Source organism: Nuphar pumila, chromosome 5 (genome assembly GCF_984573655.1).
Source record: "Nuphar pumila chromosome 5, dmNupPumi1.hap1.1, whole genome shotgun sequence".
Classification (NCBI taxonomy): Eukaryota; Viridiplantae; Streptophyta; class Magnoliopsida; order Nymphaeales; family Nymphaeaceae; genus Nuphar; species Nuphar pumila.
This window is the reverse complement of record NC_143253.1, coordinates 138,067,083-138,355,440: the sequence shown is the minus strand read 5'-3', so window position 1 is coordinate 138,355,440 and position 288,358 is coordinate 138,067,083. Positions and strand designations below refer to the sequence as shown.

The 288,358-nt window shown below is 38.3% G+C and overlaps 8 protein-coding genes and 1 long non-coding RNA gene across 12 annotated transcripts; 5 read left to right on the top strand and 4 right to left on the bottom strand.

Moving 5' to 3' along the window:
• The first annotated feature begins 8,542 nt into the window (after positions 1 to 8,542).
• On the top strand, positions 8,543 to 10,755 carry LOC149838988 (Leucine carboxyl methyltransferase). The gene is made up of 2 exons (XM_090006917.1): positions 8,543 to 9,628; positions 9,897 to 10,755. The coding sequence occupies exons 1-2, from the start codon at positions 9,175 to 9,177 to the stop codon at positions 10,553 to 10,555; spliced, it is 1,113 nt and encodes a 370-aa protein (XP_089863043.1). The 5' UTR covers positions 8,543 to 9,174; the 3' UTR covers positions 10,556 to 10,755.
• A 7,077-nt stretch (positions 10,756 to 17,832) lies between these two features.
• On the bottom strand, positions 17,833 to 26,008 carry LOC149838987 (uncharacterized). Of its 2 annotated transcripts, XR_016432007.1 has the most exons (4): positions 25,794 to 26,008; positions 25,599 to 25,706; positions 25,395 to 25,513; positions 17,833 to 17,912 (listed from the first exon to the last, which is right to left on the bottom strand). It is a non-coding gene; the product is annotated as an uncharacterized LOC149838987 (long non-coding RNA). The 2 variants fall into 2 exon arrangements; XR_016432006.1 differs by having other exon boundaries at positions 25,395 to 25,706.
• Positions 26,009 to 55,211: 29,203 nt separating this feature from the next.
• EMB2219 (Mitochondrial transcription termination factor family protein) lies at positions 55,212 to 66,328 on the bottom strand. The gene is made up of 6 exons (XM_090006916.1): positions 65,612 to 66,328; positions 64,468 to 64,873; positions 63,382 to 63,597; positions 62,988 to 63,095; positions 55,689 to 55,963; positions 55,212 to 55,565 (listed from the first exon to the last, which is right to left on the bottom strand). The coding sequence occupies exons 1-6, from the start codon at positions 66,103 to 66,105 to the stop codon at positions 55,352 to 55,354; spliced, it is 1,713 nt and encodes a 570-aa protein (XP_089863042.1). The 5' UTR covers positions 66,106 to 66,328; the 3' UTR covers positions 55,212 to 55,351.
• A 6,943-nt stretch (positions 66,329 to 73,271) lies between these two features.
• Positions 73,272 to 112,730, top strand: LOC149838985 (S-adenosyl-L-methionine-dependent tRNA 4-demethylwyosine synthase-like). Its single transcript, XM_090008354.1, has 8 exons — positions 73,272 to 73,682; positions 78,129 to 78,187; positions 100,896 to 101,071; positions 106,618 to 106,811; positions 107,279 to 107,365; positions 111,049 to 111,206; positions 111,286 to 111,496; positions 112,300 to 112,730. The coding sequence occupies exons 1-8, from the start codon at positions 73,272 to 73,274 to the stop codon at positions 112,444 to 112,446; spliced, it is 1,443 nt and encodes a 480-aa protein (XP_089864480.1). The 3' UTR covers positions 112,447 to 112,730.
• An 8,106-nt stretch (positions 112,731 to 120,836) lies between these two features.
• LOC149838983 (BTB/POZ domain-containing protein At3g05675-like) lies at positions 120,837 to 209,390 on the bottom strand. 2 transcript variants are annotated; one of them, XM_090006915.1, is made up of 2 exons: positions 207,951 to 209,311; positions 120,837 to 120,881 (listed from the first exon to the last, which is right to left on the bottom strand). In XM_090006915.1, exons 1-2 carry the CDS (start codon positions 209,133 to 209,135, stop codon positions 120,846 to 120,848), a joined length of 1,221 nt encoding a protein of 406 aa, XP_089863041.1. In that variant the 5' UTR covers positions 209,136 to 209,311; the 3' UTR covers positions 120,837 to 120,845. The 2 variants fall into 2 exon arrangements, with proteins under 2 accessions (XP_089863041.1, XP_089863040.1); XM_090006914.1 differs by lacking the exon at positions 120,837 to 120,881 and adding an exon at positions 180,005 to 180,638 and having other exon boundaries at positions 207,951 to 209,390.
• LOC149838984 (uncharacterized) lies at positions 169,607 to 170,988 on the top strand. The gene is made up of 2 exons (XM_090007889.1): positions 169,607 to 169,837; positions 170,686 to 170,988. The coding sequence occupies exons 1-2, from the start codon at positions 169,616 to 169,618 to the stop codon at positions 170,770 to 170,772; spliced, it is 309 nt and encodes a 102-aa protein (XP_089864015.1). The 5' UTR covers positions 169,607 to 169,615; the 3' UTR covers positions 170,773 to 170,988.
• Positions 209,391 to 226,773: 17,383 nt separating the features above from the next.
• LOC149838982 (uncharacterized) lies at positions 226,774 to 228,127 on the top strand. The gene is made up of 3 exons (XM_090007888.1): positions 226,774 to 226,969; positions 227,276 to 227,378; positions 227,475 to 228,127. Exons 1-3 carry the CDS (start codon positions 226,829 to 226,831, stop codon positions 228,080 to 228,082), a joined length of 852 nt encoding a protein of 283 aa, XP_089864014.1. The 5' UTR covers positions 226,774 to 226,828; the 3' UTR covers positions 228,083 to 228,127.
• A 33,170-nt stretch (positions 228,128 to 261,297) lies between these two features.
• Positions 261,298 to 271,935, bottom strand: LOC149838981 (uncharacterized). The gene is made up of 13 exons (XM_090008353.1): positions 271,233 to 271,935; positions 270,565 to 271,086; positions 270,292 to 270,378; positions 270,128 to 270,198; positions 269,004 to 269,080; positions 268,731 to 268,872; positions 268,469 to 268,630; positions 268,037 to 268,325; positions 266,162 to 266,436; positions 261,916 to 262,026; positions 261,775 to 261,831; positions 261,469 to 261,534; positions 261,298 to 261,360 (listed from the first exon to the last, which is right to left on the bottom strand). The coding sequence occupies exons 1-13, from the start codon at positions 271,933 to 271,935 to the stop codon at positions 261,298 to 261,300; spliced, it is 2,625 nt and encodes an 874-aa protein (XP_089864479.1).
• A 12,729-nt stretch (positions 271,936 to 284,664) lies between these two features.
• On the top strand, positions 284,665 to 287,796 carry LOC149838980 (uncharacterized). 2 transcript variants are annotated; one of them, XM_090007885.1, is made up of 3 exons: positions 284,665 to 284,940; positions 285,106 to 285,312; positions 287,492 to 287,796. In XM_090007885.1, the coding sequence occupies exons 1-3, from the start codon at positions 284,734 to 284,736 to the stop codon at positions 287,570 to 287,572; spliced, it is 495 nt and encodes a 164-aa protein (XP_089864011.1). In that variant the 5' UTR covers positions 284,665 to 284,733; the 3' UTR covers positions 287,573 to 287,796. The 2 variants fall into 2 exon arrangements, with proteins under 2 accessions (XP_089864011.1, XP_089864013.1); XM_090007887.1 differs by lacking the exon at positions 287,492 to 287,796 and adding an exon at positions 285,552 to 285,903.
• Positions 287,797 to 288,358: the final 562 nt, after the last annotated feature.

The following is a 288,358-nucleotide window of genomic DNA, read 5'->3' as shown; positions in this document are numbered from 1 at the left end:
TGTAACATATTTGTTATGAAGTATATCGAGGATTAGGCAGATATTTTTCCAACTGTGAATGATGGTTTGCGAACGATAGAGGGTCCGACAGTAGGAATAAATCAAATAGATGGTCATCAGCATCACCCCCTATCTATTATACAGAATATATATGCTTGCTTCGGTATGGCGGCAATGATTGAAGAAGAAGAAGAAAAATACAAGGAAGAAGAAGAAGCAAAAGATCAAGGCGGAGGAGAAAAAAAAAGAAGAAGAAGAAGTTGCGTTGCCGCAAAAAAGAAGAAGATAGGTTAAATAGATTAGGGTTTTAGACCTAGACAACGGGTCGGGTCGGTAATGATGATGGTCATGTATTGTATCTAAGTCAAACCATTGGTCATGATGTATCTATAAAATGTTTGTGGTTGTAAATCACGATAGGACATCTATAAATGTATAATTCTTTTTTTTAATAAGTGTAAAATACTAGTGCCACTGAACAAATCGTTGTAATGTTCAGCCTTCGTAAATAAAAATCGTAAAAGTGATTAGCGTTGTGTACAGTAAAAATTATGATTTGCTTTTACGATCTTCCTATCGTGATTTACACAATGATTGATAAAAGGTTGAAACAATTTGTACGTATGAAGGCTACGTGCTATCGTGATTTGCTTTTACAGGCTGTCTATGTCAACGATATGTTCTATCACGATTTATACAATGACTCCCTCAACGGTACAAATCGACTTCTCATTTAGAATTAGTAAAGTACAAATGGAGGTAACTTCAATGATACAAATCAAGTTAACTTCTTAAATACAAATCGATTTCATTCACAAAGATATATCGTTGTCGCGGTAACTTCTTAACTACAAATCCACATGATTTACAGCCACATTCATTTACAAAAAATATTAGTATTTAGTTACAATACATCATGACCAATGGTTTGGCTTAGATATAATACATAACCATCATCATCAAAGAAAACAAATATCATCACTACTGTCAAACCCATATTCAAATAGTGATATGCTTCAAATACAATCCAGGTGCGCATGAAATACAGCTTGCTAGTGCAGAAAGCTTCAAATCTACATATTGTATGGGATACCGACAAGTGGAGAAGATGAAGCTTGCATGACTGCAACATATTTGTCTTAAAGTATATCGAAGATTAGGCATATATTTTTTCAACTGCGAAGTATAGATTGCGAATGATAGAGGGTCTGATAGTAGGAATAGATCAAATAGATAGTCATCAACATCACCCCTGTCTATCATGCAGAATATCTGTGCTTGCTCTGGTATGACAACAATGATTGAGGATGATTATGGTCATTATATTCTGCGTAAACTTTGATATACTTTATGACAAATACGCCACAGTCGTATGTATCATGAATATATCGATGTATACACAGAAGATAATCACCATAATCATCACCAAAGATTATACAGATCTTTTCGCATGGCGTGAAACAATTACGTTATCAGCATCAAACCCCATCTATCAAGCACAGGTAGAAGGAACACAGAAGAACAAAGATTGTAGCAGTTCTTGTAGGCTAGATGAGACAACTATTTATACATGTGAAGGATACATATTACAATGATCGATTATGTTAATACAATCAAATACAATTATTTAGCTGAAGAATTCACGTGTGATTCCTATGTTTCATTGCTCACTTTTGAATTGAACTGAGCATGTCATGAAACAGAACAATATAAGACACTACATTAAGTTTAACAAGAAATGCACACATCCTCCTAACATTGATTACATATCAGCAGTTCAATCTTTGCTTGTCTCGTTCATTTTCATATTAAATATGACTCAGGTATTTCTTGTATCTTCTCTTGATTAAGTTCATTTAATGCATGATGACATAAAATACCTTTAAATTCATACATTTTGCACGTACATTCATCTATTTCGTTGTCAACATCTTTCCAGTGTATTGGTTTTAGAAGTGTAAGTGGCCTACAACTGGTCAGGTTTTGTTCAAGTTCCATGGGACCTGATCTTGCATTAGGTCTAGACAGTGGATGCAAACCTAAACCTGTTTGAATTGAGCCGATCCAATTCTGGTCGAAAATTCATATTAGACTAGTATAAGCTTTTTGTATGCGGTTCATTTTTTATTCAGGTCCATGTATATAGCATTTCAGGTGGCAGGCAGAATGGTCAACAATGGTATTGATCTCAGTTGGGTTGGGTTGGGTCATGGGAGGCCTTATTACTTGGTAATAACTTCATTTTTGAAAAGTATAATAGTTATGCATAAAGACAGTAATGGGTCGGTTCATGTCATTTTTTTCAACAATAATATCATACAGTTAGGCTGAGTAAAATTTCAATCAGGTGAAACTAGCTAACATATGAATCATGTACACATTGTGTATAAATACTGTCTAAGTTTGGGTTTATGCCAGTCAGGGGTAGCTATATACACCACTATTGTCTTTATACATAGCTATTGTACTTTTAAAAAATGAAGTTATTACAAAGTAATAAGGCCTTCCATGACCCAACCCAACTAGAATCAGAACCATTGTTGACCATCCTACCTGTCACCTGAAATGCTATATACACGGACCTGAATAAAAAATGAACCATATACAAAAAAGCCTATACTGATCTAATATGAATTTTGGACCAGAATTGGATTGGCTCAATCCAAACAGGTTTAGGTTTGCATCCACTGTCTAGGCCTAATGGAAGATCAGGTCCCATTGAATATGAACAAAACCTGACCAACTCTAGGCCACTTACACTCCTAAAACTAATACACTGAAAAGGACAAGCAGACAACCACATCTTGAATCTGGCTTGCTCCTTGTTGGATTTCTACTTGACTTTTTCCAACCTTCCTTAGAATAAACATGTCTTTCTCACCATGACACCCTATGCATTTTTTGACCAAGAATACCTTCTAGCACTGATGCCAAGTTTTAAGGCTTAATCATTGTAAAATTTGTATGCAGCTTCTTCATTATTAAACAGAATTCGCACGCGATTCCTGTGTTCCATTACTCACTTTCGAATTGAACTGTGTTTGTCATGAAACAAAATAATATAAGAGACTACATTAAGTTTCACAAGAAATTCAAATATCCTCTCAATATTGATTACATACCAAAAGACTTGTAAAACTGATGCTATCATTCCACTGAAACTGGTCAGGAGGATTGAAGGTTCCAACATTGTAGTGCACGTCTGCATGATATTGCTGCATGTTGGAAATTATATAAGTTAGATATTGATAAGATGTACGTAATGCAATTTATATGGGAAGCAATATAATGTATTACATACCTATTCATGCGAAGGGCTTGGTTGCTTTTGCTTAGGGGTTGGTTGTTTCTTAGACCTTTTCTTGCCAACCAATTCTAGTGCACCCTTTGTCCGACGACTGCGATCAGAGGCAAGTTTTCTTTTGATACCTTTCACTAGGTAATTTTTTTCATCATAATCTACAATGTTGACTCCTGACTTGTTGAAGATGATGTTTACGCTTCGACGCAACTTCTCATGAGGGTAAAGGAAAGCATGATTTTTACCTTCGCTATTCGCTTCCATTTTCTTGGACTAGTCTTCATGCGCTACAACAGACTGATGGTGAATTAACTGCATATTTTCAAGTAACTCCTTTGACACTTTTCTCATGCATACATTGGCTTCTTCACTTTTCGATGTCAAATCTATAACATGCATAAGTGACCTACATAGTTGTTGGTAACAGGAGGCTATATGACACTTCTCATCAACACCAGATGGACTGACATTATCTGTATATAGCAGTCCAATCTTTGCTTGTCTCATCCATTTTCGCATTAAATATGACTCTGGTATTTCTTGTATCTTCTCTTGATTAAGTGTCTTTAATGCATGACGACATAAAATACCTTTGAATTCATACATTTTGCACGTACATTCAACTATTCTATTTTCAACATTATACGTAATATATGCTTCTTGCCTTTTCGGATGCTCTTTGCCCTCTCATATAATATGGTATTTGTGCATATTCTTGGTTTGTATATGTCCTTTTATGTTGTAATTCACAACCTGTATAACTTTCTTTTTAATCCATTCAAATACAATTAGTGTATATAGATCTGAAGGTCGCATCAATATTTTCATGCCCAAAGTTATAGGGTGTGTATTGAAGCATTTCACATCTTGTTCAAGCTCATTCTGTCTAAGATTGTCTACAAATAATTCATATTATTTTATAAAGTGAAACATTGTTAAATATGAATACAAAGTTTTTTTCAGTGTGGCATGCATAGATTCATCTCTTTGTGTGCTTATCATACTTGCACAAAAGTATTGTCTTTCATATGTCAATGCCCACTTCTCTTTGTCTACATATAAATTTTGTAACCATACACAGTCTTCAAGGTCGTACATCTGAATCATTTCCTCCAAATTAGACATAAATGTGACCTTGTCTATGCTCTCAAGTATACATCTTGTAAACTTTTTTTGTCAAACCTTGTCTTCTGATTAAATGTGTCATATGCTCTTTGTTGCATTTTGAAAGATATGTCATAAACATAGGCGATGATGTGCATCTGGCCACACATGAGACACTGCAGCCACAATTGCGTGATCATCATCTGTAAATACAGCTTCATGTTGCTTCCCATTCATTGCCTGTATAAATACTTTGAACAACCACTCAAAGCTTTTCTTGGTCTGGTCATACAAAAAAGTGCCGCCTAATATACAACTTTGTGAGTGATGGTTCACTCTGACAAACTGTGCAAATGACCATTGTTCAGTATTAATTTTCACTGTCGTATAAAAAAATAATCACATCATTGAAGCATTCATAATCTACTATTGACTTTAAATCTGCCCAAAACATATTCATAGCATATCCATCTTTATCTAGTTGCATTGTACTAAAGAAACCAGGGTCATTGCTTGATTTTCTCTGTAAGTAATCAATCAAAGAACATATTTCTCCATTCTTCATGTTATCTATCATCTTCCTTCTCAAGTGGTTTCTTAGATCCATATGTGTGAATGACACATTCTCGCGACCACCATCTATGTGCATGCACAAATTGTATGTCTTCCTTGGTGCAATGCCGACACTATCAACTATTTCAGCAATTGCAGCATGCGCTTCAGTTACTTTACGATGTGACATTAACATAGGAGTCATAAATGAAACTGTTAATTCATGGTTATGATCACTGATTAAAGTACGAACTACATATTTCTTATTCGGAAGTCTTCTTAATACCATTATCGTTGGACATCCACATCTTGAATCTGGCTTGCTCTTTGTTGAATTTTCACTTGACTTCTTCCAACCTTCCTTAAAATAAATATATGTCTTTTTCACCACAACACCCTGTGCATTTTTTTGACCAAGAATACCTTCTAATACTGAAGCCAAGTTTTAAGGCATAATCATTATAAAATTTATATGCAGCTTCATCATTATTAAACTGCATTCCTTCTATGAGAACAAAGTCAAGTGTACTATCATGTACATTTTCAGTGCCTGCACTTTTATCAAGTGTACTGTCATGATCGTCTACCTCATTATCGAATTGCATTTCTTATGCTGGAACATTCAAATCAAGAGTGAATCCAATGCCTGCACCCCTCTTATCATGTGCTCATGTTCACTTCTTCAGGTGCGTCATTAGTACATATGTTCACTTCTCCATAACTTTCCAATGATTGAGATACATCATCTTCACTGCAATCGGATGATAAGCTCACCACTGTTATAAGCAAGATATCAATTTACGTTAGCCACCGTATACGTTTACTACGATTTATTCAAGATGCATATAACAACGAATACCGATTAGTTAAGCAAGTCAAAGAAATGATTGAATGAATCACAGTATAAAAGCAACAACGATTTGTTATTTGCTTATACTATGCATCGAGTTGTTATTTACCATGCCAATAAAAGAAACGATTTATCGTATATGTGTGTTGACGATAGAGATTCACGTGACAACGATTTATTTATATCTACGACGTTGTCAAGCGATTTCAATAGAAATCGCTAAATGAGCAACGATTTGAATACACAAATCGCTACCGTAAGTGCACAATAATGTATTTATGCATGCACACGTTTTAAAATCATACTACAAATATCTTACAAATCGATACTAGAAAATGCATAATATCTTACAAATCGATACGACAATTCAGCATAATAGCTTTCAAATCCACACTACAAAATACATAATATCTTACAAACCGATATACATATCGCATAATATATTACAAATCGATACAAAAATTTAGCATAATAGCTTACAAATCGATATTAATAAACAAAACAATACCTCACAAATCGGTAGTATGTTACTACAACCGCGATTTGCGTTACATTGTATATACTGAGTGAATGGACGATACCGGATGGGGTAGAGGCCCTTCTTCGCATCTGTAAACAAACATTCTTGTCAACAGGTCCCAGCGTCTTACAAATATCTTTAATTTTCCAACCGTCAAAAAGACAACATCCACCTGCAATAACAAAATAACGCCTTAAGGGCACTCATGATGACATACATTCTTCAACAATAGCATGCATGATGACATGAAAATGTACTCACAACACCTTAATGTCACTTGTTGGAATGTTTGTGCGTCATTGCTTTTTTTTATACTGCCTAACAAAAATGAAGAAGAGAAGACTGTAAAAAGATATGACTGACAAATACCCCTATGACACCCACCAATGATCGAACCTGACAATTGATTTATAGTTATCTCCACGAGGTAGGAACGAACCCGAAAATATTTTGTAACACAAGGCATGAATGAGAAGGCGGCAATGTATTGTAACATAAGCTAAAAAACAATGCGAAAACCTGGACTCGAGATGACGGCAAAGGGTGCTCCGGTGGCAACAGACGACCGTAAAGGGTGCGTCGTCAAAGGAAACTCCTGTTACAGCAGATGGTGCGTTGTCAAAAGGTGATCTGCTGGCAGCATAGGAGTTTACTGCTTAGGGTGAAAACGTAACGTTTGGACTTTTTGAAGAGTTAAGATCATCCTCCCTTTTCTGGATGAAGGATATTTTTGTCCTTTTCTCGAACTATCGTTTCATAGCGAGAATGGTGGGAAAGGGTACTTAAGTCTTTGCAACCGTACCAAACTCCGATGCTAAGTGATGCCGACACACACCGGGATACAAGCCCCACGTACTTATATACATGGCGCTCATTCAAACCCCCGAACATGCACTGTAGCAAAACCCTGTGTCTTCGGGTGAGAACACACAACACCCTCTCATCCCTCCCTTACCCTCGTTAATTTCAAAGGGTTTGACACTTACAAAAATGAAACCCTGACCACCGTCTAGTGGCCAAAGCCCCTTCCACCGCACCTAACCCCTTGAGGCAATACAAATCCCAACTTAAAACAAGTTTTTACATGTGCAAGTATCCAAGTCTAAAACATAGCCAGCAATGGGTGAAACGGCAAAGGATCATTAAACAACGTATACATGCGTTTTTGCATTAAAAAAGACAGGTGAAAAATACGACAAAAACAATGAGATAAGAAAAAAAAAGTAAAGAAAAAAATTGTCCATGAGATTTTTCTTGAAAATCAAGTCAGGCTAGAGCAAGTACAAGATTAAAATCTAAGACACAAGGTGGTTCCAACCCAAGATCTGATAAAAACTGGATCATATTTGAGTTTTTCTGAAAACTGCATTTTCTAAATTCTAAATGCTTCTCTCCAAAGAACAAGTTTTTGTGCCAGCATTTAAAATTGCATTTGGATTTTCTTGTTCAAAGTTCTATAGGAAAGATGTGTTTTATGGGAAGTTTTCTAACTATAGTCTAAAGCCAATGAGCTTGGTGGTGGCTTGATGTTGATCGGGCAGAACCCCAATGACTTGATTTTTCTTGCAAGAGAAGGCTCAAATGTCATTGTTAATTTGTTATTGCAAGAGAAGAATTTCCTTTGACCGCCATGACCGAAGTAGAGAGAATTTGTGGATCTCTCAACTGATCCTCTGTGAGTGGAGAGAGAGAGATCATCTGATACCTTCTTTGTCGATCACAAACCCCAAATTCCGGCCATCCTTCCTTTCCTGTTCCTGTCATAACCTCCCTTCTTTTTTCTTTTTCTATATTTTTAGGGAAAAAGCTCAAGGGAACACTGACATAAATCTCAGTCTCATACGTGGTCAGAAGCAGAACCATACAAATTTTACCTTTTCTTTTCTCATCTTTAGCCGTCGGAAGTCAAAGGCCACGCCAAGTACAGACGGCCCATGACGACTGTCTAGCGGGATTTTTGAAGCATAGCGTAGCAAATTGACGGGCAGGAGTCGTAAACATTAGATTTGTAACTGTTATTTGCCGCCCAAAAAAGATCAAAAGCAGAGTGGATGTTAACGGGTAGACGCCCGGGGGAAGAGAGAGAGAGAGAGAGAGAGAGAGAGAGAGAGAGAGAGAGAGAGTTACTAAAATTGTTGTCGAGTGTGTGGCCGCCTATCAGCCTCTGCTTCCTTATCTCCTCCATCCCTCATTTTGTTCTTCCTTCCACCTTTTGTTCTCTTACCTTCGTCAAGATATCCCCCCTTCTCTGGTCTCTGCAGTACTCCACCACAAGTCGATTTGCAGTAGATGAGGGGAGGGAAACTAAAAAGTCTCACATTTTGTACCTTTGGATGGAAAATACAAGAGAAATAGGAAGAAGAGAATCGCCTCTTGCGAGTCCCGACTCCTGATCGACGCGGTGGCCTTCTTTTCCTACCTTTTAGTTCGTGTTCTTTTCATCTCTCATCCTTCTCTCTTTTCTTGTAGGCGTGGTTCATAGTTGCAAAGAGTGGTTTTGCCATTTCAATTTTAGTTTATCTTCCTTTTTCGCCCGCTCTTTCGTCAATTGACCCCTTCTCAGTTCACTTGCACATGGACACGAGAAGATGCTATCCATCCTTGTGTAGTTTCCCATTAAGAATAGTTCGAGACGTGGATAATTTAACGGAGTATCCGTAATAATAACAGTTTATCAAATGATAAATAATAATGATAATAATAGTAGATCGGGTTTAATTCGTTGTGGGACGTAGGCGCAAAATGAGTGCAGCGCAACCCTGGTGCCAATGTCAACTTCTTCACAAGGGAGAAGAGGTTGCGCCCGTGGACAAAGACTTTGGTAAGTGGGTTAAAATATAATCAAGGATGTTGTCGACGACGACGGAAGCACCGGCAACGGGAGCGGGAGGAGGAGCAGGAGTCGGAGGGGAAACAGAATCGACGTGGACGTCGTCGTCAGCTGGGTGGCCATCGGAACTGAAGGTGCCGGAGGTCCTGCTGTCGGAGGCCTTAAAGAAGTTGCACGCGTCCATAGAAGAGGAATGGGACGTGGTGGAGCGCACCGCATGCCAGACGGCGGCCAGCAGAGCACTGTGGAAGCACGTGATCCACGACCCTTTGGCGGAGATCCTGGCGGGGGAGAAGCACCTGAGAAGCCTGCACAGCAAGATGATCGCGGACAGGCTCAACAACGCCCGGGAGGTCTCCGGGGTATTGCTGGCCGTTCGCACCCTCTGGTTCGATTCCAAGCTCGAAGCTGCAATCGCTTCTCTCAGAGAATCCAATGAAGCTGAGACACAGGTGGTTCTGCTCGGAGCAGGTCGGTACCTTTTTCTTTCGATTTCTTTTATACACCAACCTAATTTGTTTGCTGTCGAATCCTCTTCGATTGGACGAATATTTAAAAAAAATCCCTCTCGAACGAAACCCTTTTTCCTATTCTTGTTCATATCTAGCCAACCCCTTTATTTCTTTTCTTTCTAAGTTAATTTTTTGTTGCTCCGCCTGCCCATCCATATGTTAATCAACCATTCGGTTGATGGTTTAATTGCTTGGCTGGATGATGATGATGACGACGACGATTGCAGGGATGGACGCCAGGGCCTACCGCATGAAGTGTTTGAAGGAAAGCAGTGTCTTCGAAGTGGACTCCCAAAAGCTTGTGCAGATGAAGGCAGCGATACTGCAGGCAGCGAGCGCCGAGCAGGAGTTGCCTGTAGGCCTAGAAGCCAAACGCCTGATCAGGGTGGCTGCGGATATCAGAGAGAGAGATTGGTTCCAGAAGTTGCAAAAGCACGGGTATGCACCGGACAGGAGCACTGTGTGGATCCTCGAAGGCATCCTCTACTATCTCCACGATTCCCATGCCATGCACGTCCTCCGATCCATCGCCGCCAACTGCAGCATCACCCACACCATCCTCCTGGCAGACTTCATGAACCAGTTCTCCACCTCCCTCTCCCACTCCGCCTTCCACTTCTACAGCGACTGGCCCGAGCAACTCCTTCCTTCCCTAGGCTTCTCCGCCGTGTCACTCTCCCAGATCGGCGACCCTGATGCGGACTTCGGCCTTATGAGCGATTCCTCCAACCTGTTCAACCGGCTCAGACGCTTACCGAGAACGGTGCAGACGAACCCGGATGATGGCACGCCTTGTCGTCGCCTATACTTGGTCCAAGCCTCGGGCTCGCCCAGCGCGCCGAGCTCACGCCAATCATCATCAATTCTTCATCACGATGAGTCATGATCTCTCTCTCTCCCCGGGCATCGCCATCCAATCAAACCCAATCCATTTATGGTACAGAATCATAAAGACGCGTGTACCGTTTATATTTCAGGTAGCTGATTGGTAGGTGTAACTATTGGTCACCCATTGTTACTATTATATTTGCATTTTCTGTGTACGCACCAAGGTATCTGATCATTGCAACCATTTCTTTTTCCTTTTTTCTTGTGTACTGCTTGTCCTTTCTCTGTCATGTAGGCAAGGAAATATCGACTTTACTACCACTACCCTAAAAGGCTTAGCGGCAAAAATAAGAAAATTGTAGTGCGCCAGGTCTCAAGGATTTTGTGCAGTTGGGCCCAATTCCAATTCATCTGTTGGGGGAGCTGGTGATCCCATTCAGCTCGCCCACTCTCAGGTATGAGTTGGGTCATACCAAAGTGGCTCGAGTCGCCTTCCTACCCCAAGCCTCTGATTTGGACTCGTTCGGCTTAATCATCTAATCGCTCAAAGTGGGGAACAAGATCAAGAGTCAAGACTCAGAGCACGGGGCGCCCAAAACACGCTTCAACAAGGCAAAACATAATTCAGTTTGGAATCACATGTAAACTCTTTAAAAAAAGTAGATCAAAATCGGATCATCAATAGGATGCGATATGACATAAATTCAGATCCGTTGGGCGTCCAATCTAAATCTAAACCGTCCACACGCCTGCCAACTATGATAAATTTGAGGAAATAACTACAATGGGTTGGAGGGAAAAAGATGTTTAGGTAAAAGCGAAGAGTAGGGGTGATCCTGTAAGTCAGCGATCAACCTGATTTTCATTTCAAATCTAAGGATCAAAATTTGTACCAGAAGCCGAAGGGAATTTGGTTTGCTTTAAACGCTAATGATCAATGTTGGCGCATCATTTAACATCCCTGCCAAAAGGAGGGCATTTTCCATCAGGCAGCAGTTGATCACTACAAGAAAAACCCTTACTAGCGATAGGAAATTTGTGATGAATTTTTTTCTTCGCAAATTTACGATGAATTAGCTAGAGAAAATTATTCATCTTTAACATTCAAATTATTTGCAAAATTAGCAACAGAAAAAATTTCGTCGGGAATCCATCGTGAATTAGCGATGGATTCGTGACGAAACAATTCTATCTCAAACTCCATCGCAACTTCGCGATGGCTCAGCAACAGAATTTTTTTGTCGCTACTCCATCGCACATTTGCGATGGAGTTTACGACATAATTTTGCCGTCGCGAATCCGTCGCTAAATTTCTCATAAATCCCTAATGTGAGCCCATTTTCCCTCTTTGTTTCATCAGTGGCCCACTCGCAGCCCGTCGACCTCTCGTCGCCCGCCCGCCGCCCGTCGACCTCCCGTCGCCCATCGACCTCCTGGCGACCACCTCTCTCTTTTCCCTCCCGTTCTCTACCTTGTTGCTCCCCCTCTGTATTTTTCAGCGAGCCCCGTCCGCAGGTAACCCTCCTCCTTTCCCCTATGATATAGCCTCCCCCTTCCCCCTATGGTTGCCGAAGGGCCAACAGAGGACCGACAGCCTCTGTCGGGCCCTCTCCCACCCCTGTGTAGTCGGTGGGGGCTGACAGAGGCCTCGATCGCCTTTGTCAGGCACTCCCCTGACCCCGATCTCTGGCAGGACAGGGGGCTTCGCCTCTGTCCTTTCGAATGCCGACAGGGCCCCCCCTGTCCTCTTGACTTCTCCTGCAGTGGGGCTCTGCCCCACTGCCAGAGAATGATCGGCAGGGAGAGAAGCCCCTTGCCTTTTTGTTTTCCTTGGCAGGGGGTGGCTTCGCCCCCTGTCCTCGATAATTTCAACAGGGGACGAAGCCCCCATGCCCCTTGTCTTTTTTGCTCGGCAGGGGGCGGATCCCCCTGCCAAAATTTTTTACCTCGGCATAGGGCGAAACCCCCTGCCTCATGATTGATTCCTGGCAGGGGGCTCAGCCCCTGTCTCCCGATGCTTCCCTTCGGAGGGTCCCACCCCCTGCCTCTTGTGAATGTTCCAGTAAGGGGTTTCGCTCCCTGCTTTGACCTTAGTGCTGGTAGGGGCAACACTCCTGCCTGTCTTGCTTTCAGCAGAGGGCTGCGTCTCCCTGTTCGAACTCGTTTTCGACAAGAGGTATCACCCTCCTTGTCATCGGGTAATAAACTTCATTTTAACAGAGTGTCTTTTGCAGATTTCTCAACGGATCCCGCATGTGCCCCGCGACCCGTGGTAAGTAAGTGACAAAAGCAATGCAAATCGGGTAAATACCCGTGGTGAGTAAGTGATGCATGTGCATCACAGATTATTCAATTTCTTGGATACAACACTTTTTTGTTCACACACTCACTTAGTTGTGGATATCTAAGACTGCTTTGATGAAATTCGGAGATCATGCTGAGCATAATTTTAATGTACGAAAATAGAAGTGTTCTTATTTTTAGAGTTCAGATTTCATGCTAGTCATGATAGTAGTTAGCGGGATATTGGAGTGTGTTTGCTGCAAGTACATGTTTGGCATTGTTTTGATATGAATGATTTAAATATATTGCAATGTTTAATGTGATTGTATCCATGCTTGCATGAAGTTACTTTCAATTTGATTATGACTTTCATGTGAAATTGTACCATAAAAATATGCTTCAAATGAATATAACGTGTTATGAATGAGTTTGTATATGAAAATGAATGATAAGTTATCAATGCTTCAAACATGCTTCAAATGAATAGTTTTGCACATGAAAATATTAAGTTATCAATGCATGCATCATAGTTCTTGTGATTATATGACATTATATATATATTTGAATGTATTGCAATGGTTTGAATGATTTGAAGGTATTGTAATGTTTAAATGTATTACATGCTATTTTTTATTCTTTGATTATGTATCTTTGATACGTATAAAGTTATGATTTGAATATATTGTAATGTGTTTGAATGATTTGAATGTATTACAATATTTGATGTGAATGATTTGAATTATTTGAATGTATTGAAATGTATTGCAATGATTTGAAGGTATTGTAATGTTTGAATGTATTGCATGACATTTTTTATTTATTAGAATATGGTTCATGGAGGTTACAGTGGTCGAGCACCCAGTGGTAACTAGTCTCAGCCTTCATCTTCATGGGCTGCTTTGATAGGTATATCATTTAACTAATTATATACTTGATTAGTTTAAATGCGCATTGTGTGAATTTCTAACTCATTTTTCTATAGATGATGTTTCGTCTGCACATGACCCACCTACACCAGTTGGTCATACAAGTCACGAGACAACGCTAGATGCAGGGTCTTCTCAGTCTGACACACGAGGACTCATTCAAATAGTGTATAACGATAATTAACCGTAAGTATTTCATTTTCACTTATCCTATACTTATCTTATAAATATTGTATATTGATACTTAATGTGTACCAATTCATGTGCAATGCGAGATTCGAGCCACTAGAAGTAATACGAGAGATTAGGCATTCACTAGTTCAACATCTACCAGGATCGGTCGCTCAATGAAAAGAGTATTCGAAAGAGGTGTTGGACAGATTGTGGTCCTCATTCATGGTATACAATCATTTCTCATAGTTAAAGTGTTTCATATTTAATTTTTTGTTACAGTCATGTCTACTAACTTTCTGAGATTATTTGTAGGCTTCGAATCATTTCACGACTACGATGGAGTAGCAAGATACGAGGAATGTGTGGCAGAAGGTGACTGTCAGTCGATTTGCAGACATGCTACACAATATGAAGACTGCAACAAGAAAAACATCTGGTGGAATAGATGATCCACTGCAGTGGAAGAGCCATGATCCTCCTACTATCAGGTCAGATGTTTGGGATGCAATTTGCGACAAGTGGGTGAGGCATAAATTTTGAAACCGCTCAGCGAAGGCTGCACAAAACTGAGCGAAGATGTCCGATGCTCATCTATACACGGGTGGATCTAAGACTTTTGGAAGCCACATGAAGAAAATGGTAATTCATCAATATATATTGTCAATTTTATAAGTATTGTTGCTAACCTGTTAAATAATTTTTTTATCATTTAACTTCGCAGGAAGCAGAAAAAGGAGGCATTATGCCATACAAGGATGTGTTTGTTGAAACACATAAACGTTAAGACCACGACAGAGTTTATATCAGAGAAGGCGAGAATGACAATGGTATGCATTTATTGTATTAATAAATATTATAATATACAAGTTATCATAAATATTATAATTCTTAATTCTTAATTCATATTGTAATCAATACTTTGCAGGAGTTATACGAGCAACAAATGGTAGAGTGATATGACAATGACTCTACTCAGCATCCGCCTTTTGATCCTGCAGCATGGGTGACTGCAACAGGTGAACTCAAAAAGGGTCGTGTGTTCGGATTTGGGAGTAATATGAATACCTCATTAGTCGTTGCCTCCTCCAGTCACGACTCTCAGAGTTCTTGCACCAGGATCAGCTCCAAGCATCCGACTAACCCGCCTAATTCTTGGGATGGTGTTCGCTAGCTTGTTAAGGACACAATGCGTGACTATTTACATGAAGTAATTTTTGACGTTCTCCGTAATGAGTTGTGCAACTTTTTTTGGAACAGGGGAACTTCGTCTGCAGGTGCCTGTCAGGTATGAAATGTTTCATGTTATTTGTTTATGTCGTTAGATTTCAAGCTAGTATATGCATGATTTCATCACATATGAGCATGATTTCATCACTATAAAAGTTTGACTACCTTATAATACATATATGCATGATTTCATCACTATTAAAGTTTTTTACTACATTAGAACACATATAAGCATGATTCCATTACTATGAAAGTTTTTTCACTACCTTAGAACACATATATGCATGATTGAATCACTATGAGAGTTTCTTGACAACCTTAGAACACATATTTGCATGATTGAATCATTATGAATTGTTTTCTGTCAACCTTAGAACACATCCGAATTCTGTTAATATCCTTCACTTTATTGCTAGCTAGACTATGTGTAATCCACTCATGTTACTTTGATTCCCTTAGCTTAGGTGCATTGCATATAATTTATTTCATTATATTTTGTTTATCAATACTAACCTTTCTTTTCTCTTGTAGGATGCTGGAGATAATCAGCATAGAGGAGCTGATGGAGGCATGGATAAAGGGGCAGATCGAGACAATGAAGAAGACGATGCACAAAATCTTGGTGATGATTAGATTCATGTGTTGAATTTGTTGTACCTTTTTGTTGTTTCAAAAGAAACTCTTTGTAATTGTTCACTTGTAAATAATTAGAACTTGGCGAGGATTATAGTGGATCGATAAATTGTTTGTAGTTGCTTTGTATATATTTTTTTATGTGTACTTTATTTTTTATTCAAAGGATATATAAATTGTATCACGAGAATTTTTTCTTGATATTTATATTTTAAACAAATTTTTTAAAAAATTTTAAAATTTTTTATTTATTTTTTACGATGGATTAGTGATGGATATTATCCGTCGCTAATTAGTATCAGCCTCCAATTTAGCGACGGATTAGGGACGGATATTTATCCGTCGTAAAACTGAATCAGCTGATGTTTTTGCGATGGATTATAATTCGTCGCAATTTTGTCACTACAATAGCGACAAATTCATATATGTCGCAAACCCAAATCTCTGCAGATTAACGACGGCCTTGCGACGAATCATAGCATTCGCTAATTCATCGCAATTTAGCGATGAAAGTAGCGACATATATGTTTCATCGCTAATTAGCGACTAAAAATTTGCGATGAAAGTTACCTGTCGCTACTCCGTCGCTAAACTCTACATCGAGGGGTTGGCGACGGATTAGCGACGGAATACGGCCGTCGCTAATCCACAGATTTCTTGTAGTGGATGATGATAAAGGCTTGTAGACAATGAATATATATGAAAGAGAGACAAAGACAGAGACAGAGAGAGGGAGTTCGTCTTGGACAACTATGATTCATCGGTTGAACCATCTATTTCATAGGCTTTAAATGATATAAGATGCAACCCATAATGGGAGGGAGCCTCTTTCCTTTGAAAAGTGCCACTTGGCGGGAAAGTGCTTCCCCAAGGGGGGCTGACCCGATTGAGTGTAAATACCAGGTTTTAAGGTGGTCGGATCCAGGTTTGGTTTTATATTTTTTCATCTGAATCTGATTAAGTCGGACTTGGTAATGCTAGATCCCAACCGTTTACATCTCTAGGGAAAAGTTTGAACCCATTTTGACAGGAGAGCTGCTTTTTTGCATTTATTATATGGATCCCACCGTATATTTTCAATAGACATTTGTTTCGGTCTTTTAGAGACTCTTTCACAGGAAAGGGCATGAAACAAACATTGGTTTCATTAATTACTTTAAACAATAAACATAAACTCAAAGTGTGGATAAAATTTATCACAAACAATTGATTCAAATTTCACCTCATTGATTTTATTGTTTCTTGAGGACATTATTGGTTTTCTTGTAATGCCTTAAAAAATCGGGGACAAAAGTATCCAGGCATAGAAATCAACAGAGGCGTTCACCAGTGGAGGCAAAATATCAAGTCTGAAATTTTTTCTTTTCTGTATAGCCGAGCTGGGGCATAGTCCCCGTGGGATTCAAACCTAAGACTGCACAATAGCTGAGTTAACCCGAGCTCAGCTTGAGTTTGGCCCACTTAAGACCCCCTCGGTCTCGTACAAATATGTTAACGAGCCAAGCTCGAGCAAGGGCCTAGGCTTGTTAGATGTAAATGTGCTGAGCTTGAGCAAGGACCTAAGACTAATTAAGATAGATTAGCTCGTTTAATATGGTCAAGTGTGGTATATAGATATGCTTAGTTGAACAAAAAAATTAAACTGGCTTAACAGGTAAGAAGTTGGTGCTTTAAGCAGGAGCTGGCACGTTCATATACCTCTCTCCCGCCCCCGCCCTCCTCGATGCATTGTGAATTTTTCTTATAATTGCAGCTCAGCTCAACCCGAGCCTGGCTCGATCTTGACCTGAGCCAAGCTTGAACAAGGCTGTGTTTTAGCTCTGTTCAAGCTCGAGCCAAGCTCAAACATGTGCTTCTTTAAACAAGCTGAGCTTGACCAGCCCAGGCTCAGCTCATGTGCAGCCCTTATTCAAACCCAATTCCCCCCAGTTATGACAGTGCCATCTACCCATCTCTGTTATTGTGATGCAAGAGAATTACCTTGAAAAAAACTTATCAATGCAAGCTGTTAGTATATAATGTGTCAAACAGTTGCATCTTAATTCTAGAAACAGAAGAAACTGAACAAACATACTGCTGACCAGCAGTCAGACACCCAAACAGTCCTTTATACCCTGTTCAAATTTGTTGAAGGCGCCAATCGCATCCTTGAGTCTCACTTCCACTTTTTCCCTGTTAGCCCACATATGAAAATGGTACAAGACATTCAAGTTTAGTTGCAAACTATATAAAAACAAACTAAATATGGTTTAGAAGGGTGAAGCTATTCTTAAATTAGCAAAATTTCTCTCAGACAGCGATATTCGCAACAGGTAAATCTCATGCAACGTCAAAATCAGTTATAACTTGAAGGATTGTCCACTAAATGATAATCACGATCTGTCATGACCTACAGGGCCATCACTGATCTAAGTGGTAACTCGAGCATTTTTGCAATAATGGACAAAGGTGCCATGATCCACAGGCTGATGGCAATGGGAAATATACCTACCATGAAACAGAGATATTCAAGACTGCATGAAACTGGAATTGCATGAGATTTCCACAGCTCAATGCAGATATTCATAAGGTTTCCTGACCTTGGGGCATATTTGTATCATAACATGATCAGTTGTCCATTTCAGAAATCATTGTCCACAGTCATTTGTGCGGCATAAAACCACAGCCCCACGAGAAATGAATGAATGGAAATACTGATATAACATCCGTATCAGCCATACACATGGTTGTTAAATATGCATTCGTTTTAAGCCACGCTGGAAGGAGTTTATACTGTTGACTTGAAATAATGCCAAAACGAATTTTGATCCTCCCGTTAGACAGCTCCACTGTCCTTTCCCAACATCTTCAGAATATGCTTCATACGTTTGATCATTGGTATTTGGCATAACCATGCATATCTCCTTTGTTCTAATGGATGGGTATCACTGTATCAATGTGGTTACTTGCAGTCTTTAGCATTTTTCTTATATCATAGTCAAAATCATTTTAAATATATAAATGATACAAGCACCACCCTATTGAGATACACAACTAAACGAGGAAACCATCCATGCTCAATCTCTTATTTTCTTTCATCTTTAAACTAGCTATTTCAACATGATCACTTCATCAATTATTCCTAAGCTGTCACATGGATACGGCTGAAGATACGGGGATACAGTCATTTTTATGAAGTTTTCAATGTAACTAATATACAAGGGGATACAGAACAGCAGTCAAAACGGAGTATCCGTGTGACATAGTTCCTAAGCATATCAAACCTTTCATCAACATTCAATCTCATCATCAATTAAAATAAATTACTAGCTAAGAAAATGGTTCACTTAAAAATAAATGAAGAAAAAACTCTTTAGAATGATAAAAATAATTCAAAAAACCCCAAATATTAGTCACCTATCAGAGGCAAGATCAACATCATAAAAAATACCATCAAGAAGTACAAATGATCTGCATTAGCAAAAAGGTCTCATCAATGTAACCACAACGTGTTTTTTTACATGATTCTTTTCCAGCAAATATCAATTATAAAAACCTTGTGCAAGTAATTATAAATTTAATATACAGTAAATGCAAATATGAAACTTTTATAATATGTAAGATACACTAAACCAAATCAAGAAGAAAACCTAAGAATTCCTAGAAGATGACAAAACACATTCCAAATTTTGAAACTAACAAAAGCGCAACAATAATAAGATGGAAAGTGTTAAACTGAAACATGCAAAAGTGATTAAATTGGCCCTAGTTAATCTTGGGGACAGAGTAGAAGGGAGGAGATTCCTGAACAAGGAAAAGCATCCAATTCCTTTGAAAGAATTGAACGAGGCACCGTATGAGGTGAACAATCTCATGTACAGTTATGTAGAATGACAGTAAGGGCACTATCACTCCCAAATAACCAAACTCTGCCTTGACATAAAGTTGCCAGAGTACGATTAACCACTGAATTTGAAATCATTGCTTATATACCTGGTATTGGCCATAACTTACGAGAATACCCTGTAACATTAGTAAGAGGAGGAATGGGTAAGGATCTGCACAGTGTGAGACATCACATTGTTCGAGGAATCATAGAGATATGCTGTAGCCAAGACTATTATCAGATAAGTACTATAATCCACACAGTAGATAGTACATAGATGTAAAAATTAAGCAGATAACAGAATAGATTGTTTCCTTAATGAATATTTCCCAAGTGTTCCTACAAAGGGACAAGAAAGGTTTGATTATGTCCAAAGCAATCCTGTGCCAAAGAGTTCCAATGAAAAGGTCAAAATGCATAGAATCTATATTACTTGAGTCTCACTAGTGCTGTATGCTCTTGCATGAACCATGTCTACTGAAGATCTAACACTGGCAACCTTGGCCATTTTGTCGTCAGTCTCAATTGCAATGAATTTTGAAACCATAAATAGCAGACAAACAGTTCGAACTTTTCTATTTTCCTGATTGCATTTTACAAGAGAGCAAACAAAAGACTATTTTCCACAGTTTTTCTTATGAGTTTGCCACTTTCCTGTTTAAGAAACTATGCAAGAAAGTTTTTCTTCATTCTCTAGAAATACAGCAAAGAATAAAACATGGTAAGCAAAGCAGAGAAAAAGCAGCACTTTTAAAATAAAAATTTAAATAAACAGCAGAGGGAATAAACAAAAAACATAATATTACGGAAACTAAAGGAGAAAGTCCATGGTCCTTACATCCTAGAACAAAAAAACCATATCTAATTTGCGAAAACAGAAGGCACTAATTTCTAGAAAAAACTAAAAATTCATCATGTAAAACTAGAAAATTTCCTAAGTTTTTTTAGTTAAGAAATTAAGGCGCATTTCCCATGTTTTTCCAGGGTATCTGATTAATCAGATACATATGAAATGAACAGTATTATATGAAATAATCTCTTGAGTTAGGCTTTTAACAAGATTATGAATTCATAATAAAAGAATTTTTCATGAAAAACTGAGCTTCAACATAAGTCTTGAAACGCAAAAAGAGAGAAAACTTGGTTTTAATACTAAAAAAATCCACATAAACTTATTGAAAACATCCACAAAATTCACACAATAATTTGAGTGAGATAAAGGCATGATATAAAAAAAAGGCTCGACATCTTATGAGACATAAAAGGGAGGTTGTGGCTCATACATGGATAACAACAAACAACAACAACAACTACGCCTTCATCCCAAAACAATTGGGGTCAGCGATATGAACCAAAAAAGAAATTCATTTTGGGTCTTCCACATGAATCCTTTTCCTCCAATCATTTCTATCCAATGCCATGTCCTCGGTGAGGTTCAAAGCATTCATATCCTTTCCTATCATCTCCATCCAAGTCTTCCTAGGCCTATCCCGACCTCTTTTAACTAATATATTTTCACATTTCTCCAACCTTCTAACTAGAGCATCATTAGGCCTTCGCCGAATATGTCCAAACCACCGTAAACGATTCTCTCGCATCTTATTTTCAATGGGTGCAACACCTACCTTCTTACATATCTCCTCGTTCCGAATCTTATCTTTTATTGTATTTCCACACATCCATCTAAGCATCTACATCTCAGCTATACTCATTTTTTGAATATGATGTCTCTTGGCAGCCCAACATTCTGTACCATATAGTAAAGCGGGTCTAATAGTCGTCCTATAAAACTTTTCCTTCAACCGCAATGGCATTCTACGATCGCACAACACTTCAGTTGCACTTTTCCATTTCATCCACCCAACCTTTATCATATGATTTACATCTCCATAAATTTCTCCATACTTATGAATGATGGATCCCAAATATTTGAAATAATCATTCACCGGTATTTCTTGCTCACCAAGCTTCACTACACTCCCATCACTACTTCGTTGCTTACTAAACCGACATTCCATATATTCAGTCTTACTCTTACTCAACTTAAAACCTCTAGCTTCCAATGTCTGTCTCCATAATTCTAACTTAGCATTAACCCCAGCTCTAGACTCATCAATCAAAACAATATCATCAGCAAACAACATACACCACGGTACATTTTCTTGAATTGATCTCGTAAGCTCATCCACCACTATCGCAAATAGGAAAGAGCTTAAAGCAGATCCTTGATGTAACCCAACCGTTATCGGAAAATTGGTTGTCACTCCTCCACAAGTGCGGACATTGGTTACTACTCCTTCATACATATCTTTAATTATACTAATGTACTTGAGAGAAACACCTTTCTTCATCATTGTCCACCAGAGAACGTCCCTAGGTACTCTATCGTATGCCTTCTCTAAATCAATAAAAACCATATGCAAATCTTTGTTCCTCTCTCTATATCTTTCAATAAGTTGTCTAAGAAGATGTATAGCTTCCATAGTTGATCTTCCAGGCATAAAACCAAATTGATTCTCCGATATCATGACCACCTTCCTCAACCTAGACTCAATCACCCTCTCTCAAAGTTTCATAGTATGACTCATGAGTTTTATACCACGATAGTTTGTGCAATCTTGTATATCACCCTTATTCTTATATAAAGGCACCAAAGTACTCTTACTCCACTCATTAGGCATCTTATTTGTTCGCCAAATCAAGTTAAAAAGATTTGTCAACCATTCTAAACCTTTCTCTCCCAAGCATTTCCAAGCCTCGATAGGTATACCATATGGGTCAACTGCCCTTCTTGATTTCATTTTCTTCAAAGCCTCTGCAATTTCTTTCTTTTGAATCTTGCGCATGAAGTCACGATTTATCTCATGAAAAGGAATGAAGAAGTCTTCAAGATCTTGAGCATGACTATCATTAAATAGCTTATCAAAATAATCTTTCCATCTCTCCTTAATCTCCTCATCTTTGACTAAAACCCTTTGCGTTTCATCTTTGATACATCTAACCATACCCAAATCCTTCGATTTCCTATCTCTCATCTTTGCAAGCATATAAATATCCTTCTCGCCTTCTTTGGTATTCAACTTGTCATAAACCTCCTTATATACCTTAGCCCTCGCGTTTCGAACAACTTTTTTAGCTTCCTTCTTTGCTAACATATACTTCTCCAAATTCTCATTATCACGACTCTTACTTAGATTTCTATAACACTCTCTTTTAACCTTAATAGCTAATTTGACATCCTCGTTCCACCATGATGTATCCTTACCTAGTGGTGTACCGCCTATAGACTCACCCAATACCTCCTTAGCCACTTTTCTCATGCCACCCGCTATCTTATTCCACATTGATTCTGAATCCTCCTCGAGACACCAATCAGCTTCCTTAACTACCTGCTCTACAAACATTCTTTGTTTAGCTCCTTTCAGTGCCCACCACTTAATTCTAGGATCTATCCTATGTCTATCCCTTTTGCGGCATTGTCTAATTCTAAGATCTAAAATTAAGACTCTATGTTGTGTAGCTACACTTTCTCCCGGTATAACCTTACAATCGATGCAACAACCCCTATCTCTCTTTCTAAGTAGGAAAAAATCTATCTGACTCGTATTAACCACACTTTTAAATGTTACTAGGTGAGACTCCCTCTTCCTAAACCAAGTGTTAGCTAAGATCATATCATAGGACAAACAAAAATCTAAAATCCTTTCTCCACTTTCATTTCTTTCTCCTATACCATAGCCTCCATGGATACTCTCAAATCCATCCCTACTAATGCCTACATGTCCATTAAGGTCACCGCCGATGAAAAGCTTTTCTCCATAAGATATCCCTTGTACTACTCCATCTAAATCTTCCCAAAATTGATGCTTAATGGAATCATCTAAACCTACTTGAGGTGCATAAACACTAATAATATTAATAATATCCGTACCTAATACTAATTTAATAAGTAAAATTCTATCACCCTTCCTACGGACCTCAACTACATAATCTATAAACTGACGACTCATAACAATCCCTACTCCATTCCTATTCCTATTTATTCCTGTATACCAAATCTTATATCCCCAAGGTTCTATCACTTTTGCTTTCTCACCTACCCATTTGGTCTCTTGAAGACATAAAATATCAATCTTTCTCCTACATCTACTAACTCTACCAACTTACCAGTTAAAGACCTTATGTTCCAAGTGGCTAACCTAATTTTATGGTCTTGGACTAACTTCTTTACCCCCACTCGTCCAACAAAGTGAGGGAACCCTTGCCTATTTGACACCACACCCGGGCGCCGGTGTGATGCGTCGCTTCTGGGCGACGACCTAGCAACCCTTGCCCATTTATCACTGCCTCCGAGCCTAGAGAGTACAACGCGTCGCTCAGTAGGGAACGCCCCAACGAAATTCTCATATTGGTTCATTTTCATAGGGTATGACAAAGTTTTTATGTTGGCTGTCACAGGCCTACCGCAACCCTCCTCCTTTATCCGAGCTTGGGACCGGCAGTGTATAACTAAACAGTTATACACAGGCGGAGTTGTAGCTCATACATGGATGACAACCCTTTTTTTTTGGATTTATAACTTGAAGAAACCGCACCCGGCACGAAGACCTGGTCGTACTGGCTCAGCCTGCCATACCTACGGTCGTTGTGCCGACAACATAAAACTCTGAGGCTAGGACCCCTGCCTCTGGGGCCTATGCTATGCATTTGATTGCGCAGAGGGGCGGCGCACATGAGAATCGATCCTTGACTGCTCCTCTAACAGCCAAGGCCCCACCCCACTACGCCAACACCCCTTGGGGATGACAACTTGAACACAAAAGCTTTTGCTGATGAACTTATTCCTTAAAGAAATGACCAAGCCTTTTTTACCATTCTTGATTCCGACCATCAACGCCGGAAACAAATAAAGGGCAGCTGCGAAATTTTTTTTGCCAGCCAACTGAGATACAAAAAAGTAAATCGCAATGTGTATTAGAAACATAAAATACATTAGGAAGTTTAAGAAAATCAAAAGTCAGCCTTCAGATGTTTCCCACATGCAAAATCCAATGGTGCTTTCCATATGCAACACAATTGTATCTTGGCCTAGATAAGGGCATGCATGAGAAGATATGTAATATCCGACCTTTTTTCGGTGGTTTTTAAAATTTTTATTATTTTAGGATAATAGAATTTTTGAAGCTTTATTCATGAATTTCGAGTTCATGGTTGTGTTCGGATTGAAAATTCAAAGAGAACGGTTTTAGTGTCATGAAAAATGGAGTTAAATTGAGTTCGGAGCGAGCCTGTCAAGTTTTGAGGGTATTTTAGTCATTTAAAGAAAATTTTGAAGGTATTTTGAACCCGAGAGATATAGTCATCCAATCCAGAATTGACTGGTCCAGTCAACTGCATGGGGTCATTATTGACCACTTCCAATTTGACCAAGTAGCATTTGGTTATTTCTGGGGGTGGACCAAGGGTAATTTTGGGTATTTTTGACCTTTGGGGGGGGGGGGGGGGGGGGGGTGTTGATTGAGCAGCCGCCCAGCTCAGCCAACCCCAGCAGGTTAAACCTGCCAGGGTCAGCAGAGACCAGCCTTAATGGCCCACGAAGAGGATGAGAAGGGGGGTGGAGAAAACAAATAAAAGGAGGACACGAAAAGAGAATGAAACAATGGTAATCCCGACTTCAAATATCTGATGAGAGAAAGAGAGGATCCGACCGACATAACAGAAGAAGCGATTCATTAGGCAGACACGATTGGGCAGCAGTGGAGAAAGCAAAAAATAGGTCATCATCATACCTCAACACCAGTACTTGCTTGGAATGCCACGAACGAATTCCTATCCTGAAGGACGCAATCTCTCGCCGCAACCTTCATCAGCCTGGTTTCTTCCTCGACCCCATCGCCGTCGGGCGACCCTGCACCAACGGCGACGTCAACTAATGAGACCAACCTAGCCCAGAGGAACCTCAAAACGATGAGGGACGACAAAAGGGGAATCACTCAAAAGATCGTAAGCAGTTCTGAGTCTCTGTCGGGAAGCGTCTATTGGTGCCAGCACGTACTTGGACGCTTTCTTCTTCTGTTGCTTGAGCCATCCTTTCGGTCCTGCTGCACACATGAATGAAGCTCTGCCCCTCAAGTCAGAAAGTAGAGGAAAGCGAAAAGAGGATAACGGGAAGGAGAGAGCGAGCATACATATCCCAAGAGCAAGAGCCGTCGCTGCTGGGTCTGAGTAGCACGCGAGGAGCGCGACGAGGGAACAGAGGGCGGCAACACTTCGACCGCCCGTGTTGGTGATGCGTGTAAAGAGGATCCGCAGTAGGCGAAGCTTCAGTTACCGTCGGTCCTATTCCTGGTTTGCAGCAGGCCCTCCATGCTGTTGGCCTCCCCCCATCCGCCTTCCTCTCTACTACCTACTACTACTACTACTTCGGCTCTGGACCGAGAAGGCCACACAAGGTCGCGTCGCGTGAAGAGCGCCGTCTGGTGGATAACGCCCGCTGCAGCCATCAAGTGTTACCTCTCTCTCTCTCAGCGGTCAACCATGCCGGTCATATTCTTCTCCTCAACAAAAAGTTTTTAAATTTATAGCAACCGGACGTGGGTCTCTACTCTTTGTCCGTTGCCTTTCAGTCGATTGATCGGAGAGCAGTGATGTCCGTGGTTTATGAACTCAACCTCGCTAACGGGAGGCATGCGTTTTGGAATGACCTTGATAGGGTGGTTACTTTTAATGATCAGTGTCACCTTCTTAGGGGCGATTTCAATTTAATCTCTCTATTAGAGGCTTTCAAGACTTTGTTCACCGGCATCTTCTTTATTTTCTTCTTTTTACCGACGAACGCTTCTCTTGATCAAATAGGCGATCACACTCGTGCTGTCGGATTCTGGACAGGATATTTGTCATCCCTTCTTTGTTGGACCTCATCCTTGACATTAAATGTGTCTTGTTTGCCTCCTCTATCTCTGACCATGGTCAGCTCATCACTCTTTGGGAGATGACTTCTCATTCACCAGGCGCTTTGTTTTTGAGCAATGGTGGCTTCAGGAGTCGGATTTCAATTCGGTTATTTTGACCTCTTGGTCTAAACCTTCTGTTGAGCACTGGGCTGCTTTTCAGCAAGCTTTCGCGTCTTGCTAAGAATATCATGACTTGGATTCAGAATTGCAACATTGTGAAATTTTAGCATTTGGATGCCTGAAAGCGTGATCTTTTTGAATTGCACCAGTCTATGTCTTTCCCTAACGCTTTTTTTGAACCACAACTTTTGAGTTTCCAGGCCAGGTCCATTGAGCTATCTATGTTGTTGAATAACTAGAGAGTCAGGGATGAAATCCGTTGGAAGCAGTGATCCAGGGTAAATTGGCTCAAAGTCGGTGATGACAACACTAAATTTTTTCACTCCTACGCGTCTCATCGCCATCGGAGGAAGGTCATCCCTTCTATCTCCATTGTGGGTGTCTCTTTCTCTGATCAACTTGTCAACCAGGCCGTTACGCGCTATTTCAAGTCTATTTATGCCTCTTCAGTGGTTGCAGAGAGGAATATTGGGTATGTCATGCTACAGGCGATTTCCCATGACCAAGCATGTGTTTTACAAAGAAGATTCTCGGCTGTTAAGATCCTTCGTGCTATCAAGGATCTGTCTGGTTGGAAAGCGCCCAACTTTGATGGGTTTCATGTTAACTTTTTCAGGATTTTTTGGGATTCTGTCAAACCGGACGTGGTTAGCCTCTTCGATGAGTTTTAGCGCAATTTCAGGCTGCCCTACCCTTTTCATTTAGCCATTATTTCGCTTATTCCTAAAGACATCGATGTTTCGGATATCTCTCGGTTCCGCCCAATCTCGGTGATGAGTGCTCTTTACTGTATGATTGCCAAGTTTTTGGCAAACAGGCTGAAATCGGTGGCTACGCAAATCTTCTTCGACTCTCAGTTCACCTTCATCCATAATAAGAGGGTTCATCATTCTTTTATCATGGCAACCGAGGTTGTACACTCTTTGCATCTTTCTGACCAACCTTCTTTCGTTCTTAAATTAGATTTTGACTCTATGCAATGGACCTTCTTATTTCAAATGTTATCGAACTTTGGGTTTGGTCATCGGTTCTCTGGTTGGGTTAGGGAACTAGTCACGAATGCCCAAACTATGCTGAATATCAATGGCACTTTCGGGGAATGGTTCAAGCTGGAGCGGGGTCTGCGTCAAGGTTGCCCTCTTTTGCCTTTATTGTTCAATGTGATCGCCGAGAGTCTTATTGTGGTGCTTAAGCGGGCTGCTGCCTGCAGTTTAATTGATCCCGTACAGGTCCAGGACTTCCATGCTCATGCTCTTATTTATGTTGATGATATGATCATTTTCGGTTGTGCTAGTGTTCAGCAGATGCTTTGGTTCAAGCTTATTCTTCAATTTTTTCTCTCTTTCCGGCCTTTCTCTCAATGAGCAAAAGTGTTCCCTTTCTATGTTCCACGTCCAACCCTCTATGTTAGCTGCTGGGATGAAGATTTTTAACTGTGTTATATCTGAGTTGCCGATGTTGTACTTGGGTTTGCCGTTACAAGTTAAGCGGCTTACCTCTCTGGCCTGGGCTTCGACTCTTCTTAAAGTTAAGCGCAAATTACTCTCGTGGCAAGCTTCTTATCTCTCGTACGCTGGCCACCTAACTTTAGTGAAGTACGTTCTCTCGACTATTCCAAAATTCTTCATGTCTATGTTTTTTATGCTTGTGGGTGTGGAGAAGCATCTGACGCATCTGCTAGCAGGCTTCCTTTGGTTTGGATGTCATCTCAAGGGTAAGTGCCACCTGGTTGGTTGGCGTTCAGTGGTCTTGCCGCGTTCTATGGCCGATTTAAGTGTTCTTGCGCCTAGACTCAGGAGTATTGCCCTAGTCTCTAAGCAATGTTGGCTTACTCATCAACTGGATAATCCTTGCGCTACTTTTCTTCTCTCTAAGTATGGGCCTCCTTCTCTCCTTCTGGTTTTCATCCGCTCACGACGTGGAGTGTTTTTTCATCTGCGTAAGTCATGCTTGTCGGCTTTAGCTTTCTTCAGCAACAAATTTGATGATCCCGCTGATATTGGTAACTAAGTGCATTGGGCTATTACTCCTACCCAAAGGTTCTTGACCAGCAAAGTCTATAAATTATTGCTTTCCCCGGGGGCAGCCTGCATGGTTGCCCGAATCTGCGCTCTGGGTGAAGGACCCTTCTCCCTGTTCTCGGGTCCTGGCTTGGTTAATCTTGCACGATAAGGTCCAAACTCACTCTACCTTAAAGAGGTGGGGCTTTCAGCTTTCGAGTTGGTGTGTGCTTTGTCATGCTGCTGAAGAATCCTCGTTCCACCTCTTCTGGTCTTGCCCTACCTTTGTGGAGATCTTTTGTAGGACTTGGAGGCACCTAGAGATCCTGGTTATGGAGGAGTCCTTTGCGCTAGACCTTATCTTGGGTACGGTCTACCTTCAGTGCAGCAAGCGATGGCGGTTATTCTGGAGGTCGTGGTTGTTTACCACTTGGTGGCTCATTTGGATGGCTCACAACGATTCCCTTTTTCGGGAATCTCCGATCGAATTTAATCATCTTGCATAAAAATTTCTAGTGAGCATCTACGTGATTCTGCGTATTCATCTTCCCGATCTAACGTCTCCTTTTGTTGTCGCTCCGCTCCCTCCGGACCTTATTGGTTTTGCGACTCCTGCGTGAGCCGCTTGTTTCTGTTTTGTTTTTGTTTTTCTGCTTTTGTTCTCTTTGGGTTCAACTCTATTGACCATTTTTGTGGCTATGTTGAAATCTTGTTCTCTCTCTCTCTCTCTCTCTCTCTCTCTCTCTCTCTCTCTCTCTCTCTCTCTCTCTCTCTCTCTCTCTCTCTCTCTCTCTCTCTCTCGATGACTGCGGATCAGGTAAGGGGCGCTCAATGTCCTTTAACTCTGAACATTGTCACATAGATACGGGTACGACACGACTCATATTCAAACTATTTTTGAAGAATCCATTCATAGCAAACCCTGCGGCTCCGTTCTTTAAAAACATGATTTTGTCTCTCCTTCCCTCCATCCTCTGCTCGCGTGGCAACTTTAGCGGAGCTAGCTGGAGCTTGGACTGAGTAAATGAACCGAACTTGAGTCAAGGCTTAGGCTCAGACTCAATGTAAAACAATTCGAGCTCAAACAAGCATTGGTGCTCAATTAAGATTCATTCACTCGATGAAAGATTGACTCATACTCGACAGTTTGGGGATATGTATCATTGAGAAATTGGATGGTGTGCCCTAGTCCTAAATTGTCCAATAGAATGTTTAATAAAAAGCATGTTTTGGATCATATCCTTGTGACGTGTAAAATGGATTTCCTAAAGGTAGGAGAAATCAATTGCTCACAATGTGCCAAAATTTGACAACTTAAAAGATTATTAATTCATTATCTTATTTTCAAAAAATACAATCCAGGGTACGATTTTAAGCAAACAAAAAATGTTTAACACAACTGCAAGATTAAATTGTATAAAAGAGGTGTTTCTTGACCCTGAGACACACCAAGGTACACCATTATCATTTGCATCACCAAGTAAAATGTCAAAAAAAAAGTCCTACTCCTAACCTAGATGCTTGCCAGAGCAAGAGAGAGCGAGTGGGACTTTGCAAGCAATTTGGTTTCGGTTGCGCACTCCATTAGGATTGTGTGATTGTGTCCAATGTAGTTGGATCTGGACTCGCCAATCAAAAATATATGCACATGCATCCGGATCAAGCGACTTCCCCTTGTCTAACTGCTAAGCCACTAGGGCTGGTAATTGAACTGAACAAGCCGAGTGCAGCTTGTTCATGCTCGGCTTATTTACCATTTAACTCATCCCGAGCTTGACTCCCGCTCGTAATCAGATGAGCTGAGCCACAAAGTGACTCATGTAAAAAAAATGTGAGATTTAATATTGACAACAATGGGATTTAATTCACGGACCTAGCTCTCACATGCCATATATTATATGAAAAATGATTGTATTGTATGACAAAAATGATGTATTTTGCAAAAAACCCTATAATTTTTTAAAATTCGTCCGATGTCCAAAATCACAAATGTTTGGCTTTAAAAGGACCATTTTAACCTTCACATAGCGAACCTTTTAAGATTCACACGATATATTGGTCTACTCATCGACTATCGCAAACACTCACTTAAATGCAGATTCACATTTTTTTTTGCAAACATCCTATTAAACTGAAACTTCGAGACGTCACAAATACTGTACTAAATTTTCATATATAACATAAAATTCGCAAGATATAGTGCGAACCTCATGTTAATATATTGTAACTTTTTAAATATTTCACTAAATTTGCATACATAGCACGAAGTTTGCATACTCATATCTTTGAACTTTCTAGTTGAAACATCACAAACTAACTTCACATATATCTTACAATGTTCACATAGAAATGTGTGGATTTTTATTAAGCAACTCAAGTAGATATGCAAATAAGGGGCGATCTGCAGAAATTTTTAACACGTGAATTTTCTTACATTTACGTGTTTGTTGAATCATATATAAAGTCATTTTTGTTCATTTTATTTTTTTCATTTATTTTTGGAAGAACCCTAATCCTTTTTCCTCTATAACCCTCAGCAATTTTCCTCTCCCTCTGCGGCAATTTTTGTAAAATTGCGGTGATTTTTGTGAAAAATTTTTGTTGCATTCCAACAAGGTTTTGGTATCCTTTGCATTGAATTTTTAGGTCAAGTTGAAATGTGAGCATTTAATAGCCCCATGTGCATTTGTGTTTTGTTATTGATGTAGATGTTTTTTGTATGTTTTTTTGTATTTTATTTAATATTTGTTATTGGATTTACCGTTTAGAGTTTTTTTACACACACACTCACATATATGCATGTGTGTCTTTTAGTTAATATTTGATGTTTTGTATTTGTGTAATGAAGCTAAGGTTTACTGTGCACAAGCATTGAATAGGGGTTTTCAAAGTAGTTGTTGTAGGTAGTTATGTTAATTGAATGTATGAAGTGTATATGGATGATCTTTTTTCATGTGTTATTTTCATTAGATGAATGATATATTGTGTGGTTGTTGTAGACAATTAATGATGGCCTATGAAAGGGTTAGAGTACACTATCGTAGCATTGATCACCATACTTGAAGATCTATAATAGTTTCCAAAAAATAATAGCTATAAAGAAATTGTATCTTTGATGTTTCGTAAAACCAGATGTGCAGAAGAGTCAATTGTCCTTCGATATAGTTTTTCTTCAAACCTAGCCAACTTATGTGAATGGATGTGTTGGGTGATGATGATGTAGAATCAATGTTCTTTAATAGTGATGTTTTCTTAATTGCTGACAAAACTAAATAAAAAGTTGTTGCTTGCAAATGAAATTATGAGAATCCTATGGAGAATGTTCATATATCTCAAGCACCATCGATCGAACTTAGTCATTTGGCAAATCTCTAATTATCTTAAACAATGAATGATATTGATGTCTCAAACATTGAGTTCAAGCACAGAGGGCATGCAGTTGGTTGAAACGATTAAGAACATAAATTTTTGACATGCATGCAATAAAGAACTTTCATGAACATTTAATATTGAATCACGTGGGCAAATAAATGTCAGTGATATTGGTCACAGTAATGTGGATGACATCTAGCCTTCCAAGGCAGATGACAATGCTAAGTACGTTATTTAAATTTAGAATTTATGTTTGAGATGTAGGTATGATGATGGATATTATATTTTTATGATTACTCTTTAAAGTTAAAAATGCAAAAATATTGCATGCATTGAAGTAAAGAAAGTAATAGATACAATGAATTTTGATTTAGTTTGTGCAATGAAACAATCAATTAGTGGTAGAAGTAATACTATAGACAATGACGAATCAGATGATGTTGATTATACCATATATGTTGAGTCATACTCAGAAACAATAGGAGATGACCAAAACACTAATGACATTGGACAAATAATGGAGGTTGAAAACACTGCACAAATGGCAATTAAGAAGTCAAACTCTTTGTATGGTTGTATAAACTATATGAGCATTTGTTGGGCAGTAAAAATGTTTTCTATTTTTGCACAAATGAGACATGGTTGAATAAGATCTTATTCAATGAATTCTCATACAATGAAGAGCAATTGAAAATCGTTGAAGTGGAGGCATCTCAGTTGTATAACGAGTTTTGTAACAAAAAACTTAATGATTGTGAACATTTTTAGTGGCTAACAACTAGGTCAAACGATCGAGAAATTACTTTCGGAAAAAGATTTAACGATTTCTTGAAGAGCTGCAATAAGAGAGACACTGTTGTATGAAATATCTATAGACTATAGTTTATTGTCCCTTGAAGATCCATTGCACAAAGGTGCACAGAGCGACATTCTTTTAAGTGAAAAAGTATGAGAGCAAACAAACATGTGATAGATTATTGGGCAACCTTATAAAGAAAAAAGTGTCTTCAAAGTAGATTTTAGGTGATATTCACAAATGCATGCACGATGGCCCAAAAATGACTAAGAGAAATCATGAATGACATCAGACGTGAGAAAATTCTTGAGATTACTTACAAATAAGCATTGTGTGGCTGAGAACAGATGAGAGAGACGCTATATGGTTCATTTGAATAGTCATTCAGGAAGCTTTTCGCGTATTTGGATTATTTGATGAAGGCTAACCGAGGATCGCTAGGGTAAATTTAGACTGATCAGAAAGATGGATTTAAGTATTTGTTCTTATCTTTCTATCCATGCACCGATAAGTTTTTGAAACAATATCTTACAGTTCTTATGGTAAATAACACATTTTTAAAAGAAAAATACATAGGTATATTATTGTCGACTCGTAGTATTAATCTTTATGATGAGATGTTGTAAACACCCCAAATTTTTCTCATTCATTCTCAGACACACCCCTCGTACAAATGCCAACCTTGGTAGGTCAATATAGGAGTCCAATCCCGAGTATGTCTTAGAAAATTACCATTTTATCCATTTTACCTAGAAATTTACCATTTTACCCCTAGGTCATCCTAGAACCCATGTCAGTCAGAGTCGACTAAGCTCATTCTCAAGCTCAGAACAGTTAGAATATCAATCATTTTTAACTCACCTGAGCTCACAGTGAGCAGATCATGTTCATTCCTGCCAAAATGGGATCATTTCTTCAGAAATAAGCTCATTTCTAGTTCAAATCCAAGCCAATTGTCTTTGAGTCAGTCATTCTCAGTCAATCCTATTCTCTTGAGTCTAGCTTGAGCTCACCAAGAGTTCAAGTGCTCCAGTTTCAGTTCAAATCCATTTTCCAGTGTCTAGGAGCTCACTTTAGCCTATTTCAGCTCATTTTAGCTGGAATTGAGTTGAATTCATTCAATTAAGCTAGTGTTTGAGCTTCAATTTTAGTTCATCTCAGTATTACTGACCTTTGTTCCAGTTCAAACCTAGTTTCAGTTCGTAACTCATTTCACTCCAGTGATCATTTCTCTAAAAATGACAGTATTTCTTGGCAATTCAATCCAAGAGTTTAGTTGAGTCAGTGTCTTGTCAATCTATTTGAGTTCTGAAACCTTAGAACCCAACTCAATCCAGTTCATTTCAGTTCAAACCACCTAAAACTCTAATTGTCAGTGTCACTCCCGGCCCGGCAGGGACAAAAATCATTTTTTGGACCATTTTTGCACAATTTTATCAATTTTACCACTTTCTGAACTCGTACAACTGTCAATCGGGGTCCAATATCCAAATTTCTTCATTCAGGGTTAGCATTTCACATGGCATTTCATATCATTTTTCATCATTTCATAACATTTCATCACATTTCATTTCATTTTCGAGATCCAGAACTCCAGTTTTGAAAATTTCAATCCAGATTTGAGTTTTAAAGCTTTTCAAAATCAATTTCAAACCCTGGGTTTTCAAAATTGACCTTTTTACCCCCAAGATTCTAAATTTGGAAATATTTTCCTGAGAAAACAATCCAGATTCTTTTCAAACTTGATTTTTCAAATTCTAAACTAGATTTGCTCTGCAACTGGGTACAAAACTTCAAATTTTGAACTTATTTCAAAAATTTCCAAAAATAGCTCATTTCATCCGAAAATTTTCTGAAAGGGCATTCTACCCCTCTGGCCTTCAAAATGAATGTCAAAATTGAATGTGGACCCACTTCCAAGGTGGCACCACACTTTGAGTTTTCAAAAAAGAAAATAAAAAAAAATCTTTTCTTCTTTTCTTGTTTTTCTTTTTGTTATTTTATTTTTATTATTTTTTTATTTATTATTTCCACCTAGGAGAGGTGGGACCCACAAGGGGGTCGACCCCCTCTCCTTCTCTTTCCTTCCTTCCCTCTTCTCTTCCTCCTCTTTTTCTTTCCCTTTTCTTCTTCCTTTCTTCTTCCCTTTTGTGAACACCCCAAATTTTTCAAAGATTTGCAAAATGACCTTTTTGCCCCTGGCCCTCATTCTCTAAGAAAATAAAAGCAATTTCAAAGCCAAGATTCGGTTATTCTTCAAATTTTCTGAAATAAATTCCATATTAATGTATCCAACTTGATTCCGGATCTGAATTCAGTGTTTTAAATCCATATTTCCTCAAAATCCGGATCCAAACCCATTTCTGAAGAAATTTTCTCAAAATAGCTTTTAAATCCTCAGAAAAATTTCCTTTTGTAAATGTTTTTGCAAAAACACAAAAAAATTAGTTTTAATCTTTATTTTCTCACAAATTTTAGGATTTTATTCTAAAAATACAAAAAAATTGAAAGATAACATAAAAAACCAAAAAGATTGGGAAAAACTACAAGAAAAACAAATGATTCTCAAGGTTTTAAAAAGCTTTTTGCTGAAAACCTCAGTTTTGAACTATTTTATAAAAAAAGTTTCTTTTTGGACCTCCCTTTTGAAAAAGGGAAAATCACAAACGGCCGCAGGTTCGCCCTTCTCCCGCATATCTTTCCTCTAGAAGCCTCCATCGCAGAAGGGTTCTCACCATCGTCCATCCTGAACGAGCCTTTCTCCCCTCCGCCTTCAATCTTCAACGAACCCCATTCTGGAATCCTCCATTGAGCCCTCCATCCTCCAATCGCTGGCCTCTCTCTCCCACCATTGATCTGCAACGGAAGTTTGGTTTCTCGAGTTTTCTCCTTTCCTCTATAAAGGAGGGCCAGCCAGAAACGGGAGGGGATCGATTATTTTACGAGCATCCATCTTTTTCCTCTTGATTCCGTTACGAATCCTCATCTATAAGCACCATCGACTCTCATACAACGACCCCCCTCCAGCAGACCTTGATTCCTTCCATCGGGTGTCCATCTGCTCTTGCAAGCAAAAGGAGATCGAAGTCTTCTCTGGCTCCAATCTTGCAAAGCTACGGTAGGTGACCACCTTCATCCCTTTTCCCTGTTCTCTCCCTCTCTTCCAAACTCGGAAGTCCCTGCAAGCCAGAAGAACCAGAGATCTCCCCCTCTGATCCCACTAAAGGAGTATCGTTTTCCTCCTTCAGAACGTTTGCAAAATCAAGGTAAGCCCCTCCACATTTTCAGTTTTTTTTTTCTTTCATATTCTTCATTCATTTTCTTCATCTTGCATCTTTGCTTTCCAGTATCTGTTTTCGTGAATTTCTGATTTCATTGGATATCCTTCTTGATGGATAGACAATCAAACGATGCCTCGTAATGACATCGTTGATTCATCAAGATTTTGATGATTGTCTCTCCATTCATCTTATTATTTCCCCTGTATTTTCTTCACTTTATTCTGATTTCCTGATCTTCGTCCCTATCAACGCACCATAGACGAATGTGGGGTTGCCTGTAGCCACTCCAACACATCTCTGTGCGACATCAAAGGAATTCTCTAGTTCTGACATTTTTTTTTCTTTTTCTTGTTTTTTTTGTTTTGTGTGGTTAATTTCCTGTTCCATTTTGAATCATCGGCCTGCATTTTTTTTTTTTTTTTGCAACGAGAAGTTTCGTTGTTTTCCTTCTTTGACTCTCTTCATTTTTTTTACTTTCTTCTCTTATTTTGTGTTCTGTAATTTAGGTTCCAGAGATACCTTTTTTTGTGTTTTGTGTAATATATGTTTTAGAAATACCATTTATTCATTATCGATGACCCATCTTAATTAGGAAATTCTGTTGGTCCATCTGATTTACAGTGGTTCTCTCGATTCCTCATGACAGCTTCACGATTTTCCTTACCATTTTGCCCTCTTCTCATTTATCTCAAGCATGATTGTGGGTTTTCAGGATCCTTATCAACACCCTCTGTGTTTTGGTCCATCGGACTCTATTGATTACAGTTGTAATATCAGCATTCTCTACAAATAATCAGAATGCAATTACGAAAGGCTTTCATACAGCATCAACACATCTGCATATTCCTGATGACATCTCATGTATCAATACTCTTTCATCAGATTGCATCAAATAGCATTTCCTGCAAAATGTTCTGGGTAGAGTTACATTCATTGCTACCATTCACGGTTGTATATGCATCACAAATTACGTCAATTGTGGCTATAATTCGTTATGCCAATGCTGAACCTTGAGATTTAGACATTTGCTCCCCTGTGCTACCAGAAGACATTTGAGTACAGAAAAAGAGCAAGTAAGTGCTGATACAAAGAGCAGATGTTGTAGAGGTCCAGTGGGGTAGCAGGAACCATATATTTTTTTTTGTGTGTCTCCTTAGAATTGAAAGACACCCTTTGGGTCCTTTGTTGAAGATGCATTCACACCTGCGTAGGGCCATTATTGGCAGGGGACCTCGGTGGTGCTTGATCATCTTCTGGGGCTCCCCTTAGTATATTTGGTCCTCAAACACCTCTTTCACCATGCATTTAAAGTCTCTGGGTAATTGCAAACATTGAGGCGATTATCGAAATCACATTTGAAAGATCTGGTTGGTATTCAAAATGATGTAGCCTCCTCTTTAAGTTGATTTGTTATGCTTGCATCAATGCGTTGCACTTAGGCGCTTGTAAAGACCTGTTTAAAAAAAAATGATACTCGATAGGATAGAGATATCATTTATATGCAGGAATCGAGCCATCTGATGCAACAAAGGATCAGCTACAGTCTTTCCTTGGGGCTGCTAATGATTTTTTTTTTGGTAGGCTTGACCACTCACTCTGTGAAAGTCTGTCAGTAATGTCTTCATTTTCATCTTTTGCATTCTGCATCTCTCTGCACATACGACACTCCCATCATAATTTTTCAAACACATCAGTATCACCCACCTACTGTAGTTTATACTATTCTCTACAACACTTATACATTGAATCCCAAGAACACTATGTGTTTTGCCATGCCATGCCGTCATTTTGCAGAAAATTAACTTATGCTTATAGAAATCCATACAACATTGATATATCATTCCAGGGAGCACTTTGTTGATGGCTCAAGGTACATAGGACAGTTGACATTTTGGCATTCAACACTACTGTACAACACACATTTGTTTTTGTACCTACCTTTTCTACAAATAAAATTGTTCATCACAACAATACTTTTTTTTTATTCATACTAGCACCTACAGTTTACCTTCATGCTCTTTTTAATACCTGCATATATATTTCTCACTTTCAGTGCATTTGTTCATTCGTATGTATTCATCACAACTCACTATCATTAGCAATCGTGTTATCCCTCTACATTACCTATACCTCCCACTGGTACTGGCCACCCTCCTGCACATATAATTACACAGCATCTATCACCTTTCAATACACATGCTGCAGTCTCTGCATCATCATAACAATATCCCCACCATCCACTGAGCACAGTATTGTTTCTTTCCAACATACCCTTACCAGCCACGGTCATGGCTGCTGTAACATCCCGGGTGATGCTTATAGCTACCCTGCATCCTATACCTTAGTTATCTCTACTATGTAGCAACCATTTAAAGTACCCCATCTTCATTCACAGCCCTGTACCCCACTAATATTCCACCAACACATCTCATTTGAAAGCCCCCTGTATATTCTCTGCAAAGCTATCATTCACATCTCATCTTACATATTATTCTATATGCATCTGCATCAAGATATTGGCATCTATGTTAAAACCCAAACATGCATTTTGCATTCATATACATATCCTTCATATATATAGATATATATTGCTTGTATGGGTGCACGCATGCTCTTGATGTTTTATTTGTCCATCATTTATATCTTCCATCATATACTAACTTGGAATTCTGCAGGAATTGTTGAAGTTCCTTCCTAGATTCAGGACTTTATCATTTGAAACCATATTTTTTATGTTTCAATCTAAATTTTTTATGAGGGTTATATCCATATATTTGCATGAATTTGGCAAATTTCATGATTTTTGGGCATCTGATGACCCATTTTTAAAATCAATAACTGAAACCTATTTTTTGCACCGTCAAAACACTTTGCAGAATCAGGAGCCATTTGCCGGAGTCATATCTCCCTAACTGGAGATTGTTTTTTAGATCCGTAAAAATTGACTTCTTTGTCTTCATGTCTAGTTTATTCTGTGTGATTTTGGTGATTTTTGATGGTCATTTTCTATTTTATTTTATCCCAAAATCATAGCCTACTTTTCTTGAATCGTCAGGTGTGGTTCAGATCTAGGATCATCTCGCCAGAGTGATATCTCTCTAACCAGAAATGATCTCTCTGATCTATAAAAAGTGATTGATTCATCTGCATGTCTAGTTTCTATCATATAATTTTGGTGATTTTTGCAAATCATTTGCTATTTTTGTTTAACCAAGAACCAGAATCTGCTTTTCTTGAATAGTCAGACATTGGTCAGAATCAAGTGCATCTTGCCGGAATCATATCTCCCTAACCGGAGATGATTTTTTTGATCCATGAAAAGGGATATCTTTATTATTATGTCTAGTTTATCCCTATTAAATTACATAAATTTTCACTTCTGTTTGATATTTTATTCTGGTCTAACACTATGACAGATACAAAATAGCCTATTCACCAGCCTATTTTCACTTTTTAATTCAATATTTATTTGCCTGCATATTCATAAAATTTATTTTTCAATTTTATGTTATTTTTAGGGTTGTTAACAGTGTCCATATTATTTTTCATGATTTTTAAAGGTTGTTTGGTATTTTATTTTATTGTTTTGCAAAAACCGATTCCTGCAGGGGGCCTGTTCTGCAGAAATACGGGCAAAATTGATCTTTTCTTGATTATTTGATCTTTTCATAAATAGTTTTTATATTTTTAACATCTGATTATTTTTTTGATCATATCAGGGTGCTCTCCACCTGATTTGACATCATTTTGAACTCGTTTGGTCTTCGGATTAGGCGTAGTTCAAAATCATTTTTTGAAACCCAAATTTTCAACACTGTTTTGCAATTAATTTCAACTTTTAGGAATATTTTGGTTATTTTGCCTTCAATTTTGAATTTCCAATTTCATAATCAATTTAGTTTCATATTTCATTAAATCATGCATCATCCTTTATTTTATTTTAGAATTTTATTTTATGAATGCATAGGAAAAAGGCTTATTACGAACAAATATCCTTTATTTTCCATATATTATTGGATAAATCCTGAAAAGCTGACATATGTCTACTAACGTGTTTGATGATTTTGCAGGAAAGCTCAAGATGCTAGTTTCTTTATTTTCCACTTTTCTTTCTTTATTTTATTATTCAATGTAAATTGTAATCAAATACCAAAAATAGTAGAAATTTCCTTTTCTGCATAGATAGACTGCATTTATATATAGTTTATTTTCAATATTAATTGCTATGGTTTGTCAGGCATATGCATTTTTTTTCAAATTCCACAATAGTGAAACACGAATGGCACGTGCACCTTCTTCTAAAAAGTTAATAAACTTAGTGGAATTCACATTTATGGCCATAGTCAGAATACGAATGAAATTCAGATTTATTATTTTCTTTTAAGTTACAAAAAGCCTACACTCTTAGGCTATTTTCCAAAATTATTGCATATTTTCAAAAGCTTTTCAAGTATTTTCTAAAACCCTCCCTTTTAGGAATCAAATGAGATATATTCAAAATATATTTGTGGCCATAGTCATGGATATATGGCAAATCTATTTCATTTGAATTCTATAAGGCACAAAAAACCCCTTTCAATCAAAAAAATTGTTTAAAACAAGAGGATTTATCAACGATTTTTCTCAAAGCTTTCAAAAGGAATTTTCACAAACCTGCATCCATGCATCATTTAGACTTAGGCTGCATCAGGCATGAGCTCATAAGGCCAGACGTCCAGTCATTTGACACTTTCATAAAATCGATTTTAGAATATCTTTCTTTTCAGAGTGGTTTCCAACAATTTCAGGCATGCATCATGTTTTCAATAAACTTCTTTTCAAAATCATATCATATGTGTTTGATCCTTTCTGTATTCTAGGATTTAGAATAATTTCTTAGACATTTAAATAAAATAAGACATATTGTTCAATCCTTGGTTCCATTACCCCTGGTAAAGGTGTCAGAAACGGTTAAACCTCGTACCGATAGGCGAGTCCCATTTCCCAAGTTTTTCTCAAATTTTTCAAAATGGAGGTGAGTTTTTAAAATCTTTTTTAAAAGGTCAATTGAATTGCAGAAGTAAAATTTTGCATGATAACAATAACCTTGCTTGCAGTACTTAGTGATCTTCATTGCAGACACAATCTTCACCCCACCCACTGGCCTAGTCACTTGAAACACCAAAACTAACAAATCGGGTCACTCCAAACAGACCTTCTTGCCTTGGCACTAAAGAGTCACATTATGTTGTGACAACCAATCCATACCCAGAATGACATCGTAAAATGTCATCTCGAGTATGATAAGGTCATCAGACAACTCGTGTCTCTCAATAATTAGTCTGACTGCAGAGAAGTACTTCACACATCGAGTGGACACACCCATCGGAGACATAATATCTAGTGTATTTTCTAAACTAGATGATGTAATGTCAAGTAATCCAACAATATAAGATGATATAAAAGAATAGGTTGCCGCCGAATCAAATATGACAAGAGTAAGATGGTCAATAATAATGATAATACCTTCGATCTGGTCAGTCTAATTGTTCGGCTTTATGGTTGTGGCAGCGTACACCCGCCAGTTTGTCTTCCTCAACGCTTGCTGCTGCTGAGGCCTCTATTGCTGTTGTGTCTACTGTTGCTGACTGCTCTAGGTTGCTGACTTGTTTGGACAGTACTGTGCGACATGGTTGGGCTGTTGACACTTATAGCAGAGCCCCTTGAAGAGAGGACAATGATCAATAGGATGACTCTTGTTGCATATCCTGCACGTCTGTTGTGCCTTTCCCTATTGTTCTCTCTGTTAAGGATGGCTCTGGTGGTTCCCCTACTAGGTCTTCTGCTTCCCGCTCTTCACCCTCTGCGTCTTGCCACTCGCAGATGGGTTCTTCCTTGCTCCATCATTACCGTTTCCACCCTTCTTCGATTGCCCTCCCTTGAATCGCTCCCACTCACCATTCAAGATGGAAGTTGACTTAATAGTGTCGCTAAATGTCGTATGATTTCTAGTCATCACTCAAACCCGTAGCCCATCCTTGAGCCCTTTCACATACTTCGTTGCCATCTCCTTATCGGCAACAAAAAAGTTGGGACAGTATTGCAACAAGCTCCAGAATTTGGTGGTGTAGTCCACCAAAATCATGTTCCCCAACGACAACTCGAGGAACAGTTGTTGCATCCTTTCTCTAATGAAATAGGAAAAGTATGCCTCCAATAACTCCTCTCATAAGGTCTCCCAGGGAATGGTCTCCACAACAGCATACTTCACTCTATGCACGGTACCCCACAATTTCTTGGCATCGCACTTCAGACGGTACATGCATAAATCTGCTTGTCTGTTCTCTGGTATATGCAGAACATGGAAGGCACGCTCAATCTCCTTGACCTAACTCTCTGTGGCTTTAGAGTTGGCCTTCCTAGAGAAAGCTGGCAGATCTAACTTTAAAAACTTCTCATAGGTTATTGCACTAGTGTTCGTGATCACAATTGATGCAAGGTGCACACAAGTCATAGGTTGCGCAATCTGCACCTGGATATGTCTCGTCACTGTAATACCCAAAATTTTTTGAGGCATTTTCGTGAATTTTGCATTTTTTTCTTATTGTGTGATAAAGTGAAATTTTAGATTTTAATTAGGTACTGTGTCAAAGGGTTTGTAGGATTTAGGAAAAAATTTAAATATGAGAAAATACCCCTGCATGCTCAAGGGTCTCGTCGATCCTATTGAGTTGTGAATTTCTCAAAAATTATCTCTAAGAAATTCAAACTAACCCTTAGGGATAATTAAGATAAAAAATATAAATAAATGGGAATTCAAAAATTTATAAATAGAATTTAATTATGTTTAAGCTTAACCTAAAATTTATTTGTTGATGTTTCATGTAATTTCATATTTTGAATTTATAAAGAATGTCATTTGAATTAAATTAGAATTTCATTTAATAGAATAGAATTCAAATAATTAGTTAAATTTAATAAAGTGGCAGGAGTCCATAGGTGGGCCATCACATCCTATGTGACATCCAATTTAAACTTTAAATTCTAATAAAAAAATAAAACTTTAAAAACAAGTTAAGTTAAAACTTGTCAAATAACAAGGATTTTAATTAAAAAGTTAAAAGTTTCCTTTTTTCAAAACAAGGCCCCATAAGGGGGGGCTCCAATTCTAGAAGGGTCTAAGAAGGGGCTGGACTAAGGAAGGAAGAAGGAAATAAAGGAAAAAGAAAAGAAAGAAAAAAAAAACTTACCTAGTCAACTTGCTTGCCAAACAAGCAAGTTGATTTTTTTTCAAAAAGGAAAGGGAGTCAACCCATGGGGGTCAACCCACCCTTTTTTATCTTATGTAGTGTATAATATATATTATACTATATAATGTATGCAATATATATGTTATATAGTATGCTTAAACTAAAAAAAAAAGGAAAAGGGAATTTTAGAAAAAAAAAGAAAGAGGTAGAATTACAATTTTGGAAACTTAGCTTTGATTTGGATCAAGGGCTAGGATTAATTTCATCCCTTGACCCCTAGCCCTAAGTCTATAAATAATGAGGAGGGGCTCACGCCCCCCATTTAATCCCCTTTTGTTTTTTTTTTCTTTAAGGCTTCTCTCTCCCAAATCCATATTCTCTCTTTTCCTTTCCCTACACCAAATCCTTGGTGTTTTCATCCTTGACTCAGCAAGAAAGGCTTCCAAGTGCATAAAGGGAAAATAAGGAGGTAGTGGGCAAGGTTGTGGTTCATGTGGAATGGCCGGTTTATGCGAAAAGAGCAATCTACGCTCGTAAGATCATTTTTCATCAAAGAGGTAGGGGGTTTTATGCTCTACACCTAAAATAGAATTTGTGGGCTCAAATTTTATCAAATTTGTCATAAGTATATACCCTAAACCATGACTCTCACATGCAGGTTTGGCTTAAGTCTATCAAAGTATGAAAATAGAACGGGTTTTCGAAAGAAAATTCCTCTAAAAACTGATTTCTCTCAAAACCAATTTCTCATAAAATAAAACCAAAAAAATTTCAAAATACATGTGTTATCTAGTTATTTTTCTATAAATTTTGATTTGGGTTAGTAGATCATGTTAATATAGAAGCCCTGTAAAAATTTAAACAATTTCTATGGTCAAATTTCTAGGAAATTACGTGTTTTGTGTTATCGAGTTTCTTAGAAAAAAATCAATAATTTTAGTAAAAACCATGATATGCCTAACTAGTTTCATGCAAAATTTAATTGAAAATTGTAGTGTATGTGCATGCTGACATTCTGAAATTATTGCATGATTTTCTTATTTTTATTCATAGGAAAATTATATAATTTATTTATTTTATTATTAAATTTACTGAAATTATTTCGGAGAAAATAAGCCCTATAAGAGACGGGTTTGTTTTCCGGCCAAATGGTGTAAAAAATAAGATTTGTCCATTTTAGATTATCTTAGTTTAGTGTAATTTAAATCTTATAATTTTTTTAGTTTAATTCATGCAAAAAAAATGGAAATATGGATTCGGGTGACCCGTTTTGGCCCCACCCGAATGCATATACCTGATATTACTAGTTTTCCACCTGACACCCAACCGATAAATCACTCATATCTCCCTCGTTCAGAGTATTTTTGATAAGTGGTTTATTGCATTGGAAAGCTAACAAAATTTTACAGCTACTGTGAAATTTTGAGCTATGTTCATGGACTGAGTACTGTTCGGTGATAGTCGAAACAAAAAAGTACAAACCTGCACCAAAACATTTTTAACTTTTTCATACAGATGAATTTTTATGAACGGTTTGTGGCATTTAAAAGCTGACAAAATTTTCTACAAACTGTGAAAAATTTAGCTTTGACCATGGAATAAAAATTTTTCTGTAACCGCTGTAACAATTGGATAGAGTTAGACTTTTAGCGAGTTTGGAACCGGTTTAAGAACCGACCCTTGAATACTCATGTAAATTGTCCATTTATATGCGTGCTATTACGAATAGTTTTCATACTATATATCTACTACAAAAGTCTGATTTTCTGCAGGGAATGATATTCCCAATATTGGGGCATGATTGAATGCTTAATTAATGAATGTGTTCGCCTATATGGGTACGCACTAAGGGACCGAAAGCTCTGACTTGCAAACATATTGGCAAATGTTTTAATGCTATCACTGTTGTATGTTTACCCTCATTGCTATGAGGATGATGGTGATATTAATATATGGATGCATGAAAGTTTATCGCATTGCTTATGTATATGCACACGTGTTTGCAAGGCATGAAATATGAACATGATATTGAATGCAATGCTCTAATATACATATCCATAGCCGAAGTGGTTGAATCCTCTTTGAGAGATTCAATCATGGTGTTGCATGTAAGACATTTAATTTAAATAAGTGAAACATGTGACACTAAAGCAAAGGGCTTGCAAATAGAGGGCAAGCGGTATATTTAGCTTTGTGAAAATATGTTTTGAGCACAGAAGGCTACTCTTTCCCACCCAGGAAGATAGGAGAAACTCACTGCAATAGACTGCAACATAGGGGGAAGAAACTCATGAGTGGAAGTCTGATGCATCGGGTTGGCGGTGTTGGGAGTCTTTCTCGCTTTTGTCGTCCCTCACTCAGACTGGTGAAAGGTGCCCAACTAGGCCAAAGTCACCCCTTTATGAAAACACTGTTTGCGTCATGGTCGTGATCCAGGTATCTACCTGTGTTTGTACCCACGAGGCTAAGAAGTGAAATCTAAATGTATATGCATTAGATAGGAATTGCATGCATCATATAATAAAGAAAATATAATTAAAGATAAGAATCGATTCATGCATATGAATGACTTTTGCATTGATAAGTACATGCATTTTTAACTGTTCATGCATTTTACTTGTTAAGTTTAAATGAATGATGAATATTTGTTATTTTTACAATAGTATACTTAAGATGTTTGAAATGCATGTTGAATTCATCTGTATTAAATTTGATTAATTGCATGAAAAGTTGATAAAAATTTTGCTCACGTATTCTGTTTTACTTGTTTAGTATAGCTCTACCCTACTGAGACATTGTATGCCTGAACCTTTGGTTTTAATATTTTTCAGGAAGTGAGTAAGTTCACATGCGATGGTGGAAGGTTGCGATGGGGATCGATTTAAACCTCTGACATTTTGGATTGAGACTTTGATATTTTAATTAAAATGATAATTGGATATTTATATTTAATTTTGGATAATTATAGACATTTAATTCAATTTATGAATGTCTATTTTTAATTCAAATGTTGTATGATTATGAATCTATACGGGAAGTAGCACACCAAGTTTTAGTCTTGATAAGATTTTTTTCGCTGCCATTTTGTTAAAGAAATTAAAAGTATTTCAAAAAAATAAAATTTTCATGATTTTCAAGATTTAAAAATTTGGGTGTTACAGTTACAGTCTCAGCCAGACTGTTGAGGGCATTCATCATTTATACTTCTAGATCAAGCCTACCCCTTAAGATACCTCTTAGCAACAATATAGAGACTGCTTCTGGAGTATAAATTTATGATCTTTGTGGTGGTGGTTCTGACTAGTTTTGATACCAACCCTCTAACGACCTCAAACTGTCCCTCAAAAAATACAGATTTTTTTTAAATCATTGCGGAAAACCTCCTAAGGGCTAAGGGCACATTACCGATTTAATATTCTCAAGCTATCAACCATTTCAAACATAGAGTGAATTTAAACTATGAATTGAATTTCATTTATTTAATCAAATAAATCAAGAGATTTCATAAATTCAAAATAAACTCTATTCCATCTTGTACACATCAAAACCTGGGCTACCAAATCACAAGCCTCTAGTCCTTCAGCCAGACAGTCTTATCATCATGGAGCCTCGGTGCCTGAAAAACATCTTTAAAAAATAGGTAAGAATCAAAGTTTTCATACGAAATCCTCTAACGAGAAAAATAACATAAAATAAATCAAACACAAGTTTAAGATAAATCACAAATAATAAATCATCAGAACAACTTACCATCTAAGTAATTCAAGCAAGCTTTCAATAATTTTATGCTAAATTAAACATATCAAACATTTAGGGATGCATGAAATTAATGCTAAACATTTAAGGATGCATGAATAACTTTTTAAGTTAATCATCAGAATTGCTTTTGCATGCATGTCCCTATTTAAATGCACACAAATTTAATTTTCACTTTCTAACAAACTCGCGGATACTCAAAACGGATAAAATTTCTAAGGTTCAAGGCAGTTCTCAGTCATAGCTTAACAAACAATTTGTATTTTAATTATTGGGTTTCACACTTGTTCTTCGACCGATATCAGAAATCATCACCATCCATCGAAACATTAGGAATCCTCAAATAATACCAGGGACATCAATGAAAATCTACAACCATTGATGTCACTTTCTTGGTATACCAATAACTACAGCTGAGTCAACAACACCACCCCTAGGTAAAGTGGCTGAAAGTTTCCTATAACCATGATCGAGAACATGAACCACACATTGGGTTTTTAGGGACAACAATTACAATAGTGTTTAGTATCCTCACGGTCCCTTATGACTATCATCCAAGCTTTCCATTCTTTTAGAGGGACACCAGAGAAAAAATTTATTATACTGTTTGATTTCTTTTACCATTTTAATTTATTAAGAGTTCTTTGAACAAGAACGATTATGCAAATCCACATGCAAAAACAAATTTGGGCCCTTGCCATATCAATTCAACAGTGCAATTAATTTAGAAACAATTTTTCAGAAATCATTTTGCAATGCATTCACAATTTTACTATCTCATGAGCAACACATATTCTTGTCCTCCAAAGGCCCATCAGTGGTTCACACATAACCACTATTCAATTGAATAACAATTTTAATGACATTGTAAAAATTTCCGTGTACATATATCACATAAAGATATTTAAGTTGGAGTTCGCAATACCACATCAATGTGTATCAACAACACATAATCAAATGCACATTTAACTAAGCGTATCAGAGTTTCAAGCAACTCAAAATATTCATTTCAACTTGAACTCCAACCAGATTCCTTTTACATGCATGAAAATCAGATTTTTGTGACATGCTAGGGAAATCCAAATTTTAAAAAAATGCCCAACTTTCATTTAGACCACACAAACCAAATGATAATATCCATGACCAACTGATTTTGTGGTCCTAAAAAGGAATTGAACATTCGGAACAATACAAATAACATAATCAATTTTGTGCTTGTTCAATGCTCAAAAAATCAGTTTTAAGCATGTTTGTGCAAACTAAAATCAGTTCATAAGTGAGTGATTGTACACCTCTGAAATTCAGATCTAGGTGTGTCAATGTGCATATCTGAAAATCAGATTTATATATATCAACGTGCATTTCAGAAAATCAAATCTAGATATGTCAACGTGCATATTTGATCGATAGACATACTTTGGTTGTTTTGCATATATATAGTTTCAATAATCTCATCTAGATTAAAAAATTGAAGAAGATCAAGAACACAAAATCTGATGGGTTCTAAGCATATGCATAGGCTTCATGATAACATTAGTCTATACAGAAAAGAAATATCATATTCGAATACATATGGACAAACTAACATAATCATACACACTCTTGGTCCAAAGAATCAGGTTTATTGATCATGCATAATATTTATATTTTATTCATCTCTATTTATGCACGATCCATGATAAAATCGCATTAAAACCCTATTTTTATTATTGTTTTCGAGAAATTGCTTTAAATTGAATTTTTTAGAAAATCACATTTTCAGAGCTTGCCCTGCATTTTTTGGTGTTTTGATTAGTTAGGATTTTTCTAATGTATAGTTTAATTAGATTAAGAGTGTTTTACTAATTTTTAATTAGTTTAGAAAAAAACCCTTTTGAAAAATACATTTTTGAGGAAGACTTGTTTTGGAATTTCTGAAATTTTTTTGGACTTCCATAGAAATCATGTTTTGACCTATTTTTTTTATAAATAGAACTTTTTCAGCACATCTCCATGTTTTTGCCTCTTGAGAAAAATGCAGCCTCTTCTCCCCTCTCTCTCCTCTTCCTCCTCCTTCTCAATCCCAACCGGTTCTCCCCCGTTCCCTTCTTTTCCTCATCGAATTCATCTTGCTTCTAATGTATCTTTGTTGCCGGTTCTCCTTGCCTTACTCGACGGAGGCACACGCTGCTCAAAGAAAAAGCAAGCTCCTTCTTCTCAACCCCTCCATCAGATGCGGATCGTATGGTTTGTGTCTTCTCCCCCTTCTCCATAGTTTAGGATCATAGCATCACATGCATCATAGTTTTTTTTTTAGTTTTCACATTTCATAAAGCATAGCATTGCATATTATTTCATTTTATTATTGCATCATGCATACTTAGTTTTTGATTTAGCATCTAAAAAAAAAGAAAAAGAAAATAAAAATAAAAATATATTTAGCTTACTCTAGATTAGCCATTTTCCTTTATTCTCACATAGAATAGTATTATTGGATTTAAATTGGTAGATTTAGCATAGATTATTTTCTTATTTTTATGAGTTTGAATTCAGATTGTGATAGATCCAGGCTTAGATCGAGTTTAGTGTAATCTAAAATTCATTTTTTTTATATTCTGTTTTGCATAGTTTTTAATTAATAGAGGTTAGTCAATAAATCAGTTTAGTTTTCGTTTATTCAGCCACTAGCATAGAGTTAATTGTTGCTTGTGTTGATTAGTCAATGTTAGCCTTAATTCCAGAATTTTTTATTCCAATAGCTAGATTAGAAAATAGTAGTTTAGTGTTAGACGTTGTTCTTTCAATTAGTTAGTCAATGGTTAGCCATAATTAGTTAATTGAAAATTCTGTCTTTATTCATTGATTCTTTTTTTTACGTCAGTTTATGTTTTCAAATAGTTTAGATTAGTAGTATTCTTAGTAAATACATTAGACATGAATTAGATCATCTAGTTGTTTGCTAAAATAGATTACCGAAATTTATTTTTTCCTTACCGAATTTAGTCTCTTGATTAATTATCGTTTTTTCCTTTCTTTCATAGAATAGTGAATTATTTTAAAATCATTGCATTTACTGTAGTTACCTCTAGTTTAATCCGTTAGTTGAACTTAGTCGGTCATTGACGTTGCTGTAGCTTAGATTTAATTGTTAACATGTATTTACTTGTGTCAAATAGATATACGTTAGCCGATTTTTTGCTTTTGATTTTTAATTCATCAAAGTAAATAGTTTAGGTTAGTTATTGTTTAATGTTTGTAATTTAAATTAGTATTAGCTATTCCGTACAGCATGAGTAGATATTAGTTAGATTTAGTTTACATTGTCTCATGTTAATTAAATGTTAGTTAGCTTAGATTTTTTATGCCTATTTAGTTAATTGAATAGATAGCCGATTTTCGCTTTTATTACTACATTTGATTATTGAATAGCTTAGGTTAATTTTATTTTTCAGTTTTATTCATTAAGTCTGAAAATCTATGCAGCATATAGTTCATGTTAGTTAATTATTAGTTTGTACAAGTTAGTTATTGATTTGTAGTTAGTTTGTTTTGCTATTTTGTCTTTTAGCACTTTTGTTTGGTATTAGTTGGTTCATAGTTAGTTACATATTTAGTTGTTTGTTTCTAGTTAGTTTAAATCTTGTTTTTGCTGATTTTTTAGTTCATTAATTATTAGATTTTTGTTTAGTTCTATTCGGTTTACTGTGTTTTGTATTTTTTATTTTTGCAGGAGAGCGATTGGACATGCGGTGAGCCTCTTTTCGTACCCCCGAAGAGTCCTCTGAGATCCCTAAAAGGTCCCCTCAAAAGGCCCTTCGAACCCTCAGAGGGGCCTTCTAAATAAAATATTAGTAGCTCTTATAAGCCTGCAAGCAAAAGAGGGAAGCAGTAAAGAAGCAAAGAAGAGATCCAAAGACTCGAAGCACTGAAGACTTTTTTCTTTATTTTTACATTAGGGTTTATTTTATTTTATTCATTTAATTGGGTTTGTAATAAGGCTGTTATTCTATTATATAAAGTCCTCCGCAAAGGGCTGCACTCTCTCCCTTATTTACTCAATTAATTGATTTTTATTTTCAGTAATAAAGAGTACTTTAATTGTGTGCTTGAATACAAAGTATTTCCCGTTCCTTGAGATCGACCCGAACTCCACCACTCGTGCGAGCCAGTTTTTATTATTTGGTGCACGGTTTGCATAAACGTTTTTATTGAAAATATTGTTTTAAAATGCTTTATTGAAAAAATTGCATCATTTATATCCCATGATTTTTTGAAAAACCAATGACCTGCCTATGCAGTACCAACAAAACAACATATAAGAACAGAATTAAAAATCATTACGCACATGCAGACCTATTAACCATGAACAAATTTAATAACTATCATGGATGGACAGTTTTAACACTATCATACATGAGCAAAACTAACTATGCGCACATATAGCTCTGCTAACAAAACTAATTCGGCACCAGCATAACCACACACACATATGTTCGAAAATAGTCCAGAAACTAGGGATACCAAAATATTTTCCTCAATCCTAGTACTAAATTTTCTAGACCATAAACCAATCATAATTCTCGTTCTTTGAATTGGAAAAGGAATCAATTTCTTTGTTTTTTGAAAACAATTATGTTGATTCACAGGTAACGATTTGAACTTCATGATGAAAAAAATAAATTTAGTTTTACGAACAAACGCAACATGAACCCAGTCCAAAAACACGCAGACAAAAATCATGTCTATGCTAGAAAAAATTGACAACTAGACTAACAACACACACACACACACAGATATATATATATATATATATATATATATATATACAAGCTGAAAAGAAAAATGACTCCATTAACATAGTTCTAAATTTGATAACGTTGATAAATCTGTATAGAAATATACATAATTGATTTTTCTTCAAACATATACTTGATTCAGTTCACACAAATCTTCCCACTCATCAAAATAAAGAGAATATTGTACCTTGTCTTGAAGATTCATGAAAAAGGAGTTAGAAGACCAAGAATAAGAAGAAGAAAATGATAGTGGTGACGTTGAGGAGGTAGACGCTATACCCTCCCTTTCTCTCTCTCTTTTTTTTCCTTTTTCCTCTCTCTCTCTTTTTCCAGCTTGATGACTTTGAGAGAGATTTAACCTCTATTTATTAATGAGTGGCTCTCTCATTAGAGGGGTGGCGTCTCCTTCTAGATAGAGTTAGCTGGGGGTAGAGTTCTACCCAAAGTAAAACTCTACCTCTATCATTATTATATTATATTATATTTTATATATATATATATATATATATATATATATATATATATATATATATATATATATATATATATATATATATATATATATATATATTCTCTTTTTTTATAGTGAAGAAAGTTTTCACATTAGGGGGTGATGACCCTTCTAGAGGAATTGCTTGGGGTAGAGTTCTACCCAAAGTCGAACTCTACCCTATCATGTCCTCTTTAAATATAAATATATATATATATTCCACTTATATATGTTTCTTAAAGTTTAAATTCATTTTTGTATTTTAAATAAGTTATGAATGAATTATGAATCTGGGTTGGATCCATGATTCAAATCCATATCCCTTTGGATCTCAGTTCATACATGACATTAGTCAATATGGATCCTGAACTAGGTCCAAATCCATATTGACATCAACCCAAATGTACATAGAGTGGGTCGACCCCTACCCAAATTGAAAAAGACTCAAAATAGAGGCTAATCGAATTTGAAAAATATATTTTTTGAATCAATCCATATCCAGAATTGATAAATCAAATCTCTGATAGGATCTATGATTTAAAACGAATCTAATTATAGTCCTAAATCCATTTAACTATTGAATTTTGCCTGAATTTAACCTGAATTTTGCTTAAATTTAAAGGTTAAAATAAATAAAATTTACATATTTTACATATCATATTTAGATATCTTCAATTGGCCCTGTATCAGTTCCAGACCCCCATTGATGTCAGCTATATTTAATAATTTTCTCATAATTTTTACATTTTAAATAGAATTATTTAGTAAAAATTATATTTTTGAGCTTAAAAATATAGGAAATTTTTTGAAATGTTATAGGACAAGAAACAATAGGCGGATTATTTAGATTTGACAAATCATTGGTCATATAATCGATAGTACCCATTTCTATGATCGAACATTGGGAAAATGATAAAAGTGCAGAATGGGAGAAGAGATTACCTGCTAGGTTAACTTGTGAGTTAACTTGGTGGATGAAGGACCTTAGCTTTTCATACTCTTCAATGGGTCAATTAGAGTACCAGATTGATGGAGTTGGAAGTACTAGGGATGGCAAAAGCATGAGAACTGGTTTGAGCATCAACGACATTGGTATTAGCTTGACTACTTATTTGAGCACCAGATAACACCCCTTGACGACTTGAAAAACCATGGAGATAGAAGCACTTTGCCATTGTTCCCTTACAGCGCTCCCTACATCTACGGAAAAAAAAACTCACACATTTTTTTTTCTCATTTATTCAATCCCTCAAGTTACATATTTATACATGTACATGATCCAGATAAATAATTTTTATCTACAACTAATATGAGAATTAATCAAGATAAGATAAAAATGAATGATTGATATGTGATAATTTTGGGGACTACAACTGCCCTCTAAAATAAACAATGATCTTGAAAACTATCATATGTGATTGAGAATATTCACCCATATTGTTATAGATTTCAACACACCTGTTCAATTGGAGGGTGAACGAAGAGAACTCCCTACTTGAAAATATGAAAATATATGTTGGAATTGATGGAGATGATTGAACACATCAATGTTTTAGTAATGGTAATGCAACAATGAAGCATCAAACGGACTACAATATGAACCAAAGTCGCTGAAAAATGCAGAACGTAAAGATTGTAGTATGAACTTGACGATGGAAATAAGACTGCAGACTCCAAGTTGGTGAAGAAGGATCTAGTCCTGCGCTGATACTATACCGAAAAATGATATCAAAGAAAAACACATTAGAGAAGAAGTATTTTTTATCTTTATATTGATCTTTTTACAAATTACTGAATATATAAGTGTGCAAAATAAAAGATAACAATAACAAGTCACCGACCTTTTGTATCCCTAACTCAAGGGATTCATGATAATCTCTCTTCTATCTCCTCCTTGAAATAAGTAATCCTAAAATGAATCTTAAGTTAAAAAAAAATTACATTTTCCATATTTACCACATCGTAAATAAAAAATATAATAAATGAGATAAATTTAACAAATCTAACATCGTGGCCTTATTTGCATTCAGGGAGAAGACCCTAATCCTCCGGAACCCTACATCAGTGGCAGCTAGTAGGTGGAGGGATTTGGAGACTTGGGACCCTCCTAACAGGGGCTGGGTTAAAGTCAATGTGCACAGAATCCACCAGGAGGAATGGAGGATAGGATACACAGTTCGTGACCACACTGGCCCATTCATCGAGGCAGGAACCCTGAAGGAAAGAGAATGGTGGACATGTTGACGAGTTATTCAAGATGTCGGCAAGGAGGCTAAGGTTATTGAAACTAGCAGGGCTGACATAGCTAATCATGTGGGGAAGATTTTGGAAGGTAGCAGGGCTGAAACTAGCAGGGCTGACATAGCTAATCAGGCCTGGTGATAACAATCAGGCTCTTTTTGTGTTTTTGTACAGCTTTAATAGAATTAGGATCCAAAAAGGTGACAAATATTACAATTTTTTTCCAGATTCCTAGCCAAGTTAGCTAGGTCGGGATTGGAAAAATCCTGGAAGGACCACCCCCTAACTGGCATCCAATTAGAGACAACACAGATTGTATGTAAATCTCTTTTATGATGTGAACTGGTAGGGGTCCGTCTAACCCCATATTGCTTATCAAAAAAAATAAAAGTAGTTTTTTCTCACATATCCACACATCTCGTGTGGACATGGATGTAGCCGAACCCAGAACGGACCCAATCCTGACAGTTTTCAGCCCCATCCTTACATAAACCGGACACGGTCTCCGAGCACGTCTGTAACGACTGATGCATTTCGTGATGAGAGAGAGAGAGAGAGAGAGAGAGACAGATTTTCGTTTGGGTAGAATAGACTAGCATGCGAAATAAGTTACTGCGACTTTACCATCCCCAGCGAAATAAGGTTTTATCATCCCCCAAAAAAACTAAAGGTGGATTTTATACAGAGGCACCAGGTTGTATTGTACATAGCCAGATTTCAAATGGTTCTACTTCTAACAACCCGATGCATTATTAAAACGGGTCTCCTTGTCAGTAGTATCCAATCCGGATTCAAAGTTTCTACGCTTTTCCAACGCGATCTTCACTCTCTGATCAAACTCCTCATCGGTGCTGGCAAGCATGTAACGCAGTTTGAAGCTTATACGATTTTCCACCAGTACCTTATGCCGCGGAATTATACGCCCTTCAAGTGAATAGCTGAAGAACCTGCAAAACATTTAGCTGGAATGAGTTTTTTTTTTTTTTCGCCACACACCAGCCAGTTGGGTAAGGAGGAGGAGAACCAGCAGTATGACGGCAGTGTATTGTCAAAAGTCCTATTTTTATTACCTGGGGAACTCGATTAGATCACGCAATGGCCGCACCATGGTTTGCCTCAAGTAGCGGTATTTTGGACGCAGCACATCCAAATTATATCTTAGCAGCATGGGGAAATCAACGATCATCTGCCCCAACGATCTAAGAGAAACACCTAGAGACAAAAAGTATTTCAAGTTGACCTCCAGTTTACCAGTTATGCTGCAACCAACAAGTTGTGGCTCCAAAGCTATCACTTTCCCAATCTCTCCCCTACTAACACCAGCTTTGGTAATCAAGAAAACAACCTGCGGATCAGATGCAGACCAGGTAGAAATTAATAACTATACCGCATCAGAGGCATGAAAGCTTAAACATGTTGGATCCCAAGACAGGTCTCCATGAAATAGAAATGCTTAGCAAAACGTACGAGTAGGAAACTCACTCAGATTAATAACAAACAAGTATTTCACTAAGCTTTTTTGAAAAGATTCTGTCCATCTCATACATTAATCCTACATTTCTGTGGTCGGCAGTCCCTCTTTCTGCCGCTCACCAAAAACACCGAAGGGTCTGTTTGAGAGGTGATATTTGGGAGAAATAGATGGAAATGATTTGGAAAGCAGCCAAGAAAAATGGATATGAAATTGAAAGAAATTGACTTATTTGAAAAAACCTTGATGGAGATTTCAAAAGGAGCTCCTTCTCAAAGAAGGATTTTTGATAACTATCTCCTCTGTGAAGGAATCCAAGACCCAAGGAATTGGTTGATGTGGATTTCTTTCCTATTTTCATGATTCCACCAAGTCCCAAACAACCTGATGTAGGTAGGAATTGGAAATCTTGACTCTCCATACTTACTGTGATTCCCTCTGGTTCCTCTTCGATTCCAATTCTCCAAACAGACCCTTATTTTCTGGCCCTATTCTTTTTTTTTGCATTAGCTTTATTGTTTCATCATCAACATCGGTTGTTTGCTTTCACTAAATACAGCAATGCCGTATCATCAGCCTCTATGTTCTGTAGGCATGTAACATTCCAAGCTTGATGGGATCAGTGTCCAGGTTCAACAGAAAGTCCATTAACACACAATCAGGTTCTGCAGAAATCTCTCGGTACCTACTATTAGGTATATGAGATTTCGTATGGGTGTGTGTGGTTCAGCTTGCACAGGAAAGTAGAGAGAGAGAGAAGGAGATGCACAATGGCTGGGGCGGCGCACACTAGCTCGACCTCCAAACCCTAAGCTTTATAAAAAAGAGCAGTCCAGAAGTATTACAAGAATGTCATTAATGAAACTGTATTGTGCATGTGTTTCATTTAACATGCGTATGGATCTGGATCCAGATCCATACGCAAACTATATTTTAACACCCTCCCTCAAGTTGTACGTGATTTTGGAGCATGTACAACTTGCTCTTCAATAGCCAAAATTGATGTCCTGTTAACCCCTTGGTAAACAGGTCTGCCACTTGATCTTCTGTTCGAACATGACGTAGTTCTATCTCCTTCATCTCGACTTTCTGCCGTATAAAATGTTGATCAATCTCAATGTGCTTCGTTCTGCTATGCTGGATAGGATTGCATGCAATGTTTATTGCGCTTTGATTGTCACATAGAAGAAATGATCGAATAATTGCCTCCCCAAGATCACTCAATAAGTGTCTAATCCATGTAGCTTCTGCCGTGCCTGCAGCCATCGACCTGTATTCAGCCTCTATACTCGATTGTGCCACTGCCTTTTGTTTTTTGCTGCTCCAGGACACTAAATTGTGTCCAATATATACACAATATCCAGAGACAGATCGTCTCTCATCTGGATCCCCTGCCCATTCTGCGTCTGTATAAGTGATGAGTTCATGTCCTCTATGCAGATTATCGTTCTTGCGATAAACAAGTCTGTCTCCTATAGTTCCTTTTAAATAGCGTAGAATGCGCTTCACAGCTTCCATATGACCCTCCGTTGGAGCATGCATAAATTGGGATACCTGATTGACAACATAAACTATATCAGGTCTGGTAAAGGTCAAGTACTGTAACATCCCCACGAGACTTCTATACGTTGTAGGGTTGACACAAAGATGACCATCTTCAGATCTCAGCCTTTAATGTAATACATTAGGAGTGCTGACTGGTTTGCAATTCGTCATCCCGGCTCTTTCCAGAAGGTCAAGAGTGTATTTTTGTTGCATGAGTGTCAATGTGTCTTGTTGTCTATCAACTTCCACACCAAGAAAGTACCTCAACTCCCCTAAATCTTTCATCTTGAAAGTTTTCATTAAAAATTGCTTCACGTCTTGCACATGACTATCTGAGCTCCCAGTGATCACAATGTCATCAACATATATAAGAAGAAGTATAACAATGTCTGCCTTTTGGTAAATAAAGAGTGAGTGATCCAGAGAGCATCTTCTAAAACCATAACTTTGAATTTGCATAGAGAAACTTTCAAACCAAGAACGGGACACCTGTTTCAACCCATACAGAGATTTCCTTAGTTTGCACACCCAGGCAGTAGGATCCTTCTCGACATGACCAGGAGGTTGCACCATATACACTTCTTCCTTTAAAGTTTCATGCAAAAATACATTTTTAACATCCATCTGGCTAAGGCTCCATCCTCGATCGACTGCTAGGGATATGATGACACGAATAGTACCCATTTTGACTACCGGACTAAAAGTTTCAGCGTAGTCTTCACCATATTGTTGTGTGAATCCTCAAGCAACAAGTCGCGCCTTAAATCTGTCAATACTTCCTTCAAGCTTATACTTTGTTTTATAAACCCATTTTGAGCTAACTACAGTCTTTCCTTCTGGTCGAGGAACTATTTCCCAAGTCTGGCATTCATGAAGTGCTTTCATTTCTTCATTCATAGCTTCAATCTAATGACGATATTGAAGAGCTTGATTAAAACAAGTGGGTTCATTCTGTTTTGTGAGCTGAGACATAAACAACTGGAAATCAAGAGAAAAGGTCTCATAACTCACCCATCGCGTGACGGCCTTTGAGCCGGATCATTGGTGATGCTTTCCACATTCCTCGACTCTGTATTTTTGTCCCGTCTAATGTATATCTGTCCAGAGAAGCGTTCTACTGGGGGTGGCTCAACTGGAGATAATTCAACATGCATCTGTGAGTCATTCAACTCCCTACTCAAGCCGAAGGAAGGACAATTTGTCTGACATGTTTCTCCTGTATTAGCAAAAAGATTTGCGCTCATCCATGGATTATATACCTCTAATTCTCGAGATGGCAACGCTGCAGAGTCATTGACCTGAAAATTTCGTTCATCAAAAACAACATTTCTGGAGGTCCTAATACGTTTTGTAGTAGGGTCATAGCATCGATAACCTTTGTATTCATCCGCATACCCAACAAATCTGCACTTGACGGCCTTGTCCTGAAACTTATTTTGCAGAGATGAATCAATATCAATATGTACATAACATACAGAATCAAAAACACGCAGCTTATCATAAGAGGGATGTTGCCCAAATAAAATATAATAGGGAGATTTTCGATCCAGAAGTGCCATAGGAAGACGATTTATGATATGAACAGATGTGTGAAAAACTTTTGTCCAGAGACTAACGGGCACATTGCTATCATGTAACATGCTCATCGCACTCTCGACAATATGCCTGTGTTTCCTCTCCGCAACCCCATTTTGTTGAGGAGTATGAGGGCAAGAAACCTGTCGACTTATTCCTTTATCCCGAAGAAAGGCAATAAACTCGTTCGATGAATACTCTCTTCCACCATCACATTGTAAATGCACAATATCACAAGCAAACTTTGTTTTGACCATCTAATGGAATTCCCGAAATATTTGGAAAACTTCATGCTTGTGTTTCAAGAAATATATCCAAGTATAACGGGAATAAGAATCAATAAAGACAACATAGTAACGACTGCCAGAAAGAGAAGGAATAAGTGCGGGTCCCCAAACATCGGAACAAATAATCTCAAATGGCTTTGAAGCCCTTTTATTTATAATATGAAACGGAAGAACATGGCTTTTGCAGAGTTCGCATGAAGAACATTTATTATTATTATCAAAAAATGAACATAAACTAGACTCTGGAAGAAGACCATCATATACAAGATTTTCAACGAAACCCCGACTACAATGTCCCAAACGACTATGCCAAATATCTGGCTTATTACAATGAGATGAATTAAAAACTTTCAATGAAGGGAAAAACAAAGACTCTGAAGGCGAAGACACTGAAGAATGCTTGGACGACTTCAACTGGAGGACTGGGACTGAAGGCGAAGACACTGAAGGAATCTCCTTGAAGACGTACATGTTTTCTTGTCGCTCCTCCTTAGCGAACGTCTCCTTCATTCGTAGATCCTTAACATAAACAGAAGAGGGAGTAAATTCGACGGAAGAATTCATATCGTCAACAAGTTTAGCTACAGAAACAATGTTCTTTTTAATATTAGGAGCAAGAAGGACATTGGACAAGTGAAGTGAGGACTTTGACATAGGGATATGTGCACTGCCAGTATGACTAATGGAGTGATAAGTTCCATCTCCCGTAACTATACTACCTTTTTCAAAATAAGGCAATAAGTGAGATAACTTACCCGCATTACCCGTAACATGTGTGGCAACACCTGAATCAACATACCACTCGCCTTGTTCATTTTGCTTGATCATCATATGTGACAATGCTGATAACAAAAGTTGTTGCACATCTGTAGATGGCGCTTTCATGTCCACAGTAGTAGCTGATTTATTCTCAATTTTGTTTATTTTTCTTCTATTCTGTAGATTGAACCAACAATCAGCTTTCACATGTCCTCTTTTGTTACATAAGAAACAAGTGAGCACTCTCCTCTGATTCCTTGTATTAAAAGCCCCTGAAATATTAGGTGTAGGCAAGATACCACGTCCTCCCTGCCCAAAACGTCCGCGGCCTCTGCCTCCTTGATGCCCTCCATTCCCTCGTCCAAAACCTACAGAAGTGTCCATGGCCAAAACTGAATGAGAATGAGCTGATTCATTTCCTTCTGCCCTTTGTTTCATAATCATCTCATACTGGAGAAGTTTCGCTTGAAGGTCGTCAAAGGTGGGCAAGTGAGCAAGGCATGATAAAGTTGTGGTAAACATGTCAAAATCAGGACCCAATCCATTGAGAAGTTGTTGAACCTTATCTTTATCTGCAATAGCACTTCCAATAACCGCCAATTGGTCAGTAATACTCTTTAAGCGGCCTATGTATTCCATGACTGTCATGGAGCCTTTCTTCAAACTTTGAAATTCATTTTTTAAGTACATAACTCGGGCTTCTGATATCTGAGAGTATGTCTGAGACAACTTACTCCACAGATCCGCCGCAGTGCAATCATCTGAAAGAGTAACCAACACTTCTTGAAAGAGTGTTGATGTAATATAAGCAACCAAAGACTGATCCCGCTTCCTCCAAGTTGTATACTCTGGATTCTTAATAGAAATGGTAATTGTGTCACCCTTCTCATCCTTGGTTTCCTGCAAAATAAGCCGTGGTGGTATAGGAACTAAAACATCCAGATGTTCATCGAGATCCTGACTTCGTATAAAATGAAGAATTTGCCTCTTCCAGGTCAAAAAATTAGAATGAGTAAGTTTTTTTGTAACGAGCTGACTCAAGAAATTTGCAGAGGGACCAGATGACGAGGAGTAATCCATGTCAATGGGACAATGAATAAGCAAACAAAACGAATGGAAAGAAACAAAACAGGTTTGAGATCACTTAATCAATCAGTAGAACTTCAACAAGGCATGTACCTGTGCTACCAATATCTTGAAAGGGAATTCCCTTTTTTTTTTGCAGATTTAGAATCGAGATTGTAAACTGTTATAATCTGCCTATAGGCGTTGCACAGGGAACACTAAAATAACAATAAAGGAAAGGAAAGGAAAAATTTCTGGAATCAAAGAGATTGTTTGCAATCAAAGAGGAGACTACAATAAAAACTGAATCAAACAGACTGCAATCAGAGAGGAGAACACTTAGAAATGATGGCTGCAGTCGTTGATGTCGAGGAAAGAGTGACAGACGTTAAGAGTTGATGAATGAGAATCAAGAAATGATGGCTACAATGTGGCTGACAGTCGTTGATGGCTGCAGTCGTTGATGAACGAGAATCAAGAAAGAAAGAAAAAATGAGTAGCAGAAGTTTACGAACCTGTTTAGTTCTGGGACCGAGACGAAGATGGGATTGCCTCAATCAGAAAAACAATGATGATGATAAAAGAACTAGCATAAAAGAACGAGTTGCATAGAAGGGTTCGGAGAGGAGAATAAAAAAAAGGGGAAAGATGAACCAAAACCTGTTTCTTCAGATCTCGCTAAGCATGCCTCTGATAGGATTCCGCAACCTCAGGCTCTGATACCATATGAGATTTCGTATGGGTGTGTGTGTGGTTCAGCTTGCACAGGAAAGTAGAGAGAGAGAGAGAGAGAAGGAGATGCACAATGGCTGGGGCGGCGCGCACTAGCTCGACCTCCAAACCCTAAGCTTTATAAAAAAGAGCAGTCCAGAAGTATTACAAGAATGCCATTAATGAAACTGTATTGTGCATGTGTTTCATTTAACATGCGTATGGATCTGGATCCAGATCCATACGCAAACTATATTTTAACATCTTTGACACCAAAAGAATTCTCTGAGGTCCAATGCATCAAAAGAAAAGAGTCCAGTAGGAGTTTCTATGAAGAATTCATGCAGTCCATAATGATTTTGCTCATAAGAAGAAAGAATCAAATAACATTATCTCCCAAATTCTTTTCTCTGATCCTGGTACTTTCTTGCAGACAGAAAGGCCCAAAGGATGATGCATTATGAAAATTTTGGCCTACCAAACTCCTGGCAGTCAGTCTTACCCACACATGACATTGCAATCTTTAGAAAACAAGGTCTAACCACTACCCATTTTTTAGATACAACAAAGACTCGTATGTATATCATGTAGACGAACTACTATCCACCTTTCAGAAATAAGAAAGAAGAGAAACAACAAATGCATGTAGCATTTAAAAGCATCCATGAAACCAGTCTGCTGGAATCATAGCTACCCTTATTCATCCCAAATTATCAAAGAAAAGAAAGCAGAACCAAAAGAATTCATTAATCCATTTTGATTGTCAAGAAATCAGATTGTTGAACAATCATGAAAAAATCCAACAAGACAATAAAATCATGAATTTTTCCTATTGTCGATTGGTACAACTCATACGCATTGGAAATTCCAGAATTTAATAATACCAAGCTACGGTCAATAAAATAGAAACAGAAGCAATCACAGACAGGAGAAAAAGGAAAGGAGAAATAGCATACCACCGGCCGAATTTTCTTGTAAAGGCTATATGTTAGCAACGATGGGAATCTGGCTATAACACCACCTATGGCATCTTCTTGAATGCCTATGTCCCGCAAAAACCGTACCTTCACAATGACACATAGCATACAGCAATAAGCTTGAACTAATTTTAAGCATTAGACATGAGTTTCAGACTTTCATGGCAAGTTCTCCCAAAAAAGAAAGGAAAATACAAAGAACATGGCACGACCATGGCAAATATTCCTTTAAGAAAAAAGATCAGTAAGGACAAATTCTCTTTTTCCTTATACAAAAATTGGTGTAGAGGACATGAATCATCATGCAAAGCCAAATATAATCAAGCATCTCTATGGCATTTGAGTTTACAGTTTCCAAAGTAAACTTGTGCACCTTTGGGGCTATGGTCGACTCCAAATCAACAACAAAAATCATTGGTTTCATCACAAGAATTCTTCTCATGCCATCACGGTTGACCCCCAAGTAATACAAGTACTTCACAAGAGGCTTCCACTTGTCTTCAATGCTGCATCCCATCAGTTGTGGTTTGAATGCAAATAATCGCCCAATGTCTTCGGTGTCAAGACTAAATTCCTTGAGATATTTAACCTGGAAAGAAAGAGCTCATTTTCAGTTTTTACTCAGTACATAATAGAAAGTTGAATGAACAGGAAATAACGAACAAGCATTTGCAGACCATTCCTATGCTTAGCAACACTAGTTTTAGGAATAAGGAAGGGGTGATCCGACCTAAAAAAAAAGTAAAATCAGAAGAAACCAAAAAATTGTCACAAGATAGCACTTGGGATCTAGAAGCATGGAAATAAAGTTTAAACTGTGCTCTTCAAGGATATATACTACCAAAAATATTGGTTGCCACTATCACAGCCTTCCTGCTCATATATTTAGTAGCAATAACAGAAAAAGGTCATTTGGTCATCAACGGCCATCCACTAAAATATCCATTTGAGGCAAATGGATCCAACAAAACTTTCAAAGAAGACCTTGTCTAAATTGAAACAGTGATAGCCGATTGTACTCATAATACCAAAGCATTGGAATGAATAACTGAAAAGCTAAACTTTATCAACACTAGCGAAAAGTAAGACATTTTATTCACAGTAGATATTGGATTAGAACAGAAATCCGTGTTATTAAGTCTTACAAGTGGTCTAAAAACTAGGATCACTCTTTTCAAATTGCACCTATGGAAAATGCACCCTGCAGGATCAATATTCTGGTCCTGCAGGATCAATATTCTGGTAAAAGACTACAGCGCTAGTAATGGAAAGGCATGTTCCTTAGGAGCCATGAGTGACACGTGATTGGTGAGTTCTTATGGGTGCATCGGGCGAGGGTTGCACAAGGGGAAGATCTAAGCTTGTTCTTCAGGGGTGAGGTGCCTTTACCACACAAATTAGGAACTAGATCCACCAGCTTCCCTGAATTTTGAATCGTCTGGAATGCTGAGGAGATTACCTTTTCATTCATTTCTTCCAAACTGAAGAAGCCAAGTGCCTTGGGGTAATCAAACACCATGGTGCCAAAGTCCTTCAGGTTCATTCCAAGTTCTAGGTAGAAGTTAACTCGAGCTTTGAGTTCATCCATATTGAACGCCAGAACTTGCGGGCATCGACTGACAAGAAATCCTATCCAGTCCCTTCTAACTCCATTTGCTTCTAAATATTCGATAATGTCATGCAAATCTTGCAGGCTGCGCTTCAAAACAGAATCCGCCTTCGTGATCACCACTCCGATATTTCTTCCCTTGATGTGAACCGATTTTAACCACTCAATACGGCATTTTAAAGCCTCCAGGTCCCCACAAGACAAACATATCAGCTTCCCGATCTGTGGGTACGTCAACGAGTTATGCTTTAACCACCTGCATCAGTTGAACAAGATCAGTTGGAGCATCCTCCTTTTCTTTGACTTGTTTATCTTTATGTTCGGCTGTTGCTCAACTACAAACCGAAGGTTCAGCTTGAAGTTTTGGGACGATAAAGCAGTTGTTTGCTTGGGTGGCAAATCAGAAGTTTGTTAGACGGCCCACTGCAAAATACGAGACCTTTTTTTTTTAGCGAGCGCGCACACTGACAGATACAAGGTTATCACATGTTTCGTCAAACAAAAAAAAGATAATGCTCTGCATACACAACCTCCGCTCCATCCTTTAGCGGGTCATACGAAGAAGCCTACCTAATGCCATCACTTTTAACTCTTGAGCTAAAGAATTGAATGTCCCTAATTAAGCACGAACAATAAATCAAAGGTGTAGGGACCGAATTATGAAACCAATTTCACCATGGCAGACCCATTTTCGCAGAAAACTGAGGCAGAGAAAGAACTGGAGCGGATATGGGGGAGAGGTCGGGAAAGGGACAAAGTTAAAATTCCACCGCTTCGTAGTCGAACAAATATTGATGCAGTGTAAGCTAAGAGAGGGAAAATCGATGGCTGCACTGTTGCGCCAAAGAAATGAACACAGTTTAGGACGACGGGAGAATAGAAAAAAGGAATACCTCGGTTCCTAGTGACTGAGGGAGAGAGAGCAATGCATGGGATTAGCATAATAAGGGGTATAAAAAGAAAAGGGCGAGGAAGAGGGTTATTTATGCATCACCTGATCAGTGGAACCACTCCGGATTTCTCGATGCATGTCTTGGCCCGTGCATTGAAGGCAGAATGCAAGAATTGTGGCAACAGCTTCATGGACGCAGCTTCGACCATCAAATGATCGATGAATTCCGGCAAGTGGGACACCAGGTTGGTCGAATAGGTGATACTGACCCTGGAAGCTCTCATAGATTCAATCAGGAGCTCGCGGGCAGCATGCCGCCTGAGCTCCAGTGCCTGTATCAGCATCCTCCCTTCCCTGCCTTTGTGTTGGGGCACCAATTCTTCAAGGCGAGGGCGTCTGGGCAGGGCGATGGATCCTGGAAAGACAGGCGCTCTGGACACATCATCCCCACCGAGGGCTAAACGAAGTCCTTCCTCATCCACGGCGCTGCTGCTGCTGCCGCCGTCACCCGACTCTGCTTCTGCTTCTGCTTCAAGAGTGAAAAGGGGGGATCCCGCTTGCTGTGGGTCGCGAGAGACGTTGAGCAGTAGAGACATTGACCTGGCATTCTGCTTCCTGAGAAGAGCCGACTCATCCCCGCCAGTTCCAACCTCGGCATGGGACTGAATACTGGAGTGGCAGTAGACCGATGACGAAGTACAGTAACGTGAGGAGCCTGAGGAAAGTTGGAATTTGAGATTGAACGGACACGGAGAGCGTCTTGTGAGAGGAGAAGGGAATAGCAGGGGAAAAGATTTGGATGGCAGACTTGCGACCCCGGTAGCCATTGCACATAGAATCAGGCATATATATATATATATATATATATATATATATATATATATATATATATATATATATATATATATATATATATTGAAATGGTATGTATGAAATTGATACGTGCAAAATGGGTTTTGCTGCCGTTATCGCAGTTCAGACCCTATAAATGTGTTGGGCATAGTCGATTCATGAGGAATCACATCATCATGTGTTATGATAAAAAAAATGATATTTGGAACTTCAAAAATTTATAAAGATTTTAGACCGTTGATTTTTTCAAACTTTATAAAAACTCATCCATGTGTGTTGAGAGCCAATACTTCTAGAGCTGATCCCTATAAAACAAGTACACAATTTAAAAATAAAACAAAAAAACCCTTGAAAAACTCATTTATCCCCTATCATTTAGCACCTACTCATTACTCTCTATATATATATAAAACATGTTTTATTTTTAAATGTGATCTATGTATTGATTTTATAGGGATAGAAGTGATCCCGAACCCATGGGTGGGTTTTTATAAGGTTTAAAAAATCAACGGCCCAAAATATTTATAAATTTTTGAGGCTCCAAATATAAGTTTTTTCATGGGAAAACACATGATCTAGGTATGGATTCCTCGTAAATCGACCATGCCTAACACATTTATGGGTTAAAACTGCGAAAAAAATAATGGAAGGGCAGGAAAACCCATTTAGCACGTATCATTTAGCACATATCAATTTCACACTTACCCATATATATATATATATATATATATATATATAGAGAGAGAGAGAGAGAAAGAGAGAGAGAGAGAGAGTAATGGGGGAGGTGCTAAATGAATTTTTCAGGTTTTTTCATTTTATTTTTAAATTCTCACCCTCCAGGGATCTATGGACTTGATTTTATAGGGGTCAGCTCTTGAAGTGTTCAATTCCAACACATGGGTCATATGATATAATACTGGTTCCATTGTTAAAACATGCACTACAAAAAAACAGTTGATTAGCGACGGAGTTATATCGTCGCTACTTAGCGACGGATTAACGAGAGAAATGAATATGTCGCTATATTTGGAGAATTTTACGAAACTAGCGACAAATTATATTCCCTCGCAAAATCCGTCGCTACGTAGCGACGGATTGTGCGAGAGAATATTTTGTCGCAATAAATATGGCAGTTAGCGACGGAATTGCGATGGCTAAAATTCCGTCGCAAAATAGCGACGGCCTAGGCGACGGAATATTTTCTGTCGCCTTTTTCGTTTTTTGAATTACAATGGCTTAGCGACGGAATTAATCTGTCGCTAAGCCGTCGCGAAATGTCGCATTACCCCTAATCCCAGCCCTCTTTTTCCTTTCTCCTTTCGCTGCTCCCGCCCGTCGCCCTCTCCCTCCTGCCGCCCTCTTCCTTCGGTCGCTCTATCCATCCCCATCGACCTCTCTGCCGGCCCCCACCGTTCGCCGGAAGTCGATCTCCGTCAACCTTCTGCCGCCGCCCGGAGCAACCGCAGGTATTTCTGGGGCCCCACCGTTAAATGGATTGGGGGTCGACCCCCTGCATATTCCGGCAGGGGGTCAACTCCGCCAGGCGGTCGACCCCGGTAGGGGGTCGACCCCCTGCTGTGTCCGGCCGGGGGTCAACCCTGGTAGGGGGTCGACCCCCTGTCGTGTCCGGCCGGGGGGGGCGAGGGGTCGACCCCCCGTCGTGTCCGGCCGGGGGTCGACCCCCTACCGTGTCCGGCCGGGGGTCAACCCCGGCAGGGGGTCAACCCCTTTTGATGTCCGGCAGGGGGTCGACCCCCTGCCGTGTCCGGCCGGGGGTCAACCCCCTGCCTTGTCCGGCAGGGGGTCAACCCCTTGTCATGTCCGACAGGGGGTCGACCCCGGTAGAAGGTCGACCCCGGCAGGCGCTTGACCCCGTGAGGGGGTCGACCCCGGCAGGCGCTCGACCCCGTCAGGGGGTCGACCCCGGCAAGGAAAAGCCCTTTCCCATTGCACCCTCTCCTTCGTTGCGCTCGAGTTCAACCCTCACACCTCTCCATCCACAGCCTCCTGAGCATCTCCCATGTCCGTCGGAGCCTCATCGGAGTCACCTATATGTGCCTCCAATCGCTAGAGCCACCTCAACTAATCTTCCACAAGAGCTGAGCCCCGTTGAATGCTCAGCGGGGCCCCTCCACACCTCATTTTTCAAACGGCGCTGCCCATTAGCAAATTTAGTCACAATTCCTACAAATATGATATTCGTGGATCCATATCTGCCCAAGGATGAGTTGGCAGGATCCTATTGTCCTAAGTTTGAAAGGGTTTTTTTTCATGGTGACTTCATTTTAAAACATCATTTTTTTTATGCAGATTTCTCAACGGAACTCGCTTGTGCCCCGCCACCCGTGGTAAGTAAATGACAAAAACAATGCAAATCGGGTAAATACCCGTGGTGAGTAAGTGATGCAAGCGTATCACATGTTATTTAATTTATTAGATGTAACACTTTATTTTTCACACACTCACTTAGTTGTTGATATTTAGGGTTGCTTTGTTGGAGTTCGGAGATCATGCTGAGCATGATTTTAATGTAGGAATATGGAAGTGTTCTTATTTTTGGAGTACGGAGTCCATGCTAAGCATGGTAGTAGTTAGTGAGATATTGAAGTGTGTTTGCTGCAGGTACATGTTTGCCATTTGTTTGATATAATGATTATGATGTATTGCAATGTTTGATGTAATTGTATCCATGCTTGCATGTAGTTACTTTTAATTTGATTTTGACTTCCATGTGAAATTTTATAATAAAAGCATGCTTCAAATGATTGTATCGTGTCATTAATAGTTTGCACATGAAAATATTAAGTTATCAATGCATGCATCAAAATTCTTGTTATTGTTTGACATAGTATATTGCATGATAAATTTGATATTTTCTTTATCGTAGCATTCTGATTGTTTTTTTTTTAATTCGTTAGGATACTATTCGTAACATCATACGACAGAATGACTGCAAACCGTGAATGGATGTACCGTAGGATAGTGGACAATGAGTTATCGCATGAATATATGGATGGTGTTGACAGTTTTATTGAATTTGCAACAGCAAGTGTCAGTACAGTGGATCCTACAAGTCAGATTAGGTGTCCCTGCAAGATTTGTAAGAATAATCGATTTGTAGAACCTCATAGCGTTAGACATCACCTATACAGGAAGGGTTTTGTGAGTGATTATCAGAACTGGATGTTTCATGGAGAAGAATTTAGAAATAATTTTGATGCACGGGTGAATGTGGTGCACGATAATCCATATACGGATTTGATATTTGATGCCGCAGGAACAGAATTGGGTTCTGCTATGAGTTCTAGTGATGTAAGAACTGCCTTAGATGAAGAATCACCAAACGATGCAGCTAGTAGATTTTATGATTTACTTAGAGATGCTGATGAGCCACTTTGGAACGGTTGTGAGAGTCACACTATCTTGTCTGCAGTTCTTCAACTAATGAATTTGAAGTCCGAGTATAATTTGAGTCAATCATGTTTTGACCGTTTATGCATGATTGTGAAGAGTATGTTGCCCAAAGATGAGAAATTGCCACAAAATTTCTATCGTGCGAAAGTTATGGTCAACGCTCTAGGTATGGGTTACAAAAAGATTGATGATTGTCCAAATCACTGCATATTGTATTTCAAGGATCAGGAAAACGACATATCATGCCCGTCATGTGGGCATCCTCGGTTCAAGCCAAAGACAAGAGGCAATGGTAGCACGAGATCAAAAGAAGTTTCATACAAGTTGCTCCGCTACTTTCCTATCACTCCTAGATTGCAGCGATTGTATATGTCTTCAAGAACAGCTAAACACATGAGATGACATGCAAATAAAATTCAACACGATGAAAACAAGATCACGCATCCTGTTGATGCTGAAGCTTGGAAGCACTTTGATCGTACTCATCAGAACTTCGCAATGGAAGTGCGAAATGTTAGACTCGGTCTATGTACAGATGGATTTAATCCATTTGGGGGTAGATCAACTCCATACTCATGCTGGCCAGTATTTGTAACTCCATACAACCTTCCACCAAGCTTGTGTATGAAACGTCCAAATCTTTTCTTGTCTCTATTGATCCCTGGTCCGACCTCACCTGGCCAAAATCTTGATGTATATCTAAGGCCATTGATTGATGAACTAAAAGTATTGTGGGATGACGGTGTTACCACATATGATGCCCACAAAAAACAAAATTTCAACATGAAGGTCGCTGTTCTATGGACAATCAGTGGCTTCCCTGCATATGGTATGTTATCTGGTTGGAGCACACATGGGAGGTTGGCTTGTCCGTACTGCATGAAGGATTCCAAAGCTTTTAGATTGAGGCATGGAAGGAAGCCTTGCTGGTTTGAGTGCCATCGTCGATTTCTACCCAGCGATCATCCGTTCCGACGTCAAAAGAATGCATTTAAAGCAGGCACAACTGAAATGGAAGGTTCATCCTCAAGATTGTCCGGCATAGAGATTCTAAGAAGATTGTGATACTTTCCAGATGTATTAACAGATGCCCGCAGTCCTACACCCTTCCGTGGATTTGGGAAGGATCACAATTGGACGAAAAAATTTATTTTTTGGGAACTACCGTATTGGCCGACCCTATTGATATGACATAATTTGGATGTGATGCATGTAGAGAAAAATGTGTTTGATAATGTGTTCAATACAATAATGAATATTAAAGGAAAAACGAAGGATAATCCGAAGGCCCGAATGGATTTAAAATTAATATGTAAAGGACTAGAATTGGAACTCAAAGAGTATAATGGCAAAGTACTGAAACCAAAGGTGAAGTACGTGCTCGGACCTCATCAAATAAGACATGTATGTCAATGGTTGAAACAACTGAGATTTCCAGATGGATATGTCTCTAACATTGCTCGGGCTGTGAAGATTGACGATGGGCAGTTATATGGGTTGAAGAGCCATGATTGTCATATCTTTATGCAACGATTGATACCCCTAGCATTCCATGATATGTTAGACAAACCTATATGGGGGGTATTGTCTGAGTTGAGCGGATTTTTCAGAACATTGTGCGCATCGGAGGTCGTTGTATCAGATGTAAAGAATCTCGAGGACTCTGTTATCACCACTGTTTGTCTGTTAGAAAAGATATTTCCGCCAGCATTTTTCGATGTTATGAAACATTTGATCATACATCTGCCATATGAACTAAGGGTTGGTGGCCCTGTGCAATATCGATGGATGTACCCATTTGAAAGGTATATGTTTTTTTATATTTGTCTCTTTAATGGCAGATATTTAAAATTTGAAATGTATATTCTTGTTAGATGCATGTTCGACCTAAAAAAAAAAGGTTCGTAATAAAGCAAGAGTAGAAGGCTCTATTTATGAGGCGTACACTTTAGAAGAGATTTCAAATTTCTCATCTATGTACTTCGAACCTCATATTCCAACACGTTACACATGCCCGCCCCGTAACGATGATGGAGAACAAGTAACTGTAGCTGACAAGCTGTCGATATTTCAACCACTTGGGCATGCATTTGGTAGTTGCCTATCAAGGCTATTGACAGATCGAGAGCAAGATGCAGCAGACATCTATATTCTTTTTAATTGCTCAGCGATCGACCCATACATCGAGTAAGTATATGTATATGCAACTCAATTATAAATCCTTTTATGTTCTATATGTGGATACATGGCTCGGTAATATAAGTATTTGTGGTTTGCAGACGATTTGATCTGGAGTTGCAAAGCGAAGTTTCACATCTCACTGATGCAGAAGTACAAAAAGAACGTGAAACTAAGTTTGTGGAGTGGTTGAAACAGTTGGTAAAAAAGCTAACATAAATTTTGTACTTATAAACAACACTAAGTTACTTAATTGATCGTGATCACAATCATTGTTTATGTCTGTGCGTAGGTTCGCTATGGTGATGTTAAAGATCAAGGAATATGTGATTTAGAAAATGGTCCGACCAAAGTTGTGCAATGCTACAACGGGTATATCGTAAATGGTTATCGATTCCATACAAAAGACTACGATATAAACAAATCAACGATAAATAGTGGCGTGTGTGTCAAGGGTAGCAGCTACGGTGAAAATGAACATGATTACTACGGTGTTATAGAGGAAATAATAGAGTTGACTTACTTAGGCATGAATAACAGGGTTACGATATTCAAGTGTCATTGGTTTGATCCAACTGCAACAAGACTCGACAAAGCTTCAAGCATTGTGGGGGTGAATCATAAATCCAGGTTTGGAACATATGAACCATTCATATTAGCCTCGCAAGCTCAACAAGTTTATTATACTTCATATCTGAGTATAAAAAAGTCAGATAGAAATGAATGGTGGGCAGTTTGCAAGGTGACTCAGCATCCCCTAGATCGGTTCCACTTTTTTTTTTAATTGATGCCCTAGATGAACGACATCTAGAGTTTGCAAAATGAATGGCTGAAAGATGGTATTTTGGATGTTCTACATAGCATGGATGAACGACATCAGGGTGATCTCTGACGGTTTGCTCTGACCCGATATGCACTCTCAGCCCTTTTACCTATTCTCACATGGACTACTACATGCTACTTTGAGGCAAAAGCAAAACTCAGTTTCTTACAACCAAAGAGCTAGTAAACTTTAATTTTTCAGAACCCAAATGGAGACACCCAACATTCGGAAACTTAATGAGAAGCTCACATCTTGGAAATTAAAGCTTGTTTCTCTTGATAAATCAAGTTATTTCGATATTTTAAATATAGTTTTTATCTTAAAAAGAACTATACTTCCTTTTTAGAAATTGAGCTCTAAAAAAATTTATATGTTATTGAAGGTGTCGAATATACAAGGGAACATTTCTCATTCGATCCACATCAAGTACTTGTTACAAAGTTATCAACGAATAAATCAAGCTCCCTTTCTTTCACTGCATATTTTGACAGTAAAATGCATCACCATTCATATGCCAAAGGTGATAATCAAATTATGATTAAAGGGAGTTGTCCTGGTAAAAGAATACCTCCAAGAGTCTACTCAAATGATAATCCAAAGGGTATCCAGTTTTCTACCATTCTTGATTTGCAGATTGGTGGTGACAATGGAGTGATACAAATCATTGATGGTAAAAAATTGAAAGTTCACGGATCAGATTGGGCTGTCTTGCTTTTATCAGCATCATCATCATTTGATGGACCTTTTGTCAAGCCTTCTGACTCTACAAAGGATCCAACTGCATCATGTGTGACTACAATTGATACTGCTAGAAAGATTCCCTATTCAGAACTTTATGAAGGCCACTTGGAAGATTACCAGAGACTCTTTCATCGTGTTTCGCTTCAGCTTTCTAAAAGTGCCAAGGCATGCAAAGATGATGCAATACATATATCTACTCATGTCGTTCATCAGACTTCTGAAATGAATGGCGATGCATTTGCTAATAAAATGAGCAATTTTTTGTCAAAGTCTAATTCTACAGCAGCACGAAGAAGTGACACTGTTGTATTATCTACTGCTGACAGAGATGAATCACATATAAATTTTTTTTCTTTGCCTGCCTTAGAGCACATATGAGCATGCTATATTCACATATTTAATTTTTTGACTGCCTTAGCACACATACGAGCATGATCGAATCACATATATAGTTTTTTGCCTGCCTTAAAGCACATCTGAGCATGGTAGAATCACATATAGAGTTTTTCTAGATGCCTTAGAACACATATGAACATGCTATAATCACATATTCAATTTTTTGACTGCCTTAGCACACATATGAGCATGATAGAATCACATATATATATATATATATATATATATATATATATATATATATATATATATATATATATATAAAACTTTTTGTCTGCCTTAGAGCACATATGAGCATGATAGAATCACATATAGAGTTTTTTTATTGCCTTAGATCACACATGAGCACATGATAAAATCACATATAGTGTGTAATTTATTTCATTATATTTTGTTTATCAATACTGACTGTTCTTTTCTTGTGTAGGCTGCTAGCGATAATCAACGTAGTGGAGATGAAGGGACAGATAAAGACAATGAACAAGAAGACGCACAAAATCTTGGCGATGATTAGAGGACTGTGCTGAAGAAGTTCTATTTTTTTTATGTTTTCTAATTGTAATTGTTGAATTGTAAATAATTAAACTTCTTAATTTTAAGGTGGAACGATTAATTGTTGTAGATTCTTGTTATATGAAATTTTTTGTGTGGTTTGTTTTTTATTTACAGGAAATATAAATTGTACAGGAAATAGAAATTGCTCAGTATTTAATTTTCAAATAATTTTTTTAAAATTTTTTTTCGTGTTTGCGACGGATTAGCGACGGAACCATCCGTCGCTATTCATATTAATCTAGCAACGGCATAGCGACGGAAGTAAATCCGTCGCCAAGCCGTGGTCGTCGTTTAGTACCGGCGGATTGGCGACGGAATATAGCGCTCGTTATTCCGTCGCAATTAGCGACGGACTTGGCGATGGAATAATTCTGTCGCCAGTTAGCGTCGAAATATTCGCGACGTAAGCATATTGTCGCCTCGTTGTCGCTAATCCGTCGCTAACCATGTTAGCGACGGATTAGCGACGGAATGTGGTCATCGCTAATCTACTGCTTTGTTGTAGTGATGGTTGATGTTCTTGAAACCATATTTCTGGTTATTAGTTTTGTGTGAGGAGTTTGAATTTAATTGTTTATTTTTTGAAATAGATTCAATTTTCTAGTGTGCCATAGTTTTGAAACTTGAGATCAACATATACTGTTAAATCCTTGGCCCTAAGGGAATAGGTAGGAATCTCTCATCGAGTCCTGGACTTAACATCCATTTAGACATCATACGATATAGAATTTTGGCATCTGTAGTTACAACAAATCTGTTCCAATACACACACTTGAGGCTATTATTTGTTTAATGGGTGTAAGGAATGAAAAGTTAATGTTTAATACAAAATGTGTGCTGAATTTTCTTTAATAGTTAATAAACATGTCACAAGGCCTACATATAGATCATCTACGTGCTTCTCATTTCTGTACAAGATCAAGTCGTGAACTGTCTAATGATATTTTATGCAGGTTGGAAATCTTTCTGTACAAGATCAAGTCATCTACGTGTTTTTACCTGGCTTGACGGTCTTGAAAATTGCTATGAGGCATTCGTCACTGCCATGTTAAAGCTACCAATTCCCTCGTACAAGGAAATTGTGCTTCTGTTATAGAGTCATGAGACTCTGAAAAACTTACATAGCACCGAAGTCAATGATGGTAAGAATCAAAATATGGATCAAAATATGGCATTTGTTGCTTGACGCAAAGGGGAAAACTCCAATAGGCGTGGAGGATATAAAAATCAATTTAGCTCAAAAGGAAGAGGTTTTACCCAACACGGGCAGCATTCAAAATACGTCTAGTAATGCTCAAGACGACCAGCAGAAGCTTCACTCTCAAACAACCAAATTAGGTGGACATCAACAAAATGAGAAAAAAGGGGTTGTTTGCCAAATCTTTTTCAAGTCAAATCACACGGCCTTGAAATGTTACCATCATTTTAACCAACTGTAACAAGCCAATGACAATCTCTGATAATCAGGACCATGGCTGGTTCCCAAACACAGGAGCAAGCTCTCACATCATGACTAATCCAGGTAAGCTCCAAAACCTTATTGATTATAATGGGTCGGAAAAAATAATGGTTGGTAATGGAAACAAACTTGAAATAATGCATGTTGAATCTACCACTCTTGATGTTGGAGATTACAAACTTCATCTTAAAAAATGTGTTAGTCATTCCCTAGATAAAGAATGACTTATTATTGGTTAGTCAATTAACTTTTGAATTTTTTGCTATTGATTTTGTGATAAAGAGCATGGAGAACCAAATGGTGGTAGCATGCGTAGATGCGAGGATCTTTATGTCCTCGAACCAAAGAATAAAGAAGTTTTTTTCTCGAATCGGCAACGCATTGTGTCTAATGATATATGGCACCAGAGGTTGGGACACCCTCGAATGGAAGTCATTGATTTCTTAAAAAAACAATTTTTTTAGTAGATCAGCCAAGCAAAATAAGGGTATATGTCCCAGTTATGCGATAGCCAAGGCATGTATGTCGCCTACCATTTTCTTTATCTGATTCTTGATGTAGTGACCTTTTTTATTTAGTTCATTGTGATTTGTAGGGTCCTCCACCCGAACCTTCGGCGCAAGGGTTTAGATATTATGCTATTTTAGTTGATGATTATTCTTGATTTATTTGGTTCTGTCCTCTTCGCTACAAATCTGATTTTATGAGTTGTTTTCTCAATTTTCATAAGCTTGTAAAAAATCAGTTTGATAAAAATATTAAGGTTTTCCAATCAGATGGATGAGGCAAGTTCATTAACCATGATTTTTAACAATATTTGAGGGACAATGGGATACATCATAGTATATCATGTCCTCGAACTCTAGAACAAAATGGATGCATCAAAAGAAAGCACTGTATCATTACAGAACTTGGGTTGTCTATGATTTATCAAGCCAATATTCCAAAAAAATGCTGGGTTGAGTCTTTATGCACGGCCGTATGGCTTATAAATAGATTGCCAGGCATGGTGCTTAGCATGAAATCTCTTTATGAAATAATTTTTGGAAAAAAAACTGAATACTCCTACTTACGAGTTTTTGGGAGTCGATGTTTTCCATATCTTTGAGATTATGCTAAAAGCAAATTCGAACCAAAATCATTACCGTGTGTGTTCCTCGGTTATAGCAAAAATGATAAAAGATATAGATGTTTGCATACTGAAAGTGGTCGAGTTTATATTTGTCATCATGTTATTTTTGATGAATGCTTTTTTCTCTTTAAAAAACAACAAAATAATGCTAATTCCTTCAAAGAAAGTGCTATTTTTTTCAGAATGGTTAATAGGGGAAGATCACATACATGAAAATAACAACCAGCCTATGATTGTCGAACCAGCCAGTGATTGTAGAAACTTGTCTACAACCAATGACAACATTTTTGTCAATGAAGAAAATCTTGATGAAACTCGACAGCAAGTTGATCAACAAAAACAAGTTGATAGTGAACCTGCAAACAGTCCAATAGGCCAATTTGTTAACAATTTCATATTGAAAAATGAGCTTTCTAGTATAGAACAACATGCACCCATGGATAACATTTATGGGGAATCTTCAATCAGACATAACATGATGACACGATCCAAACATGAGATTGTGAAATTCAATCCCAAGTATTTCCTGGCCCAACTTGATATTCCTCTTAAACAAAAAAATGTCAAAACTGCCCTCAATCATCCTGGGTGGTGGCAAGCTATACAGGAAGAAATGGATGCCCTATATCAAACTAAAACTTGGGAGCTCATCCCTTGAACTCCTGACATGAACATTGTCGAGTGCAAATGGGTGTTCAAAACAAAATTGAAGGGTGATGAGAGCCTCGAGAGGTTGAAGGCTCAATTAGTTGCTAAGGGTTATACCCAACTCCCTAGAGTAGATTTTATAGAAACTTTTTCACCCATCATAAAATCAACAACTATTCGTATAATCTTGTCCATCGTTCTTGCCCATAGTTGGAGCATACCACAATTAGACATAAAGAATGCCTTTTTGCATGGTGTCTTCGATGAACAAGTTCTCATGGTGTAACCATATGGATTTAAAGATTTAATAGGCCAAACCATGTTTGCAAATTAAAAAGAGCAATTATTGGCTCAAGCAGTCTTAACGAAAATGGTTTGATTGATTCACTATTTGTTTTCTATCTATGGGATTCTAATGTAGTGTGGTAGATTCATCTCTTTTGTCTACCAAGATGTTCATGGTTGCATCCTCCTCTTTCTGTAAGTTGATGATATTATCATTATGGGTAGCAATCTCGAGTTCCTAAACGATATCGTCAAGCAGCTCAACCATGAATTTGCCATAAAAGATCTTGGCACTATTCATCACTTCTTGGGAATCCAAGTCAACACATGTCTAAAGGATTGTTCTTGAATCAAACTAGGTATGCTCATGAAATTTTGGAACGGGCCCAAATGATTGAATGTAAACCCATTCCCACTCCTATGGTTAACTGGACTCAGGCACCTGATGTTGACCCACCAATTGAAGATGTTCAACTCTATCAAAGCATTATAGGCAGCCTCCAATACCTTACAATCACAAGGCCAAACCTCTCTTATAGTGTTAACTTTGTATGTCAACACATGCATGCTCCTGCCCAATACCATTTCCAGCTAGTAAAACGGATCTTGAGGTACATAAAGGGAACTATAGACTATGAGATAAGGTTTATTTCTCTAAATCTGATGGTATTATATGGGTTTTCAGACATTGAATGGGCTTCGTGCCCAGACACTAGGTGACATACTTCTAGATATTATGCTTATTTAGGTGAAAATTGTTTTTCTTGGAGCATAAAGAAGCAACCTACAGATTCCAGGTCAAGTTGCCAAGCTAAATATTGATCTCTTGCTGCTATTGCTGCAGAAATCACATGGATCTCCATTATTATTTAAGATATTGGTTTATTTTTTGATCAACCTGCCACCATTTTCTGCGACAACATATCAACTTTTCACATGACTATAAATTTGGTCGTCAATAGTCATACCAAGCACATAGCTATCGACTACCATTTTGTAGGAGAGATGGTTGCTCAAAAGCAACTCATCACTAAGTACATTCCATCTCACTCACAAATAGCCGATATATTCACCAAATCGCTCAAACGCTCTGCTTTTAAAGGCATCAGACCCAAACTTGGACTTTGGTCAAAACCATAGTCCAGTTTGAAGGGGAGTATTGAGTCATACAGATCAGTTGCCTCTGATCAGGATCATGACAAAGACGTTGATAGAGATAAAGGAAAAAACATAGGGATAAAAATCAACAAAGATGAAAGAATAGAAAAAGAAGGAAATAATTGACAACAATAACAAAAAAGAAAGAAGCAATAAGAAGGAAACAAATCATGAGATAAAAATAAAAAATAAGGAAAGACGTGATTATACTCATCAACCAATACAAGAATGGCAATATATAGGGCAGCAAGCAGCTCAACAGTGAAAGTCAGGTCATCAAAGGCAGGTTGTCAGGAATACACAGGTCTGCAGTCAGCTCAGCAATTATCATTTATAGAAATGTTTAACCAATCAGCATAGAGACAAGAATGATCTTGAAATATGAGAGAAAAAGGAAATTGAAATGAATGATATTGAAATATCAGAGAAAAAGGAAACCGATAATATCAGATATGCTAGAGAACAAGAAAGTGATAAGGATCATCTCATTTTCAGGAAAGGAAAATACGAGTCTTGGTGAATTAAAATCTCTTGTTCATTCCATAGTTTGTTTCTTTTTCTTTTGGTGCCTTTCATAAGAGCTATGGTATATATTTGGCTTTAGCTCATCAATAAAAATTATCATAGTGTGAGCTTTCTCGTGGACGTAGGTTCAAGTGAACTGAACCACGTATATCCCTCTCTTGCTTCTTCTGTCTTTGATTTTCTTTAGATAGGAGATTACCTGAGCTAGAAGACGAAAGCTTAATATCCAATAAATATGAAAGGCTAGAATGGAGTCGATAAGGATGACTCAAGCTGATCTCGAGATAAGTTTGTCATTCCAACACTCTAACGTCTGTTTAAAATTTAAGACCAAGGGGTCACATAACTGCTTTCTTAAAGCCCCCAACAAATAGTGGAAGGCCCATATATTTAAGCAGTGCTCGAGTTCAACCCAAATAGCAAGAAATAGCCAGAACACAATCACATGCAAGATGAAAATGGATGAATAATGACTTTTGTTTGCTGATTAGAAGATCAAACATACTTTCAAACTCATGTAAGATATCAATGAAATGAAACATTGAGTTATGATTATTGTGGATGAAAAATAAATCATCATCTACAAAAAAAAAAAAGAATGGCCGCAACTAAAATGTTTTACTAAATTAGGAATTATAATCCTTTCTTCCTCCTCAAATTAACAATAATTTCCTGGTAAACTGTTTCATAAGTAACAAGAACAAGTTGTTGGCGAAAAAGCATGGAGAACAAAAACTTACCAAAAGTAGTCATCCTCGGTCCAGTTGAAGCTTGCATTGATGTGGGTGGTCGGCATTCTCCTCAGCCTATTGATGCCCACGATGAGCCCAGGCCATCAGGTCGAAAGGTGAGTAGGACCCTTAAACCCAATGTGAGAGAGAGCACCTTTGGTTGCACTCATCAAGCAACCATGCCTCTCTTTATATAGGGGAGAATGAGTACATCTATGACATTCATACATGTGAACCCTTCACATGCCAATTTTGAATGTGAACTATTCACATTCATGTAACCCCCTTCTACTCTTCTTCCTTGTCTTTTTGTGTGCCTTGTGTCAAGCTAGATTACCTCTGGTTGGACCCAATCCAAAATGTCCAACATTCTCCCACTTGACCCATTGACACGAAAAGCATACAATTGAGGCTCTTTAACATTATCTTGATTTATTTTTTATGTAGGTTTACATGCTATCATGTATCACAAGAATGAATCATATAAGTCATGGCGATAAATACCTCTATACGAAATGTCATATTTTTATGCACTATAATATTATTTATTTTCAGTGTTTTAGCATGTTAAGATTACCTTTATAAATGGGTTAGTCTCTAACCTATTCTATTGATCTTTTTTTTTAATATTGTTATTCTACTATTCTCTCTATACCCAAATGAGAGATACTTTATTAAGAATCAACAATGCTCAAAGATAGAGAATCAATTTAGTTTCATAAATGTGATCACATATATCCATAATGTATTAGAATCAAATAGATACATCCCCATTACATGTTGAAAATATAATCTCGGTGCTAGCCCTTTAGTAAGGGGATATGTAGTCATTTTCTTTGTATCGATTGTATCAATATATACTAAATGATTATCAATCTTTTTTTTTTAACAACAAAGTACTCTAACTTCATATGTCGACACAAGGTTGATCTCTTGTTATTATTCAAGAAGGATACAACAACTTTATTATCACAAAAGATCATCAGTGGTCGCTCAATAGATTTCACAATTCTAAGACCCATAATGGAGTTTCTTATCCAAATAGTCTGAGATGAAGTCTCGTATAGAGCAATAAATTCTGCCTTCATGGTATAAGCTGCAGTTGTAGACTGCTTTTCACTTTTCTATAAGACAACACCACCTGCTAGTAGGAAGATGTATCCAGTAGTAGACTTTCTACTATCGAGACATCCTCCTAAATCCACATTAGAGTATCCAATGACCTCTAGGTGATCAACCTTTATATAGGTTAATATATAGTCATTCGTTATTTGCAAATAGTGCATGACATTTTTCGTTGCCTTCCAATGCACAATATCAGGATTAGACTGATATCTACCAAGCATTCTTGCAACAAATCTGATATTTGGTCATGTGCAAGTCTGCATGTATTGTAAACTCCCAATCGTCGAAATATACAAGAAGTTATCGTCTGAGCCTTTATATTAGCATCCTGAAGACAATTCTTTAAGTTCAATTTATCCCCTTTCACTATATGTGCCAATCCAAAAAAAAAAATCTCCATCTCATATCTTTTAAAAACCTTAATGATATAAGATTTCTGAAAGAGGCCAATGACACCCTTAGTTCTATCAGGATGGATCTCAATTTTAAAGACATATGCATCCTCACCCATGTCCTTCATATTAAAATGAGAGGAAAGAAAATCATTTGTTTCATGTATTATACTTAAATCATTAGTTGCAAGAAGAATATCATTAACATACAAAACCAGAATTATGAACTTACTTTCACTAGTCTTAAGGTATATGCACTGATCAACAATGTTTTCAGTGAATTCAAAGTTCAAAATTACCTGATTGAACTTTTTATACTATTGACGGGAGGCTTGTTTAAGTCCAAAGATTGATTTCTTTAATTTATAAACTAAATTAGTTGAGTCATTTATACTAAAACCAAGAGGTTGTTGCATATATACCTCTTATTCCAGATCCCCATTCTGGAAAGTCATTTTCATATCCGTTTGATGTAGCTTGAAATCAAAATGAGTTACAAGTGTCATGATTATTCTCAATGATTCCTTAGTTGAGACAGGAGAAAAAGTCTCATTATAATCAATACCCTTCATCTGTGTAAATCCCTTTGTAATGAGCCTAGCCTTGTACCTCTTCACTTACCTTTTGGAGCCTGTTTTGGTCTTAAAGACCCACATACAACCAACTGACCTTACTTCATCAGGTCAATGTGCAAGATCCCACACTTGATTCTTTGCCATAGAGTCAAACTCTTCTTTCATAACATTAATCGAAAGTGTCAATCTTTCACTTTCAATGGCTTGTGTAAAGGTTAAGGGATCATCATCAATGTCTATGAAATCACTAGGCTCTTATAAATACACCACATAGTTTGGATGGATAGCAGGTTTTTTGATTCTCATAGACCTCTATACAGGTTATAGGTGGTTCAAAATGAACATTTGCATCCTGTTGTTGTATATCCTCATCAACAACTTGTTCTACTTGGGGTTGATGTTCATTGACCAAATTTTTCCTAACATCATTTAAAGGAACAACGATAAAAAAATTGGGTATTTTTTCTTTGCAGGTATTGATACTGAATCCTGTAATTTCTCAAATTTAAAACTTTGAGATGCATCTATCCCAACAGAACTATTTTCAAGAAATTTTGTTTTATCTGTTTCCACTATCTGTGGTGTATGAGATGAACAATAAAACCTAAAGCCCTTTATCTTTTTAGATAATAAAAAAAAAAGCCACTAATCGTTCAAGGATCAAAGGCTTTTATATGTGGGTTATATAATTTAGTTTTAGCTAAAGATCCCCATATGCGTATATATGACAAGGAAGGTTTTCTACCAGTCCATAGCTTATAAATAGTCTTTTGGACAACCTTCGTAGGAATCTTGTTTAATATATACACTGTTGTCCTAAGAGTTTCCCCCCACAAGGTCAAGGGAAGGTTTGAGTGATTTAACATCGCTCAAATTATTTCCTTAAGTATATAGTTTCTTATTTAAGCTACATCATTCTGGTAAGCACTATCAGGCATGGTGTATTGATGTATAATACCTTCTTCTTTTAGAAATTACACTAATGTCCCTTCCTTTTGTCCTATATCAGTTAAACGACCATGATATTCGCCAGCTCTGTCAGACCTAACCATTTTTATAACTTCACCAGTTTGTTTCTATACTTCATTCTTGAAGTCCTTAAAAACCCGAAAGGCTTCAGGTTTTTCAAATAACAAGTTGAGATACTGTAAACACCCCAATTTTTTCTCATTCATTTTCGGACACCCCCTTTCAACAAATGTCAATCTCCTTAGGTCAGCCTACCCCTAGGTCCATTCTAGTTTAGGTATCATTTCGCACCCCCTTTTGTTAGTAAAATTACCATTTTACCCCTAGGTAACCCTAGATCCTTGTAAGTTAGACCCAGTCAAGCTCATTTTAAGTTTAGAATAGTTAGAATGTATGTCATTTCTAGCTCCTCTGAGCTCATGATGAGTAAATCTAATTCATTTCTGATCATTTCGTCTGAAATTAGTTCATTTCCTAAAAAATAAGCTCATCTCTAGCTCAAATTCCAGTCAATTGTTCTTGAGTCAGTCAATTCCAGTCAATCTTGTTCCCCTGTGTCTAACTTGAGCTCACCAAAAGTTCAAGTGGTCCAGTTTCAGTTCAAATTCATTTTCCACATTGTTAGAGTTCACTTCAGTCTATTTTAGCCCATTTCAGCTCATTTCAGATAAAATTGAGCTAACCCTAGCTAGAATTTAGCTTGCCTGAGCTCTGAATTTAGTTCACCTTAGTTCAGTCGAGTGTAGTTTTAGCTCAAACCCAGTACACTCTCATTACTCATTTCACTCCAGTGTAAATTTCTTACCATTTCTCTGAGAATTATGTCATTTCTCGATTATCCAATCTAGGAGTTTAGTTGAGTCAGTGTCTTTTTTAGTTCACCTGAATTTAGAAACCCTAGAACCCAGTTCAATTCAGTTTAAACCAGTTCGAACCTCACTATCCAAGTGTCACTCTTTGCCCTGCGGGGGCAAAATCATTTCTTGATCATTTTCATTTAGAATATTAATTATATCAATTTTTCAAGCTGGGAAAGTTCCTAATCTGGGCTCGGATCAATCCATTTATCTGATATTTTATCTATATCCGAGATCCAATTCATATTTCAATTTGGATCGGATCCAATACTGAATATGATATCTGATATCCATTCTCTATTTTGGATTCAGATCTTTTACTCAATTCGCTCTATTAATTATATCCAGAGTCTAATTTATTCTCTGAACTTAGATTATCTCATTAGATATTCAGGATCCAATCATTTATCATCTCGGATCCGTTCTTCGATCCAAAATCCATTTTCACCTTATTTCTGACTCAGGATCCACTTTCTAAGTCTGTCTCTGATCCGGGAGCCATTTCATCTATTTTATCATGATCCAAGATTCATTTTCCAATTCCATCCAGGATCTTTCATCATTGGATTAGACTCATGGTCCAAGATCCAGATCCATTCATCATTTTAAAATTTTGGATTCAGATCCAAATTCAAATTTTCTTCTAATTTCAAAACCTGAGACTCAAAATTGATTTTTATCCAAACCCAGTGCTTTACATTTGATATTTTTAAAAGTTTTTTTTTTCAGAAATACACCTTTTTTAATGTGTCAGATCTAGACCCGGATCAGATTTCTGATGTAGATTTTTATCAAATTTGAGTTTTAAAATGGATCCGAGATCCAATTCACTCCAGAAAGGACCCACCTAGGTGACGTCACCTATGGATTTAGTTCTCTATTTTGTCTTTCTTTGATATTTCAGAGTTTTAGTTGGTTTAGGACTGTTTTGTTTTTATCTTTTACTTTTATTTTTACTTATTTTTAATTTTTTTTTAAATCTTTTAATATCTTTAAAAACCAAATGTGGAACCCACTTAGGGGGCGCCACATTTGAGAAAATTTTTAATCCATTTAGGTCTTTTAGTTAGTTTAAGACTTCAATTTTTAACCTTTGATTTTATCCTTTATTTTTAACATTTTTAACCTTTGATTTAAAACTTGTTTTTAAAACCAAATGTGGGGCCCACATAGGTGGCACCACATTTGAGGGTTTTCTAAATTCATTTAGGTGTTTTCATTAGGGTTTTAATTAGGTTCAAGTTAGAAAAGTTAAAACATTAATTTGATTAGGACTCTTTATAGGAAAACCGCCCCCCCCCCCATGGATTTCCCTAATTAGTAGATAATTAACCTAAGTAGGATCCCTATCTCTAGCCAAGAAAAAACATTATAAATAGACCACATGGGTTGGATGTCCAGCCCATTCTCTCAACTCTCTCCCTCTCTCCTTTGCAACCCCTTAGCCTCTTCTCCAACCCAAGGTAAAACCCTTTCCTTCTTCTCTCTATTTTTGTTGTTATTTATTTTATTTCTTTATGGTGCCGCCCCTTGTTATTTCTTTTCTTTAATCCATTTTTTTGTATTAGATCATCCATGAATCGATTCAACCACAGGTAAATCATTATTTTAAGGCTCTCTTTTTATATTTTTTATGCTTGAATATCGATCTTAGTTCAGCCACACAAAAGAACGGGATCCGATCTCTTATAGATCGAATCGATCTTTCTGATGGCTACATTAAAGTAAAATCCCATGCAGTTTTATTTTCTGTATTTTCCTTTATTTTTCATGCATATTAGGTTTAATTTTATATTATTTCATCCATAAAAAAATTGAAAAATATTTCATACATGTCTTTCTTTTTCGTTTAAGCATGCTAGATCATGTTCTTGAATAGTGTTTCACAACCCTGCGCAAATCTTGATTCTAGCCATGAGTTAACAACGTTATTTTATGTATATTTTTCATCGTTTTGATCTAAATTTTTTATGAAGGTTAGATACATATGTTTTCATGAATCTATGAATTTTTTATGATTTTTGGACATCAAATGACCCATCTATAAATTCGAGAACCAAAACCTATTTTTTGCACCGTTAAAATGCTTTGCAGAATCAGGTGCTACTTGCCGAAGTCATATCTCCCTCACCAAAGATCATATTTCAGATCCGTAAATTGCGACATTTTCGTATGTGTGTCTAGTTTATTTTGTGAATTTTTTAGGATTTTCTATGGTCATTTACTATTTTATTTTCATCCGACATCAGAACTTATTCTTCTTGAACCGACAAACACAGTTCAGATCTGGGTTCATCTTGCCGGAGTGATATCTCCCTAACCAGAGATCGTATTGATGATTAATAAAAAGTGACTGATTTGTCTGTGTGTCTAGTTTATGTGGTGTGATTTTTATAATTTTCACCATCGTTTACTATTTTCTTGAAACCCAAGACCGGAATCAGCTTTTCTTGAATCATCAGGCATGGTTCAGGTCTTGGACCTTCTTGCCAGAGTGATTTGTTCTTCACCGGCGATTGTATTTCTGATCTGTAAAAAATGATGCCTCCGTTTACCTGTTTAGTTTTTTTTGTATGATTTTTATGATTTTTTCAGGTTGTTTGTCATTTTATTTTAACCCGAAACCGAGGTCTATTTTCTTGAATCGTTAAACGTTGGCCAGAATCAAGTGCATCTTGCCAGAATCATATCTCCCTAACTGAAGACGATTTTTCTGATCTGTAAAAAGGAGACTATCGGTCGTCATATCTAGTTTATTCTTATCAAATTTTATAAATTTTCATCGTTGTTTGATATTTTGTTTGGATCTGACACCATGATAGGTACGGAATAACATGTTATATAACATATTTTCTTCTTTTTTATTTAATATTTATTATTTTAATAATCATAAAAATTCATTTTTTAATTGCATATTGTTTTTAGGATTGTTAATAGTGTTCATGTCGATTTTTATGATTTTTAGAAGTCATTTAATGTGTTAGTTAGTTGTTTCATAAAAATTAGATGCCCGCAGAGTCCTGATTCAACTGAAATATGGGCAAATTTAATTTTTTTTTTGTTTCTTATATTATTTCCATAATTTTAGACTTTGATCATGTTCTTAATCATGCCAGGGTTCTCTCCACCCGATTTGGCATCATTTTGAATCCATCTGGTCTTCAGATTAAGTGTATTTCAAAGATCTTTTCTGAAAAAACCCTATTTTTAACCTTATTTTGCAAATAATATCAATTTTCAAGAGTATTTTGGTTAATTTTTCCTCAATTCTGAATTTTTAATTTGTTTACTTTTATTATTTATTTAGTCATGCATCATTCATTATGTTATTTAAAGATTTTATTTTATGAATGCATGAGAAAAAGGCTTATATCCGGATAAATCCCTCAATTTTCATATATTGTTGAATAAATTCTGAAAAAGCTGACATATTTCTACTAACAAGTTCGCTAATTTTGCAAGAAAGCACAAGATTGTATTTTTCTTTATTTGTTTTTTTTCCTTTCTTTAAATTTATTTTCAATTATTCAATATAAATTATAATAAAAAACCAAAAATAGTGGAAATTTTCTTTTTTGCAGAGATTAGGGTTGCATTTGCATATAGTTTAATTCTAATATTAACTGCTATGGTTGATTATTCATGCATATTTCAAATTCACAATGGTCAACACGAATGACACGTGCACCTTCTTCTAAGAAGTTAATAAACTCAGTGGAGTTCATATTTGTGGCTATAGTCAGAATACGAATGATACTCAGATTTATCATCTTCTTTTAAGTTACAAACGGCCTACACTCTTAGGCATCTTTATAAATCATTGCATATTTTCAACGATTTTCCATATTTTAAAACCTTCATATTAGGATTTAATAGGATGTATTTAATATATATTCATGTTCATAGTCAGGAATATGTGGCGAATTCATCTTATTTAAATTCTATAAGACACAGAAATCCTTTTGCAAATGATTTTCTCAAATTCTTCAGAAAATATTTTTCACAAACTGCATCCATGCATCATCTAGGTTTAGATTGCATCATGAATGAGTTCATAGGGCCACACACCCATCTATTTTGATTCATTTCAGAAAAATCAATTTTCTCAAAGTTATCTTTCAAAAAGTGTTTTCCAACAAAGCATGCATCATGTTTTCAATCAATATTTTCCAAATCATATCATAGCACATATATTATTCTTTGTGCATTCTAGGACTTAGAATAATTTCTTAGACAATTAAGCAAGCAAGGCACAATATTCGATCCTTGGTTCAATTACCCCTGATTATAGCGCCAGGAACGGTTGAACCTTGTACCGACAAGCGAGTCCCATCCTCTCAAAGTTTTCTGAAATTTTTTAAAACGGAGATGAGTTATTTTCAAAATGTCAATTTGACTTGCGAAAGTAAAATTTTGCATGATAATAGATACATATACCGTGAGTAATCGTTTATAAAGGTGACAAAATATTTTTTGCCCGTGTAACATGGAAAAAATGGTTCGCAAACATCTGTATGCACAATCTTTAACTTTTAATTGCTGCATTTAACATTTTTCTTATATATGTTGGATTGCTTAGCCTTTATGCAATCAACACATGGTCCTGTATTCGTGAAACCAAGGGATCCAAAAGTCCATTCTTTCACAAGTCTTTGGACTTTCTTTTTTGAGTTGTGTCCTAACTTTTGATGGCAAAGCAAATATGACTTATTATCCTTTAGACCATGTTTATTATCAATCATTGTATTCTCAACAAAGTGAGATTCACATATTTGAAATTTGGTTTTCAAACGATACGAACCATCACTCACATATGCAAAACCAACAAGAATAAAAATTTTAACAATAATAAGCTTGGAGTTTTCAAACTTAAAAGCAAACCCGGACTTATCAAGTTTTAAAATAAAATTTAGGTTTCGACTATAGGATATAACATAAAAAGTATCAACCAAATCCAAAATAAATCTAGACTCTAACACAACTCTGCAGGTCCCAACGTTCTTGACATACAAACACATCTTATTTCTTGAGAAGATGTTGCTTTCATGCTCCATTGGTTATCTTTTTTTCAGAAATGCCTGCAAAGAGTTGACAATGTGCACCGTGACACCAGAATCAATCCATCAACTATGCAATAAAACATGAATTAAATTACACTCATGAGAAACAAATGACTTGTTACCTATATTCTCTAGTCATTTCTTATGCTTCAGGCAGTCCACCTTCTTATGTCCCTTCTTCTTGCAAAAGAAACACTTTATAGAAGAACCTCCTACCTAAGATTTAGCTTTCTCCTGAGAGTTGAAACTCTCCTTGGAGGTTTTCTTCTTGTTCTTCTTCTTGAAAGAACTTTTCTTTGCCCACGCCGTATACTTTTTCTGATGAGAATCCATATATGCACTTGACACCTTCTCACCCTTCAATCTTTCTTCTTCTTCAACACACTTGGTAAAGAGGTCATTGAAGAACTACTCATCATTATGTTTGTTATAAGAGATCTTGAAGGATCCATATTCAACATGCAATGAGGTCAAAATCAGATGGACTAGAAAAAAGTCTGAAATAACAGACTTCATGTCATTCAACTGAGATGCAATATTTCTCATTTTTAATATGTATTGTCAAATGTGACTATCACTTGAATATTTTATAGACACTAACTTGGATATCAGGGTACTTGCCTTAACCTTATTATAACTAACAAACTGAGCCTTAATGGCTCCAAAGAATTCTTTCACTGTGTTGCATTGAGGGATGACCTCTCGAATATTCTTAGCCACTCTTGATTGTAAAAGCAATAAGCTAAGTCTATTCAAGTGCTCTCACTTCTCAGAGGTAGCATTCTGTTTGGCTGTACTCTACTCTGTAAGAGTAAAATGTTCATCAATTTTAAAAGCCAAATCTAGATCCATGTAACTTAAAGTGAATAACACTATTTCTTTTCAATCCAAAAAATTGGATCCATCTAAGATGAGAATATTATTAGAACTGCCAATGATCAAAGAACCTGGTATTGGAAGAATAAAAGAAAAAAACCATATAAATATGCAAATGAGACATGTTGAAAAGGTAAAAATTGAGACCCTTTATTATTCACATTTTCTGAGACAAGCATAACAGGGTCATTATCGTTTCACTTTGGTAGAAACAACAATACTCAAAGTTGTTTCATCTCCTTAATTCTCAAGAAATTAACTTCGATTGGTAAAACTAGCAAATCATGTAAACAAAGGCTGGAGATTAGACTTCCCATGTGGGAGTCCATCTCCAACACACTTTCCTTTTCTCTTCAAATTCCAATCTTTGACTTTTTTTCAAACATTTTCCTTTTTTCCATTTTTTGATACTCTTTGTTTTTGTTTATTCTTGTCTTTTGGCAAGTGTAAACTCTTCCAGAATCCTATCATTTAGCAACTTTTTAAAATTCGAAATTAATTATAATTTAATAATAAATTAATAAATTATTAATAATTAAATATCCAGAAGCTTTCAGAGGATACGTTATCCCTTTGGGTGTCTTTTTAACTTTAAAATTGTTTTAATTTAACATGTATAATAAATTTACAGCTTCATTTTAGTTGGATCTGGATTCAGATCCATGATCCAAATCTATATCCAAAATCTATTTGGATTTTAAGTTGGATCAGATTCTAATTAATACGGGTCTTGGACTGAGTCCAGATCCATATTAATTTGGATCATATGGATCGGATCTAGTCCAATCCAAATTCGGACCCGGCCCGTCGAGGCAGACTTTAAAAAAAAAAAAGATTTTCGGGCTAACCGTAGCTCGAATTTGAAAAAGTAAAATATCATTGGACTCAAAATTTTGAGGCGCATCCAATGATATATACTTCAAATTTTGCTTAAATTTAAAGGTCAAAAATAAAACTCTTTATCACCTTTCGATTGACTCATTTCGGTCTTGTCAACGAGACCTAGGCCACGTCCAGACTCAATTATCACCTCCTAACATCGAGGGTTCTTACTATATTTCTACAACACTTAGCTAAATTCCAGAGGTCTCTAAATTTAACTAAGTATAAAATCACGTGATATTACAATCACTGTGGCACCGGTACAAGGCCTACACACACACACACATCGTACCCTTACGGTAGATGTATAAATCCAACACTCAACGTACCATCACAACACCGACATAAAGCCAAACCACTTTGTATCCTTACAGTACTAACATAGAGCCAAGTCATATACAGGTCAACACCCTTCTAAATCCAAGCTATTCATTTTCAAGCACCAATCAATCCAAATTACGGATTGCCATGCTAGCAATATCAATCACTGAATTAGCTTCACACATTCAATATACATGCCATTCAACATGTTCATGTGCAAATAGTGCTCTCATGCACAAATCCAATCTTCTTGGACCACGACAGCTTAAATCCGTGCATTCCTGGTAAGTTTGCAATTATGTTATTATTTGTTAATATTTTTTTATGTTTTTGTTAATTGTGACATTCTTAATGTTTTTATCATTTTTTTATTATTTTATTTGAATGCAGCTGATTGGTGGAGTTCATTTGTGTACGAAAATCCTGAATTGATGAATTTTGCAAATCGAATTCTAAGTTTGACGTGCAGTGCATCGGGCTGTGAGAGAAATTGAAGTACTTTCTCATTGGTTTGTGACTTTGTATTTTATTTTTGAAATATATTTTTATAAGTGTAATTATCTTATAATTGATTATCAATGATTTGAAATTATAGGTGCATACAAAATGGAGGAATAGACTTGAACAAGAGAAGATGAATGCATTGGTTTTTGTTATGTACAATATGAAATTAAGAGAGAGAAATATGAGGAGGAGTGCTACCAAAGACCCTATATGTCTAGATCATATAGATTCAGACGATGAGTGGATTGTGAAGAAGAAAGATCCAGTGTATCCAAACTTCAACATAAATGCCATTGAGCATATGCCTATTGAAAAAGTCACTTCACCTCATGATTCACAAAGTGGTTCTAGGCAAGACAGGTCTTCAAGAGATCGAGGTAAAGCTATATTTCTTTTACCTTGCTATAAATATAAATATATTTTTAATTACATAAAATAAATATTTAATATATGATTTTTTATTGAAGAAAAAAGAAAAGCAAAAGAAGTGACCGATGATGTGGAGGAAGAAAGTGCAAGTGATGAGAGTCAGAGAATGAGGATGAAGGAGAACTTATTTATATGGATTCCTCAGATGATGACATTGAAGACTTAAATATTGATGATGACGAGACACGAGAAGAGCCTAGGCCCTAATTCATATCCTAGGGCTATGGCCATTTATATATTTTTTGGGGTCTTTCATTTGTAATTGTGAATGTTAACACTCTCATTTTAAAAAGTTTTGGACAAATATATTAACATTTGATTGTTAATGCTAACATGCATTTTTTAATTATGACATCATGTTGTTAATGCTAATATGCATTTCGTTGCTAATGTTAATTTTTTATTGAATGAATGCTTATATTTTATTTTTTAGATACTTACGTAGATCAAGTCATTGCATTAATGGTACTTTTACATGTTAATCTTATATTTTTTAAGTATTTATTTGAGATTTTTTATTTCTTGTTGGTTGTTGCTTCATCAATAAAAGATTTTTTATTTATTTATAATTTTAGATATTTTTTATAGTTTTTTTAAGTTAAAAAAAAAATAAGGCTTAAGCTTTACGCCTCGCCTCAGATTTTGGTGGAGCACCTCGCTACGCCTTAATGCTTTTCACAACATTGCTTCGTATAGTTCTAACCTGAGTATGACAGTAGGTTGGGCAGCTCCTCTGGATCGGATCCTGGGGCGACTTCTCTGGATCTGATCCAAGCGGTTCTTGGCAGGATTTGGTGTGTACCCCACACTAACTTAGACCCCTGGATTTGGTATCCAAGGCAGTTAAATACCTCCTTGGAGAAAGCATAGGCAGCTAGGAAGTGTCGTTGTCATTGGAAAGAAGATACATTCTATGAATTATCAGAGGCCCGAAAATTGATTTTTTATGTTTTGCTTTCTTCCCATTGAATACCTTTGTTCATTTTTTGTCGTATATCTTAAAGGAAAAAACACTTAAAAGTGTCCATCGTTAAGGCATCTTTGTTAGAAAACCATGGTCATAATGGATTATTGGTAGAAAGTGGCTCTAGTAGGCAACAGCCCTTTGAAACTACACACCCTTACAACCACTTCTTCCTTTCTTTCCTGCCCTTGGCAATGTGGATTTTTTCACATCTTTTTTTTTCTCAAAAATTTAGTTTGGGTGTGTGTGTGGGGGGGGGGCTGTTGGTTGTGTGAGGGATATGTCACAACACCTGATTTGGGGCTTAATGTCTTATTGGAAATCTAAATAATGAGTGAAGTGATACAAAAAAAGGAGGGAAAGATGAAAACGTTTATCTGGAGTTTTTAGGGATCCTTATAACATTGTTGCTGCTCAAATTGAAGTGTAAACAAGTAGTCGGTTCATTCATGAGTTTCTATAGAAGATGAAGTTGACCAATTTTATAACTACTTATGCAGCAGTTTATTAATTAGAAAAAAAAATCATAAAACATGCAGAAGCAATTTATTGAATTCCAAATACAAGATTCATTATACCCAGAGGTTGTAGTGGCAGCGAAATGGGTTCATCCGTTCAGTTTTTTTCCTCAGCTAATGCACTCCTTTTAGGATAAGGAAATTTATTGAACAAATTATGTCCATCTTAGTATGCATGACTATTTAGTATTGCAAAGATGATGACTACCATAGCTACGAATGGAGGTTAAAAGTCAACAAGCACAACACTTCTGTAGATAGCCCAAAGTGTTGTTGCTTTGGCATTTAATTACTCACTACCACTCTTGCATTTTTCTTGTTTCAAAGTCATGTAAGGATTGCATGTTACTCAATCTTTGCTTCTTCTTCTAGTTGGGCATGTTAAAATACATGTAATTAATATATATATATATATATATATATATATATATATATTCAATACCTGATAGGGGCATTTTAGTCATTTCACATGTACCCATTAGGGGTACTTGTTTTTCTCCTCTTTTTATTTTTTATATTTATTATTTTTATTTTCCTCTTTTTTATCCACTTAAGGGGGGCCCACCATTGAGTCGTTGGGGCCTCCAACGACTCCATGGGAGCCCCCTTTGTGGCTCTTCTTTTGAGGCCATTTGGCCTCCCCCTTCTCTCATTTTATTTGTATAAATAGGGGTGAACTCCTTTGTATAATTACATTCTTGAGAGCTCCCTCTCTTTCAATAAAGAGGCATTTATATTTTGTGTTGTGTTGTCCCTTGTGGACTTGGCTATTATCTCTTTTGTGTGTCCATTGGTGGACATTGTAAGTGCTTATAGCACTCTTTGTATTTCCGCATATCTCATTACATGGTATCAGAGCCTTGTGTATGCTCTTGATTTTTGATATAACTAGTTGACTAGTTATATATTTTTTTTTATTTTGTATCTCTCTTCCTTGATGTATCTTCTTGAGAGAGGTTAAAATGGAAGGAGAACAAAAGATTGATCTCCCTTTCAAACTTAATGGTTTCAACTACATGATGTGGGCCGCCGCCATGGAGAACAACCTCAAGGGTAAAAAGCTTTGGGGATACATTATGGGCACCATTCCGGAACCGCAACTCCAACTCACCAAGATGGATGGTGATCAAGAAAAAACTCTTGAAGGAAATGCTCGCATAAAGGCCATTGAAGATCATCAATCTAAAGTGGAAGATTGGGAAAATAAGCATGCAAAGATTCTTGCTTGATTTATGAACAATGTGGAGCTCAAAATTTGCGCCAACATTGCTAATTTTTGGATGGCTAATGAAGTATGGTTCTTTATGAAATGTATGTATACTCAAAAAGACCTTGCTTGTCAATTCTTCCTCCAAGAAAAAATCTGGACTATTAAGCAAGGGGAAATGAGTGTAAGAGATTGCTTTAACACTCTTGGACCCTTATGGGATGAGTTATCTTTACTAGAACCAAAGTGGGTTTCTAGTATAAATGTGGAACTAAGAAGAGAACAAATGGAAAAAGAACACTTTTTCCAATTTCTACATAGGCTTAGGCCCAAATATGAACAAGTTAGATCTTTCCTTCTTCACAGATCTAAGCATCTTCCTTTGGAAGATGCCATAGCCGAAATATGCCAAGAAGAAACTCATTTTGGCATGATTAAGGAAGGAGATGAAGTTTTGGTCGTGTCTAAACTCGACAATCATGTGAAAACCTATAAGCCTCCACACCTTGGGAGACAAAATAACTATAATGGCAACTATAGAAAAGCCATTTGCCATCATTGCCAAGAACCAGGTCATATAAGACGTAATTGTCCTAAGCTAAATGAAGCACCAAAGAATAAAGTTGCCGCTATTGAAGAAATTACTCAAAAGAATGAGGAAACTATCAAAGGGAGGGAGTCATTCTCTCTTGCTCAACTATCGGAAGCACTTCAAATTTTACTCAAATCTCCATCAACCTCAGGTGCCACCATAGCTTCTTATTCTCCTCCAGGTATGTCTTCTTGGATTCTTGATTCTAGAGCTTCCTTTCATATGACCCCTCTTGAAAATGGGCTTTCTGATTTGTGTAATAACTCTAAAAACTCTTATGTTTCAACCGTCGATGGTACATCTTTACAAGTAAAAAGTTTTGGAACTTTGAATTTTTTCAAAGATTTCTTTGTGCCAAACATAAGAGTGGTACCTCAACTTAATTTAAATCTTCTCTCTATTTCTCAAATATGTGATCATGGATGTAAAATCTCCTTCTCAACTAAGGATTGCTCTATACAGGATCTCCGGTCTGGGAAGCAGATTAGGCAAGGCCATAGGAGGAGAGATCTCTATTACATGAGCAACTTGAAACTTCTCACTAACTCTTTTTGTAATCATGTCCAAGATAAAAATATTGAAACTTGGCATCAAAAACTTGAGCATCCAAGTTTCTCAAAAATGTACTCCTTTCTTTTTGAAAAGAAATTTTGTAATAAGAAACATTTTGTTTACAAGAATTGTATTTTTAGATAAATGAAATTCACTCCTTTTCCAAATCGAACTTTTGTGTCCAAAAGACCTTTTGAGTTAGTCTATTTGGACGTTTGGATCCCTTCTTCGGTCCTATCGAAAGGAGGATACTCCTATTATGTTACTTTCATTGATGACTACACTAGATATGTGTGAATCTATTTTCTCAATTTAAAATCCGAAGTCTTTGACTTCTTCAAGAAATTTCATATGATAGTCAAAAATCAATTTTCGAGTAATATCTCTACTCTTAGATCTGATTCGGTTGGAGAGTATCTATGAAATGAATTTCAAAATTATTTGGAAACAAATAGAATTTGTCATCAAAGATCATGTCCTAGGACTCCTCAACAAAATGGTCTAGCCGAAAGAAAGCATAGACACATTTTGGAAACCACTAGGACACTTCTTATTTCCAAAGAAATTCTAAAAAGTTTTTAGGTCGAAGCCGCTTTAACTTCAACTTACTTGATAAATAGAATGATATCTTCATCCTTACAAAATACATCTCCATATGAAAAACTATTTGAAAGAACACCCGATTTCAATAGATTAAGAATTTTTGGGTGTAAATGTTTTGTCCTTACACATAAAAGAGAAAAATTATCTCCTAAAGCTATTGAATGTGTTTTCTTAGGATATGGAAAAAATCAAAAGGGTTTTAGATGTTTCGACCTTAAAAATAACAAACTCTATGTATCCAAAGATGTAACCTTTTTAGAAAATGAAAATGGTTTTGAGAAAACTAAAGACATTGACGAAAGCGAATATGCTTTCTTATTTGATCTTCTCTCTCAAGAAGATGAGACTCCTCAAGAAGAGGAAATCTCTAATGATTTGTTGAATGATCTAGAGGATATTTCTCTTAGTAATGTTGAAAATGAAAATGATAGACCCATCCAAACCTATGTTAGGCGTGGTCAACAAGCTCCCATGAGTGCCTTAGAAAAATACTCTCAAGATTCCAACATAGAAGAAACCTCTTTAAGGAGATTCAGCTGAATCTCCAATCCTCCTAATAGGTTTGTTTCCTATGAGTCTCTAACCCTAAGGTATAGAGCATGTCTAATTGCGTTACACTCTTTTCATGAACCTTCACATTATAATGAAGCCAAAAACATTCCCCAATGGGTTGAAGCTATGAACTTAGAACTTAGTGCCCTTGAAAAGGCAAAAACTTGAGAAATAACTTCTTTAGTCACTGGAAAGAGATCTATTGAATGTAGATGGGTCTTCAAAATTATAACTCAAAGTGATGGATCATTAAAACGTTATAAAGCTCGGTTGGTAGCAAAAGGATACGCTCAAGAATACGGTATAGACTATGAAGAAACCTTCACACCCGTAGCTAGAATGACTAGTGTTAGGACTCTTATTGCGGTTGCGTCAGTTGAAAAATGGCCTATTTATCAATTAGATGTTAAGAATGCATTCTTAAATGATGAATTAAATGAAGAAGTTTACATGAATCCTCCACCAGGAGTATGTATTGGTGAAAATAAGATTCTCAAACTTAAACAGGCATTATATGGTTTAAAGCAAGCTCCAAAGGCTTGACATGATTGATTAAGCAATGTAATGACAAGTTTGAATTTTCGTTCATGCTATACTGACACTGCTTTGTTTGTGAAAAGTGCAGGGTCTTCAATAGTTATTCTACTACTTTATGTTGATGATATGATCATCACTGGAAGTGATGAGCAAGGAATCAATGATATTAAGAAAGTTTTAAAAGAAAATTTTGACATGTCTGACCTTGGTTTCTTAAGATATTTTTTAGGAATTGAAGTAGCGTACTCTCCTTGAGGGTACATTCTCTCTCAGATAAAACTTGTTGCTGACATTTGTTTCAAGTCTGGTATCTCCAATGATAAGAAGACAGAAACCCCTGAAGTTATCAATGCAAAGTTAAGGTTGGAAGATGGAACACTCCTCGAGGATCCTACTCCCTACCGCCAACTTGTTGGGTCTCTGACCTACTTATCCATCACTCGGCCAGACATAGCTCATGTCGTCCACTCAGTCAGTCAGTTTCAACATGCACATATAACTGTGCACATGAGTGCAGTCTTAAGGATAGTTAGATACATCAAAAACACCATAACTAAGGGAGTTTTTCTTTTCTCTTCTTCATCACTTGATTTAATTGTTTATACTGATGCTGATTGGGGAGGAAATCTCAATGATAGAGTCTCAACTATTGTTTTTTGTGTTTTTTTAGGTGACTCTATGATTTTTTTAGAGATGCAAGAAGCAACACAAAGTATCATTGTCCTCAACATAAGCAGAATATCATGCTATAGCCACTACAACCATGGAGTTTGTGTGGCTAAGAAGTCTCCTCAGTGATATGGGCATAGTCGTCTCTACTTCTTCGAAGATGTGTTGTGACAACAAAAGCGCAATCTATATCGTAAGCAATCACACCTTCCATGAGCGTACTAAACACATCGAGATGGACTGCCATTACGTTCGTGATGAATACCTAAGAGGAACCATAGCACTGCCTTACGTTACTTCCGAGTACCAGTTGGCGAACTTCTTCACTAAAGCCTTTGCAGCTCCTCGTTTTATGTTCCTTCTCAGCAAGCTTTCGGTTATATCCCCGTAAAGCTTGAGGGAGGGTGTTAAAATATATGTAATCAATATATATATATATATATATTCAATACTCGATAGGGGTATTTTAATCATTTCACATGTACCCATTAGGGGTACTTGTTTTTCTCCTCTTTTTATTGTTTATATTTATTTTTTTATTTTCCTCTTTTTTACCCACTTAAGGGGGGCCCACCATTGAGTCGTTGGGGCTCCCAACGACTCCATGGGCGCCCCCTTTGTGGCTCTTCTTTTGAGGCCATTTGGCCTTCCCCTTCTCTCATTTTATTTGTATAAATAGGGGTGAACCCCTTTGTATAATTCCATTCTTGAGAGCTCCCTCTCTTTCAATAAAGAGGCATTTATATTTTGTGTTGTGTTGTCCTTTGTGAACTTGGCTATTATCTCTTTTGTGTGTCCATTGGTGGACATTGTAAGTGCTTATAGCACTCTTTGTATTTCCGCATATCTCATTACACATGTATGATATGGAGAACCTTGTCCCTACCAATGTTCAGCACATTGATATTGTAGAAAGGCCACTTCTTGAGAACTGTGATTCAAAAGCAGAAAATAGCTTGCCTCTTAAACGAGTAGAGAACAATTAGAAACCACTCCAATGTTCAAGAGTCATGGTTCTTGGTATTGTTGCTTAAATTTATTATATTTTGTGCAACATAAAGTGTCATACATATTTCACGATGTTCAGTTAGATTTGTTGATCTTATAGACTTTGAAATACATGTTTCTTATTATTTTTAATGCAAAGTAAGCTTGTTATTTATAAATATTATTCTTGTCTCAAACATTTCCTACATAATTATTGTTTTCGAGTGTTGCAATATGCTCTTTTTTTGGATAATCAACATTGCAAGTATACAGTTGTTCTTTTAACCAAGTGAGCCATGGATGCATCGATGGTAGGGATGGCAGTGGACCGGGGGAAAGCGGGGCCCCGCCCCGCCTCGCCCCGTTTGGACCGGGGATGAAGGGTATGAAACAGGGATGGAGGCGGGGACGAAGGTTAAAATCCATTCCCGTCCGGGGGTGGAGGCGGGGATGGACGTGCACTTTCCCCCCCCCCCCCCCCCCCCTCATCCCCGTTTGAACCGGGGATGGAGGACATGAAACGGGGATGGAGGATAAAATCCATTCCCCGCCGGGGATGGAGGCGGGGGTGGAGGATAAAATCTTGAGGCGGGGCGGGGGGTGGAGACCTTATCCCCCGCCCCGCCCCACTGCCATCCCTAATCGATGGTCTCATATAAGTTATAGATTGTAATATGTTCATTTCTGTTTTTTTACTCTTGTGCACTTTACTTTCCCATATTTTGATGCAAATCCGTTTTCACTTTGTAAACAATTCACAATATTGCTTTCACTTCACTTCCTACTTTCTGATCAACATAAAAGTTAAACTGTCACCTTCCATTTTTGGTTCCCACATGCAGCTTTTGCTTCCCACTCAATGGAGGCTAGAAATAGTGCCATTATTCTATCATTTACAAACTGGAGGAATATCATTCAGAAAGAACCATTCTCATTTCTCACTTGTTGCAACATACACTAGTATATTAGATAGGAGCACATACGAGAGCAGATCTGAGGTCGTTTAATTTGAGAATTTTATCTGGCGGTATTTGGAAAATGCACGGGAAGTGAAAGCACAATGTTAGTTGGAAGATCGTGCTATAAAGAGGTAATGTTAAAAAAGAAAAATGGCATTGATATTGATATATGTTTTCTACTGTCTGACTGTATTGAATTTGACTGTGGATTGTAATGGCATTTTGTCAAGTTTTTGGTCATGGTGCAAAAAGAGAGTTTTCATTTTCAATAGTACATGTAGCCTCTATCGCCAATTTTCTTTTAATCTAAGAATGCTATATTAGAAATCATGGCAGTTGACTTTTTGTATTGAGATCAGGTGCATGGAGACAACCCCCAGCTTAGCATGTGCAAATAAATGTGTTTTCTGTTGGAGGCACCACACAAATCCTGTTGGAAAAATCTGGCGGTGGAAGTTGGATGATCCTTTAGAAATAGTGGATGCTGCCATTGTCCAGCATACAAAAATGATTAGGCAAATGAAAGGAGTACCAGGTTTGTTCCATGTCTTGGCCATCAACAAAAATAAGCTCGTAATGTGTTTGACTTTTTTTTAAAACTTGGTGAGTTCCTCTAAAGATGATTTTGAGGTGGCAAAGCTAGTGTACTTGTGGATGGGTTGAAGAAATTCCACGTTCGTTTGATTGGGTAGTTAATTGTCTTTAACTTTCCTCTTGTTTGCTTGACACTATGCCCATTTTGGTTTTCCATGTAAGCATTTTGATGACGAGTTATTATATATTTTCTTTATCCTTTTTTTCAATTTTAGTAATATTGCATCGTTTTCCCACGACTCCTCTCCTCTTCCTCACGTTTTCCCCCTCTGAACCTCTCTCACCCATTTCATAAACCCTCATCCCTCTCTCTCTCTCTCTCTCTGTGTGTGTGTGTGTGTGTGTGTGTGTGTGGCGCGGCTCAGGAGAGGGGATCTCTCGGATTCACGGCAGCAGTCGAAAAAAAAAAGTAAAAGGGGATTCGCGATTCAGAGGTAGGAGTTCTATGATTTTGCTGTGCGTGTTTTGAATCAAGGAAGTAGTGAGTTGTGGCACAACCCAAATGAAAAAAAAGGGATTCAGATTTCTGTATTCTGGTTTATAATCAGACTTTGTGTGTTTGTCAAAGTCGAAAATCATTCATTTCTTCTATGATTCTGTCTACGTTTTTTTTTTGGTACGATAGGCATGTACATTTAAAATCTGAAATGATCAGTGGGATTTATAATCTGATTCGGTATTTTTCTTTTGCCTATATAATCAAGGTGCGTTTGTTTTTGACCCTGCGTTGATATTCATTGCCATGATCCAAGTTACTTTGTTTTTTTTCTGAATGATGATTATTTCGTGATTTGGTTTGTAGTATGATTGATCTGCGTGATCTATTGTGGAAATTTTCTGGAACCCTTGCGGTTTCTAAATAAATGTAATTTGTCTGGGGACATACGATTTGCATGAATGCCTTGAAAATGATATGTAGAGGGGAATTTGGGATCGGTAACAGTAGGGTTCTTGTTCATTGTTTTCAATTGATATGCACTTGACAAGATTCCTGGCTATGTTGGTATTTCTTGCCAAAGTTAGGAAAAATTGGTATAATCAATCGTGGTGGACAGTTCGGTCTCTGACAAATAACAAAATAGTTTTGATAGTGCTTGTGATAACTTCAAGCATGATGGGTAGCTCAGCCTCACTTTGGCCTAAATTCTAGGAGAAATCATCAGCAAAGCTCACCAAAAACCCAAGAGATGCACACCACGTAGAAAATCCAGATTTTTCAGTACAACTTTTCGGTATCTGGAAAACTGAGATTTTAAAATCTATGGAAGTACAAAATCTGCAGTTTAAATTCCGGTTCTGCATCTAATCACCCCTTATTGAACTACTAGTTCTAAGTTCTGCTATACATTCGTTAATGATTAATATGACGTAGTAAAGAAATGTAATTTTTTTTTTCTGACTAAAAGGATCCCATCTAATTGCCTGCAGTTGATTCATGTATGAGATAATGAAAGACTGTTTACTGAAATTGTTTATTTGCATGCAATCAGATTGTATGCATTTCTTTTCAAGTTTTCATGAATTGGTCCATTGTAGATTCAAGATGAACGATAAAGCGTGATAGTTGTAGGAATCAGTTATTGCACAAGATGAAATTGTCTGAGATTTGATTGCTCACTATAGAAAAGTTGCAAGTGTATCATATTGGTTGCAGAAAGCATCTTTATCATGCAATTGTGCTCTTACTTTATTTGTGAAACACATTCAGAGGTGAACATGTTTATCTTGGCCATATTCCTGGCTTATTCAAGACCATATGCAAGCCAATTCCCCTGTTGTTTTATGTATCATATTTTGTTTTCATTGTATAGTGCAAAGTGCTTTGGGAAAGTATCCCAAATATAGGTTTAATATGAAAATCCTTGAATCTGCACATTTGACCTATGTACAGCTTGTTTATGAAATTAGTTAATTGTTTATAAACTTTTTAATACAAAGGAATGACTGTCTGTGCCCTATTCATACCTAGTGTTAGGTTCAAGATTGAGTAATCATAAGATTATGCTTGATGAAATGAATATCACTATGAGGGCTTACATCATTCTTAAATAATGAACTCATAGCCGAGCCTGCGGGTCGGTTTAATGCTGGCACATGAGTTGCCAAGCCACGCTATTGAAGGTTTCACATTGGCTCTCGACTTTATAAAGTGAATACACAAGTAAATTGAAATATATTAATTTTTGCCTGTCTGGTTTAAAGGTACCAGGCAGTGTTGTGAAAAGCGTTGAGGCGTAGCGAGGCGCTCCACCAAAATCTGAGGCGAGGCGTAAAGCGTAAGCCTAAAAAAAAATTTGAAAACTTTAAAAAAACTATAAAAAATATCTAAAATTATAAATAAATAAAAAATGCTTTATTGATGAAGCAACAACCAACAAAAAATAAAAAATCTCAAATAAATACTGAAAAAATATGAGATTAACATGTAAAAGTAACATTAATGCAACAACTTGATCTAATTAAGTATCTAAGAAACCAAAATTCAATCACAACATGAGATCTTCTTATTTATGTTGTTTTTCATACATTAGAAACCAAAATTCTCTTCAATTAAATTGATCTCTTGCCGCATTTGCAGGAAAAAAAATAGAGCTAAAAAAATATCCAGAGAATAGCCATATGTAGTAGAGAAAGCATGGGCCCCTTCTGTGTTCAATCCAATTTCAGCAAGTAATGAAGTTAACTGACGCAAAACCGAAGCATAAGTGTTATCAAAATTCAGATAAAATCTCTCTCTCTCTCTCTCTCTGGGTCTCGGCTACTCGCCATTCTTCTACAGAGGAAGAACCGAAAAATCATTTTTTTCTCCCAAAAACCCTTCTTCAGATTTCAAGGTACGTCGGTTCGTCTAGATGATGAGTTGTGGAGCCTGATTCAGAGTTTTTGCCCTTGCAGTAGGGGGGTCCGGGGGCTCCCCCCGGCGCGGGTCCTGCTACGCGGTCAGTGGGCGGGGGTCCAGGTTTCTTATGGATCAGACCTGATCTGATGATCAGCCCATCTCCATCCTCTAGATTAATTGGGGGTGCCACCATGACCTACGGTGGATTCTAAATCTGGGGCCGCTCGCTCGGGTTTTCGTTGTCGACAACCATCGACCGATCCATTTGCATAATCTCAGCAACATGAACAGCCACCAATGGCAAAAATTAGCAAAAACCTATCAAAATCGTATGCATCAACACAACATAATGATGTAACATATGAAAGGGCACGACTTGAAAATGCTCTCTCAGAAACAAGACACCAAAATACAGTAATTTTTTAAGGAAAAGAATACAGTACAAAACCATGGTAGCATCTGCATATGCTTGTGTTCTGCTAATTTGAAGCGCCACCTGCCCATGCAACCAGGATAAATATACTATCAATACTGAGGAACCAAGCTATCCATCACACGGGTGATATTGTTCCTCTCATGCCTGTGCGGGTGACACGTGACACAATACACAGTTGAAGCTTTCATATGCATAATGTATGTGCATATAAGGTTTCATTAACATCAAAACCTATTATTTTTTTCCCTTGAGCCATGCATGGAAGGAAAATTAAGAACCGAACAAGTTCAAGAGATTTTTTTTTTGAAGAATAAATTCCATTGCTTCAGCAATATAAATCACAGAGAACGTATGAATGGGTGTGATGAGATATCATGACCCCTTTAAACAGAAAACAACAAATACAAAATTAAAAACAATGAAACCAGCAGCCATGTAGGGTCGTGATTTGTGAGGTCAGATCTGCCTAGTCGATCCACACAAAAATGGCCTTGTTACCTCCAATCCATTCAGTTGAGCATTGAGGCCATTCTCTGTTTGTAACTTCCCACCTTAATATATCCTGTAATGCAGCAGGGTCTGTGTATATTCCTCTAAAAATCCGTTGGTTGCGCTCAGTTCAGATTGCCTTCCAAGCATATAACGCCCCACACTCGCCAGATAAATTTTCATCTCTTACCTTTCCAGTTCATGTGTGCTGAAACCAATACAACTCTTGGGAAGTTGATGTTACCCCAGTTGATTTGAAAGTCCCCCCAAACCTCATTGAGCAGATTTCTTATAAAAACACATTGACAAGGTGAGGCGCGTACGCCTCACCTTGAGGCATGCCTCGCCCTGAGGCGTACGCCTAAGGGCATATGAGGCATGCGCCTCAGGGCTTTTGCGCCTTAGGTCTGCGCCTCAAGGCACAAAGCCCCTCGCCTTGAGGCGAGGCGCGCTTTTTGTGCCTTAAGGCCCGTTTTTAATAACACTGGTACCAGGGCATTTGTGCTTATCTGATTTAAAGGTACCAGAGCACTCTAGGTGGAACTGCACAATTAAATGAATAAAATTGCTAACATACTTATCTAAGGTATGAATGATTGGAAATATACTATCACCGGGGCATGATTCATAATTTTTGTGAACACCAGTGTCTTTCAGCTACTGGGTTCAGAGCTGGGAAACCCTGAAAAGTCAGGAAATAAAATTATAAAGATAAGCAATCCACTCAGGCTCCAGCTTACCTTGGACAGGGTAGGTGGTACACAACTCTGGGGACATGTGCTTTTAGCTTTGAGCGACAATGAATCGTTGGTCCCCAGTCCTTGGAGTTAGGGGACCCGGACTACCAATTTGTCCTAGGCGGTAGCTCCATGTTCTTCTAAAGAAGTTAAGGATGCATCATGTTGTTTGGCCTTCGGGAGGTTCTCTCGGTTATTTAACCGCTCCCTTAGGATTTCAGTTTCAGTTAGACATTCGGGTTAATAAAACGCCAAACATAATAAACTCTCGAATGTTCTCTTCTGTTATGGTTGCCTTGACCTGCAAGTACTCGCAGGATAATTCAAGAGAAACTTAAATTAAACTTCTTATGTGTTTCAGTCATATGAAAGATTGTGAGATTCTCTACTTGAACATGTGATTATTCAATTTATGCTAGTTCATGAATAAAAAATGTGATATGCAATTGGTTGGTTCTCTGTTACTTGTTTAAATATGTCATGCTTTATCTCAACTATGCTTTTCATTGAATATTCAATTACATTGCATGCTTGTTATAAAGTACATCTGCAAAATCATAATATTCTCCTACTCAGACTGGTTGTAGTCCGATTCAGATTACCTTACCATTTTGGCCGTGATACATGAGTTATTGATGTTCCCGGGATATTTGGAATTAGTGTCGTTAGTTTCAATTCTGTTATTAAAATGTTTAGAACACTTTGTTTATTATTAATTGTTATTAGAAATGAAATGGATGGTATTTGCTTTGATTTTTCTTGTGACGTGCCCGAGATGCTTAACCTGATTTAAATTGAATATTTTCTCTGTTATATATATATATATATATATATATATATCCTCAAAATTTGGGTTAGATTTCGGGTTGTTACATAAGCTATTTATAGTTTCTGGCATGGGATATATTCTGATGTTTCTTTCATGTGTACCATGTATTCTTGTGAAACAGCTTCAAGTTTTGAACTCGAGGATCTGTTTCTTACAGGAGTCAAGCAGGAGACTTTGCTGGAAGGTCTCACCCCCAGGCACTCTGCTCTTTCTCTTGTTGGGGAAACCATCATGTATCCAGAGATAAATGCCCTCATTGATGAATTTCACAGGAGGCATATCTCTACTTTTTTGGTGACAAATGCACAGTTCCCTGAGAGGATTAGATTACTCAAACCCTATGTCACATGGGTGCGGGTGCGGCGTGATTTTAAAATTTTTGGACACGGGGACTCGGCTATATATATATATATTTAAAAAAAAGTGCAGACACAGCACAGTCACAGGCACAGGCTGTGCACAGCACAGTCCACTGTGCAGCCCCCCCCCCCCCCCCCCCCCCCCCAAGATTTTTTTTTTAAATTCTATAGCCCAGAACTTTTTTTTTAAAAAAAAAAAAATCCAAAAAACGGACCAAAATGACCCTGGGTGCATTGACCGCACCCAGGGTCGGGTTGACCAAGTCCGAGCCACACCCGTGTCGGTGCGTGTCGACGCGGGTGCGTCGACCTTGGAGCCGAGTCCGTGTGACATAGCTTAAACCAATTACTCAGGTTTGCTGATGTTTTATTTCGACCATTTGACTTTATACTTTAAATATAGTGGGTGCCAAATTGTAGTAGGCTTTCAATATGACTGCATGCGTATTTTGCATTCAGCTATATGTGAGCTTGGATGCTGCCAATAAGGAGAGCTTGAAGGCAATTGACAGGCCACTCTTTGGAGATTTCTGGGAGCGCTTCATTGTAGGTGTTTTACATGTTAAGCAAACAACTGATACAAATTTGTTAATTGATAAAAGAATTATTTCAATGCACAACTGATACAATTCAACTGTTAGCTGGAAAAAAATCTGGTCAACAATGAACTAAAAGCTTTCGGCATTGGATGTGACCTGGTTGCCTTACACCTAGGGATATTGCATCTAGCTTTTCAAGCATGTTGTGGTTTCGAATAGGTTAACTGAAATGTGGAACTTATTTTCATCTGAACTGGCTATCCCAGTATGTGCATCTTTTGCTTGTACTGCTTTCTCTGTTTTCTTTTCTGTTATACCAACTTCCAGTATCTTCTTCTGCGATATTCATTTGGAAAGTCCTATTTGTATCATCTGCCGATGTATATCAAGTTGTTGTATGTCGCTCGCTGCTCTCTATTTTTGATATGGATGATTGATTTTGTGCAAGGTAGTGTTTGAATACTCTGATAAGGCTATACAATGTTAATTGGATGCTCAAGAACATGGATATCCACGTCCTGGTGATTGACTTACATAAAGCAAGTTAAAAGAAAAAATAAATGGGACAAAAAAGTAAGAACAGAATAAGATAAAGGGTGTAAAGGTCATAGGTATGTTCAAGGAGTTAAAATTGCTGCTTTGGAGGGGCATAATCTAGGATATTGGTTTTTCATGATACATGGACATCTTAGAAAGCTTTTTGGTCTTAATTTTGCAAAATCTTCATGTCCCTTGAAAAGAAAAGAAAAGAAAAGAGTGTTTTGTCTATCAAAAAAAAGAAGAAAAGAAGATTGTTTTAATCTCAAGACGTTTTTTTTAACTTTTCATCCTTTATCTTACTTTTTGGCATGTCATTATGTGCTTTGTTATATGGCTCTCCTTGCACATCCTCATCATGTTGGATGGGGCAATCCATGAGCTTAGAGTGCACTGATGGTCCAGATATCACATAGTCGGGTCCAGGTTTGGGTTATGTCAGACAATGAAAATGGAAGTCCAAACCAGACATATATCATTTAAAAAGAGTTTACAATATTTTTTTTCTTGAAAATGCATATAAATTACTGGTCATACTCAGAAATTCAGGTTTTGGTCAGGTTGGATACCTAACACTTGCCTGACCCATTGGCAGCTGCAGTGTTGGATATCCTTGTCCAAGTATCTAAAGTTCTAAACATTAATTCAAGAGGTATGGATATCCTCAAAATTGAAACAAATCATGTAGTGGATATCCATGTCCTTGTGTTTGCTGTTTAGTTCTTTGCTCAGTCTTGTCTCTGCGAAATTAGTGGTTTTTCTAATTTTCTTGTGCTTAGTTAGTAAATCTAATATTTTTTTTAATGTTTTTCATCTGCTTAATTTTTGTTACTCTTGCTTTTCCAAGATTTGAAAACAAGATGGTTGACCTGGTAGTTCATCTTATTTTTGTCTGCAATACAAAGCACAAGATTGACATAATTTACAAATTATGAAGATAGGTTTGGATTTTAATTAGTTGTACATGTTCTCCTTACATTAACTTAGATGTTATATATTGACAATATTGATTACTTGATTAATATCCTATGTCACATAGACACGGCAAAACACCTCATGTACCTGTGTCGACACCGCCCGACACAGGTATGGGTACCGGGTGCGGGCATGGGTAAGGGCTGGGCCTGTGGGTTGGATCGGGTCCAACTAAGACCGAACCCGAAATCCTAAATCTTTTTTTCCCCTGTCGAAAACCCTCCCCCTTCCCACTTTTGGCCTTAGGAGGAGAAGGAGGAATGGTAGAGAAAGAGGAAGAAAAGATGAGGAGAAGAAGAACAAGAAGAGAGAGAGAGAGAGACGGTGGCGATGGGGTTACGAGGTATCCCTTCCTCTTTTATTATAAAAGGGGGGATGGGGGTTACCCTTTTATTATAAAAGGGGAGCCCCCCTATTATTATAAAGGGGGAAAAAGAGCAGTAAATTAAATAAAAATATTTTATAATAAAAAGAGAATGAAAAATCTCAAACGTCTTGCATTTTTTATTTTTAAAAAGATTCATTTTACCTTTTTATATATTTAAAATAACATATTTTCTTTTTTCATGATATATAGTGTTACAACGCACAATCGTTTGTGCATTTTAATAACATGCACAATTGATTCTTGGACACTATATGCCCCTCAAAATGGCTTGTTTGTAATTTTTTTTTGGGCTGCTTAAAGAATTACTTTTTAACATAAACAGCTAATGACTGATCTATCCCCTTCTATGCCCTTTCCCTAGCCTCTTCTTCCCTTCATTCGATGATTCCCCACTCATGTCCAGAAACCCACCCAAAAGTCACCAGAATACTGCCCTGCGTGTTGTCTTTCAATGTCCAACCTCATTCAATATCTCCAACAGTATTACTCTCTCTCTAAGGAAAGAATATGGATTTTGATGCTCCAAATCAAGGCTTTGCATTTGATTTTGGGGTTCATTTCCTGGTAATTTCTCTTTCTTTTTTCTCACAATTTGGATTCTTGTTTTGCTCCTCTTTTCTCTAGGTTTAATGGTGGAGCATTGAGATGTTTTGATTAGGGTTGACATGTTGCCGATACAAGAAAAGAGATGGAGCTTTAGTGACTGATTTTATTCCTCATTCAGAGTTAAACATCTTGCATGGTGCATGATTGCCAGTATCACTCTTTTTCATAGGCATTGGGCATTTTAGAATTGCTGCTTCACTTTAAATTTCAGATGATGGTTAGTAGTTAACAAGGAACAACATTGGTTGATAGTTCTTTTTTTAGAAACTTTCAGATAATAATGTAGTTTTTGAGGAGGGATTTGGCAGGTACCACAACAGATAGTATTCTGGCTTTCCGATGGGTTTCCAGACATGGGTGGGCAACCATGGAATGAAAGGGAAGATAAGTTAGGGAAACAGTAGGGTTTTAAAGAAAGGACAGATCAAATGAAAGGGGAAAAGAGGTTAGGGAAAGGGTATAGAAGGGGTAGATCGGTCATTAGCTGTTTATGTTAAAAAATAATTCTTTAAGCAAATGACAAAAAACCCTAACAAAGAAATTACAAACAAGCCATTTTGAGGGACATATAGTGTCCAAGAATCAAATATGCATGTTATTAAAATGCACAAACGGTTGTGCATTGTAACACTTCCCATATATATATATATATATATATATATAGCCGTGTCCCCGTATCCATATTTTTTAGATTTGCCATGTCGGTGCTCCTACCTACACCCATGTGACAGTTAATACCGTAAGATCACAGCTAAACTCCCACTGTATTATTTGATTTTAGAATTGAATTCATCACATGGTAGTTAGTAGATCTGGATCAGAGTTTCTCACAACTCATAACTTCAGATTCTTGGATGATTATCAAAACTCTTAAAGTATTACTCAAATTGTTCTTAAATGCCATTTTTGTGTTTTTTTTTTGTTCTTAAATGTCATGGAGATTTCTGTTCTTGTATATATTTTTCTATTGTTTATTTTTACTGTCATGTGATGAAATAAAAGAACGATCACCGGTTTGAATGCCACCTGTTACATTGAGTCAGAATTAGTCACAGTGTTTTTAATCCATGGCCTTCTGCAACCTCTAACAGTCTTTTTGAAACATAGATCATGAAGGATTTCTATGATTGTCAATGTGATGGATATTGCAAAGATACTGTAATTACTTATTAGAAGTGCAACAGGGTTCGCTTGAAGCACTTCATGAAAAACAGCAGCGCACTGTTTACCGGCTAACTCTGGTCAAAGGATGGAATACAGAGGACATAGATGCTTATTCAAACCTGTTCAACATTGGTAAACCTGACTTTGTTGAAATCAAGGGTGTGACCTACTGTGGCTCGTAAGTTAATTTCCTTGGACTTGCCAGTTTGGTTGTGAATCCCTTTGTAGACTGCTAACATGATGAATAAACTTTGTAGATCTGCTACTTCCAAGCTGACAATGGAAAACATTCCATGGCATGCTGATGTGAGAGCCTTCTCCGAAGCATTGGCAGAAAAAAGTAACGGGGAGTATGAGGTTGCCTGTGAGCATGTTCATTCTTGTTGTGTGCTTCTTGCCAAGGTGGACAAGTTTAAAGTCCAAGGTCAATGGTTCACATGGATCGATTACGAGAAGTTCCACACGCTGGTAAATTTTTATGATTTCTCGACCACTTCATGCCTTCCATTGTTGTGCCCAGTGATATATACCTTGGGAAGCACAAACTGAGCATCTCAGTCTGTTTCTCGCCAATCTTTTACAGCCAGCAAGTTAGGGGGCTTTCTGGAAATGGTAGTGTTAGATTTCATGCTAGTAATAGCCCCCTGTTTGGCTTTTCGCATCACCTTTTGATGCTCCGGCATTCTGATTATTTCATAGAGCCTGATGCAGGAGTTCAGGTGAAAAGCATAACAAGGGAAAAAGCCTGCATTTGGACTGAGCCGTTTTGTTCAGGTTCAGCCTGTTAAACATCATGAGTTCAGAAAATAAGCTTGTGTTTTTTTTCTGAAAGGCAAGCTGGGGTTAGGCAGACCCCCACCAGTTACACAACATACCATTGGGTTTTGAACTTGCAACGTCCCAACACATGGTGACGGGCACTAACAGCTCCTATCAAACAAGCAGAGGCCCCCGTTGGTAGAAAATAAGCTTGTTGCCAAGCAAAATAAGCTCAGAAAATAAGCATCGGTTCAATTTGCAATTTGTTCAAGAACTTGTGACCCACAGGTGCAGATGGTGTGTGTGTGTGTGTGTGTGCGTGCGACTTTTGCTTTCCCTAGAACAGATCCCTCATGATACGGGAAGAAATGAGACCCGTATGGGCCGTATCTGCTGGAGTCTTGCCTGGTCCCTCGCACACGCTTGCTCGTGGTTCATAAGGGTGTCTCGTTTTCTTTAGAGAAACTCCTGTTTCCCATGTGTTTTACCCGCTTTTTCCATTGATTGTCCAGGTTGCTTCTGGAAACCCGTTTACAAGCAAAGACTACATGGCCGTAACACCTGGTTGGGCTGTCTATGGAGCCGAGGAGGGTGGATTTGATCCAGAGCAGGCCCGCTACAGGAAAGAGCGACGGCATAGAGAACATGCACCATCATGAGTCATGACCACCACCAACCATGCCGTCCGCTCTTCCAGTATGCCTCTAATAAGTCTTCCCTCGATCAAACACCAAGTTCTATCCGGTGGGAGCATTTTATGATCAGGGAATACAAGGAAGGATGTCGAGAGCTGGAAACCGGCGGTCTTTTTATACTTGTAAGACGGCATCTGCTTGATAAATGTGTGGGTGTGGGTAAAAGAAGAGAACGACTATTGGATACTTTTCTGGTTGCGTCATGTATTCGAAACCAACTTGCGTTACTTCAGATGCATTTTTTGGTTTCGGGGTTCGTCTGTTGACTGTTTTACCATTTAAAGCCCAAAGCCCAAAGCCCAAAGCCCGTTGAATATAAAAAAAATGTTTTTCCAACTACTTTTGAGCCTGTCTGTCCCTCGTTGGTAGTACTCCCTCCGCCAGTCTTGTCATACTCATACATGGCGCGCAAATGCCAGCGGGGTACATTCTCAGGCTTACTCATCACAGCCAGCATATGTACAGGGAGGTCCCTCCCGTTTGAATCGTACTTAAACAGAAAACTAGTACTAAAACGGAACGGGAGTAGAGGCCATTTTCCTGATTTTTTTTGCAATTGTTAATGTGATTAATTATTCACACAATTTAGACTGTATATTTTAATAAAAGAAAAACCTTCAATATCGGCTGCTTATCATTTTATAAAGAATTTGCCTGGATATGAACAAAAGGTGATTTGTTTTTTCATCGGTTTGCCCGTTTACAAGGTGGTTCAAGGAAAAATACCTATACTTTTATAGGGGCCTTGAATGGAGTTACATATGAAGATGATAACGCTCCACGTTTCAGCGAATAGTGTAGCGGTACGTAATCGATATGTAGCAAGCATCCACCATTAACCATCAGAAAAACAAGTTGTCCATACAAAATGTTCTTTGTTACCTCCGTAAGAGCCCCGTCTTTAAATTCAATATGATGAATGGGATAAGATAAATACACAAATGAGGTTAACTTGCAGTTATGAAGATTAAGGGTGTTGAGTGGGTTGGTTAAATTTAGGTTTTGGGTCGTGTCATTAGATCTGTTTTTTACTCAGACTGCAAAATGGACTTGAACCCAAAACGATGTAAATCAGATTTAAGGTTAAAGTCGGGATATGATTTTAATTTATGCTATTGCACCTTTGACAGGCCATGGTATTTAGAGGATGGTTTGGTAATGTGGTCTAATTTTGGGTGGGAATCGGTGATTTGATTATGGGTGGCTACGGATTACCATCTATGAGTTCTTATTTTTTTGGAAGAAATAAAATAGATTTTCAAAATAAATTCAGGTTATAAAGAAAATATGGGTCCTTGTTCTTCAAGTCGTGCATTTTTTTTTTCTCTGGCAGAGAATATGTGAAGTTCTGTCGGGATCCTTGGTGCCAGCATCCTCCAGAAGATGATCTCTCTCCATTCAAGTTTGGAATGATTTACCAGCATGTATGTATCTCCTTGGCTGATGCTTATAAAACTCACTCAAAATAATAATATTTTTTTGCAATCAGCTCCTTCTAGACGCCGACTTCAACCCAAACTCAGGATAAGCTTATATGGAAGAATTTGATATCACGTCATACGGCAGCAGATCAGACACAGATAACCCCCAATAATCATGGAATGAAGTACTCCGACACAAGGACCATGTGTCATGCAGTTTGGACGACCTATTTGGCATGTGAAAATCTATTGAAGAGACAATTGATCATCTCTTTGTCTCCTGTCCATGCTATGGAGTTTTGTCGCTTTCAAATTTGCAGTAACAATAATCCTCTCCAGACAATTGGCGTTCGAAATTCAGTGGTGGTTCTCTAAGTCTTTTGAGTTGTATTGGTTAAGAAGATGTTGGCTGTGTAGAAACTGTGGCACTTCAAGAATCACTTTAGACACAATGATAGCATCCTTATCAGGGCACAAATGAAATTCAGCTTATGGTCCTTATGTTGTGAGAAATTTTGTAAGTTGAAGTGGTTTAGAAGAATCTAGATGGCTTATGGTCCTTCTGAAGAGTCCTATATAGTTTGTAGGGCTTTCTACAACAAAGATGCTAGCAGCATCGTTCCTATGGATTGAGCTTGAAATATTTGGATCTTTTTATTTCAAATCGGGTCACGCTTCATATCAGTTATAGTTAACTTGTTTTGACTGTAACTCTCAATTCATATGCTAGATTGAGTACGGTTTAGTGTGTTAGAAACAAAACATCCTCTAATTATTTTTGTAAGTGTAAAACCTAATTCCATCGTTTTTGTAGTCAAATATGCACTAAGAATGACCTTACTCGAAAAACAAGAGTTTTCAAGCCACCTTGTTTTGTGTATAACTTTTCTATTCACATCGACCTGATTTTTGTCATGAAAGCTAAGACTTTGTAGTTAAACCTTCTTTTGGAGAAAAATATTAAGAATGATGCTTTGAAGGCCAAAAATGTTGTTAAACATAAATTTACTTTATATGAGAAATGAAACATCTTTCTTTTGAAATCCAATTCAATATCTAATTTACCCAATATTCTAATTGTCAAAATTGGAGTGTCCACCATCAAGTATAAGTAGATCCATTTTACCTTTATATTGTCAAAATCAATGTTTTATTTAGCTGATCTAATACCACAGTCACATCATAAGTTCTAGACCGCATCTGCAGCCGGACCACCTGTTCAAAAGTCAGATGCTACAATGCTTGTCAACAGGTTGGGTCAGGGTTGACCTGGACCCACCCATATTGTTGGGTTAAATATAAAATAAAACCATATCCGACTAAATTACTTTATTTAAAATCACAAACCCGAGTTAAATTATCAACGGGTTGGGTCGGGTTGATTGCGAAATATAGGTCTGTATAGTGTAGAAGTTCTTTTTTATTTTGGTCCAACATTGATAAACAAAGGTGTCTTGGTGTGTTGGCCAGCCCTTTACGTGGGACCAAAGTAGTCAGGGGTTCGAATTTCGTTGAAACTATTCAACTTTTATGAGTCATAACTTCACCTGTATGCTAAGCGGCCGCCGAATTGAATCGGGTTAAAAAAATAAAACAAACCCGCTAAAAATTAATACGGGTCTCAGATTTTTTGATCAAACTCGGTAATATATATCCGGGTCGGGTATCCGAAAGAAATTCGACCCGTTGGGTTAGGCATGAAACGACCTATATCTGACCCGCTTACATCTTCATGAGATCTGGATCTGGTTCGGGTTGAAAATCGCACCGGAAGAATGGAGCCGGTGGGCAAGACCAGGGGAAATAAAACCTTTGTTGGGTTATTGGAATAGGACAATAGAGGTGCGAAATCACCGCCGCTTTGACAGTCGCCGCCTCCTTTTCATTTCATCGGCCTTGTGTGAGCCCGTGAGCGGGTGACAGGGAGATGGCTTCATTCTGCCGGTCCGCTGCAACGAAGGGTGCGAGGTTTGCCTTTCGAACCGCCACAGCTAACGCCTTCGGCTCCAAGCCCTCTTCGACCCGTCCTCCTCCTCTTCCCTCTGCTTCCGCCACAGCCAGGTCGTCCACGATTCTGTTATTTTTTTTCTTTTTTCTTTCTCCTTCATACGATGAAACATGATTCATTGTTGTGTTGATCAACAACCGTGGTGCTTATTGTTGATGTAGGCGGCATGCTCCCGCATTGGCATGTGCCCAGTCTCTGATGCCTCTGCACAGCGCCATTGCGACCGCTCGTCTCAGGTCCCACATCTCTATCAATTCCATGGAGCGGGCATGGTTCATCCAAGGTACTTCCTTCACTCTCCTTCCGGCATTTTTTTTTGTTTACCTAGTCACCGATGATGATGATGTGTATGCGTTTGGTTGTGAGTACTAGTGTAACACAAAGATTGATTGTTTCTTCTTGTATACTAATGCTGTCTATCCCAGTTGGAATCTTCTGAAAAGTTGGAAGAATCCCTGTACGGTAAGCTTAGGTAATAAAACTGGGAACGTTGGGGCGTACTCTTTCTATGCGCACGTTTTGTGCTGTAACATGAAGTCAAGGTCGCATCCCCCGATTTCTCTCTCTCTCTCTCTCTCTCCAGAAAGATTTATTTTATTATTTATTTATTTGTTTTTTTAATGATTCTGAGATTCTCCACTAAAAGACATATATATATATATATATATATATATATATATATATATATATATATATATATATATATATCTTATATCAGCTGAATATATGTAGATATCTCAGTTGGAGTTGTGAGGGCAAGATTGGTCTTAGGTAGGGTAAGATGACGCGTGCATGCTGGGCAAGCAAACGACATCTTCGAGTAGATGTTATAAATCATTAAGTTTTTGGTTAGTAGACTTGTATACATGTGCAGGGTTAGAACTAGAGTAAACGCAAACGAGGTTTGAGAGAGCTCTTATGTAGTTGGACATGGTTCTTATTTCTTGGTTTGCTAGGTGATAGTGCTACTATTCATGGATGTATTTGGGAACCGGACTTGCTTGGATGGTCATCATTCGATCACCTGCTTACCATGTGTCGATTGTCCATCTATCGGCTGTGCACTATGGTTGTAATTTAAGTTATGACAATGGTTTGGATGCAAATAAACAAAGGCACTGGGATGGGTGAAATATATAGGTAAAAGAGGGGAGAAGGTGATTTCTTCGAGCTGTTCATGGCTACTGGATCACTGGATGTGGTTTCTAACTTTTATCAGTGGAGGATCAATATTTGATTTTCCATGGTACCATCTTTATCTCTCAATGTAAAATTTTTTAATGCAGATCATTTGACTGCTGTTTTCTGCATTAGTTTCACGCATGATTGCATTGTTCATGTTTGAGTTTTTACCAAATTATCTATTTCAGCCAAGTCTGTTTTTATCACCTGTTCGACATCAATTACGGATGGTTTTATGAAAATGTTTTCCACTATTATACTTGGTTTTGTGCCATATTAAATCCTTATATTAGGATTCAAGATGTGGTTTCTACATCTTTTGTGGAGTCTTTGTGAACCTAATTTCAGTCAGTTCAGTGGTTGTTGGTGATTATGATGTGTCATTATTTTGGCTTTGGACATACAGGATTGACAAAACAAACGATGGCTTTGGATGGATCGTAGCATGGAGAAGCTATATATTAATCAGTTGCATTTCTTTTTGTTTCTGCATTTTCACATACTACTGGTGATTGAGGCTCCTTAAATCAGTTGCTATATACATACTCTTGTTTGGGATGCATCAAGTTGACAAAACGCCACTTATGTTCTATTTGACAAAAGTTGAATCCATTTAATGGATTGTTTGTGAAACTGTTCAATGATCTTCTCTTTGTGATTTTTGTTATTGTGAAAATACAAGTTGACAGTTTTGTTTTGCCTGTTCTTAGCTTACATAATATTGCAAATGGGTCATGGTTAGGATTTTTTAATCTTTTCGTGATTGTTATTGTGAGGAACCCTAATAAAGAGGGTCAACTGGTGTTACAATCACAAAGCTGTTATAACCTCTAAGTGAGGCTTGCTGCTAGTGAAAGAGTCGAGATCAACCAAAAGAGGTTTTCTTGATTCAAGGAAACCCTACATCCTGGCCATTGGAGTACAGTGGGTGTGCAGGCTGCACATCCAAGCTTAGGCAAAATTAAGCCCTTTATAGCAACATCACAGTCATAGATATCAGTGATGTTTTCAAAATGTTGCATTATTACAACAACAACTACGCCTTCATCCCAAAACAATTGGGGTCAGCGATATGAACCAAAAAGAAATTCATTTTGGGTCTTCCACATGAATCCTTTTCCTCCAATCATTTCTATCCAACGCCATGTCCTCGGTGAGGTTCAAAGCATTCATATCCTTTCCTATCATCTCCATCCAAGTCTTCCTAGGCCTACCCCGACCTCTTTTAACTAATATATTTTCCCATTTCTCCAACCTTCTAACTGGAGCATCATTAGGCCTTCGCCGAATATGTCCAAACCACCGTAAACGATTCTCTCGCATCTTATTTTCAATGGGTGCAACACCTACCTTCTTACGTATCTCTTCGTTCCGAATCTTATCTTTTATTGTATTTCCACACATCCATCTAAGCATCCGCATCTCAGCTACACTCATTTTTTGAATATGATGTCTCTTGGCAGCCCAACATTCCGTACCATATAGTAAAGCGGGTCTAAGTCGTCCTATAAAACTTTCCCTTCAACCGCAATGGCATTCTACGATCGCACAGCACTCCAGTAGCACTTTTCCATTTCATCCACCCAACCTTTATCCTATGATTTACATCTCCATCAATTTCTCCATACTTTTGAATGATGGATCCCAAATATTTGAAATAATCATTCACCGGTATATCTTGCTCACCAAGCTTCACTACACTCCCATCACTACTTCGTTGCTTACTAAACCGACATTCCATATATTCAGTCTTACTCTTACTCAACTTAAAACCTCTAGCTTCCAATGTCTGTCTCCATAATTCTAACTTAGCATTAACCCCAGCTCTAGACTCATCAATCAAAACAATATCATCAGCAAACAACATACACCACGGTACATTTTCTTGAATTGATCTCGTAAGTTCATCCATCACTATCGCAAATAGGAAAGGGCTTAAAGCAGATCCTTGATGTAACCCAACCGTTATCGGAAAATTGGTTGTCACCCCTCCACAAGTGCGGACATTGGTTACTACTCCTTCATACATATCTTTAATTATACTAATGTACTTGAGAGAAACACCTTTCTTCATCATTGTCCACCATAGAACGTCCCTAGGTACTCTATCGTATGCCTTCTCTAAATCAATAAAAACCATATGCAAATCTTTGTTCATCTCTCTATAAAAAAATGATGTTGCATTATTATCGTTGTAAAATAAAAAATGATCTTACAGGAAAAGATCTTGCAATATTTTGAAAATATCAGGAATTTAAATTTGTGGCGATAATATCAGGAAAATCTTGAGAATTTATATTCATGATTTGTGTAGAGCTGGTAGACGAGCCGAATGAGCTGAGTTTGGGCTGTTCAGGCTTGGCTCATGAGCTCATCACGAGCTGACTGGATCTTGATTTCGTTACGAGCCAATCACGAGATGGCTCGTTTTCTAAAAAAAATTAAAGCTTGACAATACGTAAATATATATAATATATGTATGATACATGTGTAAAACATATATTATGCATATTATGTATATGATATATATAATACATGTATAAAATATACAAATATATGTGTAAAACGAGCCTATACAGGCCGAGCTGAGCTTGCCATGTTCGTGCTCGGCTCATTTACCTAAATGATTTGGCTCGCAGCTTGGCGCACTGACTCAATTTCTGAATCGAGTTGCTCATCTCGTTTCCCAACCCTAGTTTTATGTTTTATTGCTTCTTTACTTAAAATGATTTTTTTTCTTATTATATTTATATTTATGTTTCATTGCTTCTTTTCTTAACATGTATTTTTTTATTTTCCAAGATTTTATCGATATTTATTGAAAAATAATAATATTCTGAGATTTTTCCTCGCCGAGATATAGCCGAGACTGATATTTGTGACTATGAACAATATAAGCTGTCACTTCTTATTGGCCTTAACCAAAGGAAAAGTCAGCAAGTTGCTGTTAGCTTCTAAAAGGAAGATGACAAAGAGGTTGTAACTTTTCCTTAGAAGAAAATATCGAGAGAGAGAGAGAGAGAGAGAGAGAGAGAGAGAGAGAGAGAGAGAGAGAGAGAGAGAGAGAGAGAGAGAGAGAGAGAGAGAGACTCCAAAATAAGACTCCTTAAATGCTCTTCTAATGCTAGTGATCCATGATAGGCTTTAGACTAGATAACAAATTCCAAGCAAGAACAACGCAAAATTCCAACAACTCATGCTCAATCCAAAACTAATTTGATTCAGCTCGATCTTCTAACTGGACTTGACTTCCCTAACTTAATATCTTAATTACCCAATCCACAATAGCTGGTATGATCATGTGCCAAAAAGAATATGGGCCTCTCAAAATCTGATCGTCTTCGGAGACTTTCTTTACTTTGTGCCAAATCCTCAAGAAAAAATTGGTGAGATTGATACTTCGTTCCTTGTTCAAAAATCCATATGAAGAGAAGGATTCTAAGCTTAGCAAAGAATATCGACCACTTCGAACTTATGCTCATTGATCATATGACACTGAAGCTATATCCTTTTATGATTAATAAACACAGGGTATGATGATCTCCCTAACATGGGTCCAACTAGTCCTCTGTCTACTGCCGATAATGACTGAGTGATATGAAAGGTATTTGCACCACACATATGAGATAATGCTCTATGATCTGTATCATCCTTGCTTTGTTTTCTATGAAACTTTCTTTGCTCAACATGAAGATTTCCTTGCTTTAGTTTGTTATTATGTTGAACTTGGTTCTTATCTTGAAAACTCTTTTCTAGTTAGAGTGGCAACAAACTATGGCAAATGATGGCTGCACTTGAAAGGATGCACGAAACTTGGTTAAACTAACGTTTGAGAAAGTAACAATTGAATATAGACATGTTTATAGAATAAAGACTAAGAGAAATGAAGGCATTGAGCAATACAAAGAAGATTGGTAGCCAAAGATTACCACCAAATAGTTAGAATTAATTATGTGTAGACATTTGCACTTGTGGCTCACATACCATTCATATATTGTTTGTAGTGGCTGCTATTAGCAATGGAATCTTTGACAACATAATATGAAGAATGCTTTCCTTAACGAAGATTTGGAAGAAGACATCTATATGCAGTTGTCACCTGGTGTAAATAATTTAGAAGTGAGAGTTTGTTTACTTTGTAGAGCTCTATATGGTCCCCTAAGGCTTAGTGGAAAGTTCAATTCAGCTGTTAGACAACTTGGATTCAAATAGAGTTTTCATGATTCTGTCCTGTTTGTATCTCTTCATCTAAGGAGGGTGGTATATATGGATGACATAATTGTTGCAGGTGATGATGCATGCAGTATAACTGGTTCAAAATAAAGACTAGAACAACTATTTGAGATGAATGATCTAGGAGTATTGTGCTATTTTGGTCTTTAGATTCCATATTTAAAAAAGGGGTATATTTGTTGTAGCATGATGCTATAAACCTAATACTACGACTTGTTGATGATGGCAAACAAGTGAACACTCCAATTGAAGTGGATTCTAAACTTAGGCCTACTAATAGAGAGTTGCTTTGTAATCCCACAATGTGTCGGTGGTTAGTAGGGAACCTTATCTACTTTACCATTTCTAGGTTTGACATCATGTGCGATACATATGGTTGGTTCACGAGTGCCCCTCAATTAATTTTTATGGTGGTATTGAAGATCATTCATTATGTTTGTAATACCAAGGTTGTAAGTATCATATCATAACCCGTATCGGTCGGTATCATAAAAAATTGTAAAATATGAAAAAAATTAAAAAATTCTAAAAAAACAAAAAAAATTAGAAAAATAGCAAAAAATCATAACACACGAAACAATGACAAAATGGACAAAATGCAACCATAAAATCACATGTAAAGCATTATTGTCTCTATGAGCTGCATAAGACATCAATTCTCTCACAAAAACAATGCAAAATATTAACTATCTTGCAATTAAGAACATGCCACAAGACTTATACTTTCATATTACATAAACAAAAATATTATGGCAATAGTTGCACTCGATTTTCAATCGGGTTCCACTCATTACTTGAGTGCCCCATTGCCATGCCCAATGTTGTGAAAAGCATTGAGGCATAGTGTAGCACTCCACCAAAAATTGAAGTGAGGCGTAAAGCGTAAGCCTCAATTTAAAAAAAAACTTTAAAAAATATTTTAAAAAATATTTAAAAATACAAATAAATAAAAAAATGCTTTATTGATGAAGCAACAACCAATAAGAAATAAAAAGTCTCAAATAAGTACCATCAAATATGAGATTAACATGTTCTGAAAACAACCAATAAGAAATAGAAAATCTCAAATAAATACAGTCAAATATGAGATTAACATGTAAAAGTAACATGAATGCAACAACTTGATCTATGTAAGTATCTAAGAAATAAAATATGAACATTCAATAAAAAATTAAGTAACAAAATCACTAACAATCAAACTTCTCAATATCATGTCATCATCAGAAAATGTGTATCAACAGTAGCAACCAAATATTAAGTATTTTCCAAAACTCTAACATTTTGAACTTGAAAAGACCATAAGCACGTAGCATGGCATTCCAATTAAAATCCTAGCTGATAAAAAAGAAACGGCCAAACAAAACCCACAACCTAAACCATGCCAGAGAAAGCTTGAAGAGAATATAATACCATTGCTTTTTTCTTTTTCAAAGGCAATATAAAGTATAAATCTGATGTCACAAAATAAAACTGATAATAGGGATTTCAAATGCCCAATATTTCATAGGCCTATAGAATCAAGGAATTCATACATGACACTTGTGAACAACACTCAAAGCACAATAACAAAAAAATTGTTGAACATCAAATTCTGTTAGAAAAATGGTTGAACATAAAAAAATTGTTGAATATCAAATAGTTATGGCTGAACTACTTGTTTTGGTAGAAGCCAAAAAAAGCATGGCTAATATAAAAAAATAATCAGCTAATTGTACTTGGTAGAGAGAGAGAGAGAGAGTCAGTCTTCTTCGGCAGCGAGAGAGAGTCAATCCTTTTCTTCTTCCTTTCGGCAGAAAGAGGGAAAGGGAGTCAAGATGCATAGAGAGAGGGGTGCCTTCTTCTTCTTCCTTTTGGTAGAGAGGGAGAGCAAGAGAGACAACGAGATGCATTAAGGAAGAGGAAGAGGTGAGAGACAGAGAGGGAGGTGAGATGCAGAGAGAGAGAGAGAGATGCGAGATTTAGAGAGAGGGAGAGTTGAGAGAGAGGGGGAGTGAGAGCCGAGAGTTCTAATGGAGTCTCTCGCCTCTTGCTCCCAAAATCTCGGTCAAATGGGGGATTTGATCTCCATTTGACCTAAGACAGGTGAGGAACATGAGGCGCGCCTCACTCTGAGGCATACGCCTCATAGCGCTTGAGGCGTGCGCCCACCTCAGGGCTGTTGCGCCATATCCATGCGCCTCAAGGCACAAAGGGCTTCACCTTAGGGCGAGACACGCTTTTTGTGCCTTGAGGCGCGTTTTTAACAATATTGGCCATGCCGGATCATATGATGCCATCTTTGTTGGAGGAGTGTGGAGCTTGATTTCTACCTTGATATAATAAATCTTTAATTTTCGTGGATTCAACTTCGCGATAAATTGGCAGGGGGTTGTAGGTGAGGAAGTTGAAACTAATATGATAATTACAAATCTTTGTGGTCCATCCGTTCCATGTAGTAACAAATGAAGAGAAACCAACCACCCAATTAATTTTTTTTCTAACTACAAAAGTTCGTAAAGATATAACAAACACAACAAGTCGGATCCACTCATCCCTATCTTCATGCCCCTCCTTGGGATTTCATTGAGTAAGTTGTTTTGATCAAATCTGACTCCACCGATGTGATCTACATCATTCATTTAATGAAGATCGACACTTAAATCACCAAAATCGGACTTGTGTGCATGATTTTCTATTGATTAAAAAATCTATGGCCGACAAAATACAAAATTTTGTGATTTAAAAAATCATATTTTTTCATCCAAAAATTTACGATTCAAAGGTCTATTTTATTTAAATCGGATATGTTGAATCCATCTATAAGGTCAAATTTGATCAAAACAACTTGCATCATAAAATTTAAGAGGGGTATGAAGATGGGGGATGACATAAAGGGATGAGTGCAATGTTATCAAAAATGCGCCTTGAGGCGCAAAAGGCATGCCTCACCTTGAGGCATGGCCCTCTGTGCCTCAAGGCGCAAGCCTGAGGCACACAAATTTTTTTTTTTTTACAATAAGATTTCTGAGACATGATCAACAAGATTTTTGTAGGTTAATCTCATATATTTTCCAGTTATTTCAGTTATGTAATCAGTTTCTTAGTATATCATTATATTTTAACTTTTGTTGGTTAATCTCGTATATTTTTCAGTTATTTCAGTTATGTAATTAGTTTCTTAATATATTTTAACTTTTGTTGGTTAATCTCATATATTTTTCAGTTATGAAATCAGTTTTTTAGTTACTTTTATATGTTAATCTCATATTTTTTAGAATAATGTCATATCTTTTAACTTTTGTAGGTTAATCTCATACATTTTCCAGTTATTTCAGTTATGTAATCAGTTTCTTAGTATATTTTAACTTTTGTTGGTTAATCTCATATATTTTCCAGTTATGTAATCAGTTTTTAGTTACTTTTATATGTTAATCTCATATATTTTAACTTTTGTAGGTTAATCTCATATATTTCAGTTATGTAATCAGTTTCTTAGTATATTTTAACTTTTGTTGGTTAATCTCATATATTTTCCAGTTATGTAATCATTTTTTTAGTTACTTTTATATGTTAATCTCATATTTTTTAGAATAATCTCATATATTTTAACTTTTGTTGGTTAATCTCATATATTTTTCAGTTATGTAATCAGTTTCTTAGTATATTTTATCTTTTGTTGGTTAATTTCATATATTTTCCAGTTATGTAATCATTTTTGTAGTTACTTTTATATGTTAATCTCATATTTTTTAGAATAATCTCATATATTTTAACTTTTGTAGGTTAATCTCATATATTTTCCAGTTATTTCAGTTATGTAATCAGTTTCTTAGTATATTTTAACTTTTGTTGGTTAATCTCATATATTTTCCAATTATGTAATCAGTTTTTTAGTTACTTTTATATGTTAATCTCATATTTTTTAGATTAATCTCATATATTTTAACTTTTGTTGGTTAATCTCATACATTTTCCAGTTATGTAATCGATTTCTTAGCATATTTTATCTTTTGTTGGTTAATCTCATATATTTTCCAGTTATGTAATCATTTTTTAGTTACTTTTATATGTTAATCTCATATTTTTTAGAATAATCTCATATATTTTAACTTTTGTAGGTTAATCTCGTATATTTTCCAGTTATTTCAGTTATGCAATCAGTTTCTTAGTATATTTTAACTTTGTTTGGTTAATCTCAAATATTTTTCAGTTATGTAATCAGTTTTTAGTTACTTTTATATGTTAATCTCATATTTTTTTGTACTTATTTGAGATTTTTTATTTCTTATTGGTTGTTATTTCATCAATAAAGCATTTCTTTATTTATTTATATTTTTAGATATATTTTTATATTTTTTTAAAGTTTTCAAAAAAATTATTTGAGGCTTACGAGCTTACGCCTCACCTCAGTTTTTGGTGGAGCACCTCGCTACGCCTCAACGCTTTTTACAACACTGGATGAGTGGAACCAAACTCCAAATGCAATCAGGAATTAACTTCCACAGCCTTTTTGTATATGCAAACATATCTCCATAAACTTGCATTTTTAACAATGACAAAAATTACATGGGGTTTCATTCACTAATTGTCCCAACCATGGTTTTCTTTTTGTAATTTTATAAAGAATAATGGCACACCTATTAGTTATATTTTAAAAAAGTGTCTCTTTTAATGTACTTTATATAATTATTAAAATGCTCATAATCAGTGGAAATTAATGCTTCAACTCACTGTCTTTTTTTTTGTTCAATTTGTGGTGGATATATTCCATCAGCGTTTGAGTTTTGGACGTCGAAATTGCAACTCGACTTGAGATACCCAAGTTTTTAAGTCTCTCTCTCTCTCTCTCTCTTTAATACTTGGGAATCTCAAGTCAAGAGAGTTGCAATTTTACATTGGACCAGGTGTGTGTCGGTGGAGTAGACCTTATGGATGTCCTTTTCCCATGATGGGTGGAACACCATAGGAATTGTACACGCAGGTAGGTGTGGGTATGTCTCAAGATTATTTCAAAAAGCGCGCCTTTTTTGGAGAGTAGCTTTGTAATTTTACTTATAATAAAGATTTTTTACCTTTACCCATTTTTTTAAGTGAAAAAATAGTGAAAATGCACTTTTTTTTACCTTAACCCACTTCTTTGAGTGAAAACGGTGGAAATTCCCTCTTGATGAAATCACGAAAGCCCTCTCCCCGGTGCAAAGAACGGCCCCAAAACAGTCTCATAGCTCCTAGGGTGCGTGAGAAGCTCTCCAGTATGTTCTATACGAATGAGGGCTTTGACCTCTAAAAAGCTCTTTAAAACCCAAAAAACATAAAAGCATAGTTTTGCCCATTTTTAAGTCTGCAAGCACCGTATCATACGATACATGCGATACACCTACAACACACATCCATATCGAGATGCGGGTGTGTATTGTATCGATCTCTTTCATCGATATGATACGTATCGTACCGTATCATACGATATGGTACGATACGTATCATATGATACGGTACGATACAAACAACATTGTGTACTATGCACCATATTCATTTTTTCTCATCAATTGCCTCTCGACGCTTAGAGCATATTATGATTTAGATTTTGTAAGATATAATAAGGATCATTGCTCTACTACATATGAAGCAATAAAGAGTGGTACTGTCTACTAAAGAGTTAGAGTCTAAAGCCATGGCATAAAGTATTGCTAAGATTGTTTGGTTACAATTGCTTCTTAGCTATGTCACATGGGTGCGGGTGCGACACGGGTGGGCGCAATTCCAAAAAAATTGGACACGGGGACTCGGTTATATATATATATATTATAAATATATATATTTTAAATATATATAATTTAAATATATAACAATAAATTAACACATAAAGATTGTAAATTTTAAAGCAAAAATAAAAAAGCAATTCTTAACAACACAAACTTACCAAAATATAACACATAAAAAAGTTTGTGAGTGTGATAAACAACAAAACTTATCATAAATATGCCTCATCGTCTGAATTAGAGGGAAGAACAGGATCGAGGTAGTCCATGTTGAGAGTATGCAAATTATGTTCTCCGTCCAAGTCAAAATCTTCTGGATTTACATCCCAATTCTTGGATGATCCACAACTGCATCAAAAAATGATTATAATAGTATCTAACTTAAAACTTTGAATACAAATATTTAAATACAAACTTTGAATACAAAGAAAAAAAAGTACCTATACTCTTCTTTGGTGCGGCGAGAAATTAATCGTAGATTTGAGTGAACATAAACCAAATCCTCTGCTCTTTTACTAGTGAGTTTGTTTCTTTTAATGTTGTGAATTTGAGCATATATACTCCAATTTCTTTCACAACAAGATGATGTAGCAGGTTGGGATAACTTCATTGCAAGACATTGCAGATTTGGTGTCTCTGATCCATATGTTGCCCACCAATTAAGGGGATCTTCCTCGTCCTTTGCCACAAGTGCTGCTAAAGAATTAAATCTCCCAGTAGAAAACTTGCCAAACTCACTATTTACAACCTTAAACATGTGAGGATCATTAAAAAGTCTTCCCAAATATATCATATATTTCTTGATATCTCAGGATCTTCATTTGGAGAAACACGACCAACACCTGCTGTCAACCATTTTTTAACCATTTTTTTGCATAGTATTTTGGATTGAGAGAGTGTGCCATGCAATGCAAAGGTGTATTGCTTTTATCCCATCTTCTCACTAAAACTGAATGTACATGATTGTAAAATTCTGAATCATCAAGTGCAATATCTTTCTTCTCATGTTTAAAAATGATACTTTGAACTTTTTCAATCATATTGTCCCACATTTCATAAATTCTATGAAGCATGGGTACATCTCTGTCAACTTCTCTCAACATTTCCCAAATAGGCTCTGTAAATTCAACAAAATATGTAATTTTATCCTACCAAAAAGCATCACAGATGCATTTTTTGATAGCTTGAGCCTTGACATCATCTTCAGTACGATAAAAATCTTAATCTTGATCAGCCACTATCATCATCAATGCATTCTTGAGTTGCTTAATTCTTTTTATCATAACAATGAGAGAAGCAAAACGAGTTTCAGCAACTTTCAGTAACTTGAGATCAGAATGCCTATTAAATATAGAAAGGGCATGATGATGGTTTACAATAAAATTTCTAATATTTCGAACATCATGCTCTATTTTCTCAATCCATAAGCATATTTCATGTTCATGTGCATCATCTTTTGATTGATTGCATATAATCTTAAGTGCCAAATTTAAACTGTGTGTTGCATAAGGAGTCCAAAAAATATGTGAATATGTATCTTCACTTGCCAAATTCATTCTTGCACGACTGCAAACTAGAGCATTGTCAGTAATGATTTGCACCACACTTTCTTCACCCACTTCTTTTATCACTTCAACAAATAATCTCTTTAAATATTCAACATCTTTATACTCTTCAGATGCATCAACAATCTTAAAAAAGATTGACCCATTAAGTGAGTAAGCAATGAAGTTTATCAATGGTCGCCTTTGTATATCAGTCCACCCATCAGAAACAATTGACACTCCATGTCGTTTCCATGCAAATTTTTGGGTCTCTAACAAGTCTTCAATTCTATTTTTTTCCTCTGCAAGAATGACTGTTCTTAGTTTTTCTGAACTAGGAGGCACATAACCACTCAAATTGCAATTAGCCAAAGATGTAATCATATCTTTCTAGTATGGACTTCTAGCTACATTAAAAGAAATTGAGCTTGAGTAAAAGAATCGATCAATCTTTTTATCAATTTCTGCTCTTGTCATGTTTTTGAATGACGCTTGTATTGTTTTATTGCTTTCCATCTTTCTTTTCTTTAAAAGCTCTTCTTGTATATCACTAGCAGTAGGAAAAGACAAATTAATCGAATCGCTTCTCATCTCTGCAATTTTCTTCTTTTCAGCTTCCTCTTGTTCTTTTTTTAATTGCTTTAACATGTCTTTGTCAACATCAGAACATGCCCTAATTCCTTGACCACAAATATGCAAAAGATGTGCTTTCACACGCGTATAAGAACCTGTGAAAACAGTCTTACATAGATTACAATGAAACTGCACATTCCCACCACCACCACTATTAGCTTTTACCCCTTTTGTCACAAGCCTCCAAAGTGGTTGAGAAACTTCTAATTCAGGGTTAGAACTTGAACCAAATGTATTGACACTACCGCTAGAACTCACCATTATATCTGAAAAGTGAAAACTGAAAAGAAAACAAAGTTAATAAACACTTCAAAATAATAGTAATAGGAGCTCCAGGTTCGTTCCCCCTCTGCAAATCAGGTTCAAACCAGGCCCTCCTCTGCAAACCAGGTTCGAGATAGGGGGCTACCCCTTATCTAACGCAAAAAGGAGGGGCAGGGCAAGCCTTTGTTGAACCTTATGCGTGCCAGGGGCTTCGCCCTTGCCAAAAAGCCAAAGGCAACAGGGGAAACGAGGAGGGGCTCAACCCCTCCTCGTTTCCCATGTTGTTCGGCGGGGCAAGGATCGACCTGTCAGCCGAGCCCCCTCCTTCCCCCACTCCTACTTCTTACTCCTGTGATAAAAGGGAAACGAGGAGGGGCTGAGCCCCTCCTCTATGAATAGAGGCACAGGGAGGGGTCGAGCCCCTCTTCTGCGAGCAGAGGGTGCAGGGGGGGGGGGGGGGGGGCGAGCCCCTCTTCTGCGAGCAGAGGGTACGGGGGGGAGGGGCCTGCTTGACATAAGTGAAACAAGGAGGGACCAAGCCGCTCTTTTGTGAGTAGGAGGCACAGAGAGGGGCTGAGCCCCTCTTCTGCGAGCAGAGGGTGTAAGGAGGGAGGCTGCGAGCAGAGGGTGCAGGAGGGTCGATCGACATACCTGTTGAGTGTTGATGGAGGGGGAGACGGTGGCTGCCTGTGCGTACTGTCGCTAGAGTCTGGATCGTCGACGTGGGTGTAGGAGAAAGCTGCAAGGGCTGAGGGGGAGAGGCAAAATCGAGAGGGTAAGCCCCTCCCCCTGTCGATAAACCCCTTTTAGGGTTCGACTGCAAAAGAAATTTGGATCAAAACAACAACAAACAACAACAACAACTACGCCTTCATCCCAAAACAATTGGGGTCAGCGATATGAACCAAAAAAGAAATTCATTTTGGGTCTTCCACATGAATCCTTTTCCTCCAATCATTTCTATCCAACGCCATGTCCTCGGTGAGGTTCAAAGCATTTATATCCTTTCCTATCATCTCCATCCAAGTCTTCCTAGGCCTACCCCGACCTCTTTTAACTAATATATTTTCCCATTTCTCCAACCTTCTAACTGGAGCATCATTAGGCCTTCGCCGAATATGTCCAAACCACCGTAAACGATTCTCTCGCATCTTATTTTCAATGGGCGCAACACCTACCTTCTTACGTATCTCTTCGTTCTGAATCTTATCTTTTATTGTATTTCCACACATCCATCTAAGCATCCGCATCTCAGCTACACTCATTTTTTGAATATGATGTCTCTTGGCAGCCCAACATTCCGTACCATATAGTAAAGCGGGTCTAATAGTCGTCCTATAAAACTTTCCCTTCAACCGCAATGGCATTCTACGATCGCACAGCACTCCAGTAGCACTTTTCCATTTCATCCACCCAACCTTTATCCTATGATTTACATCTCCATCAATTTCTCCATACTTTTGAATGATGGATCCCAAATATTTGAAATAATCATTCACCGGTATATCTTGCTCACCAAGCTTCACTACACTCCCATCACTACTTCGTTGCTTACTAAACCGACATTCCATATATTCAGTCTTACTCTTACTCAACTTAAAACCTCTAGCTTCCAATGTCTGTCTCCATAATTCTAACTTAGCATTAACCCCAGCTCTAGACTCATCAATCAAAACAATATCATCAGCAAACAACATACACCACGGTACATTATCTTGAATTGATCTCGTAAGCTCATCCATCACTATCGCAAATAGGAAAGGGCTTAAAGCAGATCCTTGATGTAACCCAACCGTTATCGGAAAATTGGTTGTCACCCCTCCACAAGTGCGGACATTGGTTACTACTCCTTCATACATATCTTTAATTATACTAATGTACTTGAGAGAAACACCTTTCTTCATCATTGTCCACCAGAGAACGTCCCTAGGTACTCTATCGTATGCCTTCTCTAAATCAATAAAAACCATATGCAAATCTTTGTTCCTCTCTCTATATCTTTCAATAAGTTGTCTAAGAAGATGTATAACTTCCATAGTTGATCTTCCAGGCATAAAACCAAATTGATTCTCCGATATCATGACAACCTTCCTCAACCTAGACTCAATCACCCTCTCCCAAAGTTTCATAGTATGACTCATGAGTTTTATACCACGATAGTTTGTGCAATCTTGTATATCACCCTTATTCTTATATAAAGGCACCAAAGTACTCTTCCTCCACTCATTAGGCATCTTATTTGTTCGCCAAATCAAGTTAAAAAGATTTGTCAACCATTCTAAACCTTTCTCTCCCAAGCATTTCCAAGCCTCGATAGGTATACCATCTGAGCCAACTGCCCTTCTTGATTTCATTTTCTTCAAAGCCTCTGCAATTTCTTTCTTTTGAATCTTGCGCATGAAGTCACGATTTATCTCATGAAAAGGAATAGAGAAGTCTCCAAGATCTTGAGCATGACTATCATTAAATAGCTTATCAAAATAATCTTTCCATCTCTCCTTAATCTCCTCATCTTTGACTAAAACCCTTTGCGTTTCATCTTTGATACATCTAACCATACCCAAATCCTTCGATTTCCTATCTCTCATCTTTGCAAGCCTATAAATATCCTTCTCGCCTTCTTTGGTATCCAACTTGTCATAAACCTCCTTATATACCTTAGCCCTCGCGTTACGAACAACTTTTTTAGCTTCCTTCTTTGCTATCATATACTTCTCCAAATTCTCATTATCACGACTCTTACTTAGATTTCTATAACACTCTCTTTTAACCTTAATAGCTATTTTGACATCCTCGTTCCACCATGATGTATCCTTACCTAGTGGTGCACCGCCTTTAGACTCACCCAATACCTCCTTAGCTACTTTTCTCATACCACCCGCTATCTTATTCCACATTGATTCTGAATCCTCCTCGAGACACCAATCAACTTCCTTAACTACCTGCTCTACAAACATTCCTTGTTTAGCTCCTTTCAGTGCCCACCACTTAATTCTAGGATCTATCCTATGTCTATCCCTTTTGCGGCATTGTCTAATTCTAAGATCTAAAATTAAGACTCTATGTTGTGTAGCTACACTTTCTCCCGGTATAACCTTACAATCGATGCAACAACCCCTATCTCTCTTTCTAAGTAGGAAAAAATCTATCTGACTCGTATTAACCCCACTTTTAAATGTTACTAGGTGAGACTCCCTCTTCCTAAACCAAGTGTTTGCTAAGATCATATCATAGGACAAACAAAAATCTAAAATCCTTTCTCCACTTTCATTTCTTTCTCCTATACCATAGCCTCCATGGATATTCTCAAATCCATCCCTACTAATGCCTACATGTCCATTAAGGTCACCGCCGATGAAAAGCTTTTCTCCATAAGATGTCTCTTGTACTACTCCATCTAAATCTTCCCAAAATTGATGCTTAATGGAATCATCTAAACCTACTTGAGGTGCATAAACACTAATAATATTAATAATATCCGTACCTAATACTAATTTAATAAGTAAAATTCTATCACCCTTCCTACGGACCTCAACTACATTATCTATAAACTGACGACTCATAACAATCCCTACTCCATTCCTATTCCTATTTATTCCTGTATACCAAATCTTATATCCCCAAGGTTCTATCACTTTAGCTTTCTCACCTACCCATTTGGTCTCTTGAAGACATAAAATATCAATCTTTCTCCTACACATAACATCTACTAACTCTACCAACTTACCAGTTAAAGACCCTATGTTCCAAGTGGCTAACCTAATTTTATGGTCTTGGACTAACTTCTTTACCCCCACCCATCCAACAAAGTGAGGGAACCCTTGCCTATTTGACACCACACCCGGGCGCCGGTGTGACGCGTCGCTTCTGGGCGACGACCTAGCAACCCTTGCACATTTATCACTGCCTCCGGGCCTAGAGAGTACAGCGCGTCGCTCAGTAGGGAACGCCCCAACGAAATTCTCATATTGGTTCATTTTCATAGGATATGACAAAGTTTTTATGCTGGCTGTCACAGGCCTACCGCAACCCTCCTCCTTTATCCGGGCTTGGGACCGGCAGTGTATAACTACACAGGCGGAGTTAAAACATAATTTAAAACATAATTTAAAAATCGAAATGGACATTTTTGGACTCGGTCAAAGTTGACCGAGTCCAAAATGTGGACGGACTTGGCCTCGACTCGTTGACCGAGTTCGACTCGTCGTTGACCGAGTTTGAGCCAAGTCCGAAGTCGCACCCGAGTCCGCACCCGTGTCAGGGCGTGTCGACTCAGGTGCGACACCTCCGTAGCCGAGTCTGTGTGACATAGCTTCTTAGAGATATAGATGTTGTTTTAATATCAAAACATTGCATTGTGAGAATTAAAAACTAATTCACATAGCTAAGAATCTAGAGTTTCATGAGCATGCTAAGCATATTGTGATAAATTGTCATTGTGTGTGCTTGTAGTATCTTGAGAGGACCATTCAGATGCTTATTGTAATGCCCCAAAATCCAGGACTTATAACGTTTTATGAAAAATTTGAAAGCTTCGCAATTGGTCATTTTTCAGAGTTTTAAAAATAGCAGTTCAGCGGAAAATGGTATTTGAAATAGCAAGTCAATGAACCTTAGACGCATTACAACGCAAACTTTCCTTCACAAACATATTTGGAACTTCGTACATTTAAGAAACCAAATAGATTATGAAAATGCAAATTTTTTAATAGTTTAAGACTTATACAAAGGAGAGATTTTTAAGAAAACCTTTATGCAAATTTACTTAAATGTCCTCAAGAGCAAAACGTCAGGGAAAGAGTCTCATCTTGATCTCATCATGTCATCACCTATCTCGTAAACCTAAACATCACCTGTACCCATAAAATGGATCAGTTTCATGAAAAACTAGTAGGTGCACAAGCAAGACAATAAAGAAAAAAATTAAACAATGCATATTATTTAAGTGATTTTAACAAGTAATAAGCTAACATGACAACAAGTAAACTATCTCTAGCATGATTAGTTGACTTATTTCGACAAATAAGCTACCTTTATAATGAGCAATAGATTATGCAAATGGACAATTGAGTATGCAACCCCGTAAGTGTTTTCAATGTAAGCAATTAATTATGAAATCAAGTGAGCCATTAACTATAACAAGGTAAGAGTTCATTCATCACAAGATATACGCAGTTTCACGACAAGTAGGTACATTAATCATAAGACGTAAGCAATTCGTAAATCTCAAGCGGTACGCAATTGCATCATAAGCAGTTCTATTAATCACAAGATGTAAGCGGCTTATAAGACAAGCAATTACATTAATCATAAGTTGTAAACAGTTCGTAGATTACGAGTTGTAAACAATTGCACAAGTAGTTCTATTAATCATAAGAGACTCGAGTCAACAAGTGTTGTGAACATGATATTTATTGTTTCGATATTAGTTGGCCTTGCGGGTACGCACAAGGCACAACACGTAGAAACAACTGAGACTAATCCGGGGGTTTATTATGCCATGTATTTTAGATACCCCGAGTAGCTAGCTGAGTCCGCTCCTAAGGGGACGGCCAGTGACAGAGAGACAATTTCCCAAAGGCATTTGTAAACAACAGATTCATCCTACTTCTGCAGAAGTCTATGGGATCTACCACCTAGGATAATTTTTGGTAGTCTCGTCCCCTAACTTCGATGACTGGGGACACCAAGTCATTTGCCCGAGGAGTGGTTGTTAACAACCTGTCCATCGGAGTTTTGTACTAATCCATCATCTCCCTTAATGAACACAACGGGTCGAATGAGTGCATCGGGTGTTATTTAACTAAAGACCCATTCTATATGCTCTGATCTTTCAACCCACTCGAGCATCTTGCCTGTGAAGGCGAACATCATCATTATGTGATTTCAACAATGTGCCATTGCACGTTTTGAGGTTACCACATACCTTTCATCCTACTCATCGTAGTACAAGCATATCGTACCTGTCTAAAAGTACAACCACGATGAGAGGGGTCAACTTACTTGTGAGGGTGAAAACATTACCATTATGTGGTTTCAATCACGTGCCATTGCACGTTCGAGGTAATCATAGACCTCTCATCTTACTCATCGTAGTATACAACGTACCTGTATAAAAGTACAACCACGATGAGAGGGGTATGAATTTCTCAAAGAAAATCCCCACAACAATAACTCGCAAAGGAGTGATGCAACAAGATCTCCACGGATCTTTCATCCAAAGATAATGCAGCATCAGCATGACACGCATGCCTTGCGATACCAGTAATGGTGCAAGGTTTCTCAGCAGAAACCTCGCCCAAACCCATGCCCACAAATGGGGTTATCCATGTATCGGAACACAACAAAAGTAGCAAAAACACTATTCTCAAATACGTTGATGAGGAAGACTTGGCTGATATTTCGAAATCAAAAGACTGTAAGACTTTACTTTGCAAAATTGTTTATTTGGAAAACTTGACTCACGAAAAGAAATCTTTTACTTAAGAATTTTAGTGCCCACGCGCAAACCTACATCTTTTAAAAAAGAGCATACTTAGAATATGTTGAACCAAACATCTTATTCTGAACATGATTTATCTTTCAAACCATGAGTACAACATTGTGCAACTCGTACGAGGCAAGATCGCCACGGATCTCTCATTCGTCTATCGCAGTATCCGTATGCTATGCATACCTCGCAATACTGGTTTCGATAAACAGGATAAGGGCTTTTCACAGGAATCACCCCAAAACACAAGTTCGTGTCCTTGATCGGGATTATCCGAGTTGTATCAGATACACGAATCGAAGTTGTACCATACCTCTCCCAAATACATTGATTTGGGAGATCTAGCCGCTATCTCGCAAAAGACTTTCAAAATCTGCTTTGCAAAACTATGCATTTCGAAAATGAGTGCGCTTAAAAATCATCTTTTTTGAAGAACTGATGTGCATAAGTGTGTCATGTTTTTTAAAACAAATGAACGAAACGAAATACGCTCAAAGCTGCACTTAAGTGCAAGTCAGCAAAAAGCGAGCTCATGCACAATATAGTGTGACGGTAAGGTGAAATCGATCCCCAAAGTTCAAGACTATGTGTTGAGCGCAAAACTTCGCAAGCAGTGCATGAGATACCAACCGTACCTCTGCTAAATAATCATGCAAGCAAGTAAATATGCAATGCAGTGCACGAGGTATGAAATCGTACCTCGGCTAAACAGATGCGTAAGCAAAGCCTGTGCTTAAAGCGCGACGACAACAGAAATGTAAATGCTAAAAGGAAAGCTTGGGCACATAAAGCGCGGTGGCAACAGAAAGCAGTAAAGACAGAAATGTAAATGCGAAAAGAATAGCCTGAGCACATAAAGCGCGACGGCAACAAAAAACAGTAAAAGACAAGAAAGTAAATGCAAAAAGAAAAGCCTAGGCACATTAAGCACGACAACGATAAAAAGCAATAAAGATAGGAAAGTAAAAAGACAAGGATCGCAAAACCACGTCCTTGAGTTAAATGCATACATATATAGATATACGTATACATATATATTGTCCTTAGTCCTTTCTTTTCTCATTTTAGGTTTTAATTGCTTAATTTAAGTTCGTCGATTGTCTTTTGCGCAACTTTCTCCTACCTTGGAAAGTCGCGGTGCTGCATAAGTCTTCGAGCGCAAGTAAAAGCGTGAGAATCATTCTTAAAATAAAAAAAAAAAGAGAAGAAGGGGGTTGAGACCCTAAATAGGGCGGGGCTGCATCCCTGCCCGCCACACAACGAAAGGAAGAAGGAAAGGGGAAGGGGGCACAACCCCTGCCCACTGTCCGGTCTGAAAAGGATGCAGGGCAGGGGAACATGCCCCTGCCCGCCGACCTATTGAGAGGGAAAGAGGGGTAGGAGCGCGGCTCTTGCCCGTCGGCCTGATCGAAAAGGGGAGGGGATAGCAACACCCCTCCCTTGCAGATGAAAGGTGAAGGAGGAAGGGGCTTTGTCCCAGCCTGTCAGAAAACAGGAGGAGGCAGGGGCTTCGCCCCTGCCTGTCACAAGTCGGGAGGAGGCGGCAGGGGCGTCACCCCTGCCTGTCGACCGGAAAGAAGACGGTGGCAGGGGCATCGCCTCTGCCGGCTGGTCTGAAAAGAAGGGAAGGGAAGGGGGTTGTGCCCCTTCCCGCACCCTGGTGGTTAACAAGGAAGGGGTGCATCCCCTTCCCCGACAACTGAGAGCAGAGGGAGCAGGAAGGGCTCGACCCCGCCCCTGCAATCAGAGGAAACAGGGAGGGGATTCGGCCCCTTCCCTACACACAAAGGGAGCAGGGAGGGCACGACCCCTCCCCTGCAATCAGAGGAAACAGGGAGGGGGATCGGCCCCTCCCCTACACATAGAGGGAGTAGGGAGGGGGGCTCGACCCCCTTCCTTGCCGACCCAACAAGAGAGAGAGAGAGAGAGGGGGGGGGGGGGGAGGACGGAGACAACCTCCCCCCTGCCGCGCACAACGGGCGAATAGAAGAAGACAACAGAGAGGGGGGAGAGGTCACCTGATAGGGATGGATGCGCAGGGGTTCTCCGGCGAGGGTCGTCGGCGAGTGCATGGGGGAGAGGCAAGGTGGCAGCCAACGGGTTTGTTTGCATCGGTCCCGGCTAACAGAAGAAGAGGATGAAGAAGAGGGAGCGCGGACGGGGGTTGTCGATCAGGGTTGGTCGGAAGGGAGGAGAGGGGAGGCTCGGATAGGCTGCCGACGGTGGGTGGCCGAAAAAAGAAGCACGAGGGGGAGCGGGTGAATGAGGAGAGAGAAAGGGCAGGGGAGGGTTTTGCATAATGCAAACCCTCCCCTGCGTGCTTTAATAAGCACGGGGGGTATCGGGTACCCGGCTCGGGTCCGGGTCCGACCCTTTTTTCGTGGGTTTTACACTTATAGTTGTTTTTGTACATCAGATAGCTAAGTTGTTCACCAAAGCACAACCAAGCGAACAATTTAATGCTCTTGTTTCCAAACTCACCATGTTACCCGTCCAAGCATCTTGAGTTTGAGGTGAATGTGAAAATATTAGCCAAAAGCTTAGTTTGGTTATGTTTACGGAGTATTTCATGTTCATTAATAACTTTTGACTATATTCTTGATCTTCATTAGTACAATAATATGTCTGCTCCACACCTTGTTCAGTTCAGTTATGTGATAGGGCTTATACCATTTGGATATGACCAATGTTCTGTCCATATATTCTAAGATGGTATTTTTTTCCTAGGCATTACTGTATGCATCAACATCAGAGCTTTATAGTGCTAACTGATATAGACATCAGCAAGGTGCCATCTAATGTATATTATGAATAATGAGAAATTACATTTAGGTCTACCTAGAGTTACTAAAACACCATATTAGAGATGAGAAGCAAGCTTCCTAGGAAGCACGTTTCATAGATGTCTCGCTTCCAAAACATGTTGGAAATCATGCTTTCCCATTCTTCCACTTTTTTCCTGTTCTTCCCATGTCTTCGCTTCTGTGGTTTTCTTGCACTCCCCATAAATTGAGAACCATGATTCCTAGGTTTGGGGATCTTAATTCCTAGACTAAAACATCAGCTTTCACGAATAAAACCTTAGAGCATGTTTTAGAAAAAGAATAATAGTAGACTGTAGTCTTAGCAAAAAGAGATAAAGCTATTACAGGGAGAAATCAATTTATTATTTTACATTCATTCCCTTTCTTTCCCTCTTCTTCTTTGGGCATCCAACAAGTTTGAGTTCATTTGTATGTAAAACTCTAACAATGTCATGAATGTTAATGTTTCACTTATTGTAACAACTATATATTTTAAGATTCACAATACATTCATGCAAAGAAAAAATGGAACACAACATCAGAGGGATCTTTTGTCATTTAAAAACCAAAAGCTAATATTTTATAATACTATAGTTGCATGTAATATTTGTCTCTAAGTTTTAACGTTTTAAGATTATATTTTTTTTAATTTCATATCTCAATAAAAACATAGATCATATATTCATTTAGTTAAAAAAACTTGGTGTATATTTTTTCCTGTTCGATTCCAATTTTACTTTAATTTGACTTCTGTTTCGCTTTTAATTCTGTTCATATTTGGTTTTTCATTTCATTCTTGTTTCACTTCCACTTTCAGATTGTTTCTTTTTTCACTTTCGGTCTAACTCCTATTTTGCTTCCAAATTTGATCTTGCTTCCCCCTTATATATTTCAAAAATGTGTTTCTTCTTGCTTCTGCTTCCTAGTCTAACAACCTAGGGTCTTCCTGGTTATCCTTATCTTTGAGTTTCTATTGTTTGTTTGTATCATGTTACTTTGTTTTATTTATTTCATTCCACTATGCTTTTTTATGCAGTTGTATAGTCTTGCATGAAATGAGGATGGCCATTGCTACTGTGATCCTAAAGGCTTATTGTCTCTTGCGATGCTACCTTGTAAAATTTCAACTGTGCAGTGTCAATGATATTGGTTACAGTTCTTTCTCTTTCCATTCTTCTTGATATTATGAATGTAGGTTCATCCACTAGCACATGCTGGTTCTCTAGACTTTCTCAAAGTGCTTCCCACCTTTTGATTTCCTACAAACATCGCTTCCTGTTCAACTTGTTCTGTACAAAATCTTTGTGAAATTGAAAAAGATACTAGACATGAACAAATTGTCGATCTAGCAGGCTATGTAGAGTTACGGTAATTTCTAGAGAGAGCTCAAAGTGGCTAAAAGAATTGCTCTTGGGGTATGTTATGCAGGAAATGTTTAAAGATTGGACATTTGTTTTGGTGAGTACTGAACTTTATGGTGAAATTTTGAGCTGGTATTTTCCCTTGGGTTGACACAACCTTATATCGAATAAGTTGAATCTTCAGGTGACTGCTTGCAGAGATGGCTATGTGCACCTTTTTCATGCTGTACTTGGTTTTACTTGGTCATTACGATGGGTAATGTGGTTGAATATGCTATCTAGCCTATCTTTCATCTAAGGACTAGTTTCATTGAAAAGCATCATGCACCCTTTATACCAGAATCTCTTAGAGAGGAGAAAATGGTTATCACTCACTGTAGGTCTGTGTTTTCCTTAGACTGACTCCTATTTCGTTTTCAGCTTGTTTGGTTAGTGTAATTATATGGTATTTCATGTAATCTTGTTTTGACTTGGTTGTTAGATCATTTAAGCCTCTTTCTTGTGCTCCCCTCTAATTTATGTGGCCTAGTTCTTTTGTTTTGGTCTCATGTGAGGTGAGACATTTTGAACCCTATAATCTCACGTATCTCTCTCTGTCTCCCCCTAGAATTGAATTTCTGCTAATCATGGGTTATGGCCTTGTCAGTGAGTGATTTATCTTCTGCTGCTTCTTTGCTACATATCCTGACATCTCTCCCTTGTTGGACTATGATCTAGGTGTTTGTAGGCCATTGTGACAAGGCCAGCTGGCTGTATATGGGACAGTGAATCTGTTAAATTTTCTTATTATTGATGCAAGTAGGAAAGAGCTTAGGGAACTGCTGTGTTAGAGAAGGCATTATATGATGTTGACTTAATACAAATTTCCGAACAATTGTGTTCGCCACTGATATTGTATCTAAACAGCTCCTTGTGGCTTTCTTGGTTATCATTAATTTAAGGGAAAGTTCAACTAAGATGGTGTTTATGAGCCTTGTTCTTGTAAAAGATTGCTTATTGTGCATGTATGTAGATTAAGGAACCTATTTCTTTGAAGGCCAGTTCTCAAAAAAATTTATCCATGAAAGTTTAACCTTTATTTTTTATTTTTATACTTTTATCTGCATGCGTCTATTTTGTCCACTTGGTATATAGGGCAGCTTATATGCTAGCTTTTCTGGCAATGTTGATAAAAGACCGGTGGACTTAGCACCATCACAAAAGGACATTGCTTCCATTACCAATATGTGCCCTTGTGACTGGAAACTGGCAGTAGCATGCTTGTTTACATGGATATCTTTCATGTCAATAGATAGGTCAATTTTAGTCTTGGTTCAACCATTAAAAAACTCATCCCTTTTGACTAGCAGGCATTGAATTGAGTCGTAGATGGACAAGATGTTATGATTATGTTTGAGGCTTTCTTTCCTTAAACTGTGCAGGTTCCCTTTTGCAGTTCACTAAAGCTTATTCTCTGATCCTGTTGTCTCTTAAAGATAAGATGCTGGTTCCGTGTCTAATCCAAAAAGTTCATTTTTTTGTGGTTTTTCTTGGTCATGGGTACATCTCTCAAATTATTAACAATTTTTTTCCCTCCCCAGGACATATTTGGTCTGTTTAGGGCTGCTTGCAAATAATTTCGGTCTTAGATGCATTATGTGGCTCATTTGTCTGTCAGGCATATAATAAAGTTTTAAATTTTTTCTCTGTGCTTACGATGCCTACATATGTTGTGGCGCACCACCTTGTTGGTCATTGATATCTTTTTCTATTGATGTAGCTGAGATTATGCTGAATCCCTCCTCTTTTATGGATCAGATAATCAACCTAGTAGATAGCATACGGAGCGTTTGCAGCAACTATTGATGTTGGGAGTGGTTGAAGGTTTTTATTGCTCATTCTGGTTTTGAGAAGATGGATTCATTGTCCAGGCTGTTGATTGAATTTGAACCTAACTCTCTAGCTATGCTGTTGAAGGACCTGCCTTCATAAATTGAATTGGAAGTGAATAGCATAGCATCTTTGTTGCATCCGTAATGCATTGGATCTCCATATTTTGGCAAGTGTACCTCACCTCAGTTAATCGAATTTATGGTCTGGTCTATGGTTGAATATTTGCATTTCACAGAGCTACTAGCATGGCGCTGGCGTAAAGAACTCATTGATGTTTGAAATAAGAGGGGCTTGTTCAAACCTTTAGTTGATTTTTCGTTCTCTGATAGACATGGTAAAAGGAGACGGAAATAATTTGATTCAAGTTGATCTTATCTGATTAGTTTGACTTGGGCCATCTTGAGTTGGGGGGCGGGGCTTTCAGTTTCAGGTCAATTTGTTAGGTCTGAGGTTTATTTTCATTTCAAGTTCAAATTAAGCTTATCTGAGTAATTTGACTTGGCCCATTTTGAGTGGAGTGGTTCTAATTTTAGTTCATTTCGTGAGCTCTGAGTTTTATATTCATTTCAAGTATTGACCTAACTGTAATTATTGGGTGTAAATGGATTTTTAAAATTAGGCCGCTTAGAGTGATATAAAGCTTTTTTTTGTTGCTAAGGGCTATAGTTAGGAAGAGTGGATTTACTATTTTGAAACATTTAGTCCGGTTGTCAAGACTGGTCTGTCCTTACTATTGCATTTTTCCTATAATGGTTTATTTGTCAGTGTGATATTCATAACGCATTTCTACATGTTATTATGTCTGAATAGATATACATGACACAATCATAGGGCTTTGTGGACCCTCGATGTTCTTGCCATGTGTGTAAGTTGCATAATGCCCTCTATGGCCCCTAGAACTTGGTTTCAGTGGATAAGTTTTTTTTTTTTGAGCTCTTGGGTTGTTTGTTCTTCACAAGGATTGCCTCCTTGTTTATATTCCCATTTACTTGGATAATATTATTATTATTATTGGCAGCTCTATCAATTATTTAACTCATATCATTGACATGTTGGTGATAAGTTTGCTCTCAAAGATTTGGGATCCCTTACATTATTTCTTGGGTATTGAATCTACAGTTGCATTTGATGGTCTTTACTTGTCTCAACAAAAATACATGTTGAATTTAGTAGAACGTACACACGACTGGTGCTAAACCAGCCACCACGCCCATGGCCACCTCCACCAAGTTATCTATTCATGATGGTGATCCATTAGCCCATCCAACTCAATATCTCGCCTTGATCAGTCAAGACTTAGCCTTTGCAATCAACAAGGTGTTTTAGTGCATGCATCAACCGACTACTGTACATTGGACGACAATCAAGAGGATTATTCGTTATATAAATCTTACACCCAATTACGGCCTTCTTCCCAATGGCAACAACTTCAACATCTTTGTCTTCTCTGATGTAGATTGGGCTGATAATGTCTATCACCAGAAATCAACAAGAGGCTTCACAGTTTTCCTTGGTTGCTCCCTCATCTCATGGTCTGCTCATAAATAATACAATGTGGCTTGCTCCATCATCTAAGAAGAATATCAATCTCTATCCAACACTGCCATTGAGGTTCTCTGACTCACAAATTTGTTGAAAGATCTTCACATTTTCAACTTTATTCCACCAACCCTTTGGTGTGATAACATTTGTGCTTCATACCCCTTCACCAATCTGGTTTTCTACAACCACACTAAACACATTGGTATTGATGTTCATTTTATTCGGAACCATGTGGCCAAATGTCATCTTCACGTGAAGTACATCTCCCCTGCTGATTAGCGGGTCGTTCTCATGACCAAACCTCTGTCATCCACCCAGCTCATCAGTCTTCGGGACAAGTTCAACACCCTCCCTAGGCCGTTGAGATTGAGGGGGCTGTTAAGAGTCGTCAAATCCATACCTGATCCATTCAGTGGATGCCAGCTCAGATAAGACTCAAGATAAGAATGAAGAAGACGTCAAGAGGAATAAGACTCCTACAGCTAAGAGGAAAGCAATCTCGCAAGATTGTGATGAGGCAAATGTTACCATCCTGTCCAAGACTTACAGATATTGAAATATCTTCAAAGTTGGATTGTGATAAGAAAGGGAAGTAGATCCTATGATCAAGGAGATCGTTAAGGATTCTAATCCCCAAAATATGTAACACTATGTTTTATAAGTGAACCTCTCATGCGGAAAGAGATAGAGAGAGAAACCTTCATTGCCGTGGATGTAAACCTTCCCTGGGTAGAACCACATTACATTTGCATCTTTTTTTTGTGTGTGTGGGTGATTAAATGATATAGCTTTTAAATATCAAAGCAGCAGGAATTCACTAAATTTAACAAGGACGGTTACATAATCAAAAGCCAACATGCTGAAAGTTCATTGTAATTGGCCCCATATGATTAGCTTTTGTACTAGCCGTACAACTCGGAGGAATGTTATTTAACTCAAAATTATATCTTTGGAATCAAGGCCTTTTGCAAAATAACCCTTTCTTTTGCCTAGTTTTTTTGAAAAAGCATTTTGGAGAGAAAAACCCACTTTATGAAAAATGTTTAGCCCATATTGATCTTTGAAAAACTCTTTGAGTTTAAATTGTGGAGAGTTGGCTTAGAGGGCAAGGCCCTCAAGGGGCATTGGATCTTGGGATTGTTAAATAAACTTTAAACCTTGGACTTGGATTTGGATTCAACCCGAATCGGTCTTGGTTTAACTTAGACAAATCCTTTTATCATTCGTTTTGAATATTTTTGTATCTTATAAAATGCTCTCTTAAAAGGTTTATTCTAAAACATTTTGGTGATTGACTAAGACAAGTAAAGGTCTTTTGCGACCTTTCTGCCTAACCTTTGGCTAGCCTCAATGTGTCTAAGCATGTTGGAATGGTTAGTGATACATGGTGCTCATGAAGAGACATTAGCGGTGCGTGAATCACACGATGGGAAGTTAATGGCACATGTAGCCTTTTGGATAATGATGAGTGCATGTTATCATAATGGGTGCAAGTTTCCGTAATGGATGCGAGTTACATAGTTTGCCCATAATGCGTAGAGGTATCAATGGGTCGGGTTTGGTTCAAACTCAGGTGGAGCAAGGCTTGGACCAGATTTTTGGGTATGGTATCGGGTCCGGACCCAGGTCTACTATAAGAGAAACCATACTCGGACCCGATAAGAACTACATGAACTAGACCCGGACCCGGTAAAATAATATAAGAGAAACCATACTCAGACCCAATAAAATAAAAAATTTAAGCATTTTTACAATGAAAAATTGAGTCTTAATCGAAACTCGGGTCGAGCTCAGCTCTGGTATAAAATTTCACAAACTATACCTAGGTCCATGTATTAATCGGACCTTCAGGTCCAAACCGAGGTCTTAATCAGGTCTTCTTATTTGTCATGATACCCAAGCCTTATAGGGTTTGGTCCTTGAGGCTTTGTATTGACTCTATCGGATGTTGAATCAAGTAATAATTAAGAACAAATATCAACTACCAAGGATCGAGGACCTGTTTGAACAACTGAAGTAGGCCAAAGTGTTTTCTAAGATTGATCTTAGGTACGACCATCATCAGTTGTGAATCAAGGTGAACCATGTATCGATGACTACTTTTCGGACTAGAGATAGCCACTACGAGTTTCTAGTGATGCCATTTGGATTAATTAATGCCCCAATTGTTTTTATGGATTTGACGAACAAAGTATTCAAAAACTTCTTGGATCAATTTATAATCGTATTTATCGACGATATTTTAGTATACTCTGAGGATGAGGAGCAACATAAGATTCATTTACAGATTGTTTTAGAGACACTGAGAGAGCATAAGCTATATGCTAAGTTTTCAAAGTATATATTTTTGCTCGATCATATTGGATTCTTAGGTCTTGTCATATCAAGTAAAGGTGTTGAGGTAGATCCAACCAAAGTAGATGCAGTATTAGCATGAGAGCCACCCAAGAGTATAAAACCAGGCCATATCGGCGGGCTAATTATCTAGTTTCTATAAAAGCATAAAACAAGTGTCACGGGCCAATTTCCTTCAATGGGCCAGCGCTGCGCGACAGTCCTTCCTCACCGCCGCAAGCCTACTTGTCAGCTCGCTTGCCGATCGCGGAAGCTTGTAATCAGAGTGCAAGAGAGCAAGAGAGAATAGAGGGAGAGAAATTGCAATCACAACGAGGGTGAACAAAAGAAAGCTCAACGAATTTACTTCATTTGCAATTTTGCTCGCAGACTATTACAATTCAAGTATACGGGTTGCCCCTTCGGGGTATTGATTCACCTGAACCGGGCAGCTTACATCAGACTCAACAAAAGCAAAACAGACTCTAAGCGCAACTGTACAATGTAAGTCGCAAGGGAACATGCTCCCCCCTTCAAATCATGCGCCATATGTTTCATGGTAAGCTCTGACTTCAGTCGGGTAGCGGTTGTTCATTCGAAATGCAGGCTCCCATATTGGTTCCGTTGTTTCCTCCCACTGCACCAAGTATTTCTTCACCTCCCCTAAGTAGTTAACCTTGTGGCGAAGGATCTGACTGAGGCGCTTTTCGGCCCGTTGTGCTGTCGGGGCCCTCTGCATGATGGGAGCGCGCTGTGGCACACTGCATTCTGGGTCTCCATCATCTGGATGGAACTGCTTGAGGTTGCACACGTGAAACACCGGGTGCACCTTGAAGTCTGGGGGCAACTCTAGCTTGTATGTCAGCTTGCCCACCTTCTTTATGATGGTGAAGGGTCCTTCATACTTTCTGAGCAGTCTGCAGTGTCGTCTGCGGAAGATGCCTGTACGACCAGGATATAGCTTCACCAACACTAGGTCCCTAACTTGGAACCCTGTGGGCCGATGATGCTTGTCCGCCCACTTCTTCATTCTCTTTGCCGCCTTGTGTAAGAATGTCTTCGCTAACTCATTCTGCTTGTGTCAGTCGCGAACAAATTGATAGGCGAAGGATGGCCTTCCCTTTTCTTGTGCAGCAAGAGTGTGCGGGGTCAGTGGCTGCTGCCCCGTGGCTATCTTAAACGGGTTGTGGCCTGAAGAGTCACTCTTCTGTAGATTGTAACAAAACTATACCACATCAAGGAGCTTCACTCAATTTTTCTGATTGGCACTAGCAAAGTGCCTAAGGTACTGCTCAAGTATCCCGTTGATGCACTTTGTCTGCCCATCTGTCTGCGGATGGAAACTTGTTGAAAATAGCAAATCAAAGCCAACTAGCCGAAATACTTCACGCCAGAACTTGCCCATGAAGCGAGCATCGCGATCACTCACAATGTTCTTTGGTATGCCCCAGTGCTTCACCACATGCTTTACGAACAACTCTGCACTCTTCTCTGCAGGGCACTCCTTGGAAGCTGGGATGAAGGTGGCATACTTTGAGAAATGATCCACCACAACCAAAATAGAACTGAGGCCCTCTACAATTGACAGACTAACAATAAAGTCCATGGAGATGCTATCCCAAGGACGTTTTGAAATTGGTAGAGGCTCAAGGAGACCGACAGCCTTCTGGTTTGTCCTCTTATCCCTCTGGCAGATGAGGCATGTCCGCACATACCCCTCAACGACATCTCTCATCTGTGGCCAATAGTAGCCGCGCTCAAGAAGTGCTAAGGTCCGCTCCTGACCAGGATGGTCGGCCCATAGTGTATCATGGCACTCCTTAAGTAGTTCTCGGCGAAGGCTTCCCTACCGCGACACGAAGATGCATCCCCCTTTTGTTACGAGGAGGCCATCCTGTAGCCAAAATCACCGAGTCTTCCTTGCCTATGCCAGAGAAACAAGGTGTTCTGCAGTCGGATCCTGCTGCGTACCTTCGCGGATGCGGCTCAATAATGCACCCTCCAAGTGCACTTCAGAAGGCTCCGCGCGCGCAGCTGCCAGGTCAACTCTACAGCTCAGGGCATCTGCCACAACATTGGTCTTTCCAACCTTGTACTCTAAGGCAAAGTCGAACTCAGCCAAAAACATCTGCCATCGAGCTTGTTTAGGCGTCAACTTCTTCTGCGTCTGAAAATAGCTCGTGGCCACATTGTCCGTCTTGACGACGAACTCAGCACCCAAGAGGTAGTGCCGCCAGGTTCTGAGGCAATACACAATGTCTGTCATCTCACGTTCATGCACTGTGTACCGCCTCTCTGCTTCTTTCAGCTTGCGGCTCTCATATGCGATCGGATGACCATCTTGCATAATAACTCCGCCAATGGCATAGTCTGAGGCATCCGTGTGGACTTCAAAGAGTCTCGAATGATCAGGCAGTCGCAGCACTGGCTCCCTCACTAAGGCTTTCTTCAAGCCATCGAAGGCATCTTGGCACGCTCCTATCCAGAGCCATACATGATTCTTCTTTAACAAATCTGTGAAGGGCGCAACAATGAGGGAATAGCCTGCGATGAAACGCCAATAATAGTTTGCCAAACCGAGGAATGACTGCAATTCTGGCACTTTGCTTGGCGGAACCCATTCCTAGATGACCCTTATCTTCTGCTCATCCATACGCAACACACCATGCCCCAGAACGTGGCCAAGGAAGCTGATCTCCTCCTATCCAAAGAGACACTTCTCTTGTTTGACACAGAGATCATTCTCCTTCAGCACCTGAAACACTGTTCGCAAGTGCCCGACATGTTCCTCCATGTTGCTGCTGTAGATCACGATATCATCCAGGTAGACTACCACAAACTTGTCTAAGTAAGGGTAGAAGATCTGGTTCATTAAAGTCGTGAACGTTGCTGGAGCATTTGTCAACCCGAATGACATTACTAGAAATTCGTAAGCACCATAGTGGGTGACGCAAGTTGTCTTCGGCTCATCACCTTCAGCAATCCTCACCTGCCAGTAACCCGATCGTAGATCTAGCTTGGAAAAGATACGAGCACTGCCTAGCTGATCGAACAAGTCCGCTATTAGTGACAATGGGTATTTGTTCTTCACCGTGACCTTGTTCAAAGCACGGTAATCCACACATAACCGTTTGGAGCCATCATGTTTCATCTGAAAAAGGACTGGGGCACCAAATGGGGCTTTTGATGGACGAACAATGTCTGCGTCCAACATCTCGTCTAGCTGCCTACGCAGCTCCTTCAACTCAGCTGACCTCATACGATATGGAACCATTGCGGGAGGCTTTGCTCCCGAGGTCAACTCAATCTTGTGGTCGACCTCACGTCTTAGTGGAAGACGCTTCGGCAATTTCAGAGGCATCACCCCCCGAAACTCCTCCAATAGCGGGGTTAGGGTCGGCGGCTCTGCTGCTTCTACCTTCCCTTCTTCTGCACGCACTGCAACTAAGAATGTTTGTTCCCCATGCTTGACACCCTTCTTCAGCTGCATTGTCAATAACACCAAAGACTTGCCTTTCTGCATAAGGTACTACATTGTGTGGGACAGGTCTGACCCCATGATCGTCAATGTGGCTTCACAGAAACTCCATACCCAAAATCACCTTGAAATCATCCAGGGGCACCATAGAGAAGTTAACTTTGCTGATCCAACTCCCCACTTGAGTAGCCACATCTCTTGCTTCGCCAAGGATGGGCTTGGCCTCAAAGTTTACTGTCTTGATGGTCCTCTGCTTTGGCCCAGGCTTCAAGCCCAACTGTTCTGCCTCTTCCCGCGAGACAAAGTTGTGTGTGGCCCCGGAGTATATCATTGTTGAAGTAGACTTTCTATTCATAATGACTTCCAAGTACATAAGTTTCTTACTAACCTGCATGTTCTTAGCTGCGTAACTTCTAGCCGCGTTAATTGATCGCATGGCCCTCATCCTTGGTTGCATCGCTTTAGTGTCACTGCATTCAGTATCGCTGCATTCTTTCTGTGCAACATTGGCTTGCCCGTAGTCATTTACGAGGCGTTGTGGGCACTGTCTGACAATATGTCTATCGCCATAGAACCAACATGTCACAACCACACCCTTGTTGCTGTTGTTATGCTTTATGAAGTTCTGTTTCTTTTCGGATTGATGGCGTGTCGACGCCTCACCTTTATCATTGCACTGCTCATCCTTCTTGCCTCCGTGGTCAGGCTTCTTCCCAACTTTGGTTGATGGGGTGAAAGGCTTGCGCTGAGTGTCAACTAAGCGCTCGACCGCCACATATGCATCTTCCAAAATACAGATGTTGCTCCTTTCCACTTCAGACTGTGCCCATGGTTGAAGTTCCGCAATGAACCAGTTGAGCATATCATCTTCTGGCATGTTAGGTATCTCCAACATAAGCTTCTGGAACGTTCTAACATAGTCTTGCAATGAACCAGAGTGTTTGAGCTCACGAACCATCCGGTACGCCTGCCTTTATGCATTTCTTGGCATGAAATAGTTGCACAACTCCATTTTAAAGTCGTCAAAGGTGTCTATCATACATTGACCCATCTCCATGCCGCTGCGCTTTCGCCTCCACCAAGCGATAGCATCTCCATCAAGTAAGGTCGTTGCAACCTTAATCCTCAGATCTTCAAGGATCACATTTTGGATATCCAAGTAGTCTTCTACTTGGAACAAGAAGTTCTCAATAGCCTTGTTGTCACGAGAACCATTGAATTTCGCGGGTCTTGGCACATCAATCCTTGATGGCCTCTCACCATTCCCGCCATTTAGGGCCACCGTCCGCTGCAACGTACGGTTCTTCAACTGAAGCTCCCCTACTTCAGTCTGCAAGTCGGTCACTGTAGTCGTCAACGAAGTGACCTGCCCCATTAGTAGGTTTACCTACTCTTGCAGGTTTGCCACCACATCATTCAGTCCACTGAATGATTCACATGCGCGTGAAATCGCTTCCTCATGCGAAGTCACATCTTCCACCAGCTTGTTAACAGTTGCAGCCAACTCTTCTTGGCCTCGAGGTGAACCCATCTCCTCAGCTTCGACAACTGCCTTGCCTTTGGTGTTACGCAAGTTTTGATAAGGCGCCACGATGTCTTGCTCACAAATCGCAGCCTGTCGGCGTGTCTGTCGACACCGACTCCGGAGTTTCTTCCCCAACACGAGAACGAGCTCTGATACCACTTGTCACGGGTCTATTTCCTTCAATGGGCCAGCGTGGCGCGATGGTCCTTCCTCACCGCCGCAAGCCTACTTGTCAGCTCGCTTGCCGATCACGAAAGCTTGTAATCAGAGTGCAAGAGAGCAAGAGAAAATAGAGGGAGAGAAATTGCAATCACAAGAAGCAATCACAATGAGGGTGAACAAAAGAAAGCTCAACGCATTTACTTTATTCACAATTTTGCCCGCAGGCTATTACAGTTCAAGTATACGGGGTGCCCCTTCGGGGTATTGATTCACCTGAACCGGGCAACTTACATCAGACTCAACAAAAACAAAATAGACTCTAAGCGCAACTGTACAATGTAAGTCGTAAGGGAACAACAACAATACTAAGATTAAGAAGAGGCAGCTGCTTTTTCATTTATAGTTTTATTTTATTTTTGTCCATAATTTACGTGAAAACAAAAACAAGGATGCAAGTATTAAGAGAGAGCACAAAGTGGGAATTGGATACGGTTAAAGCACATGAGAAACGAAAAGAAGAAACAAAGAAGTAATACAAAACTGGAGCAAAAGCAAATAGGAAACAACATGAAAACAATATAAAATCTTTTTTTTCAAAGGACATGAAAAAAATGGGGGTCACAGCCAGCTGTCTAGTCGGTCATCCAACATGACATGGGCCTGGGTTTGTGCTCCGACATGCCGTAAGCCCAACGTGTTTGTGCTCTATAAGTGCCCCCATCGGGTGGGGGTGAAAATGGACCAGACTTCCCATCTGAATTCCAGATGCAGATTCTTAAAGCAAGATCCAAAAGAGTAACAGAGTCGGATTTACCATTCTGAATCTCTGATTATTTTCAAATTCAGATCATCAATTTATTTGGATCTATGTTCAGATAATTAAGATCTGATTCGATCTTTTTGCACGTTGTATGTGTAAACCTTTGATTCCGGAACTTCTTTTATGGGATCCACTATATCATACGCGCTTTGGGTCTGGCTTCAGCTCTATATTATACAAAATCTGGACTCAGATTTGGGTCAGACAAGATCCGGCCAGTAATCGATCTGTTTGCAGAGCTGTTTTGGGGGACGTCTCACTTTCGGAGACTTCAAAAGCCCGTGCACGTGTTGATGTAAGAAAGCTAACTGAAGTATGCTAGGAGGAGTATCTAAATTAACTAGGAGGTAAACTAGCAAAGCAATGCACCTGACAGTAATTTACTACGGGTACCATCAACTAAAAGTAACTAATTATTACGCTCTCCACGCTGTGTTGGGCCTCGACCGACTCCTTTATACTAAATGAGCTTGCAAGCCGATCACGAACGAGTTCGTAACTAGGGTTGACTCATGAGTTGCTCGGTTTATTTACCAGCCCTACCCACAGGATCAAATGTAGGACGGTTCCCATCATTTTGTCAGATGAGAAGATCCATATTCAAACATGCATGCCTTCACGAAGATTCGTGTTCAGATCCCAAACTTCTAGCTTCAATTTTGTCACGAATAGAGAGTGTCACGGGCTGGGAAGTGAAGGCCCCCGTGACGTAGCTTCGGGCAATCACACACACCGAAGGCAGGCCTTTTAAGCGCACAAGCAACGCACAACACACGCGCACGAGCGGAAGCAAGAGTACGCGTATGCACAAGCACAAAGAGAGAGAGAGAGATGCAAAAAGCTTCTTTATAGATACTTGAAAGCAAAGTACATCAAGAGGGGAAGAGAGGGTCCGAATACACGGGGTTATTAGGTCGTAAGGCCTTGTGGGGCACTCTAGAGTGCCAAAGAGGTATATACATCAGAGCAAAAAGGTGAAAAACATGGCGGTCCGGAACACGCTCTCCCGCCTAAGTTGGCATCGTCCTCGACGCCAATTGTTCATGGTAGCCTTCTACAAGCTGTCGATGCTGAAACATGTTGTTGGCTTTCTCTCAGGTGGCTTCACATTCTGGCAATCCTTTCCACTGCACTAAGTACTTTTTGACTTCCCCTAGATAGTTGTTGGAATGGTTGAGGATGATATCTGGATCTCTGCCTGGTACACTAACTGTTGAAGGAGCTCGCTGCGGGATTGGAGCACGTTGAGGCATGCTCTGTTGAGGATCTCCTTCATCTTCGTGGAATGACTTCAGGTTACATATATGGAATATCGGGTGCACTTGAAAGTTTGTGGCAAGTCCAGCCGGTAAGCCAAGTTTTCCACATGTTTGATAATGGTGAAGGGGCCATCATACTTGCGAATAAGGCCTCGGTGGTGGCCCCGAAAGATAGTTGTGCGGTCAGGAAAGATCTTGGCCAACACTTTGTCTCCAACTCGAAATTCTGCTGGGCGACGCTTCTCATCTGCCCATTTCTTCATGCGCTTAGTTGCCTTGTTTAGATATGCCTTTGCCAACTCTGTCTGATCTTGCCCGTTCCTGACAAACTGGTATGCATAAGGTGCTTTTCCACGTCCTCGCGCAGCATGGAAGTGCAGAGTCTGCGGCTGTTGTCCAGTTGCGACTTCAAATGGACTATGGCCGAATGACTCGCTCTTTTGAAGGTTGTAGCAGAATTGAGCCGCATCAAGTAAATCAACCCAATCCCTTTGGTTAGCACTGACAAAGTGCCGCAGGTATTCCTCCAGCATACCGTTTATTTTCTCTGTCTGTCCGTCAGTTTGGGGGTGGAAACTTGTGCTGAAATGCAAGTTCGTCCCCATTAAGCGAAACACTTCTCGCCAAAACTTGCCAGTGAAGCGTGCATCACGATCACTGACGATGCTCTCTGAAATTCTCCAATGCTTAATTACGTTTCACACGAATAACTTTGCAGTATCAGCGGTTGAGCAGGTGGCAGGGGCAGGCACGAAGATAGCATACTTCGAGAACCTATCCACAACCACATAAATCGAACTGCAACCTTGTGCTTTCGGCAATCTTACAATGAAGTCCATGGTTATGCACTCCCACGGGCGACTAGGCACAGGTAGGGGCTCCAGTAGTCCACCGGGTCTCTGATTGATGGACTTGTCTTGTTGGCAAATCAAGCAAGTCCGCACATAGGCATCTACGTCATCGCGCATCTGCGGCCAGTAGAATGCACGTTCCAACAATGCCAAGGTCCTCTGTTGTCCTGAGTGACCCGCCCAAGTAGTATCATGGCACTCGTGCATCAAGCGCCTCCTCAAGGTATTTTGTCGCGGAATATATAGACGATCGCCCACAGCGCGGAGCAAACCATCCTCTAGCCAGAATCTCCACGTCTTTCCTTCCTTCACCAATGCAATCAATTGTTGAGCCATTGGGTCACTTTTCGAAGCTTCTCGCACTTGTTCAAGAAGATCGCTTGTCGGTTGGCTCACACTGCCCTCCCAAGCGAGCAAAGCTGCAAGTTCCGCCTTTCGACTCAAGGCGTCGGCCACAACATTGGTCCTGCCTGGCTTATACTCGAGGACCATATCGAATTCTGCCAAGAAATCCTGCCAACGTGCTTGCCTTGGACTCAGCTTCTTCTGAGTTTGAAAGTAGCTTGTCGCAACATTGTCAGTGCGCACAACGAATTATGATCCCAAGAGGTAGTGTCTCCATGTGCGGAGACAATGCACGACCGCCAACATCTCGCGCTCGTGCACCGTGTATCGACGTTTAGCGTCGTTCAACTTCCTGCTTTCAAATGCGATGGGATGTCCTTCTTGGAGCAACACCCCACCAATAGCAAAGTCAGACGCATCAGTCTGCACTTCAAAGGGTTGCCGACAGTCAGGCAACTTCAACACTGGCTCCTCTGTCAAGGCATGTTTTAACCCATCAAAAGCCTTTTGGCAGGCATCAGACCATAGCCATGGTCTGTCTTTCTTCAATAGATCAGTGAGCGCAGCCGCAATCTGTGAGTATCCCTTGATGAAGCGTCGGTAATAATTTGCAAGCCCCAAGAAAGAGCGCAATTTAGGAACCTTAGAGGGCGGCTCCCATGCTTGAATAACTTCAATCTTCTTGTGGTCCATTTTAAGAGTACCTCCTCCAACAATATGCCCCAGAAAATGGACTTCCTTCTGGCCGAATAGGCACTTCTCTCGCTTGACATACAATTCGTGGTCCTTCAAAGTCTGAAACACAATCTGAATGTGCTGAACATGCTGCTCCATCAAGTCGCTATACACCACTATGTCATCCAAATACACGACGACAAACTTGTCGAGGTGCGGGTAGAAGATCTTATTCATTAGGGTTGAAAAGGTAGCGGGCGCGTTTGTCAAGCCAAAGGGCATGACAAGGAATTCGAACGCCCCATAACGCGTTACACAAGTAGTCTTTGCCTCATCCCCTTCTGCAACTCTCATTTGCCAATAGCCCGATCTCAAATCCAACTTAGAGAAGACCTTTGCCTTTCTAAGTTGATCGAACAAGTCTGCGATCAAAGGAAGTGGGTACTTGTTCTTCACCGTCATTTTGTTCAGTGCCCTATAGTCGACGCACAACCGCTTCGACCCATCGTGCTTTGCTTGAAATAGCACGGGCGCTCCAAAGGGAGCTTTGGATGGCTGGATGATTCCTGCTTCGAGCATACCATCCAATTGTCTGCGTAATTCCTGCAGCTCAGGAATTGCCATGCGATAAGGAGCCATTGCGGGTGGTCGTGCACCCGGTATTAATTCAATCTGATGATCTACCTCACCCCTCGGAGGTAGCTTCTTCGGTATCTCGACGGGCATAACATCACCGAACTTCTTCAATACTGGCGCTAAGGCCTCTGGGACATCCGCGACTTTTTCTACCTTATCTGTAGCACGGATTGTGACAAGAAAAGTCTCGTCACCACTTTTCATGCCTCTCTTCAACTGGAGCGCAGACACCAAACGCTCACAAGGCTTCCCTGTCATCGCAGTAACCATGCAGGGCTGACTCTCACTCTCAAAGCTGACAACGTTGAGGTGGGGCATCGGCACTACCTTGTTGCTTCTCAAGAATTTCATCCCGAGGATGACTTTAAAATCATCCATGGGTGTGACTGATAATGCGTTCCTTCCTGACCAGTTGTGGATTCGCACTGGTACATCCCGAGCGACACCGTAGATGGCTTTAGCCTCTGAATTAACCGCTTTCATGCGGCTCTCTTTTTTCTCCCACTGTAATCCCAACCGTTCTGCTTCTTCATGCGAGATGAATTTGTGCGTGGCACCTGTGTCTACCAATGCCTTGGTGAGTCTTCCGTTGAGCAAAAGTTCCAAATACATCAATTCTTTGCATACTGTTGGTTCCACACTGGTTGTGACCTTTACTGCATTCATCATCTGCATTGCGCTAACTGTTGGCGCTACTGCAGGTTGATCCTCTTCCTCACCCTGAACAGCATTCGCAACTCGAGGTGCACAGTTATCTCCATTCTCTTGACCGCGGTTTCTATTGGGACATGTATCCTGCCAATGATCCCCATGGCAGATGCGATAGTCACGGCGACAATAATTACCACCTTGAAAGTTATTCCAATTCTGATTATTATTTTGGCCATCTTGCCGGCCATGATTCTGCTGGTTTCCCCGACCAGCATTTTGTCCTTGATCGTTCCTTCGATTGTTCCTTCGATTGTCCCTTCAATTGTTGCGATCATTTCCCTGTTGTCTGCCTTGAAATGCAGGGTCATTCCTATCCAGCTCGGCAAGTTTCTCTGCAACCGCAAGCGCCTCAACCAGTGTTGCGGGGTCATGCCGAATGAGTTCTTGGTTTGCCCATCCTTGCAACCCGTTGCCAAAGTAAAACAACCGATCCTCATCATCCATTCTCTCCACTTCCAACATTATCGAAGAGAATACCTTGACATAGTCATGTACTGATCCTGTCTGTTTCAATGCCAATAACCTTTTGCGAGCCATTTTCTCTTGATTTTTAGGTAGAAAGTAGTCTCGTATTTCTTTCTGGAGGTCTTCCCATGAGACTATAGCAACCAATCCCCGTCGAACATCACCTAAGCGACGTCTCCACCAAAGGGTCTCTTCATCCGTAAAGTACATTGTTGCGGTGCGCAGCCTATCTGCGTCCTCCTCTATCCTCGCAACTTCTAGAAATTGGTCCATCTTGTAGATAAAATTCTCGAGATCCTTTGAGTCCCGCGTGCCTTTATACTTTGCGGGCTCAGGTAGCCTGTAACGTGGTCTATCCACATATGTCGCAACACCGCCAGTCGGGGCAGTTCTCAACTGTCGCTCTAACTGTTCATTCTTTCATCGAACAACATCCAATTCAGCAGCCATGATGTTGAACCGACCCAACAAATCATCAAATCTGGTGGAAAAGTCCTCCACCGAGTAGTTAAGTTTAGTGGCAAGACTTTCCACCGAGTCTTCCACTCCCTCTACTGCTGTCTTGATCTCTGCATTGAGATCTCTAAAAGCAACACAAGTTCCATTAACCAACTTCTCCATGTTGGTCACTGACCCAGTCAGCTCCGCCACATTGCGCGAGATGGCTGACACCCGATCATCGACCATGAAGTCCTCTTCAGCAGGAACCACACTGCTTGAAGGAGTCATGGCAATCTTCTTCGACGCCATTGTCACTCCCAATGTCGACAAGGCTCTGGTACCAACTTGTCACGGACTGGGAAGCGAAGGCCCCCGTGACGTAGCTTCGGGCAATCACACACACCGAAGGCAGGCCTTTTAAGCGCACAAGCAATGCACAACACACGCGCACGAGCGGAAGCAAGAGTACGCGTATGCACAAGCACAAAGAGAGAGAGATATGCAAAAAGCTTCTTTATAGATACTTGAAAGCAAAGTACATCAAGAGGGGAAGAGAGGGTCTAAATACACGGGGTTCTTAGGCCGTAAGGCCTTGTGGGGCACTCTAGAGTGCCAAAGAGGTATATACATCAGAGCAAAAAGGTGAAAAACATGGCGGTTCAGAACAGAGAGAGTGAAGGGAGAATAGTGATCGCTTAGCTGATGACTTGTATGCTATTTTTTTTTTTTGAAAGGGGTTATATGCTAGTAACCCATCACATGACAGCATTTTATGGGTCCACAACAATAAAATACAGGCCCCACTCAAAAAATGCAGCCAAGTGCTACATGAGGGATCAGGTAACCGATCGTTTGAAGCTGATTCATAATTTAATTAAGAGCTTCATTAATGGTGGAAGTCCATTAAAAGCCTTTGGACTAGTCGTGTGTAACATGGTGATTCGGCAAGCCGCGCGCCTGCGCTGAGGTGACAACGGGGTGGCTGTTGCAGCACTGTGGTGAGCTGGCAACAGGGATTGTGTCATGGTACCTTCGGAGATGGCGGAGTCGTGCACCCGAGATGAGGTAGCACGCTGCGACGTGCTGACATGGCTTGAAGGTTGAGAGCACTACAGTGATGGTGTTTCTTCTCACAGCTTAAGTATTGAAGCCAAGATCGGGATCCGGCAGTGGCGGAGCCAAAAGAGTTTTGTTGGGTGGGCAGACTTCGGGTCTCGAGGACAATGCTATGGTCTTGAAGGGCGATCCATTTATTTGGACCAGTGGCTGAAATCACATTCTTTCTTGATGATTGAACCAGTTTCTTCATAAATCAACCCATGAGACCAAAAATATTCATAAGTAGCAGCGGTGTCTACAACCAGATTGAGGAGAGGATTGCCAATCTACATAATTAGAAAGAAACCAAAATTTAAAATAGTGAACTTAAATTCAGAAGACCAACCTTTATATACAAAAATTGGCATTGCCAACTTGAATGAAAATACGAGCTCATGCCAGGTCAAATCAAATGCCAACTACTTATTGGCTCAGGGCTTTAATATATTTGGCAATTCTATTATGGCTTGCAAGGTCTTCATTGATTGGTAATTTATCATGTGCCATGTCAATGCAGTTAAACCCTTGAGGTTGAACTTGAACCCAGATGAATGTCTATTGTGGTGTAGCAGAACACTTGCCAACTGAGGTATGCAGTGCCCTATTAGTAGTCATAAGTGAGGAACTGATCAAGAAACACAATCACATTACATAGACTATAAATTTATAGTTTTCAAGACCTGCATGGCTTTCTCCCGTTAGAAACAAAGCTCTTGATTTGTACTATGGAAATTTCTCATACCATCCCACAAAAACCGAGAATACAAGCAGAAACACAGACACCCACAATGCAAAATCCATGTTTGGAGCAGAATGAAGAGGATCCATCACGTCAGAGGCCCAGAATCAAAGGAAAAAGAGTGGTAGTTTTCAGAGGCATGAGTGATGCTTATATTGAAAGCGGGATGGAATAGGAAGATTGGGGTTTCAGTCTCAAAATTTAGAAGAATATAAACAAGAAATACACAAACACCATCCGTCCTAGATGGTGTTTGTGTATTTCTTGTTTAGTTCTTTACGTATAACAAATTCAAAAACACCCAAAAAAGGAACCGTTCAGAAAACATGAAAGAGAACGAAAGAAAGAAAACGAAGAAGAAGGGGAAGAGAGAGAGAGATACCGACCTGCTTCAAGCCTTCAACCGGTGGTCCAGCATTCCGACATGACGGCAGACGACGGTGATGCTTGGGGTGGGCATGGGTGAAGCAGCAGCCCAAATGAAACGGTGAAAATGAAATGGAAAACCTCAATCCCTAATTTTTTTGAAATGTCCAGACTCCTGACTCGGCCGAGTCATAATAGACTCGGAGTTGGAAACCGAGTCAAGTTGACTCGGCTGAGTCCGAAATCGAATCAGTTTCTAATTATAGGGTGGGCGACCGCCCACCCATGCCCACCCCTGGCTCCGCCACTGGGATCCGGCTGTGTTGTCTAAGTAACGTGCATGCACTAGACCTAGGGACGGTGATGTGATGACGATCTACGATGCCGTGTTGTCCAAGCAACGTGCATGCAGTGGACTCAGGGACGGTGATGCAATGATGGCCTGCATGCACAGGCCAGTCTGTGCTAGAAGCCGGTTCGTGGCTAAGGTAGGTTTTGTTACCTTAACGTGTGAGGGAAGTTACTGCACAAGGGTGGGCTGAGCGGGTGGCTGGGGTGCTACCTGTTGTGAAGCTTAGGCCATCTACTGGGGATTGCTTGTACAACGTGTATATCGGCCTTGCATAAAAAACAACTTCAGACCCTAGCATGAGTTAAGGAGGCTGAGAGGGAAAATTGAGGGAGAGCTGCAAGGACCAGTGAATCCTTTTTCCTATTTGTGACTGCATGTTATGGTATTGTTGGGTGAGTGTTCCTTAAGTTCTTGGGGTATATTAAGAAAGACAGGTGGCTGCACTCTCAGACTTGAACATGCAGGCAGCATATCGGCTAAGCAAAAAATTAGTCGTGTGACAGTTGGTATCAAAGCCAAGATATGGTGTTGCTCGCATAAAAAACTAAGGCCAGGCCCAGATTGAGCGAATGGAAAGAACAATGGCTGCAGTGGACACTCTCCCAACTCAATTCTCAGAAATGACTCAATGTGCGACCAATGCTCTTAGTCGCATAGCCGCAGCGAAATCCCTTTCAGTGGCCAACAAGGAGGCGCTTGAAGGTCAAATTGGTGCAGTCTGGACCCTCGTTGAAACTCAACTGGATGTCTTGTGAGAAGACATCCAAGCATCCATTGAGTCTCTCTGAGCAAAGATACAACCCTTGGTGGACGATCTTGCTGTCCTCAAGCGATTGGCCAATAGTGGTGGCAGAATGAATGAACGCTGGAAAGTCCTGGAGCCTTAGGGCTTTCACGAAGCAAGGAGCTCGAAAGAGTTAGAGAACTACTTATGGGATATGAAACAATATTTCAAAGCTATCCATACCCCCGAGTCGAATCAGGCAAGCATGTACTTATATGGCGATGCAAAGCTTTGGTGGAGGACCAAGCTTGAAGAGGATGCCGCAACATTGCGTCCATTAATCGGTTCATGGGTAGAGATGAAACAAGAACTGAAGCTTCAGTTCTTGCCCTCAAACATAGGTTGAATGGCTTGAGAGTCATTGAGGCGACTGAAACAAATAGGCTCAGTCCGTGATTATGTCAAGGTTTTTTCAGCCTTGATGCTCGATGTGAAGAACATGCTTGACAAGAACAAACTCTTCAATTTCATGAGCAGGCTGCAGAATTGGGCCCAGGCAGAGTTGCGATAGCAAGAAGTGAAAGATTTGCCATCCGCGCTGGCGATAGCAGATTGGTTGATGGGCTACCAAAATGCTCCTATGAGCAAAGCTTGTAAGAAAAAAAGGCAAAGGGTTAGATTGGGCAAGAGGAAAGAGAAGGCGCGGTTTGAGGACCAAGGTAAGGCAGAGACCTCACAAAACAATTCATTCTTGGGGTATTTCATTTGCAAGGGTCCTCATTGTGCCAAAGATTTCCCATAAAAGAAGGTGTTGAATGTGGTCACTAAGGAGGAAGCCCTCGGAAACAACCCTCGTGTCTTGTATTCCCGTAGGGGTGGCCCCATTGCAATTAGTGAACACATTGTAGCTTGGTAGCAACAGTCTTGGCCTTTGCCCAGGGTTGTTCTATGTGGAGGCCCACATCAACGATCAACCTATAATGGCCTTGCTGGATAGTGGGGCGACCCACAATTTTGTGGTAGAAATGGCGGTATGGATATTGGGGATACAATTGGTGGAGCACCCCAATCGGATCAAGTCCATGAATGCGGAGCCAATATCTTCAAGTGGGCTTGCATAGGATCACTACAAGAAAATTGTTAATTAGCGACGGATTTTTCCCGTCGCTACTTAGCGACAGATTAGCTAGAGATAGAATCTGTCGCTAATTTGCGACGGATTAGCGAGGAAATGACTTTTATCGCTAATCTGTCGCTACTTAGCGACGGATTAGCGACTGCATGTTTTTGTCGCTACTTTTTATTACAAGAACACCATTTTAGCGACGGATTTAGAGAGGGAACTCTGTCGTCGCTAATTAGCGACGGAGTAGCGACAGAATATATTCTGTCGTTTTTTTGGTATTTTGGTTTCGCGACGGCTTAGCGACGGAATTTTTCCGTCGCTAAGCCGTCGCTAAATGTCGCGTAAATCCCTAATCTCATCCCTCTTTCTCTTTTCCCTGTTTCGCTGTATTGCTCCCTCCCGCCGCCCGTCGGCTCTCGCCACCGTCCGGCCACCGCCGCTCGCCAGCCGCCGCTCCCCGTCCACCGCTCGCCAGCCGCCGCTTGCCAGCTGCCGCTCCCCGTCAACCTCCCGCCACCGTCCGGCGAAGCGCAGGTAATATTCTTCTTCTTCTTCTTCTTCTTCTTCTTCTTCTTCTTCTTCTTCTTCTTCTTCTTCTTCTTCTTCTTCTTCTTCTTCTTCTTCTTCTAAACGCAAAGGGTACGCCCCTTCCCTGCCGGAAACGCAGGGGGTTTAACCCCCTGCCGTGCTTTCCGGCAGGGGGGGTCGACCCCCTGCGTTTCCGGCAGGGGGGGTCGACCCCCTGCCGGAAACGCATGGGGGGTCGACCCCCCTGCCGTAAAGGCACGGCAGGGGGTCAACCCCCCATGCCGGAACTGCCTTTCCGGCAGGGGGTTTAACCCCCTTCCCTGCCGGAAAGGCAGGGGGTTTAATCCCCTGCCGTGCTTTCCGGCAGGGGGGGTCGACCCCCTGCGTTATGCTGCCTAAGTGACTTGTCAAAAAAAAAATTCTGTTTTTGAATGCCTATGCTGCCTATATGAATCGTTTGAAAAATAAAATCTGTAGTAGGAATAACATGCTGCCGATGTGTATTGCTTTTGAAAAAAACAATCTGTTATGAGATATATTATGCTGTCTATGTGAATTGGTTTCAAAAAAATCTGTTTTTTAATGCATATGCTGCCTATGTAAATCAGTTTGAAAAAAAAATCTTTAGTAGGAATACTATGTTGCCTATGTGTTTGTTTGAAGAAAAAAAAATTGTTATGAGATACCTACGTTGCCTATGTGATCTGTTTTGAAAAGAATTTTTGTTATGGATACCTATGCTGCCCATGTGATCTCTTTTTAAAAAAAAAAAAAGTTATTATGTGATCCCTATGTTGTCCATGTGATTAGCTTGAAAAAAAATTTGTAATATGTGTATATAAGATGTCCATATGGTTTTAAGTGTAGTTTGCATATATGTTGTCCATATGGATTTTAAGTTGAAATTTTTTTTGTAATGTATATATACAAGTTGTCCATGTTGTTCAATTTGTTAGTTTGTTAATGTCTACTGGTAGTTAGTTTTACTTCAATTTGTTTTCTTGAAATCTGGTTAGTTAGAGTATTTCAATCTATTAGTCTTTTATAATTATATTTTTCTTAGATAGATTGGTATTTAATGTTCTCACAATCAGTTAGTTAGATTAGGGCTATTTGAATTCTTTATGATAGTGGTGGTTAAACGGAGTTCACATCTTTTCTAGTAAACTAATTGATTGATTTACTATTCCTTTGCTAAGTAGTTCAGATTAGAAATTGTCTATGACTTTATGTTAGTCGACTGGTTCAACATGTTATAGCTGGTTTGTTAAATTAGCATCTTCTAGTTAGATTTGGCTTAACATATATACTATTTTTCTTTTCTCTTCTTTCAATTAGTTAGAGTTGTTTTAATTTGTTTTAATTTTTTTAGTTAGTGTTTCATCTTGTTTCATGATTAGTTAGTTTGTTACTTAATTTGTTTTGTTTTTGTGCAGATTTTTCAACGGAACCAACTCGTGCTCGGCCACCTGTGGTAAGTAAATGACAAAAACAATGCAAATCGGGTAAATACCCGTGGTGAGTAAGTGATGCAAACGTATCACATGTTATTTAATTTATTGAATGCAGCACTTTATTGTTCACACACTCACTTAGTTGTTGATATCTAGGACTGCTTTGTTGGAGTTCGGAGATCATGCTGAGCATGATTTTAATGTAGAAATATGGAAGTGTTCTTATTTTTGGAGTACGGAGTCCATGCTAAGCATGGTAGTAGTTAGTGAGATATTGAAGTGCGTTTGCTGCAGGTACATGTTTGCCATTTATTTGATATGAATGATTATGATGTATTGCAATGTTTGATGTAATTGTATCCATGCTTGCATGTAGTTACTTTCAATTTGATTTTGACTTCCATGTGAAATTTTATAATAAAAGCATGCTTCAAATGATTGTATCATGTCATTAATAGTTTGCACATGAAAATATTAAGTTATCACTACATGCATCAAAATTCTTGTTATTGTTTGACATAGTATATTGCATGATAAATTTGATATTTTCTTCATCGTCGCATTCTGATTGTTTTTTTCTTAATTCGTTAGGATACTATTCGTAACATCATACGACAGAATGACTGCAAACCGTGAATGGATGTACCGTAGGATAGTGGACAATGAGTTATCGCATGAATATATGGATGGTGTCGATAGTTTTATTGAATTTGCAACGGCGAGTGTCAGTACGGTAGATCCCACAGGTCGGATTAGGTGTCCCTGCAAGATTTGTAAGAATAATCGATTTGTAGAACCTCATGGCGTTAGACATCACCTATACAGGAAGGGTTTTGTGAGTGATTATCAGAACTGGGCGTTTCATGGAGAAGAATTTAGAAACGATTTTGATGCACGGGTGAATGTGGTGCACGATAATCCATATACGAATTTGATATTTAATGCTGCAGGAACAGAACTGGGTTCTGCTATGAGTTCTAGTGATGTAAGAACTGTCGTAGATGAAGAATCACCAAACGATGCAGCTAGTAGATTTTATGATTTACTTAAAGATGCTGATGAGCCACTTTGGAACGGTTGTGAGAGTCACACTATCTTGTCTGCAGTTCTTCAACTAATGAATTTGAAGTCCGAGTATAATTTGAGTCAATCATGTTTTGACCGTTTGTGCATGATTGTGAAGAGTATGTTGCCTAAAGATGAGAAATTGCCACAAAATTTCTATCGTGCGAAAGTTATGGTCAACGCTCTAGGTATGGGTTACAAAAAGATTGATGCTTGTCCAAATCACTGCATGTTGTATTTCAAGGAGCAGGAAAACGACATATCATGCCCGTCATGTGGGCATCCTCGGTTCAAGCCAAAGACAAGAGGCAATGGTAGCACGAGATCAAAGGAAGTTTCATACAAGTCGCTCCGCTACTTTCCTATCACTCCTAGATTGCAGCGATTGTATATGTCTTCAAAGACAGCTAAACACATGAGATGGCATGCAAATAAAGTTCGACACGATGAAAACAAGATCACGCATCCTGTTGACGCTGAAGCTTGGAAGCACTTTGATCGTACTCATCAGAACTTCGCAATGGAAGTGCGAAATGTTAGACTCGGTCTATGTACAGATGGATTTAATCCATTTGGGGGTAGATCAACTCCATACTCATGCTGGCCAGTATTTGTAACTCCATACAACCTTCCACCAAGCTTGTGTATGAAACGTCCAAATCTTTTCTTGTCTCTGTTGATCCCTGGTCCGACCTCACCTGGCCAAAATCTTGATGTATATCTAAGGCCATTGATTGATGAATTAAAAGTACTGTGGGATGACGGTGTTACCACGTATGATGCCCACAAAAAACAAAATTTCAACATGAAGGCCGCTGTTCTATGGACAATCAGTGACTTCCCTGCATATGTTATGTTATCTGGTTGGAGCACACATGGGAGGTTGGCTTGTCCGTACTGCATGGAGGATTCCAAAGCTTTTAGATTGAGGCATGGAAGAAAGCCTTGCTGGTTTGATTGCCATCGTCGATTTCTACCCAGCGATCATCCGTTCCGACGTCAAAAGAATGCATTTACAGCAGGCACAACTGAAATGGAAGGTCCATCCTCAAGATTGTCTGGCATAGAGATTTTAAGAAGATTGCGATACTTTCCAGATGTATTAACAGATGCCCGCAGTCCTACACCCTTCCGTGGATTTGGGAAGGAACACAATTGGACGAAAAAATCTATTTTTTGGGAACTACCGTATTGGCCGACCCTATTGATACGACATAATTTGGATGTGATGCATGTAGAGAAAAATGTGTTTGATAATGTGTTCAATACAATAATGAATATTAAAGGAAAAACGAAGGATAATCCGAAGGCCCGTATGGATTTAAAATTAATATGTAAAAGACCAGAATTGGAACTCAAAGAGTATAATGGCAAAGTACTGAAACCAAAGGCAAAGTACGTGCTCGGACCTGATCAAATAAAACATGTATGTCAATGGTTGAGACAACTGAGATTTCCAGATGGATATGTCTCTAACATTGCTTGGGCTGTGAAGATTGACGATGGACAGTTATATGGGTTGAAGAGCCATGATTGTCATATCTTTATGCAACGATTGATACCCCTAGCATTCCATGATATGTTAGACAAACCTATATGGGGGGTATTGTCTGAGTTGAGCGGATTTTTCAGAACATTGTGCGCATCGGAGGTCATTGTATCAGATGTAAAGAATCTCGAGGACTCTGTCATCACCACTGTTTGTCTGTTAGAAAAGATATTTACGCCAGCATTTTTCGATGTTATGGAACATTTGATCATACATTTGCCATATGAACTAAGGGTTGGTGGCCCTGTGCAATATCGATGGATGTACCCATTTGAAAGGTATATGTTTTTTTATATTTGTCTCTTTAATGACAGATATTTAAAATTTGAAATGTATATTCTTGTCAGATGCATGTTCGACCTAAAAAAAAAGGTTCGTAATAAAGCAAGAGTAGAAGGCTCTATTTGTGAGGCGTACACTTTAGAAGAGATTTCAAATTCCTCATCTATGTACTTCGAACCTCATATTTCAACACGTTACACATGCCCGCCCCGTAACGATGATGGAGAACAAGTAACTGTAGCTGACAAGCTGTCGATATTTCAACGACTTGGGCATGCATTTGGTAGTTGCCGATCAAGGCTATTGACAGATCGAGAGCAAGATGCAGCACACATCTATATTTTTTTTAATTGTTCAGCGATCGACCCATACATTGAGTAAGTATATGTATATGCAACTCAATTATAAATCCTTTTATGTTCTATATGTGGATACATGGCTCGGTAATATAAGTATTTGTGGTTTGCAGACGATTTGATCTGGAGTTGCAAAGCAAAGTTTCACATCTCACTAATGCAGAAGTACAAAAAGAACGTGAAACTAAGTTTGTGGAGTGGTTGAAACAGTTGGTAAAGAAGCTAACATAAATTTTGTACTTATAAACAACACTAAGTTACTTAATTGATCGTGATCACAATAATTGTTTATGTCTGTGCGTAGGTTCGCCATGGTGATGTTAAAGATCAAGGAATATGTGATTTAGAAAATGGTCCGACCAAAGTTGTGCAATGCTACAACGGGTATATCGTAAATGGTTATCGATTCCATACAAAAGACTACGGTATAAACAAATCAACGATAAATAGTGGCGTGTGTGTCAAGGGTAGCAGCTACGGTGAAAATGAACATGATTACTACGGTGTTATAGAGGAAATAATGGAGTTGACTTACTTAGGCATGAATAACAGGGTTACGGTATTCAAGTGTCATTGGTTTGATCCAACTGCAACAAGACTCGACAAAGCTTCAGGCATTGTGGAGGTGAATCATAAATCCAGGTTTGGAACATATGAACCATTCATATTAGCCTCGCAAGCTCAACAAGTTTATTATACTTCATATCCGAGTATAAAAAAGTCAGATAGAAATGAATGGTGGGCAGTTTGCAAGGTGAAATCCAAACTATACCCCGAGTATGATCAGTTACAAGAAGATGAGTTAGCTGAAGACAGTGATTACTATCAATCAGATGATGTCTGTGACTTCGCTTATGGTCACGATGTTGCGCATGATATGCATGTCATATCTCCATTGGCTGATGAAACATTCATAGAGGAATGTGATCCAAATGATGTACCAAGTGGATGGGCAAACAATGAAGAAGAAGAAGAAGAAGAAGAAGAAGAAGAAAGTCAAACTAGTGACGAGGAAGAATTCTCAAGCTAGTGAGCAAAATCTTATACTACAAACCTCTATTTAAATGCATTGTAATACTTGATGTGAGTTGTATTGCAATACTTGGTGTGAATGATTAAAAATTTTATTTGAATGTATTGTAATACTTGATACGAATGATTCGAATGCATTGTAATACTTGATGTGAATGATTTCAATTATCTGAATGTATTATAATTTATGAAATTAACGAATGATTTGAATTAGTGCAATACTTGATGTCAATGATTTGAATTATTTGAATGCATTGCAATGCTTGATGTGAATGACTTGAATGCATTGTAATACTTGATGTGAATTATTTGAATGTATTGTATGACATATGTTATTTGTTAGAATATGGTTCGTGGAGGTTATAGTGGTCGCTCATCCAGTAGTAGCCAGGCTCAACCTTCATCTTCACGGGCTCCTGTGATAGGTATATCATATAACTAATTAGATGCTTGATTAGTTCAAATGCACATTCTGAGAACTTGGTGTGTATTTTTTTACAGATGATGTTGCGCCTGTACACGACCCACCTACACCAGTTGATCGCACAAGTCAACAACCAACACAGGAAACAGGGTCTTCTCAGGCTGGCACAAGAAGACTCATTCGAATAGTGTATATCGATAATCGACCGTAAGTATTTTGTTTTCAATTATTGCATATCTTTTAAATATTTTATATTGATATTTACTGTGTAACAATTCATGTGCAGCACGAGGTTTGAGCCACAAGAAGTAGTACGGGAGATTAGGAATTCACTTCTTCAACATCTACCAGGACCAGTTGCTCAATGGAAAGAGTACCCAAAGGAGGTATTAGACAGATTGTGGTCCTCATTCATGGTATATAGTTGTTCCTCATAGTTAATGTGTTTCATATTTAATTTATTTAAGCAATGTCTACTAACTTTCTGAAAATATTTGTAGGCTTCGAATCGCTTTGCAACTACGGTGGAAGAAAATGATGTAAGGAAGGTGTGGCAGAAGGTGGCTGCCAATCGATTTGCAGACATGCTGCACACTATGAAGACTGCAGCAAAAAAAGCATCTGGCGTAGTAGATGATCCATTACTGTGGAAGGGCCATGGTCCTATTACTATCAGGAGAGATTACTGGGATGAAATGTGTGATATGTGGGCGGGAGATGCATTTAAAAATCGCTCTGCGAAGGCTTCACAAAATCGATCGAAGATGCCCGAAGCCCATCTACACACAGGTGGATCTAAGACATTTGGGAGCCACCTAAAGAAAATGGTAACTCATCAATATATAATATTAATTTTATAAGTATAGTTGCAAATTTGTGTACTAAATCTTTTGTCATTTAACTTCGCAGGAAGCAGAAAAAGGAGGCAGTGTACCATATAAGGATGTGTTTGTAGAAACACATAAACGGAAGACCACGGGAGTCTTCGTATCAGAGAAGGCGAGAACGACAACGGTATGTATTAATTCTATTAATAATCATTGCAATATATATGCAAGTCATCATAATGTTATCATTAATTATTAATGAATACTTTAAACATTATTTTGTAGGAGGCATATGAGCAACAAATGGTAGAGCGATATGGCGAAGACGCTACTCAGCATCCATCATTTGATCCTACAGCATGGGTGACTGCAGCAGGTGAACCCAAAAAAGGTCGCGTGTTCGGGTTTGGGAGTAATATGAACACTTCACCAGTTATTGGTTCTTCCAGTTACGGCTCACCAACTTCTTGCGCCGACATAAGCTCCAAGCAGCCGACTATTCTTTCCGGTGATGATGTACGCGAGATCATTAATGAATCACTGAATAACTACTTCCAATACACCGTCGCCCCCTTTCTCCGAAATGAGATCAAGGCCGCTGTTCAGGATAGGGGATCTTCGATTCCAGGTCCCTCTCAGGTATAATCACATATATAGTTTTTTTGACTGTCTTAAAGCACATCTGAGCATGGTAGAATCACATATAGAGTTTTTCTAGATGCCTTAGAACACATATGAACATGCTATAATCACATATTCAATTTTTTTACTGCCTTAGCACACATATGAGCATGATAGAATCACATATATATATATATATATATATATATATATATATATATTTAACTTTTTGTCTGTCTTAGAGCACATATGAGCATGATAGAATCACATATAAAGTTTTTTTGATTGCATTAGAACACATAAGCATGCTATAATCACATATTCAGTTTTTTTACTGCCTAAGAACACATATGAGCATATTATAATCACATATTCTGTTTTTTGACTGCCTTAGCACACATATGAACATGCTATAATAACATATAGAGTTTTTTAACTGCCTTAGAACACATATGAACATGTTATATATCATTTATGATAGAATCACATATAAAATTTTTGGCTTTGCCTGCCTTAGAGCACATATGAGCATGCTATATTCACATATTCAATTTTTTTACTGCCTTAGCACACATACGAGCATGATCGAATCACATATATAGTTTTTTGCCTGCCTTAAAGCACATCTGAGCATGGTAGAATCACATATAGAGTTTTTTTATATGCCTTAGAACACATATGAACATGTTATAATCACATATTCAATTTTTTGACTGCCTTAGCACACATATGAGCATGATAGAATCACATATAGAGTTTTTTTATTGCCTTAGATCACACATGAGCACATGATAGAATCACATATAGTGTGTAATTTATTTCATTATATTTTGTTTATCAATACTGACTGTTCTTTTCTTGTGTAGGCTGCTAGCGATAATCAGGGTAGTGGAGCTGAAGGGACAGATAAAGACAATGAACAAGAAGACGCACAAAATCTTGGCGATGATTAGAGGACTGTGTTGAAGAAGTTCTATTTTTTTATTTTTCCTAATTGTAATTGTTGAATTGTAAATAATTAAACTTCTTAGTTTTAAGGTGGAACGATTAATTATTATAGATACTTGTTATATGAATTTTTTTGTGTGGTTTGTTTTTTATTTACAGGAAATATAAATTGTACAGGAAATATAAATTGTACAGTTCTCGGTAATTAATTTTTAAATAAATTTTTTTTGATTTTTTTTTGTTTTTGCGACGGATTAGCGACGGATGATTCCGTCGCTATTCATATTAATCTAGCGACGGCTTAGCGACGGAATTAAATCCGTCGCCACGCCGTGGTCGCCGTTTAGTACCGGCGGATTGGCGACGGAATATAGCGCTCGTTATTCCGTCGCAATTAGCGACGGACTTGGCGACAGAATTATTTCGTCGCCAGTTAGCGTCGAAATATTCGCGACGTAAGCATACTGTCGCCGCGTTGTCGCTAACATGGTTAGCGACGGATTAGCGACGGATTAGCGATGGAATGTGGTCATCGCTAATCTACTGCTTTGTTGTAGTGGATGTGCATATGACAATAGGCACATGGATGTGACTCCGTGAATTCATTGCCATGCCCCTTGATGACTTTGATGTCATTTTGGGCATGAAATTCTTGTTGCAGTGAAGGCCATTATGTATCCTCACTTAAAGTTGATAGTGCTCAATGAGAAGACATGTCTCTGCTAAGTCACGTTGGTGCGTGGGGCCATTCCAGAGATGCCCATGATATCCTTTCTTCAATTATGGGATGGGTTGTGAAAAGGTGAGGTCACATACCTTGCCTCTGTTCGAGAACTCGACTGTCGAAGTCCTTGCCCCGATGCAAGAATTGCTGCAGGCATACAAAGATGTAATGTCTAGAGAATTTCCTAAGGTGTTGCCCCCTCTGAGAGATGTGGACCACGTCATTGAGTTGGTCCCAGGTGTGAGCCCCCTATGCAAGCCCCATATCGAATGGCCCCTCTAGAGTTGGTGAAACTCAGGCAGTAATTGGATGAATTGTCATGCGCAGGATACATCCGACCCTTGAAGGCCCCTTTTGGTGCCCCGAGTGTTATTCTAGAGGAAGAAGGACAACATGTTGCAGATGTGCATGGACTACCAAGCTTCGAACAAACTCACAGTGAAGAACAAGTACCCCATTTTGCGCATTGAAGATCTGTTCGATCAGTTGGAAGGCGCAAGGTACTTCACAAAGCTAGATCTGATGTGAAGTTACTATCAAGAACGGGTGCCTTTCTTGTGGCACTTTGTGAGCAAAGAGAACGTAGAGATGGACTCGCAGAAGGTTCAGGCCATTAACGATTGGCCCATCCTAACAAAAGTTACAGAGTTAAGGTCATTATTGGGCCTAGCTAATTATTATCGGTGGTTCATAGAAGGATACTCCCGTATAGCCAGCCCACTAACGAACTTGTTGCGGAAGGATCGTTCCTGGAAGTGGATGTCTCATTGTGATCAAGCCTTTCACAACCTGAAAAAGGTGTTGATGGAGGAGCCAGTATTGCGGTTACCTGATTTCACCAAGCCCTTTGTGGTGGAAACTGATGCCTTTGACATGACACTTTGAGGAGTGTTGTTACAAGAAGTGCATCATGTCGCATATGAGAGCTGAAAGCTCAGTGGCACGAAGCGGAGGTACCTGATGTACGAGAAGGAAATGACTATCGTAGTGCATTGCCTACGCTTATGATGACACTACTTGTTGGGGGCAGTCGTTCATAGTAAAGACGGACAATGTAGCACACTTTGCCACGTAGTAGCGCTTGTCACCCAAATAGGATCGGTGACAAGAATTTCTGGCAGAGTTTGAGTTTACTATAGTGCATCGTGCGGGAAAGACTAATACGGCGGCTGAAACACTCAATCAGGCATCACATATTGCCACAATTGTACAAGTAGCAGGAGATATGCTACAACACATTTGGGAGGCCACTCAGACTGACCCTATGACCCAATGGTTGGTTCAGTTAGTGCAAGAAGGTGCATGCAACCATTTTTGGCCAAGAGATGGAGTACTCGATGCCAAAGGAGAACGCGTCTATGTTCCTCTCAGCCTGATGAAGGAATTGTTGCTAGACATGCACGACATTGAATGGGCGGGTCATTTGGGATAGAGCAGGATATAGGCACTTCTGTCTCGATGCTATTACTGGCCACAAATGGAGGAGGGTGTGCGTACATGTTTGGTTTGTTAGCAGGACAAACCAGAGAGGCAAAAGCCAGGAAGACTGCTTGACCCTCTGCCCATTTTAAAGAGACCTTGGCAGAGCGTCTCTATGAATTTTATCACAGGCTTACCAAAGGTAGATGCCCAGGGGTCGATCCTGGTGGTGGTCGATTATTTTTCAATGGGGTGTTTATGGCGGCCCCTAAAAGTTGCCCTGCGGAGGACACAACTAGTCTCTTTCTGAGTCATGTTATGAAGCATTGAGGATTGCCTTTGGACATTGCCAGTGACCGCGATGTGCGGTTCACTGGCTGCTTTTGGGTATGACTATTTAAAGCATTGGGCACTCAATGGAACTTCTCCACCAGCAATTATTTGCAAAGTGATGGACAGATGAAGCGGGTGAACGCAGTGCTAGAGGAGTACTTGTGGCATTTTGTCACAGCCAATCAAAAAAATTGGCCAAACTTGGTGGACACAGTGCAGTTCTGCTACAATTTGCAACGTAGCAATTCTTCTGAGAGTAGTCCCTTTGAGTTGGCCACAGGCTAACAACCTCTCACCCTGCCTGATGTGGCACTTGCGATGGGTGGACAGTGTCCCGCTGCGATGCGAGTCATGCGGGAACAACATGAGAAGAGGAGCGAGGCTAGAGACCATCTAGCTCGAGCCATCAAGCGTATGAAAAAGATGACTAGTCAGCACTGGAGAACCCTCGAGTTTGCTCTTGGAGATCAGGTGGTGTTGAAGTTGACACCCCATATTTAAAAGAAGATCCAGGCAAAGACTGCATCGGGGGTTGGTGCATAGGTATGATGGGCCCTTCCAGGTGGTGCGTAGAGTGGGCAACATGGTCTACCATTTGGCATTTCCCCCTCGGATTAAGTCTCATCCAGTATTTCATATAAGTTTCCTCAAACCATATAATGAAGACTTACTGGACCCTGGGCGGGCGAGGCCTATAATTTGAGTGCCTCTGAACGTGCAAGTGCAGTTCAATAAGCAAGTAGAGAGAATCTTGGATCATCGATTGCATGGGCACAATGGGCCTAGTTTTTATCGTGAATTTTTAGTTAATGAAAGTATTTGCCAGATAGCGAGCAAAGCTGGGAGCGTGATATCACATTGTGGCAGTTCGAAGCTGAGGTAAAGGCTTACTTAGACTTGATGAGGAAGTCGAGTTCTGTTAGTAGGGGAGGTCTGTAACACAGTGATTCAGCGAGTCGCACACCGGCAGTGAGGAGACAACGGGGTGGCTGTTGCAGCACAATGGCGAGTTGCGTGCCAGCAGTAAGTGGCAACATGGATGTTGTCATGGCACCTTCGTAGATAGCGGAGTCGTGCACCCGTGACGAGGTAGCATGCAGCGACATGCTGACATAGCCGTAGTCCCTTTGAAAGGTTGAGAGCACTACAATGATGGTGTTTCTTCTCATGGCTTAAGTATTGTAGCCAAGGTCGGGACCCGACCGTGTTGTCTAAGCAACATGCACACATTAGATCCAGGGACAATGATGTGATGATGACCTACGATGCCGCGTTACCCAAGCAACACACATGCAGTGGACTCAGGTGATGTGATGATGGCCTACGACACATGGTTCAACAGCACCACGGAAGTTGCATGCACAGGCCAAGCCTAAGGCTGGCAGGCTAGGGGCGACATGTACAGGGCTGCTTGAAGGTCTTTGCTGAAAGTTGGTTTGTGGCTAAAGTCAGTCTTGTGACCTTAGTGTGTGCGGAAAGTTACTACACGGGTGGGCTGAGCGGGTGTCTGGAGTGCTACCTGTTGTACGGCTTAGGCCACCGGTTGGGGATTGCTTGTACAAAGTGTATATCGGCCTTGCATAAAAGACCCCTTCAAATCCTTGCATGGGTTAAGGGGAATGAGAGAGAAAATTGAGGAAGAGTTGCATGAAGTGCTAAGAAATAAAGTAGACTAGTGAGTCCTTTCCCCATTTGTGATTGTGTGTTGTGGGATTGTTGGGTGAGTGTTCCTTGAGTTCAAATTCATGTTAGCTAGTTTTTTAAATCTGTACTAGTCTAACCAAAGTTGGGATAAGGAGGAAGGGCTCTTTGACATTGGAGAAGATACGTTAGAAGTGTTTGTGTATGTAGGTTGAACAATAAACCAAAAAATTAAAATATGATTAATCTAAAAAGACTGCTTAAAACATGTATACATTAACTCGGATCTGTGACTATCTCTGTGTTAGACACAGTCACACTATTCATGAAGTACCTTCCATTCTAGACCACAAAAATTGGCATGTAATAGCTTGTTGGAAAGCTAACACCCGTGACTATAACTTATATGTTTTTCATATTTGCTTATTCATTAGTCTTGATTGTCAAAAGTGGTCTGGATAAAAGAAAATAGTCACAGGTGACTGTTCAGGACTGTATCAGTCTGTCCTCTTGTTTAGATTATATCAGAGTCATACGATCTTCGATTCGAGTAATTTTAGTTTTCAAGGATCCAAAACTAAAATACCTACAACTTTCGTGTTTGGGTCTTCGGCTGAATCCCCATAGAACAGTCCCATTTTGGTTTATCTCTACCAGACAGTTCCAGCAGCCCCCACCAGCCCTTTGACCTGGTGTCAATTCTATATCTCGACCATCAGTAGTCAGAAATTCGAGATTTTGGATTTGTTAGAAAGGCAAATTTTTTGCCTACAGAGACTGCTTTGGGTTCATCAGTTTAGAGCACAACTAGGTCAAAACGACCCTGGACTGAAAACTATTAGGTCCAAGCCATCATGTTTTAGCTTTCACACATCAAGATCCATTTGGATCTTGGATCTTGGATCGTGGATCAGACTCTTTCTGAATCTTCATTATTTTGGTATTAGAGATTTGTTTAGGATTTATCCTAATCTTAGAATACTGCTGGGAGCATTTTTTCCATATTTGGGCGAATGAGTGGGCGTGGACATGGTCAAAGTGAGCCTAACCTCGAAAACGAGAACCGCGATCTTAGATATGAGAATCACGACTTGCGGCGACAAGAAAAAAATTGAATAGGAGAATGAAAGAACTCACGATAAGAAGATAAGGATAACATGGGTGAAACATGTATGGATCCCGAGAAAGCCATGAAACTAGCATGTATGATTCAGATAGTGAGTTTGATGCATATAGGCAAGCACAAGTCGATAGAAATGCAAACCAGCTTAGGAGATCGAATTGGGAATCCGGCCTCAAGTTTAAAATTTCATAATTCAAGGGATCGAGTACCCTTAAAGAATTCTTAGACTGGATAAACGAGGTTAAAGAAATTCTTGAATTTAAGGAAGTCCCTGAAGAGAAGCAAGTCAGTTTAGTTATCCTTAGGCTAAAGGGGCGAACTGCAGCCTGGTGGCGACAATTCAAGCAAACACGTAGGCATCAAGGTCACACATCAATCGAGTATTGAGAGCGTATGGAGCAAAGGTTGCATGCTCAATTCCTACCACTCAATTATCATCGAGAGCTTTATTAAAAATATTAAAACTTAAAGCAGGGGACAAAGTCTCTCGACCAGTACACTAAAGTGTTTCATAATTTGGTCGCTCAAAATGATTTTCGAGAAAGCGAAGAACATTTAGTGTCCAAATACATTGGTAGACTAAACTTTCATCTATAAGATATGTTGAACTTAGTTGAGTGTTGGACCATGTCAGAGGCTTATCAGAGAGCGTGACAATGAGAGAAGTCTTTACAAAGAAAGACTTTGACTAGGGTTGGTCAACCAGTTAAGACTACTACCCACGCTCCAGTGACCCCAAATAGTAAAATTGTCCCACCCTACCGACACTCTAATGTCACTACCTAGCTTAGGATGGCAAGCCAAAATGCATCAGCTTTATCACACTTTAGGCCGACTAGCTCTAGTGTCCCCATTAAGTGCTATACTTGTGGGAATCCCAGTCATAAGTCAACAAAATATCGTGGGAAAACTCTATTTACTGAAGGCATTTGATGTAGAGCATCCAGATTACCAGAGCATTGAAGATGAGTTGGATATAAATCCAACTCTCCAGACCCGATCTAGGATGTGATACCCTACAAGATCCAATTTCAATCAGGCCTATTCGGGTCCAAATGGATCTCCAGGGTAAATCCATCATTTTGGCACATCTTAATTTCTGAGAATTTTGTTTTTTATCTTCTCAGAAAATACCTTTTGTTGTGATTTCATTTTTGCGAATATTGAAATCATTTATGTATTTTTTTAGGTGGCGGATCTTACGGATCCAAATAGTTTTGGTGTTCGGTAGGATTATTTTAGGGCGCTAGAGGGTGTATGGGGTTATTGGATAGATTTTTATTTTTGATAATTTTAATTTTTATCTAAAAAATTTTAGATAATTTTGAGATCCATTTGAAACATTGGATCTTACCCAAGATCCAACACTTCAGATATGGGTCCATATTGGCACCCCTATGAATGGACCTCATGAGATGTGGTTGACCTAGTTGTCATAAGGGTTCTACAGAGAAGTTCTTTGCAGACACAAACGCGAAGAAAAAACCCTAGAACAAAAATGAGTATATACATGATTCGACAAAATCGCAACTATTAAGAAAAATCGCATATAATAAAAATTTTGCGAAAATATAAGTAGCATATTTGTGATTTTGTTGGTTTCCTTTAAGTGAAGTTTCACACATAAATTTATGCAATTTTAGGACATATATGAAAGTATGTTATTTGCGAGAGATGTTTTGTTGGTTCTCTATCTAAACGCATCAAAGTGTATGAATTTGTGCTTTAATACTTCTAAAAATTATGACCATGAATCTTTGGACTCCATATCAACAACTGTAAATGCTACCTGAAACATCTCACCATAAGAATCAATACTATGGGCCGATAACAATATACTTGTATATCTTTATTTTAAAAATGTGTCATCTACCATAAGAACTGGAAAGCATCCTTTCAAAAACCCATCGATGCTTAGTCGGAAGGATAAGAACATATACTTAAATTGATCTTTTCGATCAATCTTAATATACCCTAGAGATCCTTGATTAGCATTCATCAAATGATCCATATAAGCAGAAAGCATCTTGAATGACTATTCAAATGGACCATATAATACAACATTTGTGTTCTCGTTCACGCCATGCTTGTTTTTAAATAACCTTCACATCTTCGCGACTAATGTCATTCATGATTTCTCTTAGAGTTATTTTTAGGTTATTGTGCATATGTTTATGAATAACACTTGAAATCTACTTAGAAGACATTTTTTCTACTATAAGGTTGCCCAATGATCCACCATATGTATGCTCACTATCATACTCTTCACTTGAAAGAAACTCATTATGCGTATCTTTGTGAAATGGATCTTTCCAGGGCAATCAACTGTCATATGAGTGTTCTTCATGCATACGACAATGACTCTGTTATTGCAGCCCTTTAAAAATGTTGCTTTATAGTTATTTTTTATCATATTTTTCAATGTCATTGGTGCACCGCTTTCACTCTCTCCTATCGACATGATATACTTATCATCATTGATATCATCTAATTCTGCACTGTCAACATGATCGCTGCTATTACCAATTGTTGTTCGATTTTATCTACATCAAAATTCATTGTATCTATCACTTCATTTGCTTTCATGCATGCATTATTCTTGCATTTTCAACATTCAAGATTAACCATCAAAATATCGCATTCATCGTCACACCTACATCTCAACCATAAATTAAATTGAAATTACAACTTGTACTTAACATTATCATATGTCCGAGAAGGTTGCATGTCATTTAGATTACTGCGATGAAGATCATTGGCACTGGTTTACTCATGTTATTCCACATCCTTTAAAATGATTTGTTGATCATATACAACATCAATATTGTCCACTGTTTGCGCAAGTTGGATAATCAACAAAGGACTCATACCGATAGATGATGCCTGAGATAGATACACATTCTTCATGAGATTCACATCATTTCATTGATCAATTACTCATTAACTTTGCAATAAGCATCATCACTAAATAATATTGATTCTACATCATCATTCTTCTCAACATTTATTGATTGTTTGGAGAATAACTATTCCAAAGGGTCAAAGCCACATATTTGGTTTTACGAGACATCAAAGCCGCAAATTCTTTAAAGGTAATTTTGTTGGAAACCACTATAGATTTTCAATTTGTATAACCAGACATACGATAGTATATTTTAGCCCTTTTAGACGCCATAATTAACTGCCTACAATAACTATGATAGTATATTTTAATCCTTTTAATGCCAGTGAACCCTAATCTTATTACACCAACACAAGAACAACAAATATTAACTAAAGGATTAACAAACAATCATAAATCATCTACAACAATATATATTTTTATGAAAAAAAATCGTAAACATAGTAAACCTTATAAAGAAGTAGTCGATCACAAGGATGATACCGCAACTTCCTAAAAAATATGCATGAAGATATACATATATATTGTATGAAACTTACCTTTCGAAACTATAGATGAGAAAATCGATCACATAGATGATACTGCGACCTCCGCATAATGCAGGAATTGTCGCAAGGGTTCTATAGAGAAGTTCTTTACATACACAAATAAAAAAAAATGAATACATATATATAATTCAACAAAATCATAACTATTAAGAAAAATCACATAATAAAAATTTTGCAAATATGTACGTAGTATATTTGTAATTTTAGGATATATGCGAAAGTATGTTATTTACTAAAGATGTTTCCCAAATATTTTTATGCAAAAATATTTATTATATGCAAAAGAGTGATATTTACAATTTTGATGGTTTCAGTTTCACCGATATTTTGCAAATAAATTTATGTGAGTTTATGAGGTCTAAATTCGCATAAAAAGACCTGCAATTCTAAATTTAAGTGAGTGTTGAACATATTCAACGGGCAATACAATTTTATCACAAAAATGTATAAATTAACTGTTGTGACGATGTCAGATATTTCGATTTTTGACATCGAAAGAATATAAAAAATTGCAAGATTTTAAAGAATCACATCAAATTAACAGTACAATACAATCATTTCTAGTATACAATCATAAGTTTGGGTTCAGTTAAGGTCAATTCACATATAAAACTAGTTTGGGTACATAATTGGTTTGGGTTGGTTCGAGAATAATCCGAGTTCAAGTATATAATCCGGTCAGGTCCAGTCATTCTGGTTTTACAATATGGAGAGCTGTTTGGGTCGGGTATAAAAAGTCGGTCTGAGCAACAGCCCTCTTGCAGATCAAGATGCATGGCCACAAACTTTTTACAAATTTTACAGAGATCTTCAGTTGCAACAGCACAGAAAAGTTGTAGAACAAATACAGCCTTACTGGGACAACATTTTTATAACATCCTATGCAGCAGTAACAAATTTCAGTTATCATGTAACTTGTCAAGCGATCCCCGTCTTGCCCGGCGGAACCAGGTATTGAAAGCAGAGACCAAGTGTGAGCAGTCGTCAACATTGCGTGTAGAAAAGCTCAGGCATTGCTGCAGCAGTTCTTGGGCTTCTGACATGGGCAGCGTCGAAATGATCTGCAAAAATTTCTCTTCTAATTCCTGGTAAAGAAGTTTCTGACTGGATGGAATGGGTGAAACATTCTCTCGGCAGATCAAGAGCACTGGAAGCCAGTCTTTTACGAGGTTCATCCTAACCTGAGAGCACGTAACTTCAACAGTAACTACCAACTGAAAACTGAGAACACTAGAAGCCACCCATTTTGCATGATTCATCAAAAGCATGGCAAACATGATGGAACACAATTCCAGTCCTACAGGTGCATAAATGGACAAAATAGGCCATAGTAATAAATGTTCATGGCGCAATTTTTGTCAAGTCCCTTGAGGACTTGCCCACATTGTTCTTGTTATTGGATGAGAATCCACTGTTAAAAGAATCCAATAAATCTAGCTACTTGGCACTAGAAACGCAAAAACTTCTAGCGAAATACAAACAAGAGACAATGTCAATTTGGATATTGACAACATGGCTGGCTGCATTGAGGTCACTGGCCGGCTACCATTGGTGACATCACTCCTTTGTTTATCCCACTAATCCAGGCAAAAGACAAAGCGGTTTTACAACTCTACAGTTGCAAGAATGGCATAATGCCCTCAGATGAAGACAAGCTTTCAGCAATTCCCACAGGTGCAGCTATAGGATCAATATATAGCATTTTTTGTCAAGTTCTCAGCTAAGAACAGTTTATAGGAGTGTACAATACACAAGTGGGAATGGAGTGATTCTCTAACATAGATTTCAAGCAATCATTAGTCTCAGATTTCGTGGTCCTATAAGAAAAAGAAAAGCTAGATTAACCTCTTTATACATGTTTTTTTAATTTGACATGTTGCCTGAAACTTTATATAGTCTAATGATGGAGGGATTATCCCATAAACGGAGAAGCACCTCTAGCTACAACTAAGAGTGGAATTTTCGTTCCATAAGCATCACATGGATACCAGTTATAAAACATTAGTACTTGAAAATCAGCTTTGACAGGTTATGCCACTTACCGAGGAAGCTATCTCTTTATCTAAATGCCATATCCTAACCAACCCATTTTAAAGGTTTGGCACTTTCTCTTCTCTGTATGAGAGAGAGAGACGTGCTGATATACATGGCTTCAATGTCAATGTCAAAGTTCTCTTTGTAATTGTTTGAAGGGCTGCATCCTAACTGTCTATGCTTCCAATAGCTTGTGTTTCTTGCTATTATTCACTGAAGTACTTCTACGGAATGGACAAACAATCCTCAAGAGTAACTAGGAGAAGAGCATTGCCACCCTATGTTTTAAGGCATTGTGAAAGCTCTGAAACCACATTCGTGATGGTCGTTTTCACCCATACATGGAAGTATGAAGTTCACACATAGTTTGCAAAATAAACTTCATGTACTATAATTTTTATAGTTTTCCATGTAGAAATACACTTTTTACGTCTAGTTGGTGAGGCCAAGGCAATATCACTTGAATTGTGACAATCTTCACAATAGAGTTGAAGGCTTCATAATCTAATTCATATAGCTGATTGAAAACTTAGCAACTAGACATGCTTTATATCTTTCAATATTAGTAACAAATTTGTATTTTATTTTATATACATTTGCCACATATCAAGTTTTTGTTTAGGGGTCTTTTCACAATTTCCCAGGTATTATTGATAATACATTGTTTGTATCTCTTTCTGAATAGCATTCACCTATCATTTAGCTTTTGCAGCTTCAAAATATGTATTTGGTTTTTGACCTTTTAAAATTTCACTAAGAAATACTTTATATCGATGAGAAAATCCATCATGTGACACCCATCTATCAATTGGATGCCTTTCACGAGTTGACCTAAGATTTACAGGATCATCAAGCAACTGTTCTCCAATTTGTTCATTGGAGTTTATCATAGTTTCATTCTCATTATCAGTTGACACTACAACTTGATTGGTGCTTTTTATGTAAACTTTCAACTATTCTCTCTATATGAATTTTTGTTTCCCCTAGAAACAAGACTCAATTGACCCTTAAGAGTAACTATGCATTTGAAAAAACATAGATTTTAAGAAAAAGTAAATGATGGTATACATCTCACATCTTGAGCCAATTATTTTATTTTATTTATTTATTTGCAAACTTTCAAAGCCTTTCTGGCCAATTTTGAGCCAAATCCAATTCCTAAGAAAGTGGAAGACATGCTGAAATGTCTAAAATGGATGGAAGCACTCAAGAAGAATCACGGATTAGAAATCACTACATTACTTAATGAGAGACAATTAGGTGTAAGCGTAAAGCAAATGGATTAATTGAAATGTATGAGGCAAGGTTTGTGGCTAAAGGTCATAGATAGACTTAGTATTGACTGTCATGAGACATTTGTCCTTGTTAAATTCAATTTTATGAGGGTTCTTATAAGTTTGGCAGCAAAAGGAAGATGGTTACTTCATCAACTAGATGTCAAGAATGGTTTTCTCCATGAAACCTTGAATGAAGACATGGATGAGCTTGCCTCCAGCATTTGATTTATTAAATAGAGAAGGTAATGTATGTCAACTGAGAAAAACAATATATGAGTTGCAACAATCTCCAAGAGTTTGGTTTGAGAGGTTTTGTAATGGGGTAACTCAGTTTGGCTACATAAGGAGGGGAAATGATCACACACTATTTGTTAAAAAAAGTGAAAAAGAGTTATTTTAATAGTGTATGCAGATGATATTGTAATTAGAGGTGATGATAAAGAGGATATACCTTTGTAATGAAATGAATCCACTCCAATAAATGTGCAAGAATAATGTAATGAAATGAATCCAATCCAACAAATGTGCAAGAACACTCTTCAATAAAGTACAATACTTGATTGAATAATCCAAGCACCCACACAAGGGCCAAATAAACTTTGTTATTGCATAGAAAACCTCTTCAAAAAGAGTGTATATTACAAGGGGCCTTAGAGGCCTATTTATAATGTAAGGGGCCACAAGGGAGCAGCCCAACTAGCTGTTGGGCTGCTCCCAACGGTCACATTTGTGACCGATGGGAGCAGCTCTAACAGCTAGTTGGAGCTGTCCCATCATTTCTCAAAAAGCATAAAAGTACAAAAGTAAAAAAGACAAAAAGTTAGTCACCCCTAATGGGTTGACACCTATTACAACTGAAATGACCAAAATACCCCTGATGGGTATTTTGGTTTATATCTGTCACACGGACTCGGCTCCAAGGTCGCCGCACCCGCGTCGACACGCACCGACACGGGTGCGGCTCGGACTCGGTCAACCCGACCCTGGGTGTGGTCAACGCACCCAGGGTCATTTTGGTCCATTTTTTGGAAAAAAAAATTTTTGAATTTTTTTTTTTTAAATTTTCTGGGCTACAGCTGTAAGGAAAAAAACCCATCACAACTAAAAAACCTGTACACTTTCAAGTTTTAAGTACAGAATGGGCACAACTCAAGTTTTTGTGGTTTTTTCCTGTACGAAGAAAGTGAATTATTACAGTGTATGAAGAAAGTGCCCAAAAGTGAATTATTCCTGTATGAAGAAAGTGTACAGAATGCCTTCACAACTCATCACCTGTCCCCTAATGGGCACAACTTTGACCGAGTCTTATATATATATATATATATATATATATATATATATATATATATATATATATATATATAGCCGAGTCCCCGTGTCCAAAATTTTTGAAATTGCGCCGCACCCGTGTCGCACCCGCACCCGCACCCATGTGACAAAGGTTTATATATATATAAACACCCTCCCTCAAACTCATGGTGGAACAACCGAGAGTTTGCCAAGTAGGAAGTGAAATCTTATTGACGAGAGCGCTTTAGTGAAGAAGTTTGCTAGTTGATATTCAGACCAAACGTAAGGCAATGTAATGATCATTCTCAGAAATTCTTCACGAACGTAGTGGCAATCAATTTCAATATGTTTTGTCATCTCATGGAATGTATGATTGCTAGCAATGTATACAACGCTCTTATTGTCACAACATAATCTTAAGGTTTCACAATGTAAACTCCCAAGTCCTCCAGTAGTTGTTTCAACCAAAATAACTCAGACATAGTTATTGTCATGACACGATACTTAGCTTCAGTGGAAGAGAGGGACACCTTCTGTTGCTTTTTGCATCAACATGAAATTAAAGAATCACCTATAAAAACACAAGAATCAGTGGTTGAGCGTCTATCATTCACATCCCCTTCTCAACCAAAATCAGAATATGCAATGACTTCTAATGATGAAGAGGATGATAGAAATAATCTATAATTGATAGAATTTTTAATATATCTAATAATTCTCATTACAACACTCATATGTACTGTAGTGAGAGCATGCTGAAATTGACTAACAGAATGAATAGCATGAGAAATATCAGGACGAGTAATGGAAAGATAGGACAAAGCCCCTATCATTTGTCTGTATGGAGTTGGATCCTACAGAGGTTCTCCATCATCTTTCTTCATTTTTTGCATTTATGACCTCTGAAGTATCAACTCGTTTATCATCTGAGAGCCCTGATCGTTCTATGATTTCTGATGCATACTTAGTCTGCGACAAAAAATAACCATGAGGTGAGTAAGTCACTTCTATTTCAAAGAAGTATCGCAAAAAACCAAGATCTATCATTTCAAAGTTGTTTTTAAGAACATCTTTGATATGATTAACTCCCTGCTTGTCACCTCCTGTGATAATCATGTCATCTATGTAAAGTAACAATATCACCATTCTTGCATTTAAAGACTTAACAAACAATGTCGTGTCCGTATAACAAGATTTAAAATAAAGTTGTGTCATCACACTACTAAACTTATCATACCAAGTTTTGGGGGCTTGTTTTAAACCATATAGGGCTTTGAGTAACCGAAGAATTTTTCTATGTGCTAAACTTAAACCTGACGAAGGATCCATGTACACCTCATCCAGATTACCATTCAAAAAGGTATTTTTTACATCCATTTGAAAGATTGACGGTTTTTTAATTGATGCTATAGAAATCAAGGTTTTAATCGTTGTCATTCGAGCGACTGGAGCAAACGTCTCGTCATAGTCTATCCCATATTCTTGACTGTACCCCTTGGCTACTAGCCTAGCTTTATATCTTTCTAATATTCCATCCTATTTAGTTTTTACCTTATAAACTCATCTACATCATATAGTTTTCCTACCTTTACGTAATGTTTGGACTTCCCAAGTTTTTGCCCTTTCTAAGGCTTCAAACTCATCATTCATTGCCTTAATCTATTCTTGGTGATTTTTTGCTTCGTAGTAGGATGTTGGTTCTATATATGAGTGTATGGCCATAAGACATGATCTATACTTTGGTTAAAAAGAATCATAGGATACAAATCTACTAGGAGCCTTTGAAATTCTTATGGATTTCCTAATACTAGAAGAATCTATATTTTGATTTTGGGAATATCTTTCTAAGGCACATGGTGGATGATCTTTGGTACATCGAGTATAGGTTTGTATATTGTTGTGAAATAGGTCTATATTATTAAGACCTTCATCTAAATTTCTATTTGCATCATGAGTGGTTTCATTTTCACTCTCATGCACATCGTGAATGGGTTCACACCTTTCATGTTCATCGATAAGGTAAAAAAGAAATGAATAATCACAACTCTTGGATTTTTTTCTTTGCTAAAAACATTTTCATTTTCAAGAAAAGTAACATTTCATGAAACATACAATTTGTTTCTTTTAATGTCATAACATCTATATCCCTTTTGGTTTTCGGCATAGCCTAAGAAAACACAAGAAATTGCTTTTGGGAAAATTTTGTCATTCTTATTAGTAAGGACAAAACATTTACATCCAAAGACTCTTAATCTATTATAATTGGGTGATGTCTTAAGTAATTTCTCAGTAGGAGAGACATTTTCAATGTTTTTTTTAAGGCATTCTGTTTATCAAATAAACTGCCGTAAGGGAGGCTTCGGCCCAAAAAAAATTGGAAACATTTCTTGAAATAAGTGTTCTAGTTGTCTCAATGATATGTCTATGCTTCCTTTCGGCTAGTCCATTTTGTTGAGGAGTGTATGAACAAGATTTTTGGTGAATAATTCTATGTAAACCAAGGTAATTTTTGAACTCTTTTGACACAAATTATCTTTCAGAATCAGTTCTAAAGATTTGAATATTGGTTTTAAATTGAGTCTTTGCATAGCAATGAAACTTTTTAAAACAATTAAAAACTTCTAATTTTTGTTCAAGAAAAAATATCCAAGAGTGTCTACTATAGTCATCCACAAACACAACATAATAAGATACACCGCCTTTGGATACAACTGGAGCCAGCCCCCAAACGTCCGAATGTACTAACTCAAATGGATTTTTTGCTACAAGTGTCTTGGCCCAAAGAGTAAGGATTTCATTTTACCAAGAATGCAATCTTTACAAAAAAAAGTCTTTTTCTTTATAACTTGTAAAGAATGGAAACAAATGCAACTTGGGCACACTAGGATGTCCTAGTGTTTTGTGCCAATTTTCTATATCTTTCTTTTTCACAAAATTATAAAAAATATGTTTTGATAACTCAAGATTGTCTATTACATGGAGATCTCCTCTTTTATGGCCTCGCCCAATCGGCTTCCTGGGTTGGAGATCCTATATTGAACAATCATTAGATGAAAACAAGACTTTGCATCCATGATCCGTAATTTGAGAAACAAATAAAAGATTCAAATTCAATTTTGGTACTACTCTAATATGTGAAAAGTTGGTTGTTTTTCAAACACTCCAAGACTTTTAATTTTCAAAGATGTTCTGTCGCCAGTTGAAACATAAGAATTATTTTAGTATGACATTTAGATAATATGGACTGATTTGAAGTCATGTGAAAAGAGGCAATGGAGTCAAGTATCCAAGAAGTCTTACCGAGTATAAACACCCCAAATTTTCCTCATCCATTCTCAAACATCCCCTCTTGCAGATGTCAACCCTGGTAGGTCAGTATAGGAGTTCAACCCTAAGTTTTTCTCAATTTAGGTGTCATTTTATCCCCTTTCACTAGAAAAATTACCATTTTACCCCTAGGTCATCCTAGATCCCTGTCAGTCAGAGTCGATCGAGCTCATTCTTAAGCTCAGAACAGTTAGAATGTCAGTCATTTCTAGCTCACCATGAACAGGTCATGTTCATTTCTGATCATTCCTGCCAAAATGGTTTCATTTCCTCAGAAATGAGCTTATTTCTAGCTCGAATCCAAGTCAATTGTCTCCGAGTCAGTCATTCATAGTCAATCATATCCCTCTGAGTCTAGCTTGAGCTCACCAGGAGTTCAAGTGCTGCAGTTTCAGTTCAAATCCATTTCTCATTGTCTAAGAATTCATTTTAGTCCATTTCAACTCATTTTAGCTAAAATTGAGCTAAGTCCAATCAGTTGAGCTAGTGTTTAAGCTTCAGTTTTAATTCATCTCAGTATTACTGATCTTTATTCCAGCTCAAACCCAATTCTTGTTCGTAACTCACTTCACTCCAGTGATCATTTCTCGACCATTCAGTCTAGAAATCTAGTTGAGCTAGTGTCTTGTCAGTTCATTTGAGTTCTGAAACCCTAGAACCCAATCTATTCTAGTTAAAACCAGTTAAAACCCCAATTTTCAATATCACTCTTGGCCCAGCAGGGACAAAAACCATTTCTTGAATCATTTTATTTATTTTATCAAAATTATCACTTTTTATAATGTGTGGGCCCACCTCCAAGGTGGCGCCACACTTTGAATTTTCAAAAAAAAAAAACATTTTCAAAACTTTGGTCGAGTTTGACTCTCAGAGGGAGGAAAAAATTTTGCGATGATAACACCGGGGTCCCCACTTGTGGATACGGCCGCTCCCAAGGAGAAAGACAGTTTAAGCTTTGAGCATTGGTTGTAGTGCCTCCATTAGTTGAGCCAAGAATAGCGAGCAGATACACTTGGAGTCATCTACATTATGGCTTTCAACCGAAGCAACTCTTCTATCATCTATGATCTTCTTTCTTTCTTTTGGGACACAGGTTTAATGTGTCCCGGTTCATAGCAATGGTAGCATATGATTTCGCCACCTTTTTTGTATTCAGGATCCTCTCTTTTGTCGTTTCTTTCATAGTTAGAGTTTCTTCCATTCTCATTTTTCACAAAATGAGGAGGTTTATAACTTCTAGTACGATTATCGGGCTTTGACATAGCAAGCACGGATTCTTTTTCTTTTGGACAACATGGTTTCTTTAACCTATTTTCCACCATAGTTAACTCCTCAAGAGTTTCGACTATGGATGGTCCACCTCCTCTATGAAGGAGAGCCGACTTGGTCCTTTCAAATTTAGGTCTAAGCTCATTAACAAATTGGTAGAAATGCTCCATTTTAATTTGATTTTCACGGAGTTCTACATCTTGAGGCCAATGTCATTTTGGCTCAAGAAGAGCCAATTCATCCCAAAGGAGAGAGAGTGCATTATAACATTCCCTAATGCTCATCTCTCCTTGGGTCATGGTTCTTACTTTGTTTTGAACATTCCATATGTGAGCAATATCTTTAAGGCTATACATGTCTTTAAGATATTTCCACGCATTACTAGCAAAATCAAATTTTGTTATGCCAGACCACTTGTGAATGTCCACACTATTGATGAGCTATCCAATGATCTTGAAATGACCCATCCTTTACTCTTTTCATTTCTTTTCATAATCGAAAACAACTTAGACATTTCTTCTCCTTGGAGAGCAACTTCTTTTTCATTCTCAATCTTTGTGAGAATGAGTTTAGGCTCCTTTTCGGAACCATCCACCAAACCCCATAAACCTTTTTCCCATATTTTGTGCTTTACTATGGGTGCCCACATCACATAGTTTGTATCATTTAGGCATACAGAAATGGAGACTATTACCTCCCTTTCATTCTTCATTTTTTTACAATGAGAAGAAAAGAGAGAAAGAGAATAAGAGAGAGAGAGAGAGAGAAAGAAGGATAATACATAATTGATACTTGATTGAAGAGGTAGCGCGCTTCCCGATGCAACAATCAAGAATCCTCTTCTTGGTGTTATCACGATCCTCCTTTTGATATTATAGGAGTATTGCCTCAAGAGCACCAAAGCTCTGATACCATGCAATGAAATGAATCCAATCCAATAAATGTGCAAGAACAATGTAATGAAATGAATCCAATCCAACAAATATGCAAGAACACTCTTCAATCAAGTAGAATACTTGATTGAATAATCGAACCACCCACACAAGGGCCAAATAAACTTTGTTATTGCATAGAAAACCTCTTCAAAAAGAGTGTATATTACAAGGGGCCTTAGAGGCCTATTTATAATGTAAGGAGCCACAACATAGCAGCCCAACTAGCTGTTGGGCTGCTCCCAAGAGTCACATTTGTGATCGTTAGGACCAGCTCCAACAGCTAGTTGGAGCTGCCCCATCATTTCTCAAAAAGCAAAAAAGTACAAAAGTAAAAAAGACAAAAAGGTAGTCAGCCCCTAATGGGCTGACACCTATTACAACTGAAATGACCGAAATACCCCTGATAGGTATTTCGGTTTACATAAATATATACATACTATATATATATATATATATATATATATATATATATATATATATATATATATATATATATATATATATATATATATATATATATATATTAACACCCTTCATGTGGTTTTGGATACAAAAGATCTAGGGCTACTAAACTACTTGGCATCGAAGCGTTAAGGACTGCAAAAGGTATTTTATTGCCACAAACAATATGTTGAGACCATTAGAAGAGTAGAACATGGGCTCTAAAAGTATGATTGCGGATTGCCCCATGGATCAAAATAATAATTAAGATTTTATGATGGTGGGAAGTGTAAATATAAAGAAAGGTATTAGATATTGGTTGGTAAGCTCATTTATTCAATTATTACAAGACCAAAAATAGCCTATGCAGTGAGTGTAATTAGCTGGTTTATGCATGTCCTACCATTGGACACATCAGCGGTGTACCACATTGTAAGATACCTAAAACAATCTCTCAGAAAAGGTATCCTATGCGCTAACCATGAGCATTTTTATACTGAAGTGTATGTTGATGCAGATTGGGCCAGCTATTTGGAGGATAAAAAAACTTTACTTCAGGATATTGCAGTTTTGTAGAGTGAAACTTAACTATCAGGAAAAAAGCCAAGAAAAACTGTGGGTTCAGGTTCCCGTGCAGAATTCATACATAAGGCCATGACACTAGGGATTTATGAAGGGCTATAGCTCAAGTCAGTGCTCATGGAGTTAGAGGTTGATGTGAAGACTCCTACTGATCTACATTCTAATGAAAAGGCAGACATTAGAATAGCACTAGATCTTTTCTATCATGAGAGAACTAAACACATCACTATCAATTACTATTTTATAAGAGAAAAGGTTGAAGCCAAAATATTTCAAGTTTCTCATATGCAGGTCATCTTCAACTTGCATACACCTCACAAAAGCTATGGGCAGATCAAGGCTCAAGGAACACTTGCAAATTGAGGATGATAGATATATTTTCCCCAACTTGAGAAGAGTGTAGAGACTCATAGTCTATGCCACAGGAATTCGGCTAGCAGGGTGCCTCACCCGCGTCGACGCGACGCGGGTGCAGCACCAGGTGCAGTCAACCCGACGCTGGGTGCGGTCAACGCACCCAAGGTCATTTTGGTCCAATTTTCAGACTTAAAAAAATTGCCAAGAAAATTTTTTTTGCCCTATATGTCACAGGGATTCTCCAACTAGGTGCCGCACCCGTGTCGCACCCGCACCCAATGCAGTCAACCTGACCCTGGGTGCAGTCAACACACCCAGGGTCATTTATGTCCAACTTTTGGACTTTATATATATATATATATATATATATATATATATATATATATTATTTTTTATATTTTTGCCACACCCCCGCACCCAGGTTTTTTTAAAGTGCCGCACCCGCACCCATGTGACATAGCTCATAGTACATGTATACATGATGTGCGGGAATTTTTGCAATTTCAGGAATTTCTGTATTTTAAGTCTTGTCTTGTTGCTCTACTCTCAAGGGCATTATCATCCTTGGTTATTTACCCTACCCAATGAGTGTAACATACATAGTCTACGAGAAGTTAATGAACAGCAATACAAGGTATTTCCTGTCCTTCCTCATTTCTTTCTTCTCTTATTTTTTCTTTCAATTTAACATTGCTAATACCTTCAAGATGTACACTCAAGATTACAACAACAACAACAACAACAACTACGCCTTCATCCCAAAACAATTGGGGTCGGCGATATGAACCAACAAAGAAAATCATTCTGGGTCTTCCACATGAATCCTTCTCCTCCAATCATTTTTATCCAATGCCATGTCCTCGGTGAGGTTCAAAGCATTCATATCATTTCCTATCATCTTCATTCAAGTCTTCCTAGGCCTACCCCAACCTCTTTTAACTAATATATTTTTTCATTTCTCCATCCTTCTAACTAGAGTATCATTAGGCCTTCGCCGAATATGTCCAAACCACCGTAAACGATTCTCTCTCATCTTATTTTCAATGGGTGCAACGCCTACCTTCTTACGTATCTCCTCGTTCCGAATCTTATCTTTTATTGTATTTCCACACATCCATCTAAGTATACGCATCTCAGCTACACTCATTTTTTGAATATGATGTCTCTTGGTAGCCCAACATTCCGTACCATATAGTAAAGCGGGCCTAATAGTCGTCCTATAAAGATTTCCCTTCAACCGCAATGGCATTCTACGATCGCACAACACTCCAGTTGCACTTTTCCATTTCATCCACCCAACCTTTATCCTATGATTTACATCTCCATCAATTTCTCCATACTTTTGAATGATAGATCCCAAATATTTGAAACAATCATCCACCGGTATTTCTTGCTCACCAAGCTTCACTACACTCCGATCACTACTTCGTTGCTTACTAAACCGACATTCCATATATTCTGTCTTAATCTTACTCAACTTAAAACCTCTTGCTTTCAATGTCTGTCTCCATAATTCTAACTTAGCATTAACGTCAGCTCTAGACTCATCAATCAAAACAATATCATCAGCAAACAACATACACCACGGCACATTTTCTTGAATTAATCTCCCAAGATCATCCATCACTATAGCAAATAGGAAAGGGCTTAAAGCAGATCCTTGATGTAACCCAACCGTTATAGGAAAATTGGTTGTCACCCCTTGACAAGTGCGGACATTGGTTACTACTCCTTCATACATATCCTTAATTATACTAATGTACTTGAAAGAAACACCTTTCTTCATCATTGTCCACCAGAGAACGTCCCTAAGTACTCTATCGTATGCCTTCTCCAAATCAATAAAATCTGCACCAAGAATAAACTGAATTATCTGCTTCTTTGTTGTCAGCCTAGGGTTAACAACTGAATATTGAAGGGTGGGGTTAAACCATACACAGAAAAATGTCTGAGAATTCTGGAACTGGTTTCAGATTTTCAGGAGGTAGGCAGAAGGTTTTTCTGTTTTTCATAGGAAGTTGAAGTTACTGCCACCCTATTCATTGTGATTTGCTTTTCTAAATCTGGTTAATCACCTACCTTATACTCCATCATAGTTAGAAACATGTTTCTGCACACAAAACTTGTACAGAAAATCTGAAACTATGTTAATCACTCGGGAAAAGACACTTTAGGGCCATTTGTTCCACCGGGGCTGAAACAAATGCCCTAGTGGGAAAGTGATGTAGGACCTTTCACATGAAATGGACAAGTCCACTGTGCTCTCTCTTGATCGTCAGTCATGTCAGAAGTGCACCAATCAAGTTGAACAGTAGAAACTACTTGTACAAGGCCTCATTTATGTGGGGGGAAATTACATGGAAGGGTTTTGCTAAGGTACTTAAATGCAATGCAACTAACAAAAATTAGATACAACATTGGAAGAGAAGCACTGTAAAAAAATGAGAGTATAAAAGGAAGCAAGAAGAGTGGAACATAAACAATTCAAGAGTATGTCCTAGATATTGGAATTAATTAAAAATGCAACAGGAACAAATCATATGAATTTGAAGTGACACGACACAGAAACACTTGGAAGAAGTTTACTACAAATAGAGAGAGACAGAATCAACTAATCAAAGCCATAGATTATAGATATAGGCAATATTTTGAAAATATTGCGATAATATCACTGTAAATTCCTAAAATGATATTAAAAGGAAATTTTCATGATATTTAAAAATATCAGAAATTATATATATAGCAATATTATCGCAATAATATATTTATTATTTGTAACCACTGGCAAAAAAAGAGGATACATGTTTAGTTGTAAATTAGGCATTTAATGGGGATAGAGGGAAGGGACTCAAACCCTCATGATTTCTAAAGTTTTTCCCACTACTACAAACAAATTGCATTGTTGTTAGCATTGACAAGTAGAATGAGACTATATTCGCTTCATTCGAGCTGGTGCATCCCTCCGTCATGCCCAAATTACCAAGTCGGAAGTTAACAGAGGACGATTTCAGCACACTGACACTGCCGGAGTTAACAAGCTAGTATAAGAGCAGCTCTCCTCTAATGGAGTTGCCTCAGCCTTCCCAAGAGCACGAGCGAGCAGGGGATTCTCTCTGTCACAACGAGCAAGCACGCACGTTGGCCGAACAAACGCAAGCGGAATTGTATAAGGATCGGCAGGTGTACATCGAACACTTCACCTGCATAGAGCGCATCTTGGCTCTATTGACTGAACGGTTGGAGTCCCTTCACACCCAACGAAGACCATGCTAGTGTTGGCAGCCGTCTCGAGGAGCCCGCCGGTTCCTTGTTGGGAGAGACTCCGCGGTGGGCTACGAGTACGACCATGGTGCTAGGCATGGCCGCAAGGTGAGATTCTTATTGCCTCTTTTCACGAGAGAAAATGTAAGGGAGTAGCCATATAAAGTCTCTCATTATTTTACTTGTCACGGGGTCCCGTATGATGCATGGGTGGATGAGGCCGTGGTCCACCTAGGGGGTGGTGCCCTTAGGAAATCCACTTGAGAGCAATTCATGACGGGGATCATGGAGAGGTTCGGGCCTACCACATTGGTAAATCACCATGTGAAGCTCAAAAATCTCAAGAAAAAGAGGAGTCTAGATGACTACCAATCGGAGTTCGAAGATTTGTGTACATTATTGCTACATGTGGACCGCAAGATGTTGTTGGGATCCTACACGGGAGGTTTGCATGAGGACCTCAAAATTGAGGTGTTGGCAGCCAATGTACAAACCCCCAAAGAGGCCTACAAAGTGGCCAAGTTGCATGAGGAAAAACGAAAGCGGTTATGGGCTATGAAAAAGCCAAACTGCTTAGCTAACTCGCACAAGGCCAAATCGAGCAAGCCAAGGCCCCCTTTCGCCAAGAGCTCTTCTTCCAACCCCAAGGTTGAGAGTCTTGAGACCATTACTTGTGCCCAAAGAGAAGAGCGAATAAAAAAGGGTTATGTTTTAATTGCAAGAAAAAAATGTTTAGGAGCCATGAATGTAAAAAATTTCATATTTTTATGGTGGAAACATCGAGTGAGGAGGAAGAGGATTTGCTTGGCAAGTAGGACATTCCCCCACATATTTGCTAATGTCTCTCTTCATCCCTTTCCAATAAAAGAGACCCTTAATCTTTTGGTAGGTTTCGGAAACCCTACCATGGTTGGCTTGGAGAGTATCTATGTCACAGGGATTCGACCAACCAAGTGTCGCACCTGCGTCGATGTGACGCGACGCGGGTGCGCGTGCGGCATCCGATGCGGTCAACCCGACCTTGTGTGCGGTCAACGCACCCAGGGTCATTTTTGTCCAATTTTTAGACTAAAAAAAATCCCCGATGAAAAGGGTTGCGAAGAGGATTAGGGATTTTCACCCCTAATCCCCCCTTCGTCTCCTCCTGAAGCCGAACCGCTTCGTCGAACCAGGTATGCCCCCGACTCCCTATGCTCTCCTCCTCTCCTCTCCGTCTTCCCTCTCTCCCTCTTAGAATGTCGGGGAGGGGCCCGACGTCGTCGTGGCTGCAAACGGTGCTAATTTGCCACGAGGTGCTCGGCTTCTCAACATGTCCATCGTGCACACAGCTTGTGCTTTTTTGGGTCTCTGTGTTTGCTTTCCCTTTGCCACAGTGAACATGTTGAGATCTCGTGGTTCGGATCAACGGTTGTTCGACCTATGTTCATTTTCTCTGTTGATCCATCCTCGATTTGGGTTTTCTAGTGGGTATTTGGAATTTAGGGTTAGGATTTGGGGCTTTTCGAATCCGCATTTGATCGGTCTGTATATATGTGATTTACTCCTTGGGGTCTAATTTTTTGTAAAGTTTTCGATTAATTGAGATTTGGTGAGTTTCCCTTGGTTGTAATCCTAGGGTTAGGGTTTTGTGGGGATCTCGGTAGTTATCGCTCGATCTTGAGTTGATTCCGTAGAAATTTTGTATTTCCTCATTTGTTTACTCGTTCCCCTCTTTCAATTGGTTACTATTCGTGAACTTTCTTGGTTTTGTAGAAGAGTACTCTTGGGGCTTCATGTTCATTCGATCTTTCATTTCTCTATGTCCATATATATATATATATATATATATATATATATATATATATATATATATATATATATATATATATTATTTTTTTTTTGCCGCACCCCCGCACCCAAGGTTTTTGAAAGTGCCACACCCCCGCACCCGCACCCATGTGACATAGGAGAGTATCATGGCACTCTTGAATGAGCTCCTTCGTAAGCTCACACCCACTAGGAAGGTAGTCCTTTCCTTTGTAGTATAGGACACCCCACTTGATTTTGAAGTCGGGGTGGGCGTCTGCGTCTCTTTGGACCTCATTCATCTTTTCTTGTGTTTCACTATCATTTTCTTGTATGTTAAATACCTTACCTTTCATATTACAAGAAATAAATGTGTGTGTGAATTACATGTGGTTCTTCAAATTGCCTTAAGAGAGCATCTACCGCCTTATTTTTAAGCCCCTTTTTGTATTCTATGTCGAAGTTGATCGTGCATAAATTAGGCATTTTAAATTCACGTTTTTATGCATGATCCATCGAAAAAATGATTTAAAAACTCATACTTGCCAATGTTTTTCAAGGATATAGTTTTAAATTTTAAATGCAAGAAAAACGTGTAGTCTAGCCCCTCTGCATGTGTTGGAAGTATATTAATTAGTTAGGAATTTCTAATCAGCATTTTAATTAATTTAGGAAAGTGTTTGGAAACACGTTTTTTAGAAGTATGATTTTTGGAATTTTTGAAAAATATTAGGATGTTTTAGAAAAGTGTGATTAACCCTAAGTTTTTCTCTTTAAATAACATTAAGAGAGGAGAGAGGGGGTCTCCCACCTTGGAGTTCACGCCTCTCTCTCTCTCTCTCTCTCTCTCTCTCTCTCTCTCTCTCTCTCTCTCTCTCTCTCTCTCTCTCCCTACCTATGTCACATGGGTGCGGGTGCGGGGATTCGGCACTTCCAAAAAACCCGGGCGCGGGGTGCGGCAGGGGCAAAAATGTAAATATATATATATATATATATATATATATATATATATATATATATATATATATATATATATATATATCATGTATAGTCTATATGTATGAATATATATCATGGTATAGTCTATAAACTTGAACCAGTAACCCCATCCATTTAAAAGTTCCTGCATATGATATTTCAATAAAGATATCATTTAATCAAAGCTTTTGCATATCACACGCACGCTCTCTCAAATGCAAGAAGAGAGAGTAGAAAAGCATTTCCATGCGAGTGTTGGATCTATCCAAGTGATAAGCATATCCTGAATCCAGATCCAGTCTCATGGAGTTCAAAAAAAAAAAAAAATGGTGACACTCCACCACGTAATAGGTGCTGAACCACGTGGCTGGGTTTGGGGGAGTCATCCAAAAACGGGAATAACGCTAGTGGGGTGTGACTCGTGAGCTTGACGGCGTGAAATGCAGGAAGTGGGGCCTACTGTGTCCTTTTCGGGAGCACAAGTGTCAACATTTTTTGAGTCCCAAGGTGAGTGTCGGGGGCATAGACCATTGTCACTGTCGGTTTCTACAATCCAATGGTCTGCGTCCCACTGTTTCTGCTGGGGTTTACATCCCGAGGGCGAAAGGGGTTCTGGAAGGCGGTGTCCGTTGGCTCCTTGTGCCTTTAAAAGGCGAAGGGAAGAGAGAGAGAGAGAGAGAGAAGAGTCGATCAATCGATCTGAGGGATGGCGAAGAGGAGCGTGAGCGATCTGAGGGAGGAGGAGCTGAGGGGGAAGAGGGTGTTTGTGAGGGTCGATCTCAACGTCCCCCTCGATGAGAACCAGAAGATCACCGACGACACCAGGGTCACGGCCTCCGTCCCCACCATCAAGTACCTCGTCGATCGTGGTGCCAAGGTCATCCTTGCCAGCCATCTGGTAACCAACTCTCTCTATCTCTCGTGGTTTTTTTTATTGCAACTCTGGTGTCGATTGGTTTGGTTGGTAGAGATCCGAGGTGTATTCCAAATGCCATTCTGAGGTGAGTAGTCTGATTCATTGTTTTAAATTCTGCAGCCCATTTCATAGGGCAAAATTTTTTTTAAAAAAAAAATCCAAAAAAAAATAGACAAAAATGACCCTGGGTGCGGTCAACGCACCCAGAGTCGGGTTGACCGCACCCGGTGCCGCACCCGCGTCGACGCGGGTGCTGCACCCTGCTAGCCGAATCCCTGTGACATAGGTCCCTACCCTATTCTTCTTCTCTTCTTCTTGCCTTGTCTATCACCGGCTCTTCGTCTCCTAGCGATCAGAGAGTGGAGGTTCGTGTTGACTTCATTGGGAGGCCGCTCTCTTCCTCAACCCTTCTGTCGGAGACGGACCATCAGGTGCGCCTCTTCTCCCTTAGCTTAGTATTGTAGGCATTAGTTTCCTTTGTTTTTAATTTTTTTTTGTTCTGTTTGATGCATAGTCCTCAAGTCATTAATTTATTTTAGCATAAGTAGTTTGCTTTCAGTTTGATTGATTAAAAAGAAAAAAATAAGTACATCTGACAACTGGACCTCTTTTTCGATAGAGTTGATTCAAGTCTCCGATCAGATCCGATTAGATCTGAATTCTTTTGTTTCAACAATCTGATCGGACCATCGGGTTTAACGTCTGCTCTGATCCAGATCGCATCAAAACTTATTTTGACATCTCTGTGGTTTATTCTGTTGAGGGGGCTGGTCAGTCCAGACCCGATTTGCTGATTACAGACTCAGTTCTGTCTAGCTGCAGACTGAGTTCTGCCATCTGAGTTAGTTGCTGCAGCCGAGCAAAACCCCTTTAGAGTGGGTCTCAATCGGACTGTGTTGCACTCTGTCCGGCTGAACCAGCTAGCTCAGATCAAAGTGATCTGGATCTAACCAGGTCAGACCTGCATGATCTGACAGGGTTAATGCCGATTTATCATGTTCTGATCTGTGGACTCGACCCAGCATCAACGCATTCACGGTGAGTATTTTTATTACACAGGTCTGATCTGAATACTGGAGATCAGACCACAAACTGTTTACATGATTTGCCTGCAGCCATATTATAGCATTACATTCTGAACCGTTGCTGGTTGCACAATTGTATTTGAGTAAAATCGGCTGGAAGTAAGATTAGGCAGACATTAGTGTAGCCGTTTGATTACCTGCTGGAGATCCTGTTCACGGAACAAGCATTCTGGACTAATTGATCAGCAGCGGCACATACAATCGGCTGCTAGTTGGATTTAAAGTAAAAAGTCTGATGGATTTTCATTCTTTGTATTCGAACTGAGTCTTTTTGGTTGATTTCTTTTCATTTTTTTTATCGTTTCAAGTAGTGCATTGTTACCTGTTAGCTTAGTATTTGAGTTCTTTAGGGAATAAATAGAAGTAGATTCCTGCATTTTTTTTACTTTCGACAAACTAACTATAGTGTGTTGGAAATATAGTTCCTTGGTGTGTTCTTTTTCTTTTCATTGTGTTTTGCAGAAGGGCTCAATTTGCAAGATAAAAGTGCGCTAGCGAAGGGCCATGCACGTTTTACGAAAAGAAGGCTAGAACGCGAGGAAAAGAAGCCCCGCAGATTTTTACTTTTCTTTATTTTTAATTTTTATTAATTGGGTTGTAATAAGGCCATTTTATTTTTTAAGCCCTCTGCAAAGGGTAACTCTTGTAATTAGTTCATTATTCCTTTTATTTTTATTGAAATGCAACAAAGTTCATCTTTGTGTGGGGTACAAAAGTGATTAAACCCGTTCCCTGAGTTTGACCCGGATCTCACCCTAGTGTGAGCCGATTTTTATTATTTGGTGTCTGGCTTTTACAAAACTGTTTTTATCAAAAATATATCTTTAAAAATCTATTTCATAAAACTCACACAAGAAGTCATACCCTAAAACTTTGGCAATCCATTTTTGTTGGTTGGCCGTGATGATTCTTTGCTCCATCAAGAATTTCAAGCTTTTATGGTTGGTCCTCACAATGAATCTTTTCCCAAGGAGGTATGGCCTCCACTTATCAATAGCTAGCACAATGGCAAGCATTTCCTAGTCATATGTGTAGAGAGCCTTGATTCTATTTGGCAATGCTTTGCTCATAAAAGTTATAGGGTGTCCTTATTGTCTGAGGATGACCCCTACTCTCGAATCACAACTCCGGAATCACAAGCATTTGTTTCTACAATAAACACTTTGGTGAAGTTGGGCAACGCAAGCACCAGAGCTTGAGTCATGGCTTCTTTTAATTCATCAAAAGCTCTTGTGGCTTTTTCATCACAATGGAAGTTGTCTTTCTTGAGGAGGTTGGTGAGAGGTTGAGCAATATGTCCATATCCTTTGACAAACCTCCAATAGTAGTTGGTTAAGCCCAAAAAACCACGTAATCCCTTGAGTGTGCATGGTTTGGGTCAATCTGCCATAGCTTGTACCTTCTCTAGATCGTCCATGACGCCTTGGCCAGTTATGATGTGCCCCAAGTAATTAACTTGCCTTTGACCAAAGAGACATTTGGTCATTTTGGCATATAGGTGATTGGCTTTTAGAATGCCCAAAACATTCTCCACATGATGCAAGTGTTCTTCCCATGGCTTGCTATAGATAAGTATGTCATCGAAGAACGCTAGCACATACTTTTGTAGTAGGCTTCGAAAGACCTCGTTCATGATACTTTAAAAAGTTGTTGGGCATTGGTAAGCCCAACCGACATAACCAAAAATTCATAATGTCCTTTGTGGGTCCAAAATGCAGTCTTATGCACATCTTCCTTGGCCATTCTTACTATGTGGTACCCGAATCTTAAATCTAACTTGGTAAAGTATTTGGTACCATAGATCTCATCCAAGAGCTCCTCCATGACTGGGATTGGAAACTTATCCTTGATAATGATATCGTTTAGAGCCCGATAATCCATGCAAAAGAGCCAAGTCCTGTCTTTCTTTTTCACAAGTAGAACCGGAGAGAAGGGGCTCACGCTTGGTTTAATGACCAATCATCTCTTGTATCATCCTTTCAATCTTACCCTTTTGCGAATGAGCATAGTGATCCAGTCTTAGATTGATGGGTCCACTCCCAACCTTGAGTGGAATTCGGTAATCTTGGGACCGGGTAGGAGGGCAGCCCTTGTGGGTCCTTGAACACATCCGTGAAACGCCTCAGCAAGCATGCCAAATCCGTGAGAACTTGGGCAAGGGGGTCCGGTTCCCCCATGGGTTCTACCGCTTGGGCGGTGAGAAGGTATGTCGTGTGGCTGCCCCAAAGGAGTTTGAGGGCACCCTTGGACACAATTGTTGTAGCCGTAGGGGTCTTGATTCCCACCAATTTCACTTCTTTACGCTCATTTTGAAATTCCATTTTCATTGCGGCAAAGTCCCATGCCACTTGGCCCAACCCCTTGAGCCAATGCATGCCCAACACAATGTTCACCCTATGCATGGGTATGACATATAAGTCCACTACAAAACCGGTTTCTTGGAGCCTCATGTGGGATTATCTTTGAACTTGCATCCTAAGGATATCACAAGGCTTTCACGAATGGAGTTGTGAGTACTTCCCGTGTCTATCAACACATTCACTTCATGATTCCCTACTTTGCTTGGGATTCTCATTGAACGGGGAGTGGGAGCTCCAGATAAAGCATGGTTGGAGATCCCATGCATGGACTCAACCTCACTATTATCCCCACTATTCGAATCGAGCAACATCTACCCATTCTCGATGGGGCTTGGCAAGATATCTCCATGGACTTCATTGAGTCATTGCTTCCATCCGGTAAAAAGAAAGACATATTGGTCATAGTGGATCGGTTGACTAAATACGCCTCATTTTATGGCCCTCTCAAAGAATTATTCGGTCCAAGGCGTGTTGAACAAATTTTTGGAACATGTGGTGAAGCTCCATGGCATGCCAAGAAGTATTGTAAGCGACCGGGACCCGACCTTCCTAAGCCTCCTATGGGCGGAGTACTTTCGCAAGAATGGAACCCAAGTTCCACCTTAGCACCTCCAATCACCCTCAAACCGATGGGCAAACGGAAGTCATCCACCGTGCCTTAGAAACTTTTTTGAGGTGTTTTTTAAGTGAGAGGCCTTCTCAATGGGCCACCTACCTTCTTTGGGCAGAATATGCCTATAATACAAGTTTTCAGTCAAGGATAGGCATCACTCCCTTTGAAGCACTATATGGGTACCCTCCTCCCAACGTCATTTCCTATGAATATGAGAGTGCCCATACATTAGAAGTGGACAAAAAGAACTTCGGATAAGGGATGAGATAAGGGATCTCCTCAAGTCCAACCTAGTTAAGGCACAAACTCGAATGAAGCAAATGTATGATAAGGGGTGGTTGGATAGAGATTTTGGCGTTGCAGAATGGGTTTGGCTAAAGAGGATTCAAAAGAGCCCAAAGACTCTTCGGGCAGCCATACTCAAAATTGCTTCCAAGATATTATGGGCCTCTTCAAATTGCAAGAAAGGTGGGTAAGGTAGCCTATCACTTCGAGCTACCACAAGGAGTCAAAATCCAGTTGGTTTTTCACGTCTCTAGGCTCAAGCCTCGTTATGGAGAAACCCCACTGCCCCCATGATAGAAGTGCTACAAGAAGAAGGTGAAGCATACCTACCTACAATAATTCTCAAAACAAAGCGAATTAGAAGGGGGTGGAGGTCGGTTGGTCAAGAAGCATTGGGTGGAATGGAACCATGATAGAGAAAAATTGGCTACATCGGTTTAAGAGAACGAGTTAAGAAGGGACTACCTCGATTTTTTACCTAGAGGACAAGGTCGGGCAGAAGCATGGTGGGATTTGTTACGTTCCCACATGGTTGTGCGAGCCATAGGTGCACAGGTCCCTAGATGGGTCCTCTATGAGCTAGTCGGCTAGCTCTCTTTTCTTCTTGCTTAAAATGTTTTTGGCTTCTTTTGCTTAGGTGGCTGCCTACTTGGCACCTCTTAGAAAAGTCTTATCTTTTTGTCTTGTAGTGATTATGGTGTATTGAATGTAATTGGATTGGGCATCCAAGTGAACGAGAATTTGAAATATCGCCTCTCACTCTCTCTTCTTCTTCTCTATTTTCGGAATTCTCTGAAATTGGGCTTGAGTGTGGTTCTCTCAAGCTTCAGTCGACGCGTGATGGCATGGTTCTCCATCTCCATCGACTCTGTACTTTCCGACGACGTCACAGCCGAGTTTCAGCCTAGCCCAGCAGGCAAAACCTCCACGCATCCAGCCAGCCATTCAGCATGCTCAATTCAGTCCCTGGTACCCCTAAGAGCCGCCGACTAACGCCATTCAAAATTGTCGAAATTCGGCCCCCTAAATCAGGTACTTCCCACCAATTGTTGAATTCTTGGACTGCTTTCTCAGAATTGCGAGTTTAGTATCCACGTCTAGTTTCCTGTTTGATCTCATTAATCCACCTGAAAATGAGGGTCTGAATTCCACCCAAGGAATTCCCCATCGTGCTCGATCGTTCAAATTGGATGATTGCCAGAATTCTCAAAATTTTGGCTACAAGGGGCGTCGATTTTCTGCTTCCGTTAGTCATTTCAGGCTCCTCAATATCGTCGGAGTCTCTCTAGACTCGCGGAGGTACATGGCCATGTTGGGCAAGTTAGACCACTTGCAGGCACTCTCCCCGTTTCAGCGTCTTGTAGCTGCCACCAATTGTTACTTGCCAGCGGTCAGCACACGATCACGTCCCTAGGAGAGGTTCAATTTTGCTTTCTCTTCCCTCTTTGGTATCTTCGGCGACACGCCGAAATTTCTGTCTCCACTCGCCACTCAGTGAGGCTACCGTGTTGTCCCTGTGTGCGTGTCGCTGACCTTGGGTCCACCGCACACAGGGGAGGTGCGCACATTGGACGACATTTCAGCCCGTGTGCCCTCTTTGTCGGTCATCCCCGTAGTTGTGCACTGGCAACACAATCTCTCTTTTCTTCTCTCGCTCTGGCGTACACTGCATGCACACTTTCGCAAGTCACAGGCGTACACTGCACAAGCAGCCACACATCAAAGTGTGTGCAATGGCCCGTGCAGCCCTTGCAGCACTCACCCTACAGTAACTCCCTGTTGGACACCCCTGATGGAATCAATGAATGGAAGGTCCACACACTCAAGCGCATTCACATTAGCGCTTCAGATGCAACGTGCACACCTCTCGCACACCCGTCCCGACGAGCGTCCCCTACGCATTGCACCTTGTTGTGTGCTGCATGCACCTGTCAACATACATAGTCGACTGTTGGCAGGAGGCCAACTCTGACCGAGCCCTCCGTAGCACGTGAACCTCCCCTGGCAGCGGCGCTTGGCATCCCTGTTCCTCTTCGCAAGGTGCATCAGACACACTCTTTGCCTTCATCAGAACGAGGGCCTCAACTGAGCTCCATGATCATAGTCGCCTGACTGTGCACCCAGCGAGTGCACAAGTCCATGATCACATCCATAGGGAAGCACGTGCATCCCGCCTTACCTTTGCAGACAGTGTTCGCACACGTCCATCGAGGTGAGCGCACAGTTGTGCATCAGGTCAATCAACTTCGGGTATTGGGCTTCGAATTGGTGCATCGCTCCATCACGCCCGAATTAGCAAGTCGGGAGTTAACGAAGGACAATGTCAGCACACTAATCTTTTCATAATACCTTTGCTAGCTGGTATACTTGATCCTACTTATCAAAATATCTTAGAATGTGTACAAAGGTCGTAGGGACTGTATATTAACCCAAGATCATGCATTACAATTTAATCACAATGGCATCGTGCTTCTAGCATTTTGATTTGACTTGTACAGATGTATGGGACGTGCTCCTTATGATGTAGAAAGGTGAATCTCATTATTTTCTAACGTTCATTGATGATTATCCAAGATATTCATCAAAGAAAGTTCACACAACAACGTCATGAAGCTTTTAGCATCTTTCACCATTCTTTATATAGGGTGTGTTTGAATCGGAGTTACCAAAATCTTCTTAAATAGGTGGGAAGCCCGCTTCTCGGAAACTCGCTTGGAAGCGTGATACTCCTCGCTTTCGAAACTTGATGAGAATCTCGATTCCCCCATGCTTCTCCTGCCACACGCTTCATTTATTCTTCTTATATGTTCTCTTACTCAACTTTTCATGTTTTTTATGTGTTTTCTCTCTCTTCTCACTCACTTGTATGCGCTTTCTCTAAATTGGTAGTCATCACTTTTAGATTTTATTAAAAATTTAATTTTTCAACTAAAAAATCATGAAATAGGCAGTTGAACATTAATTGTCAATAGTACCTAAGTTAAACACAGAACTTAAGAATTTAACACAAATCATTTACAAAGGTAAATTAAACAGGGGAAATAAAAAATTTGCATTGAAAACAACAATTCCTTTTTAAAATTCCTAAAATTTTGTGGGTCTTACATCTTATCCCCTTAAAAAGGATTTCATCCGTGAAATATCATTACAATAAATAATAAAAAAAGGCTGGAGTATTTTTTTTTCATACTGGCATTTGGTTCTCATGTGCACTCCTCGATGCCATGTTGTTGCCAGCACACGTTGACTAAAGGAATCGTCTTCTATCGCAAAACTTGAACACATCGATCTACAATCGCTATCGATTGTTCAGTCATGGTCAAGTCCTCCTGCACTTTCACATCCATATACTGAATGACGTGTGAAGGGTCATGAACATACTTTCGCAACATAAATACGTGAAAGACGTTATGAATATGGGCATATCATGACGACAGTGTCACACGATATGCCACTTCGTCGATCCGCTCCAGAATCTCGAATGATCCAATGAATCTCGGACTTAACTTTCCCTTCTTACCAAACCGAAACACACTCTTGGTAGGAGGCACTTTTACAAAAACCATGTCCTCAACCACAAAAATAAGTTATCGCCACTTTTGATCGGCATAATTCTTCTGCCGACTCTAAGTTGTTCGCAGCCTATCTCGAATCATCTGCACTTGTTGAATGTAGTGCTACAAAACTATCGGTGATTCAACTGATCGTTCGCTGATATCATCGCATTAAGTTGGCGATTGATGGGGCCTTCCATACAAGGCCTCAAAATGAGCCATCCTAATGCTCGTGTAATAGTTGTTGTTGTACTCAAACTCTGCCAAAATCAAGTGTACATTCCAATCACTTTTCCAATCAAGCATACATGCTTGTAGCATGTCCTTCAGAGTTTGTATCGTCTTTTTTGATTGACCATCAATCTGAGGTTGAAATTTAATATTACTCACTTTTATTTTTATGTGTTTCATTCTGATTTCCATTCAATTCTTATATATATATATATATATATATATATATATATATATATGTATATATATATATATATATTATTCCTCGCTTTCCGCTTCCTATACATTTTAAAATGCAACGCTTCTCGCTTCTGCTTCTCGTATGGTTTCTCCTTCTGCTTCCTAGTCTGGCAACCTTGGTTTGAATGCTCAAATATCAAAAGTCAGATTTGAGATCTTTGTATTTATGATACATGTATCTCTGGCACAAGCCCCCCTCCCCTCCATCTCCCCCAACGAGAAAAACAAACCAAAGATATACAAATCATTATTGAAAAAACAGTCTTAAATCTTCATTTTGGGTTGAATCTGAGATTCAGCATTTGTTTTACCTCAGATTTCAGCGTGAGCCATAATCCAGTTTCAATACACGTATTTGAGATCAAAGGTATTCAAAGGAAAACTATTAGCCTATCAAAAGGGTATTTTGCTTAGCATGTGTCCCTATGGTGACATGACATAAGTACTTCATACTTCATGACATGTTATGGACACAATGAAAGCCATGTCAAACAAGGTCTAGACACTAGACTATCTCTAAACTTTATCTAATTATTTCTTTTTAATATTGATCCTTTATTTCATTTTTTCTTTTTAAAATTTGTCAATGTTTTTATATGCATTTTAGCTTGGTCTTTGATCTCATTTAGTCACTAGGCTGACCCTGGGAGTGACCATTTGATCAAACTAGATTGCCTACACAAACCTTGAGGATGGTGCATAAGGGATTGACTCTAGAGTCCCTTTTGATTTAATGAACCTAACAACAGTTTACCTGAGGTCATGGCTGTAACAGAGGATAGAGAGGCAATTGATGCCAATCACAAAAGACGGCTCTGAATGGAGAGCACTCGGTGAGAACACAGTCGATGGGATGTGTAGGTAAAAGCAAGTGAAAGCTTTGATATAATAGTGTTCCATTCAACAACATGCGATCATAAGATTACATACATGCAGATGCATGCACACTGAAACGTAATAAATGGGCAGATGCTCTCAGCAAACAACAAAACCTAGAAAAACTAACTGACCCGTCATTATGAAATAACCAACGAACATTCAATTGTAATGAATCATAACGCTAAGATGTCTAAGTAGCAGACATCATGTTTGAAATAGCTCCCTTAACACGTCTTAATAGAAATAGACTCATGGCTCTCACAAAACCAAAAGTCTCGAGTTTCAAGTAAGCAAGTGATCTAGAAAGAAAATCGATTGATGGACTCCTAAAATTCTGCACCTAAAGAACGAACCGGCAGAGAGAAATAGAAACCCAGAGACCTAAAAATGAGACAAAAAGATTCATTGATTGGACACACAAACCTCAACTTGTACTCGGTAAGTAATTCTATAAGCTAGAAAAAACACGTTAGCTTCCATCCAAAATGCCCACGAGTACCTCCTAGGGAACTGTTCCTCGTTATTGACAGAAGATACGACCCAATCAAACTGGAACTACATCTGATGGATACTCGACTCTTATGCAACAAGACTACAGATAAGGGAACCTTATCGGGTAAGCGAGATCTTTGCCTAAAATCTCATCCTCGGTGCAAATAAAAAAACTATGTTTTCGACGGAACAACATTTAAATCGTTAAAAATGAAAAGTAGCACGCATGATTTTACGAAATTTACAGGCGAAAGAAACGAACAAAGAGGCAGAGCGAAGCAAAGATGGTGAAAATTCGGTACCTGTCGATCAGCCAAGATAGAGCCGTCTGCGACGGCATTTGCAAGACGGCATGTGCATCTGAGGACCAGAGCAGGAAGGCCCGGAGCGATATTCCTCCAGGCATCGTCCCTGAATGCTCGCTGGAGATCCGCGGAGAAAGAGGGCTGCTCGCTCCATTCCTTGACCGCAGAGTCCGCCACCCTCAATTCGATCATCCTCTCCACCAGCCACAAGAGATGTCGCGCGTTAACCACCGCCGTGTGCAGGTTAAGCCTCTGCAGCGCCTCCATCTCGTCGTGGTCGCCACGCACGTTGGGGCTCGAATACTCCTCCAGAGACTCCCTCACCGACCTGAGGCTCGTCATGAAAGCGGACTGCAGGACGCGCCCCACCGAATCCCGTGATGAGTGGTCGCGCAGAAGCTTGGCGACGAACGCCTTCACGGTGGCGACGTTGGGAAGGCTGTGAATAGCGGCGAGGATCAAGCCGTGGAGCATGTCTTCCGAGGAGTCGAGCTTGGGCGGGAGGAGGCGGGTCATGAGCTCCTGCGAGTCCTCCCTGGGGAGGAGCGGGAGGAGGTAGAGCACCGCCTTCTCTTCCTCCTCCGTCCATGGCACGGCCTCGAGGAACCGAACGCATGCCCTGATGCAGTCATCGAAGAGGAGCTCGAGGGCGATGGGAAGGAGGGAGAGGGCGATGCTGACGGTCACCACGGCGATGGAGAAATCGTCGGAATAGAAGAGCTTGAGCACGGTCAGGTAGGAGTCGACAGATCCGGTGGTGGGTACTTGGAGGGTCAACCGGAAATGCCTATCTTCCGCATCGTTGTGGATCTCGCTCCCCTTCCACCGGTCGGAAAGAAGGGCAGAGAAATACTTGGAGCGGTGGAGGACGGAGGAGTGAAGGAAAACCCTAGTAGAAGAAGAGGGCAAACCCCCGGAAGAAGGGTCGCCTTCGGTGGTGGTAGTAGTAGAGAGGGAATCGGGGTGGGCGAGGGATGGAGGGGACTCGAGTTGAAGGTGAAGGACTACATCTGCGGTGAGGGGATCGTTGAATCCGCCGGGAACAGAAGAACGGAGGAGGGAAGAAATAGGGTCGGTTTCTGGAGGTTTCTGAAGATCGGGATCGGCGGCGTAGGCGGAGAGGCGGCTGCTGCTTCCCACGCGCTGTCTCTTCTTGTTGGATACTAATACGGGATTGTTCATTTTCACAACTCACAAGGTAAGGAGGAGGACGTGTTCATTCTATGGTGGGGGTTGATATCCACAACCCACAGCAGGAAGATGAGGAAGAAGACAACAAAACAAAACAGGTCCAGCCAGTCTCCAGACTCCAGAGAGAGAGAGAGAGAGAATCCTAGAAGGCAAAAGGGTAATTTTCTTCAAGAGCCCAGCAGCAGCCCCATATGGTGGATGAAAGGCTTTGTGCGGATAAGGCAGGCAGAGCAGCCCCAGCCCCACTTCCGGGGCGTTGCCCTTGTTCCTTGTCGTTTTCTCTGTGTTCATTGCAGAGACGGAGAGAATGCCAAGAATTTATTTATTTGGTTGGAGCTGGAGCTGGAGCTGGAGCTGGAGCTGGATCCGGATCGGATCTAAGCACACAGTCTGGGGCTTGGCTGCTCTGTGGGGATGGGGAAGGATTTGGGGCTTGGACTGAACTGCTATGGACCCAACCAGGTTTCTGTCTAAAACTACTAGGTGGCCTACTGAAAGCAGTAACACACAGGATGGCCAGGTCAGATGCCATGTCAGTCCTAGTCAAATGCATTTTTAAAGACAAACAGAAAATGGGATCAGCTAGATGTTTCCCGAATCACATAATATAAGGATCCCAACTGCAGAAGGAAAGAGAATAACGATGAAGATAGAAACATTATTCATATGGGTTCATCCAAATCCAAATGCTTACTTGTATTGACAAAATTCTAGGCCCCTATTCAAGGGATCTTCAGTACCATTGTTGATTTGAATATTGGCGCCTTTTCTTTCTTTTCATTGTTGTATGTATCGGGTTTCTTTCCCTGTTGAATGACATTGAAAGAGTGTGTGTGTGTGTGTGTGTTCTGAAAAGGAGGTATATTCTTACCAATAAAACCTCGTATATTGTTTGTATTCTTTCTTTTCGTGCTTATGCTTTATTATATCAGAGCACATAAGGAGGAGATCTTAGTTCTCCTTTCTCAGCGTTTGTCATCGACTTCCACCTCACCTTACCCATATCCTTCAACCCTTCTTAACGTTTCTCATTGAAAATGACACGAATGATGGCGTTGGTGGAGTCACAGGATTCGCATGTTTTCTAATTGGAGAAACCCTTATGCCACCTGCTAAGATCTTTCAAAGTACTTGGAAGCCCGATTTACGGGAAAATCTAACCAACTACAAATTATCTAGAAAAAACAGAAAATAAATCTAAAAAATAGCAAGAAATAACAAAAAAATTATAAAAAAATATAATAAATTAACTTAAACTGGGATAAAATAAAAATAACAATTTCTGAAATCCAACTCAACTATCTCTGATCTTAAATCTCCTTGTTACTTACAGAAGAATAATATTAATCCTAATAGACTTAAACTACAATTTTTGATAAGTTTCAATTAAGAAAGCAAATCATAATTCTAAAATCAAATATCCATTATAATAACTCAAAATAAAAAATTTATTCAAACTAAAATAATATAATATAGTTCTCAAATGATCTAATTAACCATGTGGACCAAGATACCTGTCACACCACTCTTACATCATTTTCTTCAGGTTGGACAAGACTTTTCCTCAAGTCTGGATCCTGCTGGTGCTTCTTTCAATCCTACCCTGCTTCTAAGAACCACAAAAGTGATGAAATCTTCAACAAGTGTAGATCTATCTATAAAGCACTGGTCCAGGAAACTGATGGTGAAAGGATCCATTTTGTTAGAGAGTATTTGAACTTTGTTTCTTCCTTGTGGTTGGCGCAGAATAACTTCAGATGGATCTTCTTCTAATATATGATTTAAAGTAGAAAATGTTCAACTGTGAATGCTTTTGGATCTAATTAAGACAAATCATATCCAAACTGGTTTCTCCCGGGTCATATGGGTACTTTGCGAACTGTTTAGGTAGTGGACATATGCAAATGGGTATAGGCATGTTTAGATCGGCATTTGGGCTCAAATAGGTTAACTTTGAATGGTTTTGAATGCCAAAACGAGGATGTGGGACACAACCTGGTGGATCAGGATACTGAATAGGATCCCCAAAAAGCTGGAATTGGTGGGGTTTGGGCTGGACTCGGGCTCGAAACATAAGAAAATGATGGATTTTAGGTAAGAATCAGACATAAACTCATAGAAACTGGGTCCATGGCCCAATTTCCCTCATGAGACCAGGGTTCTTAGGTGAACTGCTTAGCGGAACCGGTTCTCTTAGTTCCTTCTTCGTGGGAGGGCCCACCCATGGGTAACACCATTGGGTGAGGCCTCCCAACCGAGTGGCATGGGGAGGTTGCTTATCGGTTCTCCCCGAACTAGCCCCTCCTCTCAGGCAGTAGTCACTCACCAACCCACCCCTTCCAGCATCTTATTGTCGAGAGGGGTGGGGTCGATATATAGGGAGACCTTCCCTTTGGTCTTCTTGTGTGAGAAGAGAGAAGGAGAGAGGCATGGATGGGCTAGTGAGGTGAGACTTGCCAAACATGACCACTGGAACATGTGATGAGGGTGTGATGGATGGTTTCCGAGTTACCTTCTTAGAGGGTCCCTAGAAATGCCCTTGTTGCTGCAGAGATCTGGAGGATGTGACCCAATAGGCGTAGAAGCCGTCTACTTGATTCAGGTTCTTGACGTTGCTCCCTAGAAATTAACTTGAAACAAGAATATCTGAAATAAAAATGAAGATAACAATTTTTGGAATTCAACTCAACTTTCTCTCTAATTGTATATCTATCGGCTACTTATAGGCAAAGGATCCTAATCCAAATAGACCTAAACTACTATATTTTTATAAGCATCAATTAAGAAAACAAATCCTAATTCTACTCAACTACTAAAATAGATCAATTATTGAGATCCAATATTCATTATAATGACCCAAAAATAAAAAAATATTCAAACTAAAATAATATGAATCTCAAAATAGAAGCGTCAACAAGGTCAGGTTTGGTTCAGACCCAATGGTGAAACACAACTGGAATCAGTAAAACCATGTTTTTTTTTTTTCATTTTTACATTGAAAATTTGAGGGTCTTAAATGAAACTTAGGTCGGGTTTAGGTCTGGTATGAAATTTCACAAACTATACACAAGTCCATGTATTAGTCGGACCTTCGGGTCTGGACCTGGGTCTTAATCGGGTCTTTTTATTTATCACCATACTCGGATCCTATAGGGTTTGGTTTGGGTCGGGTCCCAGTAAACCAAGTTTGTTAACACCCCTAATCTCAAATGATCCAGGGAAAGCTGGATATTTGTCGTTCTGCCCCTGCATTAGCACTGCTGCGGATAATGCAACTAAGGAGGTTCCCGATCTTTAATATGTTGCATGGAAGTGGTCGAACTGTCTCTTAAAAGGATGGATCATTGGCATGCTCGGATTGGTGGTCGGCATCTAGACGCCTACTGAAATCTGGAGGGCTCTTGTAGACGCGTTTGCTCAAGATCAGTCTCTGGAAAGAACTTTTCATCGCAAGCACATGATGACTGCTTGCAAGAAAGGTATAGATTCCCTCTTTGAATACTTAGAAAATTTAAGGCCATATGTGATGACTTGGTTGCGATAGGGAAGCCTGACGTCGAAGACAAGGGAAAAGCCTTTTGGCTTCTTCAAGGACTCGATTCTGGTACGAGTTGTTTGTGACTACCATGCTTAAGTCATCATTCCCTACTTACAATAGTCTTGTTTCACTTCTGCAAAGCCAGAGACGCCCGAAGCTTTGGCAGCCTTGAAAGATAGCTGACAACCAGGACTCCCAATGGTTCGCTGACACCAGAGCCACTGTGCACATGTTAGGTAATGATGAGGTTCTGATTTAGTTACTGTCAATAACGGTGAAAAAGGGCTATAACGCATACTGGAGAAGCAAATATCAGTATAGATTAAATTGTTATTTCATTAAAGAATGTTTTGTATATTCCAAGTTGGAAGAAAGATCTTATTTCTGTAAGCCAACTAACATGTGGGTCTCCCCTATGTCTTTGATTTTTCTTCATTTGAGTGAGTGTGTGATAAGGATCAGGAAGATGGGCAAAGTAATGGCGACGGGGAGTAAGCAAAGGTGGTCTTTACTCACTCGAAGTTGCATCTTGACGTGAGCATGAAACCCTATTTTCAAATCGGTTCAGAGTGGCTTATGGCACGCCAGACTTGGTCACCCTCACTTTAGTTTCATTCAGATTCAGTTTCCTAAATAAAGAAAACGTATTGATGTTTCATGCATAAATAAAAAATTTATTTGTAGTAGTTGTCAGCTTGGAAGGCTGGGTCAGAATGGGTGTTTAAAACCAAGCTTAAATCCAACGAAAGTTTAAAGGTTAAGGCTCGGTCAGTCACGAGAGGGTTCAATCAAATTGGACAATGCATTTTTGCATGGATCTTTGGTCCAGACTATTTTATTAAACAGCCGCCTGAAATTGTACAGCCTTAAGGCCTCCTTTATGTCAATTTCTCACAGAACCTAGTGCTCACTACCCTACTTAAAAGGAATTAAGAGCTGCACGTAAAATTATGCATATAAAATTATGCATGTGTAATCAAATTATGTGCGTAAAAAATTATTTGCAAGTATATAAAATTGTATAAAAACATACCTTGTTAGTATCAAGGAAATGATGTGGTATGTTCTTGCTCTTCAAGCACTCAGTTGCCCCCACCTCAGTGCCCTTTAGTTGCGACCATTTGTTGTGAACAAGCAAGGCTTACCAGTTAGTTTTTATTAATCGGTAGTAAAACAATATAAACATCATTTTTATAACTTAGAGAAAAATATGGGATAAGGTAAAAGGTCTTCAACAAGTTGTCACTGTCCTCGTTGTGAGCCACTTGAATTTTTTCTACGAATCTTGCTAGATGTTATATAATAAATCCAGTATGGTAACAAAAGAACACAGAAAATTATGTGCAAACGTAACAAAAAAATAAACAAATTAACGTGCAAAACTAACACATGTCAATTGCCAAGAGAGTTTTTTTGCCAAACTCATACTCTTTCGGCTCTAAGGTGTTCTCTTTTATATTTTTTTCTTTCTCGTTAACCTGTTCTTAAAAACAAAATAAATTGTATATGATTAATATCAAATATACACACATGACTCAGGATATTGCTTATACCTCATTTATGATCAATTGTTCATTGCTCTTCGAAACTCAGGGCTCTTTGAATCTCTTCCTTTTATAAGAACTTGTATGGCCATACATTTCAAACTACCAAGATATACACTTAAGAAGCAACTAATTAAAAAATATTGGATATATATAGAAGCAATTAATTAAAAAATATTAGATATACAAATAAAAAAGCAATTAATCAAAAACATTAGATATGCACACAAAGAAGTAATTAATTAAAAAATACCGGATATACACATAAAGAAGCAATTAATTAAAAAATGTTAGATATGCACACAAAGAAGCAATTAATTAAAAAACAATGGATATGGATACAAAAAAGTGATTCATTAAACAACACTTGATATATATACAGATTATTATTCGTGGTGCCGCCCGTTATGGCCAACCTCACTAGATACACTACACTTGTATGACACAATATCTTTATATTTTGTTCTACGTCTATTAACCTTAGGTCACCCTGCTTTACAGACAACTTTTGATGAATAGACAACTATAAGAGTAGGTGGAGCGATGTGTGTGATATTATCGGCCAACAGGAAGAATGAATATTAATTATATGCAGCTCAATATGATTCAACTTTGAACTATGTGTCACAGTAATCCTCTGATAGGTTGCCCTTATATAAAATGCATGTGATCTCATGTTTACAAGGAATTCTGCTAACATGTCACTCTTCACAAGAGCACAAGTGCCTCTAAAGATCAACACAATAACTGTGAGACTGATCACAGACATCATATCATTGTCAGAGGTAATACACTACCTGCACACGTATTTGTTGTGCCCTTTTCTTCAGTTCCTCTAGCTTTTCTTTGACCTTCAGTACCATAATGCATGTCATATTTTGCCCTACAATCTTTATTTTCTCAAAAAGTTTTATCAGCATTGATCATGCATAATTTTATACATAGTTTTTACATATTTACATGCATGATTATGTGTGAAAAATGATTAAAATTGCTTGTTTGTTAGTAGTTTTATTGATTTTAATTAAAATTATAAATTGAGCAAATTAGAGTCTTCTTTAAGTCTTTTAGCAAAATTAAATAAGTTGTTAGAAAATAATTTTTTGAAAAGGGAGTCTTTTGAAATTTTAGAAAACCTTGTGGACACTTTTTAATTTTTTTCTTAAAAATCTAATTATCCCTAATTATGGGTTATAAATAAGAGTCTTGAGAAAGAGGGGGCGTCTTTCCCCTCTTGAGATCCACACCCTCCCCTCTCTCTCCTCTCTTTCTTCTCTAACCGGCTCCTCTCCCTTTTCTTCCTTATTCTTCTTCTCTTCTTACCCCCGTTATCGTCGATTTCGCGTATACTCATCATCGTAGATGGTGGCATGTGTGTGATTGCAACAAAAGACCGCTCTTTTTTTTAACCTTTTTGTCGAAGACAAACCGCACGGTAAGTCTCTTCTCGCCCTTCTCGTTACTTTTCTGCATATTAGATATTACTTTTTATTTGCGTGTATCATACTCATTATGCAAACATCGCATTTAGGGTACTGGGTTTCATGTTTTTCATTTGCTGCATATTAGGTTAGGAATAAATTGAATATTTAGCATCGTGCAGTTAGTTTCTGTTATTTTATTTTTGTTCTGATTCATATTATTTTTCTTTAGAATAAGCAATATAAATTTAACCTTTTCATAAGGCCTGTAAACAACTTGTGTGACCTGCGTATTCTTGAAAGGTTGTTTGAATTTTGTAAAATGTGTGAAAGATCATATTCATGCAAGTCTTGATCTAACGCTACATCATGTTTTAATCTTCAGTTTAGTTGTTTGAGGTCTTCATATTCTCTAGTAGTTGAGCTCAGACACAAGTTGAAGTGTTTGATTCTCATGTCGAAAAGGATAACGAAAAAAATTACTTCTTTGTCTAAGTTGATATATGTGGCCTATTTAGTTCGAGCAAGTAGAGCCTGAGGGATGTTTACACCTGGTGCCCTAAAGCCATTTAGTTTGGGAGCCACCGGCCTGAAAGCCCGTTATATGAACTTTATAGAGAGCCTAATAAATATCGATATTGCACATGACAAGAAGCAAGCTATATGTAAAACTATAAGAATTAAAGGTCTAGTGACTCGACCAATTAAGTTTGAGAGATACTCTGTATCTGGTGCCCTAAGGTCGTCTGGCCTGGGAGTCACTGACCCAAAGCTCGATACATGGGTCATGAAAACTAAAAATTTGACATAGTGCTCAACAAAAAAAAAGAAAAAAATGTAAAAAAAATGAAAAATTAAAAAAGAAAAAGAAAGAAAAATCATGAGCATAAAAGATAAAGTCCATTGCTCAGGAATAAGTATTGAGAAAACCTATGCAGAAAACATATGGGTGAAGATAAATAAACAATGACATGTGTGTATTTGAGTTTTTGAGAATAAAGCATAAATGATTATGGTTTTTCTTAGAAAAGTAAAAGAAACAGTTTTACTCTGTGGTGGCATATAAAATGCTCTAATTATGTTTTGAAAGTATAATGGCATGAAATATTTATGAAAACAAACTTCTTAATTGCCTAATACTTTTTGAAGTTAAATTTTTATGCATACATGACAAAGATGTTTGTGGGTAGCATCACTGCAAACCCTCACGAGACCTTACTCATCCACTGGGGTAACCCAAGAGTTTAAAAGACTTGTTGCATACGCTAAATGCAACCATGATTCCTACGAAAGTAAGTTATGTTTTTGCTTAGTTTGTCCTTTTCTTTTTGTTTAGAGTCAGTTTGCTCGAGGACTAGCAAACGCTAAGCATGGGGGAATTTGATCATGCATAATTTTATATATAGTTTTTACATATTTACATGCATGATTACATGTAAAAAATGATTAAAAATATTTGTTTGTTAGTAATTTTATTGATTTCAATTAAAATTGTAAATTGAGCAAATTAGAGTCTTCTTTGAGTATTTTAGCAAAATTAAATAAGTTGTTAGAAAATATTTTTTTTAAAAGGGAGTCCTGAAATTTTAGAAAACCTTGTGGACTCTTTTTGAAATTTTTCTTAAAAATCTGATTAACCCTAATTATGGGTTATAAATAAGATGCTTGAGAAAGAGAGGGGCGTCTTTCCCCTCTTGAGATCCATGCCCCCCTCTCTCTCCCCTCTTGTAAATTGAGCAAATTAGAGTCTTCTTTGAGTATTTTAGCAAAATTAAATAAGTTGTTAGAAAATATTTTTTTTAAAAGGGAGTACTAAAATTTTAGAAAACCTTGTGGACTCTTTTTGAATTTTTTCTTAAAAATCTGATTAACCCTAATTATGGGTTATAAATAAGAGGCTTGAGAAAGAGAGGGGCGTCTTTCCCCTCTTGAGATCCATGCCCCCTCTCTCTTTCCTCTACCACTTCTCTCTCTTCGTTTTCTTCTCCAACCATTTTTTCTCCCTTTTCTTCCCTCTTCTTTCTCTTCTTACCTCTGTCGTCGCCGGTTTCGTGTATCTTCATCATCGGAGACAGTGGCATGCCTGTGATTGCAACAGAAGACCGTTTTTTTTCTCAACCCTTTCGTCAGAGGCGAACCACATGGTAAGTCTCTTCTCCCCCTTCTCGTTACTTTTCTGCATAATAGATATTATTTTTAGTTTACGTGCATCATACTCATCATGCAAACATCGCATTTAGGGTAGTGGGTTTCGTGTTTTTCGTTTGCAACATATTAGGTTAGGAATAAACTGGATATTTAGCATCATGTAGTTAGTTTCTGATATTATATTTTCGTTCTGATTCATATTCTTTTTCTTTAGAATATGCAATATAAATTTAACCTTTTCATAAGGCCTGTAAACAACTTGTGTGACCTGCGTATTCTTGCAAGGTTTTTGAATTTTGTAAAATGTGTGAAAGATCAGATTCACGCAAGTCTTGATCTAACACTACATCATGTTTTAATCTTCATGAAATTATGCGCACAAAGGAAATCAAATTTTGTTTAAAACAAATTTAGCATTAAAGATTTCCTCTTGATCAGATTCGGTGAATATCGTTCATGCAGTTCTCAGAATCTTGCAAAATAGCATGTTGAATGGATGTGGCATGGGTCTAAGTTTTGATTTTCGTTGTTAAGCTCATAAAAATTTTTCAGACTTCCAAAAAAACCCAACAAAAATGTTGTTGAAATACTTAATTTCTTTGCTGGAATGCTTTTGGCAAACTGTGTGTCTGAGTAGATCTCATACACTAATAGCGAAACCACGATGTTCGTGTGTGAATTGAACAATCGTGATTTTTAAAATCATGTGATTGATTTTTTTATCAGACCTACGGCCAGCACAAAACACCGACCCATCATAGCATGCAACTATCCAACATGTTTAATGTTGATGGTAAAAGCATGCACCATGGCGTGAACAATAGATCACATTTCAACATCAGGCCAATATGTCTTAATCATATGCATTAGTTAGCTTTCTTATTTTGACTAGCTAATCCTTTAGTGTTAAGTTTTCTTTCGAAGTTGGTTAGCAAAGTTTTACTTCCTATTGGGGTTGATTAGGCGTTATGTCATTGTTTTACTTTATAAGTTGGTTGATGCATTTTAACAAGTTTTCATAGTCAGCAGTAATATTTTATAATTCGTTAGTTAGATCTGAGTGGTTTTTTTAGTTCAAATTAGTTAGCTCGAGTGGTTTTGATTTGCGAGAAGTTAGAATCTTTTAGTCGGTCACATTCTGGTTAGGTTGTTTTACTAATTTGTCTTTTAGTGATTTAGGATTGCATGTTAGAGTAGTTGATTAGATTCTTGTTTTGTGATTTTTAATTCAACTAACCCTAAGTGTTTGTCTAGTTTTGTTTTGTACCTAACATTATCGTATGCTCGGGAAGGCTGCATGTCTTTTAGATTACTGCAATGAAGATCACTTACATTGATTTTCCCATGTTGATCATGCACAACATCAATATTGTCGATTGTTTATGACAGTTAGATAATCAGCAAAGGACTTAGATCAATGGATGGTGCCTGAGATAAATACACATTCTCTACGATTTTCATATCATTCCATTAATCAACTACTCCTTGTTTAATTATTCATTTATTAACTTTGCATACTTCAAGTAAACACCACCACTAAATAGCATTGATTCTACATCATCATCTTTCTCAACATCTATCCACATTTCTTGGTTGTTTGGAGAATAACTATACTAGAGGTCAAAGTTGCATATCAGATTTTACGAGACATCAAAGCTGTAAATTTCTTAAAGGTTATATTTTTATAGACCACTATAGATTTTCAATTTGTGTAATCAGGCCTACGATAGTGTACTTTAACCCTTACTAATCATGCATATATTTTAAGGTGAATTAACATTAAAATATGCATGATTTTATGAAAAAATGTTTTTAAAACCCAAGTTTATGCTAGTTTTCATTAAATGAGTTAAAATAATTTCAAAATAGAAAAAATGGAAAAATAGCTTTATTTTTATATTTTTAGCCATATTTTAGTTTTTGGCTTAAATGTAGTAGGTTAGTTTTTTTATTAAAATAAAAATAACAAAAATTATAATAGAATTAGTAGTTTTAAAACTTAAATGGAAATGAGGTTTTCAGCAATTATTTTTTAAGAAGTAGTGTTTAGAATTTTTAGAAGTTTAAAACAACCCAGCCGTGTTTTTAAAAACCAAAAACCGAAAAATGAAAATGGTCTCCCCCATTTACGCTGAAGCTCTTCTCTTTCCCCTCTTTCCCTCTCTTCTCACCCTTCTCCACCATCGTCGGCTGATTCTTTTCCTTCCTTCCCCTTCTCCCTCTTTCTCTATTCAATCTTCCAGCCGGTGGTGGTGGTGGATCCTCAATCCGGCAACGGCGTGAACGGTGGAGGCCAACCTCTCTCCTAACCCTTCTATTGTTACGGTAAGTCCTTTATCTTCATCATCTTCTTCTCTTCTTCTTAAATCCTTTCTCTGTTTTTCTGAGTTAGCATACAAATCTTTTATTTCTGTAATAGCATCATCGTTATTTGCATTCACGGTTTCTTTAACTTCAATTCTGTTTTTGTTGCAGCATTAACATCTAATCCCTTTTAATGTGCATATAGAATGTCTGATTTCCGTGGTGAATATCTGCATTTTGTAGTCATTGCATGTTAGTATCAACATTATCAGAATAAATTGTGAAATCCGATCAATTGATCGAATTGTGATTTATTGAATATATTTTTTTTGGCAATCGATAGTGATCTGCGTGCGTGAAGGTTCAGACAATAATCTGAAGCAATTGAATTGAATAATGCATTAATCTGATCATTAGATTAATGTTGATTTGTGAGAATAATCAGGGTGATCACCTGATTCACTGAATTCCAGCATTGATCAGAGTCTATGGATTTTAAACTATCGGATTTCTGAGTATAATTCGATTTCTGATAATTAGTTGCTATCTTCTGAGTTTTCCAGATAGATGTTAGTTAAATGTGTTTTCCTGTTTTACAAATGTTATAGTTCTTGTTTTTTTTATTCATATTACGTTAAGTAAGTTTCTTGATTTCTTGTTTTTTTCGTTCATTAAAATTCCTGTGTTAATTTTCTGTTTGAATTCCTTAAGCATTTACTCTTTTAGCTTCTGTAAGAGCATAAATCTCACTTAAATTGCTATTTTCCAGAATTTCTGTTTGTCATTTTAATAAGTTTTTTTTTCATTTTAATTGTGTTTTTGCTTTACATTACAGTTTCTAGTTTGTTTGTTTTTACAAGTCATTTTCAGTTTGTTTTCATTTCCAGATTTCCTACTGTAGTATAGATCTCATCTTAATAGTAATGTTTGTTTTCAATTTCCTGTTTTTCAAACATTTTTCCTGTTTTACTTTCGTTCAATCTTCTTTCTCTGCAAATTTTTTCTGTTATGCATTATATTTCCTACTTGCTTTCATTTCAGCATGATTTCTGTTTTTTTTCTGTTGTGTTTTTAAGTCATTTGTTATTGTCATTTTCTCATTTCCTGTTTTTATTGTTAGTATAGTTTTATTTCTATCTCTTGTACTGCTCGTGTTCATTTTATCTGTGCAGGATAGCATAGGAGTGGAGCAGAAGCGATTGCACGACTAGGAAAGCACAAGAGTAGAAGTTGTTATTTTCAGTATAGAATTAGGAATTTAATTGGGTTTGTAAATATTGCACTTTACGCCCTCTGCGAAGGGTATTCATTTGTTGTAATAGTTAGTTGTTTTTACTTTTCTCGAACATTTTACATTTTAATAATTCAGCAATAAAGAATAGTTTAGATTTGTGTGCTTAAATACAAAATATTCCCGTTCCCTGAGTTCGACCCGGTCTCATCCATTAGTGAAAACCGGTTTTTATTATTTGATGTCTGGTTTTCACATGTTTTACATATACAAATTTTTTCAAAATTACAACGATTGCAAAAGAAGACATCCTTACAGATGCCATTATTGACTGCCTACAACAACCACAATATATACTTTAGCCATTTTAATGCTTGTGCACAGTGAACCCTAGCCCCATTATACCAACACAAAAATAACAAATATTAACTAAAGGACAACAAATAATCATAAACCATCTACAATAATATATATTTCTATAAAAAAAATCATAAACGTAGTAAACCTTAAATGAAAGTCGATCACAAGAATGATACCACAAACTCCTAGAAAATACATACAGGAATACACAGGTATATATTGTATGAAACTCATATTTTGAAACTGTAGATAAAAAAACTGATCACAAGGATGATACCGCGGCTTCCTCGAAATACAGGAATCGCTGCAAGGGTTCTATAGAGAAGTTCTTTGCAGACACAAATGGGAAACAAAAACTCTACAACAAAAATGAGTATATATATGATTCGACAAAATCACAATCATTAAGAAAAATCACATATAACAAAAATTTTATAAAAATATAAGTAGCATATTTGCGATTTTGTTGATTCCCTTTAAGTGGAGTTTCACACATAAATTTATACAATTTTAGGATATATGTAAAAATATGTTATTTGGAAGAGATGTTTTGCAAATATTTTTATGTGAAGATATTTATTATATGCGAAAGAGTATGCTATTTGCGATTTTTGTGGTTTTAGTTTTACTGAGATTTTGCAAATAAATTTATGTGAGTTCGTGAGGTCTAAATTTGCATAAAAAAACTTGTGATTCTTGATTTAAGTGGGTGTTGAATATATTCGATGGGCAGTATAATTTTATCACAAAAATGCACAAATTCACAATTGCGATGAGTAAAAATATCCTGATGATGTCAGATATTTACGATTTTGAACATCAAGAGAATATTGAAAATTATGAGACTTTTAGGAAATTACATTAAATTGGCGGTACAATACCTTTATTTTTCGTAAACATATTTTAAGTTCCCTATATATATAGGGAAACTGAAATATGTTTACAAACCAAATATGTAAGAATCAAGATTTTCATAGTTGTTTTTGCAAATCTAAACTTGCATATGCGTTCGGAAAATTCTAAGCCCTTGATTTTTTAATCCTTAAAAGATCTTTTTTATACATTGTAATTGGATGATATGATCGAAGAGTCTATTTTCTATAAAACCAAGTTTGTAGTTTACATCCATGCAGTGAAATTTAAAAAAAAAAAGTAAAAAAAACTATGAAAATCTTGATTCATACCAATTAACATATTTTAGATTTCCTATATATATATATAATTTCTTATAACATATTTGGGAAACTTGATAACAAGATTAAAATTGTGATAAATTGGGCATAGTGCACTAGCTAATTTTCATGTTTTTTAATCTATAGTTATAATAAATTTTAATTTATAGAGATTTCTAATATAAAAAAAAGCTTTAGAATATGGCAAGATTTTTTTTGTCAGAAGAAGCTCAAGCACAAGGTGACACGTATGCATGAAATGATGGCCTTTAGATCCGCTCTCTCACGGTGGCTTATGCGTTCGTGGGAATGCGCGCCTTCCCAGAGAGAGAGAGAGAGAGATGGTTAGGTAAAAGGGATGGCTGACGAACTCGCATATGATGGGAGTATTTTGCAGTAGGCAATGTGGTTATAATCAGGCCTAGCCTTGATTTGAGATCAGGTGCAATGTGATTGTGCACTTTAAGGGTGGTGCTGCACCAGATCACCCACCATCTGCTGTTGGGCCGCACAGCTAACAGGCTGTATTTCGAAGATGGTGGGTGATCAGGTGCATCTGTACATTAGAAGTGTGCAATCGATCCTAGCACTTGTTGGCATGACTGGCGTCAGAATCAAATTTACTGGGAAGACCCTCAACCCAAACCTGTATCCGATTAGCCACCAACCTTTTATCAGACCTGAATTGCCCATCGAGGTTTGACAATTATTGGACCTTTATAGATTCGAAATAACTAGATAGCTTCAACCGGCTTCCCAAACGCGAACGGATCTGGAACGGGTTTTGGAGAGACGTCGACAAACAGACACAGGTTGGTCGGATGTCCGCCTCAAGGCCTGAACAAGAAACGTATGATGGGAGTAAGTGAGGTGGGCCCCGCTCCATGTACAATGCTTTCATTGGACCTTGCTCTGGAGTCTAGAATATTTTCTAATTTCAAATAAAGAAAAAAAAAATGAGGAGGTACGCTACGCATACACGGTGTTTGAAAGGACAAATCGTTGGGAAGGGAAGGGAGAAACATTTTAGTGAAGAATAATAATATATTGAGCCTCAGACTCTCAATGTCTTTGCTTTCTTGGATTGCGGTGAAAGAGAGCAAGAGGGAGAGAGCCAGGTTGGCACCATTTCCAATTCCCATCCATATCAGAGAGCCCAAGCGTTCACGTCAAACTTCCCCAGAGATGACGACCTACCAACCAACCCCCCACGACAGTCACCAAAAGCAGAAAACACCAATCGCAAACCGCAACCACCACCACCACCTCCTCCGCTCATCACTCAAGTTCCATCAGAAATCTCACTTCTCAGACGCGCAACGATCCTCCTCAAACAGTCGTCCTAATGAAACCTACCCCAAGAACCCACACCCTCCACTGCTGTCCGCTGCTGCTGCTACAATTGCTATCAGCTCCTTTTATTCGGTAGCCAGCCCTCGCTCTCATGGCCTACAAATCCGTCTTCAGCCAGAAACTTCTGGACGACCTCCGCGTGCGGAAGGAACGCTTGGCCTTGGAAAACAACACGAACCATTCGGGCGGTTCAGCTCTCAGTAAATTACCGACTTCAGCAAATCTAAAGCTTTCTTCTTCCCAGTCCACTTATCCAGAAAGCCAGCTCTTTCCTTCTCGCTTCTTTTCTCCATCAGGCATGCACGCAGATCACAAACTTGGAACAAGAGATGAAAACGTCGTATACCACATTGTAAGCTAATTTCTTTCTTTGGTCTGGTCGTTTCGTAATTCACACATCTAAAGCAGTGTGTGCTTTGAACCTTCTTGCAGAATTATGGCCGCCTTGAGGACAGACCCAGAAGCTCTTCTGGTCAAAGAACAGAAGGCCAACCTTCAATGTCGGATGGAAGAACCTCCAAAGAAAAGATGGTTGTGTGTCAGAAACACAAGCTCGCCGGGACATTCCCCGATACCATCGTGGCAATTCAAATTGTGACCAGAAGAAGCGAAGGCCCCTCTGGGAATTACAAGGAGTCGGCCACCAACCCGAACGACCTGCCAAAGCTTTTGCAACAGCCAACGGTGGGCTTTGGTGAGATTGATACGCATCGCTTGCATGCCGATCCAACTTGCAGCAGACGAGTTTTAAACTATTCTTTTTCGGAGGCAAATGAAACATCAAGAAAGGCTGTAAACTTGAATTGGGCACCTGAACCAAGCTCTTCTGGCATAGTTCCGGAGGGATTCTCTGTAGATTTTAACAACAAGTTGCTGAAAGGGGAAAGGGATCTGGAAGAATCACTGCAGACACTAGTTCATCTGCTAGAAGCTTCAGAGCAGATTGTAAGCCCGAGGAGAACTGTGGCTGACTGGAAGCAACTTCGACAACCAAGGTCCATCGATGCACTAGTGTCCAGTGTGTTACAGCAGGACAACTGGCCTTCTTTTGATGGGTCACCAAGAAACTCTCATGGTGATCCCAGAAAGCGGAGTGCGAGAAACTCCCCTGCCCAGAAATGGCTAGCTCTGCCCTCTCCAGACAAAAAGGCGATTCCACTTGATCCTCAGAAAAACGCTTCTGATGCAGCCTCATCCAAACAGGCAACCATGTATCAACTTCCGGTACTAGCGAGTTCAGCTAGCTTGCCTGCAGCTTCAAATAGCTACGGCAATTATTCTGCTCAAAAGAATGACCATAGAATCAAGTCTTCTGGTTCTAGAGGTTCCCAAGGGGGAAGAAGACGGATTTCTAACGTGATTGCGAAACTTATGGGTATAGAGGAGCTTCCACCAAACGGTGCCTTGGTTGGAACTGAGGTTCTTCAGAAGACACCAGGCACCGAACCAGGAATTGGCAAAACAAAGAACAGTTTTTACCGGGACAACAAAAGCAGAACAAAGCTGGATTCAATTCTTCTGAATTCACATAATGCCATTTTAAATGTTGATTTCCAGACAAGATTGCAACAGATGGATGATAGCAAGACAGGTGAAGGCAAGGAACTTGAGAGAGCTCCACAGCAGAGAAATAGACATCAGATGGAACATAGACATACGAAAAATGTGGATCCAGTGCAGAACAAATCAAACCAGCCTTTCAAGACTAAAAGGCAGAACATGCAAAACATTAACCACGCTGGAGAAGCCAAGAATTCTACACAAATATCTGCAAAGGAAACACAAAACCACAAGGAAGAGAACAGCTTAACAACTGTTGATCCAATGCTGCACTATGTTCAGAAGCCCATCTCCAAATCTGGGATACAAGGGAACTTGCCGCAGAAAAACCACAATTCAGACATTCAGAAAGCTGAACATGAAGCAACAGCAGTTGAGGTTGGTCGGAGACGCAACGCAAAAACTTCAAAACGCAAAGTTCTAAAATTCAAGGATACACAGAATCAAGTTTCTGACTTCCATCCACATGAGAAATCTTTTCGACAGAAGGGTAACGCAGCAGGCAAATACCATGACACCATAAACCAGCGCGAAGAACAAACTGTAAAAGATGGTGCAAAGATGCAAAGCACATATACTACTACCAAAAATGCCAGAGATATGGATGGACCAAACAAATCACATACTGGAGAAACTGTTGACCCTCAAAATCAACATCAGAAGAACCAGAATGAGGTAAAATCTGATAGCAGGCACAGCAAAAGTAGCCACCATGAAGATCCTGGTGAGAATCGTGCAACTACAATCAACCAACTCACCAAGAAGCACAAGGCAGCTAAGAGGCCAGAAGAGCAAGGCATCGTGCACATAACCAGCCCGGAAACATCTGCAACTCCAATTCCACAGTCTGATTTTAGATCAGAGCATGTTTCCTTCCCAACTAAGAACACAGCAATAAAAAAACCACAGGTAAAGGATGCCCAGAACCTTCAGAAGAAACAGGAATCATGTAGCCCTCAAAAAACTGAATTTTGTCAAGAAATGCCCTTAGAGCACTCCAAGATTCCGCTTGCAGAAGAACTGAAACAGAGAAGGAAAGAGCGGATTGGTAAGATGACAAGTATCACTAAAAGCGTTGAAGAAGTCACCTTGGAGAAGGATTCACAGAAATTTGATGCATCATCCACCTCATCCAGCAATATTAGAAATGATGAAGAAATAGACCATGATCCGATCGACACAGAAAGCAAAACTGTAAGTTTGTCTTTGGTAGCTTCATTGAACTGCTTAGATTTACATGATTCCACTGCTTTTGTTAAATAATTTCACGAGTTTTGAAAAAGGCCCCACAACTTTGTTTCTTTCAATGGACAACAAAATTTACTGTCATTTCATCTCATTTTATCAGCAACAAGTTTTAGTCCAACATTTATTGAAACCAGGGACTTAGTGAGATAGCATGTTTACATTCTTCATCCTTCCTTCAGCTAGTTTACTAAGAGTGCATCTTGGTCTTCTCTTCATTCTGAGACATATATGTAAACTTTGCCAAACATGCAGAATTTCAGCAAGAATACAACTGTGGACAGGGAAACTGCTGTTCCTCTGAATCTCCCAGGTTCTTCACGGAAAGACAACATACCACAAGCAGTTCAACCAGAAGGTAATCAATGGGCTGAGAAGACTTAAAAGATGTAAAGATCTCCTAGTTTTTTTGCAAACAAGGTAGGGATCCAATTAACCACCTGGGTTTCTGCAGGACCGACTAGCAGAACCAAAGCAACAACTAAGGATGCTAGTCTTCTAACAAGTTCAGAACATCGACAAGGGACAAACTTGAAGTCTAAGGAGGTTCTCACAGAGGAGGAAAACCAACTTAAGCAGATACTTATGAGCAGTCCAAAACTACTTAATACAGTAACAGCACTGTTTGATATCCAGATCTCCACTGGTATTCTCCAAGCAAGTTATCTGAAAAAACCTAAAGATCATGCAGACCAATTGTTGGACTGTATGCATGAAATAATGAGAAAGAAAAGCCGAAGAAAAGAGCTCATCCTACACAATTTAAACAAGTTAACAAAATGTTCAAAGATCCTAAGCTTGGATGAGCTGGTAAAGGAATTACATGAGGATCTTAATAATCTAAAAGTCTATGTTGACAATGGCTGCTTTAAACCAGTGGATTACCTAAACAAATTGATGGAAAGGGATCTTCAAAGCTGTTTCCCTGAGACAAACTGTTTCTGGGATTTGGATTGGTTTGAAGGTTTATTTGCAGAGGAAAAGGATAGAATTTCAAGGGAAGTGGAGAAACATATTCTTGACGGACTTTTAAAGGAGACCACTGAACAGCTATACTCATAAATTGTACCGTTTCAACCTTTTCTAAAATAGTACTGAATTCCAGCAAGGACTGTTTGTATTGTAAACATAACGTTGTGCATCTTCATTTTGACAATGTGGAAGTGAATCTGGATTATTTGCAGTCTTATACTTTACCTGTAATCCATGGCAAAAGAAAACACACATGCACACACACGCACACACGGGAGCACACACACACACAAGTTATCAGAAGATTAAGTTTTAGTAGTTTCTCTTAATAACAATCAAAGAGCCTAGGCTCTTTTGGAATCACATTTCACTGATGCACAGATATGCCCACTGATATTTAGAAAATTTGCTTTTTTATTCTCAATGGATGATTTCACCAAATTGTCACAATTGCCAGTTAAAGCATTTAGTAATGTAGACTGGATAGGAACCGTCCTCCGTATAATAAAAAAACATTCCTAAAACCTTGATTATCAAAACATGGTACAGGGCTCTATCCATACATGTATGAACCCATCGTCAGCAAAAATGGGTGCATGATAGGCACCTGGCAGAATCGGCAATACTTTATTGGAAGTGCTCTTATTTATAAGTCGATCCTCTTGCCAATATCTGAGCAAGTAGCTCAATAAACACGTGCCTTTGGGGGAAATGATTCAACTTCATCATCTAATGTGTTCATGTGAACATGTCTGTATGCCAGTCGAACCTTCTCTTTTTCCCAGTACCTGCATTCCAATTTGAACAATCAATCCTTTACCACAGAATATTCATTCCAGCCAATGCAAAACCACTAGCTATTCTAGCTAACAAATTTAGATATCATACATTAAGCAAAAAATCTCAAAACTACAAGTCAACCCAATACTCAGAGAACTTTTTAGAATGGCAAACTCATCTAAGCACTTGGGTCTTTTGCTATGTCGCATAAGGTAAAGGTGCTGGTACGGGGTGCATCATAGATACAGCTGGTATGACACGGTTATTTTACATTACACACACACACACACACACACACACACACACATATATATATATATATATATATATATATATATATATATATATATATATATATATATATATATATATATATATATATATATATATATATAGCAACATCGAGCATGCAGTACCAGCAGCCAGAACCCAGAAGCACCAGTATCGACACAGATATGTTGGCATTATGAAGTACCCATGTTACATAACCACTTTGTTGTGTTTATTAAGTCCCACATTAGCATTCCTTGGTCCTAATTGCATGTGCGCATGTTAAGGCATCCAGAATAAAAAACTATGTTACTAAGGTGAGCACCAATACAATGCAGCACCTTTTAAGTGCTCCTTTTGTCTCTATTAGATAGACTCTTTTTTGCATCTGTATATGGTGAGGCCTCTGAAGTCAAAAACTCTGTTACTAAGGTAAAAACCGATATAATGCATCACCTTTTAAGTGCTTGTTTTGTCTCATCTTCTCAAGGTTATGCCCACTTTGCATGGTGCATTAGTGATTTTCCTTCACAGTTTTCTGTCAGCCTGCTATTTGCCATCTTTACCCTGCTTTCATCAAACCACATTATCTGACAAGGCATCATAGCTGAGGTTTTTGAATCTTGGTTCTCTTGTCTCGTTTTGTGGCCTTCACTTGGATGAGAGATCACTCTTTCAATGGGTTATCTTGATGATCATTGTATATTCTAATTATATGTTATTCTTGGGATATTTTACTGTTGTCATTCGATTCCAGCGAGATTCTCTCTCATTTCTTTCCAACTCAAAAACAAAGCTAGTATTTATTGACACAAAACAGTTGTATTATACACAAACTACCAACAGATCGTTTATAACCCTGATTTTTTAATGTTAAACATTGAAAATGAGCTTCATTTTGACTTTCATAACTTATGATTTAAAAAATGGATTGATATTTTACTAAGACATGTTCAACCCATAGTCAATTGTATGGTAATTTCTCGGCGAGGGTATTTCTTAGAGAGATTTTCAAAAGTTGATAAATTTTGGGAATATCTCAGGAGTTTAAAAAATTGAAAAATATAAATAACAACAAAAAAGCTAAGAAAATAATAAGTTTTGCATTATTTTTCTTCTAAAAAATATAAAGAAACATGTTTTAAAGATTTTAAAATATAAAAGAAACAAAAAAAAATAGGAAATGCAAACTTAAAATAAAAAGGAGTTTTTTCCCAAAAATATTACGATATTATCGCAATATTTTGAAAATACTGCAAGATATAAACTTTAATATCGGTATTTCTCATGATATTTTCAAAATACTGCCGATATCGGTGACAGTGGTTCAACCAAATCTCATATTAACCTTCTAATTCAAAGGTATATCAGGGTTTTCATGCACTGCACAAGTTGACCAAGCTGTCACACTATGGTATAGCCCCAGTAAAATATTTATGAATTACACATCTAAGTCACGTGTAATATATGGATAACTGGCCAATCTACAATTAACAATATAAATATAAAAATCTCTAGAGAACAATCTATGTGCATATTTAAGGCAATGATACTAAAGACCTTGAAATGAATGGGACCACGTTACACTTTATCATAAAGCAGAAATCTCTATATATAACAATTACTAATCCCAACAAAAGAGAACCAAAAAGAACTCTGCTACTGTGAGGCAGGTGTAGACAAATATTTCATGCTACATATGCTTCTCCAAGTACAAGAGCTGGTCAAACCGTGTTATTTGAAGCAATGTTAAGTACGGTATCGTAAGACACAATACAATACATATGGTTACTATAAAGAACATCGATATGCTACATACTAGTATCGCGATACAAATGCGTATCATACAATACAAGCCCATATCGTATAGTATAATACAGGGTGCATCATACGATACATGGTCAACATACTTTAAAAAAGGCCAAATCATATTTTTTCAGTTCTAGTTATAAAGACCTCTTGAGCGCTGACTCCCTCATTTGTATAGAAGTCATTATAGAGGTATCCACGTACCCTAAAACTCGTGAGAGCGATTTGGAGGTCGATCTATGCATAAGAGAGAAGATTTTTGTGGTTTGCTAAAGTAAAAGTGCATTTCCAACATTTTTTCACTCAAATAAATGAGTTAAGGTAAAAAATATTTATTATAAATAAAATTACAAAGCTACCCTCTAAAAAAATTTCAAGCCTTACAACCCCTAGCAACTTACTGTGAAGTTGGATATGCTGAAATTAAATATTTATATCAAGGTAGAAATCAAGCTCTACACTCCTCCAACAAAAATGGCAGCAGATGATCTGACATGACAATGAGTGAAAACCGATTAAAATTTAGTGCAACTATTGCCATAATATTTTTATTTATGTAATATGAAAGTATGAGTCTTGTGACATATTCTTAATTGCAAGATATTTAATATTTTGTATTGTGAGATAATTGATGTTTGATGATGTCTTATGCAGCTCATAGAGACATAAATGTTTCATATATGATTTTATGGTTGTATTTTGTGCAATTCACTATTGTTGTGTTATGATTTTTTTAGAATTTTTGTTATTTTTTTTATTTTTTTGAATTTTTTATTAAAAAATTATGATTTTTATGAAACTATACTAGCCTGACCGATACGGGTAATGATATGATACTTACAACCTTGATTTGAACATTTTACCACTGAATAGCATGGGACCTGTGTGAACATGTGTGTGTGTGAGAGAGAGAGAGAGAGAGAGAGAGAGAGAGAGAGAGAGAGAGAGAGAGAGTAACCCTAAAGTATGTTTCAACCAGTTCACATCATCCCTTGCCTAAAAGAGGAAGGTAAGGTTAGTCAAGAAAATGAACCACGCCACTTGCAAAAACTAGCCAAAATATGAACATTGTCTCACCGTAAAATCTTCACGAGCATGAGCCCCTCTGCTCTCCTTTCTGGCCTCTGCCGAATGCAATGTAATACATTTATCAAAAGGTTTTCCAGTTCTATCGTCTAAATCAAATCAGAATTCCTGAGATCATATGGTTGAAATGAGAAACCACACAACAATATTTACTAGAACATTTCACAACTTTCAAACTTCAAACATACCATATCAGGCTCCTGTCACGTATCCTAACATCATGGAAACTCTCCCATGTCTTGTCGACCAACTTACAGCCTAGCACCACCCGTTGCATATTTATTTAAACGTATCTTGGAAGTAGGCAATGAACCATTTGAATTCCTGAGCTTATCCAACAATGCAATGGTCCACTCCCCAGCATCATTTTCCAAAGGTTTCTGCTTATCTCCTAAATTATAGAAAATGATGTTTTAAATTTCACTCACAGCCTACCATAAGTGTCAAGTGATCGTCTGGGGTTCGGGGACAGCGCCCTCGAAATTTTTTTTTGAGATAAAATAAAAAATGGCTATAATTATTAATAAAAATCTATTTCATATGGACAAATCAAGCTATTTGCTTCAGTCTTTCTCAACCTCAACGGAAAATTCTTAAACATTATCTAATGGCAATATATAACACTGGTGCGATAATTTGAAGTTCATAACAATGCATAAATTTTATTTATGACAAAATAAATCAAAATGCAAAAGTACCAACTAAAATGGACCCCGACGGTTACCCGCAGCATAAAATTCATCTATAAGAGAATCTATAACTAAAGTCATAGTATATTCTCGTTTGATATACAATGTCATACAGTCAGCAAAAAAACTGTCGTCCATTTTGTTACGAATTTTCGTCTTCATATGCTTCATCACTGAAAATGCTCGTTCTGTAGTGACCGTAGAAGTTGGTAATGTCAATACAAGACGAAATAATCTAGTTAGCATGACATAACTTTCTGACCTTCCACTTGCAACAAACTTTTGATACAAATCAGGTAGAGTAGGTACTTGAAATTGAGGATCAGAAACCACACCAATCTGATAATGGTGCAACTCTGCTTTCAAGTAAAATATATCTTGTGGTGTAAAATCTTGAGGATAGAACTTCCCTGCAAGCTTGCAAATATCAACTATATTAAAGGATTCAAATGAGTTTTTAGGGTCCAATGTCGCACTAAGAGAAAGAAGTTCGACTGATGTGTCATTAAATCTAGTATTTAACTCCACCAATAAGAAATCTATAGCTTTATTGAAAACATCAAAATGATAGTGATGCTCAACTGAGGGATACTCACGACCACGAGAACGACCAACCATATATGACCCACTGAAGTCAGGTAGGCAAATATCATTTGTTGAACAAAATGATGTTACCTCTTGAAGGAATTCTTTCCAACCATCTTCTCTCAAAGCTTGAAGCACAGTCTTTGTAATGTAGACAAATCTTATAGCAGTCAAGATATCTTGATTTTTCTTCTGAAGGGTCTGACATAAAATATTAGTAACTGCAAATATTTGATTCATCAAATGCAAAACAAATACAAATTTGAAACTTGTAATACAAGTGTATACACCATCAACTTCAACCTGAATCTAGAAAGACTTCTTGGTTCTCAAATATGCTCGGTTAAAAAAATCGAATTGGGATATAGTTTCTTTGATACTCAAAATAGACCAAACTATGTGGTGAAGAATCAAAGACAAAATTCTCAACCATTTGTTAAAAGAACTAAATTCTCTAGCTATAATAGAAATGCATCTAATCATTGTACTTATAATGCTTATAAGCCTAGACATGATTACTCTAGAAATACTAAATCTTTTTATGAAAAGAATATTTATTCTCAAAGGAAACCAAAATCCAAATGGATATGGGTTCCTAAGACTAACTCTCATGGACCCCAAAATAGAAAGGGGTCAAATGCTTTGTCTTCTAATTTTGTTGTAGGTACACAAAATAAGGAGCAAATGGATATTGGACAACGGTTGTTCCAAACATATGACTGGAAGGCCGGAGTTATTTTCCACCCTCCAAAGTAAGGATGGAGAAACCATCACTTTTGGTGACAAAAACAAGGGAAAAGTAATCGGTATTGATAACATTGATAATTTAAAATTTTCCTTGATAAAAAATATTCTTTTAGTAGAAGGTTTAATACATAATTTGTTATCCATTAGTCAATTATGTGATAAAGGTTTTCATGTTTCATTTGAACATGATTTATGCTTAATTTTTGTTTTTCAATCTAAAAAGATCATTTTTAAAGGTAAAAGAAGAAATAATGTATATGAACTTTATCTAGATGAGTTGCCCACTTTTAATGAAAAATGTCTTATTGTTTCAAATGAAATTCAATGGTTATGGCATAAGAGACTTGGACATGTTAACTTTAAATTAATTTCTAAGTTATCCAAGAATGATCTTGTTAGAGGCCTACCTAGAATACCATATAAGAAGGATCACTTATGTGATGCTTGCCAAATGAGTAAACAAATCAAGAGTTCTTTTAAAGCAAAATATATAGTTTTAACAAAACGTCCTCTTGAACTTTTACATTTAGATCTATTTGGACCATCTAAAATTCAAAGTTTGAATGGTAGCAAGTATGCTTTTGTTATAGTAGATGATTATTCTCGATTTACATGGGTGATTTTTTTAAAAAGTAAAAATGATGTTTTTTTTGAATTTTCTAAACTTTGTAGAAGAATTACAAATGAAAAATCTACATCTATTATTAAAATTTATAGTGATCATGGTGGTGATTTTGAAAATGAATCTTTCCTAAAGTTTTGTGATTTACATGATATATCTCACAACTTTGCTTTTCCTAGAGCGGCTCCACAAAATGGAGTTGTTGAAAGAAAGAATAGAACTTTGCAAGAATGTGCTAGAACCATGCTTTAAGATAAAAATTTATTAAAATACTTTTGGGCTGAAGCAATAAATACAACATGTTATGTTTTAAACCGTGTTCTTATTCGACCAATCTTACATAAAACATGTTTTGAATTATATTATGATCGTATACCAAAGATCTCATATTTCAAAATTTTTGGTAGTAAATGTTTTTTGTTAAATACCAAAGATAATCTTGATAAGTTTGATTCAAAATCAGACGAAGCAATATTTCTTGGATATTCTTCCAAAAGTAAAGCTTATCGTGTTTTTAATAAAAGAACATCTTGCATTGATGAATCTTTACATGTTGCATTTGATGAGAATTGTGAGCAGGTTATACCTCTAAGCGAAGGAGAATAAGTTATACTTCAAGAAGAACCTTTGATAGAGAGCGCTTCTCAAGAAAATGTTCTTCTTCCACTGGTTTGGAAAGAAGTTCTTAATCATCCACATAAGCAGGTTATTGGAGAAATAAAGAGTGGTGTTCAAACTAGAAGGCAATTGCAATATATTGCAAATATTGCTTTCATATCTAAAATAAAACCAAAGAACATCAATGAGGCTTGTGATGATGAATTTTGGCTTTTGACCATGTCTGAAGAACTTAACCAATTTACTAGAAATGATGTATGGGATCTGGTTGGTAGACCAAAGGATCATCCTATTATTGGAACAAGATGGGTCTTCCGAAATAAGCTAGACGAAAATGGCGAAGTCATTTGAAACAAAGCAAGACTAGTAGCACAACGCTATAATCAAGAAGATGACATAGATTTTGATGAAACCTTTGCACCATTGGCTCGATTGGAGTCAATTCGAATGATGCTTGCTTTTGCTAGTTACATGAATTTTAAGTTATATCAAATTGATGGTAAGAGTGCATTCTTAAATGGACATATCAATGAAGAAGTTTATGTAGAGCAACCTCCAGGCTTTGAAAATGAGAAATATCCAGAAAAAGTCTACAAATTAAAAAGAGCTTTGTACGGACTCAAACAAGCACCAAGAGCATGGTATGAAAGACTACAAAATTTTCTAGAACAATCTGATTTTTCTATTGGTCGGGAAGAGTTTGAAATGAGCTTGATGGGCAAACTAAACTACTTCCTTGGACTTAAAATAAAGCAAAGTGAAGAAGAAATCTTCATCAATCAGGCTGAGTATATAAAAGAACTTCTCAAGAGATTTGGGATGGACTCATCAGAATCAAGAAAAAATCCTATGAGCACAACTACTTCTTTTGACAAAGATGAAAATGGTAAAAATGTAGATACTAAGCTTTACAGAGGTATGATCGGATCTCTATTATACTTAACTGCTAATCGACCTGATATAATGTTTAGTGTTTGTATGTATGCTAGATTTCAAGCTAATCCAATAGAATCTTACTTAACTGCAGTAAAACAAATTCTTCGATACTTGAAAGATACTTCAGATTTTGGTTTATTTTACCCGAAATCATCTTCCTTTAATTTAGTTTCATATAGTGATGCAGATTTTGCAGGAAGCAAATTTGATTGCAAGAGTACTAGTGAAACTTGTCATTTCTTAGGACATTCCTTAGTCTCTTGGTTTAGTAAAAAGCAAAATTCAGTGTCACTCTCAACAACTGAAGCAAAATATATAGCGGCTAGTTTAGCGTGTTCACAAGTACTATGGATGAAACAAACCTTAAAAGATTTTGGTTTGAATTACTCCACAACAACTATTTATTGTGATAACACTAGTGCTATAAATCTTTCGAAAAATCCTGTTTAGCACTCAAGAACTAAGCATATTGAAGTTAGACATAATTTTTTACGAGATCATGTGTTAAAAGGAGATATTTTGTTAAATTTTATACCTACTAATGAACAACATGCCGATATCTTCACTAAACCACTTAAAAATGAAGATTTTATGAGAATTAGGAGAGAACTAGGCATTTGCTCATTTTTAGATTTATAAATTTGTTTTTACAATTTTTTTTTTGAAAAATCTCAAAATCGCACCTTATTAGTCGACCGATAAAATTCTAGTCGACTGATGTTTTTAAATTTCAACTGAAGGGACCCGATACCCCTTGGCTTTTTTTTCTCGTTTCTTTTAGGACCTGATACCCTTTCTTTAAAAAAAAATGCACCATTTCATTTTGACGCCCATGTGTTTTCCTCTTTTCTTAAATAAAACCCTCTCTCTCTCTCCTTTGTCTCTTCCAAAAACCCTAGGAGTGCCAGACAAACTCCCTCTCGCCGGAATCCTCTTGTTGTGACAGAAGACGACGCTTGCGATGCTTGCAACATCATCTTATCACCTGCCGTCATCCACCACGTCACCTCTTGATCACTTAACCCTTTATCGCCTCTTTCCTCTTGCCTAAAATCCATGGAAACTCGACATCCCTTTTCGGTGGGTTGTTACTGCTGATTGTTTTGGCCACTAACAGAACCTTGATCGTAGAAGGCACATTGTCTGCATCACACAAAGTGTTTCTGTTGCATTGGTTATCCTCCACGACGCCGGGCGACATCTTCCTCCCATCGGACGTCATTTTTAAAGCATTTAATAGCCGACATCAACAACGTCTCCACCTGTTCTTCTTAACGACTTTATTGATCAACCACTCCCTGCAACAACGATTTTCTTTGACAGGTGAATCTGTTTCGTTCTTAACAACCATGCCTCGTCAGAAAATAGCCTTCGCACAAGGTTCCCCTCCATCTACACTACAAGCACGTCATGGATTTTCTCTTAGATTACTCAAAAATCCTCTTTTATATGATACCTTTGGATCAAATTCTGCACTTCTTATTTTACCAGGCCGAAATGTTCTGTTTCATCTATTTTCTTGCTACAAAATCAGAGAATTATTTATAGGCACTTCACACCTTTTTGACGCTGGTGCCGACCCTCTTCATTATCCTTTACTGATTCATTTGTTTTATACAAATTTACAAATTGATCATGAAACTGGATTTATTTCCTCTCTTGTTCGCGATATTGAAATTGAGTTTGATTCTAAACTTCTTGGACAAATCTTAGATATTTCACCTTCAGAAACTCTTTTCAATACTATTGAGCTTAATGATGAAAGAATTTTTGAACAAATTCTTCTTCCCGGTGCACCTCATTGTCATTCTTTCAAAAATACCAATCTTCAAACTCGCGCTCGCATTGTTGAACGAATTCTTGCCCATAATGTTCTACCTAAAACTAGATCTTTTGATTACTATTTCACAGATCTCTCTACAGCTCTTTACGTCTTATTTGAAAATATTTCGGTAAATTGGGCCAACGTGTATTTTACTACTTTGTGGAAACAAAAACCTTTTCTTCCATATGGATGTCTTCTTACTCGTATTTTTAGATATTTTAAAGTACCCCTAACAAATGAAAAATATATTGAACAAAAGAAGTTTTTTGATCAAACTACTTTTAAACGAATGAAAATCAAATATCTACCTCTTTTAAATTTTGATCAAACTGAACCCTCTGAACCATCACCATCTGAACCATCACCATCTTCTGTGACACCTTCATCTCAAGCAAAACGAAAGAAATTTTCTACTAGTCTAGACAATGATGAAATTTTTCAGCGAATGAAAGCTTTGGAGCTACATCAACACACTTTTCTTGAAGATGTGACTCAACAACTTTCTTCAATTCAGAAGGATATTGCTGAACTCAAGGAGATGATCAAGCAACACTTCTCTTGATTTTTGTTTACTGTCATTACTGAACTTTGATATTTTCTGGGTTGTAATATTTTGAACTTAAATTTGCATTTTGCTTATGCTATATCTGCACTTACTCTTTTTTATTATGACAAAGGGGAAGAAAAGGACAAAAATTATATGAGAAAAAGGAGAAAAAGACACATCGATGGAAATTATTGGAGAAAAAGAACATGACACATGGAAATTGCATCATGTGAAAGCATTGAAAATTGCATTCATGAATTTTTTTTAGAAATGCATGAAGTAATGATGGAAATGCAAAACAATTACTATGTGATATATGTGCTTTGATTGTACTAACTTCTTATGTTTTGCAGCATATTGATAGGGGGAGTAAAATCTTCATCTATGCATCTAAATGCTTCATCTTTGACTAGTTTGTCATCATAAAAAAGGAGGAGATTATTACGAAAATGAAGCCGTACACGATACTTCACGTACAAGGTTTTGATGATGAACAAGTGAATCAACTGCATTTCAGCTAAGGCAATAGAAAGATGACAAGAATTGAAGAATTCGATGAAGAATCTATGAAGACTAGTATGCAAATGTAAAATTCATTAAAAGTCTTAGATTCCTGTAGGAGCCTTACTTAAAGTGCATATTTCAATTGCATTTCACCTAAAAAGTCTTTAGAAAAACTTTTCTAAAAGAACCCGTCATGAAAATCATTTTAGAAAACTCTTTACTTAATTTTTCATGTTTATTAGTCGACCAATAGACTCACCAGTCGACTAATCTTTTCGTGCTAATTTTTGTAAAATTAGTCGACCGAAGGTTTTATCAGTTGACCGGACAAAATGTTTGTTTTCTGGAAACTTTAGCAGCAGTCGACTAACGATTTTATCAGTCGACCGGACATAACATGTATTTTTCAGAAAATTTAGCAGCAGTCGACTGAAAGAATTTTCAGTCTACTGATGATATTATGAGTCAACTAACTTTTTCTTTAGTCGACTAAGTTTCAAAACTTCAGATTTTCAAACAGCTATTTTAAACAGATTAGTCGACCGACAATAACTGTCAGTCTGCTAATATTTGATTTCAGTCGACTAACTTTTGTTCCAGTCGACTAATTTTGTCATTTTTCTGTAACTTTTAAAAGGCGTGTCTTTTCATTTTCAAACGTTTTGATCGTTCAAAATGGACCGTTTTGACACCCTTTCATACCCTTAATGTATGAAAATGTTCAACTATAAATATGAGTGCATTCCACACTCAAAAACATCGAATTGAATCGAATCATATTGAATTACAAAGATCAAATTCTTTGCTTTTCACACCTATTCATTCAAGTATTTGTTTTCTCACTCACTTGATATTTTCACTCCAGTTTTTCACTCAAATTCCTTTGAGAGATAGTGAATTCGTGAGTTGAGTATTTCAACAACCTCAAAAGCCAATTTCATTTCATTTGCATTCATAAGAAGGGCTCGTAGGTTGATTGTAAGTTACTTATATTTTTCTGTAAAAGGAAAAGACTCTTTGGTTGAAAGGAGTTGTTTGCTTTCAGTAGGATTGTTACTGAAAGTGAGACCGAATTTGGTCTGTATGATCTTGTAGTTACATAAGGTTGATAGTGAAAATTTCAAGCGGGTTTTGCTTGGAGACTAGATGTAGGTCTGGAAGACCAAACCAGGATAAATTCTTGTGTTCTTTGTGTGATTGCTTTGCGAATTTAAAAATCTGTTATAATTCCAAAGATGATATATAAAAGCACTATTCACCCCCCTCTAGTGCTCGTTGCCTCGATCCTATAACACTTTCATGGCATGCATAGATTCAACTCTTTGTGTGCTTATCATACCTGCACAAAAGTATTGTCTTCCATATGCCAATGCCCACTTTTCTTTGTCTGCATATAAATGTTGTAACCACATACAGTCTTCAAGATCATACATTTAAATCATTTGCTCCCAATCAGACATAAAAGTGACCTTCTCTATGCTCTCAAGTGCACACTTTCTAAACTTTTTATCAAACCCTGTCTTCTGATTAAAAATGTGTTCTAGGTTCTTTGCCGTATTTTGAAAGATATATCACAAACATAGGCAATGATGTGCATATGGCCATACATGAGACACTGCAGCCGTAATTGCATGATCACCATCTGTAAGTACAACTCCAGGGTGCTTCCCATTCATTGCTTGTGTAAATACTCTGAACAACCACTCAAAGGTTTCCTTTGTCTGGTCATACAAAAAAGCGTCGCCTAATATGCAACTCCATGAGTGATGGTTCACTCCGACAAACTGTGCAAATGGCCACTGTTCCGTATTAATCTTCATTGTCGTATAAAAAATGAGCACATCATTGAAACATTCATAATCTACTCTTGACTTTGAATCTGCTCAAAACATATTCACAACATACCCATCTTTATCCAGTTGCATTGCACTAAAGAAACCAGAGTCATTGCTTGAATTCTTCTGTAGGTAATCAAATAAAGAACATACTCCTCCATTCTTCATGTTGTATGACCTCTTCCTTCTCAAGTGGTTTCTTAGATCCATAGGTGTCAATGGTACATTCTCGCGGCCACCATCTATGTGCACACACAAATTGTATGTCTTTCTTGGTGCAATGTCGACGCTATCAGCTATTTCAGCAATTACAATATGTGCTTCAGTTACTTTACGATGTGACCTTAATATAGGAGTCATAAATGAAGCAGTTAATTCATGGTTATGATCATTGATTAAAGTATGAACTACATATTTCTCATTCAAAAGTCTTCTTAACACCATTCTCGCTGGATAACTATATCTTGAATCTGACTTGCTCCTTGTTGGATTTTCACTTGACTTCTTCCAACCTTGCTTAGAACAAACATATGTCTTTCTTACCACGACACCCTGTGCATTTTTTGCCAAAGAATACCTTCTAACACTGAAGCCAAGTTTTAAGGCATAATCATTGCAAAATTTGTATGCAGTTTCCTCATTATTAAACTGCATTTCCTCTACGGAAACCGAGTCAAGTGTACTATCATGTATACTTGAGGTGCCTGCACCTTTGTCAAGTGCACTGTCATGATCGTCTACCTCATTATCGAATTGCATTTCGTCTACTGGAATATTCAAGTCAAAAGTGAATCCAATGCTTGCACTCTTCTTATCATGTGTATCATTAGTGTACATATTCACTTCTTCAGGTGCGTCGATAGTACAAATGTTTGTTACTCCATGACTTTCCAATGATTGAGATACATCATCTTCACTGCAACTAGTTGATATGCTCAACACTGCCATGAGCACAATATCAATTTATGTTAGCCAGCGCATACGTTTACTACGATTTATTTAGAATGCATATAACAATGGCTACCAATTAGTTAAGCAAGTCAAAGAAATGATTGAATGAATCACAATATCAAATCAACAACATAATAGCTTACAAATTGATAATAACAAACAAAACCATATCTCATAAATTAACACTAGAAAACACATAATATCTTACAAATCAATATACGACAATTCAACATAATATATTAGATATCGGTATATGGCAATTCAACATAATATCTTATAAATCAATATACGACAATTCAACATAATATATTACAAATCGATATTAAAAAACAAAACAATATCTCACAAATTTATACTAAAAAACACATAATATCTTACAAATCGATATACGACAATTCAGCATAATATATTACAAATTGATATTAATAAACAAAACAATATTTCAAAAATCGACACTAGAAAATACATAATATCTTACAAGTCGATATACGGTAATTCAACATAATATATTACAAATAGATATTAACAAACAAAATAATATCTCACAAAATGACACTAGAAAACACATAATATCTTACAAATCGATATACGATAATTCGGCATAATATATTACAAATCGATATTAACAAATAAAACAATATCTCACAAATCGATAATAGAAAACACATAATATCTTACAAATCGATATACGACAATTCAACATAATATATTGCAAATCGATATTAACAAACAAAACAATATCTCATAAATCGACACTAGAAAACACATAATATCTTACAAATCGATATACGATAATTCAACATAATATATTACAAATTGATATTAAAAAACAAAAAAATATCTCACAAATCGACACTAGAAAACACATAATATCTTACAAATCGATATACAATAATTCAACATAATATATTACAAATCTATATTAACAAACAAAGCATTCTTGTCAACAGATCCCTTGCTCACATCTATAAGATACCAGATGGGGTAGAGGCCCTTGCTCGCATTTGTAACCAAGCATTATTGTCAACATATCCCACCGCCTTACAAATATCTTCAAGTTTCCAACCGTCGAAACGATAAAATCTACCTGCAATAACAAAACAACGCCTTAATGACACTCACGATGACATACATTCTTCAATAATAGCATGATGACATGGAAAGGTACTCACCACACTTTAATGACACTTGTTGGAATGTTTGTGCATCATTGCTTTTTTCCATACTGCCTAACGAAAACGAAGAATAAGAGAAGACTGTAAAAAGAGATGGTCAACAAATCCCCCTATGACGCCCACTAATGATCAAACCGGTCGTTCGATTTGTAGTTATCTCCACGAGGTAGGAGCGAACCCGAAAAAGTTTTCTATCTAACACAAGGCAAGAATGAGAAGGCGGCGATGGGTTGTAACACAAGCTAAAAACAAAGGCGGAACATGCAAATCTATATACGGGTAGCGGGAGGACATTTTCGTCCAACACATATCTATCTTACGGGAGGATATTTCCGTCAAAAGTATATCTACCTTTTTTATATGTTATTTTATTATAAAGTCATCGTGGGCAACATTGGTATATGAATTATCGCGGGTCCCAAGATATTCCATCGTACACATCGGAACACGCGAATTTGTGTTTCAGGGAGAACACACAACACCCTCCCATCAAATCAAGCCTCAATCATTCAACTAAAATTGATTTAACTTTTTGTTTTTTCGATGAAGAAGCTTGGGGAAGGCCCCTTCCTTTATTCAAGATTATGTACAATATATAAACAAGGGAAGAATGAAGAGTGCCCCCAGCCAACAACACTCCAAGGACACTCTTTCCATATTCAGAACTACTAGTTACATTCACTCCAAAACATCCCTGTCATTTGGTGCCATAACAACAAACACCTGCCTACTTCACCTTGTGCAAATCTTCCACATCCCAAACAAGATGAGGAAACGAATCGATAGAGTTTTTCAAATCTTTATTTGGTCTGAAAAAGTGCAAAAAAATAATCCCATTTGGTTTCTTGGGACATCATCACTCGAAACAAAGAAAAGGGTGGTTTGGAAGATGGAACAAGGCTCTACTATTCTAATGGCTTTGGTTAATCCTAACTCTAGACAGCCAGTGGGTGGGGGTTCTCAAACCCAAATATGGCCTTCGTGGCTGGTCACGGGAATGGAGTGGAGGCACTAAGTGAGTAAGAGGATCCGGTTTTTGGAATGGGTTGGTGAAACTTATCCCCAATTTCGTCGATGCAATCTACGTGTATGTGGGTGATGATACCAAAACAAGATTTTGGAAGGATGCTTGGCACCAAGATGAATGTTTGAAAGACCTATATCCCACCCTCTATTGGGCTGCCCGGGGAAAAGAACCAATCTCCTCCTTTTGGGATCACCAACATGATTGAAAAATCCAATTACGTAGAAATCCTTCAACCAACGTGTTTGATGAGTGGATAAGTTTAATGTGAGATTTATCCCCCTTGAGGGCAAATGTTTCATTGGACACCTTGTGTTGGAAGCACTCCCAAAATGGTGAATTCACCATCGATTCATGCTACCAATTGCTTGGATACCCAACCATGCCTACCAATCATTGTGGGATACCGTTTTTCCCATTTGAGGATCCATCAATGCTTGGTTGGTTGGTTCTTTACAATAGGTTGCTCACTCACCAAGTGCTCAAATCAAGAGGTATATATATATATATATATATATATATATATATATATATATACATTGAGTGTATGTGCATTTGATGTAGGACGGGAGGAGGAATGATAGGTGCATATTTTTTGAGAAAGTGATTTTGCAAGAACGTGTTTCAAGCTAGTTTGACAATCAGCACCACAATGGAATGCACCAACCAACCTAAGAAGAGACGTCCTCATAGCGTCACATCTTCAAATTTGGGGGTTAAAATTCACCTTTGCTTGGCAGTGTTTTGGACTCATCTTATGGCTGCAACCAAATCACTGAGTACATGAGGATGGCAGCCATCTCCACTCTTATATTGCTAAGGTAGCCCTGGGTGAACTTATTCTTTGATGCAAATTTAAATGGGCTGCTTTGGACGTTCCTTTCCTACCGGACCTACGATCCTTATTTCGTGACACCTCGTCACTCTATCTTGTAATTCTTCCAATCTGAATTTATGAATATTTTGGCTTCAAAAAAAAAAAAAAACCCAGTTTTCACATGGCACAAAGGCTGCAGCAGGCTAATCGGACATTGCGTACGCTGTTCCAAAATGGACTGCATCCAACCATTCCATCTAGGATTGGTGGTCGCTATACGTACACAAACTTTTGTTTATCTCTCAAAAATTTCCTCTAAAATCATCGTTTCAGGGAATAAATTAATTAAAATATCAGCCCCTAATATGATGTTAGGCTAAAAGCAACTACCTTGCTCTGGGTCTTAATTGACCACCCGCGGGGGGGCAGGGCAGAGAAACATACACATGAGACGTGCGAAGACAAACGGCCTTCATTTCCTTGTACTCTTGATCTTGCCACTTTAATTAGCTTGTAGAAATTTTCATGAGAGGCATGCCAAATAATTAAGGTGTTGGATCTTGTTTGACGTCAGTCATTCCCCCATCATGGCACGCACGATTTCTCAAGAACCAAAATTTCCATATCACACACACACACACACACTGCAAAACTTGTAACCAACAGCGTTGCATCCAACCCCTCTTAAAGCTGCATGAGAACCACCAGACTAGCTCATTCTTCACAACTGAATTGTTCGGGCACCACACTATGAATTGCCACACCGCAACCGCGGGACAGGACAGTGGAAAAACAAGTGAGAAATTGATTCCTCATTTTTCCTACATAAATGACAGCGGTTGGCTAAAGAGACGCCAAAATGCTTAATACGCTGTTGTGTGTGATCAGGAGTCAGGAGCTGTCGTCTCTCACAAGCCAAGAAGATGATCCAAGCATGCAGCCCTCTGGCTTCCCCATTGTTGGATTTGGCTTTTTGCGCGAATCTCATTCCAAATGAGTTTCCTAGAAAATCAATGTTGCAAGATTGACTTTCCACATCAAAAGATCTTCTCCTTCCCTGTGCAACAACTGAGTTCTAGGGACGGGTCGTTGGCAACAACGAAGGGTTTTCCCTCATACTTGCAACAATCTGATTCACTGTGAAGCCTAAAAACTTCTCTACACTGCCCTAGTAAAGCTCCACTAACAACAACTTTACAAGATAAACGTAATAGTGTGCAAAGATGAAAAGACCTTGAGCATCAGAGCATATATATACGTACTGCGTCTACGCCGGTTTTGTGTACTTAATTCTGGACTGAAAATTTGATGGCGGTAACCAAATTTTCAGGGAGGTGGGTTTAAAATTGTCGCGACTGCAGGGATTTGTTTGTGTGAACGGGTCTGCGACTGCCGAGAGGTGCATGTCGGCTGCATTCACAATCAGCCTTTCATGCGGACCGAAATGCTCATCCAGAATTAAAGCAGCTCCATCGATCAATCAGGACGGGAATGGGTTGTAGACTATTAAACAAAGCAAATCGGTTACACTCATCCCCCTCCCTAAGATTTCATTGATGCAAGTTGTTTTGATCAAATCGAACAGGATTTTTTTTGGCAATTCAAAAATCAACAGTTGGCAAAACACTAAATTTTTTTTCCAAAAAATTAAATCACGATACAAGGGTTGATTCTCATTAAATCGACCATGCTGAATCCATGTCTATAAGGTCAGATTGATTAAAACAGCATGCATCATAAGACTTAAGCGGGGTATGAAGATGGAGGATGTCATGGGGGACCGAACTGACAAGCAAGTGTGAAGTCATTCCAAGTTTTGTTCGTATGACCTACACCAATTAAAGTTAATCACCTCACCAGGAGCACGGCTAATTATAATCTGGGAAAAGTGGCCAGGCTAGCAATTCGCTCTTTAGATCCAGAAGATTAATTATTCTGTTATATCGCAGCTCTATGCAGATGCACCTTAACCAAATTAAGAGCAAGCCAACTACATTCATATATGAAGATGGGGGCACGCCAACTACATTCCTTGGACCCCCATAGTCTTACAATTAATCATAAGGAATATTCGCAGTCGCCAGCTATAAGTAAGCAAAAGATTTTGTCTAATAAGGAGGACCCAGCACAGAGTGAGCTTCAAGCCCGAGTTAGGCAGGCACCAATGAGCTGCATCTCCCATCCACGTTGAACGGTACGGGGCAGTTTTCCCTCTATACCATTGCCTACTGGACTGGATCTGCTCTGTCAGGTCCAGCAGACCGCCTCCTTTAAGGCCAATTTGTCGCCTTTTGGCATGTGAAGGTGCAGCCGCAGACCTAGCGACGGACAGACACATTTGAGAGGGACATCCTTTTGCCCTCTTTTGTTTTTCTTTCCGCTTCAATGACACAAGTATCACGTTATTCATTTTTTACTGGCTATTTATCGTCAGCAAGTTGCATAATCTTTTCATGTATTTTTTTTTCTTTTCCTTTTACATATATTTGATCATAAATTTTCGTTAATGTATTGAGGAAGATACATGTTTACAACTTGTATTGAGGAAGATGCATGTTTACATCTTTTTAATTTCGAAAAATGCCAGTAGAACACACCAACTGAAACAGTCGTGAAAACAAAAAAATGCGTACACATTAAGAATATATATATATATATATATATAGAGAGAGAGAGAGAGAGAGATGGTGACGATAATGAAGCGGGGAAGAAGGCAGGTCTACCCTGTTGTGGTAGAAGAAGAACCGAAGATCAGAAAGGGAAAGACCCACTTTATTGCTTTTTGTCCGAAGAGTAGAAAAGAGAGGTGTTGGTGGTTTTGTAGGAGTTGGGCCCTCCCTCGTTTCTTCATAAATGGGCACGTGAAGCTCATCCAGCACCAGAAATGACCTCTTCATAATCCGTTGGAAAAATCCAAGCTACCATTTTTTGTCGTTTCATATCTATACACAACTGGTTGCGAAAAGCTCCACCACCATTTCTTCATCGATCAGAAAAGTGAAAGAAGGTAAAAAGAAGAGAGTTTTGTTAATTCTTTTTCCTGTTTTGCTTTAATTTTTTTTTTAGTTCCTTTATTTTGCTATCTAAGCTTTTGAACTTTGATTGGTAGGCCTTTAGGGAAATCCACTAAAGAAAAAGCCAAAGCATGATCTTGATCGGCCAAATATTGAGAAACAAGCGTTTTCTCCCAAGTGTAAATCAATGAAAGCAATATAAATATATCAGCACAAATAAAAGAAACACACAAGATTTACGTGGTTCTATCAAACTGAGGTACATCCACGCCGACCGACAAAGTTTACAAAGTGACCAAAAGGCATAAGCCTTACAAACACACAAAGGTGTAACGAAAAATAAGAGGAAATACCTCACCGAATGTTTTGAAGAACAAACCTCACAAAGCAGCCCAAAAGAAGTGAAGAAGCTCTCCTTGCTAGCAGAACCACACGTACTGCTCTCCTACAGAAAAAAAGAAAGGCACTCTGCTGCTATTCACACATACAAATGTTACCGCACACTACAGTTCATGCTAAACGGCACACACACTCTCTGTTGCCTGCTAAAAAAAGCACTATGTTGCTTCTGTGCTAAAAAAGCACACACATTGCCCTCTTTGTACAACCCACTCTCCTCTCTTCAGAAGAGGTGAAAATAGCAATTAATGAAAAAGGGGAGAATACGAACAACCATAGAGACCTCCAAGGTCGTACTAGGGAAATCCTCCAAAATAAAGATATTTTGTTGTACCAATGACTCATAAATTGACAGTCAACAGAAGCTATATTCAGCATATGGATGGGTCCCACGAAGGAGGAAAACCCAACAATTCTCCCCCTCCCAACTTATGTGGAGGCTTCAACCATTCCTACCAAGAGTCGACACTTCTCATGCTTATCCTTAGGCAACACTGTAAGAAAAACTTTAATTAGCGACAAACATTTGCGACGAAAATAATCCATCACCAATTTGCGATGAATTAGCTAGAGAAAATTATTCGTCGTTAACATTTGCGTAATTAGCGACAAAAAACTTCTGTCGCTACTTGGCGACAGAAAAATTCTGTCTCATGTTTCATCGCACTTTAGCGACGAATCATCGGCAGAAATTTTCTGTCACTACTCCATTGCCAAGTAGCGATAGAGTAGCGATAAAATTGTTTCGTCGCTAATTTCCCCCATCCCTAATGCGAGCCCCTTTTTCCTTTCTGTTTCATCTGTCGCCCGCCCGTCGACCGCCGACCTCCTCTCTCGTTCCCTCTCCCGTTCTCTCTCTCATTGCTCCCCCTCTATTTTTTTCGCTGAGCCCCATTCAGTGACCTCCTTTTTCGTTCCCCTCTCGTTGCTCCCCTTCTAGTTGCCGAAGGGCTGACGACCCCAGCCTGCGACAACCCCAGCTTGCCCATAGGTAGCCCTCTCCCTTTCCTCTATGTTGTAGCATCCCCCTTCCCCCTATGGTTGTCGGAGGGCCAGTAGAGGTCCCACAACCTCTGTCGGGCCCTCCCCACCCCTTTATAGTCAGTGGGGGCTGACAGAGGCCTCGATTGCCTCTGCCAGGCCCTCCCGTTGTCCTTATCTCTAGCAGGAAAGAGGGCTTTGCCCCTGTCATTTCGAATGCCGACAACCCCCCTGTCCTCTTGACTTCTCCTGCAGTGGGGCTCCGCCCTGCTGCCGGAGAATGATCGACAGGGGGAGAAGCCCCCTACCCTTTTGTTTTCTCTGGCAGAGGGTGGCTTTGCCTCCCTTGTTCTCAATAATTTTGACAGGGGGTGAAGCCCCCATGCCCCTTGTCTGTTTTCCCGGTAGGAGGCAAATCTCCCTGCAAGGAAAATTTTGCCTCAGTAGGGGGCGAGACCCCCTGCCTCATTTTTTATTCCCGGGAGGGGGCTCAGCCCCTGCCTCCTGATGCTTCCCTTGGGGGGGTCCCACCTCTGTCTCCTGTGAATGTTTCGGCAAGGGGTTTCGCTCTCTGCCTTGACCTTAGTGCCGGCAGGGGCAACACCCCTGCCTGTCTCGCTTTCAGTAGAGGGTTGCGTCTTCTTGTTCGAGCTCATTTTTGACAGGGGGCATCACCATCCTTGTCATCGGGTAATAAACTTCATTTTAAGACAGTGTTTCCTGCAGATTCCGCTTGTGTCCCGCGACCCATGGTAAGTAAGTGACAAAAGCAATGCAAATCGGGTAAATACCCGTGGTGAGTAAGTGATGCATGTGCATCACAAGTTATTTAATTTCTTGGATGCAACACTTTTTTGTTCACACACTCACTTAGTTATGAAAATCTAAGACTACTTTGATGGAGTTCAAAGATCATATTGAGCATGATTTTAATGTATGAAAATAGAAGTGTTCTTATTTTTGGAGTTAGTCATGGTAGTAGTTAGCAGGATATTAGAGTGTGTTTGCTGCATCTACATGTTTGACTAGGGGTGGCAATCATGTCGGGTTGGCGGGTCGACCCGACAGGTTGGTGGGTCAGCATGCCTCAACCCGAACCCGACCCGTTTATTAAACGGGTCGGCTGTGGCAAACACGAACCCGACCCGTTTAATAAACGGGTAACCCGACACGACCCGCCAACCCATTTAATAAATGGGTTGGGTCGGGTAAATGGGTTCTCAGGTTGGCGGGTCGACGGGTTGGGTTGGCGGGTTGACGGGTCGGGTTGGCAGACGGGTTGGCGGGTTGACCCACCCGCCTAACCCGTTTATTAAACGGGTCAGCCGGGTTGGCGGGTTGGCATACCCCCAACCCGAACCCGACCTGTTTAATAAATGGGTTACGCGGGTCGACCCGTTTATTAAACGGGTTGGCTTAAGCCCAACCCGAACCCGCCTAAGAGGCAGGTTGGCGGGTCGTGTCAGAAATTGCCACCCCTATGTTTGACATTGTTTTGATATGAATGATTTGAATGCATTACAATGTTTGATGTGATTGTATTCATGCTTGCATGAAGTTACTTTCAATTTAATTATGACTTCCATATAAAATTGTATCATGAAAACATGCTTCAAATGAATGTATTGTGTTATGAATGAGTTTGCACATGAAAATGAATGATAAGTTATCAATGCTTCAAACATGCTTCAAATTAATGGTTTTGCACATGAAAATATTAAGTTATCAATGCATGCATCATAGTTCTTGTGATTGAATGACATTATATATATATATATATATATATATATATATATATATATATATATGTGTGTGTGTGTGTGTGTGTGATATCAAATCATTACATCTACCACGAATGCATGATAAATTTGATATTTTCTTTATTATAGCATTCTGATGATTCTCTTTTAACTAGTTAGGATAATATCTGTAACATCATAGGACAAAATGACTGCAAACCGTGAATGAATGCACCGTAGGATAGTTGACAATGAGGTATCTCTTAAATATATGGATGGTGTTGACAATTTTATTGAATTTGCAACGACAAGTATCAATATAGTGGATCCCATAGGTCGGATTAGATGCCCCTGCACGATGTGTAAGAACAATCGATTTGTAGAACCTCATGGCGTTAGACATCACCTATGTAGGAAGGGTTTTGTGAGTGATTATCAGAATTGAACATTTCATGGTAAAAAATTTAGGAACAATTTTGATGCATGAGTGGATGTGGTGCACGATAATCCATATATGAATTTGATATTTGATGCTGCAGGACCAGAACTAGGTTCTGCTATGAGTCCTAGTGATGTACCAACTCGGGTAGAGGAAGAAACAACAAACAATGTAGTTAGTAGATTTTATGATTTACTTAGAGATGCTGATAAAACACTTTAGAATGGTTGCGAAAGTTACACTATCTTGTCTGCAGTTCTTCAACTACTGAATCTGAAGTCCGACTTTAATTTAAGTCAATCATGTTTTGACCGTCTATACTCTATTGTAAAGAGTATATTGCCCAAAGATGAAAAATTGTCATAAAATTTCTATCATGCGAAGGTTATGGTTAACACTTTAGGTATGAGGTATCAAAAGATAGAAGTTTGTCCAAATTACTGCATGTTGTATTTCAAAGATCAGGAAAATAGCAGATCATGCCCGTCATGTGGGCATCCTCGGTTTAAGCCAAAGACAAGAGGCAATGATAGCACGAGGTCAAAAGAAGTGACATACAAGTCGCTCCGCTACTTTCCTCTCACCCCTAGATTGCAATGATTGTATATGTCTTCGAGGATAATTAAACATGTGAGATGGCATGCAAATAAAGTTCGACATGATGAAGACAAGATCACACATCCTATTGACGTGGAAGCTTGGAAGCACTTTGATCGTACTCATCAAACCTTCGCAATAGAAGTGAGAAATGTTAGGCTCTGTTTATGTACAAATGGATTTAATCTATTTGGGGGTAGATCAACTCCATACTCGTGTTGGCCAGTATTTGTCACCCCATACAAAATTCCTCCAAGCTTGTGTATGAAGCGTCAAAATCTTTTCTTGTCTCTATTGATCCCTGGTCCGACCTCTCCGGGCCAAAATCTTGATGTATATTTAAGGTCATTGATTGCTGAACTGAAAATATTGTGGGATGACAGTATTCTCACGTACGATACCTACAAAAAATAAAACTTTAATATGAAAGTTGTTGTTCTATGGACAATCAGTGACTTTCCTGCATATTGTATGTTATCTAGTTGGAGCACACATGGGAGGTTGGCATGCCCGTACTGCATGGAGGATACAAAATCTTTTAGATTAAAGTATGGAAGGAAGTCGTGCTGGTTTGATTATCACTGTCGATTTTTACCCAGCGACCAACCGTTCCAATGATAAAAGAATGTGTTTCGAGCAGACACAACTGAAATGGAAGGTCCACTTACAAGGTTGTCTAACATAGAGATTTTAAGAAGATTGTGATACTTTTTATATGGACTGACAGATGTTTGTAGCCTGATGTCCTTCCTTGGATTTGAGAAGGATCACAATTGAAAAAAAAAACTATATTTTGGGAACTACCATATTGGCCAACCTTATTGATATGACATAGTTTGGATGTGATGCATGTGGAGAAAAATATGTTTGATAATGTGTTCAATACGGTAATGAATGTCAAAGAGAAAATGAAAGATAATCCGAAGGCCCATATGGATTTAAAAGTAATATATAAAAAACCAGAATTGGAATTCAAAGAGTACAATAGCAAAGTATTGAAACCAAAGGCAAGGTACGTGCTTAGACCAGATCAAATAAAGCAGGTATGTCAATGGTTGAGACAATTGAGATTTTCAGATGGATACGTCTCTAACATTACTCAGGCTGTGAAGATAGATGAGGGACAATTATATGGGTGGAAGAGCCATGATTGTCATGTCATTATGCAACGGTTGATACCCCTAGCATTCCATGATATATTGAACAAACCTATATGGGGGGTATTATCCGACTTGAGTAGATTTTTTAGAACATTATGCACATCGGAAGTCGTAGTATCTGAGGTAAAGAATCTTGAGGATTCTATCGTCACTACTATTTGTTAGCTAGAGAAGATATTTTTGCCAACATTTTTTGATGTTATAGAACTTGTGATCATACATTTGCCATATGAACTAAAGGTTGGTGGTCCTGTGCAATATCGGTGGATGTACCCATTTGAAAGGTATATATTTTTTTATATTTTTCTCTTCAATGCTATTGAGAAATTTATTGTAATCCGAGATGTATATTGTTGACAGATGCATGTTTGACCTAAAAAAAAAGGTTTGAAATAAAGCAAGAGTAGATGACTTTATTTGTGAGGCGTACACTTTAGAAGATATTTCAAAATTTTCATCTATGTACTTTGAACCTCACATTTCAACACGTTATACATGCCCACCTCGTAATGATGATGGAGAACAATTTACTGTAGCTGACAAACTGTAGATATTTCAAACACTTGGGTATGCCTTTGGCAGTTGTCGGTCAAGACTCTTGGAAGATCGAGAGTAAGACGCAACACAAATCTATATCCTTTTTAATTGCTCAGTGATCGGCCCATACGTCAAGTAAGTATACTTAATATGTAACACTAAGTTCTATACGTGCGTACATAGTTCGGTAATATAAGTATTTGTTAAGTGTAAACAATTTGATCTGGAGTTACGAAGAGAACTTTCACATCTCATTGATGCAGAAGTACAGAAAGAACGTGAAAATAAGTTTGTGGCATGATTGAAAGAGTTGGTAAGAATGAAAACATACATTCTTTCCGTGTAAACAACAATAAGTTACTTAATTGGTCGTGATCACAGTCATTGTTTATGCTTGTAGAAAATAACTTGAATGATTTGAATGTATTGAAATGTATTACAATGACTTGAATGATTTGAAGGTATTGCAATGTTTGAATGTATTGCATGAAATTATTTTTGATTTGATTATGTATCTTCGATAGGTATAAAGTTATGATTTGAATGTATTGCAATGATTTGAATGTATTGCAATATTTGAATATCTTGCATGAAGTTATTTTCGATTTGATTTTGTATCCATGAAGATATAAAGTTGTGTAACTGATCCAATTGTATTGCAAGTTAAGGATAAGTTATCCATGATTAGCAAGTGATGTCATATCTTATGTTTTAATGTATTGCAATATTTGATGTGAATGATTTGAATGTATTAAAATGTATTGCAATGATTTGAATGTATTGAAATATATTGCAATATTTGATGTGAATGATTTGAATGTACTGAAATATATTGCAATGATTTGAATGTATTGCATGACACTTTTTATTTGTTAGAATATGGTTCGTGGAGGTCACAGTGGTCAAGCACTTAGTGGTAGCCAGTCTCAATCTTCATCTTCACGGGTTGCTTCGATAGGTATATCATTTAACTATTTGTATACTTGATTAGTTTAAATACGCATTGTGTAAATTTCTAACTCATTTTTTTATAGATGATGTTTCCCCTGCACATGACCCACCTACACCAGCAATTCATATACGTCTCGAGACAACACCAGATGCAGGGTCTTCTTAGTCTGACACACGATGATTCATTCAAATAATGTATATCGATAATCGACCGTAAGTATTTCATGTTCACTTATCATATACTTATCTTATAAATATTATATATTGATAGTTAATGTGTACTAATTCATGTGCAGCACGTGGTTCTAGCCACAAGAAGTAATATGAGAGATTAAGCATTCACTAGTTCAACATCTACCAAGACCGATCGCTCAATGAAAAGAGTACCCGAAGGAGATGTTGGACATATTGTGGTCCTCATTCATGGTATACAATCGTTTCTCATAGTTAATGTGTTTTATATTTAATTTTTTATTATAGTCATGTTTACTAACTTTCTGAAATTATTTGTAGGCTTTGAATCGCTTTGCGACTACGATGGAGGAGCAGAACGGGAGGAAGGTGTGGCAGAAGGTAGCTGTCAGTCAATTTGCAGACATGTGCACAATATGAAGACTGCAGCATGAAAAGCATCTGGCGAGTTAGATGATCTACTGCAGTGGAAGAGCCATGACCCTCCTACTATTAAGTCAGATGTTTGGGATGCAATGTGCGACAAGTGGGCGGGGCATGAATTTTGAAACCGCTCAGCGAAGGTTGCACAAAATCGAACGAAGATGCCTGATGCCCATCTACACACAGGTGGATCTAAGACTTTTGGGAGCCACCTGAAGAAAATTGCAACTCATCAATATATATTGTCAAATTTATAAGTTTTATTGCATACCTGTTAAATAATTTTTTTATCATTTAACTTCGCAGGAAGCAGAAAAAGAAGGCATTGTGCCATATAAGGTTGTGTTTGTTGAAACACATAAACGTAAGACCACAAGAGAGTTCATATCAGAGAAGGTGAGAACGACAATGGTATGTATTTATTGTATTAATAAACATTGCAATATACAAGTTATCATAAATATTATAATTCTTAATTATTAATCCACATTATAATCATTACTTTGTAGGAGTCATACGAACAACAGATGGTAGGGCGATATGGCGATGACTCCACTCATCATTCGATTTTTGATCATGCAACATGGGTGACTGCAACAGGTGAACCCAAAAAGGGTCGTGTGTTTGGGTTTGGGAGTAATATGAATACCTCACCAGTCATTGCCTCCTCTAGTCACGGCTCTCAGAGTTCTTCTGCCAGCATCAACTCCAAGCATCCAAATGAATAGCCTAATTCTTAGGATGGTGTTTGTCAGCTTGTTAAGGACACAATGCATGACTATTTATATGAAGTAATTTTCGACGTTGTCCGTAATGAGTTGTGCTGCTTTTTTCATGACAGGGGAACTTTGTCTGCAGGTGCCTGTCAGGTATGAAAGTTTCATGTCATTTGTTTTATGTCGTTAGATTTTAAGCCAGTATATGCATGATTTTATCACATATGAGCATGATTTCATCACTATGAAAGTTTTTGCCTGCCTTATAACATATATATGCATGATTTCATCACTATTAAAGATTTTTGACTACATTAGAACACATATATGCATGATTGAATCACTATGAGAGTTTTTTGACAACCTTAAAACACATATTTGCATGATTGAATCATTATGAATTTTTTTTGTCAGCCTTAGAAAACATCTGAATTCTGTTAATATCTTTCACTTTATTGCTAGCTAGACTATGTGTAATTCACTCATGTTACTTTGATTGCCTTAGCTTAGGTGTATTGCATATAATTTATTTTATTATATTTTGTTTATCAATACTAACCTTTCTTTTCTCTTGTAGGAATGGAGATAATCAGCGTAGAGGAGATGAAGGGGCAGATCGAGACAATGAAGAAGATGACGTACATAATCTTGGCGATGATTAGATTTATGTGTTGAATTTGTTGTACCTTCTTGTTGTTTCAAAAGAAACTCTTTATAAATGTTCACTTGTAAATAATTCGAACTTGGCGGGGATTATAGTGGATCGATAAATTGTTTGCAGTTGCTCTGTATATGTATTTTTTATGTGTACTTTGTTTTTTATTCACAGGATGTATAAATTGTATCACGAGATTTTTTTTCTCGATATTTATATTTTAAACAACTTTTTTATTTATTTTTTTTATTTTGGCAATGAATTAGCGACGGATTTTATCTATCGCTAATTGGTATCGACCTCTAATTTAGCGATGAATCAAAGACAGATATTTAACCATGCAAAACTGACTCGGCTAATGTTGTGCGATGAATTTTAATTTGTCGTAATTCTGTTGCTACAATAGCCATAGATTCATATCTGTTGCAAACCCAAATCTCTGCAGATTAACGATGACCTTGCGACGAATCATAACATTTGCTACTTTATCATAATTTAGCGATAGAAGTAGTGATATATATGTTTCGTCGCTAATTAGCGACTAGAAATTTGTGATGAAAGTTAGCCGTCGCTAAACTCTATAACGAGAGATTGACGATTGATTGCGGCCATCGCTAATCCACAGATTTCTTGTAGAGCAATGCCTTAGTCAACATATCTAAAGTATTATCATCAGTGTGAACTTTCTCAAGATGTAACAATTTATCATTCAAGACATCACAAATTGAATGGTATCTAACATCAATATGTTTCGATTTTGAATGAAATGAGGACTTCTTGCTCAAGTGGATCGCACTCTGACTATCACAATAAAGATCATACCTTTCCTGTTTTAATCCTAACTCTTGTAAAAATTTCTTCAACAATAGTAATTCCTTGCTTGCTTTTGTGATGACAATGAACTCAGCTTCTGTAGTAGAGAGAGCTACACATTTCTGTAATCTTGATTACCATGCAACTGCTCCTCCTGCAAAAGTAATCAAATATCAAGAAGTAGATTTTCTACTATCGACATCACCAGCCATATCAGAATTTGTGAACCCATCAAGAACAGACTCACCTTTTCCAAAACACAAACTCATCTTTGAAGTGCCCTGAAGATACCTCAAAATCCATTTCATTGCTGCCCAGTGTTCTTTCCCCGAATTTGACAAAAATCGACTAACAACCCCAACTGCATGAGCAATATCTGGTCGAGTATAAACCATGGAATACATCAAAGAACCAACTGCCGAAGCATAGGAAATTTTTTGCATCTCATTTTCTTCTTCATCACTTGTAGGACATTGTCTTGAGCTAAGTTTGAAATGGCCTGCAAGTGGACAATTAACAAGCTTTGCTTTATCCATATTGAACCTCTCAAGAACCTTTTTAATATAATTATCTTGTGATAACCAGATTAGCACATGTGATCTGTCACGAACAATTCTTATCCCAAGAATTTGTCTTGCAGGACCTAAGTCCTTCATGGCAAAGGACTTACTCAGTTATAACTTCAACTTATTAATCTTGCTTATGTCTTAGCCCACAATTAGCATATCATCAACATAAAGCAAAAAAATAGTAAAATTGTCAACTAAAAATTTCTTCACAAACACACAATGATCTGTGGTGGTTCTTGAATACCCATGCTTAGTCATGAAAGAATCAATTTTTTTGTACCATTGTCTTGGTGCTTGTTTCAATCTATACAAGCTCTTCTTCAGTTTCCAAACCAACTGATCTTTACCCTTGTCAATGAAACCCTCAGGTTACTCTATATAAATTTCTTCTTCAAAGTCACCATGCAAAAATGCGGTCTTCACATCAAGCTGTTCAACTTCTAAATTTATACTTCCAGCTATACCAAGTACAGTTTGAATGGAAGATATCTTCACAACTGGTGAGAAGATCTCATCAAAATTAATTCTCTTCTTATGACCAAAACCTTTCACAACAAGCCATGCCTTGAATCTAGGTTGAGAGTTGTTCCCAGCATTCTTTTGCCTGAAGACCCATTTGTTTTTCAAAATCTTATTGCCTTTAGGTGGTTTCATCAAATCATATGTGTGATTCTCATGCAATGACTTCATTTCCTCTTTCACTGCCTTAAACCACTCGGTTTTATTTTCATGCTTCAAAACTTCTTGATAAGTCTCTGACTCTCCTTGATCTGTTATCATCACATACTCATGTGAAGAGTATTTTCTAGACGGTTGTTTCTCTCAGGTAGATCTCCTTAACGGTGACTGTAGAGGTGGCTCTTGGGGTGACTGCTCTCCCTTAATCTCTGACTCAACATTTCCTTCCTCTACATTATCATGAAATACTTGCATCTCCTTAATGACATACTGAACAACAGGTGAATCAAGAGAATCTAAGTCAATAAGATCTCCAGTGCTAGACTCAATTGTCTCAAGCTTGTCAATGTCTTCAATAGTCTGATCTTCTAAGAAAATAACATCTCGGCTTCTGACAACCTTTTTATCAATTGGATCATACAATCTGTAGCCAAATTCTTCATGCCCATAGCCAAGAAATATGTACTGATTTGCTTTAGGATCAATCTTGGACCTCTCATCCTTTGGAATATGAACAAAAGCTCTACAGTCGAATACTCTCAAGTGATCATAGGAGACTTCCTTCCCTATCCAAACTTTCTCTGAAACATCGTCATTCAATAAAATAGAAGGAGACAAATTGATAAGATCAACTGTTGTCCTTATTGCCTCACCCCAAAAAGATCTTGGCAATTTGGAATGTGACAACAAACATCTAACTTTCTCAAGAATGGTACGATTCATTCTCTCTGCAACCCCATTCTGTTGAGGTATCTTTTTGACTGTCTTTTCATGCCTAACGCCATGATTGGTGCAATACTGATCAAATATCCCAATGTATTCACCATCATTATCCAAGCGAACACATTTAAACTGTCTACCAATTTCTTTTTCAACCATGGCTTGAAAATGCTTAAATACATGTAGAACTCGATCTTTAGTTTTTAGTGTATAAACCCAAACTGTTTTAGAGTGATCATCAATAAAAGTAACAAAATATAGTGCACCACCAAGTGTCTTAACCTTTAAAGGACCACATACATCAAAATGTACCAAATCTAGAACATGAGATTTTCTAGATGCAATGTTTCTACGGAATGATACTTTATTTTGTTTACCATGAAGGCAATGAACACATATTTTCAAAGATGTACCTTTTATCCCCGCTAAAAGCTCTTTCTTAAACAAAACTTGCAGGCCTTTCTCACTCATATGCTCGAGCCTTATATGTCATAGATCGGTGAATGAGTCATTCTCCACAGCATTCACAACACCCTTGCAAATCTTTGCTTGCATAATGTAAAGAGAACAAGTCTTCTTTCCTTTTGCTAACACCAGAGAATCTTTGGATAGCTTCCACCTTTCATCACTGAAATTGTTGTTGTAGCATTCATCATCCAACTTTCCAGCAGCGATTAAATTTAGTCGAATATCCAGTACATGCCTCACATCTTTAAGCAACAATTTGCATCCAATATTTGTTTCCAAGCAAATGTCACCTATATCGATAATTTTTGACACATCTTCATTTCTCATGATTCAAATATTCCCGAAATCACCTTACGAGTAAGAAGTAAAAAAATCAGCCTGCGAGATAACATGAAATGAAGCTCCAGAATCAATTACCCAATTTGTCTCTTGTCCAATCAAATTAATGCTAGCATCATCACAGATAATCATGAGTTCACTATCTGTGACTGCAGTTGTATTATTTTACTTTTCCTCTGGATTTTTCTCTTTGTTCTGCTCTTTGAACTTGAGTTTTCTGCACTCCCGTTTTATATGCCCTTGTGATAGTAATAACACTCGACATCTTTCTTTGAACTTAAGTTTGAACGACCTCTAGATTTGTCACGATTGTGCGGAGCCCTACTCTTACTCCGACCTCTCCCCCAATTTTCCATCACAAGAGCCTCGAAGTGAGGATCTGATGATTTTCTCCTTGTCTCTTCATTTAACAGATTGTTGGTAACTTGGCTCATAGTTATCATTCCATCAGGTGCAGAGTTACTAACAGTGACCACTAAAGTTTCCTAACTTTCAGGAAGTGAACTAAGAAGTAACAAAGCTTGCAACTCATCATTAAAGGTAATTTTCATGGTGGCCAACTAATTCACAATGCTCTTAATCTCATTCAAATATTCTGCAATAGAAGTGGCCTCTTTAAATTTGATATTCACAAGCTTTCGAAATAGGAAAGCTTTGTTTACTGTCATTTTTCTATCATAAAGACTCTGTAATTTGGTCAAAATACCATGTGCTGAATTTTCAGTAGAGATATGATGAAAAACACTATCATCAATTCATTGCCGAATGAAACCAACAGCTTTTTGGTCTAGCTTTTTCCACTCGTCATCTTTCATTTCTTCTGGTTTGCTGCTATCACACTCTATGGGTTCATCCAAATCTTTACAAACCAAAAGATCTTCTATTTTTGTTTTTCAAGTCATCCAATTTGTGCCACTCAAACTAATCATACACCCAATGTTGTTTTCTATAATTTTTATACATAAAATACAATGAATTGGAACTGGATTAGCCCGACTCTGATACCAAATGTTGAGAAACAAACATTTTCTCCCAAGTGTAAATCAGTAGAAGCAATATAAATATAACAACACAAATAGAAGAAACACACAAGATTTATGTGGTTCCCTCAAACTGAGGTACATCCACGGCGATCGATAGGTCAGCACCTTCCACTATCTTCAAACAGAGTTTACAAAGTGGCCAAAAAGTATAAGCCTTACAAACACACAAAGGTGTAACGAAAAATAAGAGGAAAGACCTCACCGAATGTTCTGAAGAACAAACCTCACGAAGCAGCCCAAAAGAAGGGAAGAAGCTCTCCTTGCTAGCAGAACCACACATACTGCTCTCCTACAGAAAAAAAGAAAGGCATTCTGATGTTGTTGTTCACACACACAGCTGTTACCGCACACTGCAGTTCATGCTAAAAGGCACTCACACTCTCTACTACCTGCTAAGAAAAGCACTTTGTTGCTCCTGTGCTAAAAAAGCACGCACACTGCCCTCCTTGTACAACCCACTCTCCTCTCTTCAGAAGAGGTGAGAATAGCAATTAATGAAAAGGGGGGGAATACAAACAGCCATAGAGACCTCCAAGGTCGTACTAGGGAAATCCTCCAAAATAAAGATATTTTGTTGTACCAATGACTGTCATAAATTGACAATCAACAGAAGCTATATTCAGCATATGGATGAGTCCCACAAAGGAGGGAAACCCAACACAACTCCCACTTGTAGTTTAGCACAAGGTGATGGATGAACACTGCCATCTCCAACTTTGCTAGCTCCGATCTTGCACACAACCTTGGACCACCTCTGAATGGCATCAAGGTCATCCCCTCCCTGCAATTCACAGCCCAACAAATGCATTTCTTTTCTTTTTTAGTTATTCAATGAATAAATCATTTAAATAAACAATTTTCTCCATTCCCTAAAGCTTCTCAGTGTTAAGTTAAAAATGTAGGTGTCCAATGAGATATATATTTTGGAGAGTACCTGGTAGCTACCTACCACTTTTGTAGCCTACCACAAACCTATCAAGTTTTTAAAGGTTTTTTCTATTTTTTTAAATCTGATTGTACAGCCAAATTATGACAAGCAGGTAAGTTTTTATAAAGTTTAAAAATCAATGATTTAAAATTTTTGTAGCCTACCACTTTTGTAGCCTACCACCAACCTATCAAGTTTTTAAAGGGTTTTTCTATTTTTTTAAAATCTGACTGTACAACCAAATTATGACAAGCAGACAAGTTTTTATAAAGTTTAAAAATCAATGATTTAAAATTTTTATAAATATTGAAGACTTAAAAAAAGTTATTACTGGGTCAGATTTGCAAAAAAAAAAAAACCAAAAACACCAGTTCGCTTATGATAAGCTAGCGGTGAACTAGAAAAGTAGTAAGCAGCTACCACTTTTCCTTAGGTCCCACTATCTTAACTGAGGGATCCCGGGGAATCATCCCAGTGGAATTGGACCCAGGACCCCTCACATATGATAATTCCCCAGCTTGCCAAAAAAAATTAGATGTACAATTTAAAAATTTGTAACTAATTGTAAGGCAAGGCAATTCAATCATTTGAAATTGGGTGACCTTTTCAAAAAATATGTTGAACATTATTTTATGAAAAAGAAAAGCACGTACAATTAAAGTGCATAATAAAATGAATGAAAAGGGAAAAGAAAAATAATCCCGCAAAAGTTTGACCCGAAAATATGCAAGCAAATAATCCTGAGGAAGTCCTATTTTTTTAATCATTGTTCTGATTTTGAACATTTGGGGGATGTGGAGGCCTATATTGACGGACGTATATGAGGACATCGATGGCAGTGAACGTGAGAAATTAAACTTAGTCTGAATTTGAAGGGGAGACAAACAAGTGAGGGTGGGTCACTTCCACGTGGAGCACCGTCCTTTCTCATGCAAGAGCAAAACTTGTTATCTGAACCCTCAGCCATATTGTCAAGAGAGGCTGGTAATGCCTTGTACGTGTATGGACACACGATCTACAGTGTGCCGAGGCACTTACACGAGTGTACATGAGGAAGACTAGCTAGCTACGAGGCAACGACATTTCGTGAGAGAGAGAGAGAGACATCTCCTCACCTGACTGACCTGCCATCTCTAGGGATTGAACTGTTGTGGGTTGTCATAAATGGAAGGGTCCATACAAATCTTGTATGTTGATTCATTATAGTTTAGAAATTAAAATTCATGAAAGTTTAGTCTAAAACTTGAAAATTTTAAAGAATAGTCTATTAAATAATAAAAATAACTTGTATTACATGATTTTTAATTTTATATTAAAAATAAATTTTAATGGAAGGATTTTTGGAGGTTGTGTCAAATATACTCAACTAACATTAGTAAAAATATCAAAATTTATTTCATTTTATGTAATGCATAGCTGATGTTTCTTTAAAAAGGCTGAACTAGATATAGGACTATTCTATGAACAAAAAATAGTTAGTGGTTCTAGAATTTTTATTCTCTAATCTGGAATGAGTTTGGATCTAGGTTTTTCTATAGATAGCTAACATATGCGAATCTACAGTAAAAATCTTAGAACTAAAATTATTTTATATGAGTTATGACAAAATTTCTACTGACTCAGAAAATTATGTCATAACAGCTTTGAATTGGAAACTTGAGATTTCGTACATGTCATGGTTTCATAAGTGAACTAGTTGAACATGATTTGGTTCCAGAGGTGAATCGGACGAGTACTCGACCTGTTGGTATACCGTATATGGGCCTATTGGGGTTGTATAGTTATGCCTTCACTTATGAGCATGTTTTGATTACTATGCTGTAATTTTTATAAAATGCTAAAATAGACTGCATGATATGTTAATGAGCTTGCATGATGTTATGATGTGCTTGCATGATGTTATAGTATGCAACATGATGTCATGAAATGCTTATATGCAGCATGACATAAAATATGTGAAGCATAATAATATGCTTATGTACACTTAATGCATGATTGAATGAATGTTGTAATGTATACATGAGGTGACTTACGTGTTGATGCTAAGCTTGAATTATTACATGTGTAAGAAATTATTCTTTGTTCTATCTGATAATGGAAATACGTGTATAAATTGCATTTATGTTAATCTGGTTGGAATGGATTAACTATTGAATGAGGCATAATTAAACTTATGCATGCTTGTACTCGAAAGGTAGCTATGTTTGTGCCTAAAAGGTAGCTATGCCTGTACTCGAATTAGAGGCTATTAACCCTATGAGTGGTTAACTGTGATTAGGCATGGTTGACAAGAGAATTAACTAAATAAAATAAAATATGCATTAAATTTTCTTGAGGCTTACCAAGAGAGGGTAAGTGGTACTCTACGCTATGTAAGATTTTTTTATAGCACAAAAGATATCTTTTCCTCAACCATAGAAAGAGGAGACTAGGTTACTATTGCAGTAGCAGGGTGATATGTATATTCTTCGGCTAAACGAATACTGATATATCAGGTTGGAGGATTGAGGACTCTCTCTCGACAAAGGTTGCCCCATACCCCAAGACCTGAGACGATGTACAAGGCCATGATAATAAGTTACAAATTATTTAAAAGTGCCCCTACATTATTGTCTTTTGATCCAGTAAGAACTGTGTAGTACCCAAAGGTGTTTGCGATAGAGAAACAATCTTGTGTTGTGCATGTAGTTAAAGCATTGCATGCATAATCTAAATAAGGAAGATAATAAAAATAAGAAGCTACCCATGCATAAGAGAGTTGTTCTGGTAAGTTCATGCATTGATTAATTTTTCATGTAATTGTTGAATATTATGTGAATGATATTTTCTAAATATATCATGTGTTATTTGCTTATGTACCTTAACATCTTTAGATGCACATAAGTTAATTGTCAAAATTGTATCTAGTTTTGATTAATGCATGTTGCAGTCAAGTTATTAAATATTTGAACTTGATGATAATTTTGTCTATGCATTGTTTGTGTAGATTTTTTCATACTTAGGGACGTTGTTCTCACCCTAATAATTTTAACATTTTAAGTGAGAAGACTTGATTGGATAATTTCTTTTCAGACTTGACAACTAGATTAATTGGGCCTTGTTTTGGGATGCTATGGGGGTTTGACATTGAACTCTAAGATTGACTCATTGGCTTTGAAACTGTCTATTATGAATAATTTAATTTAATTCAGTGTGAATGATTCTTTTTAAATTTATGGAATTTTTTAGAATAGTTATTGGTTTGATATTATGCTTGTAGCATTATTGATTTCACATTTTTGCTATCTTTATATTTTCTTGATAAAGGGTTATTGTCCTTGGATGTCTTTTTCTTGAACTTTGTTCTAGAGAACTATTAAACTCTAGCATTTGCATACAAGCTAATTCTCTAAAACTTAGTTTAGTTGGAGCAATGTTATAAATAAAACCTTGCATAAAAAAAAACTCTAAAAAAATGAGTTATAAATTGGGGGCATTACATATGCCTTCTCTACAATGTTGTTCCTCATAAATAGGTTACCTTCACCAAATCTTAAGTTCAAATGTTCTCTTAAAATCTTGTTCAAGAAAAGACCAGATTATAAGTTTCTCAAGGCCTTTGGCCTACTTCCCAAACCTAAAACCTTATAAAAAAATAAACTTGATTTTAGATCCAAAGTCTACATTTTTCTAGGGTATAAAAATAACCACCATAGGTATATTTGTCTTGAACCTCAATCTCATAAAATTGTCATTTCTAGAGATGTCATTTTTTATGAAGAGAAATTTGCCTTAGGCAAACCTCAGGAAAGCTAGAGTTCACCTAGTCACACCAATGCTTCAGTTGTTGTTTTCATTGATCCCAAGCCAATGACATCGTCGGAAAATTCCCTATAGCATAAATCTTCCTCACTTATTACATGAACTAAGACTGAGTCATCGAATGTTGCATCTATTTTCTCACTTGGTATTAATCTAGTTGTCCGCGTTGGAGCTTCACCTAAAATACCTGAACCAACTCATGAGTCCCCACCTCCTTCTGTGCCTCACAGAACTCAAGATGGGACTCTAAAACCCAAAATATACCATGTGTCAAAATATTTCCTTCCCATAGCCTTGTTAAGTGATCTGTACAGATCATGAACCCTCTACCTAGAAACAAGCTGCTCAGGACCTTAGGTGGTGTCAAGCCATGAATGAGGAGTATGTTTCCCTTATCTGAAATAACACATGTTAGTTGGTTCTTCTTGATAAGAATCATAATCTTGTAGGATGCAAGTGGGTCTACAAGATAAAGAGAAGAGTTTATGGAACTCTTGAAGAGTATAAGCTTCATTTAGTTGTCAAGGGATTCTATTAAGAAGGAGTTGATTTCTTTGAAACATTCAGTCCAATGGTCAAGTCAACCACCATTCGTATTGTTTTATTTGTTGTATTAAGTGCAAGATGGGATGTTAGATAGTTTGATGTTAATGCCTTCCTTAATAGTACCTTGGAAGAAGATGTGTACATGGTTCAACACCTAGTTTTGAAGATCCAATTTTTTTTTTGCTATTTATGCAAACTTAAAAAGGCTATGTATGGATTAAAACAAGGGCCATGTGCCTAGTTTTTAGAGTTGAGACTTCTTCAATTCCAGGAGACCAAGGAGTTCTGAGAGTCCCATATCTCACTTCAGAGTTGGTGGAAGAGATAGAGACCCAACTCTACTAATGGCCCACACTTCTCCTGTGCATGAAGAGTCCTCAAAGAAAACTAGCTCTCATTATCAAAGGAGACTCTTTAATGATAAGAGTCCTGCATTAATAATCATGAAGTCTCCAGAAAGAATATCCAAAAAGAATAGTAATTGGTAAAGAGTTTGTAATTGGGGAAGGTTCTTGTTGTATTCCACGTAGAGTGGTTCTCTATGGGATGTCCCCTTTTGATTTTCCTCTCTATAAATAAAGCTTGGTTTTCATTCCTGAAACAACAAGGGAGATTGTAAGATGACCAAACGTAAATCTAAGAGATCGAACCACGTTGAAAATGTATGTGTGTGCTTGTATTGATTGTGGTTTGGCAAGTCTCGTGTTCTTTCAATGCAATCGATATACATTTGTTTGCAAGACCATCCATGACATAAAGTATATGTGATTCAAAATAAACATGTGTGTTTGGTGGCCCACCCTTGTCTAAGAAAAAGGATCCTATCCTCGATCCTAACCATCCAACTGATGCATTCAGATATGGCTCCGATTAGTTCACATTGGGTGAGTCATTCTAGCCGTTGGATTGAATGTAGAATGGAAACGAGAGACGAATATTATTTCAGGATTTTAAGCTAAAAAGTCGATCGAGACCTTTTTTTTTTTTCAAAGTTTGATTAGAAAAGATGTCCAAAACCATTTAACAGGATATATGCGCGGAAGACTGACAATGGATGAAAAGGGCAAAAAAAAGAAAAGAAGGAATATTTAGGCATTGAAGGGGTTTGCTTCACACATAATTGCACCCGCATAGTTTGGAACGGCATGAAAGCAAAAAAAAAAAAAAAGGCAGGTTATGTGATCCATATAAAATGTTCCACTAATGAAAATAAAAGAGATATAGATATAAGTAGTAATGAATGTTGTCGTTCGTCCCATAAAACGAAAAAACTTTAACATTTTAAGCCCAAAGTAGCATTCCACTGAGCAACGAAAGGGGAGAAAGGGAGGGGAAAAGAGATGAAGACAGAAAAGTGATGAAAGCACAATAGCAGCAGCCGGTTCGGTGATTGCTTCTTTGACGCCTGCAAACCAAACAGTGAAGAGAGCGAGAGAGCATAAAAAGAGGGAGCAAAGGCCACATCATCGATCGATTTTTGGTTGTGGGGGAACAACTTAAATTGATGCTTAATTACGCATGTTCCTACGGTAACCTGAGGGTTCCATCTCTCTTGAGTACCCGTCATCACTGCTAGAGCTGGAAGGTTCTAATCCATATTCGCTCGTTGGCCCACTGTATTCACTGCTTCCCAACTCGTGACCTGCCAAAGCCATCCTCCTGACCCTGCTCATATCCGAAATGTACTTGCCCGATCCATATTCAGAGCCCCCAATTGAGGTACTATGTAAGCCGCTCTTCCCGGGCTTCACCCCGTCATGATTAAGAGCCTCCAACGACATATCCCCCTCCAATGCACGAACAATCTGTTTTCGATTGCAATTAAATTAAAATAATAATAATAATAGTAAGTTTAGGACCTTGGGGAGTCTCTAGCTGGAAACGAAGAAAGTAAGTTTGACAGAATATTATTATTATTCAATTGAAGTTGCAAGGTATATATATATACCTGAGACATTCGAGGACGCCGCCTTGCTGAGTGTCGGACGCTGGCAGCAGCACAAGCAACTAAACGTGCCATTTCATGAGGGTTGAAGTTGTTCTCTAAGCGCGGATCAACCAACTCATCATAGTTTCCATCCTCTAATGCATTTTGCATAACCGGCATTGCCTGCATATATAATCAAATATCAATCAATATAGAAAGAGCACAATGGAGAGAGAGAGAGAGAGAGAGAGAGAGAGAGAGAGAGAGAGAGAGAGACTCTTACCCAATCCACCAGGCTATCCTCCTCGAATCTTGGGTCCACCGGCCGTCGCCCTGTTATTAGTTCCAGAAGCATCACACCAAATGAGAAAACGTCGGATTTCTCTGTAAGCTTGCCGCTCGATGCGTACTCTGGAGCCAAGTACCTATATATAACACACGTGCATGTTGGTTCCCAAGTAATCCTTTAAGCGAGAATCAATCAACCACTGAACAACAATCCATTAATTGTCAAACAACCAAACAAGCACAAGAAAAACAGTCAATATATACGAACCCAAAAGTCCCCATGATCCGGGTGGAAACGTGAGTGTTAGTATCTGAAGTTAACTTTGCCAACCCAAAGTCCGCTACCTGCATACAGGGTCCACCAGGTTAAACGACCATCATGCAGCATTTTGTACCCAATTAATTCATCCTCCCAATCGTTTGTATCTGCTCTTGGTTGCGTTCACTCGTTGGGTGCAAGTGAATTTTTGGACACACTTTTGCAAAACACGACCACACTTGCTGCATATCCTGTAGGGGGGGGGGGGATAGCTGTTGTCTGTGTCTGTGATGTTATGCCTACTTATCGGGGTAAGTTTTAGCGACAAAAAAACATGACTCTCTACCTGATATTCCAAAAAGTCGATCTCATGTTCTCTGAAATGATTTTATGACCCAATTTTTTTAGTGAAACTGTTAAGTTGACCATTCAGTTGGGGATATCTCATGTTATCGTGAGTTATGTGTAATAAAACTACTAAGCTACGTACCTGTATTACATGCAAAAAAACACATTTTTTCAAACCAAAGGTTAAAAACGATACTGTAACCGTGATTTTTAGCTTTAGATTTTTTGTAATTTCGGTGAAAAATTGGGTTCTGTCGTTCTGATGTCTTTACAGAACTTTTAGAATATCAGGCAAAAATGTGGGTTACTAAATGGATTTTTTCCTTTTTTACAAGGCTGATTCGGCTTACTTAAAAAAAAAAAAGCAAAAAAATATTGTTTAAAACAGTTTTAAATATTATTTTATTGTGACACGCGTCTTTTTTGGGTTAAAAGTTGGCCGATTCAGCTCCAAAGTAGAATTGGCTGATTCACCTGAAAACGATATTCAAGGCCCAATACCATATTGACAACATTGGTTTTGAGGTATTTTTTTATTTTACGATGACCACTCAGTTTCCGAAAAAGGGTCCTCTCCTCTGACATATGATGACATGAGGATCTATGCGGATCCTAACCGTCTAACTAAATACATCCGGGAGGCTAGGATTAACTGGCATCCAGGTTGAGAATGTGTAGTAATCCTAGCCATTGATTGTATGATTAGGATACAGTGTGGTATCGATCCCATCATATATCTCCCCACAGACGATGGCCACACATCTCCTGGTAAGATATCTTTTTACCTGGGCTTCGAATTTGTAGTCAAGCAAAATATTGGCAGCCTTGATATCACGGTGGATGATGCGAGGGTGGCCTACAAAGACAGTGGAGAAACATTCACAAAATGAAAAATATTTTGCAAAAAGGGAACTTACATTCTAGGCTGGCTGTCACCCAAATGACTTACAGTCTTCGTGAAGGTATGCCAAGCCTTTGGCCGACCCCAATGCGATCCTGAGTCTTGTTGGCCATTCCATGCTCGGACAATCCTTTCCTGATCGAGATCATCGTTGATTCAAACCAAATGAAAAGGAAAAGCCCAAGTTGATGTGAGATTTTCAAGATTCAAATTCTATATACAATTCAAGAAACTTTAAATTAGACTGGGGAACCAAATAAATTAAATCGAGCTAGCTAGCTGCATCCAAACTGTAGAGGAAATCATGATAAAGGGATTAACCGTGAAGGTGGTACTCGAGGGTCTTGTTGGGAACGAACTCGTAGACGAGCATGCGTTGAGGAATGCAATATCCCACCAAGGAGACGAGATGTCGGTGGTGGACTCGGCTGATAATGTCGACCTCAGCTTGGAATTCGCGTTCTCCCTGACCGCTGCCCGACTTGAGCTGCTTCACGGCTATCTCCTTGCCGTTGGGAAGGACGCCCTTGTGGACGTATCCGAACCCACCTTGGCCCAAAAGGTTAGCCTCAGAGAACCCATTGGTTGCGAGGGCCAGGTCTTCGTAGTTGAAGGTGCTCTTCGCGAAGCCAAGCGCAAGGTTGGGGGAGGGAGGAGGCAGAGGGCTAGCCCACGGTCCCGAGAAACTTGAGCTCATGTCGCTGCTGTCCCTCATCATGGGTGGTGGAGGTAGTTGTGGCGATGCCCATGGTGCACCAGGTGGCGGTGGCAGACCCCCCTTCCCCATGTGCTGCGAAGGTATGCTGCCGTTCTGCTGCCATTGCCCGCTGTTGTAGCTGTCGCCTGCAATCAAAGTCAATCTCTCAACTCATGTACTCATCTGCTGAACGTACACGTGCGATTGCAAAATGGTTGGTTCCAACTTCCAAATGAGCGAGTAGCAAATGCATAATCGTCAGCTCATGCGTTTGCTTTTAAGTTACTTTTACCTTTAGGCGGAAGCCCGGGGTTTCCATAGTATGGCAGTTGGTCGTGTCTCTTCCTCTTCTTCTTGCAGCAACAAACCAGAAGAAGCACCACCACTATGAGCGCCACCGTTCCAACGGCAGCTCCGACATAAATCGCGGTCGTGACATCGAAGTCGCTGCTTGGTGATGATGACGATGATGATGGGGCCTTGTGCGGGTGCCCTCTACTGGAATGCGTAGGAGTTGGGGTACCAGGATGTGTTCTTGACGAAGGTGGAGGGGGAGGTACTGGCGGTGAAGACAAGGCCGGAGGGGGGAAGGAAAAATTTGGTGTTGGTGGTGGTGGTGATGACAATAGTGACGATGGTGGTGAAGAGGTTTCGGAGGAAGGTGGCGGTAGAGAAGCATTGCCAGCACTCGGTGGCGGGGACGAGACAGACTGAGGAGGGGAAGGAGGAGGAAGAGTCGATGGTGGTGGTGACTTAGGCGGAGATTCAGAAGTCGGTGGTGGTGACTTAGGCGAAGATTCAGAAGTCGGTGGTGGTGACTTAGGCGAAGATTCAGAAGTCGGTGGTGGTGTCGACGAGGGGGGCGGGGACGTTGGCGGTGGGGGTGGAGTCGATGATGATGAATCGCTGGGAGCAGGAGTTGATGGTGACTCACTAGCAGGAGGTGGTGGAGATGGTTGACCCGAAGGAGGAGTCGTCACGGGGGTAGAAGCCATATCGGTCTTCTTAAACTAACTTTCCAGCAAAAGGTAAAAGCTTAAATTATTGTGCCGGAAACTGAACTTCCACCCTCACGTGACTGCCCGTCAGCGACGGGCCTTCAGTGAAACAGCACCTCCTAAACCACACACAAAGAGAGAGAAAAGAATATCATATCTTTAAATAACTGTGAACATGATCGTCGCCAGCCAACATTGAGAAGGTAAACTAATTTAGAAGAAAAAAAGAAAAGTGGAATCAGTAGCAGTAGCGCATATATCTGTATAAATTAAACCTTATGCATTGAGGGTGGGGACGAGGAATCGTCAGAGAAGGCCACCACGGAAATGGACGCAGAGCTCCATTTCTTGGTGGTCGAGGGGGGCCTCCGTTCTTCTTTTTTGCCCATCTGCCAATATTGCCGGTGCTACTTTTAATCGGAAGGTAGATGCGTTTAGTGAGTAGTTGCTAAACCTGTTTCCTGGGAAAGGAGCACCCCCAAAAGGCTGAATTTTCTCCTTCAATTCTGTCCACCAGATCGATTGGTTACTCGTTTTTTTTTATCTAATATTGGGAGAGTTGTTTCCGTGGTCTTAGCCCACCCGTACATACGTAGGAATGATCTCTGGCACCTTCCTCCTGGGGAACCAGGGAGAGGATGGTTTCAACTTTCAATTCAAGCACCGGCCAATGTTCAGCCAGCCTGTATCTCTTGAATCTCTTCTCCCCCTCATCCGTTTGAAATTGTATGGTTTAGGTGCCTCAAGTTCAATATGCGCACGGGTCCCTTGACTCCACATGGAGGATCCAATTATAACTTGCTGTGGACTCCTGCTAAGGAGCCACTGTGGCTCCTTTTCAGCGGATACTGCCACATCAAAATGGTTATTCGGCTGCAAATTAGGTGCGGACTGACGGCTCACATGGAAATCTAAATATCTAGATATTTTCATTCTTATTGAACGGGCCATGTCGATCTGATCGATTGTATGCTGTTGGACTTGGAAGGTCGAACCAACCAGGCTAGTATATATGTTGTAATTTTACAACACGTGCAGGTGCACCTGCACCCACACCACCAACAGTGCCTATTTTTACCGTGTCAAAACCCATAAATTATTTCACTTTTTGGTTGTCTTTTTTAGATCAGACCCTCCTAACGTGATGATCTATTCAGTTTTTCTTTTCTTTTTTTTTCTCAACAAGGAAAAATCACCCTTGTGGATGGGATGCTAAGAGGTGCCACATTGACAATGGCCTAGTCTTCACAATATAAAACTCTCTCAGTACTCCTTTTCATCAAAGATGCAACTCCATCAATACTTCTTTTCATCAAAGATGCAGTGATATGCAATATTTTTTAGGCCCTAGAGATGGAGGTACCCTTTCACATAGGTTGTTTTCTCCCAATCAAAGAGGCCAAAAAGCAATAATGTTATAAAATAATAGAATGAATGCAATGTATAAGCAACCTCGCTTTATGAAAGAATAAAATCAATGTAATGTATGATCATTTTTATTTTGTGAAAAAATGAAATAAATACAATGTATAAGAGACTTCATTTTGTTAAAAAATGATACTTCATTTCTCAACCCCTTTTTTACAACTGGATGCCCTATTTTTGCAAACCTCGAATTATGCCCTGCACTAATCGTTTTTTCGATGAATCTCCTATGAATGGTGGAGGCGAATAAGAAATTTCATAATACTGGACTTTATCAAGAATAAAATATTTTGCAATAGCAGTGTGATGCTAATAAATTTTTTTTTGCAATATCAGACTTTCATAATTTTTGCATATACCTTGCAAAATTTATTTCTGATTTAAAAAGAATGAACGAAAATTCACACACCTTGCAAAAATCCTTTCTTGTTTAAAAAGAATGAACGGAAATCGCACACGCCTTGCAAAATTCATTCCTAATTTAAAAAGAATAAACTAAAATTTGAAATATACCTTGTGAAATTTCTTCCTGATGCAAAAAACAACCATTTACGTTCATTCTCTATCGTATACACATTATATACAATTGATTCTCATAAACAAATCAATCCCATATTACATAAACAACACATATCAAACAAAAAACAAGATCAAACAACTTCATTCCCTTTTATATACACAATTAATTCTTATAAACAAATCAATCAATAAAACAACTTCACTCTCTATTATATATATAATTCATTCTTCTAAAAAAAAAGAATCAAACAACTTAAACTTTCATTATCGCAAGTGCAATGATGTCCTTCATCAACTTTCATCCATAAGCACAATTGCATCCTCTGACTTAGATTCTTCATCAACTTTCATCCCAGTAGAATTGTATAACCTAAACTTCTTCTTACTCATATTAATTTTCTAAATAACCTAATGATAATTGCTTAAGTTGACAAGAATCAAGATCTGCAATATAAATTGAGTTTAAGGTCATTGTGCAGTTAGAAATTTATGTTATATAAATGTAAACGTTAAGCATACTTTGTCACATTCACCAAATGGATACAACAATTGGTCGGTCTCCAAGCAATTGCGAGCCCCTTCTTAAATTTTTTTGCCTCTCATGCATTTGCTTTAATTTCAATATCTACGGATTAGTTTCTATTAGATGGTAGAAAAATAACATAAACATTGTTTTCAAGACTCATAAAGAAATACAGGGTAAGGTAAATAGTCTTTAGCAGTCGTGCATCCTTTTTTAAAATTCTTTATGTGTAGCTTTTAGAGTATCTCTATGAATCTTTTTAGGTGTTGCATCATCAAAATAAGTAATACATTGATGTTAGATTTAAATGAATCCACATAACAAACAAACAACAAAATGATATGTGATATACTTACTTCATTGACCAACAATATTTCTTCTCCTAACAAAAGTACTTTACTAATTTTTGACTTCTGCATACATTTCTCATTTGCATCACTCTATTTTCATCACTAATTGAAATTGAATATCAACATATATACATGCAAGTACCATTAATTATATCAACACATAACTCGAGACATTAATAATTATACATCAATAACCTCAATTGAAACATTGCTTGGGTTGTCATTGGGGCCAGTGACCTACGCTTGTAGGCCTTTGTGCCACATTTATACATAGTAGACATCGCGAGATACTTAATAAATACACAATAGACATATGGCATTTAAGAAGTTTATTGAAAAACTCTATATAAATTACAAAACAAATTTGTAATAGAATGCATTAAAAACTAATAGTTAAATATTGACTGCGATGATGACATGGAAGTCAATAAGGCTCCCAAGGGACCAGATATGTCATGGAGGCTCTACCCTCTCTGATGGCCCACTCATGCATGCAAGGACTCTCTCCAATTTGTTTATATTACCAAGATGTATGTTTTTGTTAAGTCCATAGTTTGTTCAGTTTATTGATAGATTTTTTTGCATTGTTTGGTGCAAGAAATCGAATTGTATCGACATCAAAGATGCTCGAGGCATAAGTCTTGTTTTAGTATAATTTGTCATCTTTTTGTGTCTGACTTTCTAATTTTTCTCATGCATGTTGATCAATCTTTTTTTTGCTTGTCAAAATACAAGTTATATCCTTCTTTGGAATTTAACTAACAATAAAGATTTGGAATTCATGAAAAAGACCGTTGTTGGAATTTTTTATTTGTTTCTTAGTGTTTAGTTATGTGATTTTTCTTGATGGTGATCAATTAAACTCATTTTTCTCTTCTATATTTTTGTTAAACTTGTAATTTTTATGTGTCAAATATTATATAAAATATCCACAATTGGGAAATATACAAAATGCATCCATAACAACAATCAAACAAAAACACTATAAGGCCATTAATTGCTCATATCTATAAAAATAAAATAAAAAACAACAAGAATCACAAAAATAAAGTAAAAAAACTAACCAGGAAAGTTGATTAGCGATGGAATAGAACAAAAAAACTTTTATAGAAATCGCCATAAGGGTATAGCGAAAAGGGTTAGGGTTCTAGATAGAAATGATTATCACTATTTCCACAAACAAACCAAAAAGTGAAAAAAATGAACACAAACCTTATATATATATATATATATGCATAAATTTGCACGCTAAAATGAAATATTGCATCTCCTAAAGTCAACTGCATGTGAAAGTCTATCATTTCTGCAAATTGTTCATGATTTTTGCATCAAAAGTGCACTTTTGCAACTACCAATGCAAAACTCTTGATAAAATTTGTATGTAAGAGATTTTTGCATGGATTGTCGTGATTTGTATACTATAAGTATGAAAATTGTGAAGGTCTTTCGCAAGGATTGTCAAGAGTTTCACATCGAATATTATGCAAAATTAGTGATTTTTGTGGATCCATTATGCAATTTTTGTTTTTAGTGATACTTGTCGTACAATATAGTCATTTTTTATTTAAATTCACTTTTTACTCAATGAAATAAATTATGTTGATTATTTGTAATCTATTGACGATGATAATATATCGTCAGTAAAAGAAATATAGCCGACAAGTTTTATTATGGTTTATATTAATTTTTGGAAGTTACATAGCCAACGATTAATTATTGTCGGTATAAGAAATATAGCCGATGGTTTTATTGCCAGCTATATCCATTTTTTTTATTTTGAAAGTAACATAGCTGTCAATTAATTATCATTGGTATAAGAAATATAGTGGACGATTTTGATCATCGGCGATATCCAATTCTTTTTTTTAAGTTATATAGTCGACGATAAAAATGACTGCCTATATTTCTTATAGTGATGATAATTTATTGTCAGCTATGTTAGTTACAAAATAAAAGAAAGGATATAACTGATGATAAACATGGGCGGCTATATTGCTAATACTGACGATAAATTATCGTTAGTAATATTTATTTGAAATCGATGATAAATATCGTCAGTGATTTCCATTTTTTAAAATTTTTGAAACTAACATAGTTGGCGATAAATTATCATCGCTATAAGAAATGTAGGCGATAATTTTTATCATCGGTTAGATCCTTTTTTTACTTTACAACTAATATAGCTGACTATAAATTATCACTATAAGAAGAATAGTCGACCATTTTTATCGTTGGCTATATTAGTTTAAAAAAAATCAAAACTTGACGAATAATTATCATCGGCTATTGATTAAACTCGACAATAATTATTGTCATCTTTGAAATGGCATCGATTAATGATCATTGTAATTATAAAAGTTTTTTTGCGTCGATTAATTATTGTCGTAATTTAAAGTTGATGATAATATCGTTGACAATATCTCCTCTTAACCATCTTTCACGTCTTCTTAATCATATTACCGATGAAATAAGAGCGATGATAAAATATCGTCAGCAACATAGATTTTTGCTACGACATTATATGTTATTAGAATTAAATTACTGTTGATGACGATAATTTATCATCACTATCTTTTCGATCTGTAATGGTATAATGCTAAATATGTTTAATAGATTATAAATTTGTTATTTACAGACTGAAATAGAAAAATACAAACTGACAACGAGTGTGTTCTAGAAAGAGACACACACTCATTTAGATCACATGATATCCATCTGCAGCAAAGCAGAAGTCACCTTTGTAAGTAACTCACACTTTATAGTAGCAAAGCACAAGCTGCATTTATTCACTCTATTTTGTATATTATCATTAGTTACTGATAACCAAATATTAATGTCATGTAGAACAAGTTGCACTCTATCAAGATTGAAAGTGATAAAACATGTTCTTCACAAGAAAGCCCATTCATGTCGTAGTGAGACATCTTTGTCAAAGTCTTCGGAGAGTGGTCTGGACATGTGAGAAGGATTGGTGTATTTGTTATTCTATCCAAAAGCAAAATCCGTATTTCAGATTTATCTTCTTAGTTGGAGGTGACACAATTAGAGCTCCAACAAATAAGAGAATAACAAATGATAGAGTAAGTTCAACCGGAGCGAGAGCGAGAGCGAGAGAGAGAGAGAGAGAGAGAGAGAGAGAGAGAGAGAGAGAGAGAGAGAGAGAGAGAGAGAGAGAGAGAGAGACTACAAAAAAACCGTGGATTAGCGATGGACACTATCCATCGCTAATTTGTCGCTAATCCATCGCTAAACTGTTTAGCGATGGATTAGTGATGGATAACATCTATCACAAATTTTTGGTCGCTAATTAGCGACAAAACTGATATGTCGCTACTTTCGTTGCTAATTTATAATAGATTAGCGACAAACATGATCCATCGCGAGTCTGTTGCTAAATAATGATCGATTTGGTTTTGCGATAGACATGATTCGTCACTAATTTAGTAACGGATTAGCGATGAATAATATCCGTCGCTAAATATAAAAAAATTGCTCCCTATCGGGTGGTATTTCGGCATCAACATGCCAAACTTGTACTGCACCCCACAGGCATTGCACAGGGTCTTAGACTCGAGCTGCCCAGCCCACCACTCTGGGGTCTTTTACACAAGGCAGTGGCTGCACCTTCGAACTGGCGCGCTCTCCGATGGCCTCCAAACTTGGTTTCCCGCTTGTCCGGCTCGACCCGCCACTGCGGGGTCTTCTGCATAAGGCAGTGGCTGCACCTCTGAACTGGCACACTCTTCGATGCCCTCCCAACCTAGTTCCCTTGCTTGTCCGTCGACCTGAAACCAGAACCCACAACAGAATCGTTAGGCCGAAAAAATAGAGGTCGGGAATGGAAAGCCACGCTCAGAAAAGAAAAACACTTACTAGGACAAAAAACTTGTTGTCATTAAGAACGTCGATGAAACCAACGAAAGAAGAGGCGTTTGAGACCAGAGAGGTCCGACCGGCCTGGTCCTTCAGTGCCGGTGACTCTGACTCCTCTTCTTCCTCACGTTCCTCTACCACAAAGTCATCCTCGTTCGAACGTCCTGCCAAAAACCAGTTTAAATCAAACGGCTTTTGGGTCAGTTTAAATTTTGCACGGGGAGAGAAAAAATTTTGCGCCCTAGGTGGGTCGGTTTAAATCGAAAAGTAGCGACGAAAAAAATCTGTCGCTAATTCCCTCACAATTAGTGATGGATTCGTGACAAAAAACTTTTGTCGCTCATCCGTCGTGAAGTTGCGACAGAAGTTTTCCGTCGCTAATTAACATTTTTCTTGTATTGGGAATTAGCGACAAAAAAATAATGTTCCTAATTAGCGACAAATTCGCGATGGAAAACTTTCTATTGCTAAGTTGCGATGGAGTTTGAGACATAATTTTTCCATAGTGAATCTGTCGCTAAGTCGTGACAGATTGGCGATGAAAGTTTTTTTGTCGCGAATCTGTCGCTAATTAGCGATGGATTCTTGCCAGAATTTTTTCCGTTGCTAATTTCATAAATCATTCGATTGTTAGTGATAGATAATTTTCTTTGGCTAATCCGTCACAAATTTGTGACGGAAAAAATCCATCATAAATTTTTGTCTCCAATTAACATTTTTCTTGTAGTGAAAGGAACGAGGGAGAGAGAGAAGAAAGAGAGTGACTCCAACAACCGGAGCGAGATAGAGAAGAAACTATGAAGCTTAGAGAGCATATGCTTACCTTCATAGATTCTCTCAAACATAAGCCCCATCCTAGATCTCTCTTATTTTCTTGTAGATAAGATTGTCTTTGTTTGTTGGATGAACACGTTGTATTTTTTTATGTCATGTTATATATGTTCTAAGGACATGTGTCTATTTTTTTTTTACCTATATTAATTTTTATCATAATAAGATATTATAATTTGTGTAAAATTGATTATATATATATTGAATTGAAGTTGATATCATGTTGAATGTGAAAAGATGTTTTGTTAATGTTATCTTTATGCTTTTTAGATTCTCATGAAAGTGCAGGAAAAGGCAAAAGTATTATTGAGCCTTCAATTGTAATATAATTAAAATATTTGCAAGTTATCAGACTAATTTTTCATACTGATATCATCATCATTAACATTGACATAATTGTTTGTTTAAAAAAAAAATGAATTGTCATATTATATTCATTCTTGAAGTGTGTTTGTTGTTGGTTTGGAGATGATATAGGGGAGGGGGTTAGAGATGATGTATGTTTATTTTTTTTAAGTGTATTTGTTGCAGATTTGGAAAGGATGTAGGGAAGGGGGTTGAAGAGGATTTATATTATTTTTTTGAAGTGTGTTTGTTGCAGGTTTGAGGAGGATATAGCGAAGGGGGTTGGAGTGAATGTATATTTGTTGCAGGTTTGGAGAAAATGTAGGGGAGGGGGTTGGAGATGATGTATATTTGTTTTTTGAAGTGTATATTTATATTTGAATATATATTTGAAGTTGAATGTTTGAGGGGTTGGAGATGATGAATACTTAAGGAAGTTGAAGAAGTATATGTTTATATTTGAATGTACGTTATGCTTGATCAAGATATTTGAAGTATATATTTGAATTGTATGATCTATTTCTTTAATGTAATGTAAAAAAACTAAAACTAATATAAAAATTTTATTTTTACAGGTTTAAGGCCTATAATGGTGACTTAATTGTCATCTTAATAGACTATACTAACGACTTCCCACCATTATAAACTATAATGGTGAGTTAATTATCACCATTACAGGCTATAACAGTGACACAAAAATGTCATTGTTATAAGGTATTTTGTCATTATTGGGTGGGTCACCGTTATAGGGTTGTTGATGTACCAAGTTTTGGCGAGATTCTTCACTGGTGTTAGATCACACATTAACAATGACTTATAAATGTCACCGTTATTACTCAATTAAGGCTAAAAATTGGCATTTATTTTTATCGCTATTATAAACCTATAGCGATGATAAATAAGGTAATAGCGGCGAGAAAAGTCACCACCATTGACCCTCATCCTTGTAGTGAATGTAAAGAATAAAAAACATGTTATTTTATGAGGTATGATCTTAGTCTTGTCTATGTAATCCTTATAAGATCTGGTCTAGTAGTTTTTCTAGTAGTTGGTCAGATTGGTCCTAGGTCTAGACCCGTACCAGCAGCTCAAAGTTAGATCAAGGTTCAGAATCACATAGGTCGACTGAACCAGGTCAGATCCATTGATGCCCCTAGATATGAACATCTCACAGCATAGAATACATAGCCTACTGAGGACTCATGTGAAAGGTTGCCTCTTGTGGGGTCATATGATGTTGATGGTGAAAATTAGTTGGGAGGGAATTATATATATATGTGAACATATACATATCAACACAATATGTTTCTTTTAAGGACACGGAACCCTCGCCGAAGCGAGGAAAACCCCGGGTAGGGCACCATGATCACCCTACCTTACGTGGTCCATCGGGTGTGCCTGTGGGGTTTGATCTGGTGTCTTCATTTCAGCACCTTCGCAACCACCCCACTGGCCACGCGGTGACCCCGTGGTGGTATATCAACACAATATGTAGGTGATACTTTTTTTTTGAGATAGAAAGGTGGGATTAGGCAGACCCTTACCAGTTTATTGAATGGAAAAACTGAATATACATAATCACAATGGGATCCACTCTGGACATGGTGTGTTTTTGTTGTACATGGACCCAAGATTCACATACGAGTGGCTACGTGGCTTGTTCCCCTTCATGATCATCAACCATGACCCAGTCCTTACTGAGCAACTCCATTGGCCTGAGACTCATAAGTGGTTGTTGACATTGGCAACATGGTCAGTTCTGCAACTTAATTAAATGAATCACTTGTATGTGAGACTCCATCCTCTCAACAAGATTTAGCCTACTCATATTGATCAAGTGAGTCGGTAATCATCAGTATATAAAGGATGTAGTTTTCCATACTAATATTCTGAGCCACATATATGCTCAAGGCATTTGTTACAAGTTGAAGCAAGATTTGATAAAAATCATCAAAGTACGCTTTCACCTCTGTCCGAGAAGCTGTAATTTGCCTCCACGTAATTGAGAGAGAGAGAGAGAGAGAGAGAGAGAGAGAGAGGGTTTTTTTTTTTCCTTTTTCTTGTGTGTGGGTAGGGATGGCAGTGGGCCCGGGGAAAGCGGCCCCCGTCTCGCCCCGTTTGGACCGGGGATGAAGGGTATGAAACGGGGATGGACGTGCACTTTTCCCCGCCACGATCCCCACCTCAACCCCGCCCCGACCACTTTTCCCCGCAATATCCCCGCCCCGCCTCATCCCCGTTTGAACCGGGGATGGAGGACATGAAACGGGGATGAAGGCGGGGGTGGAGGATAAAATCCATCCCCGCCGGGGATGGAGGATAAAAACTTGAGGCGGGGTGGGGGTGGAGACCTTGTCCCCCGCCCCGATCCGCCCCACTGCCATCCCTATGTGTGGGTAAACAGGTTGAGAGAGAAAGAGGTGTTTTTAAATGATTGGGTCTGAATTGGTCAAAATAGGTCCATGCATGTATGTTGAGTCCAATATGATTGACTGGATTGAATTTGGTTAAAATCTGGTCCGCATAAGTCTATTGAGTCAAAATGTTTGATTGAATCTAATTGGTTAAATGGTTCCATTTGGATCCAACATATATAGTTCAGCTGGGTCCATCCAAGAGTCCACTATGAGTGGCTGGATCTAATTTGGTTAACTGGATATCCTTTCTGATCAAACTGATTTCATTCAGGATTCTAATATACTTGACTGGATCCAATCTAACCATGATATGTCTACTACCAATAGTAACAATCTATATGTCAAAACAATATTAATTTATTGTTGCAGGGAATTAAAAAAATTAAAGCATAGGCTAACAATCCTGTGGATAGTATATATTTTAAACATGCCATTTTCTAATCAAATGTGCAGAAGTGTTTCAAATAATATCACTATACTATGCTTTTGAACATGCATAGCAATTTTATTATAGAGAAGAATACATAAGCAAAAATAAATTATGAACAAAAAATCTAACTCGTACCTATATGCAAGAACTATGATCTCTTGAAGCAAAATGAAGCTCTTCTTATATGTGGAAGTTTTTCAATTAAAATTTCAAAGATGACCTAAACAAATATTTAAAAAAAAAATGCAAAACAACAGAAGATTGTTAGCACAATTCTCCAATGATACTTATAAGATTGAAATGTGGTATGAATCAGGAAATGGATGCACATAACACATATTTTTTGGTTACCATACCCTTAGTTTTGAAAAATATGTTTTGCGAGTGTCATGCTTTTGGCCTGATCCAGTGCCCATGAAGCCAGATCTGGTTGAAGCCTTATTAGTTCTAATAGCATGTCTCCTAGTTTGTGAAAAGAAGGAATCCATTTGGTTACACTCTCAAGCGCTCCTTCTTGGTCCTGGCTTTTGATTCAGAACCGCCTGCATATGGATCTAATGATTCTAAACAAATATTGTAAGCAGGTTTTCTTGAATCATAATCCACATCTTCAACTGCGTTTATAGGTAGATTGACCATGATCCAATGTGGTTAGGAATTTGAAATCTGATTCTGGATCTGGACTATTTGTTTCTGACTCGTTTGAGTTGGCATGTTTTGAAAAGAATGCAACAGAGTGATTAGGTTGGTACACTTGTTAAACAGCTTCAGACTCAACTGGAAGACATCTTACTTGGATTTGGACCCACAACTAAGTTGGTAACCCATTTACAGCCCTACTATATGTCATTTTGAGACAGGCAACCCAAACCCACCTATATATATATATATATATATATATATATATATATATATATATATATATATATATATATATATATATATATATATATATATATATATATATATATCCAAGCTTTGTTTTCACACTACCCTGTTGTAATCAATGATTTGGTGTCACTAAAAATGCAATTTTTTTTTCATTTTAACTGAAATTTCATGCTACAGTCTTTCGTTTTTTCTAAATTTCATACTGTTGTGAACTTGAAAAGTTGATCCGAGTATACACTTGAAGATGTCTAAATTTTTCAAATCCTTGTAAAACCAAGACATACCTTGAATCGGTTCTTGTGGATTCTACATTTGTATGACTTGCTTGGATTAACCTGTGGTGTCCAGTCTTGCTTCCAACATTTTGCCCTGATTCCAGTAATGGGCCTTACATTTTTTTGAATTCTAAATATGAGGCTCTGTTTTCCTGAAAACTGTCAAACAAGGGCCTGCATTAATGATTACCCCTTTAACTTAGAGTTAAATCATAAGTCAAGTGATGATAGTAACCTTATCTATTAGGATTTCAAATTGTTTTTTTCCTCTTTTTTTTATGAGAATGGATGAGTATTTTTCAGTTTTGAAGGACAATGGAATCACGTTTCCTAAGACGATAGATGTTGATTTGTGGTCCCTATTTGACTGTTTTCAGGAAAAGTAAGACCTATATTTAAAGTTTAAGAAAAGTATGATCATTTTTGAAATTATAGCAAAAAGTTAGGCACTAAACGAGATTAAAAAAAAAACTTATTAAATAAGAATTGGTCTAGGGGAAGTGTGAAAGTCACTGTGTTCCACGTTAAAAGATGAGGTGCAATTGCAGAAATATTTATACACTAAGCATCTGATCACCCTCCATCTTGGTGAAAGAGCCTGTCAGTTGTGGGGCCCAAGTTCTGATGGAAGGCAATGGGGGTGCTTAATGCACAAATTTTGTGCCATGTGATTGCACCTGATACGGACTCCTGTGTCCACAGTATATTTTCCTGTCGAAGTGGGGTAATAAATCATTAATCGAGGAGGAAGTTGTCACGTAGCATGATTCTCGCCCAAACATTTGTTTGTGAGAGGGGTAGAGTAGAGTTTATATATATATACTCTCCAATCGTTCCTCTCTCTCTCTCTCACGGCGCGTCTCTGAACCCATAGAGTAAGAAAAAGGAAAAAAAGCAGAAAGAGGGATCGGGAGAAATGAAGAACAACGATGTGCCCAAGAAGGAGATGGACGGAGGCATCTTCGGCAAGGGAAGGTACAAATTCTGTGTGTTGGCGGCCATCCTGCTGCTGGCCTTCTGGTCCATGTTCACCGGCACCGTCACCCTAAAATGGTCCGCCCGTAACCTAATGCGCTTCTCCGACAGGTTCGACGGCCCGATCCACGAGGACCTGGATGTCTTGGTGAGCTCTCCTCCATGGGAAAACCCCTTTCCATTTTTTCTTTTTCCCCTCCTCAGATCGCATCGAAGCATCCGATCTCAGGGTCCATCGAGTAAAGTAATTATAAAGCCCCCCCCCCCCCCCTCTCTCCTCTTGATTCTTTCTTATTTCTTTTTTTTTCTTCAGGAAATAGAGGAGAGGGAGAAGGTGGTGAGGCACATGTGGGATGTGTACACCCACAACAATCGGATCAAACTGCCCCGCTTCTGGCAGGAGGCCTTCGAGGCCGCCTACACTGAATTGGACAGCGACACGCCTGGCGTCAAGGATGCCGCCATCTCCGAGATCTCCAAGATGCTCTCCCTCAACGCCCCTCCTCTCCGTACCACCACGGTGCGTCGCCTTCTTCTTTCTTTTTCTTTTTTTTTTCTTTCGATTGAATCGATGAGGGAGGGCATCCGCATCCTAACCAGCCTCTTTTGTCAAAGTGGGAAAGGGGATGGGGCGTCCGGGTACGGGTGGATGGACCGGACCGGACCACAGACAGGCCGTCGTTTTCTTCAAATTCACGTTCACGATGGTGTCATTTACCCTTTCTTTCTTTTTGTTTTTTTTTTTTCTGATTTTCTTAGTGGATGAGTGGCGTTGACGGACTTACTGGATTTCTACGATAAAACTTTGAGGCAGGCAGCCAACTTTTTGAGTCAGATCTGGTGATGGTGGAAGTGGAAGGAACACGGCTTTTCCTATAATTAACATGAACACCAAAGCATTTTACCTTTTTCTAATTGTCTATCAAAACAAAAGTATTGTACCCTCAAATGCAATTATTCTTTTGTCCCTCTTTGTTTTGATGTCTTCTCTCCACAGTTGGTCGCTGTTACCCTCTTTTTACCGGGGCCGTGACTGAGTTTGGCCAATCAGACTCAGACCTGACTAAATGTTAGACCGAAACCTATCTAACATGAATCGAGTTTGGGCTCAGTTTTTGTATGAATTTGATTTTACATTTGTACGGGTTATATTTTATGATCAGATTGAATGTGTTCAGTTCTTAATTAGAACCATTTTCACTATCATGTCTAAAATTAGACCCGAACCTGAATTGGTATAAAACGGCTTTAGGTTTAGGTATGGATGTTAAGGATCATGCCAAATGGGCAGGAGTCTGGACTCCATCTGAATCAGATTCAATTGATATTTGTTAGATCCATATATATATATATATATATATATATATATATATATATATATATATATATATATATATATATATATATCTGAATCCATCCTGGATTGGGGACAGGTGTGGTGGTATCCAAGTCAGAATCAGGTAAACAGTATGCTTGGTCTGAGTTGGAGGATACACGCTAACCCATTTTGCCTTTTCCTAATAGGATACAGTCAATGGATGCAGTACCAAATGGCTCATATAATAACCAGATCCTGGATTATAATATGAGGTTTTGAATTGGCAAAACCAGATCCAAAATATTCTTGTTGGCACTTAAAAAATCGGTGGATACACCGTTAGATTAAGTTTGATCCAACCCATTTTCACGTCGATCATCATCGGGGGATTTTTATTTCGCGTCAGATGTGATAATTCATCGTCCCTTCACTGGATGGTGCAAAACGCACTCACTCTTTCGGCTTTTCAGCCTTTTTAGTGTTGGTGGTTGTGGTTCCAACCCCGCTCCCACCACTACCCAACTCCTAGGGATGTCAACGGATCAGATTTGGTTGGAAAAAGATAAAACGTAATAGGATCCGACCTAATCGGATTTTGATTCAGAGTTGGATGGAAAAAGCTAAAACCAAATCCGATTTCTAATCGGAAATTGGATTCAGATCTGATTACCGAATCTGACTAATCAGATTCGGTTTGGATGTTGTGTTACATCGGACCCGTTGACATCCCTACCCAGCTCTCCTGTAAATTTCGCCCCGTGGGGCCTTCAAAAATTGAAAGATGAGTTCTTCCTGTCAATTTTAGAGCCGAGAAGGCGATGATTAATGGTGAAAACAGCACTGGGGCGATTTTCTTTTCGTTGGGGGCGCTCTTTTTTATGTATGCAGTTTGTTGGTTGCACTTCCACCGAACATCTTTGAGATGATAAAAAAATGGGGGAGCTAAATCGAGTCATACCCCTCTTAAATGTTATGATGCAGGTTGTTTTGATCACATGTGCACCTTATAGATGGATTTGGAATGGTCACAAAATTTTGTGTTTTGTCAACCGTTGCTTTTCTAATCACCAAAAAATCCTGCACACAAGTTGGATCTTCACTAGATGAAAAGTCGTAGATCACACATCTATGGAGTCTGATTTGATTTGATCAAAACAGCTGGAATCGATGAAATCCCATGGATCACATAGGGGGATGAGTGATTTGTAGGGAGCCGATCAAGAATCATGAGATGAGACAAATAGTGTGTGGATACTGAGAAACGTATACAACAAGGGGTCCTCCCAACTGCTTATTTTCATGCTCATGCTTTGGGTTATCGACTTGTCTTATGTTAAATCGTGATTATGATTTTTTTTTTTCCTACTTTATGTATTTCCAGAAATCGGACGGTGGAAAGTCGAAGAAGGAGAAAAGCAAAGGTAAATCGAGCTCTTCTTCGGCCAAGCCGGGGAGGCGTTGACAGTCGGCCATACAAGCTTTTGTTGGCATCTTATAAGTGGATCGATACCGGTTAAATTTCTTTTCTTTGTCCAGCTCTTCTTCACCCGCTGGAATGGGTTTGCCTATTTATTGTAGAGGTGACAATCTGCTTTTATAGTTTCCCTGTATAGGGAGTGGTTTCCACTGGATGCGGTGTAAGCTGATCAGAAATTTATAGAAAGGAATACGTGCTCAAGTAGGCTCAGACGATTTGTGTTGTTGTTTTCAAATTTCAAGCGAGCGAGAAAGTTCTGTGGATTCCTCTATGCATACGGGGGTGCCAGGCTGACGTTTGTACATTATAATTAACGGGAGCTAATTGGCATTCCTGTTTCAACCTAAATGATTGCTAAAAGAAAATGCCCTGATCAAATTCAGTCATTTTTTTCCCAATTTCTTTTTTCAACTGAGAAAGCTGGGGTTAGACCAGACCCCTACCTCTTTATTACCAAGAAGAAACCAATATATACGAATTTACATGGGAGTCTGGAGTCATGTTAGTCCACTGTTTATCATCTGCAGTGGTAGCTAAATCCGCAAGGGTTCGAGCAAGGCCATTCATCTCCTTGGGAATGGACTGAATAACAGTTCGGTTAAGTAGAAACAGACATTCAATGAGATGCTCCATGGAATCATTTGAGGGGTCCATTCCTTCCAGATGCTTGTTGATCCTACTGACTGTATCATCTTTCCGCGAGGCCTTAGATAATGAGTTTTGATGAATCAGGAACATAGTTTAATATCCTCACCCAGCTGCTGTAATCTC

Excerpts from the sequence above, each read along its gene's own strand:
- LOC149838983 (XM_090006914.1), bottom strand. The coding sequence starts at position 209,135 with ATGAACAATCCCGTATTAGTATCCAACAAGAAGAGACAGCGCGTGGGA. Across the intron at positions 180,639-207,950 it reads CTATCTTGGCTGATCGACAG|GTTAGGATGAACCTCGTAAA; the intron begins GTACCGAATTTT and ends ACGTGCTCTCAG.
- LOC149838981 (XM_090008353.1), bottom strand. The coding sequence starts at position 271,935 with ATGGCTTCTACCCCCGTGACGACTCCTCCTTCGGGTCAACCATCTCCA. Across the intron at positions 271,087-271,232 it reads CCCCGGGCTTCCGCCTAAAG|GCGACAGCTACAACAGCGGG; the intron begins GTAAAAGTAACT and ends CTTTGATTGCAG. Across the intron at positions 266,437-268,036 it reads AGGTTACCGTAGGAACATGC|ACCCACTTGCATCCTACAAG; the intron begins GTAATTAAGCAT and ends TTTATCTTGTAG.
- LOC149838980 (XM_090007885.1), top strand. The coding sequence starts at position 284,734 with ATGAAGAACAACGATGTGCCCAAGAAGGAGATGGACGGAGGCATCTTC. Across the intron at positions 284,941-285,105 it reads ACGAGGACCTGGATGTCTTG|GAAATAGAGGAGAGGGAGAA; the intron begins GTGAGCTCTCCT and ends TTTTTTCTTCAG. Across the intron at positions 285,313-287,491 it reads CTCCTCTCCGTACCACCACG|AAATCGGACGGTGGAAAGTC; the intron begins GTGCGTCGCCTT and ends ATGTATTTCCAG.
- LOC149838988 (XM_090006917.1), top strand. The coding sequence starts at position 9,175 with ATGTTGTCGACGACGACGGAAGCACCGGCAACGGGAGCGGGAGGAGGA. Across the intron at positions 9,629-9,896 it reads GGTGGTTCTGCTCGGAGCAG|GGATGGACGCCAGGGCCTAC; the intron begins GTCGGTACCTTT and ends CGACGATTGCAG.
- EMB2219 (XM_090006916.1), bottom strand. The coding sequence starts at position 66,105 with ATGTCTCTACTGCTCAACGTCTCTCGCGACCCACAGCAAGCGGGATCC. Across the intron at positions 63,598-64,467 it reads TGGAAGAAATGAATGAAAAG|GTTAAATATCTCAAGGAATT; the intron begins GTAATCTCCTCA and ends CTTTCTTTCCAG. Across the intron at positions 63,096-63,381 it reads AGTCGACCATAGCCCCAAAG|GTACGGTTTTTGCGGGACAT; the intron begins GTGCACAAGTTT and ends GTCATTGTGAAG.
- LOC149838982 (XM_090007888.1), top strand. The coding sequence starts at position 226,829 with ATGACAAGTATCACTAAAAGCGTTGAAGAAGTCACCTTGGAGAAGGAT. Across the intron at positions 226,970-227,275 it reads TCGACACAGAAAGCAAAACT|AATTTCAGCAAGAATACAAC; the intron begins GTAAGTTTGTCT and ends CCAAACATGCAG. Across the intron at positions 227,379-227,474 it reads ACAAGCAGTTCAACCAGAAG|GACCGACTAGCAGAACCAAA; the intron begins GTAATCAATGGG and ends GGGTTTCTGCAG.
- LOC149838984 (XM_090007889.1), top strand. The coding sequence starts at position 169,616 with ATGAACACTTCACCAGTTATTGGTTCTTCCAGTTACGGCTCACCAACT. Across the intron at positions 169,838-170,685 it reads CGATTCCAGGTCCCTCTCAG|GCTGCTAGCGATAATCAGGG; the intron begins GTATAATCACAT and ends TTTCTTGTGTAG.
- LOC149838985 (XM_090008354.1), top strand. The coding sequence starts at position 73,272 with ATGCATCACCATTCATATGCCAAAGGTGATAATCAAATTATGATTAAA. Across the intron at positions 73,683-78,128 it reads AGCTTTCTAAAAGTGCCAAG|TGTGGTAGATTCATCTCTTT; the intron begins GCATGCAAAGAT and ends ATTCTAATGTAG. Across the intron at positions 106,812-107,278 it reads TCAAACCCTATGTCACATGG|CTATATGTGAGCTTGGATGC; the intron begins GTGCGGGTGCGG and ends TTTTGCATTCAG.